At 42.9% G+C, this 267,647-nt stretch overlaps 8 protein-coding genes, 1 long non-coding RNA gene and 1 pseudogene across 21 annotated transcripts; 6 read left to right on the forward strand and 4 right to left on the reverse strand.

Annotated features, from left to right (window-relative positions):
- Positions 1-12,864: 12,864 nt before the first annotated feature.
- LOC140501276 (heterogeneous nuclear ribonucleoprotein K-like) lies at positions 12,865-15,935 on the forward strand (annotated as a pseudogene).
- Positions 15,936-36,751: 20,816 nt separating this feature from the next.
- Positions 36,752-58,067, forward strand: LOC140499573 (uncharacterized). Its single transcript, XM_072601178.1, has 24 exons — positions 36,752-36,826; positions 39,554-39,633; positions 39,763-39,791; positions 40,408-40,426; positions 40,727-40,754; positions 40,994-41,069; positions 41,611-41,763; positions 41,932-42,140; positions 43,337-43,428; positions 43,516-43,622; positions 43,745-44,097; positions 44,669-44,772; positions 45,383-45,501; positions 45,920-46,105; positions 48,246-48,454; positions 48,942-49,033; positions 50,150-50,250; positions 50,808-50,975; positions 51,665-51,864; positions 53,446-53,549; positions 55,230-55,345; positions 55,724-55,891; positions 56,432-56,649; positions 57,826-58,067. The coding sequence occupies exons 2-24, from the start codon at positions 39,573-39,575 to the stop codon at positions 57,926-57,928; spliced, it is 3,015 nt and encodes a 1,004-aa protein (XP_072457279.1). The 5' UTR covers positions 36,752-36,826; positions 39,554-39,572; the 3' UTR covers positions 57,929-58,067.
- LOC140501325 (uncharacterized) lies at positions 58,010-92,609 on the forward strand. The gene is made up of 30 exons (XM_072604842.1): positions 58,010-58,022; positions 58,102-58,208; positions 58,401-58,580; positions 59,482-59,687; positions 60,748-60,851; positions 62,474-62,589; positions 65,416-65,583; positions 67,053-67,255; positions 67,728-67,831; positions 68,152-68,267; positions 69,449-69,607; positions 69,903-70,102; positions 72,147-72,247; positions 73,198-73,316; positions 74,016-74,183; positions 74,639-74,847; positions 76,392-76,495; positions 76,657-76,784; positions 77,524-77,691; positions 78,945-79,153; positions 80,107-80,210; positions 80,564-80,682; positions 81,614-81,772; positions 82,017-82,225; positions 83,217-83,320; positions 83,923-84,041; positions 85,462-85,635; positions 87,842-88,044; positions 90,124-90,227; positions 91,089-92,609. Exons 1-30 carry the CDS (start codon positions 58,010-58,012, stop codon positions 91,256-91,258), a joined length of 4,347 nt encoding a protein of 1,448 aa, XP_072460943.1. The 3' UTR covers positions 91,259-92,609.
- A 5,848-nt stretch (positions 92,610-98,457) lies between these two features.
- LOC140499655 (uncharacterized) lies at positions 98,458-142,755 on the reverse strand. The gene is made up of 4 exons (XR_011965504.1): positions 142,536-142,755; positions 138,749-138,851; positions 99,789-99,988; positions 98,458-99,120 (listed from the first exon to the last, which is right to left on the reverse strand). It is a non-coding gene; the product is annotated as an uncharacterized lncRNA (long non-coding RNA).
- On the forward strand, positions 102,058-133,716 carry LOC140499578 (mesothelin-like). 2 transcript variants are annotated; one of them, XM_072601198.1, is made up of 20 exons: positions 102,058-102,227; positions 102,427-102,530; positions 103,524-103,645; positions 104,290-104,496; positions 107,458-107,628; positions 108,567-108,701; positions 110,829-110,878; positions 112,137-112,257; positions 113,212-113,297; positions 114,314-114,443; positions 114,592-114,773; positions 115,211-115,301; positions 118,065-118,182; positions 120,240-120,430; positions 121,305-121,457; positions 123,927-124,060; positions 126,874-127,010; positions 129,814-129,908; positions 130,315-130,504; positions 133,181-133,716. In XM_072601198.1, exons 2-20 carry the CDS (start codon positions 102,497-102,499, stop codon positions 133,291-133,293), a joined length of 2,460 nt encoding a protein of 819 aa, XP_072457299.1. In that variant the 5' UTR covers positions 102,058-102,227; positions 102,427-102,496; the 3' UTR covers positions 133,294-133,716. The 2 variants fall into 2 exon arrangements, with proteins under 2 accessions (XP_072457299.1, XP_072457289.1); XM_072601188.1 differs by having other exon boundaries at positions 102,058-102,182.
- Positions 142,756-142,843: 88 nt separating the features above from the next.
- Positions 142,844-171,540, forward strand: CIAO3 (cytosolic iron-sulfur assembly component 3). Of its 5 annotated transcripts, none has more exons than XM_072601249.1 (11): positions 142,844-142,936; positions 145,650-145,745; positions 153,861-154,004; positions 154,444-154,576; positions 156,489-156,623; positions 157,144-157,262; positions 158,803-158,932; positions 160,301-160,373; positions 167,674-167,811; positions 169,630-169,787; positions 170,316-171,540. In XM_072601249.1, exons 1-11 carry the CDS (start codon positions 142,871-142,873, stop codon positions 170,552-170,554), a joined length of 1,431 nt encoding a protein of 476 aa, XP_072457350.1. In that variant the 5' UTR covers positions 142,844-142,870; the 3' UTR covers positions 170,555-171,540. The 5 variants fall into 5 exon arrangements, with proteins under 5 accessions (XP_072457350.1, XP_072457359.1, XP_072457366.1 ...); XM_072601258.1 differs by having other exon boundaries at positions 153,861-153,986; XM_072601265.1 differs by lacking the exon at positions 142,844-142,936 and adding an exon at positions 144,473-144,940.
- Positions 171,541-171,873: 333 nt separating this feature from the next.
- On the reverse strand, positions 171,874-199,982 carry HAGHL (hydroxyacylglutathione hydrolase like). 4 transcript variants are annotated; one of them, XM_072601319.1, is made up of 9 exons: positions 199,773-199,982; positions 194,433-194,557; positions 191,816-191,880; positions 185,382-185,499; positions 184,018-184,126; positions 183,597-183,700; positions 182,059-182,160; positions 179,755-179,834; positions 171,874-172,857 (listed from the first exon to the last, which is right to left on the reverse strand). In XM_072601319.1, the coding sequence occupies exons 2-9, from the start codon at positions 194,535-194,537 to the stop codon at positions 172,692-172,694; spliced, it is 849 nt and encodes a 282-aa protein (XP_072457420.1). In that variant the 5' UTR covers positions 194,538-194,557; positions 199,773-199,982; the 3' UTR covers positions 171,874-172,691. The 4 variants fall into 4 exon arrangements, with proteins under 4 accessions (XP_072457420.1, XP_072457412.1, XP_072457435.1 ...); XM_072601311.1 differs by lacking the exon at positions 199,773-199,982 and adding an exon at positions 198,828-199,389; XM_072601328.1 differs by lacking the exon at positions 199,773-199,982 and adding an exon at positions 198,828-199,358 and having other exon boundaries at positions 172,786-175,801.
- An 8,182-nt stretch (positions 199,983-208,164) lies between these two features.
- Positions 208,165-223,423, forward strand: CCDC78 (coiled-coil domain containing 78). Of its 5 annotated transcripts, none has more exons than XR_011965490.1 (15): positions 208,165-208,348; positions 209,735-209,866; positions 210,516-210,602; positions 211,024-211,197; positions 212,400-212,585; positions 213,226-213,276; positions 214,097-214,185; positions 215,150-215,228; positions 215,749-215,874; positions 216,389-216,603; positions 216,958-217,129; positions 218,070-218,113; positions 219,587-219,684; positions 219,877-219,937; positions 220,438-220,515. XR_011965490.1 is itself a non-coding variant. In XM_072601229.1 (15 exons), exons 2-15 carry the CDS (start codon positions 209,798-209,800, stop codon positions 220,782-220,784), a joined length of 1,503 nt encoding a protein of 500 aa, XP_072457330.1. In that variant the 5' UTR covers positions 208,165-208,348; positions 209,735-209,797; the 3' UTR covers positions 220,785-223,423. The 5 variants fall into 5 exon arrangements, 3 of the variants coding, with proteins under 3 accessions (XP_072457330.1, XP_072457313.1, XP_072457320.1); XM_072601229.1 differs by lacking the exon at positions 219,587-219,684 and adding an exon at positions 220,736-223,423 and having other exon boundaries at positions 220,438-220,538; XM_072601212.1 differs by lacking the exon at positions 219,587-219,684 and adding an exon at positions 220,918-223,423 and having other exon boundaries at positions 220,438-220,538.
- ANTKMT (adenine nucleotide translocase lysine methyltransferase) lies at positions 221,779-227,352 on the reverse strand. Its single transcript, XM_072601346.1, has 6 exons — positions 227,019-227,352; positions 224,840-225,003; positions 224,653-224,757; positions 223,775-223,915; positions 222,799-222,849; positions 221,779-222,278 (listed from the first exon to the last, which is right to left on the reverse strand). The coding sequence occupies exons 2-6, from the start codon at positions 224,999-225,001 to the stop codon at positions 222,078-222,080; spliced, it is 660 nt and encodes a 219-aa protein (XP_072457447.1). The 5' UTR covers positions 225,002-225,003; positions 227,019-227,352; the 3' UTR covers positions 221,779-222,077.
- A 10,810-nt stretch (positions 227,353-238,162) lies between these two features.
- METRN (meteorin, glial cell differentiation regulator) lies at positions 238,163-248,054 on the reverse strand. Its single transcript, XM_072601297.1, has 4 exons — positions 247,691-248,054; positions 242,839-243,260; positions 240,755-240,814; positions 238,163-239,166 (listed from the first exon to the last, which is right to left on the reverse strand). Exons 1-4 carry the CDS (start codon positions 247,786-247,788, stop codon positions 238,850-238,852), a joined length of 897 nt encoding a protein of 298 aa, XP_072457398.1. The 5' UTR covers positions 247,789-248,054; the 3' UTR covers positions 238,163-238,849.
- Between the last annotated feature and the right edge of the window lie 19,593 nt (positions 248,055-267,647).

Genomic DNA, 267,647 nt, shown 5'->3' on the forward strand with positions numbered 1-267,647 from the left:
CTTCTTCCTCTCATCTATAGCAGATTGAATGTCTCCAAGGGGCCCTGACAATGTCTATCCCATCCTGTCCAGGCTCTGGATGAAGGCCCCTGGGGAAAATACATGGACCATTGAGTATTTTTCAGGAGAGGATACAGGTAGATTTGGACTCTACCTCCTCTGTTCCAGGTAAATAGACTCGCTGAGGAATAATCCATTCATATGGGTGTGCCAAGCTTAGAGGAAAAAGGGGATGGTATCATGGAAAAAAATTACTAAATAAGGAGTCAAGTGACCAGCATTCTCAGAGCAGGATTCTGCTCTACCACAGATTTTCTGTGTAACTTTAGGAAAATCTCTCTGCCCTTTCTGGGACACAGTTTCCTCATCTTTATAAGGAAGAAATTGGACGAGAGGATCGATTAAGTGTCTTCCCACTCTGACGTAATATGGTTGCTTACAAATTTTTGTCAAACCCTATGATGTGTTATCATTATAACTAAGGGGGTCTTAAGCTTTCTTCTGTATCACAGACCTCTTTGGCTATCGACTGAAACCTATGGACCTCTGTTCAGAATCATGCTTTTACATCATTGAAGGAAATGTTAAATTTCAGTGAGAGATTAGTGAAAATAAAAATGTAATTTTTCCCCTTGTTCAAGTTCGTAGACCCTCTGAAATCTAAATCTGTGGACTCTGGATTAAAAAACCCTGTTATAGAAGACTGTTCAACATAAAACTGTTTAGCATAAAAGAAGCCTTTGCCAGATGGGTTTCTCTGAATGAGGGGGAAGGTGGGGGTTAGGAGAGGGAGCTCTGGTTTTGTGGGATGCATGCAGGGATGTGCTGGATCCAGCTCAGAAGGAGAGGCCATTATTAAATTTTTAGTGTGAGCATTTACACCTTGGAAATCAGTAAATCTACAAATTTACTGTTTTATTGATTGTCTAGATTTAAGAATGTGGCAAAGAAAATATCAATAATTAAGATTCAACTCAAAAGAGTACTGTAAATTTTTTTTTACATGGAAAGCCACTTATTAACATTTAGCAGTGCACCCCTGGATAGAAAGGACTGTGCCCTATCTATTACACCAAGCTGGCTTCTTTGATCATAGGATCATAGATTCAGGAAGAGTTAACAGTCAACCAGATATGGTTGAGAGTTAAATTCTGTATGGGGCAGGTGGCATTCGGGATATTTCTGAATGACTGCAGAGGGCAGCAGACCCATGAGAGATGGATAGCAGTAGCCTGGGAAGCTTGAGGCTCCATAAGAGTAAATCATCATATGTCAGAGGTAAAAGGGACCTTGGAAGGCATCTAGTTCAGCTCCAGAGGAAACTGAGGAAAGCAGCATCTTTCCAAAGTTCTTGGAGTGAATTGTTAGTAGCAAAACCAGGACTGTTTCTCAGAAACCCTGACTCCCCCTCCAGGTGTCTTTCTAGAGGATTAGAAATATGTCTGGAACAACACAATCTTCTGATAGTTGAGCATTTTTTAAAAAGCTAGGATGCACGAGTTGGTGGAGATATAGGGTCCAAGGCAAGTCCACAGGCAGTAAGAAACACGAGGGCTGGATCGAAGAAGGATGGACATTCTGAATGGAACAGCTAATGCCAACCTCTTAAGCAGGGTTATATCTTATTTTCTTACACATCTTTGTAGTATAGAGTTGTTGGGTCATTCAGTCATGTCCAATTCTTCATGGCTTCATGGACCACACAGTCCATGAGGTTTTCTTGGGAAAGACACTGGAGTAGTTCAGCATTTCATTCTCCAGTGGATTAAGGCTGATAATATTTAATATAAATTTTGGACTTTAATAAGAGTCAGAGCTTAAAGTTAATAGTCATTGTGCTCTAAAGTAAACTCAGAGAATGCCTCTTCCTATGTCAGCAAAAGCCAGATAGGACTGACTTAACATTCCTTAAGAGACCTTTAACCTAAGACACTTTTTCTGAATAATGGGATGTTTTTCATATCTTGATATTTTGTGGACATATACTATGTTATGGCATGTTAATGGCAAAGAAAACACAGACATATTGGGACATAATTTCAGTTTGAATCTCTGTCAAATTCTGTTATCTTATTGTATTTACAACCTATGCAATTAAGAAATTCCTTTTTGTGGTCTAGTTAATCACTCATGGAGACCATAAATCTGAAGGACACAGACCACTTTGGATTGTCCTAAAACAGATTTAAGCCTGGTCAATTTTATTTGAGGTAGCCAGATCATAAGGCTGGCTCCGTGAAATCCATGTACTGTTACTTTAAAGGGAATGAATAATTTAGAATAAGAATAATTAAAATGTATGTATTTAGCCTGTTGCCTCTACTTTAACCAAACTTTCAGGTTAACAGGGCAAACAGAGGTTAAGTGACTTACTCTGGGACACACAGCTAGTAAGTGTCTGAGGCTGGATTTGAACTCAGGTCTTCCTGACTCCTGGCCCAGAGTTCCATCTGTCACCCGACTGCTTCCTAGAGCAGTATAGGGTAAATGGTTGAAGAGAGAATTTCCCAGGACTTTATTTTCCATGATTTTCTTGGGGCTCAGAGAAAATCCATCCTTGTGAAAAATTCCCAGGACTATGTTTCTCAGAGGTCTATAGGTCTGGAGGTAGAGTGGTTGAGTCTCAAAAGACGGATTCTAACTGATGATGAATCTTCTGAAAACTGGGAATTTTTAAAAGTGGAGTGACTGGTTTACACAAGATGGTAGAGATAGAAGGAACAAGGCAGGTTGTAGTCAGAGGAACAAGAAATAAGAGCCAAGTGGAATGACCATGCCATGGTATCCTTGAAACCAGGATTACTGGCAGAATCAGGGATGTGCTAGAGCCAGTTGGGACAGACTCAGATAAGAGCCAGTTGTTAAATTTTCAGTGTGAGTATCTACACCTCAGAAATCTACACATGCTACAAATCAGGACTTGCTTTCTTGTTTATCTAGATTTAAGAAAATGATGGGGGAAAAGAAATGTAGATTAAAGTGTGCTGTGAGTACTTTTTTCTTTCAGAGAGCTAGTTGTTAAATATTTACCTACAGAGTCCTAATGAATCTAAACCAGTAGAAAGTAAATGCCTCTTCCAAGAGCCTTCAGCACTTTCTGAACTGAAACCACAGTTTTTTTCCCCATCAGACACATGAGTTTGGGAGGCAGTTATTTCCCTCCTCCACTACATCAGGGATTAGGAGAGATTAAGGAAAGTTTAGAGTATAATCTCTTGGAAGCCTTTAAAGAATCACACCTAATTTTTTTCAATTGTATTTGGTAACTTATTTTTTAAAGCATAGACATTTCCTCATCTTTGTTTTAAGAAAGGCATAATAAAGAAAGACAGCTAAGCAGGATTGGCTAACAAAAACACCATCTCCCACAGTACATGTATATGTTTCTCTACATTTATCATAGTCACTATGTTTTGGAAAGAAACAGTATAATGCCATATTTATTTACCACAATTGGTTTAGCCCAGGAGTGTGGAACCTGCCATTACCTGACTGATGAACACTCATTTTATTTATAGTTTTCTGCCACCACAAAAAGTGCTGCTATGACTATTTGGGAATAGACAGAATATTTTGGTCTTTGGGGCAAATGACTTTGAATGACTTTTCTTGACGGCATTCATTTGTGTAATGAGAGTTGAGGATGATTCTTTTTATTGATTTTCCTTTATTATAATACCTTGCTATTCTGTCTCAAGTATTTTTAAAATTTGATTTAGAGTTCTTTCCTAAAGTAGAGTATGCACTGGAACGTGAGGGCTCAAGTCACATATTTGCACAATTATATGCAATGGAATTATTATATTATATTGTTATATTATATTTTATATTGTTATATTGTATCTCATATCATATCATATATCATGTCATATTATATATCATATCACATCATATCATATTACATTATTACCCTACATGGAATCCAAGGGGCAGCTAGGTGGTGCAGTGGATAGAGCACCAGTGCAGGAGTCAGGAAGACCTGAGTTCAAATCTCACCTCAGACACTTGACCCTCACTAGCTGTGTGACCTTGGGCAAGTCACTTAACCCCAATTACCTCATCCTGGGTCATCTCCAGTCATCCTGATGAGTATCTGGTCACTGGATTCAGATGGCTCTGGAGGAGAAGTGAGGCTGGTGACCTTACACAGCCCTCCCTCACTCAAAACAAAGTCAAGTGCAAGTCGTGTCATCATTTCTCTGATGGCATGATCTTCTTCAGCAACGAAGGAGGAACACACATGAAATCCAGGTACTGAGGCCCTACCTCTCAGAAGGCTCCTCATCAATCAGTCTTCCTGTTGAGACCCAATCACTCCACCTCCAAACCTATAGAATCCTGAGAAACATAGTCCTGGAAATTTTTCACAATATTTCAGAGTGAGTTGAGGGTATTCATAGTAATAAAAACAATATTTATAGTAATAAAAACAATAATAAGAGTAATTCACATTTCCATAGTGATATCAAGGTTTTAAAAAACACGTTCCCCATAACAACCCTGTGAGGTAGGTAGTACAAGTATTCCCATTTTACAAATGGAAAAACTGAGACTCTAAAAGGTTAAAATGATCTGCTTAGTCATATAGCTAACATGTGTGGGAGCTCAGCTTCAAACTCAGTTTTCTTAAATCTAAATCCAACACCCTTTCCAGTATGCCACATTACTTCTCCCAGAAGGAACTCCCAACATAATACTGACCACATCAGCAAATAGTTATTGAATATCTGCTGCATTTTCTCTCCCTCCTCAACTTTCCTCAAACTCTACCTCCCTTCCTTCTTTCTTTCTCAAGTTTTTTTTTTCCTTTTGTTTTCTAATTTCCTCCTAAGGTCTCATTTTCCCCTTCAGCTCCTTTGAGGACTTTTTTTTTTGCCTTTGTCTCCCCAGCACTTAGCATATTGTAGGAGCTAAATGAATCTTTATTGAATTTAAATTCATTTAATCTGTACAATGAAATTGCTGGTCCTTTATCTAAGATCCCTTTCCAGCTTTGACATTCTTTGTTCTAAGCTCTAAGGCCCCTTCTAGCTCTAGAAATCTATGATCCTATAGCTAAGGTAACCTAGTAGATAAGAGTGCAGGACCTGGAGTCAAGAAGACCTGAGTTCAAATCCTGCCTCAGACACTTAGTAGCTATGTGACCTTGGGCAAGTCACTTAACCTCTGTCTGTTGCACTTTCCTCATCTGGAGATAATAATAATCTGGAGACAATAATAGAACCTAGTTCCCAAGGTTGTTGTGAAGATGAATGATATAATATTTATAAAGTGACAAACTTTGTGGCTGTTCATCCTTGTTCTTGAGGAGGACCAATGCCATTGGGAGGGTGATATCTTGACTTGCATGTGAATTGGATATAAGTGAGGCTCGGCTGTGCAGAGTCATCAGCCTCACTCTCTCCTCCAGAGCCACCCAGATCCAGGTGGCAAGACATAAGTCAAGATGACTGGCGAAGGCCCAGCTGGCAAACCCTACAGTATTATATAAATGTTAGCTGTTATGATGATGATTCCATGATCATATGTCCTATAATCTCTTTCCGTTTAGTCTCACTTCTATTTTCTTTCTTTTTTTTCTTAGTAGCATTTTTTCAATTACCTGTAAAAGTTTTCAGTATTCATTTCTATAAAATTTTGATTCCAAATTTTTCTTCCTCCCTCTCTTCCCTTCCCCCTCCCCAAATCAGTGTGCAATCTGATATAGGCCATATATGTAAAACCATGTTAAATAAACATGTTTCCACATTAGCCATATTGTGAAAAAAGAATCTGAACAAAAGGGAAAAACCACAAGAAAAAAAAGCAAAAAACCAAAAAAAGTGAAAATATTATGCTTCAATCTGCATTCAGACTCCATAGCTCTTTCTCTGGATATAGTTAGCATTTTCCATCTTCTGTTTCCTTTCTGCCACTTCATAACACTTCTCCTTATCAGTTCAGGGGACCTCAGAGTATCTTGACCCTTGCGTAGGCCAGAATGAAATAGGGTTCCCTTACTAGGACCTCAGTATATAGCTAAATCCCTGTTCCCAAGGGTGAAAGACCAAGACAGATCCTCAAGGCTGAACACAGATCGAGAACAGATCTTAAGTGGGGGGGCCAGGGTTAAGGGCTTTCCAAGTACACGGGTGTCTGGGAGGTATCCCAAAGCAGACTAGTCCTGTAGATGCTAATTTCCCATTTGTATTGCTGAGATTTCTAGGGTTAGTGTATTTGACCTGACCCCTCCCTACTTCCTGCTGAGACCAGAGAACTGGGGGGCCCCATGAACTAGAAGGCCATCTGGAGCTACTTACTGTCATGGGGAGGGAAAAAATGGGGAGAGTAGAAGGAGAAACCTATTAACTTAATTCATTCCACATCTCCTTTCACACTTCCTCTGCCAGCTTCTTAGACTGTTTTCACTTCTGCTCTGGGACTGCACATCTTAAACTTTTGGGCCCTTGAACTTTTACACACATTGAGCGCATGTTTTACACATAGTGGCTGTCACCCTGCCCTAATTGCAAGTCTACTCCTTTTTTTAATAATCAAAAATAATTTTTATCTGCCTTCCCCTGTGCATCTCCCAATCTTTTTAACCTTCCCAAACAGCCCCTATCCTTGTTTCCCTTATTCCCCTCACATCTCCTCCTCTGCCTTCTTCAAGACCCTTTGCTCCCCATCTTCTGTGCCTCCAAAATTGTCCCTGAATCCTACAGTTCAAATTTTACAACTGGTCAACCTCAAGGACCTCACTATTTCCTCTGCTTTTCTGTGATCTAATAGAAGTTGTTGTTGTTCAGTGGTTTCAGTCAAGTCCAACTCTTTGTGACCCCATTTGGGGTTCTCTTGGCAAAGATACTGGAATGGTTTGCCATTTCCTTCTCCAGTTCATTTTACAGATGAGGAAGCTGAGGCAAGTGACTTGTCCAGTGCCACTTGGCTACTAAGTGTCTGAGGTCAGATTTGAATTGGGGTCTTCCTGACTCCAGGACCAGCACTCTTTCTACCTATCTGCCCAATTTAATAGAAGGTCTGGAATGTAGATCAGGCAAACTCTCTTATCAGAATGTCTTCCTCATCAGACCATAGCTCTGGGGGTTCTGAGAGCAGGAAATAGACCCTGTTTAATCCTATTTAATAGAGCAATGATGAAGATGGACCAATGACCTAAAATCAAGAGAATAAGACAGTCAATAAGCATTTACCTACTTTGTGCCAGGCACTGTGCTAAGTGTCAGGGATACAAAGAAAGTCAAAAGAAAACAGGAAGGAAGGAAGGAAGGAAAGAAGGAAGGAAGGAAGGAAGGAAGGAAGGAAGGAAGGAAGGAAGGAAGGAAGGAAGGAAGGAAGGAAGGAAGGAAGGGAGGGAGGAAGGAAGGAAGGAAGGGAGGGAGGAAGGAAGGAAGGAAGAGAGAAAGAAAGAAAAGGAAGGAAGAAAGAAAGAAAAAGAAAGAAAGAAAGAAAAAGAGAAAGAAAAAGAAAGGAAAGAAAAAATAGTCCATCAAAGGGCAAACATTCTAATGAGAGAGATAATATGTAAATAATTAAGTGTAGAAAATATACAAGTAATGGGAAGGAGTAGACACTGGGGGGTGGGGAGGCAGACAGGGAAAGGCCTCTTGTAGAAGGTGGTGTTTGAGCTGAGTCTTAAAGGAAGCCTGGGAAATTAAAAGGCAGAGGTGAGGAGGGAAAACTTTCTAATAGTATGGGACAGCCACTGCAAAGGTATGGAGCTGAGCAAAGGATTGTTGTGTTCAAGGAACAAGCAGGCCATTATAGCTCGATTATAGGAAAGGAGATAGCGTAAGAAGGAAGAGGTCAGATTTCAAAGACTTGGGCTTTTTGTTTTCAAAATAACTTTTATTAATGTCAGCTGTTTTTTCCATCATCATAGTTTTCCCCAATATCCTTCCTTCCCTTCCTCCCAGAAAATCATGCCATATGACAAATAGTATCTTTATCAAAGAGTTTTATTGCCAAATAGAGGAGGATTTTATATTGGATCTTAGAGGTAATTGGGAGCCTTTGGAGCTCACTGAGCAGTGGGATGTACAACAGCAAGGACCCTGGCATACATAGGAGGGCCTGCTGTACAGGTTCTTAAATCTGCTTTTCTAAAAGGAGGGGTCCACAATCTACTTTAATCAAGCACATACCTCATTCACTTAGTTCAGGGGGAAAAGTCAGCACCCTAAACCAGAGAAAATACAAACAGAAAAATAAAGACCAACAGACAGGGCTTCCAACTGTCTGACCATAAGCAATACATACACAGTTACCAGAGAGAGAAGCACCAACATCTGGGTTTTCAAATCCAGGGGGCTCCTTAGTAGCTTCCCAGAGTCTCATCTGGCACACAAATATTCTTCCAAAAACTAAGCCCCAAAACAAAACCTTACCTCAGAGCATTTATACACTTTTCAGAGCCTGAGGGCAGGACCCTCTGACCCAGTATCTCAGTAAAAATTAACAAAAGATATTGAGGCCTATTAATGGGCAGGAAATATCTTTAACTCTTCCCCCCCACCACCACCACCACTATTAACCTTAAATTACCATTACATTTGAGCCCCAAGATCTTTTGAGTCCATTACGTAGGCAACAGGCATTAACATTTCTTTAGTAAATAACAACATAATTTCTACAAACACATCATGAACTTTACATTTGCAGAATATATAATATAACATAACATCATTCTTTGGGGGGTCAATCTTTGGGGTATGAGCATGACTGAGAACCAAAGGCTGGTTGTAGAGACCTGAAAGTCATCTTCATAAGAATGATAACTAAACCCATGGAAGCTGATGAGATCACCAAGCAAGATAGTATAGAGTCCAGGGATAGGGAACCTGTGGCCTCGAGGCCACATGTGGCCTTCTAGGTCCTTGGATAAAGCTTTTTGACTGATAATCATCAATCTTTTGACTTCGACTATTAATCTCTCCTCAATTGGCATCAGCTCCCAGCTTTCTCTTCTCATTCAATGATGGGGGTGATACTTCTGTAAAAACAAGCCAGGAATACAAAATCCAGAACCTATGAGTTTATACCAGGATCTGCACAAACTCTAAGGTTTTATAGGAAATGTTCTGGCTGCCCTTGTTCCAAGTATTTCAGTTGATTAGAATCAATACCCTGCCCAGCTCTGTTTTCCTTCCTGGGGCAGCAGCAGCTTCTTCTTCAGCTCCATAGAAAAAGATTTTTATGGGAGTGGGAGGGGGAGAGATAGGAAAAATTCTTTTTCAGTATGGTTTGTACTAATTGTAGAAATGGATTAATTGAATTGTACTGATTGCCTTAAGCCTCACACCCTATCAGGTCTCTTCAGTGAGATTCACAGTCATTCAAAAAAGTTTGGGCTAACAATGAACACAGAAAAAAACAAGTGGATGAAAAATGCCTGTTCCCTAGATCGTGACATGCAATTGGATGTATAAGCAATTGGTATATCTATATTGCAGAGGCACTGCTGGTGGACAATAAGCCAGGCGCCAAACTGAATAGAAACAAATCAACTGATCAATCAACAAGGATATATTTAACCCCTACTATGTGCCTGGCATGGAGGAAAGAGACTACCTTGAAACCGGGAAGGATTGGATTCAAGTTCCACTTCTGACATATACTAACTAGATGACACAGGACGGGGAGAGTGCACTGGATTTGGAATCAGGAAGAACTGGGTTCAAATCCTGCCTCAGACACTCACTAGCATTGTAACCCTCAGCAAGTCACTTAATCCGCTTAGGTCTCCCTTTTGCACACCTGGGACATGGGGATAATAATAGCACCTATATGCCAAGGTTGTTGAGAGGATAAAACGAGTTGACATTCATAAAGCACACTGCAAATCTTAAAGTACTATAGAAAACACTGTATCGTTTTCATTATTATCATATTACCCTGGATAAACACTTAACCTTGTAATGCCTTGGGTAACTCTCTAAGACCATAAATGACATGGAAGATATGTTTCTGCATTGGTAGAGGGACTTTCTTCATTGGGAGTTCCCTATACTAATGAAATAATAGGTCAAGGTTTAGGCATGTGCAAGTGTAGGATATATGCAAAAGTACAAAAATATATAAATATAGATGACAGATGGATGGATAGATAGATAAATGGATGGATAGATAGATAAATGGATGGATAGATGGAAAGGGATTTTTGAAGATCGGACCAACAACAAGGAAATGAATAAAAAACTTCTTGAAGAAAGTGACTTTTGACCTGGCCCTTGAAGGAACCCAAGTGTTGCAGGAGGTGCAGGCTAGCTAGCCTTCGGGAAATTGCATAATGCTTTCAATGATCACAAGCTGCTCCAGAGCACCAAAAGTCTTCTCTTCAACATTAGAAATCTTCTGGTGATTCTGGATGATTGTGAATCATAGAACATAATAATCTCTGAAGAACCAGATTTGCAAGTGATGCAAAGGGTAATGGAGAAAGTTATGGGAGACTTAACAGATCAACGATAGCAAGGATACTTACTTCTACGCAAGGTGTAGAAGAAATTATCTGTGGAAAGATTAAAAAAAAAGAGGTGAGTAGGTAAGGGAGGAATCATGAGAAGTGATAAATGGACAATCTAAGTTCTTTATGAGTTCCCATGCAGATGTTAAAGGATTTAGAGGGAAAGTTCTGCAGTTTTGGATAATCCTCTGTGGAAAATTTACAGAAGGACATGAATGAAAAAGCTGATAAGGGGTGGATGGGGTACAATCTGCACCCAGTGAGGTACATCAGTAAGATTATAGATCATATAAGGTAACATATTCAATGCAAGCATTAGTATTTGGGCTTTGGGTTTAAAAACTAGGGTTCCAAGTTGCAGGATATAAAATAAACCCACATAAATCATCAGTATTCCTATATATTACTACCAAAAGACAGCTGGAAGAGATTTTTTTTAAAGGTTATTCCATTTAAAATAATTACAGACAATATAAAATACTTGGGAATCTGATAAGACAAACTCAGGAACTGGATAACTCAATTACAAAACACTTCAAACATGAATAAAAATAGATTTAAAGAACTGGAAAATATTAATTGTTCATGGGAAGAGTAAGTCAACATAATTACAATGATAATTATACCTTAATTAATTGACATATTCAGTTCCATACCAAACTACCAAAGATATATTTCATAGAGCTAGAAAAAATAATAACAAAATACATCTGTAAGAACAAAAAAGGTCAAGAATATCAAAGGAGTCAATGAAAAAAATATGAAGGATAGTGGCCTAGCAGTAACAAATTTCAGATTATATTATGAAGTAGTAATCATCAAAACGATTTGGGACAGACCAAGAAACAGAGGGGGTGGATCAATGGAATAGACTAGGTACACAGCATATAGTGGGAAATTATAGTTGTAATATAGTGTTTGGTAAACCCAAAGATCCTAGGTTTGAGGGCAAGAACTCACCATTTGACAAAAAATTATTGGGAAAATTGGAAGGCAATTTGGTCTCACAGTATACCAAAATAAGGTCAAAACGGGTACATGATTTATATATAAATGGTAGTATCATAAGGAAATTAGGGGAGCAAGGAAAATTTACCTGTCAAATCTATGAATAAGAGAAGAGTTTATGAGATAGAGAAGATCATGGGAAGTAAAATGGATAATTTTTTAATTAAATTAATTAAATTAAAAAGGTTTCTCACAAACAAAACCAAAGCAGCCAAAATTAAAAAGAAAACAGGAAAGTGGAAAAAAGTTATAGCAAGTTTCTCTGATAAAGGTCTTATCTCTCAAATATATAGGGAAGTGAATCAAGTTTTTAAAAATAAGAGCTATTCTTCAATTGACAAAAGACCAAAGGATATGAAAAGAAGAAATCAAAATTATCTATAGTCACATGAAAATACCCTAAATTATGATTAGAGAAATGCAAATTGAAACAATACTGAGATACTATCTCATACCTATCATGACAGAAAAGGAAAATGATAAATGCTGGAGAGGATTTGGAAAAATAGGGACACTAATGCATTGTTGGTTATATTGTTAACTGATCCAGCCATTCTGGAGAGCAATTTGGAACTATATCCAAAGGCCTATAAAACATATCCTTTGATCCAGCCATAGCACTACTAGGTATACATTCCAAAGTGATCAAAGAAAAAGGAAAAGGACTTGTGTATATAAAAATATTTATAGTAGCTCTTTTTTGTGGTGGCAAAGAATTGAGGGGATGAACATTAACTGGGGAATGGCTGAACAAGTTGTGGTTTATGATTGTGATGATGTTGTGCTATAAGAAATGATGAGCAGGATGGTTTCAGAAAAACCTAGGATGACATATATAAACGGATGCAGAATGAATTGAGCAGAACCAAGAGATCTTGATACATAGTAACAGCATTATTGTAATGATGACCAAATGTGAAAGACTTGACTACTCTGATCGATATACAATGATCCAAGAAGATTCCAAAAGGAATCTATCTAGTTCCAGGAAGAAAATTGATGAACTCTGAGTACAAATGATAGTATAATATTTTTGCACTTCAAGTTTTTTGCTTTTTTCAACATAGTTAATGTAAAAATATATTTTTCATGGTTTCGCATATATTGTTATTTCTTGCCTTCTCAATGAATAGGGAAGGGGCTGGTCAGAGAGAGACAATTTGGAACTCAAAATTTTTTTAAATGACTATTAAAATTAAATAATGATTTTTTAAAAAAAGTCAGAGCTCCCTAATATACCAGTCTGACTTAGCTGTAGGCCTTATTACAGGTCACTGACCAATCTTCTAGCATTCTGTTCTAGGTCATCAAAGGACTGAAAAGTCCAGGAAACAGAAGCCATTGGCTTTTCTTATATGAAAATAACCCCCAGATAAGCAGAGCATGCATGCATGCATTTGGTGTTGTGTTTCCAGCAGAGAGGGTGAGCAGCACTGAGTCATCCACATTTCCTCGTCCAGCTCGTTGTGAAGGACAGACTTTGTTTGCGTGTGATCAATGTTACTAGGCTCTTAGAAGGACTTAAACCCAGCTTTGACCTTAGCACCAAATTCACTAACAGGGATAGACAGTAATGAGATGAATCAGTACAAATCACCAAAGGCTGGCTAAACACAAAGGTCCAGCTCATTGGAAGGGTGATCAGCTTCCCTGCTTGCCCTATATTCAGGGAGGTGAAAGATAACTTTGTCTAGACCCTCCCCTTTCCTTCCCTTACTGTTTTAGACAGCTTTCCTTGATCACCCCGAGACCACAAATGCTCTTTCTTCCTGCATCCCTTACTGTGCACAAGTCCTCATGTTGTTAACCACTTATTTATGTGTAGGTATTGTTTTTCCTACTAGACCATAAGCTCACGGGGGGCCAGAATTATCTGATCCATTTCTGCTCCTGCATAAAGCTAAACATGTAACAGATGGTCATTAACTATGTTTTTGGCCAACTCTCTAGTTTTTCCAACCTTTCTCTAAAGTCTGACTTAGGAGATGACGGTTTTAACCCTTCTAAGAACTTGTCCTAGACTCCCCCTTCCTGCCAAGTCTTCCTTGGTACCAATGGAGACAAGGCCTGGCTACCTACTTTACCAATGTTTCTCCATGCCCCCAGGATCCTGTCTTCAGTCTCTCACTTCTCTCCGACATTTGGCCCTCTCTATGTCCGTGGTTTCCAGGATGTTTTGTGGCACTAGTGCAAAAAGTATGGAATTTGAAGTCAGGAAGCCCTTACCAGCTGTGTGACTGCTAGAAAAGTCATTCAAATCTCTCGATCTCAGTTTCCTCATTTGCAAAATGGGATAATAATATCATATACCTCACAGCATTGGTGGTGGTCTGTGCATGTGTAATAACACACATATATGATATATATGATATGTGTGTTCATCCTTCATTGCTGAAGACCATGCCATTAGAGAAATAATGACATGACTTGCACTTGACTTTGTTTTCAATGAGGGAGGGTTGTGCAGGTCACCAGCCTCACTTCTGCTCCAGAGCCATCTGAATCCAGTGACCAGATATTCATCAGGATGACTGGAGATGGCCCAGGATGAGGCAAGTGGGGTTAAGTGACTTGCCCAAGGTCACACAGCTAGTGAGTGTCAAGTGTCTGAGGTGAGATTTGAACTCAGGTCCTCCTGACTCCTGCACTGGTGCTCTACAGCATATATAAAGAGCCTTGTAAACCTTAAACTCTATATCAGTGCTTGCTATTGATTATTATTAGTAATAAACATTTGAGTAAACACCTCCAATATATGTATATTTACTTATTTATAAATTACATGCATGGACTAATAATTATGCACACTATAAAACTTCCACAAAAAATAGAAATAAAAATGTTGAGACAAAAATGAAATAATATTTAATCCTAGGGTCAATTAGGAGTCATTGGCATTTATTGAGCAGGAGAATGACAAAGGCAGATCTTGGCTTTAGAAAATCTATTTGGCATTTGGGAGAGGATGGAATGGGATCAGCCTGAAGCAGGAAGATTAGAAGGTTATTGCCATAGTGCAGGGGAGAGGTAATTAGGGCCTGAACTAGGGTGGTAGCTGTGTGACTGCAGAGAAGGGACAAATGGGAGAGATGTAGAGTCCACAGTGACTGGTTTACAGTTAGGGTAAGTTGAAACTTCTCTTTTCCTTATCCCGTTTCCCCAACCCCACCCCATGCTCCTCCATTTTCCCAACTGGACATGCTCTATACAGGTCTGTGCCCATCGGTGCTGATAGAAAGCATGAGCATCCAAGAGCAAAGACTGGCCACACAATGCCTCAGTTTTTGTGCTTTTATACTTTAGGGAAATTCTTTCTGGAGGGGATTATATCTGTTTCCTCCTTTTCTCAGTCTCCACATTAGACTTTTCAGTGTTCTAATTGGTAAGGATTCAAGCTATTAATAAAAGATGACTCCATATCACTAATAAAGAGAGAATAATGAGATAAACGAAAATCATAACAACTCTGAGGTTTCACGTCAGGCCCAGCGAATTTGTAATTGGAGTCAAAGATGCTAAAATCAAAGAGCTTCAAGAGAACACTCAGACAACTATCAAGCTTTTTCAGGAATGCTATCCTCATTCCATGGATAGAGTTGTTCTTATCAGGGGAAATCCTGATAGGATTGTGGAGTGCATAAAGATCATGCTGGATCTTATATCTGAGTCTCCCATCAAAGGATATGCACAACCCTACAATCCCAATTTCTATGATGAAACCTATGACTAGGATGGTCTCACAATGATGTTTGATGATTTAAGAGGATACCCTGTAGGATTTTCCATGCAGGGAAGAGGAGGTTTTGATAGAATGCCCCCAGGTTGTGGTGGGAATCCTATGCCCCCACCTAGAAGACATTATGATGACATGAGCCCTCATAGAGGACCCCTACCACCTCTTTCTGGACGTGGTGGCATGGGCAGTAGCAGAACTTGAAATCTTCCTCTTCCTCCATCATCACCACCTAGAAGAGGAGATCTTATGACTTATGACAGAAGAGGAAGACCCAGTGACTGTTATGATAGCATGGTCGGTTTTAGTGCTGATTAGACTTGGGACTGTATATTAGATACATGGAGTCCTTTCGAATGGCTGATGGCTTATGAACCATGAGTTTACGGGTGATTCTGGATATGACTGTTCCTATACAGGGGGCTGTGGCTCATACAGTGAAGTTGGTGGACCCATTATTACAACACAAGTAACTATTCCCAAAGATTTGGCTGGAGTTATTATTGGCAAAGGTGGTCAGTGAATCAAACAAATACATCATGAACCTGGAGCATCAATCAAAACTGATGAACCTTTGGAAGGATCTGAGGATCGAATTATTATCCTTACAGGAACACAGGACCAGATACACAATGCATAGTATTTACTGCAAAACAGTGTGAAGCAGAATACAGATGTCCAAGGATTCTAATGCAAGATATTTTTTCTTTTTTATAGTGTGAAGCAGTATTCTGGAAAGTTTTTCTAAGACTGTCGTGATGGTAGTGTTCATTCTTCATTTTTGTAGACAATGACATTAGAGAAATGATGACATGACTTGCACTCGACTTTGTTTTGAGTGAGGGAGGACTGTGCAAGGTCACCAGCCTCACTTTCTCCTCCTGAGCCATCTGGATCCAGTGACCAGATATTCATCTAGTGAAGAACTGAAGGAGTCCTGCATCTGTTTTTATCTGCTTCTGTTAAAAAGTCAACATTTCTCTGCTTCATAGGTGTTCTGCATTTGAGATTTAGTGAAATCTTTGCTATTCACCAGATGTGAAGTTTTAGTTCCTTACAAACAGGGGCGAGGGGAGGGGGACGGGCGTGCAAAACTAACATTGAAATTTTGAAACAGCAGCAGAGTGAATTTTATTTTTTGTTCATCGTTGGTAGTAAAAATAATAATAATTTTCCCCTCCTGTAACTATTGTGAACACCTTGCTTTACGGTCACTATAATTTGGGGAGCGGGCGGAGAAGACAGGGGAGAAAGAGTGTTACCAGTCCACATGTCCCTGGCATCCATTCAGAGCAGTGTGCAGAATGTAATACTCTTCTGTAAGAAACGTTTTATGATTTTTAAAATAAATTCAGTGAACCTAAAAAAAAAGAATGACAAAGGGGAAAGTTTCAGAGAAACCTGGGAAGAGACTAGCATGAACTAATAAAAAATGAAGTCAGCCGAACATGAGCAATGTATACAAAGATGCCAACATGTTAAAGATAAACAACTTTGAAAGACTTAAGAACTCTGATCAGTGCAACAGTCAGCCACAGTTCCGGAGGACTCAGGACGAATTTTGCCAGTCATCCCCTGACAGACATGTGATTGATAAAGCATACACATAGAGACCTATTTTTTTGAATGTGGTCATCTTGGGAATTTGTTTTGTTTGACTCTATATTTGTTATGAGGGTTTTTTCTTTCTTTGTCAATGGAAGAAGGAAACAAAGCAGTATGATGAGGTGGATTTTTGTTAATTATAATAAACTTAATTTTTAGGGGCATCTAAGTGGTGCAGTGGATAGAGCACCAGTGCAGGAGTCAGGAGGACCTGAGTGCAAATCTCACCTCAGACACTTGACACTCACTAGCTGTGTGACCTTGGGCAAGACACTTAACCCCAACTGCCTCATCCTGGGCCATCTCCAGTCATCCTGATGAATACCTGGTCACTGGATTCAGATGGCTCTGGAGGAGAAGTGAGGTTGGTGACCTGCACAGCTCTCCCTCACTCAAAACAAAGTCAAGTGCAAGTCACATCATCATTTCTCTGATGGCATGGTCTTCTTTGGCAATGAAGGACCAACACACACACGATAAACTTAATTTTAAAAAATGAAGAACTGGAAACAAAATAGATGCCCATCTATTGAGGGATGGCTAACTAAATTGTAGTCCCCTATTTCTAATGCCTCTCTTCCCATGCCCCGCAAGTCTTTCTGGAATCTGCTTCTTTTGTGCTTTGTATGTAAGTTCCTTCTGTCTCCCCAGGGGAATGTAAGCTAATCAGGAACTTCATTTTTGTTTTCTTTTGTCTTTTTTTATCTTTTTACCCCTAGAACAAAGTACAATGTTCTAATCCATAATAGGTATTTAATAAATGCTTATTAATTGCTTGGTTGATTGCATAAATATAATGGAATTACTGCAGTATAAGAAATGATGAATATGAAGAACTCAGAGAAATGAAAACATGTGCATTAATGCAAAGTAATCAGAAAGTAACATACACAGTGACTGTAATAATACAAATGGAAAGAACATTAAAAAACCCCAACCTGGAACTATATGCTGTGTAATCATAATGATTAAAGAGAAAAGAAATGGGAAAATGCACCTCTGTTTTTGGCAGAGGCAGAGAATTGGGGGTAATAAAACACTCTGTATACTGTCAGACAATTTTCTTGCTAGTCAGTTTTGCCAACTTGTGGGGGGGGTTCGGTCTCTTTTTTATTCTTTATTATAAGGAATGACTCTCTGGAGAGGGGAGAGGTTAGGATATATTTAGAAATAAAGATGAAGTAAAAAAACAAAAGATATCAATAATTTTTTAATGATAAGAAGACATGGTACTATCTTTTGCCTCACTTTCAAAGTTGCACTTTGGGAGTTTTAAGCACTATGTTTAGTTGAAGAAGAGAAAATGTGGGTCGGGCACAGTCAATGGCTAGCCTTGAAAGCTTACATCCTTGCACACATATGGGGTCCTTCATCAAGTCCTCTCATGAAGTGCAAGAAAGCATAGATAGATGATAGATAGACAGACAGAGAGATGGACAGACGGACAGACGGACAGACAGACAGACAGACAGACAAATAGATACATAGATAGATACATAGACAGATAGATAGATAGATAGATAGATAGATAGATAGATAGATAGATAGATAGATAGATAGATAGATAGACAGACAGATAGACAGACAGATAGATAGATAGATAGATAGATAGATAGATAGATAGATAGATAGATAGATAGATAGATAGACAGACAGACAGATAGATAGATAGATAGATAGATAGATAGATAGATAGACAGACAGACAGACAGATAGATAGATAGACAGACAGACAGATAGATAGATAGATAGATAGATAGATAGATAGATAGATAGATAGACAGATAGATAGACAGATAGATAGATAGATAGAGAGATAGATAGACAGATAGATAGACAGATAGATAGACAGAGAGATAGATAGATAGATAGACAGATAGATAGATAGATAGATAGATAGATAGATAGACAGATAGATAGACAGATAGATAGACAGAGAGATAGATAGATAGATAGACAGATAGATAGACAGATAGATAGATAGATGGATAGATAGATACATAGATAGATAGATAGATAGACAGATAGATAGATAGACAGACAGATAGATAGACAGATAGATAGATAGATGGATAGATAGATAGATAGACAGATAGACAGATAGATAGACAGATAGATAGATAGATGGATAGATAGATAGATAGATAGCTAGATAGATAGATAGACAGATAGATAGACAGATAGATAGATAGACAGATAGATAGATAGATAGACAGATAGATAGACAGATAGATAGACAGATAGATAGATAGATGGATAGATAGATAGATAGATAGATAGATAGACAGATAGATAGATAGACAGATAGATAGATAGATGGATAGACAGATAGATAGATAGATGGATAGATAGATAGACAGATAGACAGATAGATAGATAGATGGATAGACAGATAGATAGATAGATAGATAGATAGACAGACAGATAGATAGACAGATAGATGGATGGATGGATAGAGAGATAGAGAGAGAGATGGATGGATAGGTAAATATAGAAGAAAACTAGATAGACAGAAATGGAAAGATAGGTGCATACAGAAATATTCATAGGCAAGTGTAAATGCATGTATGCTGTTAAACCTTTAACAAGTAAGTTAAAGTGCTACATATATATATGAATATGTGCGATCTAACAATACAAATATCTCTACTTTTATTTAAATTTTCCTATATAGGTAAATGTTCCTGCAGCTACATTATATAATTTGTCACCTGTCTGCCTTATAGTTTTGTTTCATTATAAACCACCTAGGCTTATATGAACTGATGCTGAGTGAAAGGAGCAGAACTAGGAGAACTTTGTACACAGTAACAACCACAGTGTGAGAGGATATTTTCTGGTAGACTTAGTACTTCATTGAAATGCATGGACTTCAAAAAATTTCCAATGGACTCGAGGCAAAACGCCTTCCATATCCAGAGAAAGAACTATGAAACTGGATCGCAGATAGAAACAGACCATTTTCTTTTGTACTATGTTTTGTTTTGTTTTATGGTTTTTCCCATTCGTTTTCATTCTTCTATGCAGCATGCATTTAATAGGAAAAAATAAAAAATAAACCATCTAAGGTTTGTACCTCTTTTAACATACCTATGAGAATCAGTTCATGTTTCACCTCCTCCAGGAGTTCTTTCCTGAGCCCCCTCCACCCTGCCCCCAGCGGCTAGTGCATTTCCTTTTAAAGTTATCTTCCATATACTCTGTATTTATCTTGTATATTCTGATTTATAAATGTTGCCTCCCCCATTAGAATGTAAGTTACTGAAGGGCAGAGTGATTTTTGCTTTTTCTCTATATCTCCAGTGCTTAACGCAGGATCTGACACATAGAAAGTGCTTAACAGATGTTTGTTGATTGATTGATTTATATTGGTTCATTGTTTTTCTTACTTTCATTTTATTAATCTCTCCTTTGATTTTCAGAATTTTCAATTTGGCGTTTAATTAGGGATTTGTAATTTGTTCTTTTTTATATAGTATTTTGCCCAACTCATTAATCCACTCTTTCTCTATTTTATTGATAGTGTTTAGAGTTTAGAGACACACATTTTCCCCTAAGTAAGGCTTTGGCTGTATTGCACAAATTTTGGTAGGTTGTCTCATTGTTGTCATTCTCTTTAGTGAAATTTTTGTTTCTGTGATTTTTCTTTTACCTACTCATTCTTTAGGATTAGATTATTTTGTTTCCAATTAATTTTTAATCTCTTTCCATGATCCTTTGTGGAATATAATTTTTATTGAATTATGATCTGAAAAGGATGCATTTAACATTTCAGCTTTTCCACATTTGGTTGTGAGGTGTTTATACCCTAATACATGGTCAGTTTTTGTGTACGTGCAATAAGCTACTGAGAAAAAGGTATATTCCTTTCTATTCCCATTCAGTTTTCTCCCGAGTTCTATCACATCTGACTTTTCTAAAATTCTATTCATTGTCTTAACTTCTTTCTTATTGGTTTGTTTTGCTTAGAGTTATTTCTGAGAGGTGAAAGTTGAGTTCCCCTACCAGTGTAGTTTTATTGTCTATTTCCTCTGTAATTCATTTAAGTTTTCCTTTAACAATTTGGATGTTATACCATTTAGTGCATGTATAGTTAGTATTGATATTACTTCATTATCTGTGATATCTTTTTGCAAAATGTAGTTTCCCTGCTTATCTCTTTTATTTAGATCTATTTTTGATTTTGCTTTATCTGAGATCATGATTGCTACCCTTGCTATTTTTTTCTTTACTTCATCAGAAGCATATTAGATTTTGCTCTGGCCCCTTACTTATACTTTGTGTGTTTCTCTCTGTTTTAAGTGTGTTTCTTGTTAACAACATATTGTGGGATTCTGGTTTTTAATTCAGTCTGCTATCTGCTTCCATTTTATGGGTAAGTTCATCCCATTCATATTCACAGTTATGATCACTAATTGTATTTCCTTCCATTTTATGACCCCTATTTATCCTTCTCTCTCTCTCTCTCTCTCTCTCTCTCTCTCTCTCTCTCTCTCTCTCTCTCTCTCTCTCTCTCTCTCTCTCTCTCCCATCCTGCCCCTCCTCATGAGTGTTTTACTTCTGATCACAGCCTCCTCCAATATACCCTCCTTTCTATCACCCTTCTCTCCCCTTATCTTATTGTTGTTTTTTCATTTTTCCAGCCTCTTTCTTAGATTTTAACTTTGTGTTAGCTCTGTTCTCAAGGTGGAGGAGGCACTGTCCCAAGCTTCGGGTTTTTTTTTGTGTAAGTGTTTACAGAGTTAGTTCTAAATGTCTATAAGTTTTCAGTTTCTGCAAGGAGGTATGATCTAAAAAGTAAGGTCCCTGCTCACTTGGCCTGTGCTCTGTTCTAAAAGTAACCACCAGAACTCTTTTCTTCCCTGGAACTATGACAAGGAATATGGCTTCTGCTAATGCTCCTCCTCACTGTAGGACCATGACTAGAAACTACATGTGGGCAATGCAACAGAGTTCTGCACAAAGTGCCAGCAAAAGGTCCCCTGTAATCTCCTGACCAGTTATCCAATGCCCTTACTGTGGGCTGAGAGCTCTAGAAGCCATGACTGCCAATTCAGTCATCCCCAAGGCCTGCTGCTGCCTTGCCTGGCCTACCTTGGACCTTGCTTCACTCTCACATCAGTGAGACAGAACTTTCCTGCCAACCATCTAAGTTGTCCTGGGCTGGAAAATTGTTTTGTCCTATCCTTTTGTTGGTTCTGCAGCTGCAGAATTCATTTTGAGGCACTATTTTAAGTTGTTTGGAGAGAAATTTAGAAGAGCCCAGGTGAGTCCCTGCTTTTACTCCACTATCTTGGCTCCATCCCTGATTGATTGATTTGTTTTAAAGTTTAATTGGTATATTTTGTTTTCACTATCACCTACATTTCCCAATATATTTCTCCTCCTCTTCTACCACAGAGTTGGTCCTTATACCAAAGAGTAAGAAAGAGAGGGGAAAAAAGTTCAGCAAAACTGACCCACACAGCAACCAAGTCTGATTTGATATGCAGCATACCTCTACAAGGGTAGGAAGGAGGTACGCTCTCCCATCTGTTATTTGGTCCAAGTTTGGTCATTATAATTTTACAATATTCAGTTTTTGTTGTCTGTGTTGCTCATTTATATCATTGCAGTCATTGTTCATATTGTTTTCTTGGACTCTTCATTTTATATATGGAGAAATCAAGGGCCAGAATAGGGAAGAGGCTTGTCTATGGTCAAATAAGTTAAATATTAATTTAATAAGCAAGATAAATTAGAGATCCTAATATGGAGAGGCAAATTTAATTTCAAAAATATCACTAAGACTTGGGGGGATGAAACCCATGATAAGTGCATGCCTTATTCGGGGCAGCTGGGTGGCATGCTGGACTTGGAATCAGGAAGACTCATCTTCCTAAGTTCAAATCTGGCCTCAGACACTTACTAGCTGTGTGACCCTGGGCAAGTCATTTAACCCTGTTTACTTTAGTTTCTTCTTCTGTAAAATGAGCTGGAGAAGGAAATAACAAACCACTCCAATATTTCTGCCAAGAAAACCCCAAATGGAGTCATGAAGAGTTGGACATGACTAAACAATAATAATGCCTTATGCAAAACAAACAGGAAAGGTCAAGGGGGTTATATGTATTCAGTCAGTCAACGAACATTATTAAGTGCCTACTGTGTAGCAGGTACTATTCTAAGTATTGAGGACAGAAAGAAAGATAAAAGACAATCCCATCTCTCAAGGAGCTCACAATCTAATGGAGACAACTATATGTAAACAGCTGTGTACAAATAAGACATACATAGGATAATATGGAACTAATCAACAGAAGGAAGGCACTGGAATTAAAAGAGATTGAGAAAGACTTCCTATTGAAGGTGGCATTTTATCTGGGACTTGAAAGATGTCAGGGACACCAGGAGGGAGAGATGAGGAAGAACATTCCAGGCATGGGGAACAGCCAGTGAAAATATATTCTGGTAAGGAGGTAGAGTGTCTTATCCAAGAAACATCAAAGAGGACAGTGCCGCTGGATCACAAAGTATAAGGTAGAGTATGAGGTGTGAAAACTGGGAAAGTAGGAGAGGTGGGGTAAGGCAGTTTATAAAGGGCTTTGAATGCCAGAGAATTTTATAGCTGATCTTGAAGATGATAGGGAGTCACTGGAGTATATTGTGCAATTTAGTTAACATGGTCATGATAGATTTGCACATTAAGATCTTCTCATAACAGTCAATCTAGGAACTAGGCACAGGAAATACAGTGGAGAACATTTGGGTAAAGGTCATTGGAGGCAAAAAAACAGAAGGAATATTATCATCAGAATATATAACAGATCATCTGAACACAAAGACAAAATAGATGCAAATGTTGAGAAATGAATCATAAGCCTGTCACAAAATTATGCTAGAGTAGTCATGGGGCTACATTGATCTCAACATCTCCTTGAACTTTCTATGCCAAAAACAGAACAGGTAATATTTTTTGTTTATTTTTTTCACTTACCTCAATAGAACATTTATCCTTCAAAAGGCAAGGAGCAAACAAGAGAAAATTATATTCTATATCTGATTCTCACCAACAGGAAGGAATTGGTTTCTGGGATGGAAAGGATGGAAATCTTGGAGGGAAGTGATCATTCCTTCTTAGAATTTATGAAGGAAAAGGAGAGGAAAGCTGGGAATTGTCCGATGTGCCCCCTGGATTTGGAGAGAACATATTTCAAAAGGTTCAGAAAAAGAATAAGTAGGAACCCATGGAATAAAATTCTGTAGGAAATGTATGCACAAGACAGATCTGAAGATACAGTGGGAAATAATTCTAATACGGAAGAAAAAGTGGAATAATCTAAAGAGACTGGTGTGGATTCAGGAGGAATTTGCAATTTAACTTAAATTTTAAAAAGATGTGAGAAGATGGAAGCAAGGTCAGATAGGAGGATGAATACAAAAGTGTGGCAAAATTCCCTAAGAAGTGTCAGGGGAAAATGAAGGAGGAGGAGGAGAAGGAGGAGGAGGAGGAGGAGGAGGAGGAGGAGGAGGAGGAGGAGGGGGAGGAGGGGAAGGAAGAGGAGGAAGAGGAGGAGGAGGAGAGGGAGGAGGGGGAGGGGGAGAAAAGAAAAAGAACTAGCATTTTAAATTGCTTTAAGGTTTGCAAAGTGTTTTCCAAATATTATTTCACTTTATCTTTGGTACAACTCTGAGGATGACAAGAAAAACTAAGGCCAGTAAGGGATGCTTTTTCTTGGATTACATTAGGACCAAAAAGGAGTTCTAATCCTCTTCTAATCCTAATCCTTCTCTAATGAAGGAATAGGACTGATGTTTGGAGTAAATGGATGGCAATAACTGAGGACTGAGTGAAGGAAGAGCTGTTCAGGTCTCCCAGTGCTTTTGTTTCCTTACCAAAGATAATGATTGGGGAACTGGAAAGAACAGGACAAATAATGACCCAATGAGAGTCAATAACTAACACAAGTAAGTACCCAGCTGTTCTCTTGATGAATTCAAGTTACCTGACCCAGAGGAACAACATAGTAAGAGGAAGGGTAGTTGTGCTTGCAGAATCACGTCTTTGATTTCTGAAAGATCGTGAAGAAAGACAAGGGTATACTATAGGATTGGAGATGGACAAATTGTGTTCATCCTTCGTTGCCAAAGAAGACTACGCCATCAGAGAAATGATGACATGACTTGCACTTGACTTTGTCTTGAGTGAGGGAGGGCTGTGCAGGTCACCAGCCTCTCTTCTCCTCCAGAGCCATCTGAATCCAGTGACCAGATAGATATTCCTCAGGATGACTGGAGATGACCCAGGATGCACTGGGAGACCTTGGTCCTCCAAAAGGAAGATACTGGAGTCTGTAAATGATAAGCTACTGAGTTTGACTTTGATTCCTGGAAAAATTCTAGATGGTATTATTAGAGGGATGACTAGTGAATGCCTCGAAAAGGAAGCATGCCATCCATCAAAGTCAAGTAATGCTGGCCAATCATTATTTCTCTTTTTGTCAGGGTTACTAAGCTGGTAGATCTGGAAAATGATAGAGTTAGCCTAGATTTAACAAAGCATTTGAAAATGTCTCAAGCTATTTCATGGAAATCATGAATAAAATGGGCTATACATTTCTATAGTTAGACAAGTTGCTACCTTTTGCTTCACTTGCAGAGTTACAACATGGAATCCTTCAGCACTCCAATTTATAATTAGCATTTAGAGAATGCTTTAAGATTTGCCAAGGCAGGGTGAGGAACCTGCGGCCTTGAAATCATATATGGCCCTCTAGGTCCTCAAGTGCAGCCCTTTGACTGAATCCAAACTTCACAGAATAAATCTCCTTACTAAAAGGATTTGTTCTGTAAAACCTGGACTCAATCAAAAGGCTGCACCCAAGGACCTGGAAGGCCACATATGGCTTCAAGATCACAGGCTCCCCACCCCTGGCTAAAGCATTACAAATATTATCTCATTTGCTTCTCCCAATAAGTCTGGGAGGTTGGTATTATTATTATCTCCAATTATAGATGAAGGAAGTGAGGCAGACAGAGTTTGTGACCCTCTTGGGACTATATAACTAGTAAGTGTCTGAGGTCAGTTTTGAATTCAGGTCTTCCTGACTCCAGATTCAGAGCTTTATTCACCACTGGGGGAGAGGGGAAGTGTTGGTGTGGTCTATGACCAGACTGGTTAAATGGGAAGACTCAAAGAGCAGTTATTAATGTTTCATGTAAACTTTAAAGGACATCTCCTGGGCACTTTCAGGCATTTATACTTGGTGCTCTGCTGTTTTCCACTTTTATCATTGACTTGGATAAAGACATAGATGGCCTGCTTAGCAAATTTACTGCTGACAACAATCTGGGAGGTATAGCTAACAAACTAGATGGCAGTCAGGATCCAGAAAGATCTTAGTAGGATGAAACTGTGGACTGGATCTAAAAAGAAGAAATCTCATGGTAATAAATGTAAAGTCTGATGTTTGCGTTCAAAAAATCAACTTCACTAATACAAGATTCACCAAAATAGGTATGGCTGGACTGTGGCTTGTCTGCAAAAGATTCAATAATTTTAGGGGACTGCAAGTTCAGTCAGTATGTCAACAGGGTAATATGGCAGCCAAGAAAGCTAAGAGGAGGGCAGTTAGGTAGCTCAGTGGAAAGAACATTGGGTTTGGAATTGGGAAGATTCATCTTCATGAGTTCAAATCTCAGATGCTTAAGCTGTGTGATCCCTGGCAAATCATTTAGCCCTGTTTGCCTCATGTGTAAAATGAGCTGGAGAAGGAAATGGCAAACTACTCTAGTATGTTTGCCAAGAAAACCCCAAATGGGGTCACGAAGAGTCATACACAATTGAAAAACAACTAAATTGAGCATGACTTTTGGTATACATTGCCCAGGTCATGCCACATCCAGACTATTATGATCAATTCTGTGAGTCACATTTTTGGGAGGCTATTGATGAGCCAGAGAGTATTCAAAGGAGCACAATCAAAATGGTGAAGGTTCTTTAGCCAAATCACCTCCATAGTCTCTGAGAAGTGAGACCATGCCATATGGCATGGAAATCTGGGTTCCCAATAATTAGTCAGTCAAGAAACATTTATTAAGCAACAGTTTATTAAGCTATGTGCTAGCCACTGTGCTAAATTCTGGGAATACAAAGAAAGAAAAGAGACAGTCCCTGTCCCCGAAAAGATCTCAATTTAATCAGGGAGACACCAAGCCAAAAAATCTGTACAAATAAGCTACATATAGCGAAAAAAAGGAAATAATTAACAGAGGGAAGGCACTAGAATTAAGAGGAAACTTAGTGACTTAGAAAGCCATAGCATACCCTCTCTGTTCCGGGTAGCTGGAGGTCAACGGAAAGAAGGCAGAGTTTGGGACCTGGGTGTTCCCAGAGATTGTCCATCACACCTTCATTCTCAGCCTCCCCACCCAGCCCTGCCAGTCAAGAATTCAAACCATCCAGAGATGTTTGACAAGGGATCGTGCAGAGCCCAAAATCCTGACCCTAGTCCTGGGGTATTGAAGAATGATTGAAAATGAAGTCAGACCAGATTTCCTGCCAACCCCAGGGCAGGGTAGAGGTGAAAAGAGGACAGAATTTAGGTCTCAAACTCAAATGAACATTCAGGTAGTCTTGAGTATCCATGTGAATGGGGAGAGGGAAGGTTAAGGAAAGAAGAGATGACATGGATGACCCCAAAAGATTAGATAATGAATAATGGAAAATTATTTCTATTTGAAAAGTATACTACAAATATACCTAGACTTGAACTAGTTACTCTCCTTAAAAGGATTATTTTACCTTGCCCAAGGAGGGTGGATGAAAGAGGAGTCAAGTAAAGGCCTCCTCCAAAGAATTTTTGAGAGATATCCCCAAAACCCTGGTAACATAAGGTCACTACTGTTCCCAACCGCCCTACCCTGACTTTGTCATAATGATGATTTCCAAGCACTTATTAGGATGGGTGGGAGAGAAGAAGTTGTTTGTTTGAAGATATCATTCCCATTGTACAGATAGCAAAACTAAGACATAGGGAAGTGATTGGCTGGAGGTGCCCCCTCTCTATTACCTGTGTTTTCTTTGAGGATCATCCTGTCACTCCCTCAACAGGTGTGCAAGCCTGTTCTATGGCTTGCTTTGTCACAGTCAGTGGATATCAGTTGCAGCCTAATCCATTTCTTGCCAGAATAAAACTGGGTGGTCAGCATTTCTGAAAGACATTGAAACAAGTATCATTCTGGTTACCTGTGACCTTTATGGTCCATCTCCTGTGTCTCTGATTTTTCACAAGGCTGTCCCTCCATACCTGGAAAAATCTCTTTCCTAGCCTCTTTAGCTTCCTTTAAGGCTTATTTCAGGTGCTATATCCTCCATGAAGTCTTTCATGATTTCCCTAGTGTGTTTTCTATCTCCACAAATTATCTTGAGTTTACTTACCTGTTCACATGTTGGTTTCCCAGTAGAATTAAAACTCCTTGAGTGCAGAGACCCTTTTTTTCCTCTTTTGTCTTTGTATCCCCAATACTGAGCACCTTGCCACAGAGTTGTTGTTTGATTGTTTTCAGCCATGTCCAACTCTTCATGACTCCATTTGGGGTTTCTCGGCCAGAGTAGGTGCTGAGTAAAAGCTTTATTTAATTGAAATGGAACAAGGTCACATAATGAATCAGAGGCAGAACCTGTGGTCTTTCTATTGTGCAACATTATGCTACTCAAAGCTTTGTGGCAGTCCTTTGGGAAGAGGGGAGGGGAAGCCTAGGACCTGTGGGGTAATCAGAAACCTCCCAGAGAGGAGGAATGGAACAGAGGATGCTCGCCTTTCTCTTGCTACAAGAAGACAGTTCTCTACGCCCTGGAGAATGGGGACAACTTTATAGAACACACACTCACTTCAGGGATGGGGATTCCAGCTCTGGAGGCCCTGGTTGTCCTCAGAGTCTGATCCAGTTCTAAGGGCATCCCCACCTCCCAGGGGAAAAGGGCTAACCATCCCACCTTGGGTCTGAGCTAAATGAAAGGTGGACCTACTCAGTGTGACTCAAAGTGAGGGGAAAGAAGTGAGGATAATATAGCCTCTTCTCTTTTATCTATAATAATGCTTGTAATGCTTGCTCTGTGTAATTTCCTGAGCTCCCCAGTCTTGTGTCATCATAGTCCCCAGAGGTGGCCCATAGTCTGTCCTGAGATTCCAGAGAGGGCTCTGAAGATCGAGGGCTCTGAACCTCAAAGATCTGGGGCAAGGCTGCTAACTTCAGGTGGCAGATGTCAACACAAGAACCCAGGGAACCAAGGTTTAACCTCAGTGTCATATGCAAGTGAGGGAGTACAGTGGATGGTGTTGAGCTTGGCATCAGCAACAGGGTTTAAAATTAGTAGGTAGGTAGGAAAATCTCTTCTTCGGATAAGGAAAAGCAAAGGCATCAAGCTAGAGAAGTGGGGAACAATTCAAAGCCCAGTTTGGCTAGATCATAGAGTAAGAGGAATGAGGTTGGAAAGGTATGTTGGTACTGTGGTGTCATGACTACAAGGGAGTCCTAAGCAGGGAGATTTCAGACTAAGGGCCACTCTGTACCTCATGATCATAGTCTTATTTTTACCATTGGAAGCCGCAAAGAATCACTGCTTCTCTCTTTGAGAGGCCAGGTGAAGGGAGTTTGTTTTTCAATCCTAGGCAACCTGGTACTACTTATGTAGAACTACTTAAAGGGTTTTGAGCATGGGAATGATGTCATCAGACCTATGCATTAGAAATGTTATTCTGACAGTTTGGAAAGAAAGGTAGAGACCAGAAGCAGGGAGATAAGGTAGGAAATAGAAAGAATGAAGACCTGAATTGGTGATTTAAGAAAAATGGAAAGGAGGGGATGGATGGAAGATTTAGAATCAATCAAGGAAGGGCCTGGTAATTAATTAGATAGGGGGTGGGGAGATGGGGAGCAGAGGCAGTGTGAGGGAGAGGGAGGAGCTGAGGAGGTCTCTGAATTTTCAAGCTTGGAGGACTATGAGAATTGCCTTCAATAGGAAAAGGACGACACTACCAGATATAGTAAGGTGGAAGCTCTGGAGCCCAGGGCTCCAGCCCTCAGTTATTTCTGATCCTCCATTCATCACAAGGAAACTCACACCAGGAAAGGGCAAAGCTTTGACTACTGTCCCCGCATCCTCATAGTAGTACACTCCCCTGGTTAGCCATGAATTTCCTCATAGCTGGCAGGGGTTGTCACCTTTAATCCCCCAAGGACATGTGACATCCTCAGCTGGACGTGTGTGAGCTGATTCCAACACCTGTAACAGAATGATTGGAGAAGAAAACTAGTGAGAAAAATGCAAAATGGTCCCCTTTCCTCAGGCCAGTCAAACCTAGACTAGGGCATCTTAACCTGAGCCCTGGTTTATAGATAGATTTCAAATAGATCTTGAAAGAAACAATCCTAGACTCTTTTCTTCCTTCTCTCCTCCTCTTCATTTCTTCCCTACAGTATATCTGAGCACATGGAGGGACTCAGATTATCCTTGCTAAGTGATGGATTGACTCTTTGGGCAAGCCATTTATCCTCCATTATAGAGATAAGGGGAAGATCACTAAGAGATACAAATCAGGACAGGAGACACTGCCAGGATTTAGGGCCATTTCCAGTGTCAGAATATTACCCCTGCCTCACCCAGGAGGGGCTTTAATAAATATTTTTTTAAAATGGATTGAATTTTCAGCTTATGGAATGATCTCATACCTGAGCCTTGCAACAGCTTATGAGGAAGACAGGGCAAGGATTATTATCTTCATTTTATAGATCAGGAAACTGAGACCCAGAGAGAGAAAAAAAGGGATTGCTAAGTGGCAGTTCAAGGAAAAGAACTTAGGTCTTCTCGATCCTTGAAGTAAATGAGAGGAGCACTAGTCTGGAATCCAGGAGAGCTTCTAGTGTTCTCTTGCTCATGAGATCTTGAGCAATTACAATTTTTTCCTGGGAGGGTAGGGTCTGGACCTATGATATCATCGGCATAGGGAACTCCAGGTAAAGAAACTCCCTCCATCCATGCAATGAACTACTGCACTAGTGCACAATTTATAATCTTAGGAGAATTGCCTGGGCTACTGGTAGGTCAAATCCACCACAAGCATTTAGAATTGGAATTAGAAATTTAAATACAAGCAAAAAGATAGTCCTAAATCCTCAAAGAACTTACACTCTAATGAAAGAAAACAACACATAAAAAGAAGCTTAGGGAGGAAGAGGTACAATAGAAGGAGTGTAGTGGAAAAAAAAGTCTGGAGAAATCAGAAGCGGGTCCAGAGAAGTGTGAAAGAGTAAATGTGCTTGGCCTGGGCCCTTCCTGGAAATGGAGGTTCCAAGAGAAATTGACCAATCCAAGGAACCACAGGTATGGAGGGATCTTCCAGGGTGAGAAGGCTGCTGGAGTATGGTAAAGAAAGGATGTTTAGTGACTTGCCCTAAGCATGTGTCAAAGGTGAAACTAGGTCTCCTTGTGTCTGAAGTCAGCTCAGAAATAGCTGTACAACACTGCTTCTGTCTGTAAAATAGGGTCCATAATACTTTGTTCCAGGTACCAGAAAAAGTTGTCAAACCTGAAATCTAAACTTCTCCCATCCCATATTTCCAAGTTTTGAAATTCTACCTATTTTTAAGTTTCAATTTAAATGCTACCTCCCCTCATAAGATTCTTTTAGATTTTATACATTTTATCTTATTAGTAATGAGGATAATCTTGAGTGCCCCCTAATCTTCTGGATGAGGCCACACTATGGAACATGGGTGGGGATGGACCTTCTTCCTAGACCTTTTTGGTGGGTCAGTGGGTTCTGCAATAGCACATAAGGATTTGCACTTTAGCATGATATAGTAATTCCATATTGGTCCCTAAGATTTTGTGCTTTGGGAATATGGGGGCTACTCCAGGAAGCGTTCATAGGGGCCATGATCTGGACTTTTGATAAAGGATATGTGGAGGTTCCCCACTGGTCCTTTGGTCCCAGAATAGGTATAGACACTGATACAGGGAACATGAGACTCCTCTCTTTGTGGAACAGGCTCCCCCAAAGCTGAACCCAGTGTGCTTGAGTCCAGAGCTGGTGGGGAGGGGGAAGGATAAGGTACGCTTGCCTGGCTGTCCATGACAAATTTGGACCTTGATTGTTTTGGGTTGGGGCAAGTTCTTTTTAAGCCAAAGAAATAGGAAGTCACCAGAAAAAGAATCCATCTTGAAGCCATGCAGAAGAAGTGGACTTCGAGTTAGAGAGATGCACCCTACTCTAGGTGCCCTACCCTCCAGACCCCTGAACCCCTTGACAAAATCTCTTAAATAGGACTTAGATATGGCTCATGACTAGGGTCTCTTCAAAAAGAATGAACTGATGTCCCTTTTAGAAAAGTCACTCAATATACAAAGTAAAAGATATCAGACATAGGACAGCTATTTATTTATCCACCACAAATGAAACACAGAAAACACAAAAGACTCAGAAGTGAACATTGACAAATATTTCAAACAGAAAATAATAATCCAGCACAAAGGATTAACAGGAACCCTTAAACAGGTACAGAAAGCACATGTTGCTCATTATGTCTATTAGAATGAACCATGAGGTAAAGACTCCCAGGGAACTGGTGGGATTGCTAAATAGATTTCACTTCCACTTCAGCCTGTACTATCCAAGTATCAATTCCAGGTCAAAGTTTTTGGCCAGCTAGGTCATGGCTTAAGCTTTTGGACTCCAGGATGGTCCTACCCATGATCATCCCCTCCTCTAAGTAGTATTGCAGTTACAAGAAACACCTCTCACACTTCTGTTAATCCTAAACTTTGGAGCTCAGGAGGTAGCTACCAAGGCTAGAAAGGATCACTATTGAGTCACTCGTGCTCAGAAAAAGAAACATAGTGGAAAAGTCAGTCAGGGAATTGAGTTCCATTCTCAGGTTCACCTAGGCAAGCACGTGTGCTCACTGCCATATGTGTGTAGCTACCATAATTATTGTTGTGGAAAGGAAGGGGAAAGAAATTCCCTCCTACCCACTGAGAAGTCTAGGGCAGAGCTGTTGCCGTCCCAAGCTGCATATTCCAAAAAGGAGAAGAGAACGACGATCGTGATTTTCTTTTATTTTTTCAGTGGTTCTTCTTTTAAAGCCTACTGAATGGGCAGCTCCTCAGCGATCAGGAGCCAACACTTATTTGACATTGCCCGTAAGAGGGTCCAAGGTAGCAACCTGGGCCTCTAGTTTTGTGTCCTTTATCAAGGGGCCATATCTTGGCTCCATCTCTCCACCATGGACAGACCTCCTTTATCCCCCAAATGCAAGTTCATAGGACTAATAAAGGATAGCTACATCATCCCAAAATATAAGTCCGTTAGCACTGAGCTACCTGTGACCCACATACCCACACCTGCTCTTCATGATGGTCCCAACCTAGCAGGTTATGGGGCTTCCTTGATCACTCACAAATTACACATTTGTGTATAAGTATCATCCCTCCTACTAGATGGTAAGATTCCTGAGGAAGACGGTATGTCATCTTTGGCTCTTTCATAACCCTAGCACCATATTGACACCATGTTTGCATCTGAATGGCTCACTGGGCTGGGAGTCAGGAAGACCTGAGTTCAAATCCGGCCTCAGACGATCACTGTGTGACCCTGAGCAAATCACTTAACCCTGTTGGCCTCAGTTTCCTCATCTGTAAAATGAGCTAGAGAAAGAAATGGCAAACCACTCCACTATCTTTGCCAAGAGAATCCCAAATGGGGTCATGAAGAGTTGAACATGACTGAACATCAGCTTTGCTGTGATGAATTGATATTTTTTAATGCTGGAAGAAACCTTGAAGATCAATTGAATTAAACTGGTTGAATGAAATGAAATCAAGATTAAACACTTTGGCTCAGTTGTGCAAATCAGCAGCCATCTGTTAAATGCCTCCTATGTGCAAGACACAGCTAGATGATAGGGATACAAAAGCAAAAATGAAAGATCCCCTGCCCTCAGTGAACTCAAATATATGTATACAAATAAATTGGTCAGGAAGTCAGGAAGATCTGAGTTTTAATCCAGCCTCAGATACTTACTGCGAGATCCTGGGCAAGTCACTTAACGCCTCTGTCTCACTATCCTCACCTGTAAAATGGGGACAATAATAGCACCTCTCAGGATTGTTACAAGGATAAAATGAGATTGAAAACCTTAAATTATTATATTAGCTCTAGTTACTATTATTATTATTAATTATTATTATTAACATTACATGATAGCAGTTAGGTAGCAAAGTAGAAATGTATAGATCAAAGTGTTCTAAGAAAATTGGAGGAAGGAAAGACCACTAATAGTTAACTGCAAAGATCACAGGAGGCCTTTAGTAAATTTGTGTTGAACTGAATCTACCGTGTGAGAAAGGGCTTCAGTCCAATGCAATTCAGTAATCATTTATTAAGTGCCTACTATATATGCTAACACTGGGGATACAAAGACAAACGAAACCATTTCTGCCCTCAAGGAGCTTATATTCTCCTAGGGGGAAACAACATATAAGCAGATAAGTCAATATAAAATATATACAAAATAAAAGCAAAACAGTGAATATAAAGTAACTAGGGGGAGAGGGTACAATCAGCCAAAGAAGGGCCTTGTCCAGGAGGTAGTACTTGAGCTAAGTCTTGAAAGGATCTAGGAATTCAACTCAGTTCAGTTAAATAAATATTTAGGAAGCATCTACTATGTGTCTGGCACTGTACTAAGGGCTGGGGATTTGAAAAGAGGCAAAAGATAGTCCCTGACCTCAAGAAGTTTACAATCTAATCTAATTCCAAGAGATGGCAATAAGGAAGGAGAGCATTCCAGGAGTAGAGAAACCTACGCAGATGCAAAGAGTCAGGAGGTAGACGAAATAACAAGTATACAAGTTTGACTGGAAGCTATGAAGTATGAGGAGAAATAATGTGAAATCAGTTTGTTTTCCAGAGGGTAAATAGGGAACCTCGGACACTCCTTGAACAAGGGAGTTGACATGGTCATACCTACGCTTTAAGAACATCAATTTGGAAGTCATGTGGAGAATAATGTATTGGAGTGATATTGAAGAAGGATTTAATTCTACAAGTAGGAAGGCAAGATTGTTGACTGAGCCCTCAGCTGCTGTTGATGCCCATGACAAATTGTAGTCATCAATCCAAGGTCACTTTCGTTACCTGAGGCTTTGGGCAATGGCAAGGGCGTGGACCTTGGAGGAATTATGGAACCCTAGAAGGTCAGACTTTGCCAAGAATTAAGGAGTCATCTAGTTTATCCTCTACCTGAAGCAAGGCTATCTCTCAGGAGGGAAACCTCACTGGGAGTCACAAAAGTCCATAGAATATAGATACTCAGCATGGCTGAGTGTCTTTGGATAGGAGAGATGACTCTAGCAGCCCCAGAAAGCAGAGCATGGCTAAATCCTGGGCATGGCTGCCTAGCCTGGTTCTGCCCCAGTTTCTTTCCTGTTGAAAAGAAACCTCCCAGGCAACTGATGCCAGGGGAGACTAGGAGAACCAGTTCCTCCTGGAGGAAAAGGGTGCTGACCTTTTTCTGAGCCCAAGGCCAAGTTTGGTTCTCATAATACTTCCAGGAAGGGGGTCTTCAGTCAGGTAGACTCCCCACACCTTCCATCCCCCAGTTTACCATGTGACTAAAGACACTCCTCTCTCAGCTTTTTTAGATGATATAGTCCAATGGTGTTAATGAAAACTTTTCTATCTCACATAAGTATTAAGATAATAACCTGGGACATATCCTGGAAGTTGGCAATGAGACCCTGATTATAAGACATTACTGATTCAGTCCCCACACCCACCCCTAGGCTCCCAACACACACACACACACACACACACACACACACACACACACACACACACACACACACACTCTAGAAAGCTAGAGAAAGTACTTGATCTTGAGGGTAGGGAGGGTGACATTATTAAGGGGACTTGGGATTTAATTCAGACTTTGCCTCTAGCTAGCCATGTGACCTTGGGTAAATCACTTCCCTTCTCTAAATCTCAGTGTCCCCATCTGATCCTCCCTGAGCCTAGATGGAGAACTCCAGACCCACAGCACCCCAGGCACTAACAGTTACTCTTCTTCTTCAAGATGAGCCGGGTGACAATTCACAAAAGTTGCTGTCCAAGGATGGGAACAGACAACTGGGACCCAGCTGGGCTGACTTCCTCAGGGCCCATCCAATAGAAATAAACCCAGGATGTGTCCAAAATATTTCTAGTGTGGTCTAGCATTCGAAAATTAGTGCTTCACTCACAGACCCAGACTGTTCGATTCAATTCAGCCTTTGTGGAAGTCTTCTCCAAGTCTGTCATGTGAAAGGCAGTTCCAACTTTCCTGTCCTGGGTCAAAAGGCAGATTCCTCACTCTGGAAGAGGGAACAGCTAAGTTATCACTGGCCACTTGTACCTTCTTAGCCCAGATTAGTTGACAGTAAGCTGAGATGATAGTTATCAAGGACCCAGGATGCAAAGGAGTAGGGAAGGGAGAGGTGAGGAACTTCTCTTCCTTCAGTTTTTATAGGGGCTGAGGGTATACCTGAAGGTCAAAGCTGGAGCCTGTTTATTCCCACTGAATACTCTGTCATCTCTCTTTCTTTCTCCAGAGTAATTTTCTCTGCTCTGTCTCTAATAGCTGGGTCTTCTCCTCTACCTGAGCCTTAGGCCTGCCATCCCCCAAACCATCTAACTCCCAAGGAATGTGCAAGTATAAGGAACCACCAATCCTTTCTATAAACCAAAAGGAAAGGATTCTGCCCTTATAGAATCCTATGTGGGAGTCCTGACATAGGACGACCTCTTCTGATTTTTGTTCTGCTGAAAGGTGGGGCACCAGGTCAAGGCTAGGCAGGGGGAGGAGCTGCTCAGATATAACCACATTCCTCCTTCCTGGGCATAAAAGGCGCTGCAATTTGGCCAGAAACCTATCTGACTTACAAGGAACCCAAGGGGAGGTGTCTAGACCTGGCTTCAGCTCCAACAGATAGACAGGTTGGTGGCATGGTATTGTCCTCAGTGGGAAGTAACTTTCTTGGTTGATGGTTCTTGGTTCTTAGAAGAATGAAGGGTTCTTGTTTCTTAGAAGAGTGATGGGAGAAATTTTTTTAGACTTAGAAATGTTCTAGTTATCCATCAAGCAGGATTTAACTTATCCTCCTATGTATTTGGTTTCTCTCTGGGCACTGTAAGAAAGACAAAAGGATACCCTAAGGGATATCTTGTGGCATGAAAAGAATCATGTTCAGTTCCATGTCCACTGTCCAACTGAACAGTGTTCAGTTCCATGCTAAGCTGTATGATACTAGTAGGAGGTCAGAGTCCTGGTAAGGTCGTAGAAGTAGGTTACAAAGTCTTCTTGGCTATGATGAGATGAACAGAGCCTTGAGGAATGAGGAACTCTAATATCTCCACCTCTATATCTAGATATACATCTATATCTTGTTAAGCAAGCCACTTAATCTTCATTTTATTCATTTGAAAAATAAGGAGACTGGACTCAGTGACCTCTACATCCCTTTCCACTTCTAACTCTATGATTCTGGGGTTTAAATAGGAGGAAGAGAGAAGACATTTCAGAAAGAAGTGTGTAGAAAGTCGGAGTTGATGAGGAAGGGTGTATACCCAAGGTCACAAATTGGGAAGGGGAGAGAATCGGAAACTCCTGAGACCCTGGAGTTCTAGGGAGACCCTAGTTCTAGGGAGCAAGGTTGGGTGATCTGAGCCAACCCCTCCTGGGTTGGGACCTCACCTTTCTCTAGGCTTATAGCCGGCCTGTGAGTGGCAGCAGCAGTCTATCCCTGACAATCCCTTAACCCCATTTCCTCATTCAGAACCCCCTTGTCCCTAAGGATTCTGTTTTTAATTGGCTATCACTTAATCCATGCTAAGAAAGTTCCCTCCTCCCAGGAGGACTTGAATTCATAAGGGACTCTGAAAAGGTGGAATAGCCTTCATGATGCAAAGAAAAGGCTCCTCTAATGGTGAAATTTTAGACACTGCAATAGGTGGCTAGGAGAGCTATTAGAAGCTAGGGACCTCTCACATCACACCTTATGGGCACAATCCTCTGGCTCAGGTCCCATTCATCAAGGCTCTGGCCTAGAGTTAAAGTCTACTAGAGGTGTCATCAGATGGGTTACTTCCTTTTGCCGGATGGAATTTGGCTAGGGTCCTATTGGGGAGAGAGCAGTTAGCCAGGGAGGAATGTGCTAGGGCAGACGAGCCCAGAGGCCTGGGCAAAGGGAAGGGGGAATGAGTAAAGGAAATATAGGGAGGTAGTGTTTTATAGTGGAAACAATACTATCTGGGACATCAGGAGAATTGTGGGCTGCCCCTGCCCTGCTATGTGACCTTCCTCTCTCTTGTCCTTTGCAAACTGAGAGGTCTGGTCCCTAAAGCCCTTCCACCTATCATGTTCTATATAAAGGATAATCATTTGGAGGGCTGGTGATCATGGGAGCTTCTTCTGCAGCTTTTCTGTAACCCCCTGAGATCTTCAACATCTGGAAGTTCCTCTTCTTTTGTTAATTCATCTCTATCTTCTGGCCTTCTAAACATGATTGTTCCTCTAAGTTCTAGACACCTTGAGTTTCTTTTCTTTTTATACACTCTCCGTTGGTGATCTCATTCACAGTCACTGAGTGTCCAAGTGGGATGAATTGATTTCCTCAGTATTACATCTATCCTCCTTTTCTCCACTCACACTGGAATTGTGTGTAGAAGGCTGAGGCTTGAGAGAATAACCAAGGGGTACATCATCAAGGAACGATATTTGAGTCCCCTTCTTGGGAAAAAAGGGAGAGAAGGCTGCATTGGGGAGGGCCACAGCCAGAGGAATGGAGCAAATGAGTAATGAGACCCTCAGAGTACTATCAGGGACACACCTTCTATTTCTCTATGAGAGTAGCATGACTTCCAATACCAGAATACCATACTCATCAATTTGGGGTCATTCTGCAAATTATCTCCTGGTTTTTGCATTATCTGTTGTTGTGAATTATCTACTATGGATAGTTGTTTAGTCTCTGCAAGTCTCTAAAAGACTAAACTCTGGGCTAGTCTAGCTGAAGAATTAGACATTCTCTCTCCAGAAAAATAAGGGAAAATGGAATAAGCATTTATGTATCTCCTACTGTGTACCAGGTTCTGTGCTAAGTGAATTGATCCTCACAACTACCTGAAAGATAGGTACTGTTATTATCTTCCCTGTCCTCTTTATAGTTGATAAAACCAAGGCATACAAATGTTAAGGGACTAGCCAGGGTCATCTAAGATCACCTAGCTACTAAGTGCCTACGGTCAGATTTGAACTTGAGTCTTGTTGACTTCAGACCCAGTACTCTATCCATTACACCATTTGGCTGCCTGAAAAAAAAAAAGCCTACAGATCAAGAAACAACCAAGGTTCCCCATAATCCCTTAGTCACCTTAGTCACCATAAACAGGGCCATAGAGGTCTGAAAAAGGGAAAAACCATAGATAATCCAAAAGAAACCTGTTGAAGCAGCACCCTCCTTAACCCAACAGCCTTGCACCTGTGGGGCCAGCAAAACTGGGATTTTTCTTTTCTCTTCTGCCTCCACCCCACAAAAAGGAAAGATGACTATGACTAAGAAGAAAAGTATCAGAGGTCTGGATAATTCACAAAGCCATCTCCAGCTGGCAGGGACCATGTGCTGGACTGTGGATAGAAATGAGTTTCTCCTAATATTCTTCCAGGTGCAGAGACCCAGACACCATGTGGGAGATGAAAGGGTCATTGTTGGCCCTGGTTTCTATGGCCGTGTGGCTCCTTGGGGGTGAGTCCTGAAGACAATGAAGAGTGGAGAATGAATATGGAATAGTTAGGAGAATATATGGATATGGAGAGGGTAGAATTACCCACTTCTCATCTAATCCTTCCTCTGTTCTCCTTGACTTTCCCATAGGTCCCCCAGGAGCAGAGGCCCTGAGTTCGGTAGGTTTGTTTGCTTCTCCACCCCTTGAATTATCCCAGATGTTTGAATAGATGTGAGCTAGATGGGGCTAATAATGTCAGAGTAGAGCCTCAGAAGCAGGGTGGCTGGCTAATATTTCTAGGGATAGAGCTGGAGCCAGCAAGGTAAAGAGCTACCTCTAATACCTGACTAGGTAAATACCCTTGTGCCTTCTTTGTGGTAGAAAGAACCCTGAAGCAGGGAATCATGGAAGCTGGTTTTCTGAGCCTGTTCCTGCCCTGGCTAAGGGCTGGCCCTGTGCAACCCTGAACTGATCACTTAATGTTAGAGATAACAAAATCCTTGGCTGAATCTCCTTCACAAGTCTTAATGATGGAGAATCAATGATATTCCAGATGAAAGAAGATTTAGGCATTCATTCATTCATTCAGTCTTCACATTTTTATTGAGCCACTATAGATTTTTATACTGGATCCTTTTTAAAAATGGGAATGACTTTTCAGGGGGCTCAAATAGCTTTCTTTCCATGGCTTACGGCTCTCTCTAAATCATGTGGAAGTTAAGCCCTGAGGAATAATGTTGCCTTCTCACTCTTTTTCTAACACCCAGTTTTCTCTCTCCTTCTTTCTCCCCCAGTGCCCAGCTCTCCCCATATGTAAGTCAACCTTGTATTGAGTGGGACAACCCTCAAGGTTGGGAATCCCTTCCTTCCCCTAGTTCCCAGAGACCAAGCCTCCAAGAACCTGAACTAGAGGCTGCTGGAAAGGGCGTGGGAAGGAATGGGGTCAGGGGGGATTGAGGACCAGGTGGGATGGGGACCAGTAAATATGCCTTGGGAGCATACCTTCTCCTGCCCTACTGCTCCCCCCATCTTCAAATACCCCTATCCAGTCCTATACCAATCCTAGCCTCCCAGCCTCCTTCACTGATGCTTTAAGGTCTGTTTTTCCTGCAGCTCCAACCTACTGTGCACCAGTAAACAGGTAAGAGACAGAATTCTTGAAGGTTCAGGGGAGGGCAAAAATTCTCTCCCTGGAAAAGAGAAACCCTTATAGGCCAAGGCTATGCCCATGCTCCACTGCCCAAAGGTTGGGACATCCTTTTTCCCTTGGGATCTTCTGGGAACAGGATGATCCTGGAGAGAGGTGTGGATCATGGAGAGCATGCAGGCTGAGACTGCCCTCTCCAATCTCCTATGATAATGGTGCCTGTTTTCTTGCAGTGCCAATGTGACTGTACCCTCTGACCAGGCAGCCCTGTGTACTGCCTTTACACTGCCCCAGTTTGCTTGTGCTAAGGTACAGGGACCCTAGACTGTAATGACAGATTGGGGGAGGTGTGAATTTTCATCTTAAACTTCCCATTTTCATTCACTCACTCATTCCTTTGCTCATTCATTCAGTTATTTATTTATCCATCCATTCAATAAACACTTCCTGATGCCTACTGTGTGGGAAACTCTATACTGGGCTATTCTACAGGAGAAATAGATGAATAAGTCAGGGTCCTTGCACTTGGTGGACTTACTATCTACCATATGAATAAAATATGTACCCAAATAACTAGGGTACAAGATAGGATGTGAGAAATTCAAGAAGGAAGAACCCAACAGAAAATATTTCATGGAGGAGGGAGCACCAGAGGACAGACTTAGAAGCCAGATAGGATTTCCATAGGCAAAGGAAGGAAGAGGGAGGAGAAAAGAGTTAACCATCCTAAGTTCATCATTCAATAGCATGGGTAAAGACTCCAGGGTGGGAATGGTCTCGGGGTATATTTGGGGAACAATCCCCGGCTATGGGTGCCTACTAACCTTGTAATAATGTCCATTTTCACCAGAGCATCAATCTGACCTCAAGCCAGCTTGCTGCAATCCTGAGCTGCCACATCACAGGGCCAGCTGTGGCTCTGGACCAGAATGCCTTTCTGCTGCTCTTCCACCAGGTCAGCGTGGAGACCCTCCACCTTGCCCTGAACCACATCAGTGTGCAGGTAATGGCCCCTCCCCTTCAGTCCTCTATACAGCAACCTCTTGAGACCTTGTAAGCTCAGTTCTTCTTGTCAGAGTCTCCTAGGATGGGGGACACAGCATCCCCCCATCTCATCCATCCCATCTACTTCTTCCTTGACCATTTCCTACTTTACTTTCCTGGTATACAGATTGACAGTGCCCAGATCCCTACAGATACCAAGCAGCTCATTCTGACAGCAGCGTGGGATGTGGCCAAGACTGACCCTCAGGCAAGGAATGCAGGCTTCTTGGCTTCTTGGTTTGGGGAGACACTCCATGCCTATCTCCCAACCATAGACCTTGGTATACTGGAGTGCCTGAGCCAGCTGCCCATACAGTGTGATGGGCTGGCTGCCATGTAAGTGTTAGCCCTCCCAACTTGGTCCCAACCTCATCCTTGTCCTGAGATTCCCAGTCTTATTCCCTTCCCTCCAATCCAAGCCAATCTCTACCCCAGACCCTTGTTCCATCCCAGGCACAAGCACCTTCTCATCCTTATCTCTTCCTGCTCTCCTGATACATCCAGGTCAAACTAAGCCATCTGCTGTCTCTTGAACTCACCCTGCCCCTCCCTTCTCTGGCTTTCACCCTGCCCTCACCATGGATGTATCCTTCCCCATCTCCACCTCTTGATAGCTCCCATTTATACAACCCTTTAAGGCTGGTCAATCACTTTCCCCACAACAGCCTTGTAAAGCAGCCAGTGCCAGCATCAACAATCCTCATTTTACACATGAGGAGATGGGAGAGGTTTAAAGATTTGCTCAAGGCCAGGTGCCTTTTTGTAAATACCACAACTGGCACCCAATCTCCTGACTTAACTGTAGGTATTCATTTCCCATGCCCCCTGTTTTTAATTTTTAGTTAATTTTTAATATTCTTTTTTTAAAAATATTGAATTCCAAATTCTCTCCCTCCCTCCAGCTCCTCCTCCATCCATTGAGAAGGCAAGCCATAGGATACCCATTATTATAACATGAAGTCACGTAAAATATATTTCAGTATTAGCCATGGTGCAAAAAAATAATGATAAAGCAAGAAAAATAAAGAAAATGGAGGGAAATGGGCTTCCATTTCATGCTGCCTGCTGAAATCCTGCTCTCGCTTAAAGTACTCACTTGGCTCTCATAAAGCCTTCCCTGATCGTCTCTCACCCTTGACCCACTCCCCAGGAGCAGAAGACGGTCTCTTCCTCCCCAGAATTCTCATTGTATTGTCTGGGCATTTGTCACACTATATCTTGTATTAAGCTATTAAATTTCTCTGAGTTTCAGTTTCTTCATCTGTAAAGGGAGGATCATCACTCATATTACCAACTCCAATAGAAAGAACTTTGTAAATCCTAAAACACTTTAGATATTGATTAAGACTATAGTTATTTCCAAATGTCTTAAACTCCTTGGAAAGAGTTGAAACTTGGGCCTCAGTTTTATCCTCTATAAAGTAGAGGTAATAATCCAAGAATCATAAACTTTCCAAATTAGGGAGAATTTTAGCAAAAGTCCAATCTGACCCTCTCATTCTGATGCTACCGGGGCCCTTTTCTCTACACAGAGTCCAGGCCTTGGACAGTGTGTACCCCAGTATGGACAGCAGCAGACAATGGGCAGTTGCCAGTTGGATCAAACGCTTCCTGACCACTTTTGGTAAGTGGTGCAGTCCCCCAAAGAGTCCCGTTCCACCAAGCTGGAGAATCAGAAACTGAAATGGAAATCTCTCATGCCTTTTCTCAGAATGCCCAAAAAGTTCCTCCCAGGAGTGGGTCATTATCAATTGGAGAAACTTTCGGAACCATGTTTCCTATGCTGAGCTGGTGGGCACCTGGCAAGCCTTTGATGGGGTGAGTCTGCCCTCAGTGGAGGGCTAACATGAACTGGGTTTAGGAAGGAGAGGTTAAAGGGAGGGGGCCTGGATATCTGCACACCTGACATACCTCTTTATTCTATGTTCTCTCTGTTCCAGGCAGATGCTCTGAGCACTTTGACTGCCTCCCAACTGGCAGCATTCACCACCAGCCAGGATGCCTTGGCCAATGCCACCCTTGCCCCCCAACTGCTCCAGTTCCTGAACCACAGTGACATCCGCTTCACGGAGGCCTTTCTGGAAGCCCTTCCTGGTCCCCTCCAAAATTTTTCAGAGTCCCAGGCCTTGCTGGAGACCCTGCTGCGTAAGCTGACCCGCTCTCTCCCTGACCTCTGCTCCCCCACCCTGAAACGCTGGTTCCAAGAGTTGCTGACTGGTCTTCTACCTGCCTTGGACGTGGGATTGCTCAAGTTGCTGCCCACCCAGGTGGGCTGTATAGACTTCCAGGCCATGTGAGTTCCTCTCCACCCTCATTTCGCCACCACCACCAGTGGCACTACTTTCTGTTTCCTGTGGGGAGTGGGAGGGAAAGCCTATTACTACTAGGGGAACTGATGCTCAGAAGGACTTAGTCATTCATCAGAAGTCTCAATGAATCAGTAGCACTGATCTAGTCAAGCCATTCAACCTTTCCTGGGATCCCCTGTGTGCCTGGGGCACAGATAAGACATGACAAGTATGATCCCAGTCTGGGGAAACAGAGGAAGACCAGAACTGAGCCTTACCTTCAGGTTGCTCTTAGACTGGGGGGAGGGGGACAGGGGGAGAAGAAGAGCATGAGAAAGGGATAGGACAGACCTGAGTGCTTCTCTCAGGGAACTCAGTCTGGAAAGACAGAAGAGAAGCAGACCTGGGCCCTGTCTGGGAAAACCTAAGGGAGAACAGACCCTGGAGAGCTCTCAGCCTGGGATGATAAAGAGAAGAGACAGACCTGAACCTTGCCTTCTTCTCCTCTGCCCCTGGGCCTTCTGAGGGTCCTACCCTGCCATGCTCTCTGTGCCAAAAGCCAATCTCCCACCTCAGGTACAAGGGCCTTGACCTTGTGCATGCTGTACTGGCCCCACCTATCCAAGAGGCAGTGTTTCAGGCCAGGAGGAACTATCTGAGACAACAAGCTTCCAAAGAAGGTGATGGGGGGGGGGGGGGGGGGCAAGGCTGGCCACTGAGGGATGTTCTCTGTTGGGGGTAAGGGTGGTGGGTTAGGGTGCTCTCTTTCTGAGAAAGTCATCCACTCTGATATCTTCACTAGTTCTCCCCTTTGATTTCCACCCTTCTGGTTCTTCCCTCTATCTCTGTTTCTTATCCTTTGAATCTCTCTCTCTCTCCCTATCTCTCTCTACCTTTCTCTTTCCCTCTTCCTCTTTCCATCTCTCTTTGCCTTTCTCTCTCTCCATCTCCCTCTTCATCTCTCTCTCACTTTCTCTTTCTTCCTCTCCTCTCTATATCTCTGTCTCTCCCTTCTTCTCTCTCTTTTTCTCTCTTCCTTTCTCTGTCTCTCTGTCTCTGTCTCTCTCTCTTTCTCTCTCTCTCTCCCTTCCTCCTTCCCTCCCCACCTGAGACCTCCTTAAGTATCTTTTCTACCAATTCTCATCCTCTCATTTTCTTGCCTCTGACTCTCCTTTTTGAATCTGCTAAATCTTCCTTCAGATTCTTCTCTTTTCACCCATCCCTTCTAAATCTCCTCCTAACTCTCCCACAGATGCCAATGACTTCTCCCTACATTCCTTCTACCCATAGGTTCTGCATGTACATTCTCTGCTGCCAGTAGTCGCGTCTGGCTCCAAAACAACTTTGGCCTCTCCAGTGTGTTTGCCAGCTACAGTGACTTCCTACAGCTGAACCCAGGCTTCGTAGGGGTGAGCAAAGACAGCGGTCCTCACTGAGGGCTACAAGATATTTCCCTGCTGCCCCCCCCCCACACACACACACACATTCATGTTGAAGACTGCAAGCTAGGACATACATACACAAAGGGGTTTAGTCTGCTTGTGTTTGCTCCTTGTGTACCATGGTTTACCAAGGACCATTGCCATCACTTAAACAAAGAAAACGCTAACTAATTAGAGAACAGAGGTGCTTAAATGAGTACAATCTTCCAATTGAATGAGCCTCTGGTTTGAAGTGGGAGTCATGCCTCCTACAATCAGAGTGGAAGCTCTCTGAAGACAGAGTTTCTTCTCTTCGCTTCTTCTTCCCATCCACCAAATACAGACTCTATAGACAGTCCTTCCCTATGACTAACTGAGCTTTCAATTACCCTTTCCCTGCTTTTAGTTTGAAGTGACAGACCTGCTCACAGCCACCCAACTCGGGGAACTACTGATTTCCTCCAACATCCTCATGGACACCACCAAGGCAGATGCAGAATCAAATGCCCTCAAAGTGACTGAAACCTTCCAGCAGAGGAATATTTCAGAGCTGCAAATCTTCCTGCAGACTGTGGCCTCTTTGGCTACCCAGGTGAACCCCTGAAGTTTGTCTAAGTAGTTATGGCTAGGGGTAGGGAGCCAGTCAGACGTTAGTACTTCTGATTCTACTATCTTGGAATTCAAAATTGTTCTTTTATTTTTTTTTTAAAAAAAAAAACACATTTTTATTGATTTTGTTGCTACAAAACTTTCATTTCCAAATATATAACTCTCCCTTCCTCTCTCTTTGGAGTCATCTCTTGTTATAAAACAAAACAAAATAAAAAAACTAAGAAGAAAGAAGGGAGGAAAAACACAGTTCAGAAAAACTAACCAACACATCAATCAAGTCTGACAGTGGTCAGATCCATAGTTCCCTCACCTCAGAAAACTTAACAAGGACCTTTATGTTCTGATCCTTTCTTTCAGGGTCAAGCTTGGTCATTTTAATTACACAGGAATCAGTTTTTCTCTTTGTTCTTTCATTTATATCGCTGTGGTTATGTTTATTGATCTTCTCCCACTTTGCATCAGTTCATTTAAGTTTTCTCAGACTTCTCTATAGTCTTCACATTCAGTGTTTCTTACGACACTGTAATTACCACATTATGTACCACAATGGGTTCAACCAGTCCCCATCAATGGGCATCTACTTCATAGATAGATCTACTTGGAATAATTCATAGGATCTTAGCTGTAGAATTGGTGGGATCTTTGAAGGTATTTAGTCAATCCCTTTATTTTACAGATGAAAGAACTGAGGTCTAAGAAAGTTAAGTAACTTGCCCAAATTTCCACACATTGAAGGTGGGATTTGAATTATGCCATCTGACTTCAGAGTCAGAGAAGCCTGTATGAAGTTTACCTTTATACCCTATCTACAAAATAGGTTTTATGAGATAATCATGTTCTATAACAATGTGATTAATATTCCCATTTTATAACCAACTTTTAATATAATTATTATTGCCATTAATAGCAACCCACACTTATAGCTTACAAAGTGCTTTCTTCATAATAGCTCTGTTGGGTAGGTGGGACAAACAGACAGATGGAAAAACCAAGGCTCAGAAAAAGAATGTGACTTGCACGCAATAACCCAGCAACTTGGACTTGAATCTATGTTGTCCGACTCCAAGACCTATGTACCCTTTCCATCCACCACACTCCTGTTCCAGCAAGATTTTAGGGGGTATATTTAAATGATGAGAGAAGACAATGCATTTAATCATCATGTGTTGCCAAATTCTTCTTCCTTTTTCTTCCTCCTTTAAAAAAGTTATTAATGTATTTTGTTTTACATCACAAATAGATCCATTCTATATCACTGAATATATCCATTCTCCCTTCTCACTCCCCAGAAAGCTTTCCTTTGTAACAAAGATTAAGATGCCAGAAAGGAAAAAAAGACAGTTCAGCAAAAATCAACCAATATATCAGATAAATCTGCCAGTGTCTACAATATTCTACACACATAGTCCCCCATCTCTGTGGCCAAGCATGGTCTTCATAACTACCTAGAATTCAGTTTTGTTTCGGTGTTCATTTGTTTTTAATGACTTCATTGTAGTGATAGCGTAATATTGTTTTTCTGGTTCTTCTTACTTCACCTTGCAATATTTCATATAAGTCATACCACACTTCTCTGTATTCTCCATATACATTATGTCTTACAGTATACTAATATTCTATTACATTCATGTGTCATAATTTACTGTAGCAGTTAATGGGCAACTATTTTGTTTCTAGCTTTTTTTTCTTTTTGCCATCACAAAAAGTGCCACCGTGACTATTTTTGGCATCTCTGGAGTCTATTTTTCTTGTCTTTGACTTCTTTGAGGTATATGCCTGGCAGTAAGATCTTTGGGTCAAAGGATATGAATATTTTAATCACTTTTTTATGATAATTCCAAATTGCTTCCCAAATTAGCTGGACTAATTCACAGCTCTACCAACAGTACATCAGTGTACTTGTCTTTCCACAGTTCCTCCAGCACTATTTCCCCTTTTTATCATCTCTGTCAGTTTTGTTGGGTATCAAGTAAAACCTCAGAGTTGCTTTTATTTGCATTTCTTTTATAAGTAACTTGAAGAAATCTTTCAAACAGCTGTTAAATTTTGCCATTCTTCCTCTTAAAATTTGATTCCTATCCTTTGATCACTTACTTATTTTTTCTTCCTTTTTTTTTTAGAGAAACATCATATCCATCACCAATGCCAGGGCCAGCAGAGCAGTCCTCACAGGCATCTTCCAAGTCCTAAGGACAGAATTACCCTCCATGAGCCCAGCCAACATTGAAGATTGGTTTGGTGGACATTTGACCTTGTACCTAGCACACATCACCTCCAGAGAGCTGACCATTCTTTCCCCTGTTGCCAGCTGCCAACAGCTGCAGGCCATGTGTGTGGTCTTCTCTCTTTCTGTCTTCTGTATCCTCGGTCCTTGAGGACTCCCAGGGTCTGGGCTTGATATTAAACACTGAGAGATGCTGGAGGTTCACATCTGTAACACTTTAGAGGAAACAGAGAGGGGAACTAGCCATTGTCCCCCAAATCCTAGATAGCATTTAATCACTACGCATTTACTACCTATCAGACAAAAATGAATCAAAGCTTGCCCTCAAGGAGTTTATATTCTACCAGGTGATAGAACTAACAGGAAACTTGTGAGATGGATACTGGGGGAGCTTACATACACACAGACACACAGACACACGCACACACGCACATACAGACACACAGACACACACACATGTACACACATACACACACACGCCCATACAGATCCATACATTTTATACAGACACATGAATAAGTCTCATATACACAGCACATACCTGTTTTTGTATACGTACTGACTTGCCTCCACCTTTGTCTTCCTCCCACAGCATCAAGGGCTTGGATTTAGCTTTTGACCAGATGGGCACAGATACCAGAAGTGATGTGGCCCGATGGGTGGTAGGAGTCATCCCAAGTCTTGGTGAGTGTCTTTCTCACCAGGTGGGCATGCAGTTGAGCACTGTTTCTTCCCAGGCCAGAGTACTTCGGTGGGTCCTTGGTCAGACATTGATCTGGACACCACAGATAGGCACTGAACCAGGAACTGCTCTTCCTCTGGGCAGAAGCTATAGGGGTGGGACCTCAGGAAAGAGATCAGTATATTAACCAAGGACTCAGTCTCTGAAGTTCAACAGGAGTATCCCCTTTTTCCCCCTGCCAGCTTTCAAGCTTCCCTGAATGTACAGGTTCTATAGCCTTGCACAGATCACTCCCTTCCTTCAGTCCCTGATTCCCTAACCTGTAAAGTGTGTGTGTGTGTGTGTGTGTGTGTGTGTGTATTTGTGTGTCATGTGCTGGTAGTTGTTTTGGAGAGGAGAACACAATGATTTTTGAGTTCATTCCTAACACAAAAATTCTTTAAATCCTTAGCTTTTGTACCAACCATGGACATAGACTGTTTCCTCAGCCCTCAAAGCAAATGTTAAACCAATGGTGGGGAATCTAACTCAGTACTGCTTGGTCAGTCCATCCTACCTGAGCCTGCCAAGTGCTTCTCTGCTGTAGAACAGACTCCCATGAAAGGAAAGGCAGACTTATTTTTGCCTATAGGTTGCTAACATCTTTTTTTTTTAATTATGTAAAATATGTTTATTGGTTCCAGCCCATTGAAAACATGCAGTTCAAATAAAATAACTACTTCACTTTAAAAAAAGAAAGAAAGAATAGGAGAGGATTAGCACCTAGCCATAGGTTGCTAACATCTTATCTGACAAGTCAAGAGAGGGAAGTCAAATCCAGAGGGACTTCGTGGAGGAAGTGACATTGGATTGGCATGGAATAGAGAGAAGAGATGGGAACTATGGGCAGAAAATGAAGTCTTTTGTTCAGCAGACAAAGGCTATGTGAAGATTTGAAGATGATAGAGTTGGAGCTGCTTGCCAGAGAGGGCAAAAGGAGTATTTCTAACACCAAAGGAAAAGGATACTTAGGAGGTCCTCTTGGCTTCAGGAAAAAAAAGCATAGCACCTTTGCCCTAGAGTTCTAACTCTTCCCTGAGATCTTCTCATGGACCATTGGTCCTTCTCATTGGTTCTAGGATGCAACATCTCAGGAGATGAACTGGACCGCACTTTCTGGAGGTTTAAGACCATTGTGAACATCACTGACCTTGTAGCCATCGATAAGAACGTTGATGTGGTAAGGATGGACTCATAGACTTGGCGGGGGGGGGCACACCAATTTCTCAAAATCAGATCTGAGGGAAAAAATCTCCTCCCTAGCCCACCTAACACATATTCTGAATATTAAAAGTTAATAAAAGTTCCTCAGCCCCAAATATTCCTCCCCCATACCTATCCCTGTGTATAACATCCAACATTTATTCCTTTAGAGGAAGCACTGATTTTTTAAGAGGCTTCCCTTTTTAAATGCAAACCCTCTTGGGTGTTATGTATGTAGTATCTGGATGCCCAAATTTAAGTGCCACTTACTAACTATAACACGGAGAGGTTGTTTCCCTTGACTAGACTTTGTTTCCCTATCTGTAAAAAAGAACCAGATACTTTTTAAGGATTTTTCTAACTCTGACGTTCTGTGACCAGTAATTCTGAGAGCCCATTAATCCCTCACCACAAATATGAGGCAAAAGGGTCTGGGCCAGCATCGAGGTAGCTGCTAGAGACACCAAAGACCTGGCCCCTGAGCCCAGGTCTGGCTCTGACCCTTCCCATTCCTACCCACAAACTCAATTTCAGATACAGCGAGTAGAAGACCTGATGCCATTTCAACTGGGTCAGTTGTGGACTATCCCTGGAGCTATCTCTGTGACCATTGCCCAAAAGGTGTTTGACCGCCTGGCAGCCACCCCTGGAGCCCAGATCCTGGCTGACTTCTGGAATGAGCTCAGCGACCCCCAGGCAAAGGTGGAGAAAGGGGCCAAGGGTGGGGAAAGGGATGGGAACACAACCCCAACCTCAGAATTAGTGTTTTATTCAGAGGTCAATCTCATGCATGGACCAAAGGTCAGGAAGGTCCTAGGGAGCTGGTCCCTAAAGGCTGGAGTGGGGAGATCCACTACTCATCTTCATAGGGGTTGTCACACAGAAAACACCCCTCTTTTGAATAAAGGGGGCAATATAATTTTATCCTCTCATTTATATGGTAGATCCCATCCATTCTATTGAACAGGAATGTGTAATGTAGGAGAAAGACCAGTGAACTAGGAAGTCATTTCTGTGCTTAGAGAAAGAGCCTGAGTTTGGGTTGTGACTTTGCCATGAGCTATATGAGCTTGAGTGAGACAGATGAGCCTTGGTTTCCTTTTCTATAAAATGAGACAGTTGAACCAGAAGGTCTCTAAGGCTACTTCCAGCTCAGACAATGTTCTGTGATCCTATGAAATCTCTCCAAGGTCCCCATAACTATGTGTTCTGAACCCATGTTGCCAAAATGTCCTACTAATGGAAGCCCAGAGAAGTTAAATTGTTTCACAGTATGACACAGTATATCCGCAGCCCAGGCTTGAGACTTTGCCTTCTTGAGCTGGTTGAAGATGAACCTTCCAGCCCAAAGGGACTTTCTGAAGGGAAACTGCCCTCTGATCTCCCCTTAGCCTTGGAGTGTCTCTGTGGACGTGAGACACACCATGCTGGTCCGGACCCTGGAGCAACTAGGACCACAGCTCCCCACCCTGGGTGAATCTGAGGCTCGCCAATGGTTTGAGAAACGTCTGGGATCTGTCTTGGACACCATTGATGCATCTGTGCTCCGTCACATCCCTGTCACCTTGCCTTGTGGTCCCTATAGAGCTCTGTAAGTTGGAACCAAGGTGGGGAAGAAGGTGATAGGGTTGGTTAGAGAAGGGGAAGAAGTCCATAAAGGGGAGCCAATAAGGTGCCGAGGCTGAGTTTAATCCTCAGACTCAAAGGCAACTCATTCCCAATTACTAGAAGCAACTACAGGTGAGAGACAACTGGTGGTTCAGTGGGTAGAGTGCTGGGCCTGGATTCAGGAAAAAAGGGTTCAAATCTAGCCTCAGATACTTACTGTGTGACCCTGGGCAAATCACTTAATCTCTATTTACCTTGGTTTCCTCAACGGTAAAATGTGGATAATAATAGCACTTACCTCACAAGACTGTACTTTCAAAAAGCACTTAGCACAGTGCCTGGCAGATAGTGGGTGCTATGTAAATGCTTATTCCCTTCCCCCTCATCTTCTTCATACCCTTATTTGCTATGTGACCACAGGCAAGTGACTTAACCTCTCACTGTCTCAGGCAACTCCCTAAAACTATTCGTTGCTGATGAGTTGCAAGAGAGTTTCTACAATAGGACTTCCCTTTGCTGATGAAATCTCATAGGTTGGGATGAAAAATTAAGGACAAGATGAACCTGGATAATAAAAAAAAGTACACCAATAAACCCTCATCCCCACAGTTAAGGGCTAAGGTTGAGTGTCCCTATAGAGGTGAACTAGTCCTGGGTCTGAGCTTCGTCTCTATGAAGTGAATGAAGGGAGAAGCTCTGATGCCACAAAAAGTGGAATTAAAATGGCCTAGATAACCCATGTGCCAGCCCTTGAACAAGTGAAGACTACAAGTATTTTTATCATTGAGTTCTCTAGATCCTCCCCACTGGGAAGAACACGTGGAAGAGGGCAGGGAGAGCTGGACCTGGCATTAGGTAGACCTGGGTTCAAATCTTGCTTCAGACACTTACCAGCTGTCTGACCCTAGGCAAATCACTTCACCTCTCTGTGCCTCAGTTTCCTTATCTGTAAAATGAGAAAGTGGAACTCGGTGGCTTCTAAGGTCCCTCCCAGCTCTAAATCTATGAGGTAGGGTCCTGGGGTATTTTCAGGGATATAGATGTCATTTGTTCATTCTTTCTCTCCATTACAAATTATTCTTGAAGGCTACCATATGGCTCCTGTTGGGACAACAGGTAGGAGGAAGATTGGGCTGGAAGATGTGTTTTAGCCAGCATAGGTTTTCTTAGGCTTTGGTCTAGCTTCTAGAGAGAGACCAGAGGTAATAAAGCACAATAAAATATGAATTTACAAAGTTTACAAAGTATTTTCCTCACAACAGCCCAAAGGTGGGTCATGCAGATACTGTTATCCTATTTCATAAATGAGGAAGCTGAAGCTCGAAGAGGATTTGCACATGGTCACACAGTAATTGAGTGCCAGAAAGAGAATTCAAACTCAGATCTCTTGACTCTTCACAATAATCCACATTGCTTCTAGACAGCCATTTGCATAGACTAGGCTAGGAAGCCCACTCAGTCCCAGTTTCTGGAAAGCCCTGCCCGAGAGACAGAGGCCTGGAAGAGATGACCTCACAGGGTCGTTGCATAGCTAACAACAACCTGACCTTTTGTCTCTTCCTAGGGTCACAGCTCTCAGCGCTAAGTATGATAACTTGGCCCAGTCTCAGAAGATGGATGTGTTTAATTTTCTCACATCATTCCTAACACAGAAGTCCTCCAAAACAGGTAACACCCTCTCCTCCCCTATGCTCTTCTAGCTTTCCTATCTCCAGTTCAGTCCCTCAGATGGGAGCTGCCACAGAAGTTCTATAGGATGAAGAGGATTGGTTCTCAGCTGGCTCTCTGAGGCCTTCCTAAGAAGATAATCCCCTGGTCCTAAGGCCTGGCTCACCAGCCTCAGCTTCCAAACGATTCCATCTCCTTTTGTTGTGTTTGTCCTTCATTCTCAAAGAGGACCATGACACGGAGATGATGACATGACTTGCAGTTGACTTTGCTTGGAGTGAGGGAGGGTTGTGCAAGGTCTCCAACCTCACTTTCTCTTCCTGAGCCATCTGGTTCCAGTGGCCTGATATTCATCAGGACGACTGGAGATGGCCCAGGATGCAATGGGAGACCCTGGCCCTTTAAGGCTAAGTAAGGTCTTTTCAGGTTCTCACTTACCTAGAGTAACACCCATTCAGTAAATAGGCCTCTTTAAGAAGGGAATCAAGGGACGACCCCTTTAATAAAAAAAAAATCAAACTGGGAGGGGAAGACTCTCAGGGTACTGGTGGAGGATATATTGTGAGCCATCTCTGTAGAGAAACCTGAGGAGACTTTCTCTTTGGCCCTAGGGCTTTCCCCTTTCAGTATTTTTTTAAGATTTCCAGATTGCTAAAACTATAGACTTATATAATCCTCAAACTTGCTGGGCCCCCAGGAATCCAGAGATTTACCAGACCCAATTATTAATTGCCTTGCCCTTTTTATCAGCCACCACAACTGCCTACCCAAGACTGGCATCTATTCTTCTTTTCCAATCCTATCCCTATTTGTTATGCCCTCTAGACCATAAGAGTGACTTTTCTAAGATTTACTTAAGAAATGTACTAAAAGAGAATATATAAATGCACTAAAAGAGAAATATAACTATATAAATGCCAGGCTAAGGTAATTAGCATGTAAAAGAAAGTTAGCATATAAAACTATCCAATTCTACACTGAGTGTATATACAAGTTAATCTAACTAACTCCAGTTCCCTGAGGCTCAGGAGTCTCTCAATGTTCAACTCCTAACTATCCCCCTACCCCATCACGCTCCACCCCCAACTCCAAGTTAAGGGAGTAACTTGCCTTTCCCAATTGAAACAATCAAGCTCATGAGTCTGTTCTATAATTCTATATCAGCCAATCAGGATCCTGGTTACTGGGGGTCATTTGGTGTTCTGCCTGTCTTATTTTATAATCACTTAACTAACTAAGGGTAGGAGATTATTAGTAGCATATAACAGGTTTTTTGAAAAATGTATACCATTACTTCAAAAATACAGTATAACTGATAGACAGGTAAAGCTATGCTGCAGCCAGCTCCACCCAGCCAGAAAGCCAATTGTTAGGTTTTCAGTATGAGCATTTACACCTCAGAAATCAGCAAATGCTACAAATCAGGGCTCCGTGTATTATTTTGTTGATTGTCTAACTTAAGAAAATGATGGAGAAACCTTAGTAATGCTGCTTAAACTTAAAAGTGTGTCTATGTCATAAATACATTTTTCCAGAGAGTTGATTGTTTAACATTTACCAGCACACTCCTGTTGCAGGTTACCCCCAAAGTTAACAAAGGACAACCCTTTCCTGACCCAGACCTTGCCCAGACTTTACTTCTTGGGGGCCTGTCATGTTGGGTATCTTTACTGTATGTAGGTCCTGCTTGTGATCGACAGACCAACACCCGGAACTGGCTCACCAAGTATTTGGGAAGGTTTTCCCAGGAAGCCACATACCTCCAGCTGGTCAGCTACCACCAAAGGTTTGACGTGGTGAGTCTGGTTGTCAGGGAGTGGTCCCATGGTGGAGCTTCCAGAACAGACTAGTAACTGTTAGCCAATTCTTTAAGAAGGGGTAGGTATGAGTTTGGGGGCTCCAGAGTGGGAAGAGGGGTAGGGAGGTACAGAAAAAAAGAGGAAAAAATAGTTCTGCCCTTAAGGGTTTCAGAGAAAGGTAGATCTCCTGATCTGAGGAGGAGATACAGCCATACTATAGGAGTCTTTATTCTGATGGAGAACACATAGTCTTAACCTCAGCAAATCCTGAGTTTGGGACAGGTAGACTTGAGGACAAAAGGGGATTAGTAGCATCAAAGTGAGCAGCACTGGTCTGATCTGAGAAGGAATTTCAACCAGCCTTTACTCCCCCAGGGGACTGTGCTGAACATCCTAACCAACAGCCAGTTAGGGGATGCTCTGGCCTGTTCAGACCTGCTGACCTCAACCAAACTGGACCCTCGTTTCATACGGTTCTTCCAGCAAAGTTCTACAGAGGCCATACACCAGATCCTGACCTCATTCACCAGAACTGCCCGTTCGGTAGGCACCAGAGCCAGTCTACTGTGCAGGAGAAGGACTATTCTAAGGTTTCTTTTCTAAAGTCTTTACTTGGACTCATGGCCAGGTCCCATAAGAGAGAGTGGGCACCAAAATCAGGGAGGTATCACCTTCTGAAGACTCCTCAATCAAAGAGAGACCTTTAAGACCATTTGCCCGATTTTTTTTTCAATGAAATGATTTGTATGCCTCATTTTTTTTCCTCTCCTTCCTCTTTTTCTTAAAAAAAAATTCTTTCTTAAAAGGGATGACTCTCTCAGAAGGAAAGGGGGAGAGATTTAGGGGAAAGTCTAAGTAATATGAAAACAAAATATATGCATAAAAATCTATTTTTTTAAAGATAATCATTCTCCTGCCTCTTAGTAGGGACTTTTAAGCCCTGGACAGATGAGTCAATAACTGATTTATTCTCTTTTTTTAATTTATTCTTTCAAACCCACTTTGATCATCAGTCTCAGTGACAGTCTTCCCCATCCTCATGTCTTTCCTTGGTCCAAATTTTTTACATCTTTCTCATTTGAGGGCTCTTCTCGGTGCAAAATCAAAGTCCTGCCTCATGCAGAGCCTGCAAGGTGGCTCCTGAAAAGTTTCTTGACCCTCACGTCAGTCGAGAGGGAGACCTTCACCACTGCAGACTGGAATACTACCTTCCAAGAGGAGCTTTTCTTCCTTCTGCCCATGTTCAATGAATCTACGTTGGCTTTGATTGTCCCCCAGGACATCCCCTCTCTGGTCACTATGTAAGTCCTGTACTCTGCCTATGATTAGCCTTCTGAAAGTGTTCATGTCTATCTGACTGATTAACCCCTCTGGCTAGATAGGCCTTATTTCTCCTCAAAGTCTGTGGATGGTGGATGGAGACCCTGGCCACCCTCTTCAGCTCCAAGAAATATTGTACTGAGGGGCTGGCACAGTATTTAGGTGGTGGAGGTAGATGTTGTTGGCAAAAGACTGGTCCTGTCTCTGAAGGTTACCATATTATTATGGTAACCATGATGCTCTCATGGTGCCTGGAGATGCCAGGATGACAGATGATGGAATGTAGATAGAATATAAGCTTCTTGAGGGCAGGGATGATTTCATTTTGGGCCTTTTATCCCCAGCACCTGAGAGACAACATGGTAGGCAGTAAAATGGTATTGGAGCCAGGTAGGAATCTGGGTTCAAACCCCGACCCTTGACGCATGTTGACTATGTGACCCTGAGCAAATCAATTAACTTCTCAGTTCCCTAGGAAATTCTCTAAAACTATAAACTGCAGAACAGATGCCTGCCTATATAGGTAAAGAAAGTATCCTCACCAGGCATTTCCTATGTAAAGAAGATCACAGGTTCAGACTAAGAACTCCTTGAGAAAAGGGACTGGTTTTTTGCCTTTCTTTGTATCCCCAACATTTAGTACAGTTCCTGGCACATAGGAGGAACTTAATCAATGCTTGTTGAATGACTTGTTTCAGAATGATTGAAAAACAGGTCTCCAGTGCCAATCACAGCACATAGGAGGGGTTTCATAAGTAATTGATGAATTGAATTGAATTGATTGTCATGATAGTTGTCAGGATGTCATAATAGCTTCTTGGATGGTATAACAACACCAAGGTGCAGTGACTGGAAGAGCCTGTGACAGTGAAAAGGTATCATGACAGCCACAAGTCTGGCATGACAATAGCTTTCATATTATAATGGATTGTGGGATGCTGTGACAGTACCAGGCTCTCCAGATCCTCAAATCCAGCGACAATGACAGCATGTCAACAACAACTGTCCACGATTTGCTTCTTACCCACATTCACCAGCGAGAGCACACCAAGCCACAGAGGGTGCCTAGGCTCAGGGGGGCTGTCCTTCCCAGCCTGTTGTAGGCCTAGATTCTCTCATCAATCCCAAAGTTACCATTCCTCTTTCCTGTTTCCCAGTGTGTCAAACTTGGACATGGTTCACAGTCTCATGCCTGCAGTCTCCAAAAGAGCAGTTTCCCTGTGGATCCTGCAGCATCTCAGGACCCTGAATGGTTGGTAATTCCTTGGTGACCCCAGGGTTCACGCCACTTTGTTTGATGTGGTTGGGGATGTACTTAGCCCAGTATCTAGATTTAGCTGGATGTCGCATAAAGGCAGAGAGGCCTGGACCCTTTTGGGTCTACCCTCCTTTCCACTGAGCTAAGGGAGCTGATGACCACCTCCTTATTTCAGCTATCCCTGTGGAGCCACTGATCGAATGGATAAAGAACACATGGGGTTCCTTCTTCTCAGAGGTGACGCTGGAGGAAGTGAAGTCTCTCAGTGGAAATTTCAATCCAGTACGTGCTTCATGCCACCATATTACAGTGGAGGCCAGTCTGGGCACCCCAGTGATTCAGTTCTGGGGTTGTAGAGCCCCAGATCATGAGTTCAACCATTTATAAACTGAGCCCTGAACCCTGGACCCAAGCTGAGCCTCAGTCCCGGAGTCTCAGCTGCAAAGTCCCTAATCTACACATCCTTCTTCACAGGCTGATGTTCTAAGCTACTTGGATATCCGACAGAGGGTGGAGTTTATGGTTACCCCAGATGTGCTCTCCAATGTCACCATTGTGAGGGCTGTTCTAGAGAGCCTGATGTCCAACCAGGATAGGATCCCATTGGCCATAATGGACCAGTTCTTGGCAGAGTTCAACCTGGCTCTCACCAAGGTAAGCAATTTCACTGTAAAACCAGTAAATACTAAGGAGTAGGACACTGCCCTGGCCTCTAGTCCCTTACTTGGTCCAAATGAGACACTAGACTCTTGGAATCTATAAATTTATAACCTTCAGGACCTGTAGATCTCATAGGATGGGACTCCCTGGCAGAGGTGGAATAGTGGAAGGAGTATTAGATCTAGAGACCTAGGTGTGAATCCTGTGCTTTGTCATTCATAGGGTTGTGTGAACTAGAAAAGCCCCTTCTTTTTTCTAGGTTTTTCTTTCCTCATCTTTTAAGTGAGGGCATTGGTCTAGATAATCCTTAATGCTTCTTCTATCTCTAAAACCTAGAACCCTATGACAAAGAACCTTGGGACTCTTTCCTAGAGGACAAAGGAACAGCCACACATGGCTTAAGACCCTCAGACATGAGTACTCTTCACTCAGTCTTCTTGGGTTAGGCCCAGTTGGCTCAGAGAGCCATATTTTCCAATGTGTCATTGAAAATAACAATAAATCCTTCCATATGCATAGTGTTTACAAAGCCCTTTGGGGTATCAGCAAGACATGTAGGCAGTCTTAGACTGGGAGCCAGCAGGCCTCACCTGTAATCCGCTCTTCTTTTGCCTTAGTATATAACTTTTCCCTACTCCCCTACCTGGCCTTATTTTTTTTCTCTGTAAAATGAATGGGGTGGACTAAATGATCCTTATAATTTCTTCCAGTTCTCCCTGTTTAGTGTGGGAGTGACTTGGGACAGAGGTAGTTAAAGAGAACCCAGAGGATTGGGTAGAAATGGGGGCAAGGGTACATAGAAGGGAAGCAAGCCTGTAGGATTGCTGGGGGTTTGGGGGGGAAGGTAGTGCATGCCACAGAGCATAGGCTGATACTTCCTACTTCTTCCCCTTAGGCCAAGAGCCCTGCCCTTTCAGCCCATATGAGACAAAGCATCTTGGATGTACTGCTCCCTAGCCTTGCCTTGCACTTCACGGCCTTCTCTGAAAAGGACTATGAACTCTGGTTCCAAAAGAACCTGTATCTCCTGCTTCCTGGCATTAATGCCCAGGGTCTCAGTCTCCTCCCAATGGACCTCAGCTACCCTTCTTACAGTGCCATGTGAGTTCCTGTGGGGCCCTGTACTCTAACTAGGCACAAACTAACATGAACACCAAGGAAATGGAAGGGATGGTACATGCATTTGCATTACCCCCACCAAGCACCAGGCAGCATAATCTACCAATCACTAAGGCCCCTGTGCAACCAACCCTGTACTAGGTTAGATGGGGGGAGGGTAGGAAAGGAGTGGTAAACGAAAAGGAGACTAGCATGGTGTTTTCCACATAATAGGTGCTGAATGAAGGAATGATTGAGGGAATAATGAGAGGGAAAAAGCATTTATTTGGCACAGAGGACAGAGTGCTGGGCCGAGAATCAGGAAGACCTGAATTCAAATCTGACCTCAGACATTTACTAACTGTGTGACTTTGGGCAAGACACTTAGCCTCTGTTTGCTCACTTTCCTCATCGGTAAATCTGGTATAGACTAAGCACTATATTACTGTCAGCTATAATTATAATTATTATTTCTTATTGCTTCCTATGTGCCAGGCACTGGGCTAAGTGCTTTATGAATATTATCTCATTTGAGCCTCACAACAACTTTGGGAGTTAAGGGTTATTATAATCCCCATTTTACAGTTGAGGAAACTAAGGCAGACAGAAGTTTAAGTGACTCACTCAGGGTCACACAGCTAGTAAGTTTTAGGGATTGGATTTGAACTCAGGTCTTCCTGTCTCCAGGCCCAACGTGCTCTCCACTGAGTCCCTGTCCACCCTTTAGGAGCTCCCAGACTGGTTGAATCTCAGTTTAATTAGACAAATATCTATTAAGTGCCTACTACATTCAAGGGATTGTAGCGTACACTGGAAGAAATACAAAAACAGACAAGAAGCATATAATCCCCTAGAGGGACTTTTGCCCCTTTTCTGGTACCCTGGGTCAGACTCTGCCACCTGGACATCATTCTGTTTTCTGATTGTTCTAATTTGCCTAAAACTCACTGCCAACATCTGGTCACTATGGCAACCCTATTACTCCATCCCCTCTCACTTCTCCTGTCTAGAGAGCCATGATTAACGTACTTCTCTCCATTCTCTTTCTCCTTTCTCATCACAGTGTTCGTGCATTCAGTGATGTCTTCCCTCAGTGTTCCCATCAGACATCCCAGAATATCTACGGCTTCATCCAAAATGTCCTGAGTTATCAGCTTAGAGTATCAGGTACTCAGTCTGGTCCTTTCTTTGCCTGTTGCTCTAATGTTGGGGGTGAATAGGGTGGGAACCGCATCCCATGCTATGCAGCAGTATGTCCAGAGTAGGTCCTAAGAACCTTCCCCCAACAATAAGGGGAAAGGAGTTGAAAGTGGGGAAGGGTTCATAGTATCATAGAATATTGGAGTTGAAAGGATAGTTTCCCATTTTATGGAAGGAGAAACTGAAGCCCAAAAAAGGCAAAGGTCTTCCCCAGTACTATGAAGCAAATGAAACAGTGCTAGACTGTTAGGATAGATTAGAGGCCCTCCTGCATAGGAGTCAGCATTCTTTAAGAAGTGGACTGACTCTCCTTCTGGCCTGCCACAGAAGAAGATGGAGGCAGTAGGGTCTCTGGCAAGTATATAGAATACAAACCCAGGCACCAAGGTTCTAGTCTCAGCTCTGCCACTGAATTGGTGTATGATCTTAGGTAAAGTGTCTAAGGGAGTACTGTCAAGGGGAGAGGTGGTAAAATATAGAAGGAGCAGTGAATTTAGAACCTGAAAACCTAGGATCTATTGCCTACAAGTGTTGTGACTCTGGGCTAATTGCGTAACCTCTCTTCGCCTCAATGTCTCAATCTGTGAAATGGGGATAATAATATCTATACTAGGGCTATTGTGAGGATCAGTGGAAACAATGAGTATTAAGCACTTTTGTAAACTTTAAATTTCTATGTAGATGTCAGTTACTTTTACTATAAAATTTTTTAGAGATTGTGTGATTCAGTAGGTAGAGACCAGAGCTCAAGGACTCTCTCTGACACGGAGGGGCTATATGACCATGGGCAAGTCTCCAAGAGAACCTGCTTTTCTCCAAGACTATAAGTTATGGTCAACCATGGTGACACACACCTGTGATCCCTACTTCTGAGGGAAACTGAGGCTAGTGGATCACTTGAGTTCAGAATTTCTGAACTGTGCTCAGGTTAAAGCCAACCAGGTACCTGTGTTAAGTCTGAAACTTAGATGTGGGGGCTACCAGGTTGCCTAAGGAAGGGTGAACCCACCCAGGTCAAAAACAGAGTAGGTTAAAGTTTCTTTGCTGATCGACACAGGTAAGCCTTGTGAGTGACCATAATACTTCCAGTCTGGGTGAGCTAGGAAGACAGAGAGAGAGAGAGAGAGAGAGAGAGAGAGAGAGAGAGAGAGAGAGAGAGAGAGAGAGAGAGAGAGAGAGGCGGGGAGGGAGAGAAGGAGGGAGGAAGGAAGGAAGGAAAGACCATAAATTACAGATGAGTTGCTAATTTACACAGTTCCCACCCTGGGAGTCCCCTATCCTGATAAAATCATAGGTTGTGACCAAAAAAAAGAAAAGGTCACTTTTATGGGTTATTGTGATGAAAACAGGCTATAAATTGAAAAGGGCTATAGAAATGTGGGCAATCATTATTAATAACTCTTATAGACTTTAGAATAATTGATGGTAATGGTAAATTATTCCCTTGAAGTCACTGGTCTTGGAGGCCTGGATAATGTATAGCTAGGAATATAACCACTGGATAATAGGGAAGTAATGGCATCTTGATATTAACAGGACCCTTCCTGATCTTGACCATTCTCCTTTCCTCTTATTTTCTGGTGGGGCAGGTTCTGTGTTCCCTGGAGCCTATAACAACAGCCAGAGTTATCTTCAGCTCTTTGGTCAGTTTCTAAGCTTTGCCAACTACACTGAACTCCTCACTTTCTACCCGGCCTTTAATGGGGTAGGTATGGACCATGCAATCCTCAAGGTACAGGGACCCATAGGGCCCAGAGCAGTCTAGATGCCCCAGAGGATCTTCCAAGCAGCCTTTGCTAGTCATAGACTTCTCTCCCTATCTTCCATCCCATTCCCTGACCTTTGAGAAGCCTTCATTTAGACCCCAGCCAACACTACCATCACATATGCTGGAAGAAGACCTGAACTTAAATCTGGGTTTTGGCACTAACTCCCTTGGGCAAGTTTCTTAGTCAGTCAATACACTTTTACTTCCAATTAATTCTAATCTTATTAAATGCCTACTCTGTGCCAAGCACTTATGATACAAATAAAAATAGTGGAGTAATCCCTACTCTCAGAGATCTTACATTTTACCAGGAGAGACAACGAGGAGTATAAGTATACACAGAATAATTATAAAGAGAATAAATACAAGGTAGTTAGACACAAGTAGTTAAATGCAAAGTTATCTATGAGCTTGAGAGGGAGAGCACTGGTAGTTAAAGGAATTGGGAAAGTCTTCATGGAAAAGGTAAACACCTTGCATATGTCTCTTTATATGGACTTTTTGTCTCCATCATTAGAATTTAAGGTAATTGTGAGCAGGAATTGTTTCGTTTTTGTCTCGTTTTTACCTGTATCCAGTGATATACCAGTTGGGGAGAGCCGATTGTTAAATTTTCAGTGAGAACACTGACACTTTGGAAATAGGCAATCTCTACAAATCAGGGCTGAATTTATTGCTCTGTTGATTGTCTACACTTAAGAAAGTGATGAAGAAAGTATTAATAATTCAGATTAAAGTGGGTCATGAATGTATTTTTTCCATAGAGCTGGTTAAGCATTTGCCAACACAACACTGCTTGTATCCCTTTTGCCTAGCACAGGGCCTGGCAAACAGTAGGTGCTTAATAAATATTTGTCCATTGAGTGGAGTTTCAGCTGCTTTTTAAAGAAAGAGAGGGTGCTTATGAGGAGAAGGTAAGAGCAGCCAGTGTAAAAGCAAGCAGATGGGAAGACAGAGAGTCATAGATGAGGAAGAAAGAAGGCCAAATTGGCTAGATTTAGGCTACAGTGCAGGAGGAAGAATAATGAAAGCCTGGCAAGATCCATTGGGACCAGGCCGATAAAGGCTTCAAAATTAAATGGAAGAGTTTGCATTTGATTCTAGAGATTACAGGAAGTCACTGGACTTGACTGAGTAGAAGAGCGACATAGTCAAATCTGAATTTAAGGAAAATCACTTGGCAGCAACGTGAAGGATGGTGAGACTGGAGGCAAGGGAGAACAATAATCTAGTTAAAAATTGCTAAGAGCCTAAACTAAGGGCAGTATGTGGAGCACTGGCCCTGGAGTCAGGAGGACCTGAGTTCAAATCCGACCTCAGACACTTACCAACTATGTGATCCTGGGCAAGTCACTTAACCCTGTTTGAGTCAGTTTCCTCATCTGTAAAATGAGCTGTAGAAGGAAACAGCAACCCACTCCAGTATCCAAGAAAACCTCAAATGGGGTCACTAAAAGTCAAACATGACTGAAAACAACTAACTAACATGATGGATTTGTGAGTAGAGAAGAAGTCTAACTCCAGAGATATTGTAGAAGTAGAAACTGTAGATTTGGCAATTGATTCAAACTGTGGGGTGAGGGAGAGTGAGGAGAAGAGGGAAATGCTAAGATTGTGAACCTGGAGACAAAGAATGATGGTACTTTTGACAGAAATAGGGGTTTTGGAAGAATTGGAAAGATCATAAGATCCGTTTTGGTTGTACTAAGTTTGAGACATCTAGATGTCTCTGGGACATCTAGTTTGAAACATCCAATAGTTCATTGGTAATGAGAGATTGAAACTCACGAGAAAAACCAGGACTAGACAGACAGTTCTAGAGGTCATCTTCATAGAGATAATAATTAAACCCATGGGAGATGACGAGGTCACTAAGAGAGAGAATGTAGAAAGAGAAGAATAGGAGACCTAAAACAGAGTGTTGGGGAATACCACCACTTAACAGTCATCACCTGGATAATGAAGTAGCAAAGGAGACTGAGAAGGGCCTTTGACCAGTACCCTGAGGTACTTAACCAGCTTAGGAGACTACTTTCTATTTGGGGACACAACGTGTACACTGACAAGTAAATACAAGATATTCTGATGAAGGGCAGAGCCTAAACAACTGAACCAGTAGAAAAGATTCAATGAAGGAGATAGAACTTGAGTTGAGACTTGAAAAAAGACCAAGATTCTGGCCTGAAGTGTGGGACTATTGAGTGGGTGATAGGGGAGTTAAAAGAAGAGAAGAGATCTGGGGAGCTGGGGCAGCATTGGAGGAGTCAGAGGAGGCCTCCTAGAGGAGGTAGGATTAGTGCTAAGGCTTGAATAACAGGGAAGTCTTAGATAGAGGGAAAGAATGGGGGGAGAGCATTCCAGGCAGAGGAAAATTGTGTGAACAAAGAGCTGATGAACTCTAGGTGCAGATTAATAAATGGCAAATGAAGGAATTTGTTTTGTTTGTCTATGCATATTTTTACAAGGGTTTACTTTTTATTTTTTCTTTTCTGCCAATGGAAGAGAAAAGGAAAGGCAGAGAAAAATGGCCTTTTTTTCTTTAAAAACAATAAATTGTAAAAATAAAGGCAAGAATGAATTTTGTATGTATAGGAAATGGTAAGGAAACTGACCAGGGAGATAACTTCTCTGTGCTCAGTTTCCTCATTTGTCAAATGGAGAATGGGAAAGGCAGTACCTTGACTGGGGAGATGAACAGTAGTGTGACTTCCAGTGGCTACATGAAGATATCAGTCTGCCTTCTCTCTTCATCATTTATCCTAGTATGAAGTCTTAGAGAGGCTCTCGGCCCAGCAACTTGGGGAGATGATGCTAGTAGTAGGTGCGATAAGGAGTGAGCGTTCCGCCATCAGAATTCTGGTAGAGATGGAGCGGCGACCCTTCAGGGACATGGCTGAATTCCTGGCCAGATTCAATGCTGTGGCCCAGCTGGTAAGTGCTCCTCCCTTCTGAGGTAGGCCCATCGCCCTTGGCTCTGGTCTCCAAAAGCTGACTTTGCTTTATTGTTAGCAACAACCTCTACTCACTGCCTCACTGATCACCCTTTCCCCCATGGTCTTTGTCTTGCTCTTCAATGTATCCTTCCCCCAGTCCATTGGAAGCTTTTGCTTTCTCCTCCAGTGGGATAAATGAATCTGGGCTGATGTTCTAACAGCAGAGGGCCAATTCCAAGAAAATGTCATAACTTGAATAGGTGCCTTCGGGAGACAGCAACCCTGCGTTTGTTCTCTTGATCCCTTTAAAAAAAATTGTCAGTTCTTACACCTAGGCACTACTTTGGCCTTTCTGCAGTGTTTTCTTTCTTTTTTAAAAGATCTGGTCCCAGGCTTTGCCTCTAGGAATACCTTTTTTATTGCTTTTTCCATAAGCCAAAATATTCCCCTAATCATACTGATCATTATACAAAGTCTTATAATGACACTTTCAATGACAGAGCCTGATGGGGTACCTTACGTAAGATAGGCACTCAACAAATTTTTTTAATAATAAATTTATTTGTTTTCAGTTGTCAACAATCACTCCCATAAGTTTCAAATTTGCTCCTCCTCCCTCTCCCCTCCCTCCCCAAAAGGGCATGCAATACTTTATGAGTTCTAGACATACATTCTTATTAAACACATTTTCACATCAGTCATGTTGCATAGAAGAATTAAAATGAATGGAAGAAGCCATGAAAACAAAACATAACATAACAAAAGAGAAAATAGTCTGCTTCATTCTGTGTTCTGACTCTATTGTTCTTTCTCTGGATGGCATTTTACATCAAGAGTCCTTTGGAAATGTTTTAGGTCCTTGCATTGCTGTGAAAGGCTAAGTTTATCAGAAACAGTCCTTGTATTCTATGGCAAACTGTGGCTGTTACTGTGTATAATGTTTTCCTGGTTCTGCTCACTTCACTCAGCATCAGTTCATATAAGTCTATCCAGGTATTTTTGAAGTCTGCCTATTCGTCATTTCTTATAACACAATAATATTCCATTACATTCATATAGCACTTGTTCATTGACTGACCAATCTTACCCTCTATACATAATTCCTAAATAAAACCTGGTTTTCTACTTATTTGGACTTTTCAAACTATTCTTGACTCAATAGGATAATATTCCTGGTTTTGTATAGTGGTTTCACTAGGAAGACCTTTAGAGGACATCTAGTTTCATCTCCATATAAGAAAATTGAGGCCTAGAGAGGCATTGTCCAAGGCCTCAAAGCTACCAAATGCTATGTCCAAGTAGCTTTCCTTTCCTGGCCTGTATAAAATAAAGATGCAGTGGAGAAGGAACTAGTTTGGGAGTCTGGAGACCAAGGCCCTAACCCCAGCTTTGGTGATTGGCCAGCTCATCCCTGTGCTTCAGTTTCCCTCTCTGTAAAATGGGTTGTCCTCTGCTTTGACCCTACAGAGGGGTGTCACCATCCTGCCCGATGCTCGTGTCCGGACCCTCAGTCTCGAGGCCATCTTCAAGCTGCTCCCATTCCATATCCTCACAGCCCAAGACTATGACATCTGGTTTGGTCACCTGATGCCCCTCTTCCTGCCCAGCCTCAATAGCAGGCTCCTGCAGCTGATTCCCCAGGACATCGAGTGCCAAGCCCAGCAGAACTTGTGAGCTCCCAGCCCCAGGCTTCACCTTACTCTGGGGTCATTCACAGACAGAACTGCTGGCTTCTTAGTCTGGACTCCCTTAGCATATCATATCAATCCACAAAGGCTCCAGTCCAGGGCCTGAGAACTCCAGACTTGGGCCAAGCTGGTGGCCTGGAATTATTCTACTTAAGGCCTTTTGCCTCTTCCTTTTCTCCTCCCCAGTTCTCCCTGCTGCCCTGCCTGTCTCCATCTCATCAATCATGGGAAGGCAGTGTAGCACAGTAGAAAAAAACACTGGCCTTGGAATCAGGAGACCTGTGTTCTCAAGAGATATATAATTTCTCTGAGCCTCAGTTTTCCCCATCTGTAAGATGAAAGCAATAATATTTGAAATATCTATTGGATGGGACTGTTGTGAGGAAAGTACTCCATAAATCATAAAAGTGTTATATAAATGTTCTTTGCTGCTGCTTTTATCTGTATGATGCAGGGTGGCTGCCCTAGATGGTGTGTTTGACCATTTGACAGATGACCAAAGGAGACTAGTCCATGGTTGGATCCGAAGCTACCTTACAGCCCATCTTCAGACACAAGGTCCTCTGTCCTTAAAGCCTACTGAGCCTACCCGGTTCCATGGGGGACTAATGAACTAGGAGTGACAGATGGAATTAGAAGTTAGGGATCAAATGGACAGCAGGTATGGAGTTGGGTCAGGACTGTGTCTGGAATCAGAGACAGATCTGAGTCTGTGACCAGGGTAAGAGAATCAAGTTAGAATTGAGGTCAGAGACACAGCCTGGGGTCACAGATCAGCCTGGAGTCGCTGATCATTCTGTGGGAGGCGATGTTACTCCAACTTTTAGCCAGATGGGGTGGGTGGCACTTATGAACTGATCCTAAGCTCCTTTCTGTAGGCATAACCTGCTCTGCTGATGCTCCCAGCAGCCTCTGGATCACTCACAATTACAGGCGTTTCCGGGCTTTTGCCACCATGGAAGAATTCTCAACCCTCAACCTGAATTTTGAGGGGGTAGGTACCATGGCCCTAACCTCCTTAGCTTCTACAATTGCTCCCTCCGATATGTACACTGGACAGGAAAGGAGTACAAAAGTTGAGGGGGAGGGAATGTCAGTCACTACTGGGCTTGCCAGCCACATGCAGACAAAATCATTCCATCCAAAGTATCAGTTCCCAATACCGAAGAGGGAAAGAGGGAAAGAGAAAGAGGTGCCTCACCTCCTAATTATTCATGCTAATAGGAGAGACACGGGAATAGATAATGATACACTGATATATAATCCAAAAGATTAGGCAAATCAAACACAGAATTAGTGAAGAACAAGACTGAAACCACATCAGTATCTTGAAATCTTTCTATGCCTTCATGTTGGATGCCAAGTTTTGTTTTTATTCTTCTAAACATGAACTTTGGATTCTGTGTCAAGTAATGAGCGTGCTATTGATGAGTAATTGAAATAACTGTGAAAATTCTCATTGAAAATGCAGCATTGCAGTTAAAGTTATTGAGATCAGTTCATTGGAGAATATATTTAATTTTTCAGACAGTATATCAGAAACTGTATTATAGAGAAAAGTGTAATTTTGTGGTTAACTATGTAACATTTTTATTGAAAGACTTTTCACAATTTTGCTTTTAAAATTTCTATGGAAAAGAATTTGCAAATTGTACACCTAGTTTAATAAAATACTTACACACACACACACACACACACACACACACACACACACACCCCAAAGATTGGGCAAATCAAAATACCAAATAATGTCCAAACTGCAGAGGGCACATAGCAGAGAGGAAAGAATGCTGAAGTAGCACCCAAGATACCTGGCCTCAAATCTCATCCTCCCATGTCTCCCTGAACAATCACTTTATACTTCTGAGTTTCACTTTTCCTCATCTATAAAATGGGGTTGATAATACTCTCCTCCCAGGGTTGATGTAAGAAAAGTGCCTGGTAAACCTTTAAGCCCTAGAAATGTGAGTTGCTTGTCCAAACAATCATTCAAAATGGCAGGAGGACCAGGATTTCTGAACACCATTTTAGCTGGGCACTGGGAGGCATCACAGGATGTATTGCCATGGGTTCTACTTCCTAATTGAGCTGTTATCCTAATGAGTTTGCCTTACTTATGTTGATGAAGAAGTTTTGTAGTTATATATCTGACCACGCTGTGTTTTCTCCTGGTAGTTTTCAGCCCTGACTGAGCTATCTGCAGGCCAGCTGGCCCAGGTCATGGTGCAGACAGGAGCGATAGCTGATGAATCTACCATCCTGAAAATCATGGGCCAGATAAATACAACCTTGGACCTGGCACAATTTTTTAACAGCCTCAATGCCCTGTCCCAGGTGAGTATTTGGCTTTCAGGCCTCCTAGCCTTAGTGCTGGGTGGGGTTAAGGAGTAAGCTTCATGGATAAGGGATGAATTTTCCCAAGGGTCTTTGGGATCATTTGCATATAGTTTGCATAGTGATTCTAGGAGAGTTATAAAGTCTGATTTGGTTGTTGGGATTGTGATTATTATTGTGAGAAAAATAATTGGGAGCCTTACTGATGCAGTTAAGGAGTCAAGTCTGGGTCTGTGATGCCCTGGTCCCCAGCCTGGGCAAGAAAGCTCTGAATAAGCCAAAATTGGTCTTGCAGGCACAGCTCCAAGACAGTGTCCACACAGGCCTCCTGCTCAGCCTGGCCTTCCAGCACCTAGCTCTCCACTTCCCCAAGTTCCAGAGCACAGATTTTGCCTACTGGTTCCAGAGCGGCCTCCAGAATGTACTGCAGGCGGTGAATGAGACCTTTGCTGCCCAGATCCCCCTGACCATCTCCTGTGATGCTTACCAGAACATGTAGGTCCTGAGGCTGGCTGGGGGCATTCATTTGCCTCTATTGCCTGTTCCTATGCCCAGGAGACAAGGCCACAGGGCAGATCATTCAAGGGCCTCTTTTTCCTAAGTAAAGGGGGCATTATGATGCATCATAGGAACATAGATTCAGGGCTAGAAGGGACCCAAGAAGTCACCTGGTTCAATTCTTTCATTTTACAGAAAATAACATAAGATAGATAAGAAAATTGATATAAGAAAATAAGATAAGGTAAGAAAACTGAATCTCAGAGAAGTTAATCCAGAATTGGAGACTATGAGAGGTGGAAGAGACTTTAAATATCTAGAATCATAGTTTTACAACTGAAAGAAACCTCAGGAATTATCTAGTCAAACCCTAAAGATGAAGAAAACCAAGGCATCACTAAGTAGGGAACTAACTTCACCAAGGTCACCTAGCTCCCAGGTCTCTTAGCTTCCAGGGTAGTGAGATTTCCACTGCACCACACTGCTCTCTGTCTGATCAGGTCACATCAAGATGTCACATTTAAAGAAGGATTTGGACAAATTGAAGGGTGATCAGATCAGTAAGGAGATTAGAATACGTGCCATATAAAGATTGGTTGAAAGAATCAAAGAGGATTAGCCTGAAAAATCCAAAACCACACCTGATTACCTTCTCCAAATATCTTAAGAGTTATTGTGTGGAAGATGTGTTAGGAATGTTCTACCAAGCCTCGGATGGAAGAAAGAACTAGGAACAATGGCTAGGAGTCACAAAGAGACACAGACACATTTACCTAAGGGAAAACTTCCTGACAATTGGAGAAATCTTCAGAAATTGGGTGCAGGTGCTGTGGCTGGAGATTTTCAGAAGCAAGCAGCCCTACTGGCCAGAGACATAGCCCAGAGGCTTCCCCATTAGGTGGAAAGTTGGCATAACTGACTTCCAAAGTAGGTCCCTTTCAGTTCTGAGATTCTCCAAGGAAATTCACATGGGTGACTGGAGGAAACAGAACTCAGGGACCTGTGGTGCTGACTTTGTTATTGATTACCCAAGCCTGTGCCCACTATTCATAACCTTTTAAAAGGTCTCTTGACACCCAGAGAGAAAGGGATGTTTCCTCCCCTGGGCCTCATTTACTGCCAGGGAGGGACAGAGGCCCCAAGGAATGGGCCAACCTCAAACAAAAACAGGACAGAAATATCCCTTTAAATGTTTTCCAAGAGCCTCATTAGCTACTGCAACTCCTGTTTATTCCATACATCAGAAAAGTTTCTGGTTTTTTTTTTCAAAAAACAAAGCTGAAGTTGGCTTCAGCTTAGACCAGAAGAACAAATCTCCCACATCATATTCATTCATTCAACATACAGTTGTAAGCGCCTCCAATGTGCACAGAATTGTGTCAAGCACTAGGGAAGAAACAAAAACATATAATCCTGGCTCTGTGACTTACTAAGCTGTGTATCCTTGGGTAAGTCACTTAGCCTGTAAAAGAAGTAAATGACCTCTCATATCCTTTCTAATTCTAAATCTATCATCCTATGATCCTAAGAACTGGTTCCTGGACTCAAAGAGCTTGTAGTCTAGCATGGTCATAAGCTCTATACACAGACAGCCATAATACAAAGTAATATCACAGGCTCAGGCAATGGGAGAAGGGAGAAGGAAGGGAGCTCCAGCTGAGCGCCAGTATTGACCAATGTCTCTACAAGAATCGATTTTTTTCCTAGTCAAGTAAGGTAGGGAATAGGATTTCTTGTTCCTTCTCCAATCTCTGGAGGACAAAACCCATTAAGGACAAAAAACTTAGCTGGTTTTCAGGGGGGAGAAAAGTTTAAGGGACCAGGCCATAGCTGTGGATGTGGTGCACCAAGGGATGTTAGCATAGTGCCTGGCACATAGTAGGTGTTTAATAAATGTTGATTGATTGATTGGATACCTGAGGGAAGTCACTTCAACACTCTGGGGTTCAATTACTCCAGCTGTCACCTGTACACATCTATGTTGGATAACTTCACCCTCCATTTCTGCAATTTTCCATTTCTGCATTCTCCTCTCTCACAGAGTGAAAGGATTCAATAATGTTTACCAGCTCATCCCTGCCCCCAATGCCCCAAGTGTATATGGATTCTGCAAAGCCTTCCTCACAGCCAGAGCTCAGTCAGGTATGTGACTTTGAACATAATGCCCATGTTAGTATCATCATGATAACAGCTATGAATAAAAGTTCCATCCTTCATGGACTTTGTCCCTTGCAGTGGGTATGAGCTTCACAGAGTCATTCATACTCTCTCTAGGTCTTGCTCTGTAAGGATATTCATTCAAGAGATGGATTCTAGGATTGGAAGGGGGAAAGCATTCTTGAGTCCAGAACTGGGCTAAGCCTGGATATGATGTTGGGCAAGGGTGGGGAACCTGCAGTCTCAAGGACATGTGGTCTTCTAGGTCCTTGAGCATGGCCTTTTGACTGAGTCCAAGTTTTACAGAACAAATTCTTTTATTAAGGAGATTTGTTCTGTCAGGTTTGGATTCAGTCAAAGAGCTGCACTTAAGGGCCTAGAGGGCCACATATGGCCTCAAGGCCACAGGTTCCCCACCCCTGGTGTTGAGGCTTTAGCTATAATCAGAGTTAGGTATCAGTCTGGAGCCAAGGTTAGTGGTCAGTCTGGAACTAGGATGGGACTCAGTCTAAAGTTAGGATAGGACTCATTTTAGGACTAGGTTTAAAAAGTTATAAGTCATAGGTAAGGAGTCATCCTGAGACTATGGTTAAGGGATGGTGAATAAAAGTTTTATTTGACTCAGAAGGGGCTAGTACAATTCTCTGGTCCACATTTGCACCAGCTCACTGGTGGCCAGGGAAATGAAATCCGCAAATCCTAGACCTCCATGAACTACACTGTCCCATTCAAGTTATAGAATTCGAAAATCTTAAGTCAGAAAGGACCTTAGCAGTCCTTCCCCAGAAGACTAGGTTTCCAACCCCCCGACCCTGCAGGGTGGCACTCATGAGCACCAAGGTAGCCAGAGGTATACTCAAGTGGGAGCTAATCCCAGGAACACAGAATGATTGCAGCCAGGTCAAAGCCCCCATGCCAGATATTTACCTCTTAAGGAACACCCTGTGGGCATGACATATCCAGTTCTGAGGTGTGGCTAGATACATACTTGGGGAACTTCAGTATCTTCGCTGACTACCAGGACCTGCTGAACTGGAACGGAAAACTGCAAGGGGTGAGTGGTCCCTGCTCAGGTGGGTTGGACATGAAGCCAGTGAGAAGGTAGGCTATCTCTCCCTTTTTTGTAAGAGTCCCCAGAAACTATTCCATCACCTTCTTTCAGATGCTGAGGTCAAATTAAACCTCTCCTCCCTTCCACATTTCTCTGCCTCTGGGGTTTTGCCTGAATTATCTGGTTATGGCAGGGTCGGGGTGCTGGGACCCCTGGGGTTCCTGCTACCAATATTATTGCTCCAAAGGGGGCAGAACAGCATAGAAAATTTTTTCAAAAATAGATTTTAAAAAAAAGATTCCTGTTTGACTCTAGAATATAGCCACAAGATTTTGGACAAGCCATTTACTCTCCCTGAGCCTCAGTTTCCTTATCTGTAAAATGAGGGGGTTGGAAGAAATGACTTCTAAGGTCCTTTCCATTATGATCACAAGCCTTTTCATTGGGTTTCTCCTCCTGATAACATTAGAGTCCTTATCCTCTTCACTCACATCATCTTAAAGTCCAGGTGGATGCCAGGAAAAGAGGGGGCCTGGGATAAACCATTTTTTTCCCAATACTCCCCTATAAACGATGTAAAGCTTAGTGTAGAGCAGAGGAGTTGGCAAAGGCTGCAGATCCTTCAGAATCCCCTCAGTTCTCAGGCTCAGGATCTTACCTACATAGGGTCTCTGGCTCACTTTGTCCCTATGTCTTCTGTAGCTCTCTTTGCTGAACAAAATGACTCCCATCCAGTTGGCCTCATTTGCCATACAGTCTGGCACTATCAACCTTGAAAAAGACATGGATCTGGTCCTTCCCAGGCTCCAGAGCATGCCTGCAGAAGCTGTGGGCCAGTTCCTGAGCCAACTCACCATGGAACTCCAGCTGGTAAGACCTCCACCTGACCCTGAGGTCCTCAGTGACTGGAGCAGGGGGGTGGTGATGGCATGGAAAATCCAGGGGTCCCCTGCAGGTTTGGCCTCTTTCCTTTTCTTTATCACTAACCCTTGTCCTGGAATTCCTGAAACTCTCCAGTGGCCCAATCCTTCCCCTCACTCACTGCTTTGGGCCACCTCTATAGCATGAACCCAAATATATCCTCCCCAAGGCCATAGTCAATATTTCAAAATCGCCTCTCTCCCCACAACCCCTATCCAAACTCACATTTCTGAATATCACTGAGAAAATTGACTTGATAAGCTAATACTTTCTGATATATTAGTGAGAATTAAGGAAAATGGTCCCCCCTTCCAACCCCTCCAGAGGGTTTTGATTCTCAAGGAGGCCTCCCTCTCTCATTCAATCCTCTACTAAGCTCCATTCTCTTTTCCCTGTTCCATCAGTCAGCCGGGGCCATCCAAAATGTAGCAGTCAGGAGGAAAATGCTCAAGCAACTGGTAGGCCAGATTCAAGGGGGATTCTTAAGGTGGAGACCAGAGGACTGGACCCTTTTCCTCTCGACCAAGCTCTTGCCTCTCCTGCCCAGCCTGGGTGCCAAGGATGCCCAGCTCCTTTTGTCCTACATCTCTGGATGTGACAGCTTCCAAACTTTGTGAGTGGACATCAAAGGAATCCTGGGCCAAAGCAAGACAGTGGGGAAGGACTTTGGAGGGGGAAAGATCAGTGACAAAAGTGGACTTTTCCCCTGATGATAGATCAATCTGGCCAGCATTTGTCAAATGTCCACAAGGTACAAGGTTTCATGCGAGGCACTGGTGTGAGAAAGATTGAAAATAGCAGAGTTTCTGCCCTCAGGACACATAATTTACTATCAATCAACAAGTACTAACGCAGTTTCTACTCTGCGCCAGGTGCTGCTCATTACTTAGGATAATACCTGGCACACAGTAGGTACTTAAAAAATGTTGATTTCTACTTTCAAGGAGCATGTATTCTTATGGAGGAAACAAACATTCACATAAATAAGCATATTTTGTTGTCCAGTCATTTCATTTATGTCCAACCCTTCTTGAACGCATTTGGGGTTTTCTTGGTAGATAATGCAGTGGTTTGCCATTTCCTTTTCCAGCTCATTTTACAGATGAGGAAACTGAGGCAAACAGAGTTACTTGACTTGCCCAGGGCCACACAGCTAGTAAGTGTCTGAGGCCAAATTTAAATTCATGAAGATGAGCCCTCCTGATTCCAGGCCCAGCACTCCATCCACTGCACTAGGTAGCTGCCCAAATGAGCATATACAGAAGGAATAAAAAAAAAATAAACACAAATGATCATAATAGTTAAATACAGGGTAGTTTGGGATAGAGAGATCAGGAAAGGCTTCAGATGGAAAGTAGTGCTTGAGCTGAATCTTGAAGGAAGTAAGGGGTGGGGGGAGAGATGCAATTCTATAAGGCAGAAGTGAGGAGGGAGTGCATTCCTGGCAGAGGACATGGCCACTGCAAAGGCATGGAGCTGGGAGATAAATATAAACAGAGTAAAGTGTGTTAGAAGCAAAGGAGAGATCTAAAGTAACTCTAGGAAAAATCTGGGGAAATAGAGATTACCTTCAACTTGGTGGGAGTGAGGAAAAATATCAAGGAAGGATTCTTAGAGGAGATGGTACCTGAGCTAATTCTTGAAGGAAGAGAAGGATTTCAGCGGGTAGAGATTTGGAGGTGGGAAATTTCAGGCATTGGCACTCAAGAAACAAATACAACTTAGAGCTGAAAAGGTCCATAGGAATCATCCGATCCAACCCTCTTCTTTACTAATGTAAAGGAAGCCCTTATTATACGATTCTGTGATATGGCCAAGGTCACACAGATTGAAAGTGGAAGGCTTTCTTTTTGCTAGAGCTATTCAAAGGAGTCAGTTGTATGGACTTCCTGGTGGTATAAAAGGTCAATCCTTATTGGAAACCAAGAGCCCTGGCTCCTTCAAGGTCACTGTGTGACCTTGGGCAAACTACTTCCTTCTCTCGATCTGATTTTTTCATCTTTAAATGAGGGGGTTGGACCAGGTAATCTCTGAAACCTCATCCAGTTCCCAGATGCTATGATTCTGAGATTCTACTGAACATGGGAAGGGCCAGAGGAGCAGGGGTTCTGTGTGACAGTGAGCCTGCCCTGATGCCATCTGGTACTCTTTCCTCAGTGTGGCATCTCTCGGGGCTGCCTACTCCTCCATGGCACCTGCAAACAGACAAGGTGTGGCCCAGTCCTTGGTGGCTTTTCTTGGAATCCAGGCAAACACTACAGGTAATCCTAGGGACCCAAAGGAGAAGGGGAATAAGGGGAGGGAAGTTTTCTTCAAAGCATCCATAGCAGCCCTGGACAGGAAAGCACCCTGGGCAGGCCTGGACTGAATGAAATTGCCGAGAGTTCTGGGTCTGCTTCAGAAAAATCCCTTATGCCCATAGGTTCAGCCTGTGATGGAAACATGGAAGCCACCATGACGAGTCCAGACTGGCTATGGAAGAATTTGGGACCATTTGTATTCGATGTTGATTACGGAGATTTCATGAAACTGAAGGATGACTTCAATGGGGTGAGTCCCAATAGCCCATCACCTGCTGAGAAAAGCATTTTTGCTGCAACAAATAGTCAGTCAGCCATCAAGGGTCTACTGGGCCCACGAGGGAGACAGGAGAAGGGGGAAATCCAAATCAGAAGAATGAGTAAAAGCATCTGGATTCAGTCCCACTTTTAACACAGCAAAGGTTCAGTCATTTAACAAGTAATTCAACCTCTTTGGGACTCAGTTTCCTCATTTTTAAAAACAAGGGCATTAGATTGAGTGGTCTCCAAGGTCCCTTCCAGCTCTAAGACTATGATCCTGTGAATGGTGTAAGCAGATTGGGTATGCCTCTGGTTTGTACTGAGTCCTCCCCTGGCAAAGCCACCATAGCTTAATAGTCAGCTTACTGGAGTTTTATCGTTATATCATCATTATGCTTTTATCAGCCAGTTAAGAGGAGCCAGAGTTGTTGAGGTTTTTTTTTCCTTCTGGTTCCTCCCTTCCCATATTATAATATCTCTTTAGAGATACCTCTGTCTACACTTAGTGATTCCCTGGGTTCTGGCATCATTTCTGTCTCTCCCTCACTGTGGGATCTCAAGCAGATCATCCGATCTCTTTGGAACTCCATTTACCCTTTTGTCAGTAAGGACAACATTCCTTGTCCTATCTTCCTCTAAGAGATGGTTTAGGGCTAAGAGAGATGATTGATGTACAAGAAGGGAGCATGGGAGAAATCTATGGTACAGTGACTGTATCTCTTTGCCAGTTCGATGTCCAGGAAAACCTCACATCAACACAGCTGGCCCACGTGTTCTTCACTCCTGGTGTCCTAGAAGACCTTGGCCTTGTGAATACCCTCCTGTTCACATTAGAAAGCAGAACTACGTCCAGCATGGTTGCTTTTGTCACAGAATTTGTCTCTGTGGCCCAACAGGTAATCAAAGATTCAGTGCCCTAGGATATGGGTGGCTAGATGCTAAATACCAATGACAGGCAGACTGGGGGCTTTATCCCTGGGGTCCTGGAGCTTTCTGGATAGATGTGGGGGTATTTGCAGGGAATGCAAGGAAGCAAAAGCAAGAAAGGAAGCCCGTGCTCCCAAACAGAAGTGTTCGTTGTTATCACACTTTCTGCACAGGCTTGGCTACTGCCCTCAAGTGAGGCTCTCATAAAATCAATCAAGAAGCATTTATTAAGCACCTACTGTATTTCAGGCCCTGTGCTAGGTGCTGGAAATGCAAAGATAAAAATGAAACTGTCCCTGTATACAAAAAGCCTTTATACTATTGAAATTTACCCAATCTGGTATCCCCTTATCCTGGGACCAAAATTAAAATGAAATAAAAACAGCATTTAATTGAGTGCCTGAGCTGGTGCTGGACACAGCTGGGAGGGGCAAGAGATGGATGAGAAATGGACTCTGATGCCAGAGAACTTATGGTCTGAGGAGGGAGAGAGAGACAGAGAGACAGAGAGAGACAGAGACAGAGAGAGAGATGCAGAGAGAGAGAGGGAGGGAGGGAGAGAGAGAGACAGAGAGAGACAGAGACAGAGAGACAGAGATAGAGAGACAGAAAGAGAGACAGAGACAGAGAGACAGAAAGATAGAGAGACAGAGACAGAGAGAAGAAGGAGAGGAAAAAGAAAAGCAGGAAAAGGAGACAAAAGAGAAAGAGAAGGGAGGATGAGGCCCCTGCCCTCAGAGTTGGGAAGACAAGACTTGTACATATAAGAAAGGTATCTAGGTGATACAGAGCACAGAGGATTGGACTTGAAGTCAGGAGGAGCTGAGTTTGAATTCTACCTCAGACACTTACTAGCTGTATGACCTTGGGCAAGTTATTTAACCTCTCTCAGCCTCAGTTTCCTCATTTGTAAAATAAGAATATAAGAACACCTACCTCTCAGCGTTGTTGTGTAACAACATATGTAAAGTGATTTGCAAAGCTTACAATGCCATATAAATGCTAGTTATTAATAATATTACTCATATTCTAGAGAAATAATACAGGATAGAATCACTCATTGAATTGAATATAATCAAGACCCAAAATTATGATATGAGAAAATGATCCCCACAAATGCCTGTGACACACCCCTATTGGGCCCAGGATCCTGAAAGGGTGGGAAGCTGAAAAGCCCAGGTCCATGAGGTTCTGTTGCCCCAGGCACCTTTTGTTTTTACAGCAGGGAATCTCAGCCCTGACCAACGTGCCTGTCCGTGATGCCATGTTTGCTGCCATCTTCCACAAAGTGCGTTCCCTCCTCACTCGCCTCAGCCCCCAGGAGTACAAAGACTGGTTTAGACATAAACTTGGCCTCTGGCTCCCTAGTATCACTGCTGGAGCCCTTGCTGGCCTCCCCAAGAACATGCCCTGTGGCATTTTCCAAATTGTGTAAGTGACCAAGGTCTCTAAGTCTTCTCCTTTCCTGCCCTCTTCCAAATACACACACACACACACACACACACACACACACACACACACACACGTATATATAATGTCCCCTTCCTTTTCTCTCCATATTTAATCACATTGTTGGGATATACATGGAGCTGTGTACCTGTGACTTGGGAGGCCAACACACTTTTAAGAGGCATCATGGTATGGTAGATAGGGCCCTGGACCTGAAGTGAGGAAAACCTGGGTTATAATCCTGCCTCAGGTATTTTCTAACTGTATGACCTTGAGCCAGTAATTTAACCTCTGTGGGCCAGTTTTCTTATCAGTAAAATAAAGGAGTTGTACTGTCTAAGTCTACAATTCTGTACTGGGAGAGAGAAAAGGTTAACCTGATATCCATGAGACCCCGCTTGAAACCTGTGACAACTTTGGCCTGGCTGACTGACCCATTCCCTGAGGCCAGGTGATAGAAAGGAACCAGCAGAGGCTCAAAGCACACTCTCCCCCACAGTTACTTCTCATAGAGAAGGCCCCTAATGCTAGGGTGGCTGCCTCTTCACATCCACATGATTCTTGGATCTGTTCCATGCCATTCATCTTCTGTGGGGTTTAAATCATCAGGAAAGGAAAGGGCAAAAGTTGCCCTTGGACTTCATCCAGCCCAAAGGAGCTTTGGTTATCTCTTTACTTGGAGAAGGGGACTGTAACAGATTCCCCAGCACCAAGACTGGCACTCCTAGGTTTTTGGAGAAATTTTTATGGTACCATGCTAAATAGGAAGACAAGGGCATGGGACAGTGGATAGTAGGCAGAAACAAGCAGGGTATATGCACATATAGTAGCTAAGGTAAGATTGAAATCCAGGGCTTTCTGACTCCAAATCAGGGCAGAAGAAGAGCCAGGGGTCCTAAGAAAATAGAGCCCTGAATCTTCCCTTCTGCCAACAGCATGGGTGGCCTAGAGCAGAGCTTCCCCCAGATGGCTCCCACCACCCGGCAGGATGTGTTCAACTTTGCCCAAGGCTACCTGGTCTCCCGTCTAGTGCAGTCAGGTAAGACACGATGGAATAATTGATGTTCAATGTCACTTTCAAGGACTCTATCTGAGCTTACCCTTCTGTCTACTCAGAAGCAAGAGAAATTGAATGACCCAAGGCCCACACTAGCTCATTGGACCTATAGAGAACTCAGAGCCAGAGTTGAGAGAGGAGTTAGCAGGTACCAGGGCCCCGGTGACACCTTAAAGCCATGCCCACACTTGGGCAGTGAAGTCTTTCCTGGTCTGATCTAAGCCACTATCCTTAAGGAGCCCTTCGCCTGAAGGGAGAGAAATGCACAAGCATCCCTGTCTTTGGAAAGTCCATACCCTAGCTGCTACCCATACATCTTGCCCCCTCTGTTCTAGGTGCACCCTGCTCAGAAAATACTCAGGGCAGCCTTGGATGGTTGCAGGCAAACCTGGGCTCCTTCAGCTCTCTGGCTTCCTACAATGACCTTGTCAAACTGTACCAAGATTTCAACCCTGTAAGTACTACCAAGGCTCTCAGAAGTGACCCCGCCCTTAACTGGTCATGTGAGTCAGCCTCCTGCCTCCTGGTTACATCATGACCATATTTTAGAAGCTGTCCAGGAAGACATTCCTCAACCTCCCTTACCAGCATTTGACCCCTGGGAAGTCCTAATATCTAAAATCTAGCTCAATCCTCACTTCAGTTTGTTCCATAAAAATGAGGCTGGCTGGGCCCAGAGGAATTTGGGACAACTTGCCAAGACTTTTTAACTATTAAGTCACCAGATTGTCCAACATTATCTCATACTGGTCTTTGGTCATTGATGACATTCCCCATGTCTATATCTGGCTAAAAATGGGTCAGTCACTGAGTAAGCATTTATTAAGCACTTACTATATGTCAAACCATGCTAACTACTGGGAATACAATGAGAGGTAAAAATATCCCCTACCCTCAAGGAGCTTATATTCTAATAAGAGAGACAATATGCAAAAAAATGAATGTACAATATATATACAGTGTAAGGGAAAGGTGATCTCAGAGCAAAGAAGGCAAAAAAGACTTGCTGCAAAAGGTGAAACATCTCTTCCCTTTCTCCAGTGCTTAAAAGAGGCTGATAATATTTACTCTTAATATTAATAATTAATATTTACTATATATATAAAATAATATTAAAGAGAACAATAATTCTAAAAACAAGTATGTCCATGGCTCTTTAGGATTTACAAAGAGGGGCACTGGCCCTGGAGTCTGAGTTGAAACTTGTCCTCAGATACTAGTTAGCTGAGTGACCCTAAGCAAGTCCCTTAACTCCAATTGCCCTAAAAAAAAAAAATGTACAGACTTTTACATGCTTTCCCTCCCCATCAGACTCCCCTAGTTGGACTCCCTATCTCCTTTACCCCTACCCTCTCCTAAACCTATCTTCCATGCCTCTCTCTCAGATGGACACACTGAGCACCCTCAGCCCCCAACAAGTCGCAGGGTTCTTAGTGACAAGCGACATCCTGAGAGACAGCGTCCGAGCAGGAAAGGTCATGGCATCCCTGAATGTTGCTGACATTGGGCCATTCTTGGATGCCTTCAACAAGGAGGCCCAGGAGGTAAGGGAGCCCTGAGTGCTAACCTACAGGACCAGGGGAATGTATCTAGAAAGGTCATGAGGCCTTGCTTCCTTTGCCTGGAAAGAGGCAACCCACTCACTGATCTTAGCCCCAGGACAGTGTCCCAATCATAGACCAGCCTTGTTTCTCCCTAGGTCTTGGGTCCTAGCTCCAGGCCTCTCCTTTGAACCCAGGGGCCAGGCTGACCCTAACATCTTGTGCTTTTGGTCTCTCCTGACCACAGCATCACCTTACCCAGCTTCCAAATGCCGAAGTCGGACGCACCATCCTGGGGCAAATTCTTTGCCACCTGAGTCCATCAATGCCGATGTTTGGCCCAAAGGAGTACACTGCCTGGTTCGGAGACAGGCTGGCCCTCTTCCTGACGGGCCTGGATGCTCAAAACTTCGGCTCTTTACCAGTCGACATGTCATGTGACTCCCTAGCTGCCCTGTAAGCCTGAATGAAGCTGGAGGCAGGGATGAGGGCTGGAAAATAACTGAGGGCTGGGATATTGTTTAGCCAGTCAAGCACAGCTGATTCCATAGCTCTTACCAAGTACCTACTGTGTGTGCATACATAAGTCAGTTTTGGGGAGAGACAAAGCATGAGACTCAGTAGGTGGGGAGACAATGTATAGACATAGAAGGATAACTGATGTCACCAGTCCTTATATACTGAAGACCAAAGGAAGGACACATGGATGAATGAGATCAGAGGAGGGGAAAATCCCTGTGTCCTGGGGGAGAAAGGACTTGAATCATCTTCAAGGCTAAGTATTAGGATTTGAATGAGAGGGGAGACTAGCATGGCCCAAACAAAGAACACAATGAGGGCATATAGTAAGAGTTAGAAAGGTATTTTAGAGGGCCTTGAATGCCAGATTAAGGAGTTTGAATTCTGTCATAAGCTCTCAGATCTAGACAGGAAAGGGGCCTCAGATGCCAGCTAGTCCAAACCTCCTCACTTTATAGATATGGAAACTGAGGAATGTTAAGTTACTTGCCCAAGGTCACATAGGTAGTAAGCATCAAAGGTAAGATTTGAACCCAGGTCTTCTGACTCCAGAGACAATTGATGCTCTTATTGAACCAGGCTGCCTTTTTAGGCAATTGGAAGGCACTGATGGTTTCTTAGTAGAGGAAGTGTATGTAGAGAGTTCTATTGTAAGAGAATCCTAATGGCGCACCATTACTTGCAGGTGGAGTTAAACACCACCCTCTCCACTCCTCTTTTTTTAAATGTAAACTTCTCTGGAAGGGGCTGCCCATTCAATCCTTCATACCATAGTGTAAATGAATTTGTCAAAGCCTTTCTCCTATACAGAGACCTCAGGGGGCAGTTCGACAAGAGTAGCCAAATCAGTGAGGCATCTTAGTCCCAGCCTGAGGGATTGCCTTAAAATTGCCTCTTTCCCTTAATGAATTAACCCTGTCCTTTCCAGGGTCCAAGTCCTGGACAACCACAAGGCTAATGGAACGTATGAACATCCAGCAGACATTTATGCTTTCTTGCAGCGAGTACTGATGACCCAGCAACAAAACACAGGTGCCCAGGATGGGGTTCTGCTAAGGAAAGGGTCAGAGATTCGCTGGGCAAAACAGCCATTGTGCCCTGAGATTTCCTGCCCCTACTCCAACTTATTGTGTGGGGTTTCTAATATGTGGTCACCAGAACTGTGACTGTATTCCGAACTAAGGCAGGAATGGATCAATAGCTTATTAAATCCTCCTCTTTGAGCTAACTCAAACCCTGAGCCCCAGCCATGAGGGTGAGATCACTGTCTTCTCTGCTGCCAACAGCAGTAGGCAATGGGCATGGTCTTTGGGGATGGAATCTGCTCTGAAGAATGAGGTGGAAGATGGAATGCTACCAGTTTCTGGTATGATTTTTAAAAAAAATCTCCTGGTACCTACAGAACGTAGATGGGAGATGTCCCCTGCTACCTACAGATCTAGAAAGCCCTTTTCCTCTCTAGATCTAGGCTTCTGTTACAGAATCCAAAGAGCTATGTCACACATAGGCTTCATCATTCATCCATCCTCGCCTTGACCCACATCTCAATACTGATCATCTCGGTACTGCTACCACCCCCTGTCCAGGGACAGAGTTGGCTCCAGGAACCCTCCCAACCCTCCTTCTTCCCACAGGCTCTGCGTGTGCCCAGGATGCTGTGACTGACCAGCTGTGGCTGCGCAAATACTTTGGCACCTTCAGCTCCTATGCCTCTTTCAAAGACCTTATTACGCTGAAGGGTGATTTCCAGGGGGTGAGTATCATTCTGACACTATTGGCATTCAGGGACCCAATCAGGTTGATTCAGCCAATCAACTTAACCATGAAGGAGAATGTAATAATACAGGAAAAGCAGTGTAAACATGGGTTTTCATCGCGACCCCAGGAAAAATGCTAGAGTCTATCATCAAAGGGATGACTTTATGAAGATTTGAAAAAAAAAAATCAATGATCATTATGTGCCTAGATTTCTGCAGAATAAGTCAGACCAAATTATCCCCAATTTCTTTTTTGACAAGGTTACAAGATTAGCAGATCTGGGCAGCTAGGTGGCCCAGTGGAGAGAGCCCCGGGCTTGGAATCAAGAAGACTCTTCTTCATGAGTTCAAGTCTAGCCTCAAACATTTACTAGTTGTATGGCCCTGGGCAAGTCACTTACTCCTGTTTGTCTCAGTTTTCTTATCTGTAAAATGAGCTGGAGAAGAAAATGGCCAATCACTCCAGTATCTCTGCAAAAAAAAACCCAAATGGGGTCACAAAGAGTGGGATATGACTGAACAATAACAAAGATTAACAGATTAGGGGAATGTCATAGACTTGGTTTCCTGCTTCTCAGCAAGGTGTTTTGATAGTTTCTCAAGGTTATTTTTTCTGAAAAGATGGAGTTATGGACTAGGAAATAGTATAATTGAATAGGTTCAAAAATGACTGGACCCACTGGCAACATGGATATACATCAAGTGGAGTGCCACGGGGCTCTGTGATTAATTTTAAAAAGTTGAATAGATGAGGGCCAATGACTTGAAAAAAAGCAGCAAAGGCACACATATCCATTTTGTGAATTTCACAAAACTAGGAGGAATAGTTAATATGTTAGATGATAAGATTAGTAAAATAAAGCATGAGAGATACCTATGGATACACTGGTTGAAAAGGACCCTGCCTACATGCTAGGCAAACATACATTTCATTCATACATACAGTCACACATACACAAGGGAATCTAAGGGCATCATGGCTGGTTTGTCCAGCGAATCTCTGACCCTTTCCTTAGCAGACCCTCCCTCCTGGGCACCTGTGTTTTGTTGCTGGGTCATCAGTACTCTCTGTACAAAAACATGTCTGCTGAATGTTCCACATGTTCCATCAGCTTTTGGGCATCCAGGACTTGGACCCTAGAAAGGACAGGGTTAATTCATTAAGGGACAGGGAGACACATAAGGACACATAGGAATGTATGCACTACTAACACTACACATACCCAGTCATTTATACAAACATACTCACAGATACAATATAACAAACATATATATTATATATTATATATATTGGTTGTGTGTGCAAATATACACACCCATATTCCCACAATCACACACTTGCAGGCACACACAGGCACACTCATTCTCAAGAGAAGCCACTCTTTTTGTCTGTCCTAACAAATGACCAACTTCTAGCTGGATTCCCTGGACCTCGTCTCAGACAGCGCTCTAGCCCAAATCACCATCCACAGTGGTATCATCTACAGTCCCCCTAGAGCTGCTTCTGTCCTTGAGGCCATCAGGACACGGAAGGACCCATTGAGCCACCTCTCCTCCTACCTGGAAGACTTTAACACCTTCATTTGGAAGGTAAGCCCTGAGTTACCCTCAGCTGAGACCTTTCTTCCAGGGGGCAAGTAAAACTCCCGCCTCTCTCTTTCCTACCCTTCTGATTTCCTCTTCTCCTACTCCCTTTTATTTTCTCCTATTCTTGCACCTTGGGTTTACTTACTAAGTGCTCACCTTCTCCATTCAATCAGTCAGTCAATCAATAAACATCTATTAAGTGCCTACTATGTAACAAGCAAAAGGCAGTCCTTGTACTCCAGGAGCTCCCATTTAATAGTGGAAGACAATTAAAGATGAAATAAATGCTGAAAAAGGAGAAGGGGAAGGATAACCCATAAAGGAGTATGATGAAGTCTCAATGAATGCAAGAAAGTGGGAAATGAAGAAATGGTTGGCATGGACAACCACCTCAAATGGAGGATCTGGGAGGAGCTTTCCTCCTTCTCTCTCTAATCAGAGGGAGGGAGGAGCCCCAAGGATTGGGAGTATTGACGAGTTGACATGACCTTGCATGAAAATGAGGTTTGGGCGGGGGCAACTTGCCCCTCTGAGGGCCTTCCCACAATGAATGAACTTGGATCTAATCCCTCAGCCTCTAACAGCCATTATCAAGTCACTAATGGCAGAGAATCTATATTGATGTCTTGCACTAGATTTGGGCCCACAAAGGCAGGGAGGGGCCTAGGTTCTCGACACCTGTCCTGTCCTATTCACTCTTCTTCCTCCACCACTACCCCCATTCACTATCTACACCAAGGGTTGTCAACCTATTTTTATGTCCTGGACCCCTTTGGGAGTCTGGTGAAGAAGCCTATGGACACCTCCTCAGAAGGTTTTTAAATGCATAAAATGAAATACTTAGAATTGCAAAAGAAGCCAATACTATTGAAATGAATCAAAATATTTTTAAAATCCAGGATCAGGCACCTCAGGTGAAGAATTCCTGGTTTATACTGCATCTAACAGGATGGGGTGAGAAAGGGAACCACATTCTGTTCTAATTAGTCCTTCTCAGTCCCCGCAGTCAGCCAGAGGTCTACCACACCTGCTCCACTCCGCCAAGATTGACCTAATTTGGCTCTCCCTTTCCCTTTTTGCCCTTGTCTACAGCATATCCCAGATCATGAAAGTCGATTCCTAGGGTTTAATTAAAAGGGAAAAGAGAAGATACTAACTCAGAAATAAGACTCCAGGGTAAGGCAATTAGAAGTCTATATAAAAGAAAAACACACCATCCTAATCAGAATGGTACCCAAACTTTCTAAGCTACTCTACCCCATTACATTTTCCTGGCCTTGCTTGGTCCTTAATTCTTGCTAGAACTGGAGTATCTGGTTCCTCTGCACCCCAAAAATGAATAGTGACTTTCATTCTCAGAGGCCATGACTTGGTTTGGGATTCATCCACAATTCTTCTGGACAAAGTTCCATAGGGGAGAGAGTGCTGGGCTTGGAATCAGGAAAACCTAAGTTCAAATCTCCCTTCTGATTAGCTGCTATGTGAATACTATCAATTTATTTAATCACTCTGGGCCTCAATTTCCTCTTTTATTAACTACGGAGAATAATACCCATAGTACCTCTGCCAAAAGCTTGTTAGGAGGCACAAGTCTATATAGGCTTAGTGCACGAAGCCTTTCAGGAGTGAAATATTTTTGCAAACATTAAAAGGAGGTGCTATTACCCCTGGCCCAGAGAGGGGAGGTTCCTTGCTTAAGTCACACAGCAAATCAATTGCAGAGACTGTATTCTTTTCTGTCTATGCAACTGCCTAGCTGCATGACTGAAATGGGACTTCAAGGGTAGGGAAGATTTGAATGGGTACAGAGGAAGGGAGAGTATTCTAGGAAGTAGAGAAAATTGGTGGAGCTGAGGTCCAAAGACAAGAAGGAACTCAGCATGTTCCAGGGAACAGTGAAGAGACTAGTCCAGAAGGACCAAAGTTGAGGCTGTATCGCTTCTGCTTCTTGTGGAAACAGAGGATGTGGGTTGAAACTGAAAGGAAAAGATTGCTGCAAAGGTAAGTGGGGGCCAGAATGTATCACAGGTCTTAACCATTCTGTAATATGTGTCCTTACTGCCTGGATAAGTGTACCCACTCATATTAGACCAGATAACCAATGCCCCCCAAAACAATAGCTGTACCATCATCTAACCCAGATTAAATAAGGCTTCCTGTGTATGATTTGGTTTTTTTCTCTTTCTCTCATGTCTGGATGCAATCCCAGAGCCCTGACTTGTTAGCTAACTCCAAAGTACGAGATGTCATGATGTTCAAGGCAGCAGATATGATCTTCCCAAAAATCCCCACCATGCCCTTGGAAGAAGTCAACACATGGTTTGCCCGCCTGAAGGTCCTGCTCCCTGGGGTGAACGTCACCAGCCTAGAGATGTTGCCACTCTCCATGACATGTTCACAGTACCAAGCCTTGTAAGTACTGTACTGACCCTAAGAGCTGGGGACACTCAGTGTTGCTAGGGAGATCTATAGACTCTGAACTGGAAGAATCTCAGAGGTAATGGAAGCTAACTTCCCTCCTAGAAGAAAAAAAAATTCTCCTCATTCTCCCTAATGAAAGATCACCCCATATCTGTGCAAATACCTCCAGTACCAGGGAGATCTCTACCTTTTAAGGAAACCAATTCCATACCTAGACTTCAATGTCTTTGTAAATTCTAATCATTACTCCTGGTCCTGTTCTCTAGGATCGGCAAGTTGAACATAATCTTTCTTTCCACATGATAATCCTGCAAATATTTGAATATAACTATCATTATCTATGGCAGCTAAGTGGTTCAGTAAATAGAGTTCTGGCCCTGGAGTCAAGAAGATTCATTTTCCTGTGTTCAAATTTGACCTCAGATTCCCAGGGCAAGTCACTTAACCCTGTTTGCCTCAGTTTCCTCATCTGCAAAATGAGCTGGAGAAGGAAATAGCAACACTCCAGTATTTCTGTCAAGATAACCCCAAATGGGGTTACAAAGACTTAGATACAACTGAAATGATTCAACAACAGGTTGTTTATAAAATTAAAAGTTTGGACTAGATGTTCTACAATGTCACTTCTAGCTCAAAGTCCAATGATTTCTGTCTTCCTGCTCCCCATGCTCTAAATTTTCTGTTCAGGATAAAAAAAAATACTTCAGTTCCTTCCATCGGTCTTTGTATGGCATTGAGTCAAGTCCCCTCATTATCTTAATTGCACCCCTTTGGACAGGCTCTGGTTTGTCTTGCCCAGAACTGGCTACAGTAGGTCAGGTTTGGCTTAATCAGAGTCAACGGGGCTTCATTCTCTTGTTTTTATTTTTAAATTTTATTTACTTTATTCTGAACTTAAGAAATAAAACAAGTATTCCCATAACATAGTAGAATAAAAAAAGATGATTGCACATGAAACTACAAATCTACTATGTACAACTCTCTAGTCCTTTTAAATACATAATTTGCCATTTCTCTCCTGTTAATGAAGTCTAAGATCATGAGAGATTTTTTTTGCCACTACATTACACCATCTTATATCAATGACATAGTGAGCTACTGGTCAACCGAGACCTCTAAGTCTTCTTCTGAATATATGTGTCTGATGACAATGAGCCAGGGCTAGTAATAGTAATCATAGTTGCATTTGTTTATATATATTTTAAGTTTGCTGTGGTTTCCTGCTATCGACAAGAATGTGCCTAAGGGCCCATCCCTGCCCTACAGGAATATCCATACTATTCATATACATATAGGTGTACCTCACTATATGGAATAGCTGCCATCTAGTCAAAAGAACCTTAGATTTGGAGACAGAAGATTTGGGTTTGTGTCCTGGCTCTACTACTTACTACCTGTATGACTTTGGTCAATTCACTTAACTTCCCTGAGCCCAAATTTATTCAATCTGCAAAATGAAGGGGGCGCTAAATTCGAAGATCTCTAAAGTCCCTTCCGGTTATGAATCCTATGATTTAAAAAATGAGTATAAAGGGAATCCTACTTTCACATTGACTGTATCTATAAAATTAAGGGCATGTTCCCATTAGCGAAGGAAAAACACATCCTAAAACCTATTTGAAAACTTCTGACAAAGAAGTTAAGAGAATACCCACATCTATAAGCTAGACCTGCTAGTTTTACTTTGTAATATGCTGAGAAATTTTTAGCCCTTTCCTCAATTCTACATCCTTTCTCTCACTAATGATCCTTTCTTCTTTAATTATATAATCTCAATCCCATGAATTTCTCTCGTTCCTAGAGATCCTCTCAGATCTCCTAAAAACAATACCTTCCTTTTGTTGAGATATTTCCAAGGGTCAGCAGAGCTGGACCGCAATATCACTGTTAGCCAGTAGGTGCCACCATCCAACACATTGTACTCATCCCTGAAAATTCTTTCTTTCCCATTTTTCTCGGTTTTCTCATTCTGATGCCTGCTGGGTAGAGATGAACTGGGAGGATCTTATGGGAGGAAGACCTTGGTAAGTTGCTCAGACCCGACCACCAATCTATCATTTTGTTTTCTAGCATAAAAGCTATTGGGGAAGTGTTCCAGGAATTGTCACCTCAGCAGAAACAAGCTATATATGGATTTCAGAAGAAGTACTTGGCTGCACAATCTGCTGAGACAGGTAGGACCTAACTTCCCTAACCAATGACTCAATGACATATGCCCACAATGATGATGATAGTTCTAATAAACAATAGTTTTTAAACAGAGTTTTAGTTTAAAAAGCCACATTCTCCAGAATGCTTTCAAGTTTATAGACTACCATTTATACAGCACTTCTTTCTGTCTCTCCATTCTCCCTTTCCCCTTTCTCTTTCCACCATCTTTCTTCTTTCCTTATCTCTCCTCTTTCCCCCCTCTTTTTCTCTTCCCTTCTCTTCCCTCCCCCCTGCCCCTTCTCTTATCTTCTCTTTTCCTTTTCTCTTCTCTCTTTTACTCTCCCCCCCTTTTCCTTTTTTTTTTAAGACTGGCCCTCCCTGTCTAAACCAAACTCATAAGTCCAGTCTCACCACTAATTGGCATAGGAGCTTCAACCTCCCTATATGTCCTGGACCAATTCACCTCTCCCTAGGCAACATGGGTGATTACCATATTAATGCCAAACTTAGTGAGGATACTCTATCAGCATAACATACTGCACCTCCAAGCAACCTACCAGTCTCAGTCTCCCTGGTAGCTGAGATGAAAGGAGGGCTTTAACACACCCCACATTTTATACATTTTCAAAGCACTTTCCCCCTGCACCATCTCATTGGAGCTCCTGGTATTCATTTTCCAGATGATGCTGGTGAGATGACATCCCTAGTTATGCAGAGAGTTAGTGAAAAAGTTGAAACCAGAACCCAGGTTCTTCCCCCAAAAAGGGATAGCAGTCAACATTTCAGCAGGGTGTTCTGGGCACATGCACACACACACACACACACACACACGTACACATTGTTTGTACTGGAATCTCTCTAACTGCCTATCTCTGATCCCACAGGCTCATCATGTAACAAACAAGGGTCTGACACCAGGGACTGGTTGCAGATGAACCTGGGCCCATTCTGCTCACAGGCCCTGCTCAGTGACCTGCAGGCTCTTTACCCAAACTTTGATGGAGTAAGTTTTTCCAGTCGGTGCCTCACCAACAGCACCAGTCTCAGCTCTTAACATCAAGGGCATCTGCTTCTAGCAGAGTCCAGAGAGCTCCACCTCTCTCCCCTTCCTGGTTGGGACTTTCTCTGGCCTCAGCATGGATATCTCCAAACAGACCAGTCATGAGGGCAAGAATCAGACTGGACTAAGGTAGCAAAGGGAATAGAGGTTACCCATATGAAATAAGAGTTATTTCTTTGCTTTGAGCTATCCAAGAAATTCTTCTTTGTCTCATCTCTGGGACAGTTTCACAATTATGCACTTATCAGGCCTAGTACTCTTAGCCCAGGACAGACCTCAGGTCATGGTCTAGTGGAAATCATCTTTCCACAGACCACCTCTAAGACCTGAGGCATGTGCTCAAGCTATAAAGCCTATCTGGGAATGCTTTCCATAATCCAAGATTAAATTCATAGTTTAATTTTCACAGAATAAGTGGGATTTTGAGGATCACTTTCAACCGGCATGGGCCTCAGTTTCTCCATCTGTCAAATGAAGGTGTTAGACTAGAGACACATTAAGGTATCTTCCACTTCTGACATTCTGTATTTATCTGATTTTTCATTTTCAACTCACTCATCTTTCAAACCTACCAGCGGCATCTCCCTCAGTTTTAGTGAAATCAGTAGCAATGAATTTGGTCATTCCAATATTCTGGTGAGATCAAATCGTTTTGGTTGAAATGTTGTTCAGTTTGACAAGTCCCTACAGAATCCTGTTATTTACTCAGTCCTGTTCCAGGTGCTTTCAGGGAAAGAGAAGAAGAAGTGGTCTTGGCCCTGAGTAACAAGGATTCTGATTGGGGAAGAGACTGAGATATATCTCTTCTGGGAATTAATTTCATTAGTAGTTCAAATCTATTTTTCCCTAACATTCCATGACTAAGGATAATCTTGAAATTGAGACCTATGATGGTAGGAAAGAGGCTGGGACCCACCAGACAGAGCAGTATGGGGACCCTCTCTCATTAAGTGCCTAGATTCCCATGTGGCAACATTGAGGGTTCTAGAGGGATGAATTAGGATCAGTGGGCAGGAATTATAAGGAGGTCCAATATTGAAAAAGCACTCAATAATTCAGGAATGCCTCAGAAAATAGGGAACTAGATGCCTTCAGTCAGAAGCAGGCTGATTCCCTGTTGGAGGAGGCTATAGAGAAAATTTCTGTTTAACTACAAATTAGACCAGTGATGGACTCTAAGGTCCTTTTCAACTTGGAGATTCTAAGATTCCATGTCTATAGTTGAGTGTGTATCACACATCTGGCCAACTGTGTGGCCTTCCAGATGTTCCCTGTACCACACAGAGCTTCCATCTACTATGTAACTGTTTCTTTACTTGCCAATAAAGCTGCTTCCACAATCTGACTAAGTTTCTAATGGCATTTATTTAAGGAACTGGGATTTTTGTTTGTTTTATTTAAGTAAATACCAATAATAACAGTCACCTAGGGTCCCTTCTCAAAGTTTTCAGTCAATTTCCTCTGAGGGTAGAACCCCAGCCTCAACCATCCTACATCTATCCATTCAGGTGCCTTCCTGAGTCAAGTACAAATTTAGTCCTGTCGTAGCACCTTTTAAGCTCTCCTAGAACATGCTGCCCTCCCAGGACTAATAACCTCCCCAGTCTGTACTACTCCTAGGAACACTCAAACCATCATCACCAGCTTAACTAGACCACATGCTACTGGTTGAACTAAAATGATTTAAGAGATATCAAAGAGTTGGGGGAGATCTGAAGAAAGGAAACTTAAACGGACCAGGAGATGCCAGGAGTCACTTGGGTGACGGAGACAAGCTATTCAAAACTACATAAAGTCAGACTATGCTTCTGGAGTATTATAAAGACCACATTAAAGGAAAGGCATTATTAACAAGCTTGATTTTCCAGAAAAAGGTGATCAAGATGGTGAAGTGAATCCAAACCAGGCCACACAGGGAGAAAGGAAGATTCATGGGGAAGGGGAAGCCAATCTTCAGGTAGCTATATAGAAAGATAGTTATTTGGAAGAAAGATGAGACTCCATAGATCGTGCCCTGCTCATAGGCATTTGGTAAATGTTGGTGACCACTAGCTGGCACACTGGATAGAGCACTTGGCTTGGAATCAGGAAGACTCTATGTGACCCCAGGCAAGTCACTTAACCCGGTTTGCTGAGTTCCTCATCTGTAAAATGAGCTAGACAAGGAAATGGCCAACCATGCCCTAGTATCTTTTCCAAGAAAACCCCAGAATGGGGTCAGGAAGAGTTGGACGCAATTGAATGTCTAAACCACAACAAATGTTAGTGAGATTTTATTCAGTTAGGGCCTATGGAAAGAAATTTAAGAAGCAATTTTTCATTCAATTGAAATTAATACTAATGATAATAATAATAGCTAAAATTTATACGGTTTAAAGGTTTGCAAAACACAAATGTATATTGATCTCATTTGAGCATCACAACAACCCAGTGAGGTAGATGCTATTATGATTCCCATTATACAGATGAAGAGAGCCTCAGGGCTGAGAGAGGTTAAGTGAGAAGAATTTCCTGTCCCAAAGTAGAATAGCATGGCTCATAAAGTATTGAGTTCTCCATTGCTGCAAGAAATTTTCAGCAGAGACACATTGCAGAGGGACTTCCTACATGAGGGTAGGGATAGAGAGTTAAAGGAAAGAAAGAGGGTTGGATTGGATGAACTGTATAGTCCCAGAGATTCTACGATTTGTCACTAAAATCAGGACTTTTCAACATGGAAGGATGGGATGAAGTGCAAAAGATCTCTTAGAATCTCACAAGAGAGTTAGAGGGAAGTCTGAGACAAGCCCTCTTTCTATCCATTACACCATACTGCCTCCCTAATTTAATACTGTCACTTTTACAATTATGGTTCTTGTTCACCAAACCCCAGACACTAGAACCAGGGCCTACCTTTGCACAGAGGGAGTAAACAATGTGAGTTTCTTCCCCTGATAGATGGCAGAGGCTGAACGTATCAACAGGGTCCAAAGGCATCTTAGGATCATAGGTCTGGACCTGAGAGGGACCTCAGAGGCTTTCTGATCCAACTATCTCACTTTGCAGATCAGGAAATTGAGCCCCAAAGAGTTGAAGTAACTAACCCAAGATCATAGGGAGTCAGCATCAGAAGTGGGACTGGAACCTAGATCCTTTTCTTTTCACTTTACCACAAAATCCCTCTACAATGCATCCATAGCAGCTGACTGATTAAAATGCTTTGGAGTATTTAAGATGCAGCCCAACCTTGAGGATCAATACCATGAGATCAATCACGTTTTCCTATAATCCATTCCCATCAGGGTCCATCATCAGAGATAGAACCCAGGTCCAGAATTGCTGTCAGACTATCCTAGGAGGACGCTACCAGTTGCCACAGGGTGCGGTGCCAAGATGGAAATTCAACAAATTCAAATCTAACAGACACTTGCTAAGCACCTACTATGGTACCCTGGGCTACATGCTGGGGAAACAAAGATGGAATAAAAGATGTTCCTTACCTTCAAGGGACTTATAGCATAATGGAAAATATGACATTTTTATAGATGAGTTGTTTCTTAAAGACACAAAGAATAGTCTTCCTTGAATTTGTGATCTGGACCTGATTTCATTGGCATTGGAAACTTCCTATACTAATGCTGATCAGCAACTATTATTCAATTTACAGTCTTAGAGAGTCATCTAAAATACGAAGAGGTTAAATAACTTGCCCAGGGTAAGAGTATGTGTCAGAGATGGGACTAGAACAGGTCTGCCCAACTCTGAGGCAAGTTCTCTATCTACTACACCATATTACTTCCCAGATTTAATAGTGTCGCCTTTATAACCAGGGAAGGGCAAAGGACTATAGGATAGAACAACCTGGGAGACCTAGTTCCATACCCTCTCACATCCATCAACCAACGAACAGCATCCCATGATTTCACAAGGATGCATCAGCACTCCCAGGGCAACCTACCCTAGACAACAAACATTGTCCTCTATCATCTTGACCTTGCCCATTCTAAGCCCAGGGAATAATGCAGTGTAGAACAACACTGAAAAGAGTGCTTGAGTTAGGATCAAAGGGCGTGGGTTCAAATCCCAGCTCTGTGCCCCTTGCTTGTGACATTTAATTTCTCTGGGGTTCAATTTCTTCATCTATAAAATGAGAAAGTTGATCTGCAAGAACCTTTCTAATTCTAAATCTATGAAACTATGAAGATCATAAAGAATGAGGGAAATATTGAGAACTTATATCACACTAGCTAAGCCTGGACATCCATGTACCTAACAGAATCAATTTTAAGGTCTAAGAAGCTCAGAAAAATTTTAAGGTCTAAGAAGACCTCCCAGAGTAGCCAATGCAATTCAATGTTACTTTTTTCAACAAAAATCTATTTTCTCTCCTCTCTATTGGGGGTTGGGGGGGGAGGAGAGGAGAAAAATAAAACCCTTGTCACAAATCAGCCAGTTCAGGTGAACAAACAATATAAGCCACCCATATTTCAGAACAAAGTGAAATGCAAAGTTTAGATAAGGCAAGGTCCCTGCACTCCAATCTACTGAGAGCACGACAATCTCTAATGTACAATATTATATAAGTATATCATACAGAAAGATGCAAAACAAAGTGCTGACAATAACGGGTCTTTTGGCATCTATTAGGGTGAGTACAATTCTGGCCGTTCTACCATGAGTAAATCACATTATCGTTCCCCTCTGGATCCTCCCTGGCAACGATGGGCTAGTAAATATTTAACAAGCAACTACCTTGAGGGAAGACTCATGCACAACACTCTCTTAAGGTTAATCTGCATTATTAATGTTGTCTCCAACAGTTTTTAAAGTCTAGATGATCAAACCCCTGATTTGTAGCATTTTCCAGTTTCCAAAGTGTAAATGTTTACACTGAAAACTTCAAAATAGACTCTTAGAAGCTGATACTGAACACATCTGAGCCAGAGAAAACAAGTGAACTTTGTGGCTTGCTTGTAATTCAATCAAGGTTATGGGGCAGAGATAGGACATTGGAGAAGACTCTTCCCAGGAACCTCCTTGCCCCTGGCTAATCCCTATGGTATGCCAGACATGTAGCAAGATAGAACCTGTAGAACAACTCAGGGAGGCAACCAGTGTATGTTACCCAAGCTCTGGAGTTGACAGGATAGCCTTTGCCCATCCATCAGATAGGGTCCTAGGCAGACTCCTCTCTCACGTAGCAGTATTCCTCACTCTCCCTTCTGAAGCAATAGAAAGTTCTAGGCTAGCAATCATACTGTCCAGCCAGGTTCTAGAACCATACAATCATAGTGGGGAAACTGAGACCCAGCAAGGGAAACAGATTTCTCTATGGTCAGATCAGAGGTTAGGGACAGATCAGGACTAGCCCCCAGACCTTCTGATTCCAAAACCATTAACCATTAATGATGAGGATACAGTCTTAAAACTAGAGGAGGTAAAAGTCATTAACCCATTCATTATCAAGCCTTTCCTGCTTTCCACTGCATGCTTAGCCCTATGCTTACCCAAAAGGGGAGGCAAGCTATATAGGAAGAAACATGGTTCTTAATTTCTCCTTTCTGGGGCGAAGTAGCATGAATCTATTCCTTCTTTCATGTGACATCCTTTCAAATATTTGAAAATTAAGAGTCACCTATATAAAATAGTTAGAGAATTAAGACAAAGTAGCAAGGATAGAATAAAGTGCTACATTGTATGTTTTTAGCTAAATCCTCCAAGTATTAGAGGAGATCACAGCAGAGAGATCAATACCGGGCAGGGAAAGCTGCCTGAAAGAGGTGAACCTGGAAGGATGGGAGGATTGAGATGGGATGGTGGGGTAAATTTCTTCTTCTTCCTATCTGCATGTCTCTAGATTTCTTCTGTCCTACTTGGATCTGTCCCCTTAGGTTCAAGGTCTGGATGTCAAGGCCCCCAAACAGATGGCACATCTGATTGTGACCTCGAATCTGCACAGCCTGGAGAACTCCCATGACATCTTGGAGGTGCTAAGCAAAGATCTGTGCATGGATGTCTCTACCTTTATGACCCAGTTTAATGAGTATGCCCAGCAGGTGAGTGTTCACAGGATTCTTGGTCTTTGCCTCCAAGTTCATCCACAGGCAGAGAGGGAGCAGCTTCACCCTTTCAGGATCTGGCAACCACAATGATACTGATATTATTCTTAACTCCTAGTGTAAACTGGCTGCTTGCTCTGTCTTTCAATGTCCCAGCCCAGCTCAAGAGTATCTGTACTAGCTACAGTCTCAGCATCTTGGGATCCCTGATCCCTATCCCTGTCTTCATGACAAGGGCAGCTTTCCTGAGGGCATCAGAGTGGGGCTTTCATGGGCATCAACCATTTACATGTCAGTTTGCATTTCTATATAGTGCTATTTACAAATAACTTTCCATTGCTGTGTTATAGTGTAGGATAATGATTTGGAGTTGGGTTCATATTCTAGCTTTTACTTCTCTTTGGGAAAATCCTGCTCCCTCTCTGGGCCTCAGTTTACTTATCTATAAAAACAAAGATATTGAACTAGATGATGTGAATTCAAATCCTGCTTCTGAAGCTTACTAGCCATGAGTCATTGAGTAGTCACATTCCCTGGGTCTTAGTTTCCTCATCTGTAAAATGAGGGGTTTGAACTAGATGACCTCTGAAGTCTCTTCCAGATATAAATCTACATTCTCCTGTGATTGGGAGGGAACTCCCACCTCTTCAGATTCCCATAGCACTGTAAAATTTACAAAGCACAACCCTGAGAGATATGTAGTGCAACTATTGCTCCCATTATATAGACAAGAAAACTAAGGCCCAAGGTCACACTGCTAGGAAGTGGTAAAACTGAGACTCAAATCCAGACCCCAAAGGCTTTTTCCAAATGTATTGAATAAATTCCAATCCCAACATTGGACACATTACATTACCAGTCCCCTCACTGGTCTAAGGTTTTCTTCTAGTGTCTCCTTCCCCCTAGACAAAACCATCATGCTGCCCTTAATCTACCTGTTATATGGAGTTTTCCTAGCATCCTCTTTCTACTGACATCCTTTCTTAGGAGGAAAAGACTTTTCGATGATAAAAATTTTATGCTATTGTTGTTGAGAACTATGACGTCATTGGTGTGGTGAACTTCCAGTGTGGAGATTTCCTCCACCAATAGAAATTGGCAACTTGTTTATAGATTAAAGCAGGGGTTCATAACCTGGGGTCCATGAAATTGGATGGAAAGAAAAGAATAACATCTTTATTTTCAGTAATCTCTAATAGAAAGTTAGCATTTCCTTCAATTACTTGAAAACATTATTCTGATTAGAGTTCTACAGGTTTTCTCAGACTTAAAAAGGGGTCCATAAAACAAAAAGGATTAAGAACCCTCAACTGAGGCTTACGGGCTTAGGGCAGTGAGTGGGTAAGGGCTGTCTCTCACAATAATCATTCATATGTGTGTAGTGCTCTAAGGTTGGCAAAATGTTTTCTTCTCAATAGCCCTATAAGGTATGTAGCACAACTAATATTCACATTTTACAGGTAAGAAAACAGATGTCAGAGAGGTTAAATGATTTGCCCATAATTATACAAATAGGCAGTATTTAAAATGGGACTGAACCTACATTTTTTGACTGAGTCATTTACTCCATCCACTGTACCACTGCCTCTCATATTTGCATATTACTTTAAGGTTTACAAAACACTCTATCACTATTATCTCACTTGATCCTTGCAATAACCTAAGGTTTAGGTAATCCAATCTCATTATCCTCATTTTGCAGTCATTCAGCCATTTCAGTCATGTCCAATTCTTCATGACCTCATTTGGGGTTTTCTTGGCAACGATGCTGGAGTGGTTCACCATTTTCTTCTCCAGCTCATTTTGCAGATGAAGAAACTGAAATAAACAGGGTTAAGTGACTTGCCTAGAGTTACACAGCTAGTAAGTGTCTGAGGCTAGATTTGAACTCACGAAAATGAATCTTCCCGACTCCAGGCCTGGTACTCTGTGCACTACAGCACCACCTAGCTACCTCTCCCCATTTTACAGATGTGGAAATGAAAGCTCATGGACTCAACCCTCATTGAGTAAGGTTACACATTTAGTGAATGACAGGATCTCAAAGCTGGTTTTCTGACACCAAGGACAAGGCTCATTCCACAGGATCCCACTGTCTCCACCTTCAAAACACATTCCAATAATTTTGGTAGATTTTAGTTGGCCTTAAGAACAGGACAGATGGAATGCAGAAGGCAAGATCATCACTTGAGTGTTAAAAGTTGATAAACTGAACCTTAGAATTGAACTCACTGAAGTTTTCCATTTTAAGATTAAATCTTATCTCTCAGACAGGGAATATGGCAATTAGACCCCCAGAGTATAATAGAAATTAGGCACAGGACCACATACATTTGGTCAGAGCTGTAACGAGGCCAGGTGATTAGGGCTTTGGTCTAGGTCACCAAAATTTAAAGGTGTGTTAAAACGTTAAGTTCTTCAGCAATTTAGGAATGACTGACCTTGGCTAATCTTAGTAAGAATATTTAGTTAAAAGAGAAACCTACCAGATGATTGCTTCTCCACTATGCCTCCCAGTAGCTATAACCCAGGTGAGTTTCTTTTCAGTCTCCTTCAACCTAAATACTGGTCCCAGCAGTGGTTTCTCCAGTTGTGGAGGATGTATTCTATGCTGCTCGCCCAAGGCACGAAACTTTCTAGTAGTGGCTCTGCATTTGACTTCTTCCTCTCCTTTGAGGCTGGTTTCCTATATCCAGAGAGCAGAATTAATGAGACTAAATGTGTTTTGTTGTACAAAATAACAGGATCTCCATAAACCAGAAGTGTGGAAAACAATCAAAATAAGGGAGGATGGGGAAAGAAGGGAGAGGTTTTGTTAAATAAGAGTAGGACTGATATACAATTCTCAAAATAATGTAATGGGGAAACTACACATTGTACTGATTCAGCAAATTGCTTCCCCACTCAGGGCCACCAATTGTTCCTCTACACAAATGAAAGAGTTGGCTTAGGTTTACTATAGGTCCCTTCTGTGATTTAGTGAGAAAGTTTGAGAGAGATTGCATTCTCCTAGAATTCTTCTTTAATGGTAGAGATGAACTTGGGGCAGAGAAAGAGGTCTGTTAGGCCACTTTGCCCTCCCAACTGGACCTACTTAGGTCTATCTCCTAGTCCTGGCTTCCCACTGTGGTAGGCCAGCAGGACTGTCTTCTAGAATTCTTCACTCTCCCAAGAATGTAAGAGCTCCTTTGTGCCCATGTCAAAGATTTTGATCCAGAGGGAGAAACAAAACTCATGCAAGAATAAGTTGAAACAATTTCAGAACACAAAATCAGAGCAGTCAAAGCAAAGGTCCTGCTAAGTTCCAAGACTTTCAAGGGTGCATTTGTTCTACTGAGTCAAATGTTTATTTTTTAAAAATCAATAAATAATAGATAAAACCTTAAAAAGAATGAAAAAGGAAGGAAAAAAGGAAAGGATAGAGGGAAGGAAGGAAAAAAAGAAGGAAGGAAGGAAGGAAGGAAGGAAGGAAGGAAGGAAGGAAGGAAGGAAGGAAGAAAAGATGAAGAAACCCAGTTAACCCACTCCAGCAGAGTTCCAAGCAGCATTGTGTTACAGAGCTGCATTCAATCTGTTCCGTGTAAGCATCCTTGTGGACTTTAAACACTGGACTGTTGACCAGTAGGCAGGTTGGAGACACCTTCATGTTGTGCCATGGGTTAACTTGGCACCACTCAGATCCCACTTTTGTGCCACCACCCTGGGCCCCTCCCCACCTTCCTCCACCCTCCATCTTGTTCTGCAGGCTCACCTGAAAGCCCTGCCCAATGCTACAGTTGGGGCCGCCATCCTGAAAGCTGTTCTAGACAGGCTGGGCCCCAGCTCCCACCTCTTCCCTGCCTCCGTGTGGGCAGAATGGTTCCAGCATCAGCTACCCCTGCTCCTCCCGTTTGTGACAACAACTACCCTTGCCAGACTCAGCACCAATGTCTCCTGTGACTCCTACCAAGCTGTGTGAGTGCCAAGATACTCCTCTGTTGCCCAGCAGAGTCTTGGGTTTCTAGAGGGGCTCAGGGGAAGACAGGGATTTTCCAAGATGTCTAAAGGTATCTGTTTGTGATAGTCATACATTGATCCCATGTTCCTATTGAGCTTTAGAATTTATAAAATGCTTTCTCTCTGCCACCTTAAGAGGGAGGGGTAGCAGAGGTACTAAGGGCCTCATTTTATAGGCAAAAAATCAAGGCTTGGAGAAGTCATTTGACTGACCCCAAGAGCAACGATTATCTCATTTTTTGTTTTTGATTACCCAGTACCTATCATACTGCCTGGCACATAGTGGGTGCTTCATAAATGCTTGTTGATTGATTGATTACCCATGGGCATGTGGCTAATAACTGTCAGAGCCAGGACTAACTCTAAGTTCAATGTTTGCATACAACTGCACAAAATGTCCAAGGACTGATGAGGGCATTCTTTAATTTCTGAAGGAAAAAATTGGGAGGGGAGGGCAGAGGAACTAACAGGTATTTTGGAGAGCTTCTAGTCCAATCTTCTATTACCTTTTTGTCCCTGGATGCTGCTCATTAGCCTACTCAAATGGGCGTTCTCATACACTTACCTTGGGTAGTACTGACCTTCTATCCCTAGACATTGCCTACTGGCCTATCCAAATGGGCGTTTCCTCCTCACCTTTCCTTGAAAAAGCTGCCTGCCCTGAACATACAGCTTCTAGAATCCCACTGGGACTTCTGGGTAGGGACAGTCAAGCAGCTTCCCAGAATCTTGGGATACAAGGGCAGAAAGAAACACCACCCACTTATACCCTGGGCTTATAGCAAGGTCTCTTCAGCTGCCTAAGGGGCAGCTCAATATATCAGAAAGAGCCTGGGAGTAGAAGATGACCTAGTCAGCTGCTACTGCAAATGAGATATGAAGTGGTAAGCTTCAGGTTTGTCTACAAAACAAAAACGTTAGACTACTAGGTGAGTTCTCTAGTTCCAGTCCAGCCCAACACTGAAAGCCAGTGACATGTAGCCATGACCATGAAAAGACAAAGGGGAGAACCTGATCTGGAGATTTAGAGAACACTTTGAAGATCCCACTCAGCTTCCCACACTTAGTAATTTTCCATTACGTGTAAAGCCTGGTCAAATACACTTTTTGTGTTTGGTTTTTCTCCAGAGTGAAAGGATTTGATGCAGTTTATGAATCTCTCTCAGCCACAGCAAGAAGTGATATCTACAACCATTACATGAAGAAATACTTATTACAACAAAGTTCAACAGGTGTGTAAATTATCCCATTCCTGAGAGCTTTCGGCTATTTTCTGAGGTTGGTGGCTTTTGGGGGGTGGCAAAGGGCATATACTTGGGGAAGGGGGAGGAGAACACTTCTTACTGCTGGACCACACACACACATATGTACATATACTCATGGGAAAGCCAGATGCCAACAGTTAAAGAAAAGTCTGAGATCAAACAAATGAAAAATAATGTATTGAACTCTAAATGCCCAAGTTCTGTGCTAAGCAAAAGGGATACAAGCAGAAAACCAAGGCAGCCCCTACCTTCAGGGAGCTTAGTGGGAGACAACGCATATAGGTCTACAGTCTGGGAAGAAACAGGGATAGTGAATGACACAACAAGGCCTTGACTGACACTCTTTGAAGGGCTAGGTCTTGAAGCAATGTGGGAGTATGTCAGGAAGAGGAAAGAGTATATGGGCAGTCTGCAGGGAAGGCTATTTTCTTTTATTTTTTCTTAAATTTAATTTATTTCTTTTCAGTTTTCAATCTTCACTTTCATAAGTTTTAAATTTTCTCCCCCTCCTTCCCCAAGACGGCATGCAATCTGATATGGGCTCTACACATACATTCTTATCAAACACACTTTCATATTAGTCACGTAGCATGGAAGAATTATAACGAACAGGATAAACTATGAGAAAGAAAACAAAACAAGAGAGAAAAAGTCTGCTTCACTCTGCAGTCCAACTCCACAGCTGTTTGTCTGGATATGGATGGCATTTTCCATCATGAGTCCTTTGGAAAAGTTTTAGGTCCTTGCATTGCTGAGAAAGGCGAAGTCTATCAAAATCAGTCCTCCCATACTGTGGCTGTTACTGTAAACCATGTTCTCCTGGTTCTGCTCACTTCACTCAGCATCAGTTCATATAAGTCTTTCCAAGTTTAGGGAAGGCTATTTTAAATGGACTTTGAATGTATTCTACTGAACCACATATGATGATAACACAGGCTTTGATTCTGAAATTCTGTACAGGAGGATCAGCCTGCCCAGGGAACACAACTAGGTCAACTGACTGGCTGGCCAAGAATTTGGGCAAGTTTTCATCTGATACTCCGCTCAGTGATCTGGACACATTCTTCCCCAATATTACTTCAGTAAGTGTCTAACACTCAGTCTGCTCAGTGCCTCAATGACAGGGCATGCATCAGCTTTGGGGGAGGGTGTTGAGAGGGGCACATTCCCCCACTCATTGAATATGCCAATTTTTTTTTTGAGGCCTAATGTTTGGAACTAGCCCGAGTTCCCCTTGATCTTCTAGCAAAGTTTTAGCTTACAGTCAAGCTCCCTACTACTATTGGAAATAGGTTAGGACTGAAATTTAGCCAATCAATAAATGAAGCAACAAGTACCTACTGTGTTCCAGGCACTATGCTCGGCATTGCAGATACAAAGACATAAGTGAAACTATCTCTGTCCTCGAGGGGCTAGTCAAGCTTAGTCATTTCCACATGGATGGAGGGAAGAGAAGTGGGGGTGTAAGCACCAGTTCTCAGGGCTAATATATCTCTGGCTTGGATGAGCTATGGATGGAAAGGCAAGAGGCCAAAAATGCTATTTTATGTATTCATATCCCCAGGATATGAGGGAAAGGAGGGTCCCACCATTGAACTCTCCACAAATCCTAGCCTTTCAAGAAAAACTTCTACCTGGGTCTAAAACAGGGCTGAGGAAAGAAAGAAACATGGAAAAATGGGACCTTCCAAGAACATTCTCTTCCCTCTGCCTCTGTTTTCTTTAGGAGACTGAAGCCTTCACAGACCTCCTTTCAGAGGAAACCTTTCAGACATTAGGAGCCCTGGTTGTTGGGTTAACACCATCTGTGATCCTGAGTAAGGCTGATGGACAGATGCTGAACAGGACACTCCCAGTTCTGTCCACCATCAAGGGCTGGAGTACTGCCCAGGCTTCTATCATTATGAAGAAACTCCTTCAAAATGGACTTCAGGTAAATAAAATTTTTTTAAATGACACCATCTTAAGAAATGCTTTGAAAACACATAGTTCACACACCTGAATGACTTAAATCTACAGAATAATAGATCTGGAAGGAACTTTAGAGATCAAATAGTTCCAACCCCTCCTCCCATTTTAAAGAAGAGAAAAACTAAGGCTTTTCAAAGGTCACACACTGAGTTAGTGATTAGCCCAGAGCTTCTGAATCCCAGCCAGGGACTTTTCCCACTATTCTCCTAGCTCACCATTGACCCTTGGCCACTTAGACTTGCTGCCCTCACAGGGCTGAGCCTTCATAGCACAGATCCCAGCCTTTTAAGAAAAGTCACTCCTTTTCGAACTGAGAGTTGGAGACTCCAAGGGGAGCAGCCAGACAAAGCTACTCTGCCACCTTAACTTCTATCCCACTCCTTGCCTGTGCTTGCATGTGTTGGGTATCACCCAGAGAATTCCAAAGGGAAGAGTCAAAGATAATGGAATTTGTGAACCTGGCTATCTATGTAAATGATGGAGAGTTCATGGAAGTTTGGGGAATGAGCATGTTTAAGGGGTATTTGGTTGAGAAATAAACCAGAGTAATTGTACATAATGTGATAGTAGTCATCTGAATTTCATTTAATTCCATCTAGGGTTGAGTTGGATATCCCTTGAATGAACTCTCTTGGGATTCCCAATATGGTACATGTACCATAGGTCACAAATACTGTTTTGGAGTCTCAGAAGTTCCATTTTTTCATAAATGGTCTCCTTCAAATTGGAGTTAAAGGACATGAATCCAAACCCAAATCTTCAACTTCCTCATCTGTAAAGTGAGGGATTGGGTGAAGTAACCTCTAAGGTCCCACTCACCTCTAAACTGGTGATCGTGTATACTAGGGAACACAGGATTTATTGCTTCTTCCAGCAATAAAATACAGTGCCCTCATATAATAATTATAATAGCAATAATGACAAAATAGCTATCTTTTACACAGCACCCACTATGTCCCACGCAGTTATTATCTCATGTGATCCTCACAACAGCCCAGGGAGGTGGGTGCTATTATTATCCTCATTTTATAGATGAGGAAACTGAGGCAAACACAGAAGTGACTTGCTTAGGGTCATGGAGCTAGAAAGTGTCTGAGGTTGGATTTGAACTCAGGTTTTCCAGACTCCAAGCCCAGAGTTCTATCCTGTGCACTACCTAGCCACCTCAGTAAGATTGCTGTTTCTTCCTGATACTCTTCAACCCCTACTGTTAAACCCAGACCTATCTGATTCCTTCTCTCTTATAAGACCCTGGCAAACTTTTTATTCAATAAGCATTTATTAAGCACTAACTATGTGCCCACCACTGTGTTAGGCACTAGAATACAAAGACAAAAACAAATTAGTCCCTAGCCTCAAAGAGCTTATGTTCTATTGAAATATAACTTATTTATTTTGGTTTGTTTACTCAGCAAACCCTTTTTTTTACTGACCATGCACTGATAACTTCAATCTTTGTCCAAACGACACCAACTCCAAATAAGGGTCCAAATTACTGGTTTTGCTGTAATAGGAATAATCAATTCCTTTGCCTAATAGCCTCAGCAAGAGTTCTCAATCTTTTTTTTTAATGTCATAGACCTCATTGCCCATTGATAATCTGAAGCCTATAGGCTCTTTCTCAGAATAGTATTTTTAGAGGAAGGAGGAGCCAAGATTCTGGCATAGAGGAAACACTACAGTCAAGCTCTCCCAACATTCTCCTCCAAACAACTTTAAAATATCACCTCAAATTCTGGAGTGGGAGAGCCAACAAAAGGTTAGGGTGAGACATTTTTCTAGCCCAAGACAACATAGGAAGTCAGAAGGTGGGGACTAGCCTGGCAGTAACAACACTAGCTGTGAGCCTTGGCAACAGCTTTGGGAGCTCTCATCCCAGAGGCAATAAGGGCAACTGGTCAGAAAAAGATTATAGGAGACCTCTGTGCTAGCACAGGGTATAGAACTAGATATTGTTTGGCAGTTCCATTGCCCATACCCAGTTCTAAGTCACAGGTGGAGAAGAATGCTAGTACTTGTGGTTACAGGGGACCAGGGTCTCTTCCTGGGTAAAAACCAGAGCACAGATCAGGAGAACAGTGACCATATCTCTCTGCAGTTCACTCCATCTTGGAAGCACCAAAAACTTGTAGGTCCCCAGAATTAGCTATGAAAACAATAGCACAAAAAAGCTTGAAGCTTGGGAGAGGGGCTCCTCATCCTCAAGCGAGCAGAGCCTAACTTTAATATAAAGTTCAAAGTTGAAAAATAGGCTAGAAAAAAAAGCACAAACAACAACAACAAAAAGAATTTGACCACAAAAAGTTACTAAAGTGTCAGTGAATACTAAGACATAAACTCAGAAGAAAACAACGTGAAAACAGCTACGAAAAACCTCAAAGGAAAAATACTAATTGGACACAAGCCCAACAAGAATTCCTAAAGGAGTTAAAGAAAGAGATAAGAGTGGTAGAGGAGAAGCTGGAAAAAGAAGTGAGAGTGATGCAAGAAAATTATGAAAAGAAAATAAACAACTTGGTAAGTGAAGCATAAAAAAAAATATTGAAGAAAATGTCACCTTAAATAAGAGGCTCAAAAATTCACTGAAGCAAAGAACTCCTTAAAATGCAGAACTGGCCAAAAAAAAAGTACAAAAATCTCACTGAATAAAATGATCCATTAAAAATTAAAATTTGGCAAGTGGAAACTAATGACTCCATGAGACATCAAGAAATAATAAAACAGTCAAAAAACAATAATATTTTTAAGGCACAAAATAAAATATATAAAATATACAGGAAATTTATACCAAAATAGCTATCAATTTTTTTAATTCCTAAACCTCAGGTTAAGAACCCCTGTCCTTAAGGGTATCGATTCATAAAGTATTAAGGGTATTAATCCATAACATGGCATCTATACATTCCTGACTTTCTGTCTATAGCTCACACAAGCTAAAGATGTACTAGCCCTGGGAACCCTGGTATCTGGACTCCCCTCAAGTGAAGTGAGCCAGCTAAGTGATGATGCCATCCTTCAGCTTACAGAAGATGAGAATTTCATCAACATTCTTCAAGGAGCCACAGAGACCCTACAACATGCTTTTGTACAAAGGGTGAGTATGGGCTCTCTTAATCACAATTGGCCATAAATACGTGTCCCAGGCTCTGCCTGAGAACAAGTTGATGCTTACACCTGATACCATTAGTCCCAGCCCCAAGCATAGAGACCTGAATATAGGGAGTTTCTTGGCAGCCCAAACAATGGATGTGATCTTTGGCTTTATTAATAAACACCTGGCATCCATAGTAAGAGAGGTGACATGTCTACTGTACTCTCACTTGGCCAGAGGATTTCTGGAGCACTATGCCCTGTCCTCAAGTGCTATATTTTAGAGGAGACATTGACTTGAAATGGTGACACACAAAGTTAAAGAAAAGTTAAAAGAAAGCTAGGTTAGGTTAGAAAAAAGAAGACTTAGAGGAAGGATTGATTTCTGTCTTTAACATCTGAAGGGATGTCATAAGGAAGAAAGTCTAGATTTGGTCAGTGTGTCTCCATAAAACACCAGGATTAATGAGCAGACATCAGAAAGTAGTTTTTGGTTTATCTCTCCTCAAACTCTAGCACAGAGCTTAGCATAACACTAAGCTCTTGGGATACTGACTGACCAGAAGCTCAACATTTGCTCTTAGTTTTACAGGAGGAAGGGAATAGGAAGCTAAAGGGAGGAAAGATATGGAGCCACTGGATCAGACTCAGCTCTGGAAATTCAACTGGATAAGAATCTCAGCTTCTTAATGTGAGCACCATGTTGCTACCATGTTAAAGAACACAGTAAACTCCTTGAAGAGAGGAATAGTTGAATAGTTTCTCTTTTGGTTTTTGCATCTCCATTGCCAGGCACAGAACCTGGCATGTGGTAGGCATTTAAGACAGATTGATTGTTATATGGCCCCCAGATAGGGGAATGTCCATAAGCTGCAGAAAACAACTGTCCTTCCTGGAAACAGATGAAATTTTCCTGAGAAGCTGTGGGGCTCTGTATTTCAGGTCTTACAAAGCAATGAAGAAAAGGTTGTTTCCAGAGTTCCAGCTGGTCTGGCTTCCCAGATCCCCTTGTTTCAGCTGCTTTCTTACCAGATGGACATTGATGAGATCAACAAAATGCTGTGGACACCTGCCCAGGTAGTTTCCATCAATATGACTGTCCTAGAAGAGGCAATATAGTATGGGGGTGGGAGGGAAGCAAGCACTGATCTTGGGTTCAAAAGATCTGAGTTATAATTCTAATTCTGCCACAAACCAGCTACATGGTTAAATCACCCTGCCTCAGTTTCCTCATTTGTAAAATAAGCATAATGACACTCTCCCTGACTTATAGGCTGACATTGTGAGAGAAGCATATGTTGTAAATCTTAAAGCATTCCGCAAGTACAAATGGTTATTGTAGCAAGATTATATAAATAAAGGGTGTTATAACTGTAACATAATGTAGAAACATCAACTATGATACATTTTAGCCACTGCTCCATTTCCATGGGGACTGGTTGTCATGAGGGAGGAGACCAGGGAGATTTCCTGAAAAACAAAGGGAATAATGACTGATTTTACAAAAACACTTTAAGGTTTGCAAAGGATTTTACATATATTTTTTGACTGGAATCTCAATGCAGCTCTAGAAGGGACTTTGAAAGACTCAAATGCTAAAACTTTCCCAGTGGGCCGGTACATTGTAACTAACAATCCAGGATTTCCTTCAAGGGTCATTTCACAGGTCACCCCCTTTTGGAACCCGTTCCTTATATATATATATATATACACACATATATATTTATATTTATACATATATACGTACACACATATATATATATTTATATATACATACGTATATATACGTATATATACGTATGTTTCAGTTAGTGGTTGCATTATTTGAATTCTCACTGCCTATTTCCACAGGATGAAACCAAAGACCATATTTCACATAACTGTAACTTCAAATATTGCAAAATTCCACTATACAGGACCACTTCAGGGAAATTCATTATTCATACCGATTGAGACCTGCCTGTTATTATAACCCCACTAGAATATAAACTCCCTGAGGGCTGAAACTTTTCCATTTTGTCTTTGTGGATCCAGTTCCTGGCATAGCACTTTGCATATAGTAAGTGCTTAATAAAGGCTCATTGCGTCAAATTGGTGAAATGGGAAAGAATGGTAGATCAGAAGTACACGGATTTAAATCATAGGCCCTACTTCTTACTCCCCATGTGACCATGTAACAGTCTCTCTGGACCTCAGTGTCCTCCTCTCTAAAATGAGGAGGGTGGGCCAGATGATCTTGAAGCTCCCTGTCAGATCAAAATCTCTCTCCCTTTCATTTACTTTAATACAGGGTGTCACCTAAGTCATAGGGCAGTTTTAAGCTTTAATACTAAAAGTAACTGCTACTAATTTTAAGCAAACTACACTAAGATTTTTCATTTCATTTCATACTTCAAGGATATGTTTGCATTAGTATAATACTCTATAATAGTCCATATAGCAGAGTGCTGAGCCTAGAGTCAGGAAGACTCATCTTCCTGAGTTCAAATCCAACCTCAGATACTTACTAGCTAGGCAAATCACTTAACCCTGTTTACCTCAGTTTCCTCATCTATAAAATGAGCTGGAGAAGGAAATGGCAAACCACTACAGTATCTTTGCCAAGAAAACCCCAACTGGGGTCACAAAGAGTCGGATGTGACCAAAAAACTATTGAACAATCACAACAACCACCAACAAAAGAGATCACCACAACACATCCCCATCTTAGTGGGTGATCTTCAGAAGTTGGGGTGCCCCAAAATACTTATCACCTGGTGATAATCTTCAGATAATGTGCCTCTTAACACTTTATTAGGCCTGTTCTTGGATGGTAGACACACAATATGCTCCTGAGCCTTTCCACTTTGATAGGAATTTACCCCAGCTCGTGCTATTACGTGATAGACTTCAGTTGCCCAAAGTCACCTTCGTGCTGTAATAAGTCATTGGAGCAGGCTCTCCCAGGTAATGATAATCACACCATGCATTTCTCCAGCAGCATTTTAGAGCTAACAAAGTGCTTTCCTCACAGCGACCCTAAAATGTTTTCAGTGTGACAATTATTGTCCACATTTTACAGATGAGATAATGGATGCTCAAAGAGGAAAAGTAACTTGGCCACTTGAACTCAAATTTAGGTCTTCTGACTCTAAGACCATGATGTCTCTTCTCATGAGCATGAGTTCACGCTAACACATTGTTTGTCCTTGTTCTTTCCCATAGGCCCAAGTGCTTTTCCAGGTTGTGCTCAAGTCTTCTCTAAAGTATTCACAGTAAGTTAACTAGTTCCCAGGTCCAAATCGGGGGCCTGTCTCTGAATCCTTACTTACATGTTCTCCTTTTAACCAGTTACCTACAATGACTGACACTGAGCCCCATCCCCATATTGGGAAGGGGAAGTTTATTGTGCCTACATTTATTGGGCCCTTCAAGATCCAACTCAAAGAATCCCCCATTATGTCTTTCCCAATTATCACCAGCCAGAAATATTCTCTTTCTTATGTATTTCATAGCATTTTGGACTTCACTCCTGTACTTGTAAACTAATTTACATTACATTTTTGTATCTTATCTCCCCTACCAAACTAGAGACCACTGAATTCAAATCCAACCTCAATAATTTACTAACAATATGTCCTTGGGTAAGTCATTTAACTTCTGTTTGCCTCAGTTTCCTCAACTGTCAAATGAAGATAATAATAGCCCCTACCTCCCAGGGTTGCTATGACGATCAAAGGAAATAATATTTGTAAAGGGCTTGGCACATAATAGATGTTTAATAAAATGCTTGTTTCCTTCTTTCCTCCCTTCCTTAAAGATAAACAAATTCTTGTTTAATTTTGTATCTCCCAGTGCCTAACTCAAAGATCTACACAAAGCAGGTGTTTAACAAATACATGTTGAGTGGGTGAATGACTGTCAGGGATTCCAGGCACAGTTACAAAGCAGTGTGTCCCAGTTTAGTTTCTGTCCAAACACTCTTCTCTCCTGTAGCTATCCCTGGTTCTGAAGGCCAGAAGCTGGGGAATTCCAAGTTGAAGGAACTCCCTGTGGTCCCTGATAAGAGAACCAGAGGGCTCTTCCCCAGAGTCACCATGAAAAACCTCTGAAACTGGGACCAAAGAGAAGAGAAAAATAATAATATTAATAATACACATTTCTTATTTCTTGCAAAGCACTTTCCAAATAAAAGTCCTTTGAAAGAAACAGGGAAAGGATTACTCTCCTCCTCCCATTTTACAGATGAAGTAACTGGGGCTCAGAGAGATGAAATGATTGACCAAAGTCACACAGACTGACTAGTAAGTGTCAGAGCTAGAACTGAAACCTGGGTCTCCTGAATCCAAGGGCCAGGGTCTTTCCTCTACTGCCACGCTGCCTTCCATGGGAATTTTCCCAAGGATTATGCTCTCATTCAGAAGACACTCTACATGATCCATGACTATGACATTACAGATCCATGACCCCCTAGTAGACAGGCAGAGAATTCTGGGTCCTGTGCAAATGGTACAATTTTGGTTTTGTGTCTAGGCTGTCCTCAAGTCTACTGCAGGGCTTCAGTTGTGGAGCAGCCAACTTCCTGAAGCAGAGTCAATTCGCTGAGCTTATCAGGGTCTTGGCCAGTAAACACATCAGAATAGACCCAAGCCAGGTGAGAGTATCTTCTGTCTCTTCTCCTCCATCATCCCCAATACACACACACACACACACACACACACACACACACACACACACACACACACGCACATACACCCTTCCTACCCAGTGTTAGAATCTAATCCCCTGGAACTCAGTTCGGGTGATAGCCAGTGTGATGAAACCACGGATGGATCCAGACGGACATACTCTGTCCTTAATCATGAATGCCAGTCTCCAGCCCCTCTCCTAACAGCTTTTGGCAAATATTCTGGAAGTCCACTTAGTCATTCTACCCAAGACCAGTCCAGCTTCAAATCAGGCCTCAGGTTAGAGACTGACGTGTTGGAAAGAGTAGGCTTTGTCTTCCGTGCATCAGGACGGAATCAAAGCTCCCTAAGGTTCCTTCCAGCACTAATAGCACACAAATCTGTGACTCTGTGGTTCTCTTATTAATCACTGCAGATGTTATAAAGTAGTTTTTCCTCTTGTTGTTTCTCATGTGACCAAATGAGAAAACCATTTCAAAGAAGTTTAATTTGAGAAATGACTCAAACTTTGCTCTCAGCTGTGGAATAAAAACCTTTCATAAAAAGGCGAAAAAATAAAAAACAAATACTGTGTAACTACAGTGACCAAGCTTAGGAAGAAATAAAAGAATGTCCCTCCCTCCCTTTTTGCAGAGGTGGAGGACCATGCGTATGAAACATTAAATATATTCTTTGCCTTAACTGTTGTTTGTTAGTTTTCCTGAAATATTTTTTTCCCTCTTTTTTATTCTTTGTTATAAGGGATGACTCTCTGAGTGTGGAATGGAGGAATATATTGAGAAATGAACGACACATACACAAACACACACACATACATACACACAACCAAATGATACCAATATAATTTTTTAAAAGAAAAGTCTTCCATTTTACTAGGATTATTTGCATGACAACAATGGATTCTCCAATTTTCTTTGTAGCTCAGCTGCACCGCCAAGAGACTGATAGGGTTCATCACACCATCAGATTTTGAGGAATATCCTGCTGATATCCTGCTTTATTTGGGGTGAGAGTGTCTCCCACAAACCTTGCTCTTCTGCCCATGCTATTACCCCACTAGGGAAGCCGAGGCAACTGAACCCTCGGGCTGCCTGAAAAGTAATTGGAATGGGACAAATGAGGCTCTACCACAGGGTACCAAGACCTTCTAGTCCTATACTAGCTGAGGCCAGCATGGAGCACAACTGCCTTTCATAATTCCACCCCCAGGATCTCTTTTCTCAGGGCCCTCTGGGAAATAGACTCCCCCTCCAGTGTCCCTTCACTCTTAGTCAGGCTATCTTCTACCCCACTGTTATCACTTACCACTCCCTCCTTTCCATCCACTTGTCAGATGACCTCTGCACTGTTCCTATTCTGCCCCACTTCAACGCAATTTGCCCCAGATATAAGAATCCCTATTTTGTGGCTCTGAGGACTGACCAGCAGCAGTTATGGATATTAACCCTGAGAAGTACACTGACTGTAGTTACCCGAAGAGCAACAGATGAAATCAGAAAGAATTAGGATATCTGGCCTGGTGTTTTTAGACTTTCCCATAATACTGTAGTTTCAAAGTTATTTGTCATGAAAGAAAATATCAAAGGGAGAAGAGACTAAACCTAACTGTTGCCCTAAATGCCTCCAACTCTATCACGGTAGAGAAGTATGGTTCCTGGGTTTGTTACTCTTAAATGGCTTTCCCTGGGTGTCTTTCTGTCCTCTGCTGTAGTTGGTATTCTCCTAGAGAAGTCTTGTGTGCCAAATTGTCCTATCTGCAGTCAGAAATCTTGGACAGAGACCATCAAAGGGCCTGGACAACATGACTCTCTCTGTCACTAGGTTTATTATAGCTGTGACCTCCACAATGCCTTCTGAACCTTTCCCTACTCTCTTGGACCTTCCTGTATTAGATGTCTTTAGTTCCCAGTAGTTAGAGACTGGGACCCTGATACATACCAACATTTGGTCCCATATACCATCCATCTTGGGACCTAGATTTCAATTCTTGTTAAAAGCCTGACTATTTACTATCATTTCCAGGATGGAGAAAGACTTTGGCCCAGACAACTGTGAAAAATATTTTAGGAAAATTGGACAGGTTCATTTTGACATCTTGAAAAACGAGGCTTCAAAATGGAAAACCCTCATAGATGAGGCTGAGTACTGCCTGGTAAGTGACTTTTTGTCCCTATCTAGAAATTCACAGAACCTGAGATTCTGAAAAAAGAATTTGAGAAAAATTACCTACAACCCCCCAACTGCATTTTTATCCCTTTTGTGTTTTTATGTGTTTGTTTCCTTTCCCTACTCCCTTCCAGGGAACTTCAAGTGACTCTCTTACCAAGAAAAACCTACAAATTTTGGGTAATTTGTCCTGTGCCCTGAATAATTCACAAATCATAAAATCTGACCCTTACATCCTCCAAGTACTTCAGCACTGTTCATCATTCACTGCATCTCAAGTCACAGCCATTCAGCATAGGCTGGAAGACATCTTTGGGTACGTATGTATTTGAAAGAATCTGATTCTTTGTCGGTTATCAGTAGCAGCAATAGCCAGGCACATTAGTTGACCAACAGCATGGATATACCATTGCAATCCAAAGCACCGATTTTGACCCTCAGAAAACACTAGACTTAGTCCTTTTTCAGATGCCTGTTCACCATTCCCAACCATTCACAAAGGTGCACATAATAAGAGAATAGAGATGCCTATTCACAGAATGTACCAGGCATCTCAGAACACAGAATATGATGTTGTCAGAAGGACCTCAGAGCATGTCTTAGAAATCATTGGCTAAAATCCTCACCACTATTATGCAGACAAGAAAACTGGGGTAGCTTGAGGTCACACAGAGAGCTAATAGAAGACCAACACAAGAACTCATTAAAGCTAGTTGCTGTGATTTTATGTTCCCATGTCTCTTTCCCCCATAGGTCTCCATCAACATGGACAGCCAGTACCCTGCAGGGGATGGGTAATCTTGCCAGCATCTTAGACAGCAACATCCTTCAGAGAATCCCTGAGGTATCTTACAACAGTCTTCAGGGAATGGTTCTATTATCGGCTTTGTACCAAGGAGGGCTGGAGGAGAGACGTCAGGGTATGGCCAATGGAAGCCTCCAGGAACCCTTATTGCTCCCAGACCTGCCCCTCGATCAACCCTTTAATCTCTTTCATGGATTTCCCATGTGTTTCCTTTTGGTTCCCAGCTGGATTTCTCTCCCCACCCTTAGACCTCCTACAGAACAAGATGAGACATCTCCCTGTCTCCTCTTCCATCTCTAGCAAACGCTCAACCCTGTAGAGATTGACATCAGGGAACAGGCAGAGAGGTTGGAGGCAGGAATAGCACACATGGGAAAATTGGAAGAGGTCTAAAAAGGAGAGGAAGTGAGATCCCTTGGAAAGTATGCTGATTTAGAATCAGCCCCTGGGTCTGACTCCCTGCTGTGGCACTAAGTAGCAGTGTAACATTGGGCAAATTACAACCTCTCTAGACCTCAATTTTATTATATATAAAATGAGATAATTGGATTAAACAGCCCCTTCCAGTTCTGAATCTCCATGATCCTTTGATCTTACAATCAAAGTTATCTTTGGTGCTTACTGACTCTTCAGTGGGACTTGGTGTGATCTTTTTCAGTTCCTTCTAACTCATTTCTTTGTTTTTGCCTTAAGAGTCAGTCACAGTTAGTCCCTCTATCTCCCTTTTTGTTTCTGGATCCCCATAGGTCACCCCCTCAACACTGCCCCACATATCTCCTGCAATAAAATCTGTGAGGGAAAGATAATCAATAAGTATTTATTAAGCACCTACTATGTGCCAGGTGCCATGCTAAGTGCTGAGATACAAAGACAAAATGAAAAAGATCTCTACTCTCAAGTAGCTTACCTTAAAAGTTAACATAGATGTTAATGGTTAATGTGGTGGTATCCAATTCCATTCATTCACTGAATACTTATTAAGCACCTACTGTATACCAGGCCCTACTCTGAGAGAGGAAGGAGGCTCACTGGCTGCCCTCAGGGAGCTCACCATCTAATAGAAGAGAGTAAGACAAAGACACAGATAGCTACGATGCGTGGCAGAAGGGAATGAGGGCATTAAGAGAGATGGAGAAAAAATGCTATGGCAGTTCTAAGGAGGAAAAATTCACTTCTACCTGGAGCTGAAGGCAGGCAAAGACTTCACAGAGCAGGTGGAATTTGGACTTGGAGGATGGCTCAGATTTAGAAAGATGCATCTAGGGAGAGGGGCCCTGTAGGAAAAGGAAGCAGCTAAAGCAAGGGAATTTCAGGGAAGGAGCCCAACTTGCTGGAGTGTTGAGAATATGAATGGGACCAGCAAAAGAAAAGCCTAGAAAGATGGATTGGTGCCAGCTCATGGAAAGCCTAGAACGTCAAAATAAGGACTTTATTGAACTTTATCAGTATTGATATCTCAAAGGATATTCTAGACTGTATCTACCTTGACAAAGAATTCAGAGCTGAAAAGGAGCTTTAAAATCATCTAGTCTCACTCCATTTTACATATGAGGAAACTGAGACCCAGAGAGGGAAAATGATTAGCCCAAGGTCATATAGCAATTACGTAGCAGAGCTTAGACTTGAAACTAAATTGTGCGTGGAACTGGGAGGGTTTGTCTACTTTTTCCACATATCTCTTTCCAGATTCATTGACCTTTCTTGATTCTTCATCAAAGTCAAATCTGCTTGACACAAGTGGTTCATAGACCTACAAACTAAATAATAAATGTTAAGATTTATAATGATTGACCTTAATGTAGTATCACATTTTACATGTGATTTGCATGTTATCTATGAAGTAGAACAAATATTATTATTTCCATTTTTACAGATGAGGAAAGTGAGGTTCAGAGAAGTGAAATTACTTGCCCAGGATAACATAAAAAGCATGTGCTAGATATGAGATTTGAACCTTGGGCTCTCCTGACTCAAGTTTATCATTCTTTCCACTATACCATTTACTGTAAGGTATTTTGATGGATAAGGACTAAACATGTGATTCCCACCTTTCCCCACCTTCAGAGGGCTACTTGCATATTAATTAAAGAATTCTAAGTCTCTAAGAATATGCACTTTAATAGTGGGATTTCAGCCATCAATATCTGGCCATTGGTGAAACTTGGAGGTAGGACTTTCCAGTGCCTCTCTCGTTCCTCTACATAATCTCCCTATCCACAGTACATAAACCCTCCCAGTTCTACACATGAGACCTGCTTTTTCTGTATCTCTTCACGGGATTAATTTGTACCTCTAATTTCCCTAATCAGGTCTTAATATCAGGTGACTTGTGTTGCAGTCCTGGCTCCTTCCCTTGCTTTGGGCAATTCACTTCCCTCTGGTCCTCAGCTTCAATTATAAAACGGTGATAATAACCCCTGCACTATCTGTTTCATGGTACTGTTGTAAAAATGAGTAAAATGCCTACTGTTCAAAGCCAAGTATTCTTCCCCCAGGGGCAGCTAGGTGACTCAATGGATTGAGTCCAGGGCCTGACGTCGGGAAGACTCATCTTCCTAGTTGAACTCCACCATCAGACACTTACTAGCTGTGTGACCCTGGGCAAGTCACTTAACCCTCTTTGCCTCAGTCTCCTCATCTCTAAAATGAACTGGAGAAAGAAATGGCAAACTACTCCAGTATCTTTGCCAAGAAAACCACAAATGAGGTCATGAAGAGTCAGACACAGCTGAAAAAAAGACTGAAAAAAAATTCTTGCCCCAAGTGCCCATCTCTCTCTAACACCATCCCCTTGTTCCACAGACCTCGAAGACACATTTTTTCCCAAATTTCTTGAGTTGGCTAAAGATCCACAACAAGGAGCAATTCATGAACAGTTTGAAACAACTCAGAGGACCCCAGAGGAACAAGAAGGGCACAGGTAGGTAGTCTACATGCTGAAATTCTGAGTTCCCTGTCTCTCTTAATCTCTTCCTATTTATTCTACTTAAAAGTTGTTGCTTCTTGAAGCATTACATAATCAGACATAGACTATTAAAATCAAAGAAGGTTTCAGAGGTACACTAGCCCAACCATCTCCATTTTACAGATGAGGAAAACTGCATCCCAGAGAGAAGGGACTTCCCCAAGGTCACCCTGCAAACTATCAGTACAATCCCAAAAAGAACCTAGATTTTCTAGTGCTAGCATTTTCTCCACTGTATCAAAAATGGTAATAATATCACTAAACCATAATACCAATATTGGTATGATAATATAAATTGGTACCATAATACCAGTAATGATATAATAATATAAAGCACTTGAGATTCGATATCAGGGGACCCGAATTCAAATCTCAGCTCTACTGGGTATGATCTGTGTGACCTTGGCCAAGTCTCTATACTGCAATTTCCACATCTGCAAAATGAAAGAACTGACCCAGATGACCTCTAGGGTTCCTCCCAGCTCTAAATCTTTGACTATGACCATGACCCTACCTCATTAAGACACAGGGAACTTCCTTTCCAGTTTTTCAGGAAGGTCTCCTAGGATTCCCTCTTATTGCCTAAAACAAATAAGATCACTCTTTCCATGTGTTTCAGAAGTATTTTGCATTTTTTTCTTCATCTGTCTGTTTGTTCCAAATTATCTTTGGAAAGTGCTGACTAGTTTTGACCAGGACTAAAAGTTACAGGATTAATAATAATGGCTTGTATTTATATAGCACTTGCAGCTTATGCTATGAAGTAGATCATGCAAGTATCACTATTCCTGGGAGTCAAGAAAGGCTCTGATACATATTGTGTAACCACGGACAGGTCACTTAATCTCTCTGAGCATCAGTTTCCTTATCTGCAAAGTGGGGCTATAATGCTTCCCTCCCAAAGTTATTGTGAAGCTCAAATGAGATCATGTATATAAAGTGTTTTGCAAACTTTAAAAGTGCTATGTAAATGTCAGTTATTATTATCACTCTTCATGGCCCAGACAGGTTGCTACCCCTTTCAGGGAACTTTCTATAATATACTTGGCCAGGAGTGATCTCCTTCTGAATTACTGGTATACTTTGCTCTGTCCTTATTTTATACTCGTATATTTTCTTCCTCCCCCTTCCTGCTACTACCCCTGTTAGACTATGGGCTCCCAGAGAGGAGGGACTTTGTCATTCATTTCTGTCTCTCCCACAGCCCCAAGCTCACAGTCTTCCAATGAACTGTTTCTCAGTAAATGTTTGAATGGAAGAGGAAGGATTGTGTTGGTTACATTCAATAAATATGTGTTAAGTATCTACTGTTGTAGTTTGGAGCAATCTGAGAGTTTTGTGGACTGCAAGGTCAATATGACTCAATAGCATAATAGAACTGCTGAAAAAAAATCCTAATGTTATATTGATTGATCCAGAATGAGGGAGGTGCTCTTGCCTGATCAGGCCATATCTGAACCACTCTGCTGAGATTATGTTTTAGAAAGCACTTTGCCAAGATGGCAGAGTGTTCAGAGGAAGAAGACCAAGAGAATTCCATCTGACCATGAACCTGAAGAGCACTTTCAGCTGGGGTTGGGGGGAGGGAGGAGGATGGTGACCAAGTTATGTTTCATAGAGGAGCATAGAGAATGTGGCACCTGACCTGGACCTACCAAAAATGAAAAAGGGTTATCTCAATGGCTAAAGGAGAATTCCCAGTGTAGGAAAGGATGTGAGCAAAAGTATGAAGATGGAGAAGAGGTGAAAGAGAAGAGTATGTGAAAGAGAACAGCATGAGATAAGGCTGGAAAGGTCAGCTGGAGTCAGACTGTGGAAGGGTTGAATGGCAGGAACCCTAAATTCACACATCTTCCTAACATTTCACGTGAAGGGTGCAATGAGTGGTCTCCTTCTGCAGAAAGCCCAGCACAAGGGCTTGAGACTTAGATGGGGTTATTGGATAGAAAGGAAAGGAAGACTTTGTGTTTCTGGAAAGTCACCCCATGACTTTTTGTTTTGTGCCTCCGCAGCTTGTCATGGAAAGCTACTAACAGCAGACAGAATAAGGAAGGAAAGAGACATGATACCTGCCAGTTACACTTCGAGTAGTGATCTAGAAGCCTGCTTGCCCGACAGCATCCTAAATAACCACCTGGATCTCTTTGGGAGCATGGAGTTTGAGGATCCCCTGCTCCAGGTTCTGAAAATGAAACTGGACAAGGTATAGTTGAGTTGGTGAGGGAAGAGGGAGAGAGAAGTTATGGGAGAGACATACCTAAGCCCTCAACCTATGAGATCAGCAAGCTCAACTGCCTAAGCAAAGGCATGTAGGTGGGAGTGGAAGGTCACCCTGTATACTGAGTCCTAGTAAGGCAATTCACAAATACAAAAATCCATGTCAAGCCCATTCATTTTCCCATATGGATAGAAGGTGATGTGCTACAATGGATGGAGACCAGGATTCTAGTCCCAAATCTTCTGCTAATTGACTGCATGACTTGGGTCAATCGTTTCTCTCTCTGTACCTGAAATTCTTCCTCTATAAAACATATTGAGTTTATGCCACTAATGGAATACTATTATGCCAAAAGAAATGACAGATATGAAGAATATTAAAAATATGGGAAAAATAAGAAATGTTACAGAACAAGAAAGAGGTATCAGAACAATATATACAATGACTATATAAAAAATAAAAGCAACAAAACTGAAAAATACACAACAAAAAGAGTGTATAGGATGAAAAAAAAATACAATTATTGTTTTATTATCAATATATGCATTTTAAAAATAAATTGTAAATAATTTATAGTTTGCAGATCTATATACAATCATTTTAAAATTGTGTTTTGTTGACAGTTACTGAGTTTAGACATTATTTTTTTGAGGCAGTTAGGTGACTTGCCCAAGGTCACACAGCTAGGAAGTATCTTAGGCCAGATTTGAACTCAGGTCCACCTTGACTCCAGGGCCATCTATTGCCCCACTTAGCTGCCCTGAGTTTAGACATTTTTTTAAATGAAAAGATTAAACTAGAAGGTCCCTGAGGTAGTGTTTAGCCCTGACACACTGTGCCATATGACGTCTTGAAACAGATGTTTGGAGTGTTTCCCGAAGACTACCTCCCACTCCTGGGCCACATAGCCAAAGCATACCAACCAGAAGAGATGGCCAGGTGGAACATCACTGCCAGCGATACTTTAGTCACCCTCCTGAGAGGAACTTCTTGGTTAAATCATGATGCAAAGGTAAGAAGAAAGAGAGAGCCAGCATGAAGTCCTGGGTTCAAGTCCTCCTTCTGGCACATACTTGAATGACCCTAGTTTAGTTCAGGGGTGGGGAACCTGTAGCCTCAAGAACACAAGTGGCCTCAAGCCCTTGGGTTCCCCATCCCTGGTTTAGCCTATCAGAGACCCCAGGAAATTCCCTAAAACTGTAAGTTACAGATCAAGTGCTAACTTGCTTTGATAGAATATCAAATATCATTGAAATCATAGGTACAGAACAAAAAAGAAATGTAGGGGGAAAAGCAGAAAAATTCCTCTCCTAGTTGGTCTACTGAAAATCAGCATATAAACTTTTTGTGTTGTTCAATCATGTCTGACCCTATTTGGGGTTTTCCTGGCAAAGGTATGGGAGTGGTTTGCCATTTTCTTCTCCAGCTTATTTTACAGATGAGGAAACTAAGGCAAACAGGGTGAAGTGACTTGCCCGGTTAGTAAGTGTCTGAGGCTGGATTTGAACTCGGGAAGATGAGTCTCCCTAACTCCAGGTTCATCACTATGCACTATGGCATCACCCAGCTGCCCATAATAATAACAGTGGCCATAGCTAACATTTACATGATGTTTTAAGGTCTGTAAAGCACTTTGCACATATTATCTCATTTGATCCCACAGCAGCCCTGGGAAATAGGTTCTATTATTATCTCAATTTTACAGATGAAGAAATGGAGGCAGCAGTTAAGTGACTTGCCCAGGATTGCATAGCTAGTAAATGAACTCAGGTCTTCCTAACTTCCTACTGCTCTATCCACTGAGCCACTGAGCTACCTCTAAAGCCCATAGTATTATATGACATCTCAAAAAGGAAAAAGCATTGTCAACTAAGAGGACAAGGAAGGTTTCCTTAAGGAAATATGGAGGATAGATTGGATGAGGGAGAGATTGGAAGTAAGAAGATTTGCTAGAAAATTGTTATAATAGCCTGATGGGGTGATAATTAGGATCTGTGCTAGGATGGTGGCAGTGATCCAGGTGTGCCTTGCTCTACACAATATGTTCCTGATAAATTGCCTCTGAATGGGATTTCTCTAACTTAAATCACATTGAAAAAGCTAGTTGCTTCAAAGAACCCAGCAGGAGGGGGCATACTCTTGTAGTCAGAAAAAAAAATTTTTTAATGGAAATAGTAATTCCCTCATCTGTCTCTTTTATTTATAAGTTTGGAATTTTTCTAATCAGGTTTCCCTAAGCTGAGACCCATCTTTAGGGGAAGCCAGGGAGCTTTAGTTGACTGTATAGGGATGGAATCCTACTCCCATCAGTCAAGCTCATAGAGGTATTCCTTTCTGAAGCCACAAGTTTCTAGATGTTCAACCTTTTAGGTTTTAGTGTTGCTAGTGGATCATTTAGCAGAAACCCTGGGTCAAATCAAAGTAATGGGTTCATTAGATGAGACTGTGTTACAGCAGGAAAGATGATTTCATGGAACAGGCGACTAAAGAAAAAGACAGAAGAGACATCTAGAGGCCACATCATCCACTGTCTCTGAAGTTATTCCAAAAGCTGCAGAGCTATTAGCCGAATCTCCACAAGCATCCAAGTAAAAAGCTTGTCCCTAGAACTGGTTAGAATCGAAGTACTTAACACTCACTTAACACTTTACAGTTTACAAGATATTTTGCTGGTTTTTAGGGCTTTATTATTCACAAAGACCTTTACAGTTTCCAATGCACTTTACAATCCATAAAGCTTCCTATTTACAAAATACTAGCACTATTCATTATAAAGTACTACTATTACTACAAATGCAAAGTTATCATTTATTTTCAGAGATTTGTTTTTAGTTTACAAAGTCCTCTATTACTTGAAAAGTGCTTTATGATTTACAGAACTTTCACAATTTACAAATGTATTCAACCTTTTTTGCTCATCTGAGTTTCACAATAGCCTGAATTCTTGCCCCCATTTTTCAGAGGAGTAAACTGAGGCCCGGGGAGGGGAAATGACTTGCCTTGGGCATACAAATCGTGAAAGGCAATGTTAAGTCTAGAACCCAGAGTCCCCAGCCACCAATCCAAGACCTGTTCCACTATATTCCATTTGGCAAAGAAAGAAGACTGAAGATATGGGAAGAATTCCTTTCTCCCCCTTCCTCTCTTCCTTTTTCCTTTTTACAAAGCACTTACTATGTGTCTAGGCGTGTGCTATGTCAGGATACAAAAGAAGTCAGAGTCTTTCTTATAATCTGAATGTAGAGAGGAGACACTTCTAGGAAGCAGCTAGGAAACAGTAATGGGACATTAAACTGCTCAATTACATAGACTTTCCTTCTTCCTACAAACTTAGTTTTCAGTTCCAAAACAATCACCTCGCCCGCCAACAATAGTCCTAAGACCCTACAAGGAAAGGAGAGGGGAGAAAGCATTGGACGTTGGACAGGGAAAGGAGATCTGACATCTAGGAATGTGAAATACTGTGTGTGTGTATCCATAGGTCAATGCAATGGTCCACCAGTACCTGAAGGGGAACCACACCCAGCTAGGAGGGACCATCCTCACTGCACTAGACCCTCACATCTGTGCTTTAGAAGACCATCTGCTGCAGCACCTCAGGCCTGAGGACATCCGGTATAACTCAAGCCATTTCTCTCTCTTGGAAACAATAATCTAGGCTCACATTGATACAGCACTTTACAATTTATAAAGCACTTTGTATATAAAAAAACAATAGCTAGCATTTATACAGTGTTTACAATGTTTCAGGCACTATGCTAAATACTTCATAATTATTATTTCCTCACATCAACCCTGGGAGGCAGAGGCTATTATTTATCCTCATTTTACATACGAGGAAACTGAGGCAAACAGTTTAAATGTCTTGCCCAGTGCCACACAGCTAGGAAGTGTCTGAGGCTGGCTGTGAACTCAGGTCTTCCTGACTCCAGGAATAAGATAGGTGCTATTATTATCCACATTTTATAAATGAGAAAACTGAGGTTCAATAGAATTAAGTGACCTGAGGCAGCTAGATGGCAAATTGGATAGAATGCTGACTCTGGAGTCAGGAGGACCTGAGTTCAAATCCAGCCTCAGACACTTACAAGCCATGTGACCCTGGGCAAGTCACTTAACCCAGATTGCCTCAAAAAAAAATTAAGTGACCTGCCCAGGGTCATTCAGCTAGGGTCATTGCACATGAAGTCATTGTACATCTTTTCAACTCTTAGTCTGACAGTCTATTCCATGCTTCTTCTGAGAATGTCAGATGGGAGGATAAACTGAATTAGTGCTCAGGGCATTGACTCAAACCCAAAGACATTGAAAGTAGAAGACAGAAGAACAGTAGATATCTGGAGAGAGGACATGAGCTCCCCACACTCTGTGCTCCCAAGTCTTCCTCCCCTGGGCTCTATGAATTCAGATCATCCCCTCCTTTTCACATGGATTTAAAATACTGAGAGCTGCCTCTTCCAAAGCAAAGTAATACTCATGTTAGGTAGAGTTCCGAGGTTTGTGGAGGGCACAAGTTCTGAGCTGGGGGGCTGGACTTTCTCTTGCATGAAATTGGAGGCACATTCCCCTACCTGTGGGTATACCCTAAGGCTATTCCCTGGACCCTCTTTTTTTCCCCTTGGAGTCCCATAGGAAGAATCAAGAGACCTGGGTTCTTATCCCAGACATTTCTACTAAGAACAATATGATCTCCAGCAAGTGACCACCCCCTTCCTGGGCTAACTTAGGTTCTTCATCTGTTAAAAAAAAAAAAAAACTAGTTAATTTATGAAATCCCTTGCAGTTAAAATAATCAATGTTCTATGACCTAAACTGCCTATGTCCTTAAGTCCCAAGTTCAAACATTCCAAGGTCCTTCCAGTCCGTGAGTCTCTGAGCTCCCCTTGAGGAGTAACTAGGACACGGGGAAAACTGTGAGATTCCCCTAATACGATAAGTCTCTCTCTGCAGCTCTGTGCAATAAGGATTTATTGTGTCTAGTTCAGCTCCTGAGCTCCAAGTAAGGGCTAACAGTCCCTGACTTTACACAAACCAAGGGACCACAAGATAATAGACTGATGGCTGGAAAGAACCTAAGAAACATCTTCCCCTTTCGTTTTACAGCTGTGGAGACTGAGGCCCAAAGAGGCTAAGCAATTTTCCCATGGTTGCACAGGTAGTAATAGGCAGAGTCAGAATTAGAACCAAGGCCAAGGCCAATGCCCTTTCCACTGTCCCACACGGCCAAGACAGAAATAGCCAGTCACTATGCCTGATGCAACACATAAAATAGAATGGAAATAAAAGACATGTGAAGAAAGACACTATCTGTATCCAGAGAAAGAACTGATAAATAGAAGTATATATATTATATATAACATAATATTATAATATATATAATAGAAGTATATATATGTGTACATATATATATGCACATATACCACACATTTGTTTCTAATGGTAGCCATTTCTAGGGCAAAAGAGAAGGAAGTAAAAAAGAAAAAAACTTTACATGATAACCTTAATATATATTTAAAGGGAATAGTAAATTGAACCTAACAGATTCACAGTTTCATGTGCAATCACCTTTCTTATTATAATTAATTTGTTAAATTGAACGTGAAAAGGTCCAGGGTCCAATTCAAAGATGACTCCTTTTGTGGTTGGGTTGAGCATGACTAGGGAGAGAATGAAATGCTATTAGGATAGAAAGTATAAAATAATCTGGATGTTTTAGTCTGGAAATACAAAAGGGAAGATATAGTTAAGGGCTCATTAAAATCTGACACCTGGAAGGGACCTTAGATATCCCCTAACCCAAGTCCCTTGTTTTACTAAGAAGGAAAATAAAACCCAGAACAGGGGAAGGGACTCTCCCAAGGTGCCACTAGAACTAGTGCAGTACTAGAACCCAGTTCTCCTGACTCCTAGGCCAGTGCCTGTTCCCTGTGCCACCACTGATTTACACTGGACAAGGATTCATTCAATGCTCTATAAAAGGAAGCACTTAGCAGAGTGCCTGACACATAGTAGGTGCTTAATACATGTTTATTGACTGACATTAGAACACTTACTGGTACTCAGCACTTCAATGTTTTGTGATTTATTCCCTTCACTTACATGGCTCACAATTCCTCTATCATTTTGCAGATGATCTTCATGAGTTATTGTGGTCAAGAGAACTCCTCAGCTTATACAAGTCTAAGAATGAGACTCTCTAACCATAACTAAGCTGATTCTCTGAAAGCAGAAAAGTAGTCCATCCGTAGACTCATACTCAAAGTATTTCTAAATCAATGGCACCTACCAGAGACTGTACTCCATTTATCATAGCCATTAAGAACCCAGGATTATCTTCATGCCATGACGAGTACAGGCATAGAATTCTGATAAAGGTCTATGTTTTCATGTTCTAAGTTAAATTGTTTCCAAATCTTTCAATGGCACAGGGAGCTGAGAACACCCTTGGATATTTCTCAGTGTTCTCAAAGAAAGAAAAGCCTCATCTACCAGCAGGTGAAAGCCACAGTCCAGGAGCACCAGAATACAGGGAATGCCTATTATCAGATGCTAAAGTCCTTGCTTGGTGAGTTTGGATGCTGACAAACACACAAAGGGAGAAAGAAGGGGGAGCAGAGAGAAATAGAGAGGAGAAGTATTGACAGATTCCAGAGGGAGCCCTCAGTCATTTCTATGAGTGGGATGTCTAACTGTTCAAGATAATAATAGGAGGTCTCTGAGGCCATATCTAGTGGCATCATGGGAAGTGGTAAGGGAGCAGTAAGCAGATCTGAGGTCCAGCCTTCAACTTCTTCATCTATAAAATGAGGAATTTAAATTAAATTATCACCTAGGTCCTTTCCAGTTCTAACAGCAGGAAGCAGTGCTTGTCGAAGGATGAACCTTCCCTACAAGTATCACTCTCTCTCCCCCGGGTCCCATGATGTGTGAAGTCCCAAGGCTCAGCTGAGGGAACTACAGCTGCTGCAGGTGGCGCCAGCATGCTGTTCAATGAGATGTTTCCATGTATCAGGGGCTGGATTATAAACTATGGAGGTTAGAAATTTTACTGGGCCAATAGAAATATTTAGACTGAATTGGTTGTTCTACTTTACACGAACTGTGACTTCATTGGTGTGGGGGATTTCTTACGAAGAAAATCCATCTACCAATGCTGGTCAGGACCTGCTGGGCAGTTTATAACCTAAGGGAGTTAGCTGCCTGGGGCATTGAGAAGGTAAGCAATACTAATGATGATAAATAGCCTGCCTTTAGGTATCACTTTAATGTTTGTAAAACACTTTAAAGATTCATTTGATATTTGACATTAACTCATTTGATCCTCACAACAACCCCGAGAGGCAGGTACTATTACTATTACCGTTTACAGATGAGGAAACTGAGGCAGGCATCTAGGGGGCACAGTGGATAGAGTGCTAGGCCTGAAATCAAACAGACTCATCTTCCTGAGTTCAAATCCACCCTCAGGCACTTATAAGTTATGTGACCTTGGGGAAGTCACTTAACCCTCTTTGCCTCTGTTTCCTCATCTGTAAAAGGAGCTGAAGAAGGAAATGGCAAACAACTCCAGTATCTTTGCCAAGAAAACCCCAAATGGGGTCACAGGAAGTCGAACATGACCAAAAAACAACAAAAACTGAGGCAGACAGAGCTTAAGTGACTTGCCCAAGGTCACACAGTTTGTAACTTCCAGGGCTGGACTTGAACTCACATCTTTCTAATTCCAGGCCTATCACTCTATCTACCAGCCATCTAGCTGCTGACCTTCCTAAGGTCATACAGTCAGTATGTGGTAGAGGTAAGATTTGAACTCAGCTCTCTACCCATTATACCATATTGCTTCTCTTTAATCTGTTTTAGTGCAGGAAAAAAAAGGCTAGATAGACTATTCAATCCTCTCATTTTACTACAGAGGCAGCTTTTGCCCAGAGAAGTCAAGAACAGGGCCAGCCTGAGCATCTCAGGAAACTTTTGAGCCCCTCCCTCACCCTACCCATGTTACTTTAACATTTCTTCAAACTATAGTGTCCTAAAAATTATGCATTTCCTAAAAACACCATGGCTAATAATAGTGTACAAAGATTATCATTTTGGACCATGGTAGTTATAGTCCATGGTGGATAGGGTACTGGGCCTGGAGTCAGGAAAACCTGAGTTTACATCTGACTTCAGACACTCGGTAGCAGTGTGGCCCTGGATAAATTACTTAACTTCTGTCTGCCTCAGTTTTCCCATCCGTAAAATGGGGATAATAAGAACACCTACCTCCCAGAGTGGTGAGGACCAAACGAGATCATATTTGTAATACATTTTTAGCACAGTACCTAGCAAGGCATTTGAATGGCTGTTTGAAGCGATTTGGAATCAGAGGAACTGAGTTCAAATTCCAACTTGGATACTTACTACCTATATGATGTATCACTCTACTCTCCAGGTCTCAGTCTCCTCATTCGTAAAATGAAGGGATTGAATTGGATGACCTCTCAGGTCCCTTCCAGTTTTCTGTCAGTGATCCTTTAGGGAAAGAGAATGATGCTGGATAGTCTCCATCCTCTCCTCAGATCTCACTGCAGGGCCCCATGCATCAGTAAATCAACGTTAAATGTCTACTATGTGCCCAGCACTATGCTAAGACTGACAAGGTATCCAGAAACCTGGCCACTACTAGTAGAGTGGTATAGGTCACAACCCGTTTGTAACTGAGTAAACAAGTCTTAGCAAGCTGCCTTAGGGACAGACTTTAAGTAAATTGTCCACGGTCACACAGCTGGCGGATGAAGACAAAATACCTGGTTTGGCTCTCTAAGAAAAGTGTCAGGAGCTCTAAAGCTCAGAATGAATTCAGGCTAGTGAGGAAAGATAAGAACAGCCAGAAAAGTGGGTAGGGCAGAGAGGTTGGAGCTTGTTTTAGGTACACTGAGGAAAAGAGGAGAATCAAAGAAGCCATAAACTCATGGCGCAGGTTGGTTAGTATAATAATAATGGATTCCAGAAAGAAGATAGAACTACTCAATTCTTATGTTGCTTGCTTTCTCTGATGAAGAGAATGATCTTTGGACTGAAAAGGACAGAAAATGGCTAATAGGTTAAAACAATAGAAATAGGGAAAAGGTATAGGTAGGACTAGATGGCTTTTGGTCCCTTTTAATGGGGAGAGAGCATTCCAGACAGCAGGGGTCAGGCCCAAGTATAGGGTGCACAGGGCACAGTAAGGAGACTCTTCTTAGACCAGTGTGTGTACTTGGGCGGGGGGTGGGGGGGGGTGTAAAGGACCCAGAAAGCCAGGCAAATGGGATTGGACTAAACTCAGTACTAGCCAATTGGCTAATGGCTTAAGCTCGGAATTCCCCTCTGCTTCCTCCTGGCAGGAGGAGCCCCAGCTAAAGATCTCATCTGCTATGCAGCTGACTCTCCAGTGATGGACATGGACACCTTTACAGACCTCAATCCTGAGGAGGTTAAGGTGGGAAACACTGGGGTCTCATTGGAATTGCCAGCCGTTATGTTGTCCCATACTAACCATTCATGGGCTCACAGCTTGAACAAGCAATTGTCTCTTAAAAGTTTGTTCCCTGAGTCCTCAGGATGAATTGATGTACCCAAGGTACAATTTTGGCTCAAAGTCCTGTGTTCTTTCCACTAAAACACACTGCTTCCCTCTATGCTTCATAGAGTAACACTAAGAGTGCTTAATTGATGACGGTCAAACATGTGACCTTGGTTTTCTTAACACTGCATCTGTATCCACTGAGCTAACTAGTGACCTAAACTTTTGGTACTATCTTGCCGGTCTGTGTCTCCTGGGATGTGCCTTGTAGGACCCAAGGCAATAGTCTCAGGTGTTCTCTGTTTTCATCTTGGATTTCTAGAAATTAAGTCCTCAAACTATGAAAGAATTACTTGGCATAAATCTCTCTGAGTTAAATACCATCGTTGAGCATCCTACAGTACAAGCTTGGGTGAAGGCTCATACCCAGTCAGAAGTGGAAGCCATTGGACTCAAGGTTATGGCTGGACATCCAGATCCACCATCAGATGGCATCTCTGTTTTAACATCAGGTAAGTGAATTCCTGGGACATTGCCCTCATGGCCAAAACAGTATACAGATGGTATTTAGCCTCCCAAAAGTAATACAACATCACCAAATCAGACCAATAAGAAGAAAGGTAGGTATGAATGAGTAATGTGAAGCCTACCCCAAACCGCAGAGGCTAGTACTTCTCTCCCCTCCAAATGACCTTGTATTTCTTCTGTACATATTTTGTGTGTATATACATATATTTAATGTACTTTTTGTCTCTGATAATCTAATGTAAACTCCTTGAGGACAGGCATCCTAGTGCCCAGAATAGTGTCTAACATACAGTAGCTATTAGATACTTAGTAAAGGTTTGTAACTGATTGATTAACAAGCCTGAAATACAGTCAGGCCATACCTAACATCATTCATGGAATTTCACTCATCATTAAGGAGTCTTAGAGAACTCTGAGAAGTTGACTTAGTACTGGGGATCACACAGCCAGCATGTGCCAGAGATGGCACTTAACCCAGGTTTTCTGGCTCCAAGCGTAGCTCTCTACCCACTAATCTCATGTAAAACATTTTATAATGTGAAAAATCTTATATATACATCAGCAATTATTATTTCAAAGATAAGTAAGATATGAAAATTGTCCTCAGGTAATGCCAAATCTAATGGGAAGAAGGGAAAAAGTTGGGACAGGATAAGATTTTATTCAACAAGTATGTATTAAACATCAATTCTGGAGTCAGAAACTCTGCACTCAAATCCAGGCTATGCCACCTATTACCTGTATGACCTTGGGTTAGCCACTTAACCTCTCAGTGAATCAGTTTCCTCACCTGTAAAATGAAGTCAAATTGTACTTTCTCAAAGGTTCTTTCTATCTACAAATCTATGATATATGGAGCTTTGTGCTATGTGCTGAAGGAGCAAAGACAAAAACAAATTAGTCCTTCTTTCAAAGGAATTTTCATTCTACTGGATGGATTTAACACATACATAGATAAGCAATTACAAATTGGGGGATGTTTGTTGTCATTGTTGCAAAGTATATTACAGGTAAATTGCAAAGTCTTTTGGAAGGGATGAATTTCAGATAGGAGTGATACACACAATAATAGCTAACAGTTATATACGGCTGTAAGGTTTGCAAAAGTTTACATAATTTATTTCATTTGACCATCATTACTACCCTACAAGATGTATAACTATTATCACCTCCACTTTATAGATGAGAAAACTGAGACTCAGAAAGTTTAAGTGACTTGCCCAGGGTCACACAGATAAGTATCTGTAGTAGTATTTGAACCCAGGTCTTTCTAATTCAAAGCCTAGCACTCTATTCACTATGGCACAATTATACTCCAACATAACTATATACATATGTACATATACATATATACGTACAGACATATATATGTATGCATAGGTGTGTATTTATATATATGTATGTATGAGTGTGTACTCAATATATATCATATATCTATATATTTATTCCAACATAACTACATGTAGCTATATATGTGTTTACATATATATACTCCTATATGTATATATATTCTAGCATAACCATATATGTATATACTCAATATATATCTTATATATACTCCTATATAAATTTATTCTAACATAACTATATATGTGTGTTTATAAATATTCCTATATATGTATGTATACACACACTCATAAATCTATACTTACTCCAACATAACTATATATAACTATACATGTGCGTCTGTATATACTCCTATATATTTCAATATACATTCCTATGTCTATATCTATATCCATATCCATATATACTCGTATATACATATATTTACTCTAACATAACTATATGTTTATTCCTATATATATTTACTCATATGTATACACATATATATTTACCCCAACATAACTATACATAACAATATGTGTACATAAAGATATATTCATCAATAGCTGTAATATAAAATAAAGTGATTAGTACTTTAAAAGGGCACAAAATACAAAGTTCAGAGATGGGACATCAGAGAGCTCTACAGGAAAAGGATGTCAGGCTGAGTCACTGGTTTAAGCCAATGGTTGAAGATTAACCTGGTTGATTCAGTCAATCCGTCAACAAATATTTATCAAATGCCTACTATTCGCCAGAAATTGTGCTAAGTGCTGAGGATGCAAAGAAAGGCAAGAATGTTAACCTTCTGTGCTTATTTTTATATGGCGTTTCATGGATTTTATCCATGAAATGGGTAGATCTACTTCAATACCTCTTAGCCTTCCCCTTAGCTTCAACGCCCTCCCTCTTTCCCAAAGCTACCTTGGATTTATTTTGTATACACTATGTATCCTTATTTGTGGGCATATTTTCTCTCCTGATAGAATGGGAGTTCCTTGAGGACATAAACTCTTTCTTTTTAGTCTTTATTTTTATCTCCAGGATCTAGCAGTGCCTGACACATCACAGGTGCTTAATAAAGGATTGTTGATTGATTCCAAGGCTAACACGCTCCATTAAAAGGAGCGGAGCTAGCTAGAGCTGGACCGAAGCATTCAATAAGGATGTTGTTTTATTGATTTGCTTCCTAGAGTTACATTTCTCCCGAGGAGAAAATGAGTGTTGTTATAAAGAAAGAACCAGATGGCAAAGCTCCTCTTTTTCTTCCGAAGTGCCTCGTCCCCTACAGCTGTGCCCTCAGTGATCCGACGTTTTTCTTCATTCTATTTCAGCACCACCCATTTCCAGAGCGGAAGGAGCCCTCACCAAAGAAAACAAGCTCCAGATTTCTTACACTATCCTCCTAGCTCTCGGTGGAGTAATGATTTCCTTAGAGGCTTATTAACTGTCTTACAATATATGACAGTACCATCTCATTTGTAACATCAACACAGAAGAGAAATTGCAATCCACCCAATGCAAAAGTGATTTGCCACCTGTCTCTTGAATGCAAAGTATAAAGATACATTGTGTAACTTTTCATTGCAGCAGCTTTCTCTGCCTCACGTGGGTATTGTAAGATTTGCTTCATGTTGACAAATATAGAACATCTCAACAGAAAGGAACCACGTATTTGACATATTTCCAGTGTTGTGTTTATTGTCCTGTGGTTATTCCATACGGTCACATTGTGGTATATGGAAAAGTGTGCTGGAGTGGGACGTCTGAGCTCCAATCCTGATTCTGCCACTGTGTAGTCTCTCAGGAGACAGCTGGTGGGTTCTCTGGTGTCCTGCTTTACATTAAAATATCTGAGCATTTTCCTTTATGATTTCTTGGAATATAATGTTTAGGCTCTTTTCTGTTGTTCATTGCTTTCAGGTAGCACAATGATTCTTAAGTTGGTTTGTTTTTTCCTCTGAGACATTTCACATCTTCTTTGTTTGTTTTTTTTTCAGACTTTTGGCTTTGTTTTATTATTTCTTGTTGGTTTGTTTTCTCCTCTAAGACATTTCACATTTTCTTTGATTTTTTTGTTCAAAATTTTGGTTTTGTTTTATTTTTTCTTGTTGTCTCATAGGAACATTAGCTTCCATTTCACCAGTTCTAGTTTTCATGGAGTTATTTTCTTCAGTACCTCTTGTTCCAAGCTAATGATTCTTTTTTCAGATCTTTCTTCCATGGCTCTTTTTCATTTTTAGCTCTTTTTTTAACTCTTGTTTTAACTCTTCTAAATCTTTTTGTATACAAGCTACATTTATCTTTGAAATTTTGCTTGTAGATGTTTTCAAATCATTCTCTTCTATGTTTGTGTCTTGAGTGTCTCTTTATGGTCACATTCCCTTTTTGTTTTCTCATTCTTCCAACCTGCTTCTTGACTTTCCATTTTATGTCAGTGCCAGGCTCTGTGCACTTCTGAGGGTGTGGGTGTGGGTGTGGGTGAGGATGTGAGGAGGAGGGTGTCAAGCCTGTGCTTCTGTCCTTTTCAGTTTTTCTGATGCTTTCATAGCTCAGTCTGGGGGCCCACAAGCTTTTAGGGCTCCCAAAGTGGTGTGATCCAAGGAAGAGGTATGTTTTCTATCCTCTTGGCCCAAGATCTGCCAGTTCCTGACCTAGGTTTGGGTCTATTGATTTGCACATGGTTGAGAATTTCAGTGACTGGACTCAGTCATTCTTAGCCCATTTGGATACTCCTTAGGTTTAGAGGGACTGAACCACAAGTTCCCCTTTGGTCTGAGCTTTCTGCTGTGCTTATGCTACTACAGGCCTATGTGCTAGGCTAAAGGCTAGATCATCGTGCAGGAATCATGGTGATCTAGGCTCAATTGCTTCCTCTCATTCCTCTAGAGTCATCTGAGTATGCCAAATACCTCAAACGCCCCCCCCCCCAATAAAAAACCTGGTCTCATGGACACATTCATTCAAACAAACATTTGTATGCCTATGTGTATGCCACCATGTGTGATCCATAATAAAATTTAACAAATTAGTTAATGAACCCAAGAGTATTGGGATTAAAAGGACCTCTCTTTGTAAAAGTATTCAGCAATGCCAGCCTGGGTCAAACCTCTGATCCACCATGCCAGTCTGCCCAGTTACAGCTTCACAGCTAGTGTAGAGGTACAGAAAATAACTGATCCTCATCATTATCATCCTCCTGCTCCTCTTCCTCACCATCACCACCATCATCTTCCTCTGCCTCCTCCTCCTGCCCTGCCGCTGCTGCTTCTCCCTCATTCCCTTGGAGCACACCATCCTGGTGCCTCTTCTGTGAAACGGCAGCTGAGCAGACCCCAGAACTCACCATGGCCAACAAAAAGCTGAAGGAAAGAGTCAAAGACTGAAAACCATGACCACATTAATTTGAAGGTGACGGACAAGATGATTCAGTGATGCAATTTAAGATTAAGAGACACACACCACTTAGAAAACTAATGAAAGCCTATTGTGAACAACAAGGTTTGTCCATGAGGCAGATCAAATTCCGATTTGATGGGCAACCAATCAATGAAACAGACACACCTGCACAGTTGGAAATGGAGGATGAAGATACAACTGATGTATTCCAGCAGCAGGCAGCAGGCACTCACTAAAAAGAGAATCTATAACTCTACTCCAGAACTGTGCTCCCAAGGAAATCAATACATGCACAATTAGAAAACCAAGACTTGGTTCATCCACTTCCTGACTACTGCAGTATAGTTTTCTCTCTTCTTTGATTCCCTTCCCCCATTTCTTTCTTGTACATACAGTAACTGGTGTGTGTACACAGGCATAATGCATATTTTTTTTAACTAAATGGCCGATAGTTGTTTTGATCAACATCAAATGAAGATGGGGAGGGGAAAAAACAAACTGGTTCTGTGAAAATATCCCTTTTCTCCTTTAGTGGCATGCTCATTCAACTTTTATCTTTATATTCCAATAAGTTATTTTGCTCTGTTTAACAACAGCAACAAAAAACACACAAAAAAAATCCTTACATGCCTTGTTTGATTGGATAATTTCAATGTTTTTCTTTTACTATTGTAAAACCAAGGATGATTTTATAACTTTTTTGTACACGTAGGGCAATCTCTGTCTCTCAGCAGGGATAAATTACTATATAGAAATTGATCCTAGATAGTTTTCCCTTCAAGTCAAACATCTTGTTGTTTAAATAAACTTCTTGCTTAAAATGAAAAAAACAAACAAACATGAGTCGCTCATGTTTATGGGATTAGGTAAGGTTTACACTAAGTATACCAAAGATCAGAAGCTAATTAATTAGCTATACAGCTGTTTTTATAGGGAAATGCATCCTGAATTCCAGCTTGAGATGCTAGAAATGCAACCCTTTACTACTCACCTCCTAACAAAAAGAGTAAGGGAAAGGAAGATTGAGGAACTTGGTAAGAAAAACAATGATTGCTTCTTTGCGTGAGAGAAAGTATCTCTCAATCAGTCTTTCTCCAAGTGAAGGAGAATTAAGTCAGAGCTAAAGTTTATGCCCATAGTTGATCAGAAACATATGGGTTATTCATAAATCATGTGTTTGTAAGTCAAGGACAGCCTGTCTCACAAGGTTAGTGTGAGATAGTTATTTCCTTCTACTTGATGGAAGACAGCTCCCTTAAATTTCAAGGCAATAGTGGGTCTCCTATTCTGAGTATGATTGCTGCTGCTGTCAGGAAGTTGACACCCATAACTTGCAAGTAAATTGAATTTAAGTAAGGGAGGGCTGTGGAAAGTCACCAGCCTTAGTTTCTCCTCCAGAGCCATCTACGTCCAGTGGCAAGCTACAGATCAGAATGACTGAAGATGGCCCCATTCTAGTATGATCAGGTTTGCAAGAACCACCTAGGTCTAAGTTCAAGACCAAAATGAAGCTGCCGAGAGGTCAAAAATCAGCGTGATATTTTGTGTGAGGGCTCAAAGGGTTAACCCTGCTCTGCTCCCCCACCCTACCCCAGACTGTTTTCAAGGGCTTTGCACAGAGGACTCCTTCCCACTCCACTATTCCATACATCTGGAAGCAGAGAATATTCTGAGAAACTGGAAATTCCTGGTATAACAAGGCAGTCTTGAAACAGTAGTGGGGGGAGAGGAACACCCCTTTCCTCACACCCTAACCCTCTTCCTGGCACTCTTCCAGCCTAAATTGGGCAGCACATAGGAAGAACTGGGACCAATCCTGGAGATGTGTAGTAGTCACAGCAGGAATTGGAAGGTGAAAATCTGAGGCCAGTGTGGAACCAGAAGGATGGGATCAGCTGGGACCAGACAAGAAGGGATTAAAGGGACTGGTCACTGAAGTGGAACTCCCTGACTCTGGTGCAGTGGGTTGGAAGGCAGTTCCAAACTCTAATGCTTCCCTCTTGCTTTTACCATGTTCTTGCCAAGCCAACTGAACCTTCCTTGATCCACCTCCCCAAGTTCTGAATAGTAATGGTGCCCAACAAAAGGATCAGAGGGGAATCTACAGCTTATCTTACTTTGGTCCAATAAATTACTTAGCCCTTAAAAAGGTAAGATTTTTTCTCTGAATGGGGTCAGTAAGCAGGAGGTTTCCCTAAAGCTCAGAACAGAGATGAGAGATTTTTTTTACTCATTTTACTCATTTTTTAGCATACTTCTAGACCTACACAGAACCCCACTGCTAGCCACTTTGCTCCAGGAGCCTAGGAGAACTCACACAACGGGTGAAGCAGTCTAAGTATTTGACTTGCTGTCAAGTGCCCTCGGGTGAGCAGCAAGGATTCTGCAGCTGCTGGCAAAGTCCATGAATATGCAACGAACACCTACTGACGTTATCACTGGGCTAGTAGTCTAAGGGTAGTGCCACCTGGTAGCTGGGGGCAGGGGGAGCCTACATTCCCTAGCTAGTTAGTCAGTCGATTGACTGCCCGCTTCCCTGTAGGTTACAGAAACCAAGAAACTTAATCAGAGGTGAATGGTGGTTCTATAGCACCACCACTGCATACCCAACTGGCACTTGCAACCCCTATAGTATACAAGTCTACTTCCCTTTATGCCATTTTAAATGGCTCCATCACTTAAGTTTACATTTATTTTTTATATTTAATTTTTTATTTTAGACTCAAACACCAGAACACAAATACAGAAAAGAAAAAAGAACCCAAAACATATCGTAAACTTAAATATTAGAACTTAAATGCAAAGTTAAAAAAAAAGTATGTCATGTACATAGCAGAGCATAAGAGAGGATTCAAATTATATAACAATATATTTTCATTTCAAGAAAGCCTGTATGATAAATAATACTTGTGTTGAAAACTGTCCATCTTTTCTTTGCTTCCTTGTGAGTTCTTTTATCCTCTGCTGTGCACTTTTTTACCTTGTTCTTTTTTCCCTCCTCCTACTCCCAGAAGGTTACAATAAAGTCTAGATATGTTTCTTTACAGCTATAGACATATACATACACATGTACATATATACATACATATACAGACATTAAGTTTAAATTTAAATACCATTAGCTTGTGGGTTCTTTGGGCACAAGGACTGTCTTTTGCCTCTTTTTGTCCCTAGGGTTTAGCACTGTGCCTAGCACACAGTAGGCACTTAAGAAATGTGTATAGACTGCCATAACAGTTCCGCTATTTTTTGAATACATCACTTTTTGAAGTGGCTGCTTTCCTTAAAAGCAGCTATAAAATTACTTCCGCACATCCTTAATCCCACACAACATTGGAGAACATATTTATCGAACTATACAGAGTCCATAAAATCAAATCATCAGGCAAAACACATCCATCACATCTATCTGTAAATAGTATAAAAGGTGACTAGGAGGGCCATGTGATTTAGTCTTCTTTCACTTTACAATTTACAAAGCACTTTTCCCACAAAAATCTTACCATATTCTTCTCCCTTGCCCACTGGTGTGAAAGGGGTGAGGATGAACCATGACCATACAGGGAGGACCAGGTCATTTATTACCAGACAACAAACAGCCAGGGCCTGCAAAGAGGAGTGGGCAGAAACAGGAGACATAGTTGAGATCTAGAAATATGCATCAGCATGCAAAAGCATCAGAATCCAAAGGCTAAAACAGGCAAGCAAAGTCTAAGGAGCAGACAAGAGTCCAAGGTACCGGATCTCCAGAAGGATTTATGCCCCCAAAACAGCTTAGTTCCCAAGTTGCTTGCTTGGCCCCAAATCCATAATGCCATCAATCTGAATCCCACCGAGATTTCCCCTCCTGTCTCCATGCCTTTGATGGTTCCCTGTCCTCTTGGAATCCCTAGCTCCCCTCAAGGCTCATCTCAAACACTATCTAGGCCTTTTTGATTCCCCCCCAAATTTCTTTGTATTTATTTTGTGCATATCATATAGTTTCTGTGCTCACACTAAATGTAAGTCCTTTGAGAGCTGCAACTGCCTTGTTTTTGTATCCCTGTTGCCTGGCACATAATATACAATTAATAGATGCTTCTTGAATTGGGTTATAAGAGTCAGCTGTGGATAGATCCCTGACACCCCCTGGTGTTTCCCATGTTGGAAACTCCTAAGTTTGTCCACGTTTCACCATGAGGTAAGTAACGTAGATTTCGTTATCTTCACTTTACAGAAGAAACTTATACTCAGAGAGATTAATAACTTAGTCACAGTCACACAGCAAGTAAACGACAGGGACATGAACTGAACTCAGATCCTCATTGTACTATGTTGTAGAGCTGGTCACCCTGCTGAGCAGCATAATAAAAGAGCCTGAGATTTAGAACGAATCAGAAACAGTTCAGAACTGGTAGGCCCATTATTTCTCACATTTACTTGATTGTGTGACCTTTTTAAAGTTCTCTTGAGACTTAATTTCCTCAGCATTTTAAAATGGGGAAACGGAGACTTGTAGATTAAATCTTAGAATGCAAAAATTATTGAATCCTCTCTCCCCCTTGAAGACTAAATCCTAGAATTCAGGAATTAATGACTCCCCTCTCCCCCTTTGTACACTAAATCCTAGAATACAGAAATTAGTGACTCCCCTCTCCCCACCCTTGTACACAAAATCCTAGAATATAAGAATTAATGACTCCTCTCTCTGTCCTTTTACACTAAATACTAGAACATAAGAATTAATGACCTCTCCCTTCCTATCTCTTTGAAGCTAGAAGGAGTTAGTTAAGAAGAGTCATGATACCCCACAATAACTTTATGATATAGGAAGTACAGGTTAAATTAAATTAAATTGCCTTTACTCTTTTTGCCAACTGACTTAAGGTTACTTTTGGCATCTGCAGGAAAATAATAAAAGGGAAATTAATCATACTACCTTCAACATGTAAAGAACATTGCCCTCAAAATGAACAATGTTGGCTAGTAGGTATATTGCCACACTACAAACTGCGTGGAAATATCAATGATGATTCTCCACCATTTATTTTAGAAGCATAAAAGATCCCAGATCAGTTAGTGGGAGACAGCAATTCCCAAAAGTCTCAGGAGGGACTGAAACACCAAAGTTGGAGTGGTGGCATTCCAGATGTGATGTCAGCACTGCAAAGAGCTAAGAGGAGATGGCGTCAGGTGAAGAGTCAGCACCTGGAAAGTTAGATGGAGGAAGAGCAGTCCAGTGCTAAAGATGACTCACTGACTTTTCTTTTATACAGCAAAAGGCCCACCTCTGATAAAAGGTCGGTTAGGGACTCCAGAGCAGTGATTGGCAAGATGGGATGACAAGGAAAGCACACAGAAATCTCTTATCTATAGTCCCAGGAACTGTAGTGCAACAAAACAAAAATAAAATTCCTGCTTGGACTACAAAAATGACTTCCAAGCTGAAGTGCAATCATTGTAATTCTGGAAATAGCAAGACATCTTCCCAGAAGTTTACAGAATAAGGTAAAATGATGAGCCAGCAGATTGCATAATCAAACAGAACATGCTTCAATAAGAACTGAACTCCTGAGTTATTTTCTCTCTAATCTGGCCATGGCCAAGTGGGATGACTTTAAGGCATCTTATTTTGGGGAAGCTTTTATCTTAAGGAGTTACAGCTCTCTTGATACCTTTTTTTGGTAAATAACGTCAGTTCATTCCCTAGAGCAACCGTTGCAAAGTCCTAAATAATTTGATGCATTTTCATATACATTATGAAAAAAATGTACATTTCATATACATTATGAAAAAAGGATATAGAACTTCGGACTAGACAATATGCACTATATATATATGTGTGTATATATATATATATATATATATAGTGGCAGTCATAGTTTAGTTGATGCCAGCACAATGACTTATAAATACTCAACCTGTGAACAACCAATTTGTCACCAGTCAAGGACCTTCCTTCAATTCTCCTACAGGTGTGTCCTTCCAGAGCTAATGATTCCCCCTCTAATTTGAATTACATAATGAACAGCTCCTCATTTTAAAGTCTATTAAATTTTGCTATGCAGCTCATTAAGCCTTGATTGCCTGAAAAGATACCATCTGACATCATACACAGAACATCACCCACTGAAACCCATTTCCAGGATCTGTTGAGAATGTTTGCTGGAAAGGACCTGGATCACAGAGCCTTCTGGTGTTGGGTCCAGGGCTGGTCCTGCAGGATCCAGGGGTGATCCTGCAGCTGTCCCTCCGACCCCCAGGTCTTGGGATGAGTTTTTCTTTTGCTCTGCCCTGAGAAGAGACTTCCAGTGCTGAATTCTGATCTCACAACCTCTGCCTCTCCATTAGCAAGAATCATATCCCATCTATAATGTAAAGTGGATGGAAAGATTTCTTCTAAAGCAGAAATCTGACCACGGATGGAACTCACCTACAATAGAGTGGCCCCCCTATTACTTCTAGGATCCAATAAACTGACAAAATTTGACAAATAAAAACTCTGTTGGGCTCTTACAGTTCTCATACAACAGGGTTCCATCCCTTCTTCCCATTATGTCCCTTCACATACAGTAAAGTCTTGCTACTGCTCCTACCTCCCTACCCTTCTCCCCCTTCATGGGCCTTCTCTTCTCCTCTGTCTCTCTCTCTCTCTCTCTCTCTCTCTCTCTCTCTCTCTCTCTCTCTCTCTCTCTCTCTCCCTCCCTCCCTCGCTCTCCCTCCCTCCCTCCCTCCCTCTCTCTCTTCAAGGCTCATCTCAAGCACAGCCTTTGACACCAGGATTTCTTCACCCATTTGTGTCCTGGACCCCTCTCGAAGTCCAGTGAAGTCCAGTCTGAGGACTGCTTCTCAGAATAACGTTCTTAAATGCCTAAAGTGGCAGGCTTGGGATTACAAAGAACACTAATTATGTTTCAATAGTTACCAGGATATTTACAGAACAAGCCTGAGGGCTCCAGGCTAGGAAGCCCCAGATACTGGCTCCTACCCTCACCCCCCAATAGCCTTGGGGTCCAGTTGGGTCTGACTCTTAGGGTCCCCCAGGGGTTTTCTTGGCAAAGGAGCTGCAGTGGTTCCTTCTCCAGCTCACTTTACAGCTGGGGACACGGAGGCAAGCAGGGTGGCAGGACTTGGCCAGGGTCTGGGGCCAGATTTAACTACACCAGATGCCCCCGCCCTGGGGCAGTGCGCCATCCACGTGCACGGCCTGCGCTGCCCGGCCTGGAAGCCTCTCACTTGGGGATTTCTATACCCAGGGCCCGTCACAGAGGACGCGCTTAATAAAGGCCCGCTGGCGGTCTCATGTCTGACCTCTCTCCGGCTCTCCCGGGCTGAGAGAGTGCTCAATAATAAACGAGGAGAGCGAGACACCCGCGGGGCGCAACAAAAGCCCACGATCACCGCCCCGCCGCCCGCTGCTAGGAAAGGACGGAGGAGAAGGTGGGGGGAGGGGCCAAGGGCGGGGTATCAGAGGCGCAGGCATTGCGCAGGCGCACGACCTCTAGAGAAGGAGGGGAGGGAGCGGGGGAGGAGATCGCGCGTGCGTGAGGAGCTCTTGACGGCAGTGTGGCGGAAATGAACCTTCCGGCAAGCTCTTTGACGACAGTCCAGTCTGAGCCAGAGCGCCACCCAGCAGTGTGGCCGTCATGGCGTCGCCCTTCAGCGGGGCCCTGCAGCTAACGGACCTGGACGACTTCATCGGGCCGTCTCAGGTGGGCCAGGAGCTCCCGGGGGGAGGAAGCTGGCAGGAGGGAAGCCTGGTAGCCGATGGTGGGGAGGGTCGGCGCGAAGAGAACGGGGGCGCCGGAGATGGGGCAGAAGGGCTGTTAGTGACGTCATGGGGCCCGGGCATTTTCCCACACGCCTCTTCGGCCCGGGGGCGGGGCTTGTCTGCCTAACCTCCTAGAACTGCACCGCTGCGGCCTCTCCTCGGCGTTCCGCCCATTTCACTGATGCGGAAAACCGGGTTCTAACAGTAGAAAAGACTTACCCCCTCGTCTCCGCGAACCCGCCCTGGCACCCAGCTCCCCCGACTCCCTAAGCCAGGGCTCCTGCCCCACCGAGGGGTTTAGCCTGGTCACTAGTTAGGGTTTCCCGTGCTGGCTGTGCCGCTTCCCACGTGACTTAGGGCGACTCAGTTCCCAGGCCGGGGCCTCAGTTTCCCGCTCCGTACGAGGCCGAGCGGCCTCGGGCTGGGCCGCCTCCCTCCGCCGCGGAGGTTACGCGGCCTTCTCCGGAAGGAGCCTGGGAGGAGCGGCCGAGGCCTCGGGGCCTGGAGCCTTGCTGCGGGCGGGCCCGCTGGCGGTGACTCAGCGGTCGGCCGGGCTCGGGGCCGGGCGGTGGAGGCACCTGGAGCATTAACTGTGCGGCCCTATCGGGAACGCGGGGCCCGCTCCGCTCACAGCGCCACCCCGAGGACGGGCGTGGAAGTTAGAAATGTGAACTAGTATTACGGTGACTGGGTCCGAACCCTGCCAGGATCCCAGCCCAGGGCCGGTGCCAGATTCTGGGCTTTTTCTTTTTAAAAGTCTTTTATCGCTCCCTTTCCTTTTTACGCTACTGCCATTTCTAAATCCATCCTTCGATATCCCCTCCCCATTGAACCATCCTTTGTATTTTGTTTAAAAGAGAAATAAAAGCCATTAAGCAAAGCCCATTCAGACATTAACGGTGTCAGACTGTGTGCCCCTCACCTCTGCAGGGAGGGGAGGGAAGTGCATCTTTTCCAGTCCAAACTTGGTCGTTATAATTACACAACATTTAGTTTTTATTTTTTTTGTACTTTCCATTGTCGTGGTCACTGTATAAATACGTGTGTGCTGCGTGTGGTTTCCCATGCTTCTGTGAATATTCCATATTCACCTTTTATGAGTCAGTAATATTGTCATGCATAGAGCACGCTTCGTTTAGCCGGACCCGGTGATTCGGCTGGGTTTTGTTTCCAGTTCTTGTCGTCACGGAAAGTGTTTTCTGTATAGATTTTTGGTGTGTGTGTGCATACGTAGAAAGATACATAGATAGATACATAGATACATACATAGATAGATAGATACATAGATAGATAGATACATAGATAGAGAGTGCATTTAGGGTTAGGGATAGATAGATACATAGATACATGGATAGAGACAGATAGATAGATAGATAGATAGATATACATATATATATATATATATATATATATATATATATATATATATATATGAATGACCTCTTGGTCTATCTTTAACCTCCTTGGTTAAACCCCCCTCCCTGCCTCTTTGTGCTCTCCTTCGTCCCAGAGGGGTTTTATCCGAGAGAAATAACCGGATGCCTGGAAGGAATTCTTTCATCTTAGCTAAGAAGGATTTCTGACACTGTTCCCGTAGCCCTGGGGAGTCTAGGAAGAAGAAACCGAAAAAGAGAAATTCTTCCAGGGTGTGGGGGGTAGTGTGAGGGAGTGGGATGGCCCCAGATCTTCAAATTCTAAACATTTCTCCCAGACCTCCCTCTCAGTAGCAAATGCAGCATTTTGTCATCCTGAATTTAGTGACCACACCTCCTGTTTGCTGCTGTTCAAAAGGAAAGTCGAGATCTTTAGAGGGGCTGGCATAGAGACTTGCTGGGCCGACATTGGCTAGCTCAGAGTGAACCTTTCATGGGCTTCTTTTATGATCAACTAAATAACCTTGGGTTTCTGCACAATGTTAGAAAACTGTTCTCTGTGTGAAAACAAGGTAAGCAACTCTTATCTTGTGCTGAGGATTTCTGCTGGCAGAAAACCAGCCTGGGCAATTAACTCATTTTTGCTATTTCAGGATTGATTGGGAAGAGGAGGGAAAAGGCTGGAGAGGAGAGATACAAAATGAAAAAGTCAGGGCGAGTATTTGATAATGTCTGTGCTTGTCGGTGCATTTTAAGATAATCAGTAAAGCTATGTGAGACCTCTTCAGTTCTGCAGGAGCCTGTATCAGACAGTAGTCGTTGCAGCATAATGAAAAGAACTCTGGTTTTGAGTTCTGGTCCTGACGTACACTGGCTATATGACTGATCTTGGGAAAATGACTTTTATTTGTAAAATGAAAATATGATATTTGCACTGCCTTCCTCATAAGGCTGCTGTGGGGAAAGTGCTTTTAAATCATACAGCACTGTGTAATTAGAAGCTGTTGTTGTGTTCACATGTATTCTCAGTGAATAATAAACTATTAGACTGGGGATTAGGAGAATGTGGATCCCTGTACTAGTTCTGCCATTCACTTGCTGTGTTACCTTGGGTGAGTCCCTTCTTCTCACTGAACCTCAAGTTTCCTCTTCAGGGAACTAACAGGGTTGATTCAGATGATTCGTAGGGTCTTTTTCAGTTCTACATACATACAAATCTCTGATATTGTGATTTTTCTCACTTTTATACCATTTGAGTTTTTGTATGTTTTTCTGGTCTAGGATTGCATAAAGCCTATGAAAGTTGAAAAGAAACTCGGAAAAGGCACAGCCAAGATTCAGATTGAAGATGATGGGACTTATTTCCAAGTTAATCAAGTAAGAATTGGGGAAATTTTCTCACCATTCCTCACCACAAAAATTGCAACTAACATCTTGAGATCCACTTTTCTTTTCTTCCAGTTTGCTTTCGCACTCTGAATGCTGGTTTCACACAAGTAATTTATGTTTGATATCAATCCTTGGATTTTACAGAACACTTCTCTTATAATCAAGAGAGGATGGAAGAGTCCATTCAGATTGAACAATGAATGTGATTTGTTCAGCAAATGATATCTATTTTAAAAAGATATGGCCAGTGACTGGTCTGTTTTCTCTTCTAATTTTTTTAGTGAGATTTTCAGACTCAGACTACTTATTCTAAGTGAACATCTGTTGCATAATTAGCTGAGGATATAATCAAAATCAAACTCTTTATATTAAAATCAAGCTACTTCACTGAAGTCTTACCTGGTTATAATTTGGATTGGAATTATATAACTCAAGTAGATCTACAATAATCTCCTGTTTGGCAGGAATGGAAAGTGTGTCTGAGGATGAAACTTGAATGTAATTTAGTGGAGAAGGGCAGTGACTTGGAAATGAGGAGTCCTGTTCTAGTCTGTTTTGCTGTTGGGTGTGACTGTATGACCACCTGAGTCATTTGGCTTTTCAATAATTTAAGAGCCCATATTGACAGAGGGATGTGTGCCAAGTATGGGAATGGGAAGCCCTTATCAGGCTGATCATACCCACGAGCTATGGTAGGCATATTCCCATTTGCTGAGAAATAACTCCTCGTCTACCCATCTCTCTCCATACTCCGTATCTATCTCAGCCCAATCCTTCCACCATCCAGATTACCCTTTACCCTCCGATTCAGTTGGGACTTCTGGATTCTCTACTCAGTTGCTGGCAAACTTCCCTTTGTCCTAAATCTTTCCATTTCACATTCTTTCCACCTTCTTGCACTAACAGAAACATGGCTCTTTACAAAAGACACTGGATTGTATTGACCAGCTGATCTCTGACCACTCTTCCAATACCAGCTGCTCCTCCTCTCATGCGCTGAGCAGGAAGAGGAAGCACACTTTTTCCATTTCTGGACTCACTTTTTGCCATCATCACTTAACTTCTCTCCCTTTGAGGTTCATTCCATTCAGGATAATGCTGGTAAATATTTAATTAAGGGCAAGAAATAGATGCATGACCTATTTTTAAGTTTATTACTATCATTATTATTATTGCTAACATTTTCTTCATCACTTTAAGTCTAGACAAACAACAAAGCAATAAGTCAAGCTCTTTGTGGCATCTGAAGTGTAACTGCTCACACTGAAATTTTAACAGTCAGTTCCAAGCTAGCTCCTGCACACCCCTGACTATCCAGCTTTATTACCTAGGTCAGAGATTGATTGCAGTCGTCTACTTACCTTACTCTTTTGATAAGGAGTTCAGTACTTGGCTCACAGTTTTCATTTTTATCACAGCCTCTGCTCTCATACTTTGTTGTATGGGTTGTCTAAAACCCTGATTTCCTGGTTGTTCTACTGCCTAATCTGGGAGCCCTGATCACAGCTGATTCTGGATTACAGTTACTTGTGTAGAAGAGAGGAGCAAGTAAAGTGCTCTTTACCAGATGTGGGAAATTATGGAAGACCTCACATGGTGTTTTTGTACCTTCCTACTAGGACAATAATATAACTAAACTTAATTAAGCTGTATCGTTTCCCCCAACACAAGACCACAATTAATAAAAATACTCTTGAACTGTGGAGGATGGCCTAGTCAGTGGCAGAACTGAAACTAAGATGTAGGTCTCGTGACTCCCAAGCCAAAAGGTCTTTCTGCTAACTTTCTACTAACCCACAGTATCATAGGTGTGGGGGTGCCAGAACTGGGCTATAAAGGCTAAAGAGAATTCAGCACAATTATGGGTAGGGGTGAGAGTAAGGGAGTTGCCTAAAGCAGGGGAGTAGAACAGGGTATTCCAGAGCTAAGGAGAAACAATAAGCAAATTCATGAAGAAGGTTAGGGCATATAAGGGGGGTGGCAAGTAGTCCAGCTCACCTAGAAGATAAAGTACCTAGAAGGGAATAGCAGAAGACAAGGCTAGAAAAGTCCATTGGAATTATGCTCACCAAACTCTGCATATCCCTTGACTCAGTACCACAACTAGTCTTGGACCCTGAAAGATCAAAAAAACAGTAAAGGACCCATATTTACAAAATATTTCTAGCAGTTCTTTTTGTGTTGGTGAAGAGTTAAACACTGAGGGAATGCCTGTCAGTTGGGGAATGACTGAGCGAAGCTTTGGTGTATGAGAGGGATGGAATGCTGTTGTGTTATAAGAAATGTTGGAGGAGACAACTTCAGAAAGACCTGAGAAGATAAACGATGCAAAGTGAAAAGAGCAAAAGCAGGAGGACCTTTCGTGTGGTAACAGAAATATTGTAAAGATCAACACATTGACCCACCAGCACAATTCCAAAGGATTACACCTCCAGATAGAAAGCTGATGGACTCAGAGTGCAGAATAAAGCACGTTTTCTTCCATTTCTTTTTCTTTTTTTGAACATGGCTAATGCAGGATTTTGTTTTGCATGACTATACATATTTGTGAGTTGTGTTTTTCTTGCCTTCTTCGTTGGAGGGAGAGGGAAGAGGAAAGAAAAGATTTGGAACTGAAAATAAAATAAAATTGAATTTTAAATCAATAAATTCTAATTAAAGTGGAAAAGAAGAAAAAGGGTTGTGCCACATTATGGAGGGCCTTACGTGCCATGCTAAAGAAATTAAACTTTATTTGGTAGGTGGTACAATGCCAGTGAAGAATTTTGAACAGCTTCCTTCTTCTTAAGGAAGATAAATCTAGCAGTGGTGGGATTGGTGAATTTGGAGGGAATGTAGTTATGAAGAACTTGTATTAGGGTGGTGGCATTTCATGATAAAAACAATTCATTGAGAACCCCTACTCAAACTCTAAACAATATTATTAGTTCATTATGATTTTATAAGGGGTAATGATTATTAGTATTTATTTTAATGTATTCATCTAGTAATACATGTCAGTTAATCACCTGATAATAAGTAAAACAATAAGCAGTGTATTAATCCACACTTTATATAAGTTACATGGGAATATAGATTCTAATAGAAGGGCCCTCAAACTTTAAAATAATGTTCATTACTGGTTTACCAGCTGTGGAACACACTTGCGCAACCAGAAGAATGCTGACAAAGCTATCTCAATCCTGTTTTGCTCAAATTCTGTGACCAAAGTAATAAGTGTGGGTGGTGGCATGGTATAGTAAGCCCCCCCGACTTTAACCCCACCCCATATATTCTTGGAATAAATGTATAGCTTGTACCATCTCCTCCTGCCTAACCTAAGGAGTCCATCCATCTTATGACCACCTAGTCAGTGGAGATACTCCTTACTTCAACCAACTGCTAACCCTGCTAACAAACCATTTTTGCTTTATTTTAACCTACGTGTCATATGTCAACCAATGGGATTCTGTATTTTACCATTCCTCTTTTGAATATTTGGGTATCAAACTCTATAAAGGTCCTGGAAGAAAGGAACATTTCAGATCATGAGGAAGATCTGAGGTCTATTTATGGATCATGGACCCTTTAATAAAGTGCCATTGGCTTAGAGCTCTGCCTCAGTTTCTTTTATTGTAGGTTGAACAGTTTTAATCCTCACATTATAATAGAGAGGAGGGAGTAAGTGTGAGAGTTATTTCTGGGATGATAGGGGATGAAAGAGAAAGGAAAAAGAGTCAAAAGTACCAGGTTTTCAACCACAAGAGACTAGTGGTACCACTGATTAATATAACAAAGTCAGAAGAATGAGCAGGTTTGGATGAAATAATGAGCGCAGTTTTGACCATTTTGAGGTGAAGTGCCAGTGGGATGTCCGTCTTGGTAAAGGTAATACTCCAGGTAATTGGAGATGTTGGTCTGGAACTCTTTGAGACAGGGTCAGGTTTCAGATAAAGATTTGGGAGCCACCTACACAGATGAGATTTTTGAAACAAGGGGAGTAAATAAGATTGACAAGTGTAGAAAAGAGAAGCGCTGAGGATGCAGATCCTTAGGGAATATTCACCTGAAGGAGTCAGGAAGACAAGGGACAAGCAGAGAAGACCAAGGGGGCAGAGGAAGGCATTGTGGGCATAGAGAGGAATGGCAAAGGGTAGGACAGTTCATTGTTATCTGTGTGCTCTGTGCCTGGAGCATAGAGTGCATGGTAGAGAACAATAAGATAAGGCTGGAAGGTGGGGAATGTTGTAGAGAGCCTTGAACACCAGACTGAAAAATTTGAACCTTAATTGGGAAGCCATAAAACACCACTAAAGATTTTTGTGCAGAGGAATGACCTGGTTAGATCTCTGTGTAAGAAGCATTGTTCTTGGCTTCCTTGACTTCCGTGATGCTGCTCTCTCTTGCTTCTGCCTGTCTAAGCATTCCTTCCCTGTCTAATTTGCTAGATCATCATCCTTCTGCCAGCTTAGTGTAGGCATCTCCCAAACCTCTAGCATAGCCCCACTTTTCTTTCTCCATGCCCTTCTCCTCGGTGATGTCTTCAGCTCCCTTAAGTTACATTAGAATGTAAGCTTCTTGAGGTCAGGGACCTTTGTATTCTCAGTGCTTGGCACATGGTAAGTGCTTTTTGAATCAACTGAATGGGTTCACATAATCAGCTTTATACAGTTCCTTGCCTTCCTTCAAAGTTCAGCTCAACTTACTACAAGAGTCCTATCTCACGCCCCCCAGTTGTCAGTGTCCTTCCCCAAATTCCTTTGTGTATATTTTGCGTGTAATTCCTACATATGAGTTGTTTCTGTTAAGAAAAGAATTTAGAAGGAATGTTGGTTTTAAAATCCCAGTATGCTTGGGAATGTATTGACAGTAGAACAGGGGTCACAAAAGACCATGAGATAACAGGGTAAATGGAAGAACTGGGTTGGAATGTGACTAGAGAAGAGAAGTGATTTTTTTAGTAGCAGTTCTCAAATATTTTGGTACAGTACTCCTTTACAATCAAAAAAATGGAGGACCCCAAAGAACTTTGTTGATGTGTGTTATATCTATTGATATTTACCACATTTGAAATTCCAGCATCTTTATTATTATGAAAATAGTTACGACAAAGGTCTTGGGGACTCCCCGGGGTCCTCAGACCACAGTTTAAGAACCTGAAATAGAGGATTCAGAAGGAACTCAAATTGTGCTTGCACCTTAGGTGATGAGGATAGACCACCAGGACAGCTAGGACTTGACTTGCTTGACAAGCTCACTTGACGAAATTTGAGCAGAAGATTTGTGCATTAAATATAGCCAGCCTCCCCAAGGCTTCCCTTCCAAATGGTCCATGGCTCCTAATTGAAGGCTCTCCAAACAAGTGTTTGTTATACATGTGATTATATGGTTTATATGGTGGAATATAAGGACCTTTTAGTTGTGTATAGTAAAGGCCCCAGTGGTGAATGAGAAATGTTTTAAATTTCCCTCTCTGTCCCCCAGAGTAAACACTGTAACATCATGTTAAATTCTGGGAAAGTAGCAAAAATGGTAGAAACAACTCTACAGATCCACCTGGTCCCCACCCACAGAGCTCCTGTATTTCTAAAGATGGGGATAAAGACCTGTTATTTTTCATCTAGCAAAACATAAGACAATCTTTACCAAAAGTGGGGCTTGGGAGTCCAGAACTGGACATTGGACTAATGTATTTATTTATGAAGAAGTATTTATGTTTCTCTTCAGTAACATTTAAAGAGAAAAGTCTGAATTCCTAATTTCCAGATAGCTAGAAGGGCAGCTATTGTGAAAACTCAGCTCTGCTACAATATTGACCCATAAAGGACCTAGATGTCCTTGTCAGTCAGATCTGTGGCCTTGAGTCAGTAAAGCCTTTCCCAGAGATGCTGTACCGTTTACAAAGCCAGGCTCACCAGAAGTTCCTGTGTTATTCAGAGAAGCCAGATGGTGCAATGGGGAGACTTTGAATCAAAATCCCAGCAAGTCAGTTGTTACCTCTGAGCCTCAATTTCCTCATTGTAAAAATAAGCATAATAATCCTGCCTCACCTGATGATTGCAAGAAAAGTGCTTTATGGATATCACCAAGAACTCCGGAAAGGTAACTTGCTTTTCTGTCTCTTCTGTTCTTAGTCTCTTTCTCCCTTGAGCCCTTCTCCCTCTCCCTCTTCAAATTTCTGGATTACAAAAGGCAAAGTAATTATAATACCAATTATAGTACTGGACTGGGACTCAGAGCTCAGTTGGAACCTAAAGGGGCCTCTATTTCTACCTCTGTAAAATGGAGATAGTAACCCCTGCCTTGCCTGTCTCCGAGTTTGGGGATCAGTTAAAGCACCTGGTAACCTTAGAGGCCGTACCAGACCAAAGGAGGGTTGTCATTGTTCCTTTGGCCTTTCCTTTGGCCTTTCCTTTGCCTTTTTCTTATTTCTACCTTTCCTTGGACCATTCTTTTCCCCTTCTCATCATTGTAGAAACCAAACATGTACTTTCTGACTTGCTTTTACTTTCACCAACACTGTTAGAAAACTGACCTCTACCTAGCATTTTTCTCCCTTTAGACATATGATTAATTAGGATAAGGAACTCGAGGAGGAAATTTCCTCTGCCAGTGCAAGTATCATCTGCACTGGGGCACTAAGAGGTTGGGAGATAACGGAGCTGAGTTAGAGCCCTAAAAGGCCCTTGCCCAGGGCCACAAGACCCATCTGTGTCAAAGGTGAGACTTGAACCCAAGCCTTCCCAACTTACGGTCCAGCTCTCTGGCTACTGCACCACACTGCTCAGTGTGGAGTGAACTTAAACTTAAGGTTATAGCTGCTCTTCCCCTTCATTTCACTGCTCCTTTTTTTACTTCACCCTTTGAGTTCACTCTGTTTCATTTAATCCCAAGAGCAGCTGCATGAAATCTGAATGTTTGTCTTTTTCTGCTGTTTCCAAATGAGTTTTTATGAAGTGTTAGAACTTGAAATTTAGAAATATTGAATATACCATTTTTCACAAGCATGCAGCCTTCTGGGTTTAAGTAGGCCCCACCTACAGTAATTCATTGGTTCCTGGGAAAAACAGCCTTTTGGTGTACAGGTGGTTAGTTGGTTCCACAGGAAGTGTTAGAAATGGCAGGGTAATCTGACACATTCAGGGAGTTACACCATCATGAGGAAGAGCTCGGCAGCTTAGCGGCTGCTTACCCTTTGCTTGGCATTCTTGTTGTCCACCCCGAGGTGTCTGCGTTGTGCGTATGTTGTACGTGTCTACATATATGTGGGCTTTGTCTCCCTTGTTAGCATGAGTTCCCTGAGGGCTGCACCTGTCTCCTCTCTGTCTGCCCTCCCAGCACCTAACCACATGTTGATAGGCAGTCAAGTGCTTCACAGTTGTTCCGGCCTACAAGAGTGCGATTTAACATCGAAGTTATGCTGCAGTGGCACTAGTCATAACACTTTTCTGTAGTTTTTTATGGTTCACAAAGTACTTTCCTCCTAACCAAATTGTGAGGTAGGTAGTCCATACATTAGGGAACTGAGAGGCTGGGGTAAAGTGTACACGGTCACATAGCTGGCAAGTATCCGCCAGGTCCTCAGACTCACATCTAGGACTTTTTTCCTCTCCCTCATGCAGTTTCAAAATGGCATTAGTGCAGAAAACATTATGGTATGCCTATGTGTTGTGTTCCCCTGTTAGAAAGCAGACATCTTGATAGCAAGGACCATCATGCTTGCTCGTACCTATATCCGCATACTAGAGGCAAATAGGCAGTATAGGGAATAAAGTGCCTAACTCAGAATCAAGAAGATTGGAGTTCAAATCCTGTGTTACACGATCATTAGCTATGTAACCCTGGGAAAGTCATTTCACCTCGCTCACCCTGTTGCCTAGCACCTACTTCACAGGTGTTCTCAGGCTCAGATGGAATCATACGTAAAGCTCTTTGCAAATCATAAAGCACCATGTATATGCTACTGTTACCTTTCTAGAGAATTATCTGTTTCTAACACCATACGATTAGAACAGAAAGACTGTTAGCTCTTTAAAGGTTAATTATTTTTATGTCATTTTTACACTGAAATAATTGTATCATTTGTCAGTTGTTTACGAAGTGTTTTCTTTGGATTGTCCCCAGGATGGAGGCTCTCGGAAGCTTGAAAAAGCTCAGATCTCTCTGAATGACTGCTTAGCCTGTAGTGGCTGCATTACTTCAGCTGAAAGTGTCTTAATCACCCAGCAGAGCCACGAAGAGCTGTACAAGGTTTTAAATTTTAACAAAGTATGTGGTAGCAAACTTCTGAAATGTATATCTTCATCAAATGCCACGATGTAGGATTCAAATTGTAGTTTACCTGCTGACACTGTGTTTTCAACATTCCACACATTTTTCATAAGAAACCTAGGATCAAAACAGTCTTCAGGAGCTGCCTTCCTTTTTTAACATTTCCTAAGTGGAATCTTCATAAATTTTCTAGTGTGAAGTAATTTATTCTGCAGCCCCAAAATGGTGCTTATAGCTGAATTCAGAAAATCCGCTGTGGAATATTACTTGTATCTTCTATTGATATGATCAACCAAAATGACTTAATTGATGTCCAGTTTATATGTAGAACTGATGAAAATCTGACCTAGAGCCAAGGACATGTGTGTACTCTGTCAGCATAGTCACTGTCTTATCTTTTGAAATTATGACTAATTTTTCACTTTTCGTTTTCCAGACTGCAGAGCCAAGCCAGCAAAAGCTAGTTGTCATTTCTGTTTCACCACAGTCAAGAGCGTCGTTAGCAGCAAGATTTCAACTGACTCCTCTAGATACCGCCAAGAAATTAACTGCATTCTTTAAAAACAGAGGTGGGAAAGGGGCCCCTTGTTCCAGTTGCCCTTGGATAATGAGGGGGTGTCCTCAAACTATCAAGGTGGGAAGTGAAGTATGCTCATGCCTATTAGTCACTGACATTTTGCTTGACTGAAATCTTAAGTCATTTTTTTTTTAAACTTCAACCATTTATTCTATATTTGACTTCAAGTCAGAGTTTCAGTTTTGAAGATCAAGGACAGTGCATTTTAAGGCAAAACAGTTTAAAATTGTGACTTTGGTCCCTCCCAAGTTTAGAATTAATTTATTTTTCCTGTTGAGAATATTTCACATTTGCCTAGTGCTTTCTTATTTATACAGCACTTTACTCTGCTCTCAGAGGTGTGGGTAATATCACAGTGCAATCCACGTTTTTCAAGTGAGAAAACCACATCATCACCCTGCGTCAGACTCAGTTCCAAGGCCAGGGCGGGGATCCGTGCCTTCTGCCTGTAATGCCATCTCTTTACTGTGCAAACTGTCATCATCATTTTCTTCATCAGCCTCTGGTGGTCTACTTTCTGGTAGAAGGTGAAGCCAGAGCACAGGCTATGGGCCCAGTTTGTCAGTGGGTCCACTCTCAACACCTTTATGGCTTGATGGTTCTCTATCCGGTACTGGTCAGAACTTGTGCTCCACAAGCCATGGCCTTGAGCACTCTGGTCATCACCATACCCATAAGGCAACAGGAGAGGGTCAGCAGTCACCCAGAGGGCATTGTTTTTGTCGTCCTCGCACAGATCAGTATCATGTTGAACTGTCATCCAGGGAAATCAGAGATTTTTAACACTTGGGCTAGAGAGGGGAGATTAGGTTCAATACCATTTGACTGTCCCATAAACTTTGCTAACTATCACTCACGTTTATATAGCATTGAAAGTGCCCTCCTTACAATATAGCCCCATGAGATGGTTAGTACAGTCATTACTCTCTCCATTTTACAGATGAGGAAACTGAGATTGAGAAATTTAAATAGTTATTCACACAGTAAGTCTCTGTGACAGGGTTTGAACCCAGGTCTTTTAAGTCTGTTCTCTCCCCACTGTGCTATGCTGCTTCTAATTGGGGAGTGGAAGCAGCACCTTCCTATACAGTGACAATCCTCTATCAGTGGACTGCATAGACTATATGGAGCTCAAGATCCCAAAACCACGGAGTTAGGTTTAGAAGGTGACCAAACTTCTAATCCAACTCCTCCCTATACTAGGAATGTCTTCCTTCTAATGAGTGACTTCTGATGCAGCCACCTAACACCTAAAAACCTTTGTGCCTGCAATAGTGCATTCCATCCTAAGACTATACATCCCTATAACTTCTGCTTTTACTCCACAGGCCTAACAGAATAAATCTAATAATACTTCCATGTTGACAAGTCTGCAGTATTCTAAATGTAATTCAGACTAAACGTTTGCAATTCTGTTCATCCCATTTGTGAGATGAGACAGCCCTTCTAATAAACTTGGTCTGAGCTAATCACACTTCCTTTTATCTGTTCCACTTGTGACCAGAGTCCAATTTGGAGCTGTTAGCATTCTGACAAAGGGAATGGTGCTTCTTATAAAAATGCTTCATGTGCAGACACAATGGGTAGGCTGGGGCATTTGCAGATAATATTCTTTTTTTTGGGCCAATATAGAAACACCAGAGCAATAACATTACCAAGACTTGAGATCACTGTTATTTTTGTGGTGTAATCAGCAGTATCATTTCCTACTCAAAGTCAATTGAGAGTCCAGATTCAGCCTCAATTCTTGCTTGTTGCATTTACTGAAACTGAGGTAAATTGGCCATTTTGATGCAGTCAAGCAATATATGGTCCAAATATAAAGTAATTACGCAGACTCATGATTGGGATTGTTGTTTTTTAAGCTTCCTTCCTTGTTTCTAAATAAGATATTCATTTTACAGGAGTGCACTTTGTGTTTGACACAACTTTCTCAAGAAATTTTAGCCTCTTGGAAAGCCAGCGAGAGTTTGTACAGCGATTTCGAAGACGCACAGAATCCAAACAAGCCTTGCCCATGTTGGCCTCTGCCTGTCCAGGTGTGCCTGAAGAATACAGGTTTTTATTGACCTCTGAATATTAAAATAAAGTCTGATGGATCCAGTTGCTCTAAATAAGTGGAGGAAGAGTCATTCTTGGGTAGGAAATACAGTGATATAAAAAAATCTGATTCATGGCATCAGCATAAAATTTACTCTTCCTAAACCCACAGGAATTGATTCTAGAAGTCAGGAAATTTTCTTGATTCTTGAAATTGATTTTCTAGTCTTTCAGTTCTCATGAAACCAGGGTTGATGTGATCATTTGAACCACTGTTAATAAAGATAATAGTTATAAATATAGGAAAGTTCTCTAATGTCATCATATACATGTTTTTTTCCTGTCAAGACTTTCTTTAGCAGCTAATCCTCCCCCAAATGTCATGTCATTTGCAAACTTGCTTCATAGACATGTGGCAGCAAAAGTACCTGGAATTTTAACCTTGTTTAGGGAGTGGGTGGCTAGGCTTTTTGAAGTTACCAGATCTGTGCACTAACTGTATTTCATGGTGGTTTTCAGGTTGGATCTGTTATGCTGAGAAAACCCATGGAAGTTTTATTATTCCTTACATTAGCACAGCTAAATCTCCCCAACAGGTCATGGGCAGCCTGATCAAGGATCACTTTGCACAGCAGCAGGTAATGCTTTTCTTGTCCATATGAAGCTGACAGTGTTACCTGAGCTCTATTTTAGATCCTTTCAGTACTTGGTCACTTTTTAGGAGTAACCAGACAGGCTAGAGTATGGGCTTGGTAGCAAGTCTGCTGTCATGTATCTGCTGACCAACCCAACCAAGTTTAGAGAGACTTTGTGCTAGAGGGTTGACCACCATGTGGCTATTTTTTGGTTGCACCTTCTCATGACAACCTCTCCTAAGGTTTGGTGGGGATGCAGCCCCCTAAGTACACTTCAGTGGAACTGTGATACTGTTGATGTGGGTGCTGTCTCCCATGGTGCAGATCACAACCCATTCGTACCTTCTCTTCCTGTTTAACTCCTGTCCATGTCCTCCCATTCCTCTTCAGGTCACGGATTTTTTCTAGGTCCCTTAACATTACATGGATACTAATAGTATATAATTCTCTCTATCAGACTTCTTAATAATTTATAACTATTGAGCGTTGGTCTCCATTGAGCAATCAAAGCTAATCCAATAAAGGGCCGCATTTCCAAAATACATGTTGCACCTACAAATATAGATGCCCTCACGCTTCCTAAAGAGACTGGGATAAAGCTAAGGGGGAAAAGCCATTTTGGCATAATGGAAAAAACATTGGATTAAGAGGCAGCAGATCTGAGCTTGAGCTCCAGCTCTGCCATTCCACTTACCAGCCACGTGACTGTACAAGTCACTTCACCATTGACCCCATCCATAAAATGAGAGGATTGATCACTGAGGTCCCTTCCATCTCTAAGCAGTCTATGATTCGATTGAGAAGAGGCATTTATTCTAACTGGAATGTGCCAAATAGTTTGCAGTATACTTGTAAACCTTTGGGGATAGATGAAATTCCATGTAATTCAACTTAATTTTTTTACCTAAATGCTATTTTTTTCCTTAAAAAAGCGAATGTATTTTTCTCTCCAAAGTTATTAATTTTTTTCCAGTGTGATTTTTTTTTTCCTACTTGACCTCTACAATTCTTCCTTAGATATATAAATGTCCTATGGGGAAGGGGGAGCAGTTTTTCTTATTAAAAATTGATTTTGTTAGGAAACATGTGGAAAGCACTACAAATTCCATGATTTAATATCTGTGAATGGTTTCATTTTCTTCTCCTAAATTTAACTCAAGACATCTGCATGCATTTAAAAAAAAAAAAACACTGACAGAGACAAAAAATATTTGGCAAAGCTCTCTTTCAAATGGCCTTGACTGTCAGAGTTATTTCCTGGCCCTCCAAGAAGTTGATGGATATGTTGTATTTTTGGGTCTCTTAATGACATGTGCCTAATCTCTCTCATTCAATATATTTGGGAAGCAATATGATGTATTCATAAGAATGCTAGGCTAGGACTCAGACAACATGGGCTTACATCCTGGCTTTGCCACTGGAAAGTGCCGTATAAACCATAAAGCACCATAGGACTATGAGTTGTTGTTGTTTAGTAGTGAGATTATTTGTATGAATAGTAATCAGTGCAGCAATTCCATGTTTTCCATATTTTTCAATGTAGCATTTAACCCCTGACAAGATCTACCATGTAACAGTGATGCCCTGCTATGACAAAAAGCTAGAAGCATCAAGACCAGGCTTTTTCAACCAAGAGTACCAAACTAGAGACGTAGACTGTGTGATTACCACAGGTATGGGTCACATTGTTGTAATACACTCAGCACTGCCCTGAGACCTCATATTTTCATAGGACTTTGCAGTTGTTTCATATTAGTTGCTAGACTAACAGCATCTTTGAGGTGCCTCGCCTTTCTCAGCACCACTTTCCCATGACAAATAGGAAAACGATGCTATTTTATTACTTTTGAGTGGAATCTTGCTATAACTTGGTTTTCCCATTAATTTTGTGAATGTGATGTGAATATGAAATACCTTTTCCCTTGAGTTGAACTCTGAATTTGGGGGGCTTCCAGGTTTCTCAGGAACTTAGCAACTGAACACTTTGAGTGTAACTGGGCATTTTTGTTACCTCTTTTGGAGCTGGGAAAACCCTGGCTCTTACCTCATCACAGAACCAGAAAATGTTGAGAGCATACCATTTTGAGAAGAGTTGGTAACAGAAAAGGATTATGTCACAAGCTGAACGGGAATCAGCAACACTGTGCTGTGTGACAAACAGTAAACACAGTGCTCAGAATGTATTGAAACATCCCCCTCACCACTCAACCCTTGCAGACACTTAGATGGCATGTTCTTGTCTGGACTGCAGGAAAATGGGAAAAAGTTGGAAAGGATTTCAGGAATCCCTATAAGAGTAGAAAATGGGGGAGAGGGGGCAAAAAACCTAGGATATTGTCCTAGAAAGCAAAAAATGGAATCAATCTTCATTATCCAGCCAGCTCCTCAGCAAGCATTTACTTAGTGCATACTATGTGCCAGGCCCAGGACTGGGTACTGGGGATACAAATGAAAATGACCTCTGTGCTCAAGGGGCTTCTTTTCTGCCTGGTCCTAATAGAGCGTCGTTCATGATCAGCGGTTCTCAATTTCCACTGAGAACAAAACAGGAAGAAATTGACTTATACTGCACCTGGAAGGGTTTCTAGGCATAGGCCTAACCCTACAGCTTTTTCTGTACTAATGATGGGAGCTACGGGTGTCAGTGACAGTGTTAAGGAAAAATGTCTTCGAGATTGTTAACTAAAGTATTGAGTCTATTCTGGAAGACTTTTAAGTTGGATAGAGTCACATCGACTAGTTAAGCAAAGAAAGGGCTTAATGACTCTTTATGGGTCCATCTCTGGCCAGGTTCTTGTAGGAACTAGGCCATAAGAAGACACAGGCATCTTTAGTGAGCTCACATTATTACGCAGCCTAGGCTTTTCAGTCTGTTTAATTATGTCAGGCTTGTACAGCATGCCTGTGTCCCCCCATTCTCTCAAGCCCTAACAGTTGTTTGTATTTTAATGTCTTTTGTGAAATTTATTTCAACTAGATGACTCAGGATTTTTATTGACATACCAAATGAAAAAAGAATCTATGTTGTGGTTCTGTTCTAGGGGAAATATTAAGGCTGCTGGAACAAGAAGGAGTCTGTCTGTCAGATGTGGATCCAGCCCCTTTGGATGCTGAGTAAGCACAAGCATTTTGGTTGCCCATTTGCTAAAGCGTCTTCATTATATCTGCTGGAGAGTGGAACAGAGAAAGCATCAGAAACATCACTGAGTGCTCTTAGTCACTATCAAAATGTGGGGCTCTAGGAACTGTTACGGCCCATAGTAGAAATAAGGGACTTTATTTTGGAGTGTGTCTGGAGTGGCTAATTATCTAAAGATGAGTGAATCAGAAGCTGAAGTCAGTTTTGGCACTGGCCATTCTTTGACTGGCTCATGGCTTCATAGAATGCTAGGATTAGGAAGGACCTTAGGGTAACATGAAGTCCAGCCCCTTTGACAGAGTCAAATGACTTATTCAAGGTCACCCAGCTAGATAGAGGCAAAACCAGACCTGGACCACCACCCCTCCCCCTTTTCCTGATTCTTGGACCAATTTTCTTTCCACTACATGGTGCCTCCTGACAGACCAATAGGCATTTGCTGCCATAAAATATAAGTCCCTTTGAAATAGGGAGTTTCATTCTTTGTACCCAAAGTGCCCAAGCACTTAGCACAGGGCCTGGCATAGAGCAGGCACTCAGTAAATGTTTTTGATTAATTGATCCCTTGTTCTGGGTATGCAAAATAGAGGCCCCTGACTTGAGTGCCCATCCTGTCTTTTATTTCTGTACTACGTCTTCTGTTTTCCTTAGTATCTTTCTATAAGGTAAATTTAATTGTGGCCCTAGGCCCATTAACTGATGAGGGAAAAGTTACAGGAAATGTGAGTCTGCTTTTGAATGTCCCTTTTTTATCCAAATGCTTAATTCCCTGGAACAGACCGTGCAGTGATAAATAGCACAGTCCTTTTCCCCTCCCTGGCCATTCCGTTTAGTCAGTCATTTCCTGAGTGTATTGGAATCCTAAGTACACTGATAAAGTCATCTGGGGTCATTTCAGCCTGCCCCTTTGTGTGTATCATTTGTTTTCAATTTCGTAAAAGCAGGAGCTCTCAAATGTGAAAAACAGATGAGCTGTGATTCAAATGCTTAAAGTGAAAAGCAGCACCATTGGCTGGATGCCATCCATACAAACAGAGATGGGGCTCAAAAGACTTGGAATAACTTTGAAATTACATGTTTTGCTGCTCTAAATTAGAATCAGCTGTAAATGTACCACATTCGACTAAGCCCATTTCTTTTTAAGTGCATGGAAAATAGCTTTGTAGCTTTGCCTCCTTTTTAATCAGTGATACTAGATAGCTTGGGACCAAAGACAAAGTTGAATTTGGACTCCTCTCTGTGTCCATGTGTGTTTAGATCCAACACAGCAGAGCTGTCTAGTGGGGGAAAGGTCTAGATTCTGGGCCCAGAGACCTGGATTCTCTTCTCGCCTCTGCCATGAAGTCTTGACCCTCAGAGACCTTCAGTCTCCTCCTCTCCCTGGGCCTCAGTTTCCCCATGTTAGTGAGGACGCACATGTTGCTTGATGACCTCGAAGGTGCCTTTTGTTCCCTCTCTGACCTGCTAAGTTCAAGGCTGATCAAGTGGGCTTTGATTTAACTGCACCACTCAGAGAATTAATTGTGGGTTTGCTGCAGAAGGAGGGGCTAAACCTCTTCTCAGTGTGGATTCTTTTTTAAGGAGAAAGAGGAGCAGCATAAGATAACTGCTCTGAAATATCTTCACCACGGCTTCCTCAGGCTCGCCGAATCCCAGCCAAGAGACAGCGGCTTAGCCTGCGTCACTAAGACTCACGCCTCTTCGTTGTTTAAAACTTCGTCAGCCCGAGGTGGGAGGCGGGGCTTTGACTTGGTATTCAAGTAAGACAACCAGCCTGGATGTTTTCATAGTCAAAATCTACAAATTATTCATGTGAGGGCCTAATGACACTTTTCTTTTCTTTTTGGGGGAGAGTGGGGAGAGAGTTTTTGGGCCTCCTATTCCCTTATTTTTCATTGTATTAGAGGAAAAACTGATAAAGTCCAAAAGACTTGGGTTCAGGTCCCATCACTAACACTAACTGACCTTGTGCCCTTAAACAAGTCACTTCACCAGTGAATCTTGGTCTCCTCATTTGTGAAGTTGGGAATATTACTGGGTTGGCTGCATTTCCCACAGGATTATTATGAGGATCACATAATATGTATATTTAAAGTACTGTTTAACCCACGAAGTGCTATAGAAGTGTTTAGTAATAATAAATAGCTACATCATGGAAATGTGAACTTACATTATTATAACAGATAGTATCAGTGCCTCATGGTGTAGGGGTGACCCTGGGTTTTCACAGGCTATAGCAGCAGTGATGGAGAGGCTTCAAGTAACTTTCCAGCAGCAGACAGTGTTCACTTCCTGAGGACCAGGTTCATCACCGGCATATTTGCCACTTGGTGATGAATTCTCTGTCCATGACTACCCAAGAAACAAAGGAAAAAACAAAACAGCTGGTTATCCAAGTATAGCTTCCTCACTACTCCCTTCCAGTTCTGCAAAGACAGTAGCACAGTGTCAGAAAAGAGAGCAGAGGATGCTAAGAATCACACATAAGTCTGACTTAACCAAATGTGAAGCTTATAACCAGTGACCAACAAGTGAACCTACTACTAGAAGGACCGAATCTTAACAATCTGAAGATGATTCCAAGTATAAATGAAGTAAGAAGAAAAAAGGAAATTAGAGCTAAATGGAAAAATGACTCACAAGTTCTCTTCCAAGATTCAAATAAAGAGAAATATTTCAGGGAGTAGTGGGTCATTTCATACTACAGTCCTCATGATAAGTATTTGCAAAAAAAAAAAAATGCCATAAAAATCACTGCAACCTGTGGGCCAACATCTGTCATGTAAGGAGGTAGGCAAATTCTACAAAGAATTTGATGATAAGACCCTCCAAGTTAAATCTGTGTTAACTTGATTACTAAATATGACACAGCTAGTGGAAAAACTAGAACTAGAACCCAATTCAATTGATTCTTGGTAATTTCATTGCAAAGGTTGAGGATGGTGAAAAACATATTGGAAAATACAGATCAGATTAGAAACAAAAGGTCAAAGACTTGAAGACCACACAGAAGCCTCACACCTATATCATGGATGCTTTCTTAATGAATGGACTAAGAAGACACAAGATGTGGTGAGCACCAAATTACATCACAAAAAATATGAAACCAATTATACCTTGATATATTAGAAATAACTCAGTACTGATGTGGAGGTTATTCCTAAATCAGCTGTCAGTAATGAATTGGTTTAGTTATCATATTAGTTTGATACAGTCAGACCACTGACTTGTCAGAATAAAATTTAAAAATAGTAAGAGCTCTCGGACTGGACCAACTATGTACAGAGGAGGTCCATGATGGAAGTGAGGCAATTTTGAGGACACTAGGGTTGATTCTCAAACTATGAAAAGGGGAAAAATAAACTCTTGGGGGGGAAAAAATCTTACTCGTTACTTTTTTTAAAGGGCAGCTAAAGATTATCAATAACTACCAATCCATATGCTGACCTTACATTCCCATGTCAATAAAATTTTTGTGAGAATAATGTATGTATGCATTGAGGGCATACTAGTGATGTTTTTTTGGGGGGAGTCAGCAAACTTTCACAATATTTTATAAGAAGCCATATATTTATAGTCATAGAGTTGAGTGAAAGTTGAGAGAATACAAGATCTCACTATATTTATTGTTGACTATAAAAAAAATTGATTTGGTAGAGCAAAACACTACCTTGAAAGTTTTCCTCCAATAAGGCATATTCCATTTATGTCAAAATCATATAAGATTGCCTGAAAGATGTACTAACAAAGATAACTTTGGTCAACCCTTATGAATATCAAACAAAGCATAAAGTAGGGTGATGTGCTTGCCAACTATATTTGATGCTGTCATTTAAGGATTCCAGTCTGGAGTCCAAATGAGAATTCTCTGTAGATGGTGAGGTCTACAGATAACATTGTGCGTTTTCATTAAGCCCCATATATTACACAGCCTTTTAAATGAGATCCATGATCATTCAAAAGCATTCCACCTAATCTCACAAAAATACAAGTAGGTAAAGAACGTCTGTTGTCCAAACTTTGATTGCAGATAAACCTGATTCATCAATACATATGCTTTGAACAGATGCTACCGATAAACATCTTAGTCCAGAGTAGAATAGGAATTGCTTTGCTTTTAAGAAATTAGTTGTTCAGTGCACCTAATGACTCCAATCTGAATCAGAGGCCTATCCTTTTACATTAATATTCTTCAGATGATGCTGTTTGGCTGTGAGTTGTGAAATGCAACACCTGTGAACAATTAAAGTTGAGGGTCACCCAAAGGGCAGTGGGGAGGCACATGGTGAATATACATAGGATATAGTACATTTAAAATGTAGACTTGTTTGGGAGAAGTAGCATAAAAGATATTATTGGAGAAAAAAAGATTGACCAGTCACAAAGAAAAAGCAGCCTATGCACTCCATTGGTATCCAGGCAATGTTAGGAAATCTAGAGGAAGGCCTCCACCAAGGTAGGTGGATGCAGGAATTACAATATGAATTTAGGGGATCATATGGATAAGGTTATCTACAGGATGAACAGGTATGAATGGGCTGTAATCTGTACCATTGCATTGAGCACCCACAAGAGAGCATAGGTTCACTGAAGTCATAGTTAATATTCAATTATAAATAACCCCCAAATCAATCAACCAACAAGCATTTCTTAAACTCTGACTACAGTAAGTAGTCAGAGGAATATCAGGAATATCAGTTGTATTTGGCTTTGGAGTCCAGAAAAATATGCAGATGTTGACACACATCCTGTGTCAACTTGAAAGTCAGGTTCTCACCTAGCTGAACCAAAGATCTCTTGGGCCGGAGGCAACGTTGTGAATAATGGATGAAGTAGATTGGAGTAAATTGATGGTATCACGACTTGTGACACAACTGTGACTTCAGCAATGGTCATCTCTTTTACTCTAAGGAGGTGACAAGCTTTGTGGTGTAGGGATCCTGGAGTGTCCACTTCCTGGCTCCAAATCTTTTGACAGTGAACATAGGCCACTCAGGTCAAGTTCCTCAGAGATACCAACTTGATTTCACCTTAAGATAATGACCATTCTCCTTTTACTTTGGCCTTTTAACTTTATTAAACCTTGAGGCACATCTTTTGGACAGCTGTAGAACACATACAAACAGTGCAGTGACTGCTTTGGGGATTATTATCACACATGGAAAGAGAGAACAGGGCTCTTCAGTTTGATTGGGGTATTGGGCTACTGGTGTCAGAACCCTGCTCTTGGCGTGACTATAGTTGAGATTGCTTTGGTTCTCTGATGAGGTTACTACTGGTAGCTCTTCTGGTGGAGACCAGCAGGACGTGATGCTGAACACACTGAAACATTTACCAATGAATCTCAGTTCCTGTAAACAAGAGCAAGGGAGTTAAAAATAGAAGCTTTGAAGCAGATTCCCAGGCAAAATGTGGCCCTTCGTAGTTCTTCCTAAATGACTATGTTAATCTGCAGAAGACCACAGCTTTTGCTTCTGGCAGAGAAGCCTCAGCAAGGACCACAGAGAAGGGCAGCTTTGGTTTCTGCACAGCTATTCTACAGTGACAGCTTTGTAATTAACCTCCTGTACAAATCCATTGTTGTATTCCACATTGAATTTATTGTTTCTGCTGTCTAGGCCTGAGACCTAAATGGAGGCTAGTATACCTATAAACAAATGAAATGAAATTATATCCATGTGGCTATGGAGCACGGAATTGGCTTGGCATGTCTTCGTATGCTCTAAAGTTTCTGTGAAACTTATTTAAAGATAAGGAACAAGCTAAAAGTGACTTCAAGACTTTGTTCCTTCCTAAAGATACTCTCGTGAGAGGCAGCATGGAATTAGTTAATAGTGGGGAAATCAATAAAGCCAGAAGATTTGAGTCTTGGCTTTGTGACCCTGGGAAATCACCTAGCCTCTCTGAGCCTCTACTTCATCTGTCAAATGTCGAGAGTTCTTGCACTAGCTATTTTAGGATAATATGAGGACAGTGCTTTACAAATCTTAAGTACTCTACCAGTGGCAGCTGCTGTCAGTGATGAATTCACACATAGGAAGGGCACTTAAAGCACTTTGGCAGTTTTGCAAATAAGCATTGAAACTACCATAATACTACCATTTTTCACCAGCTAGCATTCTCCGAAGATGCTCATGGGATTACTAAAGTCACTGAAGTCTGCATTCATTTCTCCTTGCCTGATACAGTGGACCACTTTTAAAAAATATTTTTTACTGATATCTTTTATTTTTCTGTCGTCCTTTTTTCTGAATATGCCCTGTCCAGCTAGCCCTCCCTTATGACAACAGAATAAAAAAAGAGGGAAAAAACAATTCAGCAAATCTAACCAGCACCTGTCATGTCTAACAGTATCTGCAGTATTCTCCACCCATAATCCCCGACCTGTGTAAAGAAGGAAGAGAGGTTCATTTTCTGAACACTTTTCTGGGGCCAACCTTAGTAACTTCAATTTCACAAGCATTTAGAAATCCTAATGTCAGAGGCACCTTGGTCATTTTACTTGGCACTGTCAGCACAGATTCGTTGGATCCAATTATGCTTTTTTATCTCATTCAACAGGAGAGTGGGACATGCAGTACTTGATATGGAAATAGGGCTGTTGATTTGGTCCCCAAGCACAGCAGTACTGTGTGCAGTGAGCCCTGCCCCATAGGTTTCAGTGGGCTGCTGAAGTTGAATGGCCTGAATGTAACATGATGAACCAAGGGAAAGCCTCACTTCATTTCTTGCCCCAGTGCACATATGCCTGTCTCCCTGGTAATGTGATAAAAGGGTAATGATCCGACTGAGCCATTCCCAGATCTTAGTATTAAAGTGCAGTAGATTTGTTCACCCAGTTCATTAGACACAAAAAGGCTTTTGTGCTTTCAATGTGTCCTATAATGAATTTCCCCAGAAACTTACTCTTGTCATTTATGAATGTCCTTTATGCTACATGTTCACTGTTGCTAGGGCAAAAATTCCATTGTCAGCAATTGAGCCTATGGTTAGGACTTTCCTTAAGTACTGCACCTATCTGCCACATAGATTCTACAGGATCAGAAGCCCAGGGCCATAATTCTGCAGTCAGACTACTAGGAGCTATTTATTTCCACTGAAGCCATCCTGGAAGGCATGGAGCAGCAGGTCGACTAAGAACAATCTTTTCCTTGTTGCCAGTAGATGGATTCTCTGCCCAAATACAGATGCTTATCCATCCACGAGCTCATGGCCTTGGGACTGCATGTGTCTTGTCAAGCTAGTCATGATTTCTTGTGTCCTCTCTTCCCCCAGGTTTAGCTGCGTTTCTGGAGAGGAGCTCCTCGGCCACCAGGGAGGCGGTTCTGGTGGTTATTTAGAGCACATATTCCGATATGCTGCCCAAGAACTCTTTGGAATCCAAGTGGATGGAATCACCTACAAACCCCTGAAGTGAGACTTTTCAACTACTGTGCAGAAAAGAGGACTTGGGTTAATGTGTTAATTAGCTGGCAACAGTCAATAAACAAGCATTTATCAAGCACCTTCACTGTGCTAGGGACCAGAAATACAAATGCAAATATACCTATTTTCAAAGAGTTGAAACTATAGGAGACATACAGCTTCTACACACCTGAGTGAATGCAAACTAAATGTAAGGTCATTTAGTGGGGAGATGCAGGAAGCAGGGAGAAATCAGGAAAGGCCTCATGGAGGAGGGAGCGTTTTAGCTGAACTTTGAAGGAAACTAGATTCCAAGAGCTAGAATTAAGGAAGAAAGTCACTCCAGACATGAAAGACAGCTTTACAAAGATAGGATAGTGGGTGCTGTGTGTGAGAAACCGTAAATTCTGAGGTCAATTTGACTGAACCAGAGAGTATGAAAATCATGTGCAATAAGGAAAATAGAGGAAGAATAGGCAGGAACAGGTTGTGAATGATTTTACATGACTAGTTTGCATTTAATTCTAGAGGTAAAAGAGAACCAGGGGAGTGGGCTGAGGGGGGCTGTCATAGTCTGACCTGTGCTCTAATCTGCATAACTTTGGTAGCTAAATGGGGGGGAGGGCGGAATGAGGGAGTCAGTAATTCAGGGGAGAGGTGAAAGATGAGGCTGTGCTGGTAGAACTGCCAAGATTTGACAAGTGATCAGATTTTTAGGATGGGCAAGAGTGAAGAATCAGAGATGATCCCCAGGGTGTGAACCTGGGTAACCAGAAGACTGATAGGGCTCTCAACAGAGGGGGAATTTCAGAAAACAGTGGGTTTTGGGGGAAAGATTTTGAGTTGTTTTGGACATTTTGGGTTTACGATGCCTGAAGGACACTCAACTTGAAATGTCCAACTGGCACTTGGTGATAGAGTACTGAATCAGGAAAGAAACCAGGGTTGGATATGTATATTTGTAAGTTTTCTACATAGAGATAAGGTAACTCTTAGCAGCTGATGAGGTCATCAAGAGAGAGTGTAAAAAGAAAAGAGGACAGAGCCTTGAAGGACACTCACAAGCAGGGAGACAATATGTGTCACGTGGTCAGACACTTGTCTGAACCAGAAGAGAGTGGTGTCTCAAAAACCCAGAGAAGTCCCAGGAAGGGTGGTCAACAGTATTAAATGCTTGCGAAAAGAAGGATAAGGACTGAGAAGAGGCCATCAGATTTGTCAGTGAAGAGATCATTGGTAAGTGGGGAGAGCAGTTCCAATTCATTACTGAAGTAAGAAGCCAAACTGAAAGGGACAGACCTACCTGAGGGAGAAGAAATGAAGTCGAGACAGTAAGTATAGGTGGCTTTCCTCAGGAGTTTGGTGATTGTTTGAGAAGACAGCAACCAAAATTGGCATCTCTTGACTGTTCATTTAAATCGACCTGTGTGGTGTGCCCCTCTCTTTTCCTTCAGGGTTCACTTTGCAGTTTGTCACAGCTTGTTGCCAAGACAGGGGATGAGGACTCTTGATAATTACTGTCAGCTTCTCCAATACAAAGCAGGGCTAACCCTTCTGTATCAACCAGTTCTTCTTTGTTGCCATTCTTTCAATTTTCTGCTCAGTCTAATTCCAATCATTCCACATCTGCTAAAGGCATAGAGCGTGTTATAGGATATAATCCCAGACCTTGGGAGTTCATACTTTATTTGAAAAGCCACAGGTTGCCAAATTTCCTTATCAATCTGCCAAGTCCCTATTCCCCAATCTATACGGAAGATGAAATGTTCTGTGTGTAAACATAATTGATCACAAAGTTTCTTACATTTTTCTCCTTTTTCCTCTCAGAAACAAAGATTTCCAAGAAGTGACACTAGAAAAAGATGGTACAGTTCTACTTCACTTTGCATTGGCATATGGATTTAGAAACATTCAGAATTTAGTCCAGAAACTCAAGAGAGGAAAGTCTCCATATCACTATGTGGAAGTCATGGCCTGTCCATCAGGTAAAAGATTTTTTTACCTCTAACTGGATAGCATGACAACTGTACTGGCCCCTCCAAGACCTAATGGTTTCTTATGTAATTTGTATAAATTGGCAGTAATTAACTTCGGGTTAGGTAGGGAAGGAATAGTGGAATCTAGCTTTGGTTGGTGGGACTGTGCCTTTCACCATGACCAGCAGGGAGCAGTCGCAAAGTCCTGCTACAGAGTACTGCTGATTCTCCTTCCCGGAGTGTGGAAATGAGCCAGCCTGACCCTTCCAGAATCCCAGAAGAACAGGATTGAGGGTTTTCTTCATGTTTTGTTCTTTCGGGGGGAAAATAAGTTGAAGTAGAGTGACGACTGTTCTAAATGAGTCCTCGATAATTGTGGTATTTATTTCACTTTCTCCCCATCATCTTTACTTCACCTGTAACATCAAGCCCGTACATCTGTCGTTCTGAATGCCTTTTCCATGGCTGTAATTTCTTCCTCTAGCATCTTTGAAGCTGAACTCACTCCAAATTCATGAGCTTTTCTTTTGCATTTAGGCTGTTTAAATGGTGGCGGTCAGATCAAAGCCGAAGCTTTATCCAGTAAGGACCTTCTCCAGCAAGTTGAAAAGCTATATGAGATGGTTAGGGCTGTAATACCTGAGACAAGCCCAGAAATTAAGGAATTATATGAACAGTGGCTTAAAGGGGAGGACTCCAAAGAAGCTGAGAAAGCATTGCATACACAGTATCAGGCTGTAGAGAAGATGAACTCTGGATTTAACATTAAGTGGTAGAGAAGCAGTGTGTCCAGCACACAGTTTCTACTGAATGAGTAATAACACTCTGAAAACCAAAGGCTGCTCAAGCTGATAAGATTTGGCCCTGCCAGAAGAAAGCGTAATAAAGCCATCGTTCCTACTGCTCACTTAAGAAAAACAGACTGCTCGACTACTCCTGGATTGAGTGTTAGACTACATTGAGACAAAGGGGCTGTGAGGTAAAAAAGAGAAACCAGGTTCAAAGGTAGCTTTCTAGTTGGATGGGACAAGACATTCTATTTTATGTACCCTGGCATTTTAACCAAGGAGGTTAAAAACTCTAGATTCTCTCCCACCTCACTCAAAAACCTATTCAATCTAATCTTCATGTAAGTGATTTTGTAAACACTTCCATGTATTATGTGACTTGGTTTCTGTCACCAGGACCTAAGAGCCCAAGGATGATTTCATTAATTTTTAGGGGGGGTTTGTCTCTCTTATTTTTATGCAAGTATTATAAGATTTTCCAATAATTCAATGGTGCTAGCATCATTTTTTAAAAATAGATTACTAGCTGATTGACCCCAAATCTTAATGTAAAGCAAAATGTGAGTCCTAAGTCCCTGAAGATGTCTGTGAACTGGGAAAAATGAAAGTACCAGATGCAACTGAGGTTGTCTTGACAAGAATCTAGCCCTAATTCCTTGGTGTTAAGTCATGTTCTAGAACACTGAATTAAAGTCATTTTCTTAGTCAAATGATAAAACTACAAATCACCTGGTGTGAGAACAAATGGCATATTCAGATTCTTAGGTTCAATGTGTCAAGCATCTAACCCACTCAGATGCCTTAAGAATTCATCTGTGTGCTGCTGTCTCAGGTAAAACATAGTATTTATTTTTTACAATGCGTCAATGATTCTTATAGTCATTAGAATCCTTTTTCTTTATATGTAATTATGTTCCAAAATCTGCATATTGACTAATGAGCAATATTAAAAATCACCCCCTGGCATTTTTCCATTTCCTTGTTGTGAGCCTCTTGTTTCATTGTCAAGGTTCTGACTATAACATCTTAGGTGAAGTCCTCTAAACTGTACCTTCTGCACAGTGGGTCATGACTGAATTACTATACAGTTTTTTGCTTTTTTTTTTAGCTATGAGAAAGCCACTCAACACTTCTAAAGCATAAGTTCCTCCCTCTGACATTTTCTTCAAATTAAAAAAAGCTTTTTCTAAGCTTTATTTGAAAAAAAACCCACCATTCCTAAAAATAGGTTCTGCACAGTAACATGGAACTGGTTGTGAGCTCTCAGTGATATTAAGCACCTTTTTAAAATCAACTTGGCTTCCAAATTCCATTTTCCAAAATGGGTTTTATTTCCACAGACTTTCTTTACATATTATAGGCAATGCAGGTACAATAGTGATATGTAAGGAAAGGTTATAGCTTATGATTAAAACTAGATTTTAATACTTTTTAGAAAAAAATATGGCTGCAGCTGAGTGTAATGGTGCACACCATAGTCCCTGAGGATGGAGAAACAGGCTGGGGTGACATTTGACTTGAGAAGTTCTGAGCAGTAGGGCTAAAGCCAATCAGGTCTGCTTAAGTCTGGCACCAGCAGCGTGAACTCTCAGAAGAAGAGGGCCACCAGGCTGCCAAAGGAGGGGCAAACCAGCTCAGGTTGGAAAAAAACAGCAGGTTAAAGCCACATGAGTGGCTGCTGCCCTTCCGAGAAGGAAAAGCAATAAATTAGCAACAGAACAATAAATTTAGGGTTAGAGATTTCAGAGAGCATTTAATTCAACCCCCTAATTTACAGATGAAATTGAAGTAGAATGACTTGCCCAAGGTCAAACAGCTAGTAGGGGAGCCAGGCCTCAAACTCAGGTCTTCTGATCCCAGCTACAGGGTTCCTTCCCCTTTGAAATAATTCCAAATCAGATTAAAATCACAGCTTACCCAACTGCAAGAAGAAACCATCTACCAAGAAAATAGAAGATTCAGCCCCAAAATCTTATCAGCAGTAGGCCAAAATAAGCCCAGGAGAAGTTCTCCAAAGGATTAATCTAAAACAAGCAATGTACTACTCTAGGAATTCTTCCCAGCTATAGTGTTGCCAAATGTCAGGTGAGGTGGGTCCAATTTGCAAGTACTGGTTTTACTGGCTTTATTTCTTTTTCACTAAGGAGCCTAAGAGGCCCCACTCTAGTGCAAGCACTGCACGAGGGTCCAGTGGTTCCGCAGGTTTTTTGAAGTTGTCGTTTTCTGTATGTAGAACTTTCATGACCTCCACCGGATCCTTTTTCCCAGTGTATTTCTGGACAGATTCTTCTCTGCAATTAAAAGGTAGCATTAATTCAGTATGAATGTTAGAGATGTAAAATAATCCAATCAGGGTTCAGAAAGTGTTGAGATAGCAAACAAAATTGTGCATTCTGAAACACAACTTATATTCCTAGCATCTTTGAGAGAAATACAGGTGATTAAGTAAACCAGGACTATCCACAAAGGTCAGGGTGAATGGTAGTATAGACTCTGGAGGCAGGGTTTAGCTATGAGACTAGGAATTCACTAGTTTCTTCCATTGCTTGAGGTCACGCTGGAATCACAGATTATCCAACCACCAATCAGCAGCCAGATCCAATCTAACACTCATTGTCTATCCAAGCCTCACAGATCTTATATGTAGGATTTTTTGGTACCCTAATCTAAAACATAACACTATTTAAATTTCATCTTATCAAATTAAGCCCAATGTTCTAATCCTTGGATGAGCAAACTATAGTCATTCACCAAATCCAGCCCTGAACTAAAGGAGGGTTTAAAATTTTTTAATACAGTAAAACCATTTATAGATGTAAAAACCATTCTTGGCTCCGTCATACAAAAACAGATAGTGCACCACACAGGGCATATAGTTTGCTGACCTCTGTTCTACTTTATCAAATGTTTTTGGAACCTGGTTCTGTCATCCAGTCTGTCAACTATCCACCCCAACTTTGTATCTTCTGAAAAACTCAAGCATGCTGCCTATGCCATTATCTAAGTCAATGATACATGGCCCAAAGACAGAGAGATCCCTGGGGCACTCCACTAGAACCTCCCTCTAAGCTGACATTGGAAAATTGGCTACTTTTTGGACCCATTCATTCAACCGGTTCTGAAATCACCTAAATGCACACTGTCTTCCAACCAACATCCCTCTCTTATCTATAAGAATAGCATGCAGTTTTATCAAATATCTTGCCAAAATGCAAGCAGACTTACTTACTAGCCTGGTAGATAAGGGTGTATATAATGCCATTGTTTCCCCTCATCTAGAAGTCTAATCAAAGAAAATGGCGTTTGTGTGACATATTCTTGAAGTCATGCTGTTTTATTATCACAGCTTTCTTTTCTAACTGTTCACTCAATATCCCTTTTAAAAATATGTTGTAGAATTTTGCCAGGAATTAAAGTCAAAACTCTCTTGCCTAATTTGTAGACTGTTTTCTTTCTTATTTCAAAATCTATCTTGTGGCACTTCTCCCATTCACCACAATCTTAAAAGATCACTGGCAGTGGGACAGCAATTAAATTCAAAAGTTTTCTGTTTTTTCTTTTACAGTAGTACCCTGGTATTCATCTGATCCTGGGGATTTGAACTCAACAAGAGAGTGAGGTGCTCTCTATCTCCTAGAGTCTCAACTCCCTATGAGCCATTTTTTCTTTTATCCTTTCCAGACCAAAGATATTCCTCTTGGAAAAAAAAAAAGGAAAAGAAAATTAAAAGCTGTGTAGCTCCATGTTGTCTTCCATCATCATACCTATTTATCATCATCCCATCTACCCTGGCAGCAGCAGTCTTCCTGTTTTCTTCAATATAGCTTTAAAAAAAAAAAAAAAGACACCCTATTTTGTATTTCTTAGCTTTCCTCACCAACCTCCACCCGTTCTGAGCTTTAGCATTACTAATGCTCTACACATCTTCATAGCTGTCTTAAACCCCTGTAGTTCAGGGAGTTTCCCAGGTATCCACAGTGGTCTCTTTGGACAACTGCACCCTCTGTTCCTCAACAGAATTGCTTCCATTTCCATCTTTAGCATTTCGTTCTGGAGTCATCCCTCATAGGCTGACTTACCCAGTAGAATTTTAGGGTACAAAATCCTGACTCTAGGGCACACATCACACTGCCCAGCCTGCCTTCCCGCCTTCCCCACTCAGTCAGTTTCTCCTTATTTCTGTTCAGTGACCAGTCATTCCTTGGTGAGGATCAGATCCAGAAAAGGAGTTTCTCTTATTTCTTCCAACTTTTGAAGAATGGAACTGTCATGAGGAGACATCAGGGAATTCTTGGTTGCTCTCCTCTTGGCAGAGAGCTCCGGCAGACGTCCATTAACTGAAGAGCCTTGCTACCTGTGTGTGGTGGCTGTGCGCCGAGCAGGTGATCTGCTTCCTGAGCTCCTCATCCGGGTCCTGTCTCTGGTCACGCGGTCAGGGGTACGCCACCCTAGGACCCGAATGTGCTCCTTACCGACGACTCCTGATTCTGACGCCTGGATTTCCTCGGGTGAATGCATGGTCTTTAGCACATCACTCCTCTGCCCCTCCTTTTACCTATCCTACTCCGTTTAGATACGGAAGAGCTTGCCAGAGCCGTGTTCCGATCAGGAGTTCCATCCCACCAAATCCCAGCGATACAGATACGGTCAAATTGAGTTGTTTACCTTGTTTGTTACCTATGTCCTGTGCATCTGCATGAATGTTTGTTTGGTCATGCAGTCTCGGTGAAAGCCTTCACTGCTACTTCTCCTTCCCTGCAGTTACTCCACGGTACCTAGTTCACTTTGGATTAGATGTGTAATACTACAAACAACAACATTTCAGCTCCATCCCCAGCCAGACTGTCATTTCTGCATCTGAAGCTGTAGTCTAGAAATCAAAATCCCTTCCTCAGGATTCCCAAATCTGCCTTTCTCCTCTGAAGCCCCTGCCTTTTAGTCAGCAGCACGAAAGAAAATACCTCCAAGCCCTCAAGTTTTCAGTTTCTTAGCCAAGATTTCGTACTCTTTAGCAATGCTGTCTATATTCCTTCTGGCAACATCATCTTTGCTGTGCCGTTCACAAGAAGCAGGTAGTAATCAGGTTCAGCAAGTCTTGGGAGGTTCTTGATCACATCCTAAAGCACATGCTCCAGGAAGACAGAAGACTAAGGTGCTATTACTGTCAGGAAGACAGCTGTGTAGTCCTCAGCAGCATCTCTTCTTCCTCTAACTTTCTGGATTTTCTGATCATACCTATGGAAACACATCATGATTTCTTGAAGGGTAAGCAGCTGCGTCCTCCTCAGAGCACCCAACTTTCTTCTGTTTGGGAAGAATCCCATAACAGCAGTACAGGAAGACTAAACTAGCTCCAAAACCAAATCCTGCCTTGGAAATTGCTAAGCCTCTAAGGTGAAATTGTATTTAATAGGAATGTATGTGTAGAACCTATATAAGATTGCATGCCATCTCAGGCAGGGGGAAAAAACTAAGATATACAGAAGTGATTGTAGGACACTAAAAATAATTATTAAAAAAAATAAATTATTGGAGTTGGCTCAGAGGGTTTAGTTTTGCCTAGAGATTAAATGTGTTTATAGTTCTATTTGGGTGGCAGGTTTCTGTTAGTCAAAGTTTATCTTTTTTAATTTATTCACCAGCTATCTATCATTTATGTTGTACCACCTACAAATTCAATGCCTAGGAAATAAAAAAAGAGGCTTTTTCCTGAGATATGTTCAAATGAGTTCAAAGAAACACAATTCTGGATAATAAAACGATAAAATTACCTAAAAAAAAAAAAAAGAAATTTCCAGGCCTTAAAAACTCAACTCACTCCACACTTCTCAGTGCCTCTTCCCCTCCTTCCTAATCTCTTCTCCTTGCAATAAAGTAGTAGAGCATTCCTCTAAAGTCAGATGCTGATGAAAACACAAGGAAAAGGGTTTGGACAGTGGGCACAAGGGCCCAAATAGAAAGCATGTGGGTATGGAGTAGTCCATAGGAAAAAAAAACTGGGTGGGGTGGGGTGGGATGATGCAAACTCGATGTTCCTCGAATGGCAGCCAACAGAAACAAAGGTGATCTATCCTGTTGTCTACCTGCCCATGCTCTAGAAGCACTACTATGTCCATTTTTGAACACCATATCTTAGCAAGGGAACGGACAAACTGAAGCGTATCTTAAAGAAGAAACAGGAACTGGCTGCTGCAGTGGGAATGACGGGAACCTTGGGATGAAATGGCCACCCTATCTTAGAATTTGTAATAAATATCAACACCAAAAGCTAGCGTTCATATGGTGCTACACAGGCTTACGGAGATCTTTAAGATATGATCTCGTTATCCTCACAGCAACCCTGCCAGGGAGGTGCTATGATTATCTCCATTTTATAGATGAAGAAACAGAAAGATAAAGGTGAAGGGGCTTCCTCAGGGTCACACGGCTAGTAACAGGTGGAGGCTGGATTTGAACTCAGTGCTCTATACACTGCACCACCTAACTGCCCTGTGGAAAGTTGAGCATCTGATATGCACCCTAGATTTTGGGAGTGCAGATATCAAAGGGTTCAGGAAATGGCAGGCTGCCACACACTGAAATGCTGCAAAGGAATGCAGTCCAGGAGGAACTGGGAGCTCGTGAGAATGAAATTCTGCAGAAAAAGAGAAACAATTTCAATGAGGAGAAAAAAGGGTAGTTGTCTAAAAGAAGGGATGTGAATGCACTGGACACTCACCAACCATCTTATAATTTAAAAAAAGTCAAAACTATGAAAGCAAGGTCAAGCAATGGAAGATGGACACAGACAGAAGTGTGGCACAGACCTGTAAGAGCAGCTTCAGGAGTGCTAAAGCCTGAACAGAGGGAAGTTAAAGGAAGTTGTAGAGTACAAAGGCCAGCAGAATAAAGCATTGGAGGAGAGGGAAAACCTGGACTGGGAAAAGAGGATCAAAGAAGGGACAGGAATGTTGCTCATGGTGGACTGGACAGTGGTAACTGATGACACAGATATTTCAACACTTTATTTTGTTTTGTTCCTGAATGAGTGAATGAGAATGATTTCCTCTTCCAAGGAGAATAATCTCCAACCTAGAAAGGACAGAATAAAAATGGCTAATACGGAACAGACGCCCAAGTAACGTAACATTAACTACCCTTAATGGGTTCAAGTCACCTGGTCCAAATGAACTACCCCAAGCTACCACACTGACAATGTGACTGCTGGGCCACTGGCAGTGAAAAACAAAGGTGCCCCTGGCCTAGAAAGGACAAACATCCTGATTGTTTTAAAAGGGGGGAGGGTCGGAATTAGGTGTGCCAACTATAAACTAGTGAACTTTGACTTCTATTCCTGGCAAAATCCCACAACTTCTTATTAAAGTTGGTGGAAAGCTAGGAAAGGAAGCGATACTCCCAAGAAGTAGAAGAGCTCCCGAACAGGTCAGGCCACACTAACCAGATTTCCTTTTTGTGATGGGACTTCTAGATCACAGGAGCAAGACAGATACACTTTACCTAGATTTAAGCAAAACGACAAAACCAGGCATGCTTTTCTTCTGCATGAGGAGAAATGTGGACTCAGTAACTGAATCTGATAAGATGAGCCATAATAGCACCTGAATTTGAAAACTCTGCTTCACAAGTATGAGATGGGAGAAGGCTGGCTAGGAAACATTCAGAAAAGAGATCTGGAAGTATGGACAGCAGGCTCAACATGATATGGCAACCAAGACCTCTGATTTCACTCGAAGAGGAGACTCCCGGTGGGAAAAGTTCCTCTATCAGTCCAGACTGAACACTGTTCTTCAACTCAATCTTAGAGAATTTTCCTGGGTAAGTGACTTGCCCAAGGTCACACAGCCAACATGTGTCAGAAGTAGGGCTTAAACTCCCATCTCACCTCCAAGGCTAGCCTTCTCCTCCACAACACTGCCTCTGTACAACCTTAGGCTCCATTAAAAAACACACAGCACTCAGAAAAGGGAAGGAAATAGTCCTGCCTGTCCTCACTGAACTACAACTGGGATATGGTATTTACTTCTTGTCATTACATTTTAGGAAGGATATAGATGAGCTGGAGATTGTCCAGAGGTGTACAGCCAGGATGGTGAAGAGTCTCTCAAGCTCATGCCATATGAGGACTGACTGAAAAAACTAGAGATGTTTACCCTGGGAAAAGTTGGTGGAGGAAGAGAGAAAACAGGAAGTAACAAGGAAATAGATCTCAGGTCAATTCAAGGAAGAACTTCCTAACAATTATTCTCCAAAAGTGAGATGGGTGGACAGGCATTAACGTGAGGCATTGAGTTTTACTGGAGGTATTCAAATAGAGACAATAACCACTTATGGATGCTATAGATTGAATCTGCACTTGGGGTGAAAAGTTAACCTAAAAGGCTCTAAAAGCATCTATGATCTAGAGAGCAAGGAGAAGACCAAGAAGAGAAGGAGATTATGGGCTGTGCTGAGTTTGCACAGATGTAATAATTTCCTCAAAACACAGCCCTCTCAGTCCTTTCCCATTTTACAGTTCTATGACCATTATTTTTCAGGTTTACTGAACCTACGCATGACAAGTTCACGTACCCAGACAAAACTCCACACATGTGACAGAGTAGAGCTTCAAGCTTTATGCTTGGAAATTTGCTGAGCCCAACTGTCTCCAGTATCAAGGATACCACTTAGTTCAGCAAACGGTCCCAAAAGATATCACTAACTGGCCAAATTATTGTCAAGAAAAGACTTAAGCCCTAAGAAAAAAGAGAGCCCAGCTACTTGCCACATGGCTCTCCTACCTGGAAGTTTTCTCATTCTAAGCATACTGTCTGTTCCAGTGTGAATTTTCTCACTCAGCTACTAAGCTGACGTTCCTGGGCCTACAACAACCATGATGAAAATCCCTGGAACAAAAATGCCATGATTTTCCCATAAAAGCTACACATTTCTGAAACTAAAGACAAGTGTTTTTCAAAACAGGATTTCAACTAAGAATATCTGGTGCTGGATTCAGAAGTTCCAGCAGTCCCTGGAAACTTAAGAGAAGGGTTGAAGGTAGAGCACCTCCCTACAGTAATAAGGCTCAGTTGTGGGGAGGGAAGAGGGACAGAGGAAGAGGTCAGAGTAGAGGACAAGGCGCCATGTACACACATGTAATATGTTCCATATTACAAAGCTGAAGCAAACCCAATCAATGAGAAGATACTTACACTACTCTCAGGAAGGGATTATAGTGAAACTCCTCTCCTAGGGTCGAAGGCACTGTGGGTATGTCGTCATCATCTCTAGCCTGGAACAATAACAGGTTCAATGATGACTTTTTTTCCACATGTCATATCACATTTAAGTTGTTATCAAAAAAGCCAAAGCAAATTGCAGGCACAGAACCAGCTACTGTAGGTACTTTGTAAAGAATGCTCAGTTCATCCTTCTAGCTTTCTGGCTTTCCTTAGAAGGAAAGCAGCCACACATTCATTTTGAAGAAAAGCTGGAAATCACAGGAATCTAAGTTTAGCCTCCACTCCTTTCACAACACAACAGCCCCACGTCCAAAAAGAGAGACAAAAAGGAGTTAATGGCCATGGACTACTACAGCCCTATTAGTGCCCAAAGGGGAGGACAATGAAAATGGCTAATGGGTCCAAGAAAGGCTTGGAAATACCCCCAGCTCAAAGCAACATCAGATGAGGGGTATGAAACATCATTATTGTACCATAAACCCAACACAATATAACAGAAATATACTAGGGGCTAAATATGGTATAAGGGCTGGTATAGAGTTGCCTCCTAAGTGGCTGATCCAGCTCAACACACTAGTATTGGGAGACAAAGCAAAAAGAATTGGCAGGAAACAAGGGCTAAGAGAAGCAAAAACCAACAGGGTAACAGAAACTGAGATAAAGGAGCTGAGGGGATTTGAAGATCAAAAATTCTAATTCCAGAAGACAGAGGAATCATCAAAACACTGAAGGAATGAAAGAAGGGAGAAAGAAGATAGGCTAGAGGTATCCTGGTAGTTATGAACAATTATCAAATATTAGGGTATTCACATAAGCTGACATAAAGCTTGTTAACAATTAGCAAGGCTTGAAAATTCTCCTTTGCCAAGGCTCTACTCTGAAACTCCTTATGGCATGAAGGTGACCATGGTCACCGCTGTCTCTCAAAGGAGAAATGGAGTTCAAGCACTGGCTTTATGTAGGGCTTTCTGGATAACTGTGTCTGCTATCCAAGGACTAACCAATGGAGCCAAATGCAAAGAGGCTCCCCATCAAGTGATTACTTTCTTCTACCACAACAACTCATTAAATGCCTATTAAAGTCCCTAATGGAACAAGTTATGATGAACAGGGATTATAAAAAACTCTTGTTGGTGCTCGCTCTCCTCTCCTCTGAGAGACAATGCGTGAAGACAGCATTTCTGTGGGGCACCAGGAAGAACTTTCTGCTTGGGAGGTAAATTAGATTCTGATGGCTACCACAAGGAGGGAAACTTCAGCCACCAAGGCTATGACTTTGAGAGGGACTCAGATTGCTGGTGGAGATACTGGAGGACATCTATTGTGTCAGCTTATACAAAGGAAGGGACAGTCAAGGCTACATGCCCTAATCTCCTGTCTCAAATGTCTAACAATCATTAATATCCCTATTCTGTTGCAGCAGGGTCAGTGTACTAAGGACCAGAAGAGGAAGGTATCCTCCACAGGAACCCCAAATGAGAGAAAGCTGATCCTAGTAAGCTGAGGAAACTCATTCCAATTCGGGTCATCATCTCTTGACACTAAACGTCCATTAGTAATTTCACAGAGGAGTTACAGTGCCAGCCAAGCCAAGAAGGATGAGCTTGATTGAAAGCAAGAGCCCAATTGAATGGACTGACCATGTCCTGATAATTTCTTTGTAAGATCTCACCCAGATTTACATCTGGATTCCTGATAGGCCAGCCCCAAAAAACCCCTTTCCTTTGAAGCATTGGGTTGCCAAGGGCACCTGTCCCTGAAATGGACCATTACTATGGAGACGAGCATCCCACTCAACAGAGGAAGACAGGGAGGAGCAATGATAAAGCAATCTTTTATCCAGGTGTTCCTGAGATAGCAGTTGTTTTGCTTTATTTCTACAAAGTGAAAATGAGAGAGCTGAAATATATTGTTGTTTATTTCCCAGTGTTCCCTGAAATAAAGACCTAGGAAATTTGTCACTACCATCTTTGAGAAGCAGCTCTAAAGTGTTTTTGCAAATAGCTTACATATTTTTACCTGAGTTCTTAAAATCTTAACAAATTGACCAGCGTGCCTCCTTTTTTAGGTATTTTGCCAAGTTTGGATAATAAAATGAGGCTGGTAGTTCTGACTTGTAAATGCCAAAAGGTTATATTATATAAAATAAATTTCTTTCCCCATTGCATTTTCTAAGTCCTCAGTTTCAAAGCAGGCTTGCTTAACACCTCTACTTACTTCCTCCCAAAACTGCCTCGATGCCCCATTTATCTTCCCAAATTCTGTAATACTTACTTTGGCCCAAGCCAACTTGGTTTTCACAGTTTCATTATCAGGCTCCACTTTCAAAGCAAATTTGAGATTCCTGACAGTGTACTCATGCCCACAGAACACTTTCTACAAAAGAAAAGGAAGAGATGTTTAGGGTTCCGTAGTGCCAGGATTTTGCCCCGGCACATCCAGCCAATGGAAGGATGTTCCAATCCACACCAATAAGCAGCTCAGCTGGGGACAATGAGGTGGCACTTCAGCCCAATGTCTGTCATCCATGCAGATAGGTTGGAATTTCCCACACCTTTTGTTGACCAATAACTATAAGTCTCCATCCCCACCAAATCTCAATCTCTCAATCTCTCTCTCTCTCTCTATCTCTCTCTCTCTCTCTCTTTCTTGCCTAGATTAATCACACAGGGGATCAAATGGCAGTATAGATTAAAACCCAAGACTAAAGTATTCCAATATTTAACGCTATAGGTCTAGGTAACACTTCTAACCTTGGGAAAACTCTATTTAAATCAATTACTTTACTCCTGTTACATGCACTTAGCTCCTAACCTCAGTCACAGGATGACCTCCAATCCTGGTCCTAGATGAAACCCTAATCCTAGCCACAGACTAAATCCTGCTTCTAACCCTTATCTGACCCTTAATTAACTTTGCCACTTACTCCCCCACCCTGCTCCCAAAAATATGTTGTCCATAAGGGGAAACAGGTGAGAAAATATGGCTGGCTCAAGACAGCCTATCTCCACGGTTGGAGACATGCTTCAGAGAACAAATCCTACTAAGGAATTAAAAGACTGGTCCATAATTTTTATAACACAAGGCAAAAGTTATATGGGATATAGATGAATGTAGCCAGCTATTTGGTCTCCCAAGAATACTCCAACTTTGGAATAGTAAACAGAAAAGATTAAGTACATCATTATTATTTGGCTATCTAAGAAACAGTATTCCTAGATACAACTAAAGGAAGAATGGATATTAATCATTTGCTTCAATCATGACAAAGAAGTGGATTTTTACAGAGTTCCAAAAAGGTTTTAGGCCTGGACAGGAAGGCCCCATACTCAAGCTATTTCATTCTCTTCATTTTTTCTCTATTTAATGCATCTCTTGAAACCCAAGGGCAAAGCACCTAGCTTCCAATTGTGGGCAGGTATGAAGTTAGCTAATCAAGGCTCTGTTTGCCATCCATGCCTGACAAACCTAAGTCATCTGTCCTTTACAGACACAAACTAGATGAACTTTGTCATCTCACTAGATGAAATGACCCCTACAGATTTAGATTCTACCCCCTTACTTTCCCTGAGTTCCATACTGTAGGGTCCTTTGGGATTGATACTACATTTCTGTATTTTATCCCAGGGGCCTGGAAATATCAGTCCCCAATCAGGTTCTCATTCAGTAAGGTCAGTGAAACCAAGGAAACAGAAATCAGATAGCTCATCCCCAGCTCTACCTAGCCTCCCAAGGGCGAGAAGATTCAGATTCCGGAGGAAAAATGTACTAAAATGGCAAGAGTAAAAAATGAGGGAAGGGTGGGTGCTCACAGTTTCCTTGGGCAGAGTCCCCAGTGTTTCATTGAGGCTCCGGTACATTTGTTCTGCTGTCCCTTCCAGGAGTCGACCACAACCACCGATGAACAAGGCATCGCCTGTTCAGGGAAGGAGGTTGAAAGTTCTTTCTAGTTGCCAGGGGAAAGGAACATCACGGAAAGTGACACAATACAGAGAAAAGAGACACACAGCCACACACAAGTCCAGATGGCAGGAGGTGGACAAAATTGTCATGCTATGTCTGCTGGAATGGTCCCATCAGGACAGGACACCCACACACATCAGCATCAACCAAAGGAGAATGCACAGGGAATGATGCCAACTACAAACCCAAAGGAAAACCAAAGTGCTCCCCCCCATTCCTCATCACCCTGGCTCCTAAGTCTGTGCAACACAAAGAAGCGCCTCCGGGTACCTGAGAACACAGCTGGAGCATCTGGACAGTTGTCTTCCCACATGAAGTAACACATGTGGCCCCAGGTGTGGCCAGGTGTGAGCAAGCACCGCACACAGATGGCTCCAAACTGCAGAGGGAAGGGAAAGGCCAGGAAATTGCCTGGAGCCTTGCTAGTTTTCCCTCCCCTTACCCTGTCACCCCTGCCCCAAACCCTGATGGGTTCCCAAGTTGCCTGAGAGTATCTGTAACCCCTATGCCATACCCTTCTTCTAGGTACAGTATCTCTCTCACTTTCATGGTAGGAGGTCAGTGGCAAGGGCCAAATTCCACCATAGACCCAGTGCAAGGGAAAGAGAAGGATACCCAGCAGAAAGGAAAGAAGACTGAGACAAAAATTTGCGTCCCCTGAATACCTCACCTGGGAGCAATGGCAGGTTTCTGAAGACAAACAAAATGGTATCATTCCCCCTAATTTCCAGAACCCATTCTACAGAAAAGGATAAACCATGAAGCTTTTGGTCTGGCTGGTCTTAGAACGCAGAATGTTGGAGTAGGAAGGTGCCTTAGAGATAATCTAGTCCAACTCCTTTGTTTCCATAAAGAAAATGAGGCCTTCCTACATCAACTTGCTCAAGATCACAAGCTGGTATCAGAACTGAGATCCAATGCTGTTCCCACTGGACCATACTGCCTCCAACTGAAATCATTATTCCAAGAGCAAAGAGAGCTAAGCTCATCCTTCTATCCTGAGATCTGAGACCTTCTTTAACAATGAGATCTCACCAACTTGTTACAAGGCTCTATGATGCCCCGGCCTGGCCAAAGCTTATCTCAGCTGCCTGGGCTTGAGGCAACAGTAAACTGTCTCTTTTTTGCCACATGGTTCTCCACAAAGGAATGATAGAAATACATAAGAACAGAATTCATGCGGTTTATCCAAGGTCACACAAGAAAATGTGAACAGGAACACAGAGTCTTGGGCATCCAGTCCATGGTCACTGCCCTTACTCTGCACTCTTTCATGCCTTTGGGCAACTTGGCTGTACCCTGATGTGCATCATTCCTTTCTGTTTTCCAAGTGTAAATCCTATCTCCCTGAAAAGACTGAGCCTCATCTCTCTCATTCAGTGTAGTGAGATTCAAAAGTGGTCATGCTAAGGGGCCTAGCAGTGACTTGCTTGTTGTGTGCCTAATAACTCCTGGTCCCTGCTTCCCGCCCAACAGCCTAGTTAACCCTGAAGTTTCCCAAGACTAAGCAATGGGGGGAAGGTAAGGTGGCACACTTTAGGCACAGGACATCTGAGAGGAGGAAAGAAATAGTCAAGAAGGTAAGGACAGAAGGGAAGAGCTGACTCTGCCCTGTCCCCGGACAGCCACAGTACCTTGAGCTCCTGGTTGTGAGTCAACTTGTGCGTCAAGGCACCAATACGTTCATCAGCACCATACACCCGAAGCCCTGGACACAGCTGCACCAGCTCCTCATTGCCCCTGGAATGATCCCTGGAAGATTTCAAGGACCCCTGATAAGGCATAATTCTCTGCACTCCACCTTCCCTTCCCCCCAGCTCCAAAAACCCAAATGGGATCCTGGATCCTAGAGAACAGAATGAGAAGAAATGGGTAGAAGTGACTTCCTATCATTAGAATTGTCTAATTGGCAGGCTGAACTGCCTCAGGAGAGTGGTTTCCCTATCACTGGAGATCTTTCAAAGACATGCTGAATGATCATTTATCCGAAATGAAAGAGTTCCTTGTACAGGTTCTACTACAGGGCCTCTAAATGTTCCTTCCAACTACAGTTATCCTTTCCACATCGAGTCTTTCCTCACTGTAGTTTCACTATATGGTGGGTCTGCATAAGAAATTAAATGGGAATTTGGGGGAAGTTTTGCAGACGCTACAGAGACAATACTGGAAGTCCAAGCAAACACAAAGAAAAAGTTTAGGAATTCAGAAATCCATAAGATATGTACAGTATTATATAATATCAACATATTTTATCTTTTAATACCAAAATAATTCAGACTTCTTTTCTGGTACAAAGGGAGGGCCAAAAAATTTTATATGAATTTTTGAGCTTGCAGGGGTGCCACACCCCTAACCCCCATAATACAAAAGGGATAACTATATTATGATTATGAGAAACTGTGATACTATGAGACAAGGAATTTCCCCTACCTACTTTCTGCCCAGTCCTGTTCTTTATGTCTGCTTCAGGGCCCCGAGAAAGATGATCCCAAGGTGCCAACACATACATGGATTCAGAGATATACCCCAACCTGATCCATAATTGCCATCTCTCTTGAGGTTTGTCCTAGCACCTACCTTCTTTTTTCTCATGTACACCCATATATATGTACACACTCCATGTCATAAGAATAGATAGGTTTCTAAGGTTAGAGGTAGAGAGGATATTTTGTATGGTTTGGTTTTTAACAAAGGAAAAACAGAAAAGTGGTAATTGTTCAATTACATTGACATAGTGTTCTTTGATTCAACAAATTTCTTTCTTCATAACATTGCTGTGGACAGATAGTTTAGGTCCTATTAGCCCCGTCTGATATGAGGAAACAAAGCCTCAATGAAATAAAGTGACTTGACCAAAGACATCAATATTAAGTGTTAGAACTGGAGTTGAACTAAACTCTCTCACTCCATATCTTGAACTCTTTCCACTCTACTGCCCTGGGCTATTGACCTAGGTCACACAACCAATGTGATATCAATTATACATGTGTAGTTATATAAAACATTTCCACGTTACAAAAAAACAAAAAAAAACTTAAAAAACTAAAAATCAAGAAACATAAAGTAAGAAAGTACGTTTCAATCTGTACTCAGAGATCATCAGCTCTTTCTCTGGAAATGGATAGCATTTTTCATCATGGGTCCTTTGGAATTGTCTCGGATAAGAATTATCAAGTCTTTCATATTTGAACATTGCTACAATATTGCTGTTACTGTGTGCAATGTTCTCCTGGTTCTGCTCACTTCACTTTGTATCAGTTCATGTAAATCTTCCTAGGTTTTTCCAAATCCATCCTGCTCATCATTTCTTATAGCACAATAGTATTCTATCACAATCATATATCACACCTTCCTCAGCCATTCCCCAACTGATGGGCATCCCTTCAGTTTCTAATTCTTTGCCACCACAAAAAGAGCTGCTACAAATATTTTTATACATATAGGTCCTTTTCCTTTCTCTGTTTTCCTTGGAATACAGACCTAGTAGTAGTATTGCTGGGTCAAAAGGTATGCAAGGTTTATAGCCCTGTGGGTGTAGTTCCAAATTGATCTCCAAAATGGTTGGACCAATTTACAACTCCACCAACAGTGCATTAGTATACCTGTTTTTCCACATCCCCTCCAGAATTTGTTATTTACCTTTTCTGTCATGTTAGCCAATCGGATAGGTTTGAAGTGACATCTCAGAGTTATTTTAATTTTCATTTCTCTAGTCAATAGTGATTTAGAGCATTTTTTTCATGTGTCTATTGATAGTCTGGATTTCTTCTTCTGAAAACTGCCTGTTCATATCCTTCGATCATTTGTCAAATAGGAAATGGCTCTTACTTTTATAAATTTGACTCAATTCTCTACGTATTTGAGAAAAGAGGCCTCTATCAGAGAAACTCGCTATAAAAATGTTTTCTCCATTTCTGTTTTCCTTCTAATTTTGGCTGCATTGGTTTTGTTAATGCAAAAACTTTTTAATTTCATGTAATCAAAATTATCCATTTTGCTCCCCATGATCCTCTTTATCTCATTTGGTCATAAACTTTCCTTTTCCATAAAGCTGACAGGTACATTTCATCATGTTCCCCTAATTTGCTTCTATCACCCATTATGTCTAAATCATGTATCCATTTTGACCTTATTTTGTTATACAGTGTGAGATATTTGTCTATGCCTACTTTCTGCCAAGTTGCTCTCCAGTTTTCCCAGCAATTTTTGTCAAATGGTGAGTTCTTGCCCCAAAAGCTTGGATCTTTGGGTTTGTCAAACACTAGATTAGTATGGTTATTTACTACTGTGTAGTGTGTACTTAATCCGTTCTACTGATCCACCACTATACTTCTTAGCTAGTATCAAATTGTTTTGATGACTACCACTTTTGTAGTTTGAAACCCAGGACTGCTAGGCTCCCTTCTCTCATAATTTTTTTTCATTGATTCCCTTGATCTCTTGATCTTTTGTTCTTCTAAATGAATTCTGTTATATTTTTTTCGAGCTCTATAAAATAATTCTTTGGTAGTTTGGTATGACATTGAATAAGTAAATTAATTTAGGAAGAATTATCATTTTTATTATATTGGCTCAGTCTGCCCATGAGCAATTAATATTTTTCAAATTATTTAGATCTGTATTTATGTGAAAAGTGTTCTGTAATTGTGTTTATATAGTCTCAGGGTTTGTCTTCAAAGACTCCCAAGTATTTTATGTCTGATATTATTTTAAATAGAATTTCTCAATCTCTTCCTGCTGGGTTTTGTTGGTCATATATGGAAATGCCTATGACTTATGTGGGTTTATTTTGTATTCTACAATTTTATTAAAGTTGCTAATTGTTCTACCTAGTTTTTTAACTGATTCTCTAGTATTCTCTAAGTATACCCTTATATCATCTGAAAAGAGTGAAAACTTTATTTCCTCACTGTCTATTTGTATTGCTTCAATTTCTTTTTCTTGTCTTATTGTTATAGCTAGCCTTTCTAATACAATACAGAATAATAGTGGTTATGATGGAAATTCTTCTTTCACCCCTGAACTTACTGGGAAGGCTTCGAGCTAATCTTCATTACAGATAATGCTTGCTTTTGGATTTAGATAGGTAATCCTTATCATTTTAAGAAAGGTTCCATTTATTCCTATGTTTTCTAGTGTTTTTCCGTAAGAATGACTGTTACATTTTGTCAAAAGCTTTTTCATATGATTTTTGTTGTCTTTGTTACTAATCCAGTAAAACCTTAGCTTTCTAGCCAAATCCTTAAGTAAAGTCTCTCAGATCCAGACTGGCACATTCTGATTCTCTTTAAGCTAGGTATACCCAGTACCAGCACTAATGACAGCCACATGCTTGTGGGTCCAGATGAGAATTGTACCTAGTCTTCAAAAGATACTCAGACAGATGATATGGAATTTAACTATTTGGAAGTTATTTTGCAGTTCTATAATCCCAGGATCATCCTCGGCCAATCCAAAAGCCCCTTTATTGCCATGACAGGCAGATTTGGCTGTTCCTCACTTGGTTAACTACAATTCTCTTTCTCTGATCACCAGTCAAGGGAAGAAAAGAAAATACCAGAAAAGTACATATGTATTTCCCATAATCTCAAAATAATTCAAGCTTACACACAGGTTACAACTAAAGATGTCCCACCCCAGAACTCTAATTTCCTTGGACCTGTCCTCACTTTACTTAGAGAAGCAAGGGGCACCCACAGGACCTGTGGTTTATGGTTTCTTCAAATGGCACCACAGCATAAAAGAGAGCTGGATGCTATCCTCTGGGCTTTAACATTGACTCAAGGTCAAGCTTTCCCAAGGATGAAAGATTCATAGAATTTCAAAGTATTCCTGACAGGTGGTCCCTTGGCCTTTCTTGAAGACTCCCTCCCAGTGAGGAGATTTCATTATCTCTAAAGATCCATCCCATTTTCTATCTTATATTGAGTTAAAATGTACCTCCCCATAACTTTCACTCACTGTTCCTAATCCTGTCCTCTGGAGTCACATAGAATAAATATAATTCCCCTTCAACACATCCTTATTAAGCCACTTTGGATCCATTCTTCATTCTCTGCAACATAAGGATCCCAGGTTTCTTGGTATCACAGAGGCTATCTGACCATTTTTCAGGAATGTTATAGTATCTATAACATTGGATCACTACTTAGGGACCTCTCTGAGGTCTCTTCCAGCTTTGAGGTTCTACGATCCTACAACAATTTAACAACTCTTTCCCTGAACAAGAATGAGAAAATATAAAAAACAACAATAATAATGCCATAAAGGATCTAAAATCAAAAGGAAATAGGTAAGACAATGATGAGGCTTGGGGAACTGGGAGTGTTGGTTGGGGAGAGATGGGGCAAAATATAGATTGGAAAAGTGTGAGTACCAAGCAGTGAAGAGATGATCCCAAAGGAAGGGGGACAGGGGGAATAACATCATAGAAATCACTGAGATTCAGTGAGATTGGACTCCTATTTAGAGTACATCTCTGGATGAGTAAACTTTGTTTAAAAGGAACAGACAATCAAAAAAGAGGACAAAGGAAATTTATATTAAAAAGAAATACTTAGAAAAGAAAATCTTGTAATAAGAGGAAAGAATATGATGGATGTCATGCAGGTGAGATTAACTGGGACAAAGCAGAAGCAACAGTGTCAAAGGTGTATACATACTACAGACTACCTGAACACAGGAAGAGTTTGACACATAAACTTTGGTATCAATAATAATGAAGAACACTTCAATTATCCAGACATTTTCTAGTTCTCTCTTTCTTCCCCTCCTTTATTCCCTTTCCTTCCATTTCTCTCTCTAACATTAAACTTCTTGGAAAAAAGTCTTATAGCTTTTAAACACCTTATACCTGGAGGTATAATCTCACCAACTGTGAGATTTTTGGGATTTGGGTTCAACTCTGAATTATTAGTATATTTCCATTCTTCATTATTTAGGCCTTTTGTACATGGATAACAAACCAAGTCAAAGTTCCAGCCATTCAACCTCCTAAAATTAGGAATCTGCAATACTTAAACCTGAGAAACATGACTCGTACTCTGGACTTTGTGTTTAGGACACAGTTATGTAACAAGGTATGGGTTCACTGGAATCACCAATTTTTCACGAACTCACTTCCTCTCACTCCTAAGCCCAAACTTTGACCTTTGATTATACTGGATTGGGAAGGGCAGTATAGCCAACTGCAGCATTTCCTTCCAGACATGGTATTTTTGTAACCAATAATAATGCCAAATGACATTAATATAGCCCTTTAAGATTCACAGAACACTATTCCTAGAATAATCCTGTGAGGCTGATCATGTAAATGTTATTCCCATTTTACTGACAGAGCAACTGAGGCTCAGAGGGGGTAAATGACTTGCCCTATCCTAGTGTCATACTGCCCAGCACAGTGCCTGGCACTTAATAAATGTTTACTGACTGGTAGTAAGTAGCAGGGTTGGGACTTACCCTCAGGTCCCCTGTCTCCAAGCCCAGGGCACTTTCAACTTAACTCCACAGCTTATTCTCCATCTCCCACAGCTGACTCCCTTTTTCCCCAACCAGTGAGGTTTGACTTTCAGATACAAAATCAATACAAGGACAAGTACAGTAATGATGGCTATTGAGGTGCTGAATTCCCCAAAAAAAGAACCTAAGATAAGCAGCTAATGAATCTGTACATCAGACCCCAAACAACTGGGACCCACATCTGCCCTTCATCTAAGACAACAATGTCAAGTTCCTCTCTGAAAGATACAGAGAGGTACAAAATGGAAGAAAATGAGTATTTATTAAGAGTCTCCTGTGTGGCAGGCACTGTGCTTAAACACCTTTACAAATATTATCTCATTTGATCCTTACAACAACCCTGGGAAGGAAGTACTGTTATTATTCCCATTTTACAGTTGAGAAAACTGAGGCAAATGAAGATCAAGCATTTGCCCAGATCACAGAGCTGGTTTTCCTAACTCTATTCACCATCCCACCTAGTCGCCTCTAGCAAACCTAGACTTGTTAATGGTCTAGGACTAGAAGACAGAGGTGAGGAACAATCTTTAGACAAAGGGAAGTCCTTTACCAGTGATGATGAGTGGTCAGGATGGCTGTCAGCTTCACTTCCTCCTTCTTGACAATCTCCAGCAACTGAAAGGGAAATGGGATGTTCCTGAGAAAGAATCAGCTTCCTCCTGAGCTCTGCTCAAGGACCATATTAATCAGCAAGAGATGAGGGCATTGAGGGAGTAAAGGAGCCAAGGCTTAAGGCTATAGGACTAAGGAGGAAGGAACATAGTTACACATAATTAAATAAGCCTGCTCCAAGTCATACAGAGCAAAGGGCTGACCTTAAAGCAGAGCAGCCTATAGATCTTATCCCTATATAGGTTAGTGGACAACAACTGATGAAGTGATGCTAAGGAATTTCCCAAATCCCTTCTCACACAGAGGAACCCTGACAAAGAATCCTTTGGCACCTGCAGGAAATAAGAACTAGAACCAGCACTGATACATTCTTGTAAGTAGAACCGACCAGCCATCCACCCAAATGGCCTTTGCCACCATGAAGTATAAGCCTTCCCAAGAATCACAGTCACAATATCCAAACTGAAAGGAACCTTGGGGATTAATTAATCCAATATCCATATTTTACAGAGGAGGAAACTGAGGCCCAAAAGGGTTAAATGACCTCTGGAATGTCACATGGCTATTAAGGGGCAGAGCTGTGACTCAAAGGTACATCTCTTGCTCTTTCCATTATCCGTGACTTCTGGAGCTCACTGATTCCACCCTTTGTGCCTCTGAGCATGATCTCAGTTTAGGTTCAGGCAGAATATAACAAAGTCTCAGGCTTCTTAGTGAAGCAGCAAAGACCAATTAGGCCTGAAACTAGATGGAGAATTACAGCAGGCACTATCCCAAGTGAGTCTAGTCAGAAGAAGAAGAGGGTTGCTAGGCAGATGACAAGCACTCCTTGGAAAAAGTACAGCCCATCCCCCAGACAACCTTGAGGCTTCTGTTTCATTTAAGGAAAGTGGTTAAAGGAAAGCTACTGCCTTTGAACATTTGTCAGGGCTTCATTCCCTACAATCAAAAATAGTTTATCCCAGAAGTTCCCTAAATCCATCTAGCCCTTGCACAGCTAGTAATGAGCCAATATACCTCCTCCCTTCTACCTTTGGTATCACACACATACATACACCCTTCCACTCGGCTGGAGTTGGACCTTGGGAGGATCAAAAGGCAAGACATGACAATGTAGAATAATGAGTCCCTCCCTGAGGCAGGCTTGGAGAAGAGGTATATAAAATTATGAACCTGAGAGAGAAGGAGAGAAGGGGCTGGAATAATAGAAGGATTTGATAGAAAGCTTAGGCAATGGTAGGCTGGACTGCCTGCCAACCAAAGCTTCTAGGCCTACACCAGGACTGTTCTAGTTATATTTGAAAGCAGTCTGAGGTAGTGACCATGGCTGGCAGGCACAGGGCTAGCTAGCTCTCTCAGCTTCTTTCCAAGGCCCAGACTCAGGTCCAGAATGACTTAAGTTCTAGCTGGGACTCATTTCCAAGTGTTCTCCTCCTGCTTCTGCTCCTGCAATCGACTGACACCTTTTTGCACTTGTTTCTCTTTAAAGTTGTTTTGTGTCAACAAGTCTTCTTGAATCTCTGCCTTTTGTCATTGTTTCTCAGTGCCCTCTCCTTGACTCATAAACATCAGGTCAGCAGCATTTGACAACTACAAGATACAGCATAAAAAAGAGGAAGAGCAATTCTCAGGCACTGTCTCAAGTATGTCCAGTCAGAAGAGAAAGTTGCCAAGCAGACAACAACAGATGCCTCCTTGAAGGAAGCATAGCCCATCCCTAGACAATCTCAAATCTCCAAAGAAAAGCGTCAAGAAATTTCTCTCCACTGAGGACAGTTTGGTGACCTGGCAACCGCTCTAAGCACCATTTTGTTGTAGAAGGGTGTATCTCACGTTCATGATCCCTAAAGGGCATGGCTACAGGGCCCCTAGCTGAGTCTCTCCAGGGCTTTGAGAGTGATCAGCAGGAAGGATCAAGAGAGGGTAATTATCAGTAGAAAGGTCAGAGACACAACAAATTGTCCCCAATCTCAGCTTTGTAACTTCTACTTTCTCCATTACCACAGAAACCCTGGCCATACAGAATGTCAGCAGTGACCTTAAAGGTCATTTAGTGAACCCCTTCACTTTAAAAAGAGGAAAATAATCTTAGAAAAAGAAGTGACTTACCAACAGTCACACAGAACATTGATGACAGAGCCAGGAACCCAATAGATCTATTCCTTTCCTTCCATATGCCATTTTACCATTATTACTAGGACCAAACCTACTCTAGCAGGAGGCCTTACAGGGTTTGGGACCTAGAAAAAGAGTTCCCTATTCCAGTCACCTGAATAGGAAAGGGGAGAAAGATCCCTCAAAAATTTTTGCTTTTTAACTATTGTTCAACTTCATTCATTTTAGTTCTTTAATCATTTAAAAGTTATTATAGAACTTAAACTGAAAAACACCGATTAGATTCTTGATAACTCACTAGCCGAAGCTCAATGACTCAAAACTGGGAATTCTTCAGTTCCTGCAACAACCCAGTCTCTTGAGAATAGTTGGCCCTGGCTAGTGCCACCTTAAAAGGTGATTGAGGCCCACAAAGGAAAGGTTCCTAAATTCCTACTTACCCTTTTGGGAACTGTTGCATCTACTGCAATGGCTTCTCTGGTATTTTCCTCAATGACCAAATACATGTAGTTGTCTTCCAAGACGGAAATAACCTTGACCTTCATGGTCCATTCAGTTTCAGGCTCTATATGAAAGTTAGGGAAAACGAAACTTTTCAATCTATCAGTAAACAATCATTTTCTGAGTATCTACTACAGGTAGGATCTGTGTGAGCAATCCTAAGGAGGGGAGAAAAAGAAGGATGAGAGCCCTTCCTGCCCTTGGGGAACTAATATTTGTGTAAAAGGAATAAAATATCTACAGTTAAGTATAGTACAAGGCAGGACATGATAAGAGCTATATGAGTGCTCCTAACTAAATCCTAGAGGAATGCAGATGGAAAAGAATCACTTCAAGTCACTTTTCCTTTCATCTGTAAAATGAGGGGTTGTTTGTATACAGGGAGTATAATTTCTAAATTCTAAATTCCCTCTCAATTCTAATCTGGTAATATTGTAATCCCATAATATCTACCAAATCTATATATTCCCTGAATTAATTTCTCTCCCGAATTCAAGTTGTAGATTACCAATTACCTCCTCAAAATCTATACTTGGATATCTTGTGGACATCTCAAATTTAATATGTACAAAATTAAATTTTTTCAGCAAGGTGGCACAGTGAATCCCGGACCTGGAGTCAGGAAGACTAGAGTTCAAATACTCAGATACTTACTAGCTGTATGACCTTGTTTACCTCAGTTTCTTCAACTGTAAATTGGGGATAATAATGGCACCTATCTCACAGAGTTGTTGTGAGAATCAAATGAGGTAATATTTGTAAAAACACTTAGCAAACAGTACCTGCAGGCACTTCATAAATGCTTACTGCCTTCCGTTCCCCCAAAATCCATCATGCCTCCTCCAAACTTCCCTATTTCTGTGGAAGGCACCACCATCCATCCCTCCAGCAACCCAGTTTCTCAATCTTGGGGTCATCCTTGATGCTTCCCTCTCCCCAACCTCACCATTCCCAGGTGTGGCCAATTCTCCCTCCCCCCTCACATGGATCTCTTTCTCTCTCCATTCACATTAGTTTAGGCCCTCTTTCCTGGACTACTGCAATAGCTTCCTGACTGATCTCCCTGCTTCCATTTTCTCCAACTGGTGCTCCACACAGCTGACAAAATTATCTTCTTAAAACACTGTCACTTTCCCTATTTGGGGATCTTCAGTGGCTTCCCATGCCTTCTATGATAATAACAATTTCTTGGCTTGATATTAATAGCCCTTCAGAATCTGACTGCAAACCTCCCTCTGCAGAATTATTTCATATAACCCCCTTTTCATACTCAACCAATCCATTCAGCCAAATAGACCTACCTGCTGTTCTTTCAAGTCTGCATTTCCTCCCTCCTCCCCTCTCTTTCCTTCAAGACTCAACCCAAGCAACATAGACTCCCAAAAGGCTTTCCTGATCCCCCTAGTTTTTAGTGTTCCCTCTCTCCTCAAATTATCTTATAGCAAACTTCCCTGTAGAAATGTACCAGCTTAAAATGCAATCTCCTTGACAGCAGAGGATTTTTCATTTTGTCCTTGTATCCCCAGAGAAGAACACAGCACAGTGCTTCAATGAGGCCATTTACTAAAAGTTTCCTCTAATGTCCTCATCTCACATCACTCAGATGTCTTCTGCTGCTGTCTCCTCCTTCACTCCAGTCTCGATGTGAAGGGTCCTCCCTTTTCCCTGCCAAGACAAATCCCTCCAAATGCACAAGTGATGCCATTGCATCCTGTCTTCTCCAGAAGATTGCCCCTTCTATCATCCTTGCCCTCTCACCAGTCTTCAGTCTCTCCTTACCAGTTGTTTCCTTATTGCTTAAAAACATGCCTATGTCCAGCCTCAAAAAAACCCTCACTTGACCTCTCCATCCCTGCTATCTGTCTTCCCATATCTCTTCTCCTTTGTGTGGCTACACTCCTCAAGAAAGCTGTCTACAAGTGGTGACTCCACTTCCTTTCCTCTTAACTCTCTCCAGACTGGCTTCAAAACTCATCATTCAAATGAAACTACTTTTTCCAAAGTTACCAATAATATCTCAATTGGGCCTTTTTTTTTGGAGGCATTTGGAGTTAAGTGACTTGCCCAAGGTCACAGAGCTAGTCTGAGGCCAGAGTTGAACTCAGGTCATTCTAACTCCAGGACCAGTGCTCTATCCATTGCTCCATCTAGCTATCTCAGCCTTTTCTTGACACATCCTTCTTGACCTCTCTACAGCTTTTGACACTGTTGATCACTCTCTTCTCTTCTCTTCTCTTTGATACCCTCTTCTAAGTTGTGACTATAATCTCCTGTTTCCCCTCTTACCTCTTAGATCTCTCCTCAGTTTCCTTTGACGAATCTTCATCCAAATCACTCACCACAGATGCCCCACAAGGCTCCCTCCTGGACCCTCCTCTCTTCTCTCTATACTGTTTCACTTGGTGGTCTTGTCAGTTCCATTAATTCAATCATCATCTTTACACTAATGATTCCCAGATCTACTCATTCACCCGTAACTTCCAGTATTGCATTTCCAAATGTCTTTCAGACATCTTAAACTACGCGTCCTATAGATATCTTAAATTCAACATGTTCAGAACTGAACTCATTATTTTTTCTCACAAATCCTCTCCTCTTCCTAACTTTCCTCTTACTGTCAAAGATATCACTATCCCTCCAGTCACCCAGGCTCTCAACCTAGGTGTTATCCCCAATTCCTCTTTCTCTTTCACCCTCTATAACCAATCTTTTGCCAAGGCCTATCAATTTTACCTTCACAACATCTCCCGTATATTATATATATATATATTTTTTTCTTTCTCTCCTGTGATTCTGCCACCACCCAGGTTCAGGCCCCTCATTATTCCACAACTGAACACTGCAATAGCCTGCTCTCTTGACCTCCTCCTTGCAACAAGTCTCTCCCAATCCAGTCCTCTCTCTGCTCAGCTGTCAAATTGATCTTCCCTTAAACAGGCCTGACCATGTCACACAGAACCCTGCTTGTTGAATAAACTTCCAGATGTTCCCTATTACCTCTAGGATCAAATATAAAATCTGTTGGGAAATCAAAATCCTGGGTCATTCCTGCTTTTACAGTCTTTTTACACCTTATTCCCTTCCACATACTCAGTGATCCAGTAACACTCATCTACTTACTGGGCCTCACACAAGATACTCCATCTCCTGACTCCATGCACTTCCACAGGTTGTCCCTCAGGCCTAGAATTCCCTCCTTCCTCATTCATTTCCATCTCCTGGCTTCCCTGGCTTCCTTCAAGTCCCAGCTAAAATTTCACTTTCTACAAGAAGCCTTTCCTGATCCCCTTTAATACTAGTGCCCTCCTTTCATTGACTATCTTTATCCTGACTACATCTTCGTTGTACATGATTATTTGCATGTTGTCTTTCCCATTAGACTGTATGCTCTGAAGGCAAGCTATTTTTTGCCCTTCTTTGTATCCCCAGTGGTTAGTACTGTGCCTAGCAAAGAGTAGGTGCTTCATCAATTTTATTCCCTTACTGTATAGTAAGCACTTAATAAATGCTTCCTGAATTGAATGAATTGATTTTCTAGCTAGAGAGACCAGGAAAGGAGAAGGCACTTGGGCTGGGCCTTGAAATACAGTTATTTACAAGTAGAGATAGGAGGGCCTTCTGGACATAAGGGATGGTATGAAACAAAGACATTAAGGGATGATGAGAGCTTTCTTTAAAGCTCAGCTCAAGAACCACTTACTATATAAGGTTTTGCTGATTGCAAACCCAGCTGCTAGCACCTCTCCCATGATTGCCTTGTACTTACTTCATATATTTTTTAAACATAGCCATGTGTACATTTTCCCCCAGCAAGTGCCATGGTAGGAACTTAATAAAAACTATTGACTGATTGATGAGAGGAAGTACTAAAGCTATTTTGGAGGAAAAGCAGGTAATCTAGTTTAGCTGAAACATAACAACGGCAAGCTAAAGAGTATGGACTTCATTGCAGGCCCTGGGGAGCCACTTCAGTTTTCTACTAGGAAAGTAATGTCACTGTATCTCTGCTTTAACAAAGATGACTAGAGCAGAAACAATTAACCTGGGCTCCGCAGACCCCTTAGAAGTCCATGGATAGATTTCAGGGGGGTCTATGAACCTGGATGGTGAAAAAAATACATTTTTATTTTGGCTAGCTTTAGAATTTCTTTCCAGTATGAAATTTTAAAAAATTATTCTGAAAAGGGGTCCATAGCTTCACCAAGACCCCAAAGAGGTAGATGACACAAAAAAGGTTTAGAACAATCGCCCTGACATAGAGTAAGCCCACGTAGAATGGGGCAGAGGAAGAGACCGGAAGTTGGGCACTAATCCAGGAGGGAGACAGACCCTACCTCCTTCATCATCTTTGTCATCATCCTCACAAGCAACAAGTGTTTCTCATGCATGGTGCTGAGTCGGATACGACAACTGCCCGGCCATGTGACCACGTGACCAAGGGTTTCAGAGCAGCAGCCACAGGGCACGGCGGACGGAGCGCCTGCCTAGGAGTCGGGAGGACCCTGGACGTTTACCGGCTGCGTGACCCGAGGCAAAGCGCCTCCCCCACAGCTAAGGATGCCTCGGGAATGGGGCGGTGAGCCCGAGCGAAGGGACGCTGCGGAGCTCCGAGCTCAGTCAGCACCGCTCGTCTTCACGGGTCTCACGGGGCTCTCACGGGGCTCTCTCGGGGCCGCCGCGGCTGGGCTGCCCCTAAGGGTCGTGCCCAGGCTTCACGCAGCGGACGGAGAGCGGCCGTCAGGCGCCGGGGAACGTGTGCCCAGGTCAGAAGCAGCCCCCATTCCACGGCCTAGGAGCGCACTCGCTCCTCCGGGGCCTCCGCGTCTGCCACAGTCACGCGCACGGATGGGGCTGGATCATCTCTGAGGCCACGCCCAGGGGCGGCGCCCTGGCTTCTAAACGTGGGAGGGGGGAAGGGAACGTGGTGCACGGGGGCACTGCCGGATGGAGGGGCCGGGACCGAGCCTGCGTGCGCGCGCACACACGCGCGCACGCGCACGGCGGACACGCACCCGAAGCTCCTTCCCAACACCCACCTCCTGCCCATCTGCCTCGGCTCTGGTTACAAACGCTCCCAGAGGCCCTACCCACCCCCGCTCCTCCCAGCCTCAACCTAGTTCCTTTACTCCTACCCCTCCCAACTTCCGCCCACCGCCCCGCCCAACACCCCAGCTTCCGCCCCCGCCCATTTCCCCTCCACTTCCGCCCACGTCGGCCCCTCCCCTACGGCCTCTCCGCTTCAGGGGAGAAGGTCCCCACCCAGGATCCGGGCTCCTCACCAGTGGCCGAGCCTAGCCTGACCAGTCCAGACGGCGGGAAAGGCGCGGGGTGGGGGGCGCGCTCTCGAGCCTCGGGGCGGGGGGCGGAGCCCGAAGGCTACACCGGGGGCTCGTCAGGGGCCGGCTTTGGCTGTCACTGGCCCCCGGAGCAACCCCGCCCACCAGGAGCGCACGCCGCCAACGGCCTCCGAGCGAGCGCCCGTTCCCCCCCCCCCGCCCTAGGCCCCGCCCCCTCCTCCCATGTGCCCCTCCCCCTCCTCCCATATGCCCCTCCCTCCGTGCTCCCTGCTCTCCCGCGGTTTCCCCAAGCTTCCGAGCAAGGCGACCTCCCTAGGCTGTGTCCTGCCCTCCTCCGCCCCTGCCAGGCCGCCGCCTTCCTGAGCAAGCAGCTCCCTTCCCCTGCCAAGCTAGCCCTTGGCCCAAGTCATCAGTGCCGGCCTCCGAGGTGGCCCTGCCCCAGCTTCCGCGGCCCCTGGCCTCCGCCGTGCCCCGGCCCTTACTCCAGGCCGTGCCCGTTTCCATTTTGTCCTGCCTTCGGTCCCCAAAATCTCCCTCCTTCCTCCTTCCCTTGGGTCTTCCCAGGCCACTTCCCTCCTTCCCTTCCTTCCGTTTCTTTCCCGTGGGCGCGCAGTTTGCGGGCCTCGTTCCCGGGCCCCCTCGCCCTTCCCAGAGCTGCCCCAGCCACATCCCCAGCTCCCAGACCGTAAAGGAGGGTGTGTGAGCATCGGAGTCAGCAGGCCCGGGCCCTGCCCCCTGCTGTGCCACCGTCCCAACGTCCGGGCCCCTAAGGATGCGGGCCTAGGAGCCCAGACCCCGCTCAGGCCTCAGGCCTCTCAGGGCATGTTCACTGACACAGGGATGACAGAGCCCGGCCACGTTCACCAGACACGAAGGAGAAGGACCTGTCGTGCTGTGTACGCTGCAGGCTCTTAGTTGGGTCAGACAGGTGCCAGCTCCAGAGAGCCTTAGCCGCCCGGCTGCAGGCCTGAGGCCCAGTTTGAAGCTCTCCGTGCGGGCGAGGAGGCGCTGCCAGCAGGAGCTTCTGCCAGGACGGCAGCAGCGGGAGCAGATGGGACCCTTGGGCGTGGATTCTTTTGGACCCGGCGGCAGAAGACAGAAATATAAGATGGCCCTTCCCCCTGTACGACCCCTTAGCACTTGGGCGGTGATGGTGGCGGAGAGAGAAGAGGGGAGCGCGGGGCTAAGCTACATCGCCCCGTGAACCCCAAAGGCGCGGTCACCGGACCAGAAGACAGAAGGGAGCTGCCCCTGATCAGAGGGCGGCTCTCCTTTCCTCTCCGGGACCAAAATAAAGGAATGGGCAGTTCGTGGGGAAGAAGCATTTCATGGGCCGTTTGCCTGTCTTGGATGGCAGGGCTCAAGCCAAACATTGGAAAGAAGACAGCCCCGAAGATAATGCAACCGAGGTACCACGGGATGAGGAGATGGAACATCCTGCCAGCGCTTGTTTGAATCAGGAGCCTCCAAATCAAATCGATGTTTTCAGAGTGATTTCAGGGTAAAGGCGGACGTAGGGAAGGATGGCAGAACATGGTAGAAGAGTAAGAAATGAGAATCCCTTGTACCGGTAAGCACCCCAACGTACAGAGTGGGGTCTGCTAACAGGTTCTTAGAGCTGCATTTATCAAAGGAAAGGCAACTTTTGAGGGGTTAACAGTCTCCTTTAATCAAGCACATATTTCATTCACCTAGTTCAGGGAAAAGCACCTTGAACTTCAGAGAAAATACAGAAAAATCAAAGTGGCTGTCAGCTATCTGACCATAAACAATACATATATCACAAATCAACAGACGGGTCCAACTGTCTGACCATAGTTACCAGAGAGGGAAGCACCAACATCTGGGATTTCAAAGCCAGGGGGCTCTTTAGCGGCTTCCCAGAGTTTCATCTGGCCAAACTCATTCAGTGAGCCCCAAAGTAAAACCTCAACTCTGAGTATTTGTACCTTTTTTAGAGCCAGAGGGCATCCCAGCCTTTGAAAACCAGTGCCTCATTAACACAAGATGTGGGCCTTCCTACCAATCTTCCCTAATCAAACTGCCCTTAATAGGCAGGCCCTTTAGAGGGTGGGGAAGATGTTTTTCAATCACATTATTTAATCAGAGGCACTTTATACTGAAACAAAAACAGCAAAAGATCCTATTTTGCCAAAGATCCTATATTGCATGCCATCGCAGCACCTAAGACTTATAGACTATATGGAAATGTCACATCCATAGTTAATGAATATATCATCTTCAAAAAGAGAAGTGGGAGGCAGTGAGCCTTGCAAGCATCACCAAGAAAAAAAGAAATTAATCATATTTTAACAGACAAGAAATAGCTGGGTACTGATGTGGGAGTCATTTCCAAATTAGCTGTCAGGGTACAGTTAGCAAATTATAAAGCAAAGATCAAAATTAGAATAAAGAACAAAAATGAACATGCAATTGAGGCTACCTCAATTTGACCTATTTAAAGAAGTAGTTGATGCAAAAAAAGAAAAGAAAATAGATTTAAAAAACCAATTACAAAGACCATTTTCTTAAGAAAATTTAACCAGTATGACTTAATTGCCACAAGGAGGAGCTCAAAAGAACCTAGAAACTGTCTCAGCTAGCAAACACTATCTCCTTGCCAAGTGATATGGCCCTCATGACAACACTAGTTTAGAATATAAACATTTATAAAATCCTATAGAGGAAAATGGTGGCAAATTACAAAGGTACATAAAACAGTGAGTATCTGTGGAGGGAAACAAATATTTAAAGGACTTAAATAAGCGAGATCATCCTGAAAGCATTTTAGTATGAAATTAGAAAGAAAAACATGAAAAATGAAAAGAGTGAGTCAAGATTACTAAAACAGTAACAATGCTTTCCTCCTGTCTTCTTCAACAGATTCCCTCCACTATCATTTTCCCCCTCACTCTAATCTTTAATCTCTCCCCATAGCTACGGTTTCCTTCCCTACCTAGAAACATACTCAGGTCTCCCCATCCTTTAAAAAAAATCCTCACTAGATCCAACCATTTCAGATAGATAGATAGACAGAGAGAGAGAGAGAGAGAGATGGAAATGCAACTGAAGCTACCCTTTTCAAGGTTAACATATAATCTGTCCAACCTCATCCTTCTTGATCTCTCTATAACATCCGATGCCCATAAGCATCCTCTTCTCTGACAGTTTCCAGGACACTGCTCCTCTCTTGGTTCTTTTCCTGCATGTCTAACTGCGCCTTCTCAGTCTGCTTTAGTGGTTCATTATATCACACACTCTAAATGTGAGTTTCAAGGGCTCAAGGCTCTGTCCTTTTCTCTCTATACTCTATATACTTGGTGATTTCATTAGCTACTATGAGCAAATGATAATCTCTATGAAGATGACACATCTATTTTTCCAGCCCTAGTCTTCAGCCTGAGCTCCTGTCCTGCATCACTACCTGCCTATTAGACATTTCAAAATGAATGTCCCATAGGAATCTCAAACTCAACATGTACAAAACAGAATTCATTATCTTTCCTTGAAAACTCTTTCAAAGCTTTTCTATTTCTGTCAAGGGCACCACTTTGACATATTCAGTCAGTACCCAGATTTTGTCATATCCATCTCTACAACATCTCTAAATATGTCCCTTTCTCCCTACCACCCTTTGCTTTCTATTGCAATCACCTTCTAATTGGTCTCACTGCCCCTGGTCTTTCCCCACTCCAATCTATGCAGCCACCAAGGTGATTTTCCTAAAGCACATGTCTGACCATATCACAACCTCTACTTCTCTCCCCTGTGAGCTCAATTAACCTCTGCTCTTCCAAATAACTCCTTATTACTTCTAAAATCAGATATTAAACTACTTTTTACATTTAAAATGCTTCGTAGCTTTGCTCCAATATGCCATCCAGCTTTGTTACAAATTACTCCCTTCCCTATCCTCTTATAATCCATCCAGACTGACTGTGCTGCTGAAACAAAACCCTCCCTCTCCTTTATCTGTATCTTTTACACTGGCTGTGCCACAAGCCGGGGATGCTATCTTTCTTCGCCTCTCTCCCTTTGGGTCTCTAGTTCCTTCAAGGACAACTCAAATTCTACCTTCGGCTTGAGGCCTTTCCTGGTTCTCTTAGCTGCTGGTCCCTTCCCCTATTTTGCATACTATGCCTGTTTATGTACTTGTTCTTTCTCCTGATAAAATAAAAGCTTCTTGAGAACAGGAACACAATGCCTGACTTGTAATAAATGCTTGTTAATTAATTGACAATGAAATCTCACATTTGGATCATAACATCCCAGTTTTATATATGAGAGGTAGCAATGCAGCAAAGAGAAGGCTCAGAACTCAGCTCTGATGTTTACTATGCAACCTAGGTGTCACTAAATCTGACTCTCAATTTCCTAATCTGTAAAATGGGAATAATAATACCTATAGTATTTGCTTCAGAGGGTTGGTGAAAGCGTCAAATAAGAGTTTGTAAATACTTGTAAATGTTTAAGTGCTATACAGGATGTCCCAAAAGTCTTAGTGCAAAAGTATGCTTTAATAGCTTAAATCTGCACTAAGACTTTTGGGATACCCTGTATTTATGTCATTATTATATGCCACAAGACAAAGTTGAAAAAGCACACACACAAAAAAATAAAATAAAAAGAGCAAGAGCATCTGGGTAAGCCCAGATAGAATAGAAATAAGAAGATGTATGCTGGTAGCTGTATAATTTTGAAAGGCATTAAGGGATCAATTCTCAAGATACATAAGAAGAAGACTATGAAACATTTTAAAAAAAAACAGGCTTCAACTTTTTTAAAGCAAGTACAAAAATATGAACTACTGACCCATATACCTACTTTTCCATCTCTATAAAATTTTTGTAAGACTAATCAACAAATGGGGGCAGAACCGAGATGGTGGAGGAGAAAGACAGACCTACTCTAGCTCTCCCCCAATAGCCCATAAAATACCTGTAAAATATTACTCTAAACAAATTCTAGAGCAGCAAAAGCCACAAAATGACAGTGAAAGAGATTTCCAGCCCAAGACAGCTTGGAAGGCCGACAGGAAAGGTCTATCACATCAGGCTCAGAGCAGAGCACAGCCCAGCGTTGGCCTCGCTGCACAGCACAGACAGGACTGGAACAGGCTTCAGGGAGTGGAATCACAGGTAGCAGCTACAATTTCCAGATTTCTCAATCCACAAATGCCAAAGATAGCTTCAAAGATCCGTAAGAAAGCTCTTTCAGCTGGGTGAGAAGGGAATGCTATCTGGTTCTGGTCCCAGCCCCAGGGCAGTGGCAGCCACTGGGGTTACAGCATCCGCTTTTGGAGCTCTGGGCCTAAAGACCCTGGGGGAATTGAGCCACCAATCTGAGTCTCAGTCTTGTGTGGCAATCCCGAGGTGAGGAGGAGCGCTAGCTTGGTGGAGCTGGTGGAGGCTCTGGAGAAGAAATCCTACTCCCAGTTCCAGAAGAGTACTTGTGGTTGCTCACAGACCAGAGCACAGGCCAGGAGAGGAGTAAACTCCTCTCCCTTGATTGTGCCACCTTGGAGGAACTGAGAACTTTCAGGTCCCTAGAGTATACCCTCCACTTGACAGAGGACTCAGAAGTCAAGTAACTGGCTGAGAAATTGCCCAAAAAAGGGAGAAAAAATAAGACTATAGAAGATTACTTTCTTGGTGAACAGGTATTTTCTTCCATCCTTTAGGCTGAGGAAGAACAAAGCATACCATCAGAGGAAGACCTAAAAGTCAAAGCTTCTACATCCAAAACCTCCAAAATAAATATGCAATGGCCTCAGGTCATGGAGGAGCTCAAAAAGGATTTTGAAAATCAAGTAAGAGAGGTGGAGGAAAAATTGGGAAGAGAAATGAGAGTGATGCAAGAAAATCAGACCGTACGTTGCAGTCTCAACTGACTAAAATATGTAAAGAATACAAGAAGATCCCACAGTGTTATTCATTGTTGACTATAAAAAAGTATTTGTCTCCTCCACCAGGTTGTATCCCATGCGTACATTCAAAATCCTTCAAGATTCCTTCCTTGAAAATGTATTGAGAGAGATTACTTTATTTGACAAGCCTCTATTCACATCAAGTAAAGCACAAAAGAAGGAGACATATTTGTCAAAGCCACTTGCCATCCTCATGGAGGCTGTCCAGTACAGAGTCTAAATAAAAAGGATTCTTCATAAAAGGTGAGGGCCTCCAGATACCCATGTTTGCTGATGACTCAGCTGATCACACCAAACCCTGGAATACTTCAGAGTTTCCTAAATGAGATCTGTAATCACACAAAAGAATTTAACCTAACTAGCCACACAGGAAAAACCAAGAAGATTAAAAAATGTCTATTATTTACCAATCAGATCAGTAAATGTTGAAGGAGCTGTGAAAAGACAAGAGCACTGATGTATTTTTTATGGTGCTATAAATTAGCCTAAATGTTCTGGAAAATAATTTGGAAATACATTATAAAAGTCACCAAACTATACATACCCTTTGACCCAGTAATACCAGCAAGGCAAATATCCCAAGAAGGTCAACAGAGACAAAGCTCCCCAAATGTGGAACAAATACAAAAATATTTATAGCAACAATTTTTTTTATGGCAGCAAGGAGTTAGAAGCAAAGTGGATGCCTATTAACTCCAGAATGGTTGAATAAATTGTCATGTGAATGAAATGGATGAAATATTATTATCATAAGAAACCACAAAATGAAAAATTCAGGGAAACTTAGAAAGCCTTATGCATATAAACTAAGGCTTAGGAAAGTAAGTAGAACCAGGTGAACAATTTGTACAATAATGTAAAGAAAAGTGGCAATGAAAGACATCAGAGCTTTGATAAATATAGTGACCAATCACAATTGCAAAGGATTAACAGTGAAACAGGCCTGCCACCTCTGCTGGAGAGATAGCAGACTGAAGGTGTGAAATGTGGTATATGCTGTCAGACACGGCCAATGTGTTGGTGTGTTTTGTTGCAATTAAGGACTGTATAATTGGGAAGAGTGGAGTACATGGGGAGTCACTGGGAAGTAACTATGCTTTAAAAAGAAAAAAGAGCATCAATAAAACATCTAAGTGCCTATTGTCCTATGAAGATGCATTACACCTCACAGAGCTAGTCCAGAAATATATTCATCTTGGAAAGACATAAACTGATAAGCAAGGAACTGGGCTAAGAATCAAATAGGAAAAGGAGAGTTGGCTGCATTACCTTTGAGAAACTGTTCAGTGCTTTTAACACCACTCCAGCCAAAAATAAAAACAAAAGCCAGAAACCAAGAGAAACATTTAAAAATGAAACACTAACAGATGCATTTATCGTCCTTTCTGAAACCAAGGACCAGCAATATTTTTCCAATAATACTGTATGGTTGTCATGGAATTCCACAGTCTCCAAAGAATTAAATATGAGGGTTACCCAAAGGGCAATACAGAAACATGTAGTGGGCATGAGTGGGCTGCAACACATGACCAAGGAAGGGTGATAAGGAGGAGAATAAAAGATGTCATCAGAGAGCTCTATGTCCACAAAAGGGACTGAGCAAAGGATAAGGAATGGAACAGCCTCCATACATGATCCAAACTGTGAAGATGTCTGGAGGAAGGCCCTCAGCACATTGAGTGAAACTGTGGAGGATTTACAGTCAACAAGCATTGACTGAGTACCTATTATGTGCCAGGTATTGTGCTAAGTGCTGGGGATACAAAGACAAGCAAAAAACAGTCCCTGCGCTCAGGGAGCTCACAGTTTTCATGGGGAAGTCAACATTCAAACTATGCACAAAGAAGGTAATTTGGAGATAACCCACAAGAGGAAAGGTACTAGCACTACTGATTGGAAAAGACTTCTTGTAGAAGGTAGGATTTTAGCTGGGTCTTGAAGGAAGTCCAAGAAAAGGCACAGATTACAGTATGAACCACTGCTTTGTTGAGTCATGAATCTATGGAATGATCAAATTATCCATCTTCAGTGCCCATCATATTGTCTTGCACTTTGTAGGCACTTAATAACTTATTTATGATATAGTTATAGAATATCTATATGAGAAAGAATCTCATTGTCCTATGGAAAAAGGCTTGGAACCCCTAGTTTCCAAGTCCCCACTAACTCAAATCACTTTTTATCTGAGCCTCAATTCCCCTGTCTATCCAAATGAGGAATATGGGTGAGCTATTGATGTTCCACCCTTCCCTCTTTCTTTTTATAGAAAAGGAAACTGAGGCTGAGACACTGTAACTTGCCCATAGTTCTTGTATATATGGATTGTGTACAAGATATATTGACCCAGTACTACTTTAGGCATCTTCTGGCATGTTGGTAACATGACACCCATGGGGAGCTTCATCAGGTGACAAAGATGCTGGCAACAGTTCCCCCTAGCAACTGGCAGTGTTGGTAGTAATCCTAGGGGTGACTAAGTGGGGAGGTGGCTTCCCTTCTGTATATTTCCTCTGTTCCTCTGGACCAAGCTCTACTCATCTGGAGTTTTCCGTTTTTCATACCACAGAGAACCAAAGGGGAAGAACTATCCAGTGGGTATACCACCACAGCACAACAGCTAGCAGGCAAGCAAGTGAGTCCTGGCCTATCCCTGGGGGTGGGAGCCCCTCACCCAGGCCTACCACCCTCCTTTTCCTTTCAAGCCTTCTGTCCCACACTAATCCTGGAAGTTGAAGAGGTACAGGAGTGTATATGCTCCAATTCACAGATGTTGGGAAGTATGAAGTTATGAAATGTTGGACTTGTGCCCACAAGCCCAGGGTTCTGATCTGATCCTTGTTGTTGTGTGACTGTTGGAGCCACAACCTCTTGAGGGTTTAGTTTCTAGATCTACAAAATGAGGGAGGAACATGTGAATTTGATAATCTCTAGAATCCCTTCTAGTTCTAATACTTTGTGATTCTGAATTGGGAGCCTAGAAATATGTGCCCATCATCATCTGACTCGATGATTGGCTGAGAGAGAGGGGCATAAAATCATCAGAGGTGAGAGTGCATAGACAGACTCAGAGGGTATGGGGAAGAGGCTTGGGGAAAATTCTGATTTTTCAGGCTGGGTATGACCCATTCCTTCAGGCCCTTTGTGGCCCCTTTATAGGGTGGCTTAAGGAAAGCCAGGAGAGAAGGAGGTGCCTATTCAGCTCCGATATGACCAGCTCTAGGAAAAGGTTAAGGAAAGAGTGTTGCTATGGCTAAAATAAGGTTGGGGATGACTCATATTTTTCAGTTCTCCAGACCTTTCTCCTACACCTGTAATGGTGAACTGGAGGATATTCATTGGAATTTACTGAGTTTCAGCATCTAAGGTCCTTGGAATGAAGGGAATTGCAAAAGGGTGGAGGGTAGGGGTTCTAGGGAAAGGAATGTAAGAATCTGGAGAACTGATGGTTCAGCAGAGATGACACAAGTGAATGATGCCCTAGCACTTTTCTTTTGTCTCTGGAATTGTAGGATATCAGAGGTCAGCATTGAGAGGTACCTTAGAAACCATCTCATTCAACCTCTTTTTATTAAAGAAGAAAATAGGGCCAGTGAAGGAAAGAGACTTGCCCAGGGTCCCACTGCTAGTTAGTGGTTCAGTTGGGACTAACTATAGTACCTCATTCCCACTGCAGGGCTTTTTCCTCTCTAAGACCTAATCAAAATGGTGTCGAGCACATATGGTAAGGGGATGCCCCTAAATCATACATAAAGATCCCTGTGGGCCACATATTGACTTAGTTTTCCAATGTAATGTTAATATTATCTGTTTTCTTGTATCATTTATTTTGTTAAATATCTCCCAGTTTCATTTTAATCTAGTTCTGTATCTGACATCTCTGTTCTGAAGAAGTGGACTGACAAACAGTCCCCACTGTCTGATTGGTCAGAAGACGGTGGAGAAGGGGGTAGGTAGAGGGAGGGAAGAGAGACTATCTAAGGTTAGTCCACCCAATTGCCCCTTCTCCCTGCTGGCCTAGGTCCAGCTGCTGCAACGGAGCCATCAGCTGCCAGGAAGGCTAGGGGAGCTCCATGACACTATAATGCAGATGACCAACTCCAAGACTAACATATCCACCCAGCTGGTGCTGAGTGAGGAACAGAAGCTACAGGTGATCCTTCAGGGGTCAGGGAGGGCATGATAAAAGAGTTCAGAGGGAAGCAAGATACCAATGCCAGTTTATCTTCCATTGTAAGACCCCAACAGGGAAAAGTTCAGGCCCCTTTGTTGGCCATTCAAGGCCCTCTTTAGCTTGCCTTATCTCTCCCTCGTCCCTCACACACACCCTTTGCTACAGCCTGTCTCCTCAACGTCCTTGAATATGCATATCCCCATCTCATTGCCTTTGCTCACATCATTTCCCTTAACTAAAATGCCTGACCTCTTCTGTACTCAGCCCTGACCCATTCTGTCAGGTCCTGAGCATCCCATAAGTTCAGAGTGATCTTATCCTCCTCTGCATTCCTAATTCATTTGTTGTATATAACCCTCATTTGGCATTTGCCATATACTCACAGTATATGTATGTTCATGTATAAGTTTTGTCTCCTCCTTTAAGCTATGAGCTCCCCCAAAACAGGGGCCTAGGTCTGTTCGTTGTTTGTCCCTGTAACAGTGTGCAGCACAGGCCTGGGCACACAAGAGCCAGTGGGCTCCCCATTTCCCATAAAACATAGGAAGCCTCACAAATAATCTTTCCCCCAAGAAACTCAGGACTCAAGCAGCCTTATGACCCACCTTCTTCACCCCCTTCCCACCAGATTCATAAGGAACTCATCGACCTCCAAATTGAAACCAATTGCTTGAGGGAGCAATATGAGACTGAGAGCTTTGAGCTGAAGTGCGAGGTGCCCGTGTCTATGCATACTTATGTGTCTGTGTTTTCGTGATACCCTCTTCCCCATCCTTCTCTAGGACTGGACACAAGGACTTGACACAGAGTTCCCAGCTGGTAAAATGGCAAGCAGAGCAAAGTCCAGTTCCCACTATAACCCTTTGCAGTGATGTTGTCCCCATTTTACAGATGAGAAAATGAACTTGAGTTTGCCTAACATTCCCAGAGTTGCATAGAGTAAGATGTAAAGCCCAGCTCTCCTAACTCCCTACCTAAAGCTTCTTCCATGGAAGTGCTACCAGTCCTAGAACCTCCCAGTACCCCTCCTGGGTGACCTTGGGACCTTGGATGGGGAAGACAGGATGGGGTTGTAGATGAAGACGGGAAGAATAGGGCCATTGCTGCCCTTTCACAGTGGCCCTGCTCCTCCATAGATTCTGACACTGGAGAGCAGAGTCCGAGAGCTGGAACTGACTGGGGAGAAAGCTGGTCATGAGCGGGCGGGACTGGCAGAGCAGCTAAAGCTACTGGAAGGCAAGTGCCAGGAGCAGTCAGATGCCTACATCAGCCTGGAGAACAACTACCAGACCCTGGCCAAGCAACCTGAGGTGAGGGCTCAATTAGTCAGATGGGAATTCTGGGTTTCCTCCTTGGGTCTCCTCCCAGATCTTAGAGGACTAATCATTTTGCATCTGCCCCATGAATTCAGCCCCCTCTGAGCTGTCCTGTCCTGTCCCCAAAGAATCAGAGTAGTCTAGGGAGCAGAGGCTCAGATAATGGCTGTTTCTTCCTTATCTCTACTCCTAGCATATGACTCACTTGACAGGGTCCTGCTAGGAATAAGCTCCCTTAGCCCTGAGGAATTCACCCCAGGCACACTACTCTTAGCTTCCCCTCCCACCTCGGTTCTATCTCTTCTGGGCCACATCTGGAATGATAATAATGGGTAATGACAATAACTAGTCTTTATATCTTGCTTTAAGGCTTACAAAATGTTTTATACATGTTGTCTTATTAGCTCTTCCTAATTCTATGAAGTAGGTGCCATTATTATCTCCATTTTACAGATTAGAAAACTGATGCTGAGGGAGAGTTTAAATAATATGTTAAATATGTCTAAAATAATAATGTCTGAGACAAGTTTCTAACTCAGGTCTTCCTGACTCCAAGTACAATACTCTTATGTGCTCTGCCACCTAATTGCCTGAGTACTTGGAGATGAAGAAATCTAGAGCCCTGAGTTCTAGTCCTAACTCTACTACTTAATTTCGATGTGACCTTGAACAGATCACTTCCCCTCTCTCAGTCTCACTCTTCTCTTCTGCAAACTGAAAGGATAGACTAGACTTTAAGGTCTCTGTCAGCTCCAACATTCCATAATCTGAGCTTCCCTGACCACAAAGACACAAATAGTTTAATTTCAAATATGTAAAAATACTCACATGACTGGGATAGTGAGAAAGGAGAGAAACATAACTTACTAATTTTTTTTAACATAATATTCTTCCCACCTCCATGTCCTTTCCCAAAAAATTATAATCAAGTTGGCCTGGGCCTTTTGGAGGATACCTTCTGCATTCATCCCACTGGCAAAGATGGTATCCATTTTGTGTACCTCACAACCCTTCTAAATCAAAGGACTCATCCTACTCTAGCAGCCTAGGCGAGAGCTGAGACCCAAAGAATAAAACCCATCCTTGGCCTCAGGACAAGGCTGGCAAGGAAGGACACTGTCCTGAGTGCTGAGCACAAATGGAGCACCAAGAGTTGGGATAGAACACAGGACTTTTTTTCCTTTGGTGTCCTACAGGTGCTCCGGAGTGAGGAGCTAAGCTTAGAGCTGTTTACCACATCTAAGAAAAAACATCCTCTCCCAGCCCAGCCAAAACCACCATCTTCTTCCCAACCTTCAGAGTTTGGGGTAGCTGCTGGGATAGCTGCCAAGCCAGTGAGAATCAGACCTTTGGCACAAGGGTTCACTCACCAGAAACTCAAGGTGGGCTATCCCTGGAGGTCCCTCAGTCAGCACCACTGAATGAGAGTTTCTACTGAGGACACATGCCTAAACCACTCAAGCTAGGAAGTGGGGTGGGAGTGTGGGGAGAGAACTAATAATAGTAGAGAGATTTTGCATAGTGTTTATAGGTGCTATCTCAGTTGATATCACAACAACCCTGTGAGAATAAGGGCTTTTATTATCCCCATTTTACAGATAAGGAAACTGAGGCTCAAAGAAGTTAAATGATTTGTCCAGGTTCACAGGGCTAATAAATTTTTTAAAGTAGAATTTAAACTCAAGTCTTCCAGAACTTCATTCATTGTACTACCTAGCACTTCTAAAAATCACTGCCCCTACCCTCACTCAAGTTGCTATTTGGTTAGGGCATTGCAGGGAAAGGAAAATTTCCTATAACATTTGACAGGCAACATATGTGGGCAAATGTGTATAAGTTTCCTGAAAGAGCATATAGAATAAGGAAGTGGGCTAGAATTTAATCTGGGACAACTTCCTGAAGGAGGAGAACTTTGAACAGGTGCTTGGGAGGACAATGACATAGATTAATAATTAAGACCCATGGAAGCAGCTGCTCCACCAGAGCTGGACATCTTTTACTTGCCTTTCCCACTATCTTCAGACAGAAGACATCGTTGCCTCTGAACGGGAACAGAAGAAAATGGAGAAGAAGGCAAGTGTACCAGGCCCAAGTTCCCCTCCATTTCCCTTTGGGGAAGACAAGGAAAGAAGCTGAGCTTCCCTGATCACAAAGATACAAACAGTCAAATTTCAAATGTATAAAATACTCACAAGATTGGGATAGTAAGACAAGAGAGAAATGAAACAACTTACTGATTTTTTTTTAACACAAAATCCTTCCCACCTCCATGTCCTTTCCCAAAAAGTTACAATCAAGTTGGCCTGGGCCTTTGGGAGAATACTTTTTGCATTTATCATACTAGCAAATATGGTATCCCTGTCCCCAGGGAAGATCACAGTGTAGTCAAGGAGATGATCAAGAATGTTTTAATGAGTCTCAAAGACTCTACATCTGGGGAGGAAAGGATTGATCAGTAGATCAAATGGGTAGGATTTTTCCAGGAGCATATCCCAGAAGAGAGATGAGTTTGGGGAAGCATTGCCCAGTGCTTGGGTGGGTTCCTGAGTCCCTAGAAGCACTATGCTCCCAAACATTGTCCTCAGCATGACCCAGTGGTCTCTGAACCAGAATCTTCAGGGCTCTGAAAACTGGGCTAGAAGAACATAGGTCTGGGTATGTGACTTACAATATGTCAAGTAAAGCCTAGTTATAAGATGCCCACTTCTACTATGCAACCTAAGGCTGATTTATATGACAGCTTCTGACAAGTCAACTTATGCCAACTTTGAACATGCCATCATGTATAAATGAATATATAACTAGAAGCAAAACAGTAGCCAACGACTGGGAACAAGAATTGTCTCACTTTAGTCTTTACCCCTTGTATCTCTCTTCCTGGGGATGGCCACAGTTGCTGGCCAGCCAAGAGTACATTCAGGAAGAGATGGAAAAGATGAAGCTACTGCAGAAGACCCATCAGGAGAAGCTGGAGGAGAAAGTGTAAGTGGTCAGACCTGCACAGGGGGAGGGGGTGGCCTTTAGGTTCCAGTATGAAAGAGATTGTTTTGAAAGGAAATAAAAAAGTGTTCTACTTCATTAGTCTGCAGAGCAGTACACTTTTTATAAAACTTAGAATCACAGCACATAGATTATTAGAACTAGAAAGAATCTTAGAACATTCAATATCTAAACTAGAAAAAGGACCTTGGAATGAGACCGAGAGGGAAAATGATTTGTGTAAAATTACACATTAAGTTAGTCCTAGAACTAGGGCTAGAACCTATGTTTTCTTATTCTCATTATAGATTCTTCTCATGCCATCATCATCATACCTTTTGTTACATTCACATATTCCCCCCAAGAAACCATAGAAGTCCAAAACACTAATAAGCTATAGAAGGACAAGGTAGAGGACAGATCCCTACCCATAGACCCATGACACCAGAATCACTTTTACCCTGGCAGCAGGCAGCCTAACACCTTCCCCCAGGGCCAAGTCAAGTGTCCAAGGAAAGGTCCAAGTGCTAAGTTCTGCCTTCCTCATCAGCCTAAGCACCAGAGGGTCTGAGTGAGAAGGAAATCCTTCAGGTTCTTCCTTCTTTCTCAAAACAAGTATGAGCTGGACCACCCCAACCATCTAACCAACCATCACTTCACCCTCTTGCCACCTCATCCCTGACTGCTGAGACCTGGTCATTGGTGGGGAGGAAGAAAGAACAGAGATCCTGGGGCATACCTAGGTACAGAAAGGTCCCATGTTTAGGCACCAGAGAAATGAACAGAGTTTTCGTTCTTCACACACACACACACACACACCCTCTCACACTCTGAGTTGGAAGGACTTTAGGGATGATTATGTCTGGTCCCATGGATTGTGTTTGTCAGAGCTGAAGGATGGGATTGTTAGCACACGGGACTCACTAAATCCTGCCATGAGCCATGCTTGCCTACCCTATGTTTTCAGGGCAGTGCTGGGAAAAGAACTCCAGGATGCCAAACAGGAGATCCGCAGCACACAGCACAAGATGGATGAACAGACTTTGGTGAGCCAGCAATCAATTTTTCCCTAGTGACCCTTCACAGGATGAATCAGAGAGCATTTAGAGCTGAAAAAAGCCTTACTGGTTTTAAAATATTTTATCCCATCATTTTACAAATGAGGAACCTATGGCCCAGGGAGGGGAATGGGTTTGCCCATGGTCACACGGTGGTAGAACCATGATTCAAACCCAGATCTTGAGACCCCAATTTCTGTACAGAATGACTGGGCAATAGAAAACTGGGCTCTATCACTGAGAGTGGGTGTTACATGGGGACCTGAGCAGGTGACTGTGGCTTTAAGCAAATAAACTCATGACTATGCTGGTCATTAATCCCAGACATTTCTCCAGGTTCTGAAAACCAATGTCAAATGTGTGTGTGTGTGTGTGTGTGTGTGTGTGTGTGTGTGTGTGTGTGTGTGCTTTTAAATGCAAACTAGTTTGAGCTATGGCCCAGAAAGCCATGTAGATAAGGGGTTGGGAAGGAGGACCTGCTTCCAAGCATGTCCTCTACTTCCTCCAGGCACTGTTGGCCTCCCAGAAGCAGCTTCAAGAAGTGGAAAGGGAGAATTCCAGACTGCAGCAACAGCTGAAGATGATGAATGAGGAGTATCGCACTAGGCTTCTACACTATGTGAAGAAGATGGCTGTAAGAACATAGGACAACGAGATGGGCAGGAGACTAGATGGGGTCTGGGGGAAGTGGACAAGGCCATTTTTTTATGAGGATTGGGTAGAGAGGGGTTAAGTGAGATAAGCCCATGGGCTTATCTGAGGCAATTATCATCCAGGTTGACCAGTCTATAAGAATCCTGATGATTGGGTACTGGATTATCCAGTACAAAGTAAAGGGACAATTCTTGCAATCAAGGAATAGTTGGGAGTGGTTTGAGGCTGGGTTCTAGAAAATTTCTGGTAGGGGTCATGGAGATCCAAGTGAATTAGCAGTGGGTTCCAAGAGTATTACAGATGGGTTCTGACCATACCCTCAAGATGATTTTTCTTAGTGAGAACTGCTCTTAGGAGAGCCCTTCCTTAGGCAGTCTCACAAGCCCCTGGAAGAGTCTTGTTCTACCAGTGGTCCAGTTCAGCAACATTCCCCTTGGGTTTCTGTGGCTTGTCCAACTAATCACGGTTTCCATTTTTCTGGGGACCACGGACAGTCTTACATAGACAACACTACCCAGGGCCACCAAGGGTCTCAACAGACAGATGTGGCAGAGGCAGGAGCAATGAAGAAACTCTTGGATGGAATGCTAAATGACATGCAGGCCTCAAACCGAAGCCGAGAACAACAACTGGCCAAGGTTGCCCGGAACTACAAAAAAAGGATGGAGAGCCTGATGAAGAGTCATGAGAGCCTGCTCAATGCCTACAGGTTTGGTCTTCCAATACCTCCCCCTAAATGGGCCCAGAGCCCCACCAGGCCAACTCTCTCCCAGCTTTCTGTCCCTAATGCCACTTCCACAGGGTAAAGAGTACAAGGTCAAAAGCTTCAATTGTTTTTTTCCTCTCAAGAAAGGAAAACCTGGGCATGTTCATTTTAGCCCCTTTGTTGGGGGAGGGCATGAAGTGTGGGAAATTCCTTGTAAACCCAGCTCTCTTACAGAGAGCTCACTGGGATAAGCAAGAGTTGGGTAACTACCAACTGTGAACAGGGCCACATCTGGATCCTTCTGGGGTTCTGTGGGCAACAATCAAAGCAGTGGGTGACAGGGCAAGCCTGGCTTAGGGTCCTGAGAGAGCAGATTAAGGCCCAGGGTGGTCCCAACATGGAACCTGGTCCTTCGGAAGCCCATTTCGCCATCAACGAAGATCTTCCGTCCAACCTAACCCAAGAGCTCAACAAGCTTCGTGAAGACAAAGCTCAACTGGAGACTCAGATTCAGGAACTGCAGGCTAAGGTAAAGCTTCAAACCACCTTGACCTCAACTAAATCCACATGACACCTCCAAAAGGCTGTAGAGTTTATTTACTCACAGTTACACAACATGGCACCAATAGAAACCAATGTTCCTGGATGTCCCATATCATCTTATTCAGCCAGTTCAGAACATCATAGAATGTCAGAGCTGGAACAAAAGACAGAAGTTACTGAAAGGAAGATTTTGACTTCATTAAAGGAAAAATTAGCTAGTAGAAGTTCCACACAAAGAATGGACTACTGAGATAGTGAGTTTCCCATCACTGTTCAAGTAGAAGTTAGATAATAACTATTTATTTAGAAATATTCTAGGAGAAATTCCTGCACAAGGTATGAGTGAGACTAGCTAAATGAACCATAAGATTCCTTCCAAACCTGATATCCATCCTGTGCTACATGGGACACAGCAAGAGCCTGGAAAACCCAAAAAGCTTATTTTAGCCTATGGTTTCATCCTCTTTACCCAACACAAAAGCAAAATAGAGTTTTTCCTTCTCCTTGCCCTTATGCCCCAAGGAAAGGGCTCATATTTGTAGATTATAGATTTATAGTTGGAAGTGACCTTAGGGGCTGCTCTGGTCCAACTCTTTCACTTTACATGTAATGAAACTGAGTCCCAGAGAGCACTATACCTAAGGTGGCAAAGGTAGCAAGAGGCAGAGCCAGGAATTAAACCTAGATACTAAATCCAGAGCTCATTCCACTGTGCTATGAGCTAATTAAAAGGTAGTCAGATATCTTTGGGAGATGTTTCTAGTTTTCTGAGGCTATCACCAAGGGCTATCTCACAACATGCCAATGTCAAAGATGACATATAGGATTAAATGAGTCAATGACCTGAGTCAGAGTGGCAAAGAATAAGGAGTGGAAGAAAAGAAGTACTAGGATTGTTTGTGACTTTTTTTGTTTGTTTCTCACAGAATGGATCCAACAAAGCCTCTGATTTGGGGGCATCTTTGCCATGGTGAGTGTCCCTGATATATATGGGATCAGACATGTTCCACAGCCCAAAACATGAGGTATGGTAGGGATGAGTAGGGGTGATAACTATACCCTTATTTGGGGCTAACAGCCCAAGACTTAGAGTGCTGACCTTGAAGAGGAGAAAGGAGGCAATAAGAAGGGAATGAGACAAGTGGAGGAACAACGCAAGAGATATGTGGGTAGACCACCCTCCTCCTGACCTCACTCCTCATAGACTACCTCCTCTCTTTTTCTGAGCATGCCCCAGTATTGGGGGTACCCCAGGCAGACTCAGAAAGCACCAGGCTCAGTCAGGCAACCTGAATACAAATCATGGATCAGCTACAGCATGACTATCTGATGTTTGATAGGTCATGACAATTTTTTGAACTTGAAATTCCTCATCTATCAAATGGAAATAGTGTTTGTCCTGCCCCTGCTCATCTAGCAGCCCAAATGAGCTATTAGGTGTATAATCACTCATTCACTCATTGAACCCTTTGTGTGTGCAGAGTCCTGTCCTTGATGCTGTGTGGATAGGAAGTAACTAATTATACACCAGTAGCTCAGGATAGGCATGTTCCTGTCTGAAGTCAAAGGCAGAGGTTTTCTCAAAAGACCAGCTCCCTGCAGGCATTCCACTGACCACCAGAGAGCATCTGTGCAGCAGCAACAAGGCCCTGGAGGCCAGAAAACAGACTTCTAAAGGAAGGGTCTTCAGATGGAATCTTATTCAATTGTTCTTGCAGCATGGATCTCTTGTCTACAATATCTCTGACAAGTAGTCATTTAGCTTCCAGCTTAAATATCTCCAGTGACTATGAATTCATTACGTTTCACTGAAGTCCATTCCTTTGTGGGACAGCAGAAATTTCTAGCAAATTCTTCCTTAACAGTAGGATTAAGTTAAAAATCTGTGTCCCTATGTTTCCTGTAAAAATGCTGCATTTATTGGATTTCTAGAACTACAGAATTACACCATATTTCACATAGCACTTTTAGGTTGACAAAGCATCTCCCCACAGCAACCCTATGAGGGGGGCAAAGCAACTCCTTATCTTCATCTTGCAGATGAGGAGGGGTGCTCAGAGATTCATCATGGTCAATTGCTGGAGGCAAGATCCAAATTCAGTTCTCTTGACTCCCCCACTCCTGCATTCTTCCCATTCTTTTGTCAAATATGGTGTTCAAGACCAGACACACTATTTTGGATATGGTGTTCTGGATCCTTTGTTTCCATTAATATATGATGGCCACAGTCTATAATAACTTCCTGTATTCTCTACGGTGCTATAGCAATGCCTTGATCATTCTTTTCATCTGGGTCATTCTAATTGCTTGACATGTAGCTTCAGAAGGCTTACAATACTCATAGCTGACATCTTGATAGGACACAAAGCACTTCACTTTTTCTTCTGTGATCTTCACAACAACCCTGTGAGTTAGGCTATGAATTATTATTCCCATTTTATAGATGAAGAAGCTGTGGTAAAGCTTGGAGTCCATAAGTGGCAGAGTTGAAACTTTCCGCAGTACCATGAGGAAGGTGATCAGATCAAGTGCGGCCCAAGGGTACCAAGTTTTTGCTCTACCACATCAGAGATCTAATATATAACCTTCCAAAGTAGGAGGCAATGAGTACAGGGTGGGGCCAGTTGAAGCCAGAGAATAATCTCCAAATGGGTGGAGAGTCCTATGTGCCTGCCTTGTGAGATCAGAGACCAACTTGCATTACTATATCTTACACACGTTCTTCTCTCCTAGGGACAAAGTGGTCTGGACCAAAATACAGAAGCAGCTTCAAGAGTTCACCCAAAACACTCAGGTAGTAGATGTTCCAGAGGGAAGACTCTAGGGCTGATCCAGTAACTTCCTATGCCTAACAATCTTCCAATCCTCCTCTACTCACCCTCCACCATCTAGGTGCCAGTCCAAGGGATGAAGGAGTTAGGAACTCAGATCAAATCTGTTTCCTCCCCTTGAGAAAGGACAGAAAAGCTAGGGTTCCCATCACAGATCCTTGAGCATAAGTCTTACTGCAGCTGGGGGTATGATCCTCTCTCAGGGAGATGTACTAGGGCTATACCTAGTTGGTGAATGTAAGAAACAGGACCTAACAACTAAAACTATTAAAATATGGAATGAGCTACCTCTTTGGGTAGCGAGTTCCCCATCACAAGAACCATTCAAACCTAAGTTGAATGGTCAATTGTCAGGCATGTTGTAGATGGGCATCTTGCTTTAGACAGAATTTGCAAAGGACCTTTGAGATCCTTTCCATTGTTGAGATTCTGTGAGTCTGTTTTCTCTCCTTGTTACACTCAGAGTGAGCTAGAGAAGGAGAGGAGCCATTTGTGGAGCCGGGCCTTGGTGGCAGAAGAACAACTCTCACAGCTGCAAGAGTATGTGGACAAACACCTAGGCAGGTGAGCAAAGATAGAGCTGTCCCACGGGAGCCCAGAACTATGGTTACATGGCTCTACTGGAATGGCAGGGCCACTCTCCCCACCTGACCCCTTAAGAACCCTCAGACTTTTATCACCTCACTTCCCAAAAGCCACCTTCATCATCCCACTCAATAAGGCACAAAAATGTAGTTGTTTCTCTGAAACCTTTATTTCAGGATGTTCACTGCACTCAACAGCCCTTCTGTGCCTGCCTCTTCCACATAGGCCGCAGGGAGTAATGACCTTTCTTTCAAAAACACCAGGCAACTAGTAGCCTAGTGCTTGCCCCATCAAAACCAAGACCCTCCTGGGGATTGTGTGTTCTCTCCCCATTACCCTTCCCTGCCTCTCTTGGCAGAAGCCAAGTAAAGAAGAGTATCCTGGTGGTGAGCGTATTGTTACCTGGAAATCCAAGTCACCTAAGAACTAGGATGATGCCATCAGGATAGATGCTAATCCCAGCAGCAACCTAAGGAAAATGTGAATCATCATATCTTGCAACATTCAGAGACCTAGTTAATCCCTGAGCGAAAAAGGCCCCTTGACCGAAGGGTCAGAGCTCCCAGGCAGGGGTTCAAAGGCATAGAGACGTAACCTAGAACAAAATTGTCTTCCCTGGATCCTCTCTACAGGTACAAGCAGGAGATCTTGAGGCTAAGGAAGCTTCTGGGGAATGAGTGCTCATAGGCAAACGAAGCCAGTTTCCTTAAATCCCCAGAGTCAAAGCATCACCAACCACTTAGCTGTGACTGCTCAGCCTACTCCCAAGAACCAGTTGGAGGCACTGGCCCTAAAAGCCTATAGGCAGGGAGCTCTACATGGATTTCTGGAGTATTAGGGACAGGAATGAACTCTCAATCTGCAGGTGGGAAGAGTCTAATTTTCTCAGAATTCTGTGCCTAGCAATACTGTTAATGCCTTATGCCTTCCTACAGTGGTGTTGGACCTTGAACTAGGCCATCACTGTCACACCAGGAGGCACCTAGAACAAGACTCCAAACTTTGGGGCCTTGTAGCCTGGAATGCTCTAAATTCTCTGTGCCCTGAAGCCCACTCACAATAAGGTATGAATGGGCTACCTAATTTGGAGTGTTTGAGAGGAAAAAGGCATCAGAGGAAATAAAACAACCTGGGGTTTAGAAAAAACTATAGAGGGGAATAAAAGTAAAGTAGTTGTGGGGAGGGGATACTAAGTTCCAGTGGTAATCAAGAGAGCATCAAAATGGAAAAACACTTTTATTGTGTTCAAATGTGAACCACAGGAAACAAGTTTCAATTCCTGGCCTCAAGCTGTCAGTGAAAGTCTTCAGAAGTAGTCCTGAATTTCCCTCAGTGTTGGCTCCTAACAATCATGTGAGCCTCAAGTACAGTGACCAGGATCAACTCCAGCTTGGAGTACATCCTGGTTCTCTGTCGTTAAGGGAGGTGAAATCCTTGCTTCAAACAAGGGCTGCTGAGGTGCCCTTACATATACAGTGGAGTGCCCCTCTCACGAAGAGAGCTAGACCTCCCCAAAACCTAGACAGGTGTTCCCTGGAGGAAGGTGGATTCCCTCATCTCCATGTTTTGCCGGATGAGTCCAATATCATAAGCCCAAACCTTGTCCAGGCCCTCACCAACTGTGGCTGTTGGCTCCCAGTTGGGAAAAGGGAATCGACCAGATATCACTCGGGCCTTGTTGGGCAATTCCGCTAGTAATTTGGTTTCCAGGAGAGGAAGCTGTGGAAAAAAGGCCAAGTCAGGAGAGAAGTAACCTGTAAAGGGCATTGGGGGTGGGGGGAAGGTGGGTGAGGGGACTCAGTAACAAGGATAAAGGGACTGGTTTAAAGCACAGTGTCACAGGAACTAGGAAAAAGTTGATCTGGCCTCTGCAGGCTGAAGTTCAAAGCCAGTAACTCTGTAGCCTAGTCTGCCACCCTAGGGTCAAACAAGGTCTTCCCAAGGATCTTTAAATCTGGTTGCTATACTCTCCTCCAAAGTGTTCCCATCCCATCTCACAGACATTGAGATGTCTTTGGGGTTCCTAGCAACATCCAATGCCAGCCCATTTGGGAACAGCCTGCTGATTTTTCACGGGGACTGCTACAGAAACAAGCAGACATTGGCTGGGAAGCCAAACAGATGGGGCACTGGCCCGCAATGCAACAATTACCTCAGTTTGAATCATTCCCTAGCCCTGGGAATATTTTAGTTCAACAAATCCCATGGCCCTAGAGCCTCTGGAAGTGCTCAGACATACCACACTGGGAGCCAGGAAGACTGTGACGTTTTTGCAGTCAGCCAGGTTCACCTACAGAAGAGATATGGCTGCTTAGGATAGATGAGGACAAGATGACAGCCACAAGGGACTCGGAGACTGCTTGGCAGATGTCTTCTACCTTTGTAACACCTAGAAAAGGGAACCTTTGTGCTCTACCTGGGGGGCCTAGAGACCTGTAAACCTGTATATTTCATATTCCCAGAAATTAGGATGGTTTCTTAACTCCAAGGAGACCTTCCATTGCTCTTCTTCCTCTGCTGATGGCCTCCAATGCCAAGGTCAAAGTTATGCTAAACCAATGACTGCTTTTAGTCTTTGAAAACATCTCTCTGGCTCTGCTGTCCCCAAAGATAACGAAGTATCTTATTAGCAAGGGGAGAAATATCTTAAGTCATCCAAACTAGAGTGTGTTTAACCAATTTAGAGAGGCCAGAGGACCAGATCCCCTAGACCACAGAATCACTTAGGGAATAGGAAGGTAGTTCATTTCCAAGTGGCTTGGAAATCTATGTTATTCCTCTAACACAGATCTGACTAAGGGTACTAGATAAAATGAGATAATGGAAAGAGGATTAAAGAGGCTGAAGTCCCAGCTTGCTACTAATTCACTGTGATCTTATGGAAGTTATTTTCCCTGTCTGGGTTTTAGTTTCCTCCTCTATAAAATGGGGGGTGTAGGTGGGATTGGAGTATATGATCTCTTTTATAAGATCCTTTTCAGGTCTCAAAGTTTTTAACTCTTCAAGATGTGTGGGAAGATGAGAAGGATAAAATAGCCACCTCCTACCACTAGATTCACTAAGTCCCTGGCCCTGGTCTCTTAACTCTAGCTTGGAGTAGGCTGGCTTCCTGAGCCAATCAGTACTCATGTGCACTGTTGACCCCTGTTACCCACCCCAACTGACTGGAATCCTGAACTACAGAGAGAGAAGGAAGGATATAGAGCTTCAATTACCTTCCAGAGATCCTCCTTCTGGTAGGAAACCTTTCGAGAACAACCAGCCCGCCACGCATGGAACCAGGAAAGCCAAATAAGCCAGGGGTTCAGTTCATAACCCACAACAGGATGGAAGCCTTGTCTGTATGCTGCCAAAACCTATAGTACCAAACAATGAGCACTCCCTACCATATCCCTTAAGGATCAGGGAAGGTGTAGGCTGGAGACAAAGCAAAGCTAGGTGTCATGAACTTGAGCAAATCTATGGATAGGGAAAAAGCAGTACAGAGGGAATGGTGTCCAGAAGAGCCTCTAACCTGGTACAGGGGACTGGGGCTTACAAGATGAAACATGGAAAAAGAAATCCAATCCTTTAACGTGATATTCAAGGCCTCCACATTCTAGCTCCAACTGACCTACCCATTATTCTCTGAGCTTCTACTACCTTCATTGCCTTTGCTGATACCCTTCCCTTTGCCTGGAATGTTCTTCCCCTGACATCTGCCCATTGAAATCTTACCCATCCCTTAAGACCCAGTTCCAATGCCATTTCCTCCATGAACCTATCCCTCTCTTACCAACTGGAAATGATCCCTCTCCACAAATCTCTCATTACATTTTGTTTGTACTTATCTCATGCACTCATCATATTATTTTGTATTAGTTAACCCGTGCTATGTTTTATCCCTATCCTCTTATCAACTTCCCCTGAAAATACTAGACTGGACTCTCCTTGAAAGTAGTGACCACATCTCTATATGCCCATCAGCGCTGAACTCTGCTGATAACAGATGGTCACTAAATGTTTGCACAATATGCTGAAATGAACTGAGAGTAGAGTAGTCTGAAAGGAACTCTATGCCCCAACCAGAAAGAGGATTTTTTTTCCTTCTTACAATCCTGCCGTCACCAGAGCCCAAGTCCACCATCTTGCCAGAGCGGCCCCGGAGGAGAGTCATGACATTCTCTACATGTTGCCTACTTGCTGGAACATAAGGCACCTAGAAAAAAAAGCACATAGAGCACAAACTTGGAAGCTGCCCAAGTTGTCTTCCCCTTTTCTCCCCACCATGGCCAACCTACCTGAAGCTTCAGGGGCACTTTCCGGAAACCAGGCATAAGGAAGACTGCCCAGACAGTATAGGCAAATAAGCCAGTGCCAGCTGCCACTTGTAAGATACCCGGTGCCCCAAGGTGGCGTTCCTGTATTTCTGCCATGGCTTCCCCAGGATCATCTTGGTCCATTTCTAGGGGAGCAATATGGAAACTAGCTTCTAAAACCCACCTTTCTACCCCTTTCCTCTACTGGCCCCTCGCTATTTCTCTTCTTCCCCATACCCCGAACCTACCCCCCCTTCTCCCCACTCCTCCACTTCCTTTCTGAGGAGGGGCCTTACCAGTCAAGGCAAGGACAGTTAAGCCCTTGGCATACAAAAAGCTTAATAGTCACACTGATAATGAATCACCCCACTCTACAGGCTAGCATATAAAAGTGTGATGCCGAACCAGTTAGCCTGCAGAATACATTGTGTCATCAACTCCAGTGTATTGGATCAATCTGACAAAGAACAACCCACTTTGGAAGCCACTGGAGCTAAAAAGTGAGGGCATTAGCACATGTAAGGAGTAAAAGGGATAATGGTTTTTAAAGTACTGGAGCTATACTGATTTTTTGCACAACAGAAAACCCATTAAATACAAAAAAATCATCATAACTACTGGTAAAAGTTATAACCACTTATTACTGCTATTAAAATAATTGACATTATTGTGAAATCAGAGGAGTGAAGTATAAAACCCAAGTCAGCTCCCTCCCAGCTCCTCAATGCCCCTTAAACCATGCTTCTGTAATCATCTAGAAGGCCTGAGCCCTCTACTCCACACCATCCCCAAAACGAGACAAAGTGCAACGTGGATGTGCCTTACTTTAGGAAAAAGATTTTTACAAAATTATAGAAAGTCAGAGATGGAAGGGGCTTCCCCTTAAGAGAGCCTCTAATTCAAACCTGCTTCCTAGTAGTCACTAACACCCAGAAAGGGGAAGAAATCTGCTCAAGTTCCCACAGTGAGTCAGTAGCAGAACCAGGTTTGCAAACCTGGGTTCTTTCCATCATGATGAAAACTTCTAAAATGAAATTCTATGATGCTAACCCTATTTTAAATATCCTATTTGGATTTGCTATTTAAAGGAACTCTGTGATGTATCCTTTTATAATCACCCCTTTCCCTCAACCTTGTTTGTCCTTTATGCATGCAATTTTTAAACTTGTCTAAAGCAAGACTCAGAATCTGAGAGTTGGATTAGACCAGTTCAAAATATAACTTAATGAGAATCCCTTCTACAATGTAACAAATAAAGAAACATTTTAAGTCATTCAAAGGAGACTCTGACCGAATCATGGTCTTCCAGCCTTTCTCTGATGACCTGTAGTGCCAGGACCCACTACTTTGCCAGGCAGCTAATTCTACTTTGGTTGGGTAAATGCTAGTTTTTCCTTCCCAGAGACCCTAAATCAGGCTCTCTGACACTTTCACCTATGGTTTCTAGTTCTATCCTCGGGTGAAGCAGAACAAGTCCCTCCCCTCTTCCATGTGACCACCCCTCAAAGAGCTGAGGTCAGCTCTCAGGTCTCTGCAGGTTTTCTCCAAATGACCCCAATCCTTTCATTGATCCCTGGGGCGTGAATGGCCCTTCATCAAAGGCCCTCCTTTACACGCAGTGCCCAGAACTGACATATTGCAAATGCAGTCCGGGCGAGGCAGAGAGAACACGGCGGGGCCAAGGATGGCAGTGCCCCCTCCTGGAGGCTGTGCCACGCTTACTGCGGTCAAGGACAACGTGACTGGCGTGCCTTTTCTGCATTCTGCCCAGAATGAGCGGGGCCTCCAACCCCCTCCCTTCAAACCTGCCCAAGCAGAGCGGAGGGGCCGGGGGAGGGGGCCGGGGAGGTGTGCCCCACGGGCCTCCCCCTCCGTGGATGCCGCGGCCCTTCCCTGCCGGACCTCCGCCGCCTCCCCCCGTTCTCTTCCCCTCCCCCGCCCTGCCCGGGCCTCCGCGTCTTTCAGGACAAAACGCCCCCGAGCGGGGAGAGCCCAGAGTCTCTTTCCAGGGGCAGGGCCGAGGCCGGGCCTCAGGCCTCCGCCCCGCACAGGCTCCGGCGGGTCCTTTTCTCCGCTGCAGGAGCCTGGGGAAGCGGGGGGGGCCTGGGGTGGAGCCTCGGGGGGGGGGCAGCGCCATCCGCCCTCCCTTCCAGGTTCCCACCTCACTGGGGGGCGGGGGCCGGAAGCGGCCCCCGCTCCCCGACACCACCGCTCCCGCCGGGGAGGACTCGGCACGCAGAGTCTCCGCACGCTTTGTCCCGCCTGTTTCCCAGGGCCCCCACACGAGTCCGAGGCCAATCCCCTCGGCCGGGCCGCAGCCGATGGGGCGAAGGGGGCGGGGGTAAGCGGAAGGTCAGGCAGGTCGCCAACGGTCACCCGGAAGAGAGTGCGCTGCCCGGGTCGGGCCGGCCGGCGCGGCGCGTGACCTCCTCAGGAAGTGGAGCGCGTGCGCGAGAGTCGGCCGGGGAGGCCCCGATCGCGTCGCTCGCCGTCACCTAGGAGACGACGAGGGCCGAGAGAGCGCAGCGCGTGCGCCCCTCCCTCGCGCACCTAACGGTCCCCCGGCCCTCGGAGCCTGCGGGGGAGGAGCACGTGGTCAGCCTGCCTCTCTCCACGCGGCCGCCCGGGAGCGTGGGGGTAGGGAAAGGCTGGGGTCGTCCTCCCGTGCGCCCCAAAAGACAGCAGCGAGAGGCTTTCCAGCTCCTTTACTCTCACCAGGCCATCTTATCAAAGGCCTCCTGGGTTCCAGGCACGGTCCTCCAAGTATGGGGAGCACAAAGACGAAAGCGGGACGGCCTGGCCCCGGGGGGCTTCCATTCTGGGGGGAGGGGCGGCACCCCAGAGGGACGCGTACGATTACCTAGAAAATGCGTAGGAAACGAACCGGGCCGGGCTGGGGAAGGCAGGAAACGCCCCGAAGCACTTGTGGAGCCCTTCCCTGGGTCCTAGGTACCCTGCTAGGTGCAGGGGGCACCCCAACCCCTTCCTTTTATGGCTGGCGGGGCCCCTGCTCTGACCCTCTTACAGAGCCGGGAAGAGGGATACCCAAAACTTAGCCCCAGGCTTGTCTGGAAGGCCCCCAGATTTAGAACTTAGGAAGATGATTGTTGGGGTTCAGCCACCCCAAGCTGAAGCATGCTCATTCCAGTTGGGGGTTCGCAGTCCTGATCCCAGCGCTTGGTTCCTGTCCGCACAAAGAGGGCTGTTGTTGCCTGGGACCAAGCAGTTGTCCAGAAGAGTCCTCCCAGAATGGGGAGGACAGGGTGTTGAGGGGGGCACCCCCCTTGGTGCCTAATCTCAAAGGAGAAAACAGAGCCCTTACACAGTAACACTCCGTGCCTCCACTAGTTCCAAGTCCAGCGCTAAAAAGACAATACTGCAGAAAGGTGCATGGTTTTCCTCCCAGGGACCATTCCCTACTCCCTTTACTGAGGCAGCTCACAACCTAGTAGGTGATCTTCTGGAGCTGTAGCCAAAAATGTTCATCATCTGCTGGTCCGCTTTTGGAGCTGGGCTTCATCACGATTAACTAGGCCAGTTCTTTTACTAGGGCTGTCTTGGTTTAGCAGCCCCTGTCGGCCTTTGCATCCTGATGACTAGCCCTATGGAGCCTAGGGGTCATTTCGGCACCATTATCCAACGTCAGAGGAAGACTTTAGCGGATGCTTACATAGAAGAATAAAGACTGGACCTGTGATTTCACTGGTATAGGGGAACTTCCAGGGAGGTATCTCCTTCCACCTGTGCGTGTCATCACCCCTCTCTGCCACTTACAGCCTTAAAGAGTGCCCTAGAGTGCTAAGAGATCAAGTGACTTGCCCAGGGCCTACAAAGCCATCATGTCAGAAGCAGGACTTGGTTTTGAACATGTCTTCCTGGATCTCAATTCCCTGCTTTATATAGTAGTCAACATTTGAAGAATGCCAAAAATAAAGGCACAGCACTACTCTCTATCTTGGCACATTATTAATAATAACCAAAATCTCTTAGATTCATATGGGCTTTTAAAATTTACAAAATCCTTTCACATATATGAACTTATCTGAACCTCAGATCTCCACTTTAGAGTCACATAAACTGAGGCCAAACGATGAAAAAATGAATTGGGGAAAAAAACATTTATTAAGAGCCAAGCACTATACTAATTTCTGGGGATACAGATGGAAAATTGAGACATTCCCTGCCCTCAAGGAGCTCACATTGTACCTGAAGACAACACATAAAGGAGGGTACAGCTTCAGAACAGATGACCAGGTCCAAGGGTTCTTGGTATCTACAGAAAGGTCAAATAGGGTCAGCAGGGCAAGTGGTAAAGCCCAGTGGGCCAAAGGGAACTGGAAGGGCCAATCCCACAAACACTAGGAAACAAAGAGTCGGCCTAATGGTCATGGAGGTTCAAGAGCTTTGGCATCTTTCCTGAAGGAGTGGGAATGGGGGTGGGGGGGTGGGGAAGGGGGTGAGCATATAGATCTGTAGGGCAGGAAAGTCAAGAAGTATCAGGGCACCAGCTCCAGGTGGGCCCTCCAACTTTCACACTTTCTGACAATTCAGGTTTTTTTTTGCTACACCAGTGTCATCAGCCCTGGGCCCCAATACCTGTTCTATGCCACATCACCATTGTTGCTTTGAAGATCTAAAGGACAGGAGGCAAGAGAGTGGGGGGGGGGGAGTGGGAAGAGATTGTGATAGTCAGAGAAGGTTGCTTCCCTAGGAGCAGTTGATATAAAGGCCTTTTCTTCTAATCCTGCTCCCTCAAGCCCTTATCCCCTTTCCTGTCCTACTTTCCTCATCTCTTCCATCTCCCCTCATCAGAATTCAACTGGAAATTTCTCCTTCTAGGTGTCCACCCATTCAATTCTTTTTTGTTGTTGTTGTTCCCTCGAAGCACTTAAAAAGCAGTGCTAAATTAAAACAAAGCTCTTTCCTTTGGGGTCCCATCTTAAAAGACTGACATTTATATACATTATCATATTTGATTATCACAACAGCAACATCTTCATCCCCATTTTGTAGGTGAGGAAACTTGAGGCTCAGAGGTGATATAATTTGTAAAAACAGTCACACAGCTGTTTAGTACTATCAGAGAAGGCAATAGAATTCCAGTTTTATTGACTTTCAAATCCAGCCAAAATGCCATGGTAATTCTTAAAATTCTCTAATCTAGGCATGTTTGGGGGCCTACAAAAGGAGTCAACCACCCTTAGCCTCACCGTTCAGTTCACTCCCCAGTATATATATAGTCAAGGATACTTCAGAAAGCTGAAAGTCTAAGAGGTAGAGAATGGACGGTGCCCATTTTTTAACTTGAAAGGAACCCAACTCCTTGTTTGACCATTTGGTGAGGTAGGAAGATAACTGGATTAAGATTCCTAGCTTCTTTCAAATCACACCTCAAATAAGGAAGCCTTTCTTAACCCCCCCACTTGCTAATATTTTCCCTTCCCAAAAAAAATTATCTTGTATTTACTTTTATGTACTTCCTTTAAGTCAAGAACTGTTCATCCTTGTTTTAGTAATCCCAGTGTCTACCCAAGTACAGAACATCCTTATAAGTAGGTGCTTAAAAAACACTTGATTGAAATCTGGTTTGACTCTTAGGTCCACCACATGTGACCATTGTGACCTTTGTGCTTCTCTGGACTTCAAGCTGCTCCTTTGAAAGATGAAGCTTTTGGACTAGCAGATCTCTAAAATTCCTTGTCCCTGTCAAATTTTATAACTCTGTTTTGCAAGAAGATTCTCTAAAATGAAAGTGGTTGACAACTAAATTTTCCACTAGCTTTAAGATGCAGTTGTTCAGAGCTGGTGACTAAATTCCTAAAGAATCAAATTTGCTTATCTTTTAACATTATCAGAATAGTTCCATGTTCCAGGCATGTGTAGCACGTCATTCAAATATGTGCCCAGGGAATTTACTTTTTAGAGGCAAACATTTATTGAATACTCATTCATAAAGGATATATTTTATTCATCAAACAAACTAAAATTCAACTAAACTCAATTTTTTAAAAATTAACAACTAAACTTTAAAAGTACAAACTTTGCAAAGTGCTCCTTTTAACCAAACCCTTTCCCTTAACCCAAATATAGAATAACCTTTTTCAGTCTTATCTTGTCTAAAAAAAAAAAAAAAAGCACCACCCGAACCCTGTCCCCCCCTGTTCCCACACTTTGCCTAAGGACCAGGGTGCATCCTTTTAAAGCTTCAAATTTTTCATATTTTGTCTTATTTGCTGAACCAAGTAGAGCCCCAGACACCCACACTAAAACAAATTGACCAGGCAAAGTCAAAGGGGAATATAATGTCTAATTGACTCTTCCCAGGACATTCTAGGGATAGGGAAGAAGGCAGATCAACCACTTAATCCTGATAGGAACCAGGTTCCAACACATGAGCAGCAACCACTAGCACAGTCCCAGGCAATATTTCTGAGATTCAGGAGGAAGGTGGCAGAGGGGCTCCAGACTTCCAGTGACCAAGTTACTGGACAAACCTGTATATTCCTCTTGCACCGGAGAAGAGGAAGGAAACAGGAGAGAAGCAGTAACAGCTGCAACAATCAGGCATTCCCAGAGACTGGGAAAGACACCCTTGTTGCTGCAGGATGCAGATCCCAGGCAGCCCCTATCACATAGCAAGAGACCCAGGCATACCCCAGCACAGCCTATGAATCACCAAATGCTTTCTGGACATCTCAAACCGGACATCCCATCAGCCCCTCTGAAATTAAACATAACTAAAACAGAGTTCATTTTCTTTCTTTCCAAACTCTTACCTCTTCCCAACTTGCTTACTACTGTTTAAGACATCCCCCATCCTCCAAGTCACCCAGGATCCTAACCTCAGTGTCATCATCCTCTCCTCTCTCCACATAACCAATCTGTAGCTAAGTCTTGTCATATCTACCTTCATCACATCTCTCTACTCATATAGCCACCTTATATAGACACCTGGGTTTCTGCTGAGACTCTTCATCACCTCAAGTATGGGCTGTGCTTTCTGGTCTTCCTGCTTCAAGTCTCTTCCCCCTCCAATTCATCTTTCATTCAGGGGCCAAAGAGATTTTCTTAAAGTGCGGATCAGACCAAGTTACCTCCCTACTCAAACTCCAATGACTCCCTATTACCTTGAGAATCAAATACAGAATGCTCTTTGGCCTTTAAAGCCCTTCAAACCTGATCCCTTCCAGTCCATCTATTTACACTTTCTATCCCTTACCAGCAACACCTTCATACAGTTCCTTACATGACACTCCTCCCAACTCCACTGGCTGTCTCTCCCCCATGCCTAGAAGGCTTTTCCTGTTCCCTCTGACTTCTGGGTTCTCTTCAAGACTCAGCTTAAATCTTCCTTTTGCAAGAGGTATATTTCCTGGTCCCTCTGCCTTCCTCCTGAGATCACCTTTCATCTACTCTGTATGCATGTTGCATGTACGTAGTTGGTTGCATGCATGACAAGAATGGAAACTGCAGGAGGGCAAGGAGCATGCTTTTGCTTTTCTTTGCAGCCTTAGCTCTTAACACAGTGCCTGGTATGCAGTAAGCACGTAGTAGAAATGCTTATTGACTGACAGATGGTAGGTGGCAGAAGTGGGCCCAGAGCCCAGGTCTTTCCACCATATTATATTGGCCAAAGATCTTTTCTCCGGTGGTCCAGGTGGGGAATTTACAGGAAGTCAGAAATCTTTTCCCAAAGGGCCTGCAGACAGGCTGTCTGGCCCAATTTCAAGTGGGGGAGGGAGCTTAATATGGGACTCCTGAATTCCATCTTTAGCTTCATGCCCTAGACTTTCATATGCCTCTTCTCTGTGCTGCTAGCACATCAAAGTAGTGGAAGGGTTATGGAAATTTCTGCTGAGAAAGCATCTTGCTTATGTCCAACATACTGTAGAAAGGCATGATCACTAGGCTTAGGCGATTTGAATTGGGTCCAGAGAGGAAGGACAGATGCACTGAGAGCTGGAGGGGTTGTTGATCATAGTGGGTCTGGAGAAATGCAAAGAGGGTGATAAACTTTATACTCAGGACTCTTTCCACCAGCCACCCCTAATTAGGGCTGGGGCCTTGGCCCCTCCTAGCTTCTGTTCTGGGAGAACCAAATAGGGCTTCGATAAATGAAACCATCTTGAGCCCTCACCCCAGCCAAATGAACCGCCACGGAGACTTCTCTGATTTTCCGGTTCTCTCCTGCAGCTGGAGGCAATTAGCTTGAAATCTGATGGAAAATCAGGCAAAAAAAAAGGGGGGGTGGGTGTAGTATAGAGAAAGCAGGAAAACAGGGAAGTATTGAGGCAAAGGGAGTGTGGAGACGGAGTGAGCCCTTGGGGAGGAGAGAGAAGCCAACACAAATAAAGGCCAAAGGACTTAGCAAGGGGGCTGAGGTTAAGAAAGATGATGTGTAAGTGAAACTGAAAATGAAGTGAGGGGAGAAAATGTAGATGCCTGAGTCCAGTTGGGAGCACAGGAAATGTGAGAGGAGGAGGAAGGTGGAGGTGGGGGTAGTGGGGGAGGAGGGATTGGCAGAGGGAGGCTGTTCCCTAGGTTGGGTTGGATCCTTATGACTCCTCACTTCTGAATTTTCCAGTTGTCCAGGGAGAAAAAGAGACTGGAGAGATTTCCCACCCTAGGCAACATGTAAAAAGGGATTTAGGAATACCAAAGAAATGACCTTTCCCACCCTAGGGGTGGCAAGAGGGGCCACAGTTTGGATTCCAAAGGATTTAAATGGGGGCAGGTGAGGACTGAGTAGAGCTGCTTTATACTCCTGGTAGGAAAACTCTCAGAGCCGAAGGCCTTTAATCTTTTATCCTCCTTGGCCTTTTTTGTTTTTTGCTCCCCCATGCTGTAAAGTAGCCATGAATGTCAGGAATTTGTCACTATGTGCTGGGAATAGCTCCCTCCCCAGCTGCCTGTAATCTCAGCCGCAGCACTGAGAGCAAACAGCCAAAGGGAAGAAACCAGCTTAGATGGGAGGAAGCTATTTCCCAAGCCCACCTGAGGACTCCAGCTCTAGAGACCAAGCCCAGGCACTGGACACAGCCTCAGGGAGAGGACCAAGTCCTCTAGGCCTCAGGGCAGAGAGCCATCTCATTTAGCTTCCCAAGCACACACAGCCTGCCTCCCCCACCCCACACCCCCACTCCCCAATGGGGCCCTGGCTGAGGCTGCCACTTAGATTTCTGCAACTACCCACTCCCAGATGATGGGAAAGCCCTGGACCTTGGGAACAGCTCCAGAAAAGAGAAGTGAGCTGGCAATGTTCTAAGTAATGAAGAGAGAGCAGGCCCAGAGACCTCAGCCCAAACCCACTCACAATAGTCTTGAGACTTGAGACTGCTATTCATTCCTGGCCCTGCCACCCTGGGGTGACAAGAGGCTGCCCCTTCTAAACCTTAGAAGGATTAGTCTGGTGCGAATCCATAGCAGAATAGTCCCAGGAAGCCACATGTGGAATTTGTACTTAATTCTCTACACTCTCGTCCAAGAACCAATTACACAGAAAAGCTCCCAGGCATGCAGACCACTTTCTCACACACCCACAGCCTAGCCTGAGATGTGTCCCAGACATTCTTGTAGAACCTTACTCCATACCCTTGTCAACGTGCACCCACCCCCACAACATACACTGGGGTGCACATGCATGTGGGATCACATTTGCCACCAGAGGCTCAGGAAGGCACTCACACCCACACGTTCTTTCACACGCATCTTCTTCCATGAAGGCCAATCTTATTCTGAACACTTCTACCACGGCAATTAATAGAACCGGCAGTAAAAACTGCGGACAAAGCAAAACCGGAGCATCACTTTTCAACCCTTCCTGGTGGGCACAGGACGTACTACTTTGATCAAAGATTTCCTGGTCCCTCTACAGTCGTTCCCTGGTGGAGATGAGTAGGTAGGCTCTTCTGCCCAGTGGAGCCCACCACTTCACCTACTCCTTTTTGCTTTCTCTCTGGAAAAAAAAAAAGTTGTAATCTCTTCACTACCAATCATTTCTAGGGTCGGAACTCCCAAGCAAGTGCAGGTTCAGATAGGTGGGTGGGTGCTATAAGTGGTGTGAATTAATAAAAGGTGACATTCCCATAGCACCTTAAGGCTTACAAAGCATTTTACAAAATTTTTTTTCATTTGGTCCACAGAAAAACCCTGAGGTAGGTGCTGGTATTTCTGTTTTTCACATATGGAAAGTGACTCCCAGGGTCATACAGCCTGGGCAGGATTGAAACTCAGGTTTTCTTGACTCCACTATGGCATGCAGCCACCAAAAGTCTTGGGTAGAAGGTGGAGCTGTGGGATCAGGTTAGGGCTGGGAAAGACCTTATAAATCAACTAGTTTAAGCCCCTCATTTTACAAATCAGGAATTAACAGGAGTTAAAGTGACTTGCCCAAAGTGACCCTGCTTCCATCAGAGCTAGATGAGAACTCAGTCATTTTAGGCTTTAACTCCAACCTCAAGCTTTCAGCAATGAATCTCGTTCAGTCCTAGCCAGAGAACACCCTCGTCCTCACTTAAATTATGAAGTCTTTCCCCAATACTTGTTGACTACCATCTCTTGAAAAGACTAAGTAAAGGCCACTGGTTACCAGGATGGTTTCAGACACTGGGATGCACCTCCGTAAGACAAGTTGGGCCAGAGTCTAGTCCTGAACCCTGACCTCTCTGGAACCAGTGACATTTAGGGAAGCCACTCTTCCCTGGCCCAAAGGCTTGGAGACAGGTTCCTGGCTGCAGCTACTTTAGAACACAGCTGCCTGTTTTGTCATTTTGAGCTGGGCTCCTCTGCATCCTAGCACTCAGGGACCACCTCAGACAGTCTCTAGACCCTAATGTCTAGAAACAGCAATACTGCTATAGGCAACTCCCTAGTCAGAGAACTCCTTTTTCATTAGCATGTTTCAGAGGGGAAACTTGAACCCAGGCCATGCTTGCTGAGAAGGAAGCCTTCCTTGGGCAGAGCCTCCCTTTATCTCTTGCTGTCCCAGTCACATACCAATCCTTATCCCTCCCCCCCACCCAATTCCTTCTCATGAACTCATCCCACCCCCCCACCCCCACACACACACAAATTTGTCCTTAATTCTCTGTGCTGGTACCAACTCTCTACCAACTGAGTACCTTGGGGCCTCAGAAAGGGGTAAGGGAAACCTTGATATGATATATGATCCTGGCATTTTCTCCAAAATAACTCCAGCTGCTGTTTTGGTTTTTTTTCCAAGAGTAACTCTCCTCATTCAGGCTCTTGAGAAGCCATGGGGGGGCTGGGGAGGGGGGGGCTGGTGTTTCTCCCCCTGTCACAGGGGACTGGGAGGAAGTCAGCTATGCCACCAGAGGGACTCTGGGGTCATCCTTCTTCCTGGCTTTGGCTTCATAGTTTGGGGGGGGGAAGAGACAGGGGAAGCAGCCACAGTCCTCTGCCTCTTTCAGGCTTTGTGCGGCCTCTTCTTTGTAACCCACCAATTCACCAATTCAGCCCTTTATCTGCCTGAAAGAGCAAGGAGGAAGGAATGGGGGAGGGAGAGAAAGAGCGACAATGGGGGGAAGTGGCGGGAAACATCTCCTTAGAGACCCCATTGTGTGGCTCCCCCTCCGGGGCTGGCAGGGGGGGGTGGGTGAGGAGAGCCCTGAGCCCTTAGCCCAGCTGGGTGAAACAGCTCCCCGGCTCCTGCAAGGAAATTCAGCAACAAGTGGCACATTCTTCCCTGGAATGTGCTGGACTGCAGAAAGTAGGGCGCAAGCCCTTGCCTCACAGGCCAAGCTTCGGCCAAGGATGGGGTTCTCTCTTGCTCCCTCTCCCTCCCTCCTCAATCCACAAGACATCCTGACACTGTCCTCCAAATTCAGTGCTCCTCTTTCCCCACCCAGGCCTTCATTCTCCTATTTTCTCTTGCAAACCCTCTTTTTCCACTCTAGCAAGTATCAAGACAGAACGCCCATGGTATTGAGAATTCATCTCACGTCCACCCCCTCCGAGGAGCTCCCAGCACATCACAGACATCCTCTCATTCATCCCCAGGAAGGTGGGACAGAGCCAAAGATGACTATCCCCATTTTACAGACAGGGTGACTGGGCACCAAATGGGGGAAATGACTTTTTACCAGTCACTCCAAGTCAAAGCTGAGACCAAATCCAACAAACTCCAGGAGTTCTGAATTTCAGGCCAGTATACCATTCACAAGATGCTCTAAATCTCAAGGAAACAGGCAGGCTTTTGGATCCAGTTCTTTCTAGGGAACATTCACTCCTTTCTGCTAATCTTCCCTTTTTCTCTCCCTCCCTCTGTGCTTGAAGCTCTCTCCAGGCATTCTTACTCACTTTGGATTAACCCAACCACCTAGAACTCTGAAAACCTGACTTTGTCTGCTTGGTCTGTCTCTCTGAGACATAAACTGAGAGAGACAGAGAGAGGGAGGGGAGAAGAGAGGGAGAGAGACACAGAGACAGGAGGGAGAGACACAGAAGATGGAGATAGGGAGAGACAGAGAGAGAGAGAGCAGGAGAAAGAGAGAGAGAGAAGGAGGGAGGGAGGGAGAGAGAGCATCTTCCTCTCCTTGTTCCCTCAGTTGCCTTCCTGGATGGTGGCCAGTGTGAGCTCAGCCTCCAGGAATCTCTCCGTCCTTCCAGCTTTAGTTCTCAGAGATGGAGAAGAGTGGCTGGGGGAAGATGCTCCTCCCGTGTGTGTCAGGAAGTGGGAGTTTTTAACCCATTTATGAGCTCCCATCGTGGGCGGCTATAAAATGCAGGAGTTGAGAGAACTGAGGCAACTTCAGTGCAAGATAAAGAAGGAAAGTGTGTGTGCGTGTGTGTGTGTGTGTGTGTGTGTGTGTGTGTGTGTGTGTGAAAGACAGAGAGACAGAATTTGCAAGGAGCATGTGGGTGGGTGTGAGAAACTGTGTTTGAGAGAGTGCATGTGTCCTGGGATGGCCAGCATTACATGTGTACTGTCATACACCTAAAATACCAGCGCTAAAGGTTAACAGAAACATGTCCAAGGCTGTGAGTGAGGATCAGGGCTTGGAAAGCAGGGGGAGATGAGGTGTGTGGGAAGGGGCACATAATAAATAAGGTGTACCAAGGGAAGGGCATCTGACTCTCCCTAATCTACCCCCCACCCCCAAACCTTCCTTTCACTGAATAAGAGCTTTGCCTAATAAGCCCCAGCAAATAGACTCTGCAGGCTGGAGAACCCAGACAGAGAAGGGGATATTTGGAAGAGGAGGAAAATAGCCACCTGACCTTCCCCACCCCCTCCCCCCAAGCCCCTACCCTCCTATGAAAACAGGAAGAAACCACTAAGCCAGGTACACTTGGCAGAGAGTTTAGTTCCCCCCAAATACCACTGTCAGCACATACATTTGGTATCAGGATAACTGTAGTGCACCCAAGGCCTCTTCTCCACCTTCCTGCCTCCCATCCCTGCCCTTCCTAACCCAATCCATTAAGTCATTTCCAAGGTGAGATGCCCACCAAGCTGGGGTACCTTGGGCTCTAGCAGCAGTGTCTACCTGGAAAGGGAAGTTAGGGTGATGGGTCAGTTCAGCTTTCCCCTCTAAGACCTCTCTGATCAGCAAGATCTGCAAGATAGGTTGCACCTACCCATTGGGGTAGTCCCCTTGGTGGTGGTAATAGTGGTGGGGGTGATCTACACAAGGGGTTATCCCTTATCTCAAAGAAAAGACTTATTTTTCCTACCCAAGGCTAACCTCACCCCCCAAATTAATTCACCCAGAGTGTGCCCACTTAACATCTCCCAAGACTGGCATCATTCACTCTGCGCTTGAAAAACCAGGATTCACTGGAATGTGCAAGTTGTCAACCTTGCTGAATCCTAAAACAAAAGCTAGGATATCAAAGCAATTCCTTTTTCTTACAGCACCTCTGGACAGATGGCTCAAGGTAGCAAGTCTTGGGTACTGATAGCTTCTTAGCAGTGAGTGACCAGAGGGTAAGTGGGGTCCTTTCTTGCCTTTTCCCCAACCTCAGAGAGCCTTAATCCAGGGCCATCTCACAAGGGTTATGGTGAGCAGCCTGGGCTGCCTCATACATGCGTCGGAAGTCCTGGTATCGGGGAGCGCAGCCCAACCAGGCCTCCCCAAAGTGACTCCAACCAGTGAAGAGGAAGATGCCGGGACCAGGCCTGACGCCACAGCGCAAAGGGGTGCGGATGGTACCAGACACTTGACTGGAGGACTCAGCTGGCTGGAATAATGGGAACTTCTGACGATGAATGCGAGGAGTGCTGACGCTGATCACTGACTCCTGTAGCTCCTGGTCATGAGTAACTCCACAGATCGTCCCTCGAACCACTGCCAAGAGAGGGAAAAATAGGTGCTGTCTCCAGGTAATGCTATACAGCTTCAGATGGGACAAGGACATGCATGTGCCCAGGCCGAGAGAGGCAGAGGGCTAGCTAGTGATCAAGAAAAGGGTCATGGGCTGTGCCAGTGAAAGGCATAGGGTTAGAGGGAGCATAAGGAGGGATAGAAGGATGAACTGAACAGAAGTTGTGATTTAGTGAAGAGCTGGGGGCTAGAAGTTCCCTCTTTCAACTTGGAGTTTTTTTAAAAGCTGGTGGCTTCGAATCCCTTCACAAACCTGTCCAGACACTTGAGATAACTAACTGCTCTCCAGCCCTGCCCCACCTGTGGCAGTCCATTGCTTTCTCAGCTCAGGAAGAGAATCCAATGTTCTCAATTGAATAGGATAATACTATGTAGATAATATATAATAGATAAAACTGCAGTAATATCCCCTGAGAAGTCTCTGGACTCCAGGCAGAAAAGCTGATCATCAACCCCCTGGCCTCAGACTGCAATCCAATTTGAACTGTATTCACTTCCCCCCAACCATGCCTAGGAGTGTGACACTAGGACAACCTGAGCGATCTTCTCCCCATCAGACTTTGCCAGCATGGCCTTGAGGCTGGAGGTAGAGCTGCGTAGCTAGCTGAGATCCCAGCCTTCTTCTAAGTTAGAAGGACGATCAATCCCAAAAGGGATAAGCAGGAGTTGGAGTTCATCATCCAGCATGTCAACTGAAACTGTTCCTACTCCCACCCCTGAGTGCCCCAAACTCCCCCTAGATCATCTGACCTCTGACCCTAGTGCTTTCTCTCCTCAGCAAACTCTGTTGAAGAGTCTCTGGACTTCTGTCAGAGGAACTAATAAACTCTCTGGCTTGCCATGGCAACTGGGCCCACTCTCCTGGGCAACCTGCAAACCCTGATTAGACCAGGCCCTTCCCCCCATCTCCCATCCCAAATAGGAACCCCTGGCAATCATACTTCTTTTGCTCTCCCTGCTCCTCTTCCCAGGATCCCCTAAGTACATTATGATATATAGGCAGAGCTCAGATGTGCTGCTCGTCACCCTTCTATCTCTAGGATCCACTGAGAAGGCTGAGCATCCTTCTTATTCTCTGGATGAGTAAACTAAAAGAATAAAGCTCAGCTGATGTCTACTCCACATTCCTCCCCTCTTCATGCCTCCCCAAACCCAGAACAGTGGACCTTAAGTCCTTCCTCTATCTCCAGGATCCCCAAGTCTATATTGGCACCAAACTCATTATCCACTCTCCCTCCTCTGTCACCTCAGAGGCATAGATCAAAGGTTGGACCCATTCTAGCAGCAGGGACTGTACTTACTGAGGGTTCCAGACAAATAGCTTCTCTCCCTCCCAGGAAACCTAAGACAAAAGGGCAGCAGAAAGAGGGCAAACACCAGCAGGATGGGGACAGTGGCCAAGGGAGATGCTAGGAGAATCCAATCAAAGCCCAGAATAATCCTGAGAAGGGGAAAGGAGTTTGGGGGGAGGAGGAGCTGGGAAAAGATGGGGGTGGGACTGGCAAAAGACAGACTGAGCTGAGCAAATCTGAGGGGCCAGAAAACTACTTACCAAAATCGCTGGTGCACACAGCCATGAGAACCTCAGCATCACTGCATGGGCGGCAGGTCCCTGTGGCACAGACGGATGCATGAGCTGCCCCAGCTGGGCTGGGCTGGGCTGGGCTACCCACTCCTTACCCATCTCTCTTCCCCCAACTACCCCTCCCCTCTGGAGAGCAGGAAGGGTCATTTGGGCAAGAAAAGGCCTCACGGGGGGCTGTACTGTCCATAGTCTAGTCTTGGGGGCTGAAATCCTCCAGCTCTACTCAAATTCTCTTGATAATAACTCCCATTTATATAGTGCTTCAGTGGTACAGTTTATTATTTTTGCAGACTTTGCAGACAAGGAATAGGGAGGGAATCACACCATTAGCTAAGTGGTCGAGATCAGATTTGAATCCAGGGCTTCTGACTTAGTCCAGTCAATGCTTTTCCTACTCTGCCCTAGCTGCCTCTCAAGCCATGTCTGTGAAAACCTCCAGAGAATTCAATGAATAGAGCTCAAATACATATACATACACATACAAGTATACATATATGTATATAGCATTATATGTTTCAACTTCTAACTCGTGACAGAATCAACAACTTCTACATTTCTTATAAGAGTATATGGTTTTAGGTTCCTCTTCTTTAGTCCAGGACCCCTTGCTCCTATCTTTCATCCTCTAAAAGAAGCCACAAGGCTCTCAATCCCTTTGTGCGGCTTAAATCATAACCAGAATAAATACAGGCCCACAAAGTGCTCTGAGATCCTTAGAAGGAGCATTCAATCTTTCTGTTTGGCCTAAACAACAAAGAGAATAGATACTGGCCCACAAAGTGCCCTGATAGCCTTCATTTTAGAAAATGAGTCCTTGGAATAAGACCTGAGGCCTCTGGAGAGAAGAGAACAGGATCCTTTCCTCTCTATCCCCATTCCCCTAAACCTCCCACCCCCTCAACAGATGGGTGGGGCTAATCCCATCATATCCAGCAATGGGGCTCTCAAAGGATGGGAATGAGCTGCCTTGCCCAGCGGGGGAGATGGCGGGGGAGTGCCCGTATCACCATGGAGACCAGGCAGCCAGGCCACAGATAGTACACTGGACTTTTGTTGGCGGCATGCAGGGGTTGGCGGAGGGATGAGAGGAGGGAGGTCATGGGGCTACAGCCCCTTCTGGGCCCCCAGCCCCTGTAGGGAGCACACTCTAACCCTGGTTCTTCTTCCCCTCCCCCTTCAAGCAGAGGGGAGAAGGGGACTCAAATTACTCCTCCTCCCCCCAATGGGAGGCCTTGGGTCAAGGCAGGGCTTCCCACACGCTCCCCAAGGCCCAATCACTGAATCTTAAGACTGAGAGGAAGTCTGAGAGATCATCCAGCCTAAGAGCTGGACTGTATTCCAAACAGCCCAGGGAGGTCATTGCCTACACTTCCCTCAAACAAATCCAGGGTAGATGCCATGGCCTCCCTTGGCAACACTTGCAGTCAGCAAATTCTGTCTAACCTGAATCCCTTCTGCTACAGTTCAAGTCTGTTTCTTTTGCAGCTGCTGCTCACTACTACCCTTACAAAATAACTCTCCATACACTTAGGATCAACCAAGTACTCCCACCCCACAAAACCTCTTCCCTAGGGCCAGCAATCCCAGCTACTGCAGGTCATCATGGTGACTGTTTCTCCTCCAGTCCTCCTCCAGTTTCTCCTGATCTTGTCTGATGTTTGAATCACACTGAGTATCCATTCTCAGGTAGAAGACCTGAGGGACGACGAATTCATATGGAGTGAAGGGAAAGAAATACAGCTCACCATTCAGATGAGGGTTTGAAATTAAAGCCAGGAGCCTGGTCTGATCTCCTCAATCTTTAGTCAAATGATCTCAAAGCACTATCATTTTCCATTTAAGAGCGAAGGGAAACTGAGGCCCTAAGAAAACCCAGAAATTCTATAACTCCCTCTCTGACTCAAAAACACCTTCCTTTAGGATACAGGTTTCAATCCTAATTTCAAAGGACTGTGGGAAGATAGAGGAGGGCAATGGAATTGGTACATAAATGGTGTCAGCAGAAAGGTGCCTAATCTCTAGTAGGCCGGAGTGGCTTTGATCATCCTCACCTTCCATGCTAAGATTGTGAGTGAACAGGGGAAGGTGCAGGTGCCAGTCCCCTCGAAGTTCGTAGCGGAAGGCTGCTACCCGACGACTGATGTCCCGATGTGGGGTAGACTGAACGAACAGTGCCACCCTCTCCTGTGGCTGCCAGCTGACACACCGGCCCCTGGGCGGCCCCTGGGCCTCAGCCAACAGCAGCTCCAGGAGTCCATCTCTCTCCACATAGACTTGGGCCCCCCGGAAGGGGCCAGAGGACTTGATGCAGGCTGTGATATGCCTGGGACTCTGGCCAGCTCCAGCACTGCCTGGGGGCAGCCTGGGGGAGAGAGTAAGGCGAAGGGCACCTGCTGGGTATAGCCACTCCAAGGAGCCTTCAGCACAATGCAGGGATAGCTGCTCCACGCTGTTCGTCTCCTGGGACAAGCCACTGTCAAGGAAACCCCAACACCAAAGAGGGTCAGTATTTAACACCCACAAAGCAGCACCAGCACCTACAACGCTTCCCATCTAACTTTCTGTAAAGCACTACCGCATCTATTATCTCACAGAAGTCTCACAATTGCCCACCGAAGTAGGAAGACAGGAGTTAATAATATCCCCATTTTATAAATGTAGAAACTGAGACTCTGAGAAGGTAACCCTTGAGCCTGACCTTGAGCCCAGACCTTCTGACCCCTAGCCCTAGTCCCTGTCACACATCACAAATACAATATGGAAAGACATCTTGTGTTTGACACAATTTTGTCTGAAAAATATCCGGGGGGGAGGAGAAGGCTGTGGACCATGAAAGTTCAAAATGAGTTGTCGTGATTTGGCAGCAAAAATATTCAATGTTGTTTTAGGCTGGATTGAGAGAGGTTCAGCATCACGGACTAGGGAGAGGAAAGCATGACGGTCCTCTGCCCCAGTTAGACCACTATGGAGCACACTATTCCATTTTGGACACCACCTTTTAGAAAAAAACATTGTTAAGTTGGGGTTTGTTCAGAGGCAAGTTGCCAGAATGAGGCCTTGAGCCTTGAGATCAGGCCACATGGACATTAGTTGAAGAAACCACGGATGTTTAACATGAAGAAGGGATGACTTGAGGAAAAATAATAGCTCTTCAAGTAAGCATAGGTTGTCCAGGGGAGTTAAGACAGTGCTTGACCTTCAAAAGGTCAAATCAGGAGCAATGAAAAGTTGCAAAGAAACTTGGGGTAAGGAACAACTTTCTATCAATTAAAATTAGCCAAAGTCGATGGGTCAGCCTAGAGAAATAATGGGTTCCCCTTCAATGGGGTCTTAAAGCAAATGCTAGATGACATTTGTCAGGAGTGCTAATGGACCCTTTCTTGGAACAATGTTTTCAAATGCATAAAAATGTTCAGGATTACAAAGCAAAGCAATTATATTGAAATACAGTTACCAAAATATTAAAAAAACAAGTTCATGGACCCCAGGTTCAAGAACTTTTAGTGTAGAGGTTTGTTATTTCAGGTAATGGATTAGTCTAGTGGGTCTCTTGAAATTCCCCAACAGCTGAAATTTTGTGATTCTATGTGAAATTTGCTCCCATCCATGTAGTAGGGGGGATGGGTGTAGGATTTGGTGAAAATCCTGACCATAGCACAGCAAGCCACAGGAATCTTAACTATCAGAAAAAACCACTAGCCCTCTCCCTCCCCTCTCCCTAAAGCTTTCTCAGACCAATGCCAGGTCATGTGGCAGTGACCTAACATGTCTCTGTTACTTTCTCCTCTACCCTCAAAATCACTGAATTCCATATTTAAAGGAACCTCACTCAGAGACTATCTCACCAACCTGAGTCTGAACAAGAATCCCTAGACTGAATCCATGGTTATCCAGCCTTTGCCATCCTCTAGATCCCAAAGCAGCCCATTTCGTTTTTGGATAGTTCTCATTGTTAGGCTAAGTGTAGATTGTCTTGCAGGTCATTGGGCAAATACAATCATAGATTTACAATATCATGAAATATTAGAATTGGAAGGAACTTTACAGAAGGGGAAACTAAGGCTCTGAGGCTAAACTTCCTGATTTTAAGGATGAAGAAAATGAGGTTCAAAGAAGGGAAAAAAACTAGCTAATAGCTAACAATAATAGCCAGCATTTAGATGGCACATTAAGCTTTGTAAAGGGCTTTAAAATATTATCTCATTAGATTCTCACAACAATCCTGGGAGACAGGTACTATTTTTATCCCCATTTTACAGATGAGGAAACTGAAGCAAACATCAATTAAGTAGATGGCCTAGAGTCACAGTTAGTAAAACTCAGGACTCCTTGACTCCAGGCCCAGCACTTTATCTCCCCATCAAGTTAATGACAGAACCAGGGAGGTAGGTCTCAAGTCTGCAGATTCAGGTCCATTACTCTTTCTCTTGCACCATATCTTCTACTCCGAGGTCATCTAGTCCAATTCCACCTAGAAATCACGGTCCTCAATCCAAAAGCCCTGACCCATAATTGTCCCACCTCCACTTAAAAACCCCCACAGAACAGTTCCTCACACTCAAAGTTGCCCCTTCCACTTCTGGACAGCTCTGTTAGGAAGTGTTTCCTTATTTAGGGCTGGAAGCGATATAATCCAACTTCCTAAAACCAGGTTAAGGTTAGCCTGGTTTGTACTCTAGGGTTTGTACTCCAAGCTAGGACCAGTTGCTATAGATAGTGATATACTGGGTGATGCAGACAAATGTATGAGGCGACTGGAAAGCTCAGTAAATGAATATTGGGGGGAAGGAGAATGAGGAGAGGCTGGCAGGCAATGCAGACATGGCAGGAAGCTAAAAGATGTAGGGCAGACAGAGCAGGCGGGAACCTTCAAGCCAGTAGAAGGTTGTCTTATGAGGGACAGAGAACAGCTGTTTTCCCAGGGAACAGTTTTAAGTAACAGCAGGAGGGATTTCGGTAAGAGTACATGCAGAAATGGAAAGAGGGAAAGAGTGGTACCTGATCCCAAGATCAGCTTTTGTCTCCTTTTGAGGAAGAGTTAAGGGGAGGAAAATGCCCTGGCTTGAGACAGGGGGATGGACTACATGACCTTGGAATGTCTCTTCCACTCTAGATGCTCATAGTGCAGAGTACTAAGCCCCCTCAGAGGGAGGTGGGAGGGGGGCGGGCCTTGTCTCTCAAGTTGCTCAGTCTCAGAGCTGATTCAGGCCCCACAAGTTGTTTGATCAGCGATTTGTGGATCCTGAAATGTTAATCCTCCCAGGGGCCCAGCAGACAGCATCGAAGCCCAAGATCTTCACAGATCGGCATCACACTGGACTGAAGGAGGGAAAGAAGTAGGTGGCGATCTTCATTAGTTTGCAGTCTAGGCCCAGGACAGAAACTACGAGTATGTATCTTTCCATTCTGGCTACAATGACTCCTTGGCCATATGAGAAAGCAGGGAAGCTTGGGTGATCCTTATCCTATCCCCTACCCCCAGCTTCCCAAACTTGAAATTAAGAAACTGAGCTCAAAATTCTAGTCTAAAGGCACTTTCCTTATAGAGTTGGAAACTAAAGCCAACAGAGATGGAAATTGACTTGCCCAAGATCACTCACTGAATTAGGGGCAGGATTCCAGGTTTCCTGACTGCCCAAGAAGGCATCAGTTTGCAAGGGATTCCAGTTTTATTTTCTCCCATCCCCCAATTCAGGGATGAAACTGGTACTCTGGAGTTACCTGGCACTGAGTGGGGAGACAGTAGTGTGCCAAGGCATTGGCCAAAATTAGGCCTTCTTGCTCCCCCATTTTTAGTCTGCTCACCTCAACCCTCCCACACACCCTCTGGTGAACACAGTCACCTCTATCCCAAGTTCTCTTAGGAAAGAGAAGTGAATCCATTCACTAGTGACAGCTTTTCAGATGGGCAGCTCCCCCCCACCCAGTTTACATATTTTTCCGATCCTTCTCCCTAAGACCCAATCCTACAGGAAAAGCTAATTCCCTCCTCACCAACACTAATTCTGAAAAAAAATGAGGATAGTCAGCCATAGCACCAAACAGGATGGCAGCTTCACAAAGAGGGTTCTGTCCTCTCCATCTCTGGGTTCTGTCTTATCCCTTCCTAGAGGGTGATGCCCCAAGTTTTTCCACAGAGCTCTCCTCCCCATATTGCTCAGACATTTAGAGCCCATTCCAAACACCACCACAACTCCTAAATCCCCTGCCTCAGTCCCTAGGAAGCAGACTGTATGAGTTAGCTTTCAGCTCCTGAGAATTACAGGAGGAAAAGACCCTTAGGGGGGAGAGCAAGTGCAGGGGAGCGTTAAGTTCTTCAGAATGCCAGGAGAAGGAGGACAGGTTCCCCCACAGAGAGAAGAATGTGTGCATATGTATGTAGTGGAGAGATGAAACAGAGGGGGGGCCCACCTCAGAGGACCCGCCAAAAAAATCCTAGGACAAAACCAAGCTGACTTTGTGACTTCTCCCTCCTCCCGCCTGCCTGCCAGTCCCGCCCTCTCCTTGGAGATGCCTCAGCACTCAATCCACGAAAACCCCTGCTCCCCACTAAACCCCATCGCCCACTGCCGCTGGTTCCAGGTACCAGGCGTAGGATCCAACAGGGGATCCTCCCCCCCTGAGCTAGGGGAGATCCTAAAGGTGGGCTTCGAGAGAAGGGGGGGCGCCCCCCACCTTTTCCTTCCCCCAATCTTTAGATAAAACCACGTTACTATATATTCCTCCTTCTTCTCTCTCCTACAGTCCTGGGAAAAGGGCTAAAAATTAGTGAAGATCCTAGCGTTTCCTTTGCAGAAGAGGGGATGAAGGAGGAGGAGGCACGGAGATAGAGGCGAGAAAAGGAGGATGGGGGAGGGGGGTTCCGAGCCGGGGTCGGGCGTGATCGGGGTGGGGGGTCCATACCTCCCTCTCCAGCTGCACTGATCCTCCGAGTAGCTGGCCAGGGCCGCGGAGGCCAGGAGGCCGCAGCCCAGGAGCCAGAGCAGGGGTGGAAGCGGCATGGCCGGGCGGCTGGAGCCGAGCCCTGGGGCCCTGGGGCGCTCAGGAGCCGCAGCCCCGCCGCAGCCGCAGCAACAGCTGGAGCCGCATCCCCAGACCCTCGCCCCCCGCAAGCCTCAGCCTCCGCTCACCGCAGCCCCCATGTCCTCCCGCGGAGGCGCTTCAGAGCCCGGGGGCGGCGAGAGCTGCGGCCGCGCTGCCCCCCAGCCCCATAGCCCCGAGCCTCGCTGACCGCCGCGCCGCCGGTCACTTTCAACCTGGGCCGGGGATGCCAGCGTCTAGGGGAGGGATGGGCAGGAGGCGGGGACCCACAGGACTCTCCAATCACGGCTCAGTCCCGAAACTTTCCTCCAATCAGGCTGCGGAGGAGCAGGGAGGTGGAGGAGGCTGGAGTGGGAGCGGTCCTGCCCCCCGCCCCCGCCCCGCCCCCGCCGGGGCCGGTCCCGGCCGAGCTGAGCCGAGGCGAGCGCAGCGGAGAACAATATCGGGCTACAGGGAGGGCTCGAAGGGGGAGCCCGCGGCCCTGGGCACTCCGGGGCTCCCAGCCAGATGTGGGTGCCCGGCCTTCGCAGGCCCATCGCCCGGGCACCGCCCGCCCGCCCCCGACTCGCGCTTCACTCCCAGGGCTGTGTGTGTAGCTTTTCCCCTGATCTAGAAATAAGCTCGGTAAATAACTGAATTCAGGTCCTCAGGATTATCGTTAGCAAGCGTCACCTCTGGGAGCACCCCGTGGCCCACCCATCCCCCCAACCGCGTCTCTCCTTTTTCTCTACTCACCATCGCTGCTCTCTACACCTCACCTCCTTCACACTCCATGCTCTCGAAAGGGGGAGCCATTCAGTCCTATCATCTTATAATGCTAGGGTTTACGGGTTTCTGTTATGTGTCCCCCTCCCCTTTCGAGAGAACCTGGAAAAGTGGGGGGAGGTTGTTGACTAGGGAGGGAACCCCCCCCCACACACACACACACAGCGGGGATGCTAGTGTAAGGGGCCACCTGGCCTAGGTGTGTAAGAGAGCCAACCTAGGAACAGTTGGGAGGGTGGTACCCTCAGGGGGCAATGGGAAACTGGACACACCTTCTCAGTCCCCCCCCTCACCTGTCTTGCTGTTCCAGATCGTGGGAACCTGATTCTTTCCTAGAATCTGCCTGAACTCCCTTGCCTGAGGAAAAATTACAACCACCTTTGCCATAGTGTCTTGCTCAAGAGGCCCACTGCTAGTGGAATCAGAAGTTAAGGGGCAGATAAAGTGATAGGACTGAAATTGCACAGGGGTCAGCCAGGTTTATAATGGAACTGTCCAAGAGAAGTAATTGGAATTCTCCCTTCTGTTGCAGATCTGAAGGGCTTGACTAAAATGAGGAACTGAGCTGAGTAAAGCTTGAGCAAACCTTTCCAGTGCTGGGCCACATTCTATCCCTACTAACTTAATAACTTGGTGATTGCCCCACACATTGGAAGTACTACTTGCTGTCTGGTTTGCAGGTGACTCTTGATCAAGTACTGGGTAGGGGGCCTTAGCCATTGGAGGGAGCCTGAGACAGTACTGTTTAGCCTGGTTCCAGTTCTTAATAAATGCCACATCTTTCTTCCTATATCTATCTGCCTATGAATCCTGTCTATCTGTGGGAGTAAGACAAGGGGAACTGCTTCTTGGTCTTATCTGACCAAATAGATTTTGTTCTGAGTGATCAACTGATAACTCAGTCAAGCAGCTGACAACCTAACGTGGAAAAACCACCAGACAGAAAAGTCTGGACCTTTAGCTTATTCTAGATCTCATAGTCCAAATCCAACAATCCTACTCTTCCTCCATCTCTTTCACACTGACCTGGTTCCAAAGAGTTTCAGCCAATGGATATCTACTTCCAATTCATCTTTATTCAGTTGGATCAGCAGAAGTGTGGAATGGTGGATACTTATGATTCTGAGGTCATTTCTTCCCCTTTACTGCCTCAGTTTCCCCTTCTGAGAGCAAGCATCTCTGTCAGAGACACTGTGCCTAGAGAAGAAATGTAAGAACTTTGAAGCCTTGTAAGGAAAGGAACTTGTGTCATGAAAAATGACTTTTGAGAAATAATTTGCATGAACACCATGGTAAACGTAAAGGATATCAACACTGAAACTTCAGAATGCTGATCAATGAAAGAAAAAACAACCCCTAACTTCAGAGGACCAATGATGAAGCATGGCTCTGTCCTCATCAGAAAGCTGGTAATTATAGGTGTAACATACTCAATTTGGTATGAAAATCTATCTTACACTACAGGAAATTAGGGGAGAAGGAAATAAGTGGGATGGGGGAGAGATAATAAAAGGGAGGGCAAATGGGAGGAGGAAGTAATTAGAAGTAAACACTTTTGGAGAGGGACAAGTTCAAAAGAGAGAACAGAAGAAATGGAGGAGCAGGATAGGATGGAGGGAAATATGGTTAGTCTTACACAACATGACTATTATGGAAGTCATTTGCAAAACTACACATATATAGCCTATATTGAATTGCTTGCCTTCTCAGTAGGGATGGGTGGGAAGGGAGGAAGGGAAAGAAGTTGAAACTCAAAGTTTTAGGAACAAATGTTGAGAACTGTTTTTGCATACAACTGGGAAATAAGAAATACAGGTAATGGGGTACAGAAATTTATCTTGCCCTACAAGACAAGATAGAAGATGAAGATAAGGGAAGGGAGGAGTATGATAGGAGGGAGGGCACATTGGGAGAAGGGGTAATCAAAATGCATGGCGTTTTGGGGTGGGAGGAGGGGAGAGATGGGGAGAAAATTTGGAGCTCAAAATTTTGTGGAAATGAATGTTGAAAACTAAAAATAAATAAATAAACATAAAAAAATTATAGGTACAACGTAAGATATACATTTTCTGACAGGCCAATGTGTTTTGCTTTTATTTCAAAGGAAGTTTCTTTGGGTATGTAGTTGGGAGCAGAGGAGTCATTGGGATGAATAAAGAATATCAATAAAACATGAAAAAAAAGAATCGCAATAGGGGTGAGGACTGGAGAGGGAAAACTGGGAGTATTCTCTCAGCCCAGTCTACCTCTTTCCTGGAGAAAACTGGAGTACTGGAAGTTGTAAAGAGGGAGGCGTTTGAAGGGCCAGTTAGGGAGCTCCTAAATCCCAAAGCCTTATTGTGGTGTGAGGAGAACTACAGTGGAAGCAGGTGGAAAGGGTCACAAAGCTTGCTCCCTACACCCCTGAAGCTGCTCAGAGGAAGCAGGGCCTTCAAACCTCACTATTTCTGTGGAAGGTCCCACCATCCTACTGGTCACTCAGAGTTCTCCTAGATTCTCCCTTCTCTCTCCTCCCCCACATACAACCAGATCCCATATCTCAATCTGCCTCCATACCGTCTTGTTGTACACACTTCCCCTCTCCACTCACAACTTTCCCCCTAGCTCGGGCCATCTCTGCCTCTCACTGGGACTATTACAAAGTCAGTCAATCAACAGGTATTCAAGTGCCTGCTATGTACCACATCAGGGGTGGGGAACCTGCAGCCTCTAGGCCACATGTGACCTTCTAAGTCTTTGGGTATGGGCTTTTGACTGAGTCCAAGTTTTACAGAACAAATCCTTTTATTAACGGAATTTGTTCTATGAAGTTTGGATTCAAAGGGCCACGCTTGAGGACCTAAGAACCACATGTGGCCTCGAAGTCTCAGGTACCCCACCCCTGTACCAGACACTGTACTAAGTGCTGGGGATACAAAGAAAGGCAAAATACAGTCCCTACCCTCAAGGAGCCTACAGACTAATAGAAGAGATAATGTGTAAGTGTCTAGGTACATAGAAAACATATATAGAGGACATCTAGATAATCTGAAAGGGGAAGTCCTTAGCAGCTACATATATGGAAGACATATATAGAGCACATCTAGATAATCTGAAAGGGGAAGTCCTTAGTAGCTAGGAGACTAGCAGAAAAGTGAGGCAAGATTTGAAGGAAGCCAGGGAAATGAAAAGGCTGAGGTGAGAAGGCCTTTGGTTTCACTGCTTCCAGTCTTTCTCTTTTCCAATCCATCCTCCAGGACCAATTGTGGAGGGGTGGGGGAAGAGAGAGGGGCAGGTCTTGTGATTTCATCATCCATTTAGGGAACTCCTAGCAGAAATTCCCTCTATTGATGTAGACCCGAAACTGGTCAACAGGAAGTTAAGTGATAGATCATGACGTGATCATACAGCTAGTGTTTGTCACAGGGAAGACACAAACCTTGAATTCTCTGACTCCAAAGTTTTCTTTCTCTCCATTATATCAAACTGCCAATTTAATTTGACTAAATAAGCATTTATTAAGTGCCTGCTATATGATAGGTTTTGCAATAGAAAAACAAAAATGAAAACAGTTCCTCCCCTCCCCTTACATTCTACTGGGTAGGGGAGGGGAGGTAACTTGTAGAAAAATAATGTGTGTATGGATATATTTATATTTATATGTGCATATGACCATAGATGTGTGTATATATACATTTTAAGAGCCTATTGTGACTTCATTGGTATAGAGAACCCCCGATGAGGAAATTCTTCCAGTGAAGATCTACAACTCATAGTCCTTACAACACGTTTTGGGCATTAAGTGGCAGTGCCCAAGATCCCAGAAGTCAGAGGTAGCATTTTAATTCTAGTATGACTTAAAGACCAGATTGCTATTCACTGCATCACATTGCCTTCATATAAAGCAGACCTGAGCTTAAACCAGTTCAAATAAGAATTTTTCTCATATTTAGCTTCTTACCTGTTGATATACACCTGTGTCTCCTGTTCTATCAACTTGTCAAAGTTTATAAAACAAATGCAGGGCACTGTAGCATAGAATTACAATGTTTCAATTTCACTGGATTCCAAATGTTTTCATGGTTAAAGCAATAAAACAAGAACAAAACTACATTTACCGTATCGATACTCCTAAAACAGACCTGACCATGTCACTCTTCTACTCTGAAGCCATCAATGGCTCCCCATCACATAAGCATACAGTACAAAATCCTTAACCTGGCATTTAGAGGGAGGAGAATAAGCATTTATTATGCACCAGACACTTTTACAAATATTTCATTTGATCCTCACAACAGCCTTTGAGGTAGATGATATTATTGCCCCCATCTTACTGCTGAGGAAACTGAGGCTGAAGGGTAAGTGACTTGCCCAAGGTTACACAGCTTGTAAGCTTCCAAGACTGGACTTGAACTTCAGTTGACTCCAGGTCAAGCTCTCTATCCATTGTGCTACCTGGCTTAAAACCCTCTATAATATGGCTTCCATTTAGTTTATTTCATTTTATTTTCCATCACACACTCTCTTTGTTCCAGTTGAACTGGTCTGTTAGCTATCCCACAACTTTGTACATGTCTTTGCCACTCTAAAATTTGTTCAGATTCTCTTGTTAGAGGTATCTGAAGGAATTTGTGGTAGAGCTTAGGTGAGTCTGTGCTCTTGTTCTGCTATAGTGGCTCCACCCCTCTGCACGTCTTTGTACATGTAGTCCCTACCTATACGTGTAGTCAGTCCCTGATTGCTGAAATGCAATGTCTCCTCACCTCCACCTTATATGATCTTGTTCCCTTCAAAGCACAGTTCATCTGTCCCAGACTAAAGACCTTTGCTTTCATTTATTCTTTTGAATAATTCTTACTATATTTTCAAGGAAGCATATATCACTAAGATTTCAGTTGTGTCATAAAAGCTGTGCTCATGGTTTGTCCTTCGTACTTAAAGAGGACCATGACATCAAAGAGAGGATAACATGACTTAAAATTGAATAGGATTTGAGTGAGAAAGGCCTGTTCAAAGTCACCTGCCTCACTTTGTCCTTCAAAGCCATCTGGGTCCAGTGGCCAGATATAGATCAGGAGACCTGGAGATGGCCCTGGATGCAGTGGGGGACCATGGCCATTTTAATCTAACGTCTTTACAACTTCTCACTTTGAGTGAGACAAAGCCCCTTCAGTGAACAGGCCTTTTTAAGAAATGAGGCAAGGGATGGGCCCTTTAATTAAAAAAAAAAATTATTAAATTGGGATGCTATTCACTCTGAGCCAGGAGGGCCCAAAAAATAACCATTAAGTGGTACTTAAGCAGGGACCTGTTGTTGTTCAATCAATGAGAGCCAGTGTTAATTGGGTTTAAGCCATGACCTTTTAGAAAGAAATCTAGCCAGTATATACCAAGATAACTAGGTAGATTTCAGCCATCAAAATTTATCACTATTTTAAAGCACCTATCAAATATGCCTGAGAAACATGGACGACTAGTCTATCAGCACCATGCCAGGAAACTGAATTGCTTCCACTTATCTGAACTGTCTTAGGAAGATTCTGAAGATCACCTGGAAGGATAAGATACCAGACACTAAGGTCTTTGCTCGACCTTAACTGCCAAGCTTTCAAACTATGCTTCAGACAGTACAACTCCAATGGGCTGGCCATGTTGTTGTTCAAATGCAAAATGTATGCTTGCCAAAAAGACCATTTTATGGAGAACTCACATGGGGCAGGCAATCACCTGGTGGCCAGAAGAAGTGATACAAGGGCATTCTCAAGGTCTCTCTCAAGAACTTTGGATTTGATTATGGGACATAGGAGACACTCTCACAGGACAGCTCAGCATGGTGTGCCCACATCAGAAATGGTGCTATGTTCTATGAGCAAAGCAGAATTGAGACAGCACAAAGGAAACATAAGATGTGCAAATTTGGAGTATCCACCCCAAATGTTCACACAGACTATCTGTGCCCAACCTGTGGTAGAGCGTTCCAAGCTCATATTGGTCTGATCAGCCACAGTTGGACACATTGGAACTCGACTTTATCATAGTGATGTCATTTTGGTCCTCTTTGAGAATGAAGGACAACAGCCAACCAAATACCAGGCTTTGTGCTAAACACTGAGGATACAAAAAAAGGCAAAAAAACAGTCCTTCTCAAGGAGTTCACAGCCAAATGGGGAGATGACGTGCAAACAACCTGGTCCAAATAAGATAGATGCAGAGCAAATTGGAGATAACCTCAGAGGGGAAGTACTGGCATTGAGGGGGACTGGGAAAGACTTCTAACAGAAGCTGAGCTGAGATCTGAAGGAAGACAGTGAAGCCGTGGCAGAGTAGAAGAAGATTAGGAGATGAATGTCTTGAAGGAACAGCTAGGAGGCCTGTGTCACTGGATACCGCATTCTGAAGAAGGAAGGGGACTAAGGCACTTGAAGACCAGAAAAGGTAGGAAGGGGCCCAGTTACAGAGGATTTTACATTGGATACTGGAAGGGATAGGGAGCTGCTGGAATTTATGGAGTAGAGGAATGACATGATCAACCAGAACTGTAAGATCATTTTGATAACTAAGTGGGGTGAGACTTGAGTGAGGGAGATCCACCCACAATAATTCAGGAGTGAGGTAATGAGGGCCTGCACCAGGGCCAGGGCTGGGGCAGGGTAGGGGAGAGAAGTTAGAAATTAGCATGAGGTAGCCACTGATTGGATATAAGGGAGGCATTCCTTTGTTTACTGTTGATCCGATGGAAAGAAGAACTGACCAAGGAAGTAGTCAAGGAGAGAGTAGCTAGTTTTCAGAAGTTAAAGATATTTTCTCCCTGTATGTACTGGCTGTCACTGTTTGCTCTAATAAGTTAAAAAATCCTAAACTTAAACTGTCTATCTTTGTTTTATTTGGAAGAGGCATTTCACCTTTTGTTCCACACTTACTCTGAAATGTAAATTGGGAGTCTCTAGGGTCAGAGAGTGTCCTGATGAGGAGCAGGAGTTATTCTGACCTTCTGAACCTCTTTCCAAGCAAGAATGTTTGTGTGTCTATTCATTCTCTCTGACAGAGAATTTTGGCTAAAATGCAAAGTAGCCATGTTTTCCTTCCACATTTTGTATTCACATATCGCACTCCTGTCTCTGTCTCTGTAATATGAGCTCCTGGAGGGCAGGGACTAGTTCATTTTTGGTTTTGAATCCCCAGCACACAGTAGGTACATAATAAATGTTTATGGAATGACATTTAATTAAGATCCAGCTCAAAAACTTCCTCCTAGAGGTCTTTCTTTATCCTGTCCCTAGTTGGAAGCAATCTTTCCTCACACTTTGTATTTATGCACATATGGAACTGCATCATATTGAACTGTGATCTATTATGTTTATTGCTAAATCCATCTTAATTCCCTTTTGGATCATAAACTCCCTGGGGTCAAGGATTATATCTCACTCACCTTTTATATATTCTATTTTTGAACATAAATCAATAATGTCTGTTGCACAAACAAGGGCAGGAAAACACCTAGCCTTGGGCACAGCAGACACTTTGCTCTTAGGTTGGGCCTACTAGCTCCTAGGTTAGAAAGTCTCAGTTTGCTCCATGGCAGCTAGGGAAATGTGAGACAGAGGATCCTTCTGGCAGCTAATCAAGTCAGAAAGAGCTAGAAAAGGTGCTTTGCTCTCCATCATTTCCACATCTACTCCCTGAGTCACTATCCTTAGTTGAATGTGACCTGTACTAACACAGGCATACCAATGCTGAGTTCTTGAGTCCCTTCCCACCTCTCCTCCAAAGGGACATAGTCTGGAGAGTCTGGAACTTAGACTGTCCCATGGAGCTTGATGTGACTGAACCTGGGTGGAGAGTCATTCCACTCCAACTCCATGCCTGTCCATCCCTCTCATCCTGGGCTGGAGTGTTTACAGGGGACTAGTTAATGGATCATACAATTAATGAAGCATGTAGTTTATATGGAAGAAGCAATAAAGTCAGGGACCTGTCTACCAAACAGATTTGTACACAGTGGGATCTTGGAAGCTGGGCTAGGAGCCAGGACACCTGGATCCCTCCATAACTAATGAATCTTGAAAGTCAGTTTTCTCTTATTGGGAAGGTGAGTCAAGTTGTATCCATGGGGATGGGTGGCACAAAGTTGTATTGAATAAATGAAGGAAAAATATTTGTTAAAAGCCTACTATGTGCTGGGCTCTGTGCTGGAGATATAAATACAGCAGTGGGCAATTCCTTCCCCAGGGGAGTTAACTTTCTAATAAAGGGAGACAGCACAGATGGAGGAACGAAGTCCAGGGAAGGGCATTTTGGCTTGGAGAGTATTTGGCATAGTGGGTAGAGCTATGGTGGAGTCAACTCTCACACCCTTTCCAGAAGTTCTGGTGATATTGATTTACTGTTCTCACTTGCCATATTTTTGGCAACTAGGCATGAATGGGAGGATCCAAACAATCCAGATCTCGGAGGAGTTCCAAAGAGTGGATTAGCTCCCTACCCCTGGGGCATAGTATCTGGAGGTCAAGTCCAAGGAAGGGAGTTCCAGGTAGGGATAAGGGGACAAAAGCAAGAGAAGATGTGGTAAATAGAATGGGGTGGCATTACACTGTCTGCTACCATGCCATCCCAAAGTGGTGAACTTTGATGCTTTTCAACAAAATAGTGGTGAGAACTTTGACCTTAGGTTAGATGTCTTTCTATGACTTGGATAGAACTGTCTCTCCCATCCTGGGGTGAAAATAGGAACATAATAAAGGGCTTACAATGTGCTGTACATACAGTATCTCAATCTATTCCTCAACAACTCTAGCAAATTGTTGCTATTAGTATTCTCATTTTTCAGGTGAAGAAACTAAAGCAATTAAGTGACTTGCCCAGGGCATCGCAGTTCATAAATATCTGAGGCAGAGATGGAGCTCAGCTCTTCCCCCTAAGTCCAGCCTTCTACTCCCTATTCCACCTGTGTTAGAAAGGACAGTAGGTTGAAAGGTGGGATTGGAAAGTTTGGAAATCAGGGTGGCACTCAGTAAAAGGGGAACTGAGTAAACACAGAAAGAGAGAGGGATGGTGAGTGAAACAAAAGAAAATTAAGGCTCCAACCACTTAGGCTTCCTAAAGGCTTAGCAAAGTATCTGGGAATCAAGGTCTCTTTTCCATAGGATAATCTCACTGTTCCCAATACTATTTCCAGATCCTAGATTCTGGTCCTCCCTTTAATTACCATCTCTTTCCCCTGCCTTGCCCTCTGTAGTAGTACCAAGCCCTGAGGTAGGACCTGATAGATCAAGGACAGATTGAGGAGGACAAACTTTCCTATGACATCCTGGTCTCACTGGTCTTTGGCCCACATCCAAGGGTTCCTGTTCCTGTATGTGGAGTGTGGAGCCATCTAAGGGACTTTGCCTTCCATCTCAGAACTTTGTAGAGCACTCCACCCTAACCTGAGACTCAGCTTCCTGAGCCATCATTCTGTTCATACAGTTCCATTTCTACCACTGCCCCTGTCTCCTGGGGCTGGTCCTAGCATCTATTTCCCTCTTTCCTTACTGCCTCCTGTTTCACATGCCTCTGCCCACAGGAGCTGTCCAAGGAAAAGAGAATATACAAATTCAGAAATAATGCACCCAGGGAAGGCAACTGAAGTATAAATTAAAGAAATCTACCCAGTTGCAGACTGAGTGGCACTTTTGTTGTTATTTAGTCATGTCCAAGACTCTTCGTGACCCCATTTGGGGTTTTCTTGGCAGAGAACTGGAGCGGTTTGCCATTTCTTTCTCCAGATCATTTTACAGATAAGAAAACTGAGCCAAAAAGGATAAAATGACTTGACCTGGGTCACACAGCTAGTAAACATCTGAGGGCAGATTTGAACTCAGGAAGATGAGTGTTGCTGATTCCAGGGTCAGTAGTCTATCCCCTGTACCAACTAGCTGCCTTATCATATATCCCAACTCTTAACTAAAGTTCCCCAAGCTTTGTTTGGCCATCATGATTTATTCTAGGCTGGGAACTCCATTTCTCCATGCTGCAGCATTTGGTTTTCTGGCATTCCCACTATAAAATTCTTATCCAGAACAGCCTCAAACTGATTTGAGATTTCCCCACCACCGTGTCCTTTCTACAACCTTAGGTTCACTCCGCCCCATTCTCTTTGAGCTAAAATGGGCTTCTCTGGGGTTAACAGAGGGCCTGACAGATTTCTTTTATATGTAGAGGCCAGTCCCAAGATTTAAGGGCCAGATGGATTTTTTCAGCCTTGAAAGAAAGGAAAAACAAAAGGAAAAAAAAGGAGATCCTGTTGCCAGAAGGTATTGGTTCTCAACCTCATATTGACACCCACACACTTCCTTAGATGACTCATGGTGGTGTGAAGGTGACTCTGGGTCTTCTAAGGCTGTACCGGTGGAGCTTTGGCAAATCCTACCGAGCTAAAAAGGCTTAGAGTAGGGACCAAGGTTGTGTCTGTTATCTAAAGATCAGCCTCATTAAGAATGGAGAGTTACCTCAAGGTTGGGACTCTCAGCCAGGCCTGACTCAAGATTGATCTGGTGGTTTATTTGGGGATTAGAATGAAGAGACACAGGTAGACCATCTAACATTAACAGAAAGAAGCTTACTTAGCAATAGCATGGAAAGGATATTCAGAAAAGATACAGCATCGTTTCAGGTGGTCACAGTTCTCCTCAACCCCATATGGAAATGTGCCCAGGCAGGTGATTCATAAAGAATTAATCCAATCCCCCAATTTTCAGATGATGTCACTGAGGGCTAAGGAGATTCAACCTGGCAGTAAGTATCAGAGGTGGCATTTATTCCCAGTACCTCCAATTCTTTCAATAACACTCTATTGTATCCTCACTGACTCCCAAAGCAAGAGAAAGTCTGTTGAAGACAGATAATTGTACTATGAAGTTTTTATGCTTTAGTTATTGATAATGTTTAATATAAAATTTTGGAATAATCTCTTTGTTCTCTCTGAAGTAAACTCAGAGAGTGCCTCTTCCTATGTCAGCAAAAGCCAGCCAAGGCCGACTCTACACTCCTTAAGGAGACCTTTAACCTAAGACACTATATCTTGAATAATAAGACTTTCCTCTGATGAATAATGAGACTTTCCTTTGATGAATCTTATTATCTATAGACACATACTATGTTATGAATAATGGGACTTTCCTTTGATCTATAGACATATACTATGTTATGGCGTATTAATGATAAAGAAAATATAGACATCTTAGATCATAATTTCTATTGAACATTGTTTACCCTTTCCTATGTCAATTATCTGTTTAAGGGAGGAAGCCTGCCACTTACTAGTGGTGGGGTTTCTTTCCTTATCACCGAGACATATGCTTACCCAGCTTGGAATCTCAAGGCCTGACTAACATTGCTTTGTTAATTGTCCTGTCTTACTGAATTTATGATTTGCTTAATTAGGAGAGTTTCTTTCTCATGGCAAAATGTACTTAAGACAGATGATTTCTGTACTAGATAGTCAGAGTCACCTCTGACTCCATAGCGCTATGTAACTGTTTTCTTTATAAGGAATTGATCAATTAATTAATTAAATCATAAAATGTATGCATTTAGCCATGTTGCCTTTTCTCTAACCAAGTTTTCAGGTCAACATTATCTAAGCTACATCAAAGATGTAGCCTAAGAATTTCAGAACAATTAAATTTCAATTTGACTTCAAAAGTCAAGGTTTATTGATTTTTATAGTTTTTAGAGAAAAACTAGCCTAATTTACCTGGCAGGAACTTTCCAGCCTCAGTAGTTACTGCTCCTGTCACCCACTGATTACCAGATAATGTTTGTTTGTTTTTATTATAAACTGAGGGTCTATAGAAGGGTCCAGAAAGTTCCTTTGGAAATGGTTAACAAGGGGAGTGATGAATCCATTAAATCAGGATACTTTCTTGGGCTACATGGGGCAGGTGGAAGTCTTTATGGCTTGAAACCTTTCCCTAGTCTCCTTTACCCTCCCTCCCCAGCCCCCACTCCTCACATAGCCAATCCTTTGCCAAACCTTTTCATTTTTACCTACATAATATTTCTCCTCCCCCTCTATGTCTCCCTCCTCCATTCACACCTCTCCTGCCTTCCTCTTGCCACTTCACCTTTCCCCCCAGTCCAGGCTCTTATTGCCTCTCCAGCTCTCCTCCAGACTACTTCAATAGCTTGCCCTCCCTACCTCAGGTCTCTCCCTGCTCCAGTTGATCCACCACTCAGTTTCCCACATGACTTTTCTAAAGCTTAGCTCTAACCCAGAATCCAAACTTCATAGAACAAATCCCCTTAATGAAAAGATTTGTTCTGTAAAACTTGGACTCAGTCAAAAGGCTGGACCCAAGGACCTAGAAGGGCACATGTGGTGTCAAGGCAGCAAGTTCCTTACCCCCTGATCTAACCATATCCCTCCCCTGCTCAGTGAACTCTAAAGGCTCCCTACTTCCCTCCAGGATGAAACAGGAAGTCTTTTTTTTGGTATTTAAAAAGCTCAACACTTGGCCGTTTCTCGCCTTTCTTGCACTTTACTCCCCTACATGGCCCACTGATTGTGTCTCTACCAGGACACTATATTTCTCTTCTCTCCTTTCCTGCAGTTCTTCCCCATGCCTGGAGTGCTTGAAAGGCTCCTTCACTTCCACCACTGTTTCCCTGGCTGCCTTCAAGATTCAGCGCAAATCCCACCTTCTACAGCAGGCTTTTTCCAGTCCTCCAAGATTCTAGCACTTTCCCTTCTGATATAACTTCCCTTGTATATCTTGTATGTACCCAGTTATTTACATGTTGTCTTTCCCATTTGAATGTAAGCTCCTCGAGGATGAAGACTGTTTTTTGCATTTCTTTATACAGTGCCTGGCATGAAGTAATCACTTATTTAAAAAAAAAAAAAGATGCTTGTTGAATGACTGCCTGCGGGACTAGGCATAGCAGGGAAGGCCAAAGAGTGGACAAGTGATGTTACCTTTCAAGTTACGGGAGTTAATAAAATACAAAATACATATTAGAAAGACCAATAAGCCTTTCTAGAGTTTAGGGTATGATTGTATGGCCAATGCTACGCACTGTGGGAATCGGGTATCTAGAACAGCTCTAGCACTGCATTAGCATCTTGGTACTTCCTCTGGGTAACATATGGACATTTTCCTTCTGGAGAGAATGTGTTCACCCAAGAAGTCACTGAAATGGCAAGGATTATAGGTATCTTGGCAGGTCAGTAAAGTCTCTGAAATCATACCACATAGCTATTGATTCTGCTGAGGGAAGACCAATCTTGGATAAGAGACAAGCATAACTGTCATTTTTATTTTTATTAAATTTTATTTTTTTCAATCAACAAACATTTATTTTCTCTTCCTTCCCCCTTCCCCACCCCCATCACTGGGGAATAAAGAAGAGAAAAAAAAACAAAAGCCTTGTACCAAATATGCAGTCAGACAAAACAAATCCCCACATTGGCTATGTCCACAAATGTGTCTCATTCTGTGTATCTAGTCCATCATCTCTCTGTCAGGAGATGGATAGCATTCTTCTCAATTGTCATTTCAACTGGCATATTGCTCATCTCTCTGTTTAGTTTAACCTCCAAGAGACCGGCAGTTCTCTGCCCTACCCCCATCCCTCCCAGAACCAATCCCCTCCTTGCCATCTCCACCTCTAGCTCTAGTGGGAGCACCATGGGAAGTCCCTTGTTCCAGCACAATCTGACATGTTCTTTGTCCTCCCCCCTCCACATCCCCGACCTTGGGAATGGGCTCAGTTGGCCCCATTGTGGTCACACATTACTGGAGAATGAGGTCAGAATGGGCAACGGGGGAGCCAAGGCCCAGGATGCTGGCAGTTGGCCACACTGGAATCTGATCCATATTCTCCACCTCCCCATCCTGGCCCCCAAACTCAAAGATGGGGGAAGTGCTCTCCCTGCTATGGCCCTCCACTCCAAGCATGGTGGAGAAGTAAAAGACCACAATTAGGATTTCTCTGGGCCTAGAACCTGTAGGAAAGGGAGGGAGGAGAATGTGTTAGGAGTTCTCAAAGGGCCCCAGGCAGAGTCTTTAAGGTAAAATGTCATGGGATGCTGGGTCAGAGTAAGGTCCTGTGGGCTTAATCAAATATGATCATAGATTTAGAACTTAAAAGCACCTTAAAAATCATTTAGTTCAATTCTCAGATGGTTCAAATGAGGAAGAAAAAGTGAATATGGGAGACAGCATCTAATTAGATGTTCTCTGATATTATCACTAGAAATTTTCACACCTGGGACAAGTACAGTTTGAGGTAAGTGATGGTCAGATGCAGTCACACTGGGAGAAGGTACAGACTGTTCCCCAGAGAGTTCAGCCTGAACTCGCAGAGCACAGTCAGTGATCTCTACCTGCCAGCTAACTCTTGGGATGAGGCAGGTCCCAGGAGGGGGGCACTGTGGTGATGGAACCTTGAAGCCAGACAAGGGACTGTGACACGAGAAATAAGACCATAAGATGACTGTGGGGCACGGGAACAGCAGGTTGGGAGCCATGCCCCCTCAGATCCCTGGCGCTCTGGGTCAAAGTCCTAGTTGCCCTACCCTGGTTACAGTTCTGGCCTTGGCCCTGAGACTTACACCTTTTACTACTGCTTAAATCTGTACTCAACTCTTGATTAACATTAGCCCTTTTTCTGTAGCTATCTGTTCTCTTGACTTTTATTCTGAGTACCAATGTTCCCCTCCCTTTTGCCTCATATCTTCACACATTCCAGGCACAGGAAAATGTTTTCTTGGGCTTAATAACCAGAGAAAATAGAATATGATGATTCAAATGTAATACAATAGGGGTGGGTAATTACAAATATATATAAAATAGATCTACCCAGGACCAGTAGAACTTTCTTCTGAGTCCATGACCCTCTTCAGACTAGAAGCCTCAGACCCTTCTGCCCCAGAAGACCCCCAAATCAGTTTTAGACTTCTCTCACCCCCTCTCTGTGGGTTGGATTCATGCATCCTTTTGCAATCTCAAATTTATTATTTATTATTTAGCCACCCAAAACCAAAAACACCTAGGTGGCCTGGTGGATGCAGTGTTGGGCTAGGAGTCAGGGAGACCTGAGTTCAAATCCAATCTCAGACACTTACTAATTGGGCAGTTAGTTTTGCCTCAGTTTTTGCAATTGTAAAATGGTTACATCACCTACTTCTGCTGGGTTGTTGTGAGAATTAAATGAGATGATATTTGTAAAAGTACTTAGCCCACATAATAGGTATAATAGGCTCTGTATAAATGCTAATTCTCTGCTTCCCTCTCTAGGTGACCTACTGATTAGGAAGGTTGGATTGTGAATAGAGTGCTGGGCTTAGACTCAGGAACTTGAGTTCAAATCCAGCCTCAGAAACTTCCTAGCTGTGTGACATCAGACAAGTCATTTCACCTCTGTTTGCCACAGAAGGCAAGGGCAAACCACTCCAGTATCTTGGCCAAGAAAACCCCATGGAAGGAGGTCCGTGGGTCATGAAGAACTGGACACAACAAAAATGACTCTACAACACAAAAACATACTTCCCCAGCTCTCCAACAAAGGACAGAGTGTGAAACACAAATAAGCAAATCTGGACTTACTACTTCAGGAATAAAAATAATCGAGGCTAAGACAGTCACCTCCAAAGGTATCCCTTTCTTTACAGGGACCTCACCAGGAATGGGAAGCTAGGAAGACTCATCTTCCTGAGCTCAAACCCACCTTCAGATACTAGTCATGTGGCTCAGGGCACTTAACCCTGTTTGCCTCAGTTTCCTCATCTATAAACTGGATAAGAAAATGGCAAACCACTCCAGTGTCTTTGCCAAGAAAGCTCCAAATGGATTATGAAGAATCAGACAGTACTGAAATGACTGAACAACACTCAAGAATGAACACCTAGGAGCAAAAGAGTATTGCCCATTATTCAAAACTGTGGGCAAAATTCTACGTTTAGCTGTAACTTAGAAAGGTAAGCAACTATCATACTCTTCTTTCCTGTTCTTAAAAGGTTTCTGTCCTGTTCAAGGAAATGTTATGGAAATAATATCAGCGTTTCAGTGTAGCGTGTATATATAGTATCCCAGCATTTCAACATAGCAATGTGACAGGCTGTCAAGATATACTTATGCACAAGATGGAAAAGAGTGTGGATTCCTAGAAGGATAATATTAACTAGAAGAGGACATTTCCAGTGGAGTAATTGGAAGGCTGTTTTCTCTTACATTCTGCTCATTGAGAAACATACATGACATTCATTTGCGAATGACCCAAGGCTAAGAAGGATTCAGTTACTTCACTGAATACAGTATGACAATGTAAAAAACTCTCAATAGCCTCGGGGGATTGGCAGAAAAAGGTGAAACTTAAGGAAACACATTCTTGGACTGGTGAAAAAATCTGACCTTTGTCACCCTGCCTGTAAGTGTCAGAGACAAAATTTGAATCCAGATCTCTTTACTCAAAGTATTCTTTTCATTTTGACTTTAGGCACAGAGAATTATGGCTGGAGCTTTATCCTGGGAACATTCCCCTCTAGCAATACTATGAAACATTCAGAAATTTGTCCCACTGTCTGACCTTGCTCATATGTAGGGGTTAGCACAGTGCCTGGCACATAGTAGGTACCTAATCAATATTTATTGACCTGTTCACTATATTTCCCTCACCCCAGATGGCTAAAAAAGAATTTTTTAACCCATCCTACCAAGTCAAGTCCAGTTAAATCAAGAAGAATTCATTAACCACTCCCATTGGGTCAGGTATTGTGCAAAAATTGTGGGAATAAGAATACAGGCTGAAAGAAAGGTTATCCCTGCCCACCTGGAGCTTATAGTCTAAAGAGAAAAGACAATACATAATAAAAGGAGACTGAAAAGTAAGATAGACTGGAAAGAGATGAAAGCAGAGAGGGGAGGGGGCATGGTAGAGAAAGTTGGAACAGTCAAGAATACAACCTATAGAGTGTTGACCTGAAAACTTTGTTAATCTGGCTTATATACATTTTGCCGTGTGAAAGAAACTCTCCTAATTAAGCAAACCATAAATTCAGTAAGACTGGACAATTAACAAAGCAATGTTGGTCAGGCCTTGGGATTTCAGGCTGGGTAAGCATATGTCTCGGTGATAAGGAAAGAAACCCCACCACTAATAAGTGGCAGGCTTCCTCCCCTAAACAGATAATTGACATAGGAAAGGGTAAACAATGTTCAATAGAAATTGCGACCTAAGATGTCTATATTTTCTTTACCATTAATATGCCATAACATAGTATGTGTCTACAGATAATAAGATTCAAAGGAAAGTCTCATTATTCAAGATATAGTGTCTTAGGTTAAAGGAGGAGTGTAGAGTCGGCCTTGGCTGGCTTTTGCTGACATAGGAAAGGCATTCTCTGAGTTTACTTCAGAGAGAACAAAGAGATTATTCCAAAATTTTATATTAAACATTATCAAGAGGAATGAAATTGAGCTTGGCCTCGCATCCTTCTGAAAATGGCGGTTCTGTAAGGAATTCGTCTACGAGAGGGAGAGACTGCAGGGGTAGAAGAAGTGGGCTTCCAGACAGAAGAGGTTTCTACAGCAGAGAAAGGCTAGAAGTCAGGAGTACAGCCTGGAGAGGAATTATTTTTTAAAAAATATTCAATCAAGAATTTGCTATTAGCTAGTCAGCCACTTGGAAAGCACCAGGCAAACCAATTCCCACTGGTATATCAGTGACCACTACTTTCATTGGGGCATTTGCATTTTAACATTCAAAAAAACATAGGGAAAAAAATGAGGCCCTCTGCTAGAGAGGGGAGAAGCAGGAGAAGGGGAAGCAAAGTTTAGATTAGAGGCAATCTTTGCCATCCAGACAATGCAGTCCAGTAGGAAGGTGGAAAACATACATGAGTACCTAGTATACAAAATAATACCTAAGTCCCACACAAATTAGATCAGATGGTTATTACAAACAGGGAAAGGATCATGGGAGAAGTGGCCATTTGAGTCGACTTTAAGGCAGCCTGTCGTAATGGATAGAGAACTGTCCAAGGACTCCAAAAGAGCCCAGTCCAAGTTCTCTTTCCGACACTTACTAGCTATGTGACCCCAGGCAAATCACTTAGCCTTTCTGAGCTTTAGGCCATACTCCCAGATAAACTGCAGAGATGATATTGAGGGAGGGAGTTTCTTCACTTGGGAGTTCCCTACACCAACTAAATATTAGGGAAAGCAAAGGTGGATAGCATGGGATTCCAGGTTTAAGGAATATTGTAAATCAAGTCAGGAAGGAACAGCTCTCTAAATATTTGTTTTGTCACAGTGTTTTAGGAAGAGTAGATTGGAGCAAGTTTTTTAGCGAGTTTTTAATTCCAGTTACAATTTTGAAATTTCCTAGGTAGTTTATGGGGGGAAGGGGCGTGGGTGATAATGGAGAGTTTTGAATAAACAATCAATAAATATTAAGTACTAGGGATTCCAAAGAGGTGAAAGACAATCCCTCTTCTCAAAGAGCTTCCAATATAATGGAGATGTTGTTTGAACTCCGAATAAGAAAAAATTAACATGTGAAAAATGAATTGGTAGGGAAGAGTTAAAGATCAAAAGGATGGAATTTCAAACACTGGTGACCAGTTTGGAACGTTAGGGAATTCCCTTGGGCTACTTCTGACCCACCAAGGTCCTATAAAAGCATTTGGGGTGGTTGGAGTGGAGGGGGATTCCATGCAAGGACTGGGGGGAAGGTGTGTGTGTGGGGGGGGGGTTGAGTGAAGCAAGGCAGACAGAACTTGTGGGCTCCAGGCGCCCTCCAGTGGCCCCTGAAAAGAGCACATTGACCCAGGGCTGGGACGGCTGATTCTCACTTAGAATCAAACTTGGGCAATGGGACAGTTTGAGGTTCCCCTGAGCTTTTTTTTTTAAGCAGATAACTCTCAACTTTCCTTCCTGCAGAGGTGGTTTCTTGTTATGCACGGGCTCAGCCCTGGGACGGAGACTGATGACTGTCGGGAGCATACTTCTCGCCTCCCATCCCAGGGCATGATGACGCTGACCACACTGACTGAGCTGCCCCCCAGGGGCCCAGAGTCCTGGTAGAATCAGTGAGA

Source organism: Notamacropus eugenii, chromosome 1 (genome assembly GCF_028372415.1).
Source record: "Notamacropus eugenii isolate mMacEug1 chromosome 1, mMacEug1.pri_v2, whole genome shotgun sequence".
NCBI classification, from domain to species: domain Eukaryota; kingdom Metazoa; phylum Chordata; class Mammalia; order Diprotodontia; family Macropodidae; genus Notamacropus; species Notamacropus eugenii.

What these genes read in the sequence shown, in the direction of transcription:
- LOC140499578 (XM_072601198.1), top strand. Translation starts at nt 102,497, where the DNA reads ATGAAGAAATACTTATTACAACAAAGTTCAACAG. An exon ending in AACATGCTTTTGTACAAAGG is followed by an intron (nt 107,629 to 108,566) that starts GTGAGTATGGGC and finishes TCTGTATTTCAG; the next exon opens with GTCTTACAAAGCAATGAAGA. An exon ending in AGGCTGGAAGACATCTTTGG is followed by an intron (nt 114,774 to 115,210) that starts GTACGTATGTAT and finishes TTTCCCCCATAG; the next exon opens with GTCTCCATCAACATGGACAG.
- CIAO3 (XM_072601249.1), top strand. Translation starts at nt 142,871, where the DNA reads ATGGCGTCGCCCTTCAGCGGGGCCCTGCAGCTAACGGACCTGGACGAC. An exon ending in AGACTGTGTGATTACCACAG is followed by an intron (nt 158,933 to 160,300) that starts GTATGGGTCACA and finishes GTTCTGTTCTAG; the next exon opens with GGGAAATATTAAGGCTGCTG. An exon ending in ATCACCTACAAACCCCTGAA is followed by an intron (nt 167,812 to 169,629) that starts GTGAGACTTTTC and finishes TTTTCCTCTCAG; the next exon opens with AAACAAAGATTTCCAAGAAG.
- HAGHL (XM_072601319.1), bottom strand. Translation starts at nt 194,537, where the DNA reads ATGAAGGTCAAGGTTATTTCCGTCTTGGAAGACAACTACATGTATTTG. An exon ending in TGCTCCAGCTGTGTTCTCAG is followed by an intron (nt 183,701 to 184,017) that starts GTACCCGGAGGC and finishes TTCCCTGAACAG; the next exon opens with GCGATGCCTTGTTCATCGGT. An exon ending in CCAAGTTGGCTTGGGCCAAA is followed by an intron (nt 179,835 to 182,058) that starts GTAAGTATTACA and finishes TTATTGTTCCAG; the next exon opens with GCTAGAGATGATGACGACAT.
- LOC140501325 (XM_072604842.1), top strand. An exon ending in TCAACCTGGCTCTCACCAAG is followed by an intron (nt 58,581 to 59,481) that starts GTAAGCAATTTC and finishes TCTTCCCCTTAG; the next exon opens with GCCAAGAGCCCTGCCCTTTC. An exon ending in GACCCAGCAACAAAACACAG is followed by an intron (nt 83,321 to 83,922) that starts GTGCCCAGGATG and finishes TTCTTCCCACAG; the next exon opens with GCTCTGCGTGTGCCCAGGAT.
- CCDC78 (XM_072601212.1), top strand. Translation starts at nt 209,798, where the DNA reads ATGCAGATGACCAACTCCAAGACTAACATATCCACCCAGCTGGTGCTG. An exon ending in TCACTCACCAGAAACTCAAG is followed by an intron (nt 212,586 to 213,225) that starts GTGGGCTATCCC and finishes CACTATCTTCAG; the next exon opens with ACAGAAGACATCGTTGCCTC. An exon ending in ACTATGTGAAGAAGATGGCT is followed by an intron (nt 215,875 to 216,388) that starts GTAAGAACATAG and finishes GACCACGGACAG; the next exon opens with TCTTACATAGACAACACTAC.
- LOC140499573 (XM_072601178.1), top strand. Translation starts at nt 39,573, where the DNA reads ATGTGGGAGATGAAAGGGTCATTGTTGGCCCTGGTTTCTATGGCCGTG. An exon ending in ACAACAAGCTTCCAAAGAAG is followed by an intron (nt 44,773 to 45,382) that starts GTGATGGGGGGG and finishes TTCTACCCATAG; the next exon opens with GTTCTGCATGTACATTCTCT. An exon ending in TGCCAACAGCTGCAGGCCAT is followed by an intron (nt 48,455 to 48,941) that starts GTGTGTGGTCTT and finishes TTCCTCCCACAG; the next exon opens with CATCAAGGGCTTGGATTTAG.
- METRN (XM_072601297.1), bottom strand. Translation starts at nt 247,788, where the DNA reads ATGCCGCTTCCACCCCTGCTCTGGCTCCTGGGCTGCGGCCTCCTGGCC. An exon ending in CAGTGCAGCTGGAGAGGGAG is followed by an intron (nt 243,261 to 247,690) that starts GTATGGACCCCC and finishes TTTCCTTGACAG; the next exon opens with TGGCTTGTCCCAGGAGACGA. An exon ending in TCACAATCTTAGCATGGAAG is followed by an intron (nt 240,815 to 242,838) that starts GTGAGGATGATC and finishes TCTGTGCCACAG; the next exon opens with GGACCTGCCGCCCATGCAGT.
- ANTKMT (XM_072601346.1), bottom strand. Translation starts at nt 225,001, where the DNA reads ATGGACCAAGATGATCCTGGGGAAGCCATGGCAGAAATACAGGAACGC. An exon ending in GCTCTGGTGACGGCAGGATT is followed by an intron (nt 223,916 to 224,652) that starts GTAAGAAGGAAA and finishes TTGGTACTATAG; the next exon opens with GTTTTGGCAGCATACAGACA. An exon ending in AGAAGGAGGATCTCTGGAAG is followed by an intron (nt 222,850 to 223,774) that starts GTAATTGAAGCT and finishes TCTCTTCTGTAG; the next exon opens with GTGAACCTGGCTGACTGCAA.